Source organism: Gopherus flavomarginatus, chromosome 16 (assembly GCF_025201925.1).
Source record: "Gopherus flavomarginatus isolate rGopFla2 chromosome 16, rGopFla2.mat.asm, whole genome shotgun sequence".
Taxonomy (NCBI): domain Eukaryota; kingdom Metazoa; phylum Chordata; order Testudines; family Testudinidae; genus Gopherus; species Gopherus flavomarginatus.
Window position 1 is genome coordinate 1,273,777 of NC_066632.1, and position 272,425 is coordinate 1,546,201.

At 62.8% G+C, this 272,425-nt stretch overlaps 7 protein-coding genes and 2 long non-coding RNA genes across 28 annotated transcripts; 3 read left to right on the forward strand and 6 right to left on the reverse strand.

Annotated features, from left to right (window-relative positions):
* Window positions 1–370: 370 nt before the first annotated feature.
* TYK2 (tyrosine kinase 2) lies at window positions 371–27,238 on the reverse strand. 3 transcript variants are annotated; one of them, XM_050924811.1, is made up of 24 exons: window positions 27,140–27,238; window positions 22,879–23,073; window positions 20,871–20,994; window positions 17,041–17,185; window positions 16,160–16,323; window positions 15,263–15,647; window positions 14,218–14,412; window positions 13,446–13,603; window positions 13,245–13,365; window positions 11,430–11,607; window positions 10,942–11,048; window positions 10,523–10,699; window positions 10,054–10,141; window positions 9,615–9,742; window positions 8,839–8,974; window positions 7,459–7,610; window positions 6,894–7,044; window positions 6,381–6,478; window positions 5,627–5,819; window positions 4,951–5,069; window positions 4,459–4,631; window positions 3,661–3,778; window positions 3,437–3,547; window positions 371–2,641 (listed from the first exon to the last, which is right to left on the reverse strand). In XM_050924811.1, exons 2-24 carry the CDS (start codon window positions 23,060–23,062, stop codon window positions 2,507–2,509), a joined length of 3,540 nt encoding a protein of 1,179 aa, XP_050780768.1. In that variant the 5' UTR covers window positions 23,063–23,073; window positions 27,140–27,238; the 3' UTR covers window positions 371–2,506. The 3 variants fall into 3 exon arrangements, with proteins under 3 accessions (XP_050780768.1, XP_050780769.1, XP_050780767.1); XM_050924812.1 differs by lacking the exon at window positions 27,140–27,238 and having other exon boundaries at window positions 15,398–15,647; window positions 22,879–25,553; XM_050924810.1 differs by lacking the exon at window positions 27,140–27,238 and having other exon boundaries at window positions 22,879–25,553.
* A 20,044-nt stretch (window positions 27,239–47,282) lies between these two features.
* CDC37 (cell division cycle 37, HSP90 cochaperone) lies at window positions 47,283–57,799 on the reverse strand. Of its 2 annotated transcripts, XM_050924833.1 has the most exons (9): window positions 57,624–57,722; window positions 53,686–53,849; window positions 52,929–53,210; window positions 52,673–52,778; window positions 50,608–50,723; window positions 49,982–50,104; window positions 48,736–48,918; window positions 48,151–48,222; window positions 47,283–47,845 (listed from the first exon to the last, which is right to left on the reverse strand). In XM_050924833.1, the coding sequence occupies exons 3-9, from the start codon at window positions 53,193–53,195 to the stop codon at window positions 47,690–47,692; spliced, it is 1,023 nt and encodes a 340-aa protein (XP_050780790.1). In that variant the 5' UTR covers window positions 53,196–53,210; window positions 53,686–53,849; window positions 57,624–57,722; the 3' UTR covers window positions 47,283–47,689. The 2 variants fall into 2 exon arrangements, with proteins under 2 accessions (XP_050780790.1, XP_050780789.1); XM_050924832.1 differs by lacking the exon at window positions 53,686–53,849 and having other exon boundaries at window positions 57,624–57,799.
* Window positions 57,800–114,402: 56,603 nt separating this feature from the next.
* PDE4A (phosphodiesterase 4A) lies at window positions 114,403–240,968 on the forward strand. Of its 3 annotated transcripts, XM_050924819.1 has the most exons (15): window positions 114,403–114,680; window positions 197,195–197,380; window positions 198,797–198,833; window positions 199,414–199,487; window positions 201,219–201,268; window positions 201,662–201,774; window positions 224,166–224,259; window positions 228,182–228,360; window positions 229,013–229,111; window positions 229,467–229,631; window positions 231,782–231,881; window positions 233,487–233,641; window positions 236,788–236,910; window positions 239,116–239,298; window positions 239,889–240,968. In XM_050924819.1, exons 1-15 carry the CDS (start codon window positions 114,403–114,405, stop codon window positions 240,258–240,260), a joined length of 2,208 nt encoding a protein of 735 aa, XP_050780776.1. In that variant the 3' UTR covers window positions 240,261–240,968. The 3 variants fall into 3 exon arrangements, with proteins under 3 accessions (XP_050780776.1, XP_050780777.1, XP_050780775.1); XM_050924820.1 differs by lacking the exons at window positions 114,403–114,680; window positions 197,195–197,380; window positions 198,797–198,833; ... (1 more) ...; window positions 201,219–201,268; window positions 201,662–201,774 and adding an exon at window positions 214,334–214,445; XM_050924818.1 differs by lacking the exons at window positions 114,403–114,680; window positions 197,195–197,380; window positions 198,797–198,833; ... (1 more) ...; window positions 201,219–201,268; window positions 201,662–201,774 and adding an exon at window positions 222,809–223,173.
* On the reverse strand, window positions 201,949–204,424 carry LOC127035218 (uncharacterized PE-PGRS family protein PE_PGRS20-like). 5 transcript variants are annotated; one of them, XM_050924840.1, is made up of 7 exons: window positions 204,389–204,424; window positions 203,999–204,286; window positions 203,826–203,885; window positions 203,591–203,668; window positions 203,334–203,506; window positions 202,105–202,374; window positions 201,949–202,027 (listed from the first exon to the last, which is right to left on the reverse strand). In XM_050924840.1, the coding sequence occupies exons 1-7, from the start codon at window positions 204,416–204,418 to the stop codon at window positions 202,000–202,002; spliced, it is 927 nt and encodes a 308-aa protein (XP_050780797.1). In that variant the 5' UTR covers window positions 204,419–204,424; the 3' UTR covers window positions 201,949–201,999. The 5 variants fall into 5 exon arrangements, 1 of the variants encoding a protein (XP_050780797.1); XR_007769600.1 differs by lacking the exons at window positions 203,591–203,668; window positions 203,826–203,885; window positions 203,999–204,286; window positions 204,389–204,424 and adding an exon at window positions 202,885–203,002 and having other exon boundaries at window positions 202,105–202,467; window positions 203,154–203,505; XR_007769599.1 differs by lacking the exons at window positions 203,334–203,506; window positions 203,591–203,668; window positions 203,826–203,885; window positions 203,999–204,286; window positions 204,389–204,424 and having other exon boundaries at window positions 202,105–202,172; window positions 202,259–202,727.
* On the forward strand, window positions 214,463–216,590 carry LOC127035236 (uncharacterized). Of its 7 annotated transcripts, none has more exons than XR_007769619.1 (8): window positions 214,463–214,714; window positions 214,771–214,826; window positions 215,043–215,098; window positions 215,267–215,322; window positions 215,683–215,738; window positions 215,891–215,946; window positions 216,115–216,170; window positions 216,531–216,590. It is a non-coding gene; the product is annotated as an uncharacterized LOC127035236 (long non-coding RNA). The 7 variants fall into 7 exon arrangements; XR_007769618.1 differs by lacking the exon at window positions 214,771–214,826 and adding an exon at window positions 214,883–214,938; XR_007769623.1 differs by lacking the exons at window positions 214,771–214,826; window positions 216,115–216,170 and adding an exon at window positions 214,883–214,938.
* On the reverse strand, window positions 231,888–233,480 carry LOC127035234 (uncharacterized). 4 transcript variants are annotated; one of them, XR_007769614.1, is made up of 4 exons: window positions 233,151–233,480; window positions 232,950–233,017; window positions 232,548–232,615; window positions 231,888–232,429 (listed from the first exon to the last, which is right to left on the reverse strand). It is a non-coding gene; the product is annotated as an uncharacterized LOC127035234 (long non-coding RNA). The 4 variants fall into 4 exon arrangements; XR_007769616.1 differs by lacking the exon at window positions 232,950–233,017; XR_007769615.1 differs by lacking the exons at window positions 232,548–232,615; window positions 232,950–233,017 and adding an exon at window positions 232,616–232,683.
* A 3,450-nt stretch (window positions 240,969–244,418) lies between the features above and the next one.
* SPC24 (SPC24 component of NDC80 kinetochore complex) lies at window positions 244,419–249,307 on the forward strand. 2 transcript variants are annotated; one of them, XM_050925685.1, is made up of 6 exons: window positions 244,419–244,466; window positions 246,989–247,188; window positions 247,848–247,992; window positions 248,193–248,285; window positions 248,592–248,668; window positions 249,007–249,307. In XM_050925685.1, the coding sequence occupies exons 2-6, from the start codon at window positions 247,023–247,025 to the stop codon at window positions 249,111–249,113; spliced, it is 588 nt and encodes a 195-aa protein (XP_050781642.1). In that variant the 5' UTR covers window positions 244,419–244,466; window positions 246,989–247,022; the 3' UTR covers window positions 249,114–249,307. The 2 variants fall into 2 exon arrangements, with proteins under 2 accessions (XP_050781642.1, XP_050781643.1); XM_050925686.1 differs by lacking the exon at window positions 244,419–244,466 and adding an exon at window positions 245,268–245,464.
* On the reverse strand, window positions 249,213–258,803 carry KEAP1 (kelch like ECH associated protein 1). Its single transcript, XM_050925684.1, has 6 exons — window positions 258,702–258,803; window positions 254,889–255,535; window positions 251,506–252,191; window positions 250,522–250,727; window positions 250,051–250,227; window positions 249,213–249,910 (listed from the first exon to the last, which is right to left on the reverse strand). Exons 2-6 carry the CDS (start codon window positions 255,429–255,431, stop codon window positions 249,744–249,746), a joined length of 1,779 nt encoding a protein of 592 aa, XP_050781641.1. The 5' UTR covers window positions 255,432–255,535; window positions 258,702–258,803; the 3' UTR covers window positions 249,213–249,743.
* Window positions 258,804–265,425: 6,622 nt separating this feature from the next.
* Window positions 265,426–266,749, reverse strand: S1PR5 (sphingosine-1-phosphate receptor 5). The gene has a single exon (XM_050924637.1). The coding sequence runs from the start codon at window positions 266,680–266,682 to the stop codon at window positions 265,519–265,521; it is 1,164 nt and encodes a 387-aa protein (XP_050780594.1). The 5' UTR covers window positions 266,683–266,749; the 3' UTR covers window positions 265,426–265,518.
* Between the last annotated feature and the right edge of the window lie 5,676 nt (window positions 266,750–272,425).

The window sequence follows — 272,425 nt, forward strand, 5'->3', positions numbered from 1 at the left end:
GGAGCAGCTCTACGTATGGCCATGCACCCTTGGAGCGGTGGGTGTCCCTTCCCAGCTGCAGCCCAGCTGGCAGGGCAAGAAGTGGGAGCAGCTCTGGCTACTCCAATGCCAGAGTCCTTCCTGGACTGCGAACACCTCAGGGTCAGCAGGATTGGTGCTTGAGTGACTTTATTTCCATTGGTGCGGGCAACATATTGACTTTGGCTCCTTGACCTTACTGAAATCAGTTAGGCTCTGGGGCTGGGCACCAGTTTGGCTCTGGGGCTGGGCACCAGGCAATAGCACCTGCTCTCTAGCCTGGGGCTACAAGAGATTGAGGGCTAGAGGACTCCAAGAATCACATTTGAAAGAACAAACAACTGAGACACCCAACTGCTAACGTTTCATTAGTAATAAAGTGCCACAAAAGTTCACTTGCTCAAAGCCGGTGATCATTCCTGGTGGGAAGAGAGAACCAGACCCCAAATGTTCTGCAGAGTCAGATGGGCTGGGTACAGCCCACACCCATTTCCTTCGCAAAAAACATTCCAGGCATTTAGCTGAGACAGTGAGCAACTAACACTAAAGGCTACAAGCATGCTGGCTGAGTGGATGTTGGCAGCGCACGGATCTAAGGCCTTGTTCATTCAGGGCCTGAGCCGTCCCTCCACCGGGTTTTGTAACATAATCAACGGTGGCAATGCAGCCGTCTCTGCAGCGCATGGAGAATGAATCTGAGACCTCAGGACGAGCACACGCGCGACCGCAGCAGTCCCTGTTGCCAAGGAAGAGGGCATTCAACTGGATGTTGTTGGCCCTGCTTCTCTAGACGTGGCCCCACAACCAGGGCTAAGGGCTAACTGGCTTTTTCAGGACTAGTCTGGCAAATGCTGGCATTAGGTGGCCAGAAGACAGGGTGGGGCTGTGATTTGGTGAGCAGATAAAGGTAGTTCTTCTCTTGTGATCCGGATTTGGTTTAAGGCCAGCAGGCTCCAGACCCCTCCCCCAACCACATGATCTAATTCACAGTGCTTGGCTGTGGGAGAGGAGACACGAGAAAAACCTTTGGCTGGCACGTGGACGGTGGCAGCTGAGGGAACAGCCTCGGTATGTCCCCTTGGAGCGGACAGCCATGGGGGGCACAGGACGACGTGCCTCACCAAGGCGTTCGAGAGATATGGACGGACAGGCTGGGGCAGCTGCTGCCTGTTCAGGGAGGTTTCCCATAAATGGGGCCAGTAGCCAACACATGCTCCCTCTGGGCCCCAAACAGCCCTTCCAGTGGGGCACAGGAGCTCCCCTTGTTGCTCCCTGGGCAGCAGCCAAGGCTGCAGGAGTGCATCGAAGGGCTGCCCCAGAGCAAAGAAAAGGCCTCTGACTGCAGGGCCAGCAGAGGCCCTGGTCAGCCACTGGGGAGCAAGCAGGGTCCACGCTGGAGAAAGCCAGGCCCAGCAGGCAATACGGAGAGGGCAGCCCCCTCAGTCAGCCTGCACCTGCCCCCAGCCCTCAGGGGCCTTTTGAGGGGGAACATCTCTCTGCTCAAGGAGCGATGGGAGCAGAGGGGGGCATAGGCAGCTGCACAGGGGTTACAGAGGAAGCCAGCCGCTGTCCCGGGGGTAGAGCACCTCTGCTGGTGCTTGGGAGTTGGCAGCAGAAGCAGGCACTGTGGTGCTTTATGGTACAAACCAGGCAAGATCCCAAGAAGCTGGAGGATGGGCCAGAGCTTCCCCAGCTCAAAGACCAAAGCATCAGTGAAGAACAGGTAGGGGACATGCCCAAGACAGGCCCGTTCCCCCAGCTGCAAAAGCACCACAGAGCAGGGCAGGCTGGGAGCCCCTGTCCAGCTGGAGGAGGAAGCAGGCACAGGCCCAGTGTATCCTTTTTAATAATGCTTCGAGCCCTCACTTGGCAGCTGCCTTACCCATGCACCCCCTGCTTCCCCTTGCCCCAGATGCAGTGTTACAGGGCTAAATTCAGGCCTATACCCACAGAAGTACCCACCCCTCAAGCTCCAGCCTTTGCCCCACAGCCCCCCGCAAAGGTGTTAGGAGTTCCTGACAGCAGCCTGGGATGCAGCATATTAGGCTCCAAGGAGGCTTTTTCACATGTCCACCCCCTTCAACACGCACAGCGCTCTGGCTGCACAGCGCGGACACAAGCCAAGAGGTTTGATGAGATGTGCCTGGTTGTTAGACAGCCCCACAGCTTCCTCTGGCTGCATTGCCTAGAGGGAAATCACTTTCCGGGATTAAAATCCCCCTGACTGGAGAGCCTACGAATCCAGGCCAAAGCAGAAGTGGCAACAGATGCTTCGCCAGCCCTCTCTCCTTACACGGAGGGCTCCCTGGACTCCAAGGCACACGGTGGAAAAGTGGATCGAGTAGGATGGTTCCGTGCAGCAGCAGCACTGAGGCAGCAAGTGGTGAAGTCCCAACCCTCCCCAGCACTTCAAAGTGGCCTCTCCACCAGAGGGTTTCCAGCTGAAGGCAACCGTGGTCCTTCCCCGAGCAAGTTCCCAAGATCCCACTCAACACACACTGAAGACCGAGGGGGCCTGAGCCTTGTATTTCTCGTGGAAGTTCTTCAGGATGGGGACGAGGTTCTTAAACGCTGGGCGGAAGGAAGCTTCGGATTCCCAGCAGTTTTTCATTAAGCAGTAGATCTGAGGAAGGAAAGAACAGCTGAAAGGCAGGCCGAGCAGAAATCAAACCCACCACTCAAAGTAGCCACCCCCAACCTGAGCTGGAAGGCAGCTGGGAACAGCCCTCTGGCTGACATGTACCCTCCCCTGCTCCGAAGCCTATCAAAACCAACCCAAAGTAACAAAAGCCACCACTGCTCCCTTATTCCGCTAGCTGAGGGTTCTCTCTGCCTACGGCCATGGGTGTTGGAGGATACAGCCTCTGCTCAGGGCAGGGCAGCTGGCTGGAGAGACTTCAAGGTTGCCCAGTCCAGTGGAATCCCAGGGAGAGCACTCACTGACTTCAGCAGTGGCCGGATTTCACCCTGCAATCTTTTAGCAGCAAGGCCAACCTACTGCTTCCATTCCTAATCAGAGTGAAGGCAATTAATCTTTAGCCAGGCCCTCTGGAGGCAAAGCCCTCATTGGAAGGCAGAGAGACTGCCTCGCTATGTCAGTCCACAACCTGCGTATTTCTGCTCTTCGAGGGCCTGCCCGAGCCCAGCACTTATACAGCTGTGGTGCTATCCCTGGTGTCGTGGAGTCAATTCTGCTTCCCTGTGTCGCCCTGCCGCATCACTGGATTCTTCACTTCCTGTCCTAGGCTGCTGAGCAGCGGGAAGCAGCCATCACATCCCACAGGAGTGATGGCTATACTCCAGGGGTGGAAGAAGTGATCCCTGTATAGTCTGTGGAGCACTTGGGGTCCCACTGGGACGGAATGGGCTGTAGCACTGCGTGAAGTTATTAACAGGCACCACTCAGCGACAGCCTCACCTCACAAGGACAGTCCTTCGGGCTCGGGAGCCTCTTCCCCCTGTCCAGCAGCTCGATCAGCCTCAGCACTGTCATCTGACCCTGAGTCGCACCAATCATCTCGATGAATTTCTAAGAGGGAGGGAGACCAAAGCTGGTTAGTGGAGGAAGGTCCTGCTTGTTACTTGTTCAGCAAACTCGAACCCCAGGAGCAGGAAAGCCCCCGTCAGTCCCTCTCCACTCACCACGGGGGGGCTCTGGCTGGAGTCACAGTGTGTCAGGAGCTCGTAGAGAGTGACACCGAAGGACCAGACGTCGGAGGCGTAATAGAACTTGCACTCCTTCAGGCACTCCATAGCGTACCTGCAGGGCGGGGCAGGGGAGACGGGCACCATCAAGCTATAGTTGCAACCACAGGGCATCAGCACAAGGGACCCACAGCCAAAGCATAGCCAGAATCCCTCCTAAAACGGCACTTGAGCTCTGAGGGGCTCACAACAGAGATTCTGTGCCATGGCCCTGCACAGCATCCCGGAGAGTCCCAAGCCAGACCCTGCACGGACGGCAGGATCCCATTCCTCAGGGCCTCCCAGCCACATCTCTGGCACAGCAGAGAACGTACAGAAGGAAGCCGTCACATTCAGACGCAGTCTCTGGGCAGACTTGCTCTGGCAGTTGCCGAGGGAGGAGGTGGCACAAATGCTGGTTACCCAGTCATCCTCCCCACCGTGGCTGCACTGCAGACTGACCCTCAATGCACACAGCCTCCAGGTGTAACTGAATTTGCTCTTCCATCACAGCTCGCACGTGGCCCAAGGCCACTCACCTGTGTGGCTCACAAAGACTACAGGTCCCAGCATGCAATGGGACCTGTATTTTAATCAGGCCAACCCTCTCTATTAACAAGAGGAGGCTGGCTAGTCAGCTTCGCACAATGCAGATTCACCAGGGCACTGGGATAGCTAGCAAGCTACCGGCGTTGCCCTCAGCGGGAAAACATGGGGACCCCTGGGAGGGCTCTCTTGGGACCTCACAACGCTTACCAGAAGACAGGGCTGTCTCCGTCCTCGCAGACGCGGTAATATTCGTGCCCTTCGGGGATGGCTTTGGCCAGTCCGAAATCACCGATCTTCACCACATTCTCGTTCTCCAGCAGCACGTTCCTAGCAGCCAGGTCCCTGTGGATGTAGTGCAGGGAGTGCAGGTAAGCCATGCCCTGTGGAAAAACACCGGATTATCCTCATTCTGCAGCCAGGAACATGAAGCATCCAGAGACAGGGACTGGCCCAAGGTCACATGAAGAGTCTGACAGAACTGGGGATAGGACCCAGGACTCCCAGTGCCCAGATTCCCCCCTGGTCTAGCCACTAGACCCCACTCCTTCCCCTGGACATTGCACACTACACAATCATGTTTCCCCAGCCCCCTACCCCAGCTCTGGAGTAGCACAGACACACTGTGTAGCCCCTTCTCCCCCAGGCAGTGACAGCATCAGCACAGGCCCCCCACACGCTGCCTGGATTGGGCCCTGTTACCTCACAGATTTGCTGGGCAAAGAGGAGGATGTGGGCCAGGCTGACGTTGTGCTTGGGCAGGTAATCCCGCAGGCTGCCCAGGGGCACGTACTCCATGATGAGCTGCACAATCTTCTCCCCTGGAAGAGGAGCCGGATGTAAGTGATGCGCTCACCGGGACAGGCTACGGTGGGCAGCGGAGCAGAGAGACGCAGCCAAGGGGAACGCAGCCACAGCCTGAATCTCCATCACGGTCCTACCAGAGGCTAAGCCCCCTCCTGCGATACTGCAGCTTTGCGCCTTATGTCCCACGGTCCTGGAGAACAACCCCTGGGCAGCTGGCCAGCCTTTGCAGGGAGTGCCTAGGGCTCCCTTCTGCCAGCTGACTGAGAGGTGCAACCATTCTGCCCTGGACTGGGGATTTGCAATCAAGGCTTAACCCCTCCGGCACCAAGCAGCAGCCTTGGGGGGGCATGCATAGTTAATCCCACCTTGGGGGAAGCAGGGGAGCCCCACAGCACGCTCAGCCTACGGGGGCGGTGGGGGTGTCCATAGAGCACGTGCCTTGGGCTGTTAGCACACTAACCGGCTTGGGAGGGAGCTGCGTACAACGCAGGACACATGGGACTAAGGGAGACAACGCTCTGCTGCGATCCTCCCCCAGGAGCCCCGCTCCCCAGCGGTGGCTGGGCTGTACCTTGCTCGCTGCAGCAGCCCTTGTACTTGACAATGTTCTCGTGGTACAGCGTCTTGAGGATCTCGATCTCCCTCTTCCAGCTGGTGAGGAGCTGCTGGCTGCAGCCAGACTTCAGTGACTTCACGGCCACCATCTCCCCGGTGCCGTCGTTGGTGGGGTCATAGCAGTACAGGCTCACTTTGCCGAAGTGACCCTGGGAGACAGAAACGGGGCTTTGAGATCCCACCACAGAGCAGGGCTCCAGTTGTCTGATGTGGGGAGAGGCCCCTGTGGGACGCACTAGCTGGGGGAAAAAAGCTTCTCAGACAAAGGTCTCCAGTGGAAACATCCTCTGCCAGCCTGGGATCCGGCCCGAGCTCAAAGCCGGTTAGTGGCAGGTCGGGGGCAGTGCCCAAAGAGCGCTGGAAATGAACAGTAACAGCCAGGGAATCCCAGCTTCCCAGGGACAGGGCAGCACAGGCCGACCCAGGCTGGAGCAGACGAGAGGCTCATCTACCTAAGTGCACACTCTCCAGCAGTGGTGCAAGAAACCTCACAGTCAGCAGTCGTGCCCTCACCTGCCTGCAGCGAAGCGTCCTCCTAATGCAGGGCCTCAGCCAGCAGCTTTGCTCACCTACCCGGACAGAGTCTATCCCTGCTAAAGGGACGGGGCTGTCCGGGCTCTCGGGAAACGCAGCCACTTCTGCTGCCCTCTGGCGGTGCACTGACATGGTGCCACTGAACCGGGGCGGGGGTTGCTATGGATGCAACTTACCTCCCCCAGTTCTCGGATCTTCTTCAGGTAGCGTTTCTGAAAGACCGTGGGGTCCGACACGGGAAACTCGGGGCTCACGGAAGTGACATCGACGAGGTCTGGAACGCAAGGAGAAGAGCCACGTGGCTGACAGGACTGGCACGAGCCATGCGCCAGTGCAACACTTCGCTCAGTGATGGCCAGCCGAGGAGCAGCAAAGGGAGCTCCGTAGTGGCCAGAAGGATGTGGGGCGCCAGGTGCAAGGCATGGGCCAAGCCTAGGGTAACCACACATTCCTGGTTGGGCTCCAGGGGTGGCAGGTTTGTTTTGTCTCGGTCATCCCTTCTCCTGAGTGCCAGGAGGGAGAGTCGCGTATCGATGCAGGCCAGATGCCAGCAGAGATGGGGGCCCCTCACCCTCCCTGCCTGGCCTGACACAGAGCGGAGGAGCTGCCCAGGAGTCAGGAAGTCTCCCTTAGTCTGTTTCCAGCCCCTGTGTGTGCTCTGCCACCTGGCGGGGGGCTGGAGGGCTTACTGTGCGGCTGCAGCTGGGTGAGGTCCCGCAGGATGGTTCGGAAAGAGGGCCGCTCGCTGGGGGCGTAGGTCAGGCACTGGCTGATCAGGGCGGCCAGCTCCTTGCAGGACGGCTCGGGCAGGCGGTGCTTCTTCTCATAGAAGCGCTCTTTCTGCAGGGAAAGGAGGGTCCCACTGAGCAAGCCACACCCCAGCTGCGGCGAGCCATTCAGAGCCACACAGCCCCCACTCCTGCTGTCTCTCAAGAAACTCAGCACTCTCCCCTGCCTCATGACTGTTTCCTCTGCAGCCCCCTGCCACCCAGAGCAGCTCTGGCCTGCCACAGAACGGAGCAGCCTCTTCCCAGTGGGGTTTAGAGCCCCCGAGATTCACCCCACTCAGCACATCCCATTCCCTCTGCCATGCCGGCCTCGGAAGAGATGCTAGAGTCTGAGGGAAAAACAGTGTATCCAGCCGCTACATCTCTCATTCTCACTAGCCAGAGGGCAGCTCACGGGCACAGCTGAGGTTATGGGACAGGCGCGTACCAGGCTGGGGGGGTACAGGCACCCGGGTGCAGGCGTTACCTCAGAGGGGGTGCGCTCTTTCAGCGGGACGTCCGCATCAAAGCAGATCTCCAGCAGGGTGGTGCCAAAGCTCCATTTGTCGGCTGCGGTGCTGAGGCTGCCGACATCCTGGACGCACTCCGGGGCGATCCAGGGGATCCGGTCCACTCGCTCTTGGGGAAGAGGAAACAGGAGTTCAGGGCTGCTGCAGAGACACTGCCTGAGCAACCGCACACACCACTAAGAACTCGGGTTTGGAGAAAGCCCCCTGTAGCAGGATCTCAGGAATGGGGCAGACGCCGAAGGAGTCGGGCCCGGTCACGGTGACCCAGCTCGGCTCTGCAAGGGCAACCCACCCCTGCTGTGTGCTGACATCAGGAGTCACACATGCAGCTCTGGCAGGAAGAGCTCCAGAGTCCCTAGCCCTGCTTGGGAGGCAGGAGGGGCCGGGCTCCCAGCTAGGAGAGGACAAAGCAAACTGACCAAATGGGAGTCTCATGAGCAGGGCCTGGTGACCAGAGTCACCAGGGGCGCATAACCCACACCACTCGGTGCTCTGATCCGGTCACATCTCTCAAAGGAGAGCTGGGCTGCAGGCAGCACACCGGGGCTCAGCAGAGGGCAGGCTCCCTCGGAGGCAGTGCTACAGGAAATGGAATGGGTGGCTCAGTAGCAGGCGCTCTCCCCTGAGAGTCATTGCTGACCCCAGTGTGGATAGGGGGCCTGTGCTGCAGGGAGTGAGGTTCGGCCCTTGGAATGGGCCCAGATCTCAGGACTCCACATGGTGCTCAGGGGATGGTGGAGATGCAAAATTCTGGTCACAGTCAATCCCAGAGCTCTTTTGGCCCCCGAGTCCTGGCCAAACTCTAGTATGGATGACCACATGCTGCATCCAATTCTCCCGACTGTTTCTACCAAAAACTATCCCTCCACTTCCTGTCCTCAGTTGGTGTGTCACGTTGCTGTGCACTGTTCCAACAGCTCTGACAGCAGACCCCAGAGGTGGCTGCACATCCAGGGTGGCTGCAGTGACTCCTTGAGTTGTTTGGCAAGTGCTCGAGGACCTGCTGGGCGGGAAGGCGCTGGAGAAAGGCCTTGCCTTTCGTTTGCTTACGAGATCCTTGCTGGAGCAGACAACTCACAGGGCTCCGCTCAGGGTCAGACAGGAGCATGAGCCAAGCCTGGCTGATGCGCCGAATGAAACCTGGGATGACTGCGCTCAGCCCAGCTGATGCATAATTCACAGGAATCCCTGCTGCAGAGCCTGGTGACAGCACTCTGGGATTTCCCCTCCCGCATGGGAGCTGCAGGGAGCACAGTCCAGCCCCGCTCAGCTGCAGCCACCGACAAGCCGGGCATCTGGAGGGAGAGCACTGAGAACTAGGCGGGAGGAGAAAGTACCTTCTCGGGAGAGCACCGTGAAGCTGACCCCAGGGTCGCTGAGCTTCACGAAAGGCAACAACCCATTCTCCAACCCCTTCCTGGCCAGCAGGATGTTCTTGGCACACACGTTGCCATGCACCAGGTTTTTGTCCTCCTGTAAAAAAATGAAGTGAGAGGTGAGGAGCTTCGTCCCTTTAAGATACTCCCAGTGCTCTGCAGGGTCTGAAGACCAGGCTGGAATGATGGTTCGTTCCGTGGGCAGAAGCAGGACACTAGACTCCTGGGCCTGTCAGAGCTCAACATGCAGGCACTCACTTCCTGCCTCTTTCCCACTCCCCGGAACAGATGTGGGGGGAGAACAGGAGCAGGAGGCCCAACTGGCTTTTGTGCAGCTCTGCACAGGGCTATGTGCTGCCACCCGCAGCCTTTCCAAGCAGTTGCTGGCAATGGTCCTAGCAAGGAAGGGAGAAGGCAGCATTCCACTCCCAGCTCTCCCAGGCCCCCACCAGGCCTAGCTCTGACCAGGGAGCGCGATTCACGTTACCAGAGACAGTCACGTGATTTCAGACCTAGTGGTGCACCTTGGCGAGAGGCCGGGGTTCAAATCCCAGCACTGCCAGCATCCTGCTGGGCGACCTTGGATGAATCGCTCCTCGTCTCCGTGCTCCCCGGGGGCTGGAGCAGAGAGGAGCAGGGACAAAAGGTGTCTGAACAAGCCCATGGCTCTCCAGAGCAGCCTCAAACGAACACCCCGCCGCCCAGGACACATCCCAGTTCCAAACACAGCTTCTCACCAAGTAGCTCAGGGCGCTGGCGAGCTGCTTCGCAACCGTGATCTTCCAGCCGACGGTCACCCGGCCTTTCTCCTTCCGCAGCAAAACATCCAGGGGGCCGTGCTCGATGTACTCCTCCACCATGATATCTGAGAGGGCAGAAGAGGCCAGTCCTTGCAAGCCTGGCTCTTTGGCACTGGAGGGCAAGGCAGGGTTGCAGGCTGGGGCCCAGCTGAGGACACTCAGGACAGACATGCTGGCAAGTTGCAGTCTGATCAGCTGTTGCTGAGATGAAACCCCTTGCACAGGCAGGATGGGGAAGAAGACTCCTGCCCTCTCAGAGGGTCCCTGAGCCCCTCTGCGGGGTCAAAGGGCCAGACAGGCTGTTAGGGAGGGACGGAGGGAGGCAGCTGCAGCTGCCATCCAGGGGAGGGCCACGCACTGGGGCGCGGTTACTCACTCTCGGAGCCTCGCACGCAGACGCCATGCACGAAGGCCAGGTGGATGTGCGAGACCTGGCTCATGAGGCTGGCCGTCTCAAAGAACGCCTGCAGAGAGAAGCGGAGAAGTCACTGGAGCATGATCCCCGGGACAGCCAGCCACCTCGGACTAGCTAACCGAAGCAGCCAAACGGGCTGGGGGTGGGGCCATTTCACCACTCCTCCCCCAGGCTCCTATCCGGGTCCAGGGCCATCTCCCCACATTCAGAGTCACCCTTCCTCCTGGGCTCCGAAGTACCCCCTCCTCGTCCTACAGTCCCCTGGGCTACGGCACCATCAGGAGGCTCCCAGGCAGGGTCCCGGTCTCAGTCCGTGTGGCGTCCCGAGCATGGAGCCCGTTCACACCACAGAGCTCCAACCCCGAGTCGCCAGCAGGCTGGGCCCAGCACTCCCTCCCGCCCACCCACACAGCCCCAGGGCTCGGCTCACCAGGGCGATGTCCCTGTGGCTGGGGTCCAGCACCTTGAGTACCACATGCATCTCCCGACTGTTGTTGTTCTGCTCGGTGGAGAAGTACTCGGCCTCGTCATCCCCGCCAGCAGCCCCGCAAACATGCAGCACACCCTCGTAGATGTTGGTGCGGGTGCCCTGGCCGAGGTGAGCTCTCTGCAGGGGAGACAGTAGCAAGGGGTTACTCGGCACCGCAGGGAGAACCCTGCTTGCCCTCCACCATGGCCAGAGGGAGACCGTCCCTGGGCTGAAGGTGCTGAGCCCCCATTCCTGATGGGGTCGCTGAGCCAGGCCCAGCACCTGCTCCCCAGTTCCCTCCACTGCATCAGCTTTCCTTGCGCATCGATTCTTCTCTAGGACACCGACCCGTCCCCCGGAGCCTCATCAGGGAGGCTGACCTGGGTGATCTCATTTTTCCGGATCTGGTGGAAGCTGAGCTGGGTCAGGTTCAGGATCTGCCTGGTGCTGTCCTTCACCCTCCGAGTGATGATCAGGTCTGAAATCTCTGTGGGGAGAGGCCCATAGGAAGAGGAGGTCAGAGACCCCACCAGCCTTGAAACAAACCTTGGTGGGGAGGAGGGATAGCTCAGTGGTTTGAGCATTGGCCTGCTAAACCCAGGGTGGGGAGTTCAATCCTTGAGGGGGCCATTTAGGGGACCAAGGCAAAAATCTGTCTGGGGACTGGTCCTGCTTTGAGCAGGGGGTTGGACAGGATGACCTCCTGAGGTCCCTTCCAGCTCTCACATTCTATGATTCTATGAAACCGTTTAGGAGACTGCTCTGGCTCTCTGCATGTGGGAGTTCCGGGCTGGGGCAGAGCCCCGGCTGCTGCCAGAGGCTCCTGGGGAGAATCTCACTCCCCAAACCAGTGGGGGGGGGTTCATACCTCCCGGCTTCGGCGGGCAGCACCTCCTCACCGCGAAGCTCTCATCCCCCGACTTGAGTGTGCAGCCTTTGAGAACGTCCATCAGCTCCCGTACGGTGGAGAACTCCCGCTCCCAGCCCTCCAGCACAAAGGAGATGCCTCTCTTCTGGATCCGGAACTGCTTGTACTTGGGGGTGGCCTGCGTCCCAGGGAGAGAGGGGAAAGAGATGCCGCTGTGACAGGATAACCCAAAGCCCATGGCTCCCAGAACCCCCGCTCAGCGTGCACATGCCCCATTGACAGTCTCACGCCTGAGCATGCAGACTCTGCCGTCACTCACCCATGCCACTAAAAACCATCAGTGGGTGGCAGGGGCCTGCAGCTTCTCGCTGGTTCAGAGCGCCGTGCTACAGGCAGGGTCTGGGGTCAAGCCCTGCGCTTGGCTAACCAGCGTCTCACCACCACTGGCTGCCTAGATTTCATCACAATCCCCCCAGCTCATCTCTCCAAGCAGTCAGCCCGGCAGCACCTCTTCCATCCGAGCTCTGGCCAAGGGGACTACAGCAGGATTCCAGGCAGCACTGCCATTTCAGACAGTGGGCAGGCAAGGTCTCTGCCTCTTGATTAAGCCTGTCTGCTGCCACTGCCCTACGCCAGCCCAAGACAGAGAAGGAAGTTATTGCTCAGCTCCGGCATTTCCTGCAGTAACTAGGTCGCCTCAGGAGAAAGCACTCACTCTCACCGCAAGTGAGACACCAGGGCAGCCCATACCTTCCCGGCCGGTTACACAGCATGCCCAGATGCTGTACCAGCTGCAGCTTTCCTCACAAGGCTCCTCCTGGCACCTGCTGCCCCCAGGTTCCCTATCTGCTGGCATTGTGGCCTGCATTCCCCAGGGTGATTGTGTGGAGGGTTGTGCCAGGGACCCGCCATGCAAGGCGTGGAGGCGCCAGGGAAAGGGAGTGTTTCTACGGAGAGGCATGTGCCAGTGGCAGGGCACAGACCCAAGCGGCCCTGTGTTCATGGCAGCTGCGTGCTGAGACATGCATGTACTTGAGTGAGATTAGAATTAATGAGACTTTCAGACAAGATGCGCTGCTCTGCCTGGGCAGCCGGGCAAAAGGAGCTGGATTCCAATGCGGTCCTGGGAAAATCCCCTGGCTCACCCCAGTCTCTTTCCTTTAAGTCTCCCTTTGCCCCACTCTTGTGTTCTGTGTCTGTTAGTTGCCACTTTCGACCCCAGAGATGGCTGCACATATATGTCTGGAGCTGCCCGGATCAGACCCAGGTTGGCCCAACCCCTCCGAACATGGGGAGAGCAGTAAAAGGCAGTCAGAGCAGCTCCAAGCGTTGGTGTGCCACGCAGCAGAGCCTGCATTTGGTGCTGGGTCCATATACTCCACCCAGCTGGCTCCCAGCCCAGGCACCGTTCAGGACAAGTGGCTCTCATGAGCAGAAAACCAGCTCTGTGACATGCAGCTGGCAGAGCGTCCCAGGAACAAGGCCAAGCTACTCTGGGTGGGAGACGGAGCTTTCTCCAGGGCTTGGCCGGGACTGGGGAACAAACTTCTCCAGGGAACCAAGGACCATCCCAAGTGCCACACCTCTGCTCTAACCTGCCTCCTCCCACCCCAGCAAACCCTACCAGAACAAGACACTCCACCGCTCACGCAGTCCTCCCTCTGCAGAGGCTGAGAGAGCAAACCACTGCTGCTGACAGGAGCTCCGAGCAGAGTGTAAGAACGTACAGCCAGCGCAGCAGCTGTCACGCACACGGGGCCTTCGCTCATTCGATTCCATCTCGGACGCACGTTGCTCACCCCACGCCTGCCTCACCTGCCCTCTGTCCCTCTTCATCACCGACAGGATCAGCCTGTTGAAGTCGAGGATGCTCCAGCGGATGACGTACAGCCCATCCTGCTCCTCCCGCTTCAGCTTGGCGAAGACAAACTCCTCCCTGGAGGTGGGAAAGGTGTCAGACGGGCCCAGGCCGCACCGAGGCCCCAGGTCTCCCACTCGGCAGCAGGCACCACTTACTGCATTGGCCCATGGATGCCGTTCAGGACACTCATCACCAGCCGTGGCGGGGCTACCTCGTGGCACAGGTAGTGGCTGGAGTCAGCCGTGAGCCTGAAGTAGCCATCCACCAGCGACACCAGGGACAGGGCCATTTCGTAGGATGGGAGAACCAGCTCCTGGGGGGGAAAAAGAGCCATGGGGTGTCATCACTGGCTGGCCAAGAGGCTGCCTAGGCCTCGCCCTCCCCCCTGCTTCACTGTCCCAGCTCCGGTTTCTGAGCCAGCCAGTGGTGCAAGGATCAACCCCTGAGCGCTCACCACATGGGTTGGAACTCCCAGCAGCAGGCACGGCACTAACAGCAACACCTGTGGAATCCTGATGCACTATGGGAAAGCCCCAAGATTCTGGTAGTGACCCCGCTCCCTCTGCACACAACCCACAGCTCCCTTAGATCCCCTCCCCGGCACCCCCCCATCCCAGAGATGGCTGGAGCCAGGAGCTGTTCCTTAGTCTGCCCTCTAATGCCAACCCCCTCCCATCTCCAGTGGGCTTACCCTGAGAGCTGTGGCTCCAAAGCACTGGACAGACATTCAGTGATTAAAGCCTAACACCTCCCAGTTACCAGGTGACAGACATACGCAGGATTGACTTGGCCAAGCCCACACCACAGCTGGAGCTGGGAACAAAACCCAGGCTTTTCCTGCTCTAACCACTAGCCCCCACTCCCCTCCCACAGCCGGAGGAAGGCAGTTCCCACTCCAGAGCCCCGTCATGCAGGGAGAGCCCTCACCAGGCACTTGTTGTCTTGGCGGTTGATGCTGACTTTGCAGTCCTCGAGGGCAATGTGCGTGATCTCCTGGAAGTCACAGAAGCGCACCCACTTGGCCTCGCTCCTCTCCACTGGCTGACACGGCCCTTTGAGGTCCAGCTCTTTGGCTCTGGTCTTTCTCCCAAAATAGCCCCGGTGGGGGAGGCTTTCTGCACTCTGCAGAAGTAAAACAAAGTGGGGTCACAGCTCCAGTTTTCCAGGGGGCTGGGCAGCATCCACAGACTAGGTGAAGCGGTGGCCAGGTCTGGCCTGCATTCTCCCATGGCACTAGGCTCCACACGTCCGCTCCTGCCAGCTAGCATCTAGCCCTCTGCTCCACCACATGGGCCTTCCGCCCCACATCAGTTCTGACTCGGCCTTAGCAGGCACCATCCCTGGAGGTTCTGGCCACTGCACACCCTGGGAAGAGGCAGCATTTTCAGCTGCGGCAGCAGCAACACGGCTCGTGCCAGCACCGAGGCAAGCCCGAGCGAGCACACCACTTGCCAGGGCTAGAAACGCGCTTTGCTGAGCAAGTCCCTGGGGTTAGCAGCGCTTGTGTGGCACGGAACACGGCAAGCCCCGGACGCTGGAGCCATGCCGCACTCATTCACTGGGCCCTCAAGGCCAGGCTAGTCTTGTGCCTTCAGAGACAGGTGTTTCCCCATTAACGACCACTGCCTGGCTCTTTCCTAGCTTTTTTCAGCAGCAGCTCTCACAGGAGATCAGTACCATCACCGAAATTCCCTACCCCAGCCTGGGCCGAACACTAGCCATTACCCTCATTTTACTGATGGGGAAACTGAGGCACTGAGCAGGGCCATGACTCACCCAGCAGGCCAGCAGCAGAACCCAGGTCTCCTGAGCCCAAGCCCTAGCCTCTATCCACTAGGCCGCAGTGCCTGGGGGTGGGGGGGTAGCGGGGGTCAGTCAGCCCTAGCTAGAACAGGACCAGCACTGCCACTTGCTACTCCCAAGGAAGAGGAGCCAGTGGCCCCCCATGGCAGGGGAGCCGAGTACAACCTACCTCAACAGGGACAGTCCGCCACTGAATCCCGTCCGTGCCGGTGACCAGGACTTCATGGGTGGTGGGCCTGTCCCTGGGAGACGACACCCAGCCGTCCTCCAGCTGTGCGTGCCCTCCGTTCACATAGAGCAGCACCTTCTCGCCCTCGGAGGCCGTCTCCAGGGAAAGGACCGGGAAGAGCTCACTCCCGAAGCGGGGGGCCAGGTTCTCCAAGGTGGCCAGGTACTTGTACATGATGTCCTGCTCCGTCAGCTTCCCAGCACTGACCGTGTGCCGCTGGAAGCGCTGCACGAACTTCCTGAAGACGTTCCTCATGCGGAACTTGGTCAGGTAGCTGTTCTGCTGGATCTGCCTGCAGAAGGAGCGCGGGATGCAGCCCTTGAAGCTGCAAGAGACACAGGGGAAGTCAGCAGGCCTGCTCACCGGGGGCGCGTCGCACAGGAGGGAGAGCGAATGGCAAAGCAGAGCATGGAGACACAGGGGAAGTCAGCAGGCCTGCTCACCGGGAGGGGCGTCGCACAGGAGGGAGAGCGAATGGCAAAGCAGAGCATGCAGTCACACAACACTGTTCCACCACGAACCCTAGTGCCCGGTGCAGCGTGACGTGTCTTAGGCCCTACTGCCCCCTTGGGTGGCAGGGTGCCCGCTGGAGGAAAAGCGGCGCAATGTGAACGCGGGCTCTCCTGGGGCCAATTCAGTTCCAACACCTGCCGCCAGGCGACTCCTATGATGGGTTCCAGAAACCACCTCCATGAAAGCCATAGTATTTTCAGCGCTGTGTGGGGCAAGCTCCGCCCCAGAAGAGGCCGCCATTCAGCAGCCACACACTAGCTGAACTGCAGTGCCTGGGATGGAGGTGGACAGCACAACGCTGATGCCCATCCACCCTGCAATCACCTGTTTTTTTTGGCCACTTCTTCGAGAGAGACGCCTCGTTTGAGAGCCATGTGAGAGAGGTGAAGGACAGCCATGCCTAAGCTCTCATTCTTAAATCGGTGGATCTCCTGCTCGCTCTGAAGGTCTTTCAGAGACACAACATCATTAATGAACTCGTATTTCCCCTGCAAAGGGAACCAGAAAAACAATGTTCTCCAAAGAGAAAAGGGGACTCAAACCATCCACTCAAATTTAGCTGTCTTCCTTCTCAGCCTCATGAAGAGCCCTTCTCAGCTCCTACGGTCCGGAGCAGATTTGGAATATCTTTAAATCAAATGAGGCAAAATCTTAAAGATTTTCTTCTGTGTTGGAAGAGCTGCAGACCCCCCTGCTTTAGGGCAGGTGCCCTGACCTTGAGCTATCAGGGCTCAGGAGGAAATTTCCTCGGGGCAGGATATTCCACACCTTCCTCTGAGGCAGCTGGTGCTGCCCCATCCAAGGTGGGATACCAGGCTAGAGGGACGTGGGCCCCTGCTCTGATCCGGTTTGGCCATTTCTACATTGTTTAAACCTTTCCCCAGCCCACAGCCTGGAGGCAAGGTGGCTTCCTGCCACTGAATCAGGAAAGCAATGCACAGCCAGCTCGAGTGAGGGGGAAGCTAAGAAAACATTGTGCCCACGCACTTGGGAATCAATGACCGAGTCTCCACTGAGGCAAGTGTCAGATCCCTGCCTGTTTTACACAGGTTTTCATCCTGCACTCAGCACACTCCTAGCCGAATATCAGAGGTATTCCAGCGGGAAGTGCTGGTGAAGGCAGCACTCATCCCTAGGAAGCCATGGGTCTGTATGTAACCCTTTGGGACGCCAGCCCTTCCCAGTCACGGCACCGGGGCCCCCACCTGCTCAAAGAGATACTCGAAGGACGACTTGTCCAGAAGCGCACCGCCCTGCAGCTTGTCCTCGAGGGCATCGCTCTGCCGAGGAACGTTGCGGTAAACGGCCGGCTCTTTGTCGCTCATCGCATGCCAGTTGCGGAAGTAGTACCTGTGGAGGAGACACACAGACAAACCTGTGGGAGGCAGGAAGGGCCACAGCACCACTGAGCCCGGTGGTTCAGCAGCTGCCAGACCCTGGCTACAAAATCCTCCCCCTTCTGCTTCTGAGTCAGTCCCCTCCAAACTGCCCCAAGCAGCAGGCAGGCGTCACAGGAAAGGGAGCCTGGTCTCCATAGCAGCAGCATAGAAAGCCACAGTTGCAGGGCTCAGCTCTGATGGCCACGCAGCCAGCTTTTCACTAGTGCATGTCCAAGTGCTTTACAAGGGAGGCCAGTATCATTAGTGCTATTTACAGCAGGAGAAACTGAGGCACGGAGACATGGAGTGACTTGCCCAAGGTTATCCAGCAGGTCAGCGGCAGAGCTGGGAATAGAACCTAGGTCTCCTGGGTCCTAGTCCAGTGCCTTCTCCACTAGAGCACATCACCACCCCTCTGGGACTGGCAATACAGCCAAGCAGACCTACACCCTGCTAGAGTTAAGGGCCGGCTTCTCAGCTGGTACAAACCAGCATGCAGTAGTTTCAGAGATTTGTATCAGCAAGGACCCGACCCTGCCAGCCTCCCCACTGCTGCAGGACCCTCCAGGTGCAGCTTGGCATAGCCTAGCCTGGCAAGTGCTTCCTGTTCAATACTGAGGTCTCCACCCCTCGTGCTGGCATCCCAGAGCTGCTGCTTGGGGCGCTGGATGCTGCAGGCCACTCCGTACAGATGAACGAGCGCTGGAGCTTGGCCAGAGAAACGCCTGCGCATGTTCCAGCGGGGAAGGGCATGAGCCAGCACTCCCCCATGGTGCAGGCGGTTTAAATCTGGCAGACAGCGTCCATGCCAATGCAGCGAGCTGGGGACCAAAAGCCCCTATTACAGCAGAGCTGCAGCAGGATGAGTCTCCCAGGACATTTTCCCCAATTCCGCCAGCTGGGCCTCGCCGCGCAGGAGGAATTTAGACTTCAAGGCCCTTTCGGCAGACACAAGACAGACCTGGGCTACAAGCGAGGGGGTCAGTGCTGCACTGGCCATGGGGACCAAGACCTCGCCCAGGCCACTGAACAGGAACGGCTCTCAGCACATCACAGACCTGCACCCCCTTTGCCAAACACCCCTGATTCAGGGAACCTCCCACACAGATCTCCAGCTTGTGGCTTCCAGGCTGTTGGAGAGGCTGGAGGTTTCCAGGGGCTGGGTATTATGGGCAGGGAAATGCGCCAGACTATACACCTCTCAGGTGCAGCTGGCTTCTTCCAAAGGAATGTACTTCACTTGCCTGGCACTCCCTTGCCTGAGAACACCCTCTCCTCTCAGTGCCCAGCTCCATATTCACCAAACTCAAATTGCTCTCGGGGCACAGGGAGGAGACGGGATTAAAAAACCTGCAGTTTACAAAGGCTCATGGGATCAGAGGTCTCAGCCAGAGCAGACACGCCTCTCAGAGCTAAGGACTCCTGTGTTCTAGACCCAGTTCTGCCACTGACTCAGTCACCTTGGCGCAGGTTATGCTGCTTCTCTCGGCCTCAGTTTCCCTGCCCATAAAGTGGTCAGAACATGGCTCTCCATCGAGCACTTCAAAACAAGAGCGCTTCACCAGAGTAAGCCTGCGCCAGCAGGCAGCCACGACAGCACCAGAGCTGCTGAGGACAGGAGTCACTTGCGTGCAGCACAAGTTGTCTCCGAGCCCGTCAAGCAGAAATCAAGGCAGGGATGCCCAACCAACAGGACTGTCCAGCAGCAAGACTTGCATGGAAACCAAGGCTCCTGAGCCGTTCAACAGCAACAGAATCAAACCGCTACCAATGCGGCAAGCTACTGTCACAGGCCCCAAGCCTGCCATTCGCCTCTCCGGACATAGGTATGGGTAGGATCGGCGCTCCGCGGAGCACAGAGTGCACCGTCTAACATGGAGTGTCCAGCATCTCACACAGCAAAGCTCTGATCCAAGCTGGGCGTGCTCCGGCGTGGGTGGCTTAGCCACCCGTCCTGGCTGAGGACAGAGGAGCGACAGAGCTGCACCTAGCTGTGCCTTGGAGGGGTGGGGAACAGAGTGCTGCTGCTGGGATATCACAGCATGCAACATGAGCATTTGTAATCTAGGGGCTGGATCCGGCCATTGAACCAGGCTGTCCATTATCAATGTGACTGATGCTCTGTCCAACCCAGGGGCTCAGCTGCCAGAGACCTATGCGGTATCTGCAATCAGACTGCATGCGTCCTTTGGGCAGGGCCACCCAGAGGATTCAGGGGGCCTGGGACAAAGTGGGGGAGCTGTGGCACTTGTACTCACCAGGAGGCGGTCCAGATCTTCGGCGGAATTTCGGCAGCGGGGGGCCCTTCAGTCGCTCTGCATTTTCGGCAGCATTGAAGGGCCCCCCCGCCGCCAAAATGCCGCCAAAGACGCGGAGCGACTGAAGGGCCCACCGCCAGGCCAGCGCTCACAGGGCCCTTGTGGGGCCTGGGGCAAATTGCCACACTTCCCCCCACTCCGGGCAACCTTGGTACAGAGATTGTGGCCTATAGCGATGCTGTTTAGAGCAGCACAAAGACTACATATCCCAGCATGCTTTGCCCCATCTTGAGCTAAGCAGCTAAGCATGCTGGGATATGTTGTCTGCACTGCAGATGAGGCTGGCAACAGGCTGTTTTTTAGGAGCCCAGGATCCACACTTCAGTACCATGGCTCCCATACAGACCCTTTGGCCACTGCTGGTTTGCAGGCCATCAGCGCAGTGCTAGACGGATGGCCTTTAACTAGTCAGCGCTGTCCTCAGCCCCTGCATGCCTGACAGGGACGTACGAGACGCCTCCAAGCAAACACTCCACTCTCTCATTAGAAGCACAATGGTGCTAAGGAGGAAAGTTGCCAGAGAAGAGGTTCACAGGGCCTAAAAAACCCAGACCAAACAGTCTTGTAATCCCTGTTCACTTTTGCCTTTATTTTGACTCAGATGCTATAAAACTGAGCACGAAAGCCGCGCCGTGAAAGCACTGGTGACTGCGTTCTAGGAGGATACGCTGCCTCATGCAGCATGATTCCTGTGGTATGTAAGAGCCTCACAGGGAGGATATCAATAAGCAGAACTGCCTAACGGCTGTAAAAAAACCACACACTCCTCTTTTTGTACCTGGAGACCTAGACCAACACGATTCCCTAAATCACAGGGAGAATGAGTTTGGGGGGTCTCAGCCTATTTCCCTTTGGACCTTTGTCCACGTCACTAGTGCTATGCAATGACATGACTGGTAGATTCGGCTCAGGAGAAGCCCAGGTCTGGCACAGCAGAAGCAGAGCTGACTGGGGAAGCACGGACTGGAACAGCACAGGATGCAGGTTGGGATGGAGATCTCCACTGCAGGGGCACACCGCCCAGCTCTCAGCCGCAGTCGGCCCAAGGGAGACCCAGAAAGACATGCACAGTTTCTCTCTCTTACCCAGAGATGCTGCCCGGTCCCTCTTTGACCTGATGCCAACCTTTATCCATGCTTCTTAATTGCTTCTGTTGCCTCCCTTCCCAGGTAACCAAAGGACCAAGGGATGCTTGTCCCCAACACGAGCGTTCCTATTCAAATGCCTGGCATGTTACCCCTTGGCAGCTGGCTAAGGGGCCCCTCGCCTCCCAACTGCAGCTAGCAAAAGCAGAGAGCATGAGAGGAGCCACCCGTGACCCCAGGGAGCAGTTCTCACCTCATGCCGAAGAGCAGATTCAGGTTGGTGTCTTTGCTGATTTCAAACACATGATTGGGAGGGAGCCAGACTCTGGCCTGCACATCACAGAGTGCGAAGAGGCTGTAGCAGAGCGGCGTGATCCCTGCAGGAGACAAGAGAATTCCTGTGCCATGGCAGGGATGCACTTCTCCTCTGCCCCTGCTTTAAACAGCACGGTTTTATAGCGGCGTCTCTCATTGTCTTGTCCTGGAAGCTCCTCCTCGTTACAGGGTTTTACCAGTAACACACTCCTTCACTGAGTGCCAACAGCAGGAATAGCGCCTGATGCTCCGAGACCCACGATCTAGGCCCAAGTCCCACAATGCAAGAATGGAATTAGCCTTTTCTGAGCCACATGACGGCTCCTAATTTAAAAGTACTTGTTAAAACTAGCCTGCTTTTAACAAGAATCCTCATCGCTAGCTTTTAAATAGCACTTTGGCCGCAGATCTCTAAGGGCTTTACAAAGCAGGTCAGTATCATCAACTGTTTTGCAGATGGGGAAACTGAGGCACAGGCCGGGACAGAGACTTGCCCAAGGTCACCCAGCAGCAGGTCAGTGGTGGTCTCGAGTCCCAGTCCAGTGCTCTCTGCACTAGGCCATACTGCCTCCTCCAGAGACATCGCCACACCCCAGGCTGGTTGCTCATAGGCAGCCAGTTGGCCTGACAAGCCTCTCAGCAGCATGACTGGTTTTGCGGAGTTGGGTTTTTTTTGTTTTTTTTTTAAAACTGCACCAAGCAGAAACCACCACGATGGGAAACATTATCCCAGCCTGGTTTGTCAGCTGGCCTCATACAGGAGGAAGGGAGGTTTGCAGCAAACCCGGGGTTAAAAGGCACATCAACCACTCCCTCCTTCTCCCAGCATGACAAGGAAATACCCCTGCACAGACCCTAAGAGTAGCCCTGGCGGCTCGGCTCTAAGGGGACCTAAGAACCAGGCTCCGGTGGCTCACCAAGGAAAGTCCCTGGAAAGTGGCAGAATGTTTATCACGTGAAAATGCCAACGAGTCAGAGGCCACATCACCACAGTTGAGCTAGTCATGCTCGATAACTCAGCCTTCCAGTAAAGGCCCAAGAGGGAGATTCACCCCTTCACCTAGGAATGCCAGACACACACAGGAGGCTACAGCCAGTGATCCTGATTAGCAAGAGCTACAGCTCTAACGGACACAGAGCTTCTAAGGGGGATGTGAACTCTCAACAATACGTAGCAAGGGGGACTCGGTGGTGTCGGGACAAGCAGGGATTAGAGCCTTTTGCCTCTGGTCAGGGACTGGCTGGTTCAGAGGGGGAGCTGGTCACGGAGGGAGTAACAGCCCTTTCGGCTCTACGGCACCAGAGCACAGCTGGTATCGTCCAGCCGACGGGATTCATAATCCCCAGTGGGCAGAGCCACATCATCACAGACAGCACTGGCCAGTGAGAGCTCAGGGTTACGCAGAGAACAAGGCTCCTTGCAAGTGCCGTGGGCACATGCAGAGGGTGCCAGTGCCAGGCTGGCAGCGCGGCTGCCTTCATAGACAGGGCCGAGGGTGGCCTGCAGAGTAGCTGCACACTAGCAACCCGGGGTCACACGAGTTCACGGTTCTTGGTATCTCAGGAGGACACATGCCCCAACAGCCCCTTGACGCTAAAGGGAAGAACAGGCTTTGGATCATACCCCATAGGGCAGTAACGGACAGGGTAGGCAGGAAGAAACAGTTACAATGACACTGGTGCTCTCGTAACACCTGCACTGCTCACTGGCCCAGCAGGCTGCCAGCATCATAGGGAAGCAGAGGGAACCTTCATCTTTGAGTCTGAAGCGAGGGATCAGCCCCCACCCCAATGCAGCGCTGGACGGTGACCCTCCCTGGCAGATCCAGCAGCGTTAAGCACAAGTGACTGCTCAGAGCCCTGTCTTTGGGGCAGACTCATGGAGGCTTGTCTGGAGTGGCAGTAGCCCAGGGACACTCCAGGCCCCTCAGGCAGCCAGCACTCACCGATTTTCTGGGCAATGTCGATGCAGATCTCCTCTGCGCTCAGCACCCCCTGCGTGTAGGTCTGGCACCGCTCCTCCTCCTCGCCGCTCCAGTGCAGGTACACCTTCAGGCCGCCACCTGCCGAGAAGCAGCAGCCCTCCATGTCTGAGTCACTGTGCTTCCCCGCACACTGGCACAGAGACATCTCGCCGGGGCCTGAAAGGAGAGAGGCAAGCATTTGTAAGGAAAGGGTGGGGCGATCTCCGGTAGGACTCAGGACAGCGCTGCAGGGGTCTCGGGGCCTGACGGCCGCGAAGAAACATCGCTGGTCTGGCTCACTGGCGAGATGTGGCTGTGGGTGCTTGTGTCCCAGGGACCAGCCAGCTGGACGAAGCCTGCCATGGCTGCATTCAGTAGGGGAGGGGTCGTAGGAGAGCCCCAGGAAGGCAAGTCCAGCAGGGAGAAGGAAGAGGAACTAGCTGGCCAGAAAGGAGCGAAGCATCACCACACCGCAAATGCCCAACATTTGCCTCTGAGCGATGGGGTCCCTGCAGCATGCCCCCCAGGCGGAGGAACACCAACCTCCCAAAGCCCAGTCACCCTCCCATGAGCCTTGGAACAACAGGGACACTCTGGCCCTCACTCCACCAACCCATTACTCTGCAATAGCCGGGCTCGCCGCACCCCACCCAAACAACTGGGGGAAGCCAGGGGTCAGCGCCCAGAGCCCTGAAAGCAAAGATGTCCTCCCCCGCCCCCCACTCTCTGGCGGGGCTCTCTCTCATGGGCCAGGCTCCACCGCTCTGCTCACACAAGAAGGGATCCATCAGCCTGGCAGGTGGGCTCCCCCCAAGGCACTCTGCCCAGCAGAACATACCACGTGACCCAGCATAAGATGCAGACCAAAGACACTTCTCTACTGAGCCAGGAGAGGGAAGGACTTATCCAAGGGGGTGCAGCAAGTCAGTGACAGAAATGGGAACAGAACCCAGGAGTCCGGGCTCCCAGCCCCCCATTCTAACCCACCAGATCCTACTCCCCTCCCCGAGTTGGGGAGAACCCAGGAGTCCCGGCTCCCTTCTCTCCTGTTCTTATCCCAAGACAACACTCTAGTTTAAGCCAGGGCCCAGTTCTGCTCTCAGTCCCACGGATGCTTCCCCTGGAGAAGACAGTGGAGCTGTGCCTTTGTAGCAGGGCAAGCCTTGGCCTCTATACCCAGCCAACCATGCCACCAGGGGCCTTTTGCTGACTAAAGACAGATCTTAGCACACAGCTACTGGCTTCCTCTGCCAGCTCTAAACACATCGTTGAGCAGGGAACTCCCACATAGGGTGGGAATCATCCTGCCATTCCACGGTATGAACTCCCCACCAGAGCCTGCGAACCGGGCAGGAGAAGACAGAGGAGGTCCTGCCTACTATGCAGCCGATAAGCAGCCTGAAGAGCTGCGGAGATAAAAAACTGCTCCCCAGAGACCTAAAGGCTCAGCAATGGACCACACAGGCGCCCCCACTGCAACAGCTGCAAGATTGATGGGGCTCGTCTCCAGAGTGACTCAGGAGGGGGAGAAAGGCGAACCTCTTGGGTGTGTAGTTTTGCATCTCCGGCAGGCAACACCCCAGTGAGTATTAAGCATGTGCGACCACAGAACAGGCTGTAAGCACAGGGCTCATTTTGACATCAGGCATGCCTGGGGAGCTCAGAAATATGGGCTAGTCAGTGACAATAGAGACTGCTCGTGAGGTGCCACCATGGAGCCACAATTGGGCCTGTATGTGCAGGCACATCCCCTGTGCTGGAGATGGGAGCAAACATCCACCCCACCCTCCATTCCAAGCAGATTAAGCCCCTCTGGAAGGCCAAACAATCCCCGCACCAGTACCCAGGATAAAGTCTGGCCGATCCTTTTCTGTTTGGGGGAGGAGGCAGGTATCAGCAAAGCAGCTTAAGAAAATACAGTTGTTTAGGTTTTAAAGCAAATGCTCTGTCTCTCTCTGCTCCCTGTGAGCTCTCTGTGCGATTCAGGGCCTTGCCGCAGGAGCGAGATGGTGGGGGGTGTTGTGCTTGAGTGTGTAGGCTTATCTCGAGCCATCACTCACCCATGGGGCAGCTCATCAGATACGCCCCCCCCATGGCACCGCAGCTACTGCGTGGCTGATTACACTACTGCCAGGTTACATTCCTCCTCCTGACTCAGCAAAGGAACAGAGCAGAGCGTGGGCTGTCCGGGCTTGATTTACTCGTGCTGGGGGAGGGGAAAGGGGAGAAGAGAGAGTAAAACATTACTGAGAAGCAGTTTGCTAGGGATTCCTCATCTGTACCCGGCCCCAGACGGGGGACCTAGCGGAGGAAAGACGAGTTCCGTGCTGCTGCTCAGAGGACAAAGCGTCTCAAACCTAAGTGCATAACAGGATCCCTCAGACACATCCTCACGCTAAACTGAGCAGTTCCCCACCCCTGCTAGTGACCAGAATGGAATCCAAAACAAACAGCTGTTCCTCCTCTCAGAAAGCCTTGCTTCCTCAGTTCTGTAAACCAGGCACCGTGGAGATTTGCTTCCCACATGTTCCCTTTGCCCTGCACTCAGTTTGCAGGAGGGCTCAGTGCCTCTAAATCGAGACAGCTGTGGGCACCCAGCACCAGCACCCCATACTCCCCTTGAAGCCAGCCGGCCACGTGCACTGCACCTCTGGAAAACCAGACCCTTTATCAACCTGCAGGCAGGCTACCCGTTCCGCTGGCAGCGGCTGAGATGGTGGTCTTCAGCAGTCCATTATTCTGGGGAAGAGCTTGGAAAGTTTCTCCAGCTTTCAAGTTGCAATGTCAACAGTTTGACAAAGCAAAACACAGGAAAAACTCTGACAATTATAGGAGCCTGGGGCTTGTTTCGTATTCATTACGTTCCATAACATTACAGAGGCACGGGACCTGGGGAACCCCAAACTGCCCTGCAAAGTTGCATGTTCTTGATTTAAGGACGCTGGGGGTGCCCCAGAGTTGGGACCATGCTGCCCTTCCTATATTGCTAAATAGAAGCATGGAGGGGTCTCAGACTGGAAGCAACTGATAGCCACTGTGCTAAATGTTTTCCTTTGGCTTCCCCCATTTTCACCTGTGGCCTCTCCCCTGACCCGTGTAACAGGGACAGCTCTGAAATGTTTGCTGTTCCTGGAGAGCAGGAATCTTGTTGATTCAGGCCTCTCGACCTTAGGACAAGAGAACAAAGCTGGCAGGACATCACGAAGCACACATCCTCAACCTCTGCAGTTCATTTTCACCCACATGAAGGCCTGGGAATCTCAGTCACCAGAGAAAGTCCCTGAACTGCTGTACAGCCCACTTTGCATTGGTAGAGTCACCGCTGCTCGCAAGAGGGATACAGCTGCAAATCATGGCTTTCGGCAGCTTTGCCAATCTATGCTAGAAATCTGCAGTGGTAAATCTACACCAATGGCTGCAACTGGGCACACCTCCAGTGCAAACAAATCCTAAGCAGCCATGAACTCATGGCTCAGAAGGGAAGAACTGGACACAAACTGAAGAGCAGACCACCAGAGCCGAAGGGGAGGCACTTCCCTTCTTCATGGTAGCACCCCTTCAGGGACCTAGACCAGGGGTAGGCAACCTATGGCACAGGTGCCGAAGGCGGCACGCGAGCTGATTTTCAGTGGCACTCACACTGCCTGGGTCCTAGCTACCAGTCCAGGGGGTCTGTATTTTAATTTAATTTTAAATGAAGCTTCTTAAAAATTTTTAAAACCTTTGTTACTTTACATACAACAATAGTTTAGTTATATATTATAGACGTATAGAAAGAGACCTTGTACAAACGTTAAAATGTATGACTGGCACGCGAAACCTTAAATCAGAGTGAATAAATTAAGACTCGGCACAGCACTTCTGAAAGGTTGCTGACCCCTGGTCTACACATACAAATTGCACTGGCTTAAACTGTTTTTTAAACCAATTTAGTTAAGCCAGTGCCTACCAGTGTGGACATTCTTATTTTGGTTTAAGAGTGGCTCATCTAGGCTTGAGTTGAAGTGATTCCTAACCGACTTAAGCAAAACCAAAATGAGCCCAGCTCAAACCAACAGAACAGGGCCCGTACAGCCTTTTGCACCAATTGACTCAATCAGGTAAAACCAGTATAAGTCGAACACACACAGCTGGGGGGGGGGGGGAGGGCTGTGCATCAGGCCTTCACCCTGACTTCGACCTAACCACCCCAAGAGACTCACCTGTGCAGCACCACCCTGCCAAGAGAGGGCCAAATCCTCACCTGCTGTAATGAACACAGCCGCTCCGCTGTCCTAGACCCGCCGACACCCGCCGAGGTTCAGCCACCAGCATTTACAAGTCAATCATATTAATACACTGGGAACCTACACCGAATAACCACGATCTCATCTCTCTACAAGCAACTCCCCTTCAGCCCTTCCTGGTGTTGGTAACGAGCCCGTGGTGGGAAGTTGAAGCTAGACAGAGTTAGACTAGAAACAACGAACAAAGTTTTAACCACAGAGGTCATTAGCCACGGGAACAACTTACCAAGGCCTGGGATGGGTTCTCCACCATGGGCAATTTTAAAATCAAGAGTGGATTTTTGCTCTAGTTCAAACGAGGAATGAATCTGGGGAAGTGCCCCGGCCCGTGCTCTGCAGGAGGTCAGACCAGAGAGCGGGAATGGGTCCTCCCAGGCTTTGAACCAACGAATCTGGTCTATTTCGCTCTCGCCTGTCAAGGCGGCTCAATAGACTCTCACCCCAGAAGGGGCCATTGGGAGCAGCTAGTCTGACCTGAGTCTACCCTGGAGACGATCGGCTCCCTGTGGCAAGGGCCCACTACGAGGCCTAGAGGTTCAGCATTCTGTGCTCTCCCTTGCCTTGGAAATTAGAGCAGCCCCCCAAAGGTTAAGCCCTCAAGGGCTCAGGGCAGGGGACTGTTTGAAACTGCTGCTCATGGGTGCTGCTCAGGAAAGAAGAATAAAAACTGATCCAAGATGAGCCAAGTGCTCCCAAGAACTTCACCCGGGAAAAGTTAAAGGGAAGACGCACACCAGCCAGGATACCAAGAGCATCCAGCACCTCCGGGAAGGGAGCAGCGGGGGCCCGCGGTCAGACAGAGCAGCGCCGCTCAGAGAAGTCCAGGGGAAAGGGGGTGGCGCCCTGGCCCCTGGGGAGGGCAGCTGCTTCGCATTCAACAAGCAAGTCAGCAGCAGGAGGTTCCCATTTCCTGTGCCCCTCCCCACTAGCACAGGAGGGGAGCCAGCTTCTTCCCACAACTGACACCCTGGGGCCCCCACAACACCCCATTTCTGCTGCAACCAGCCTGACTCCTTCTCATGCCAGACACCCCTTCTCCCAGCCTCTGCCCCACAGCCTCCTGACCCCTCCCATCCCAGCCTCGCCAGGGCCAGACTTGATGGAGGAAAGAGCTAGACGAGTTCACATCCCCCACGCTTTCCAGCAGCAGAGCCGCCTACACCAGCTCCCCCCCAGCCCTGACACCCCCATCCACCTCCTGCCCCCCCAGCCTGTACCCCTCCCTCCGCTTCCTCCAGATCAGCCTTCCTCTGTGACCCTGACCCAGCATCCTCCGCCACTCCCCACCATCCCACGTCCTGCCCCAGAGCCGGCCATCCCCATCTACAGACAGCCCCCCTCCTGCCCCCCCATCCCTTCCCTACACACCCCCTCTTCCCAGGGTCATACCCCTCCTGCCTCCCCCACTTCCCACCATCCCACGTCCTGCCCCAGAGCCAGCCATCCCCATCTACACACAGCCCCCCTCCTGCCCCCCCACATCCCTTCCCTACACACCCCCTCATCCCAGGGCCGGACCCCTCCTGCCTCCCCCACTTCCCACCATCCCACGTCCTGCCCCAGAGCCAGCCATCCCCATCTACAGACAGCCCCCCTCCTGCCCCAGCATCCCTTCCCTACAGACACCCCCTCTTCCCAGGGCCGGACCCCTCCTGCCTCCCCCACTCCCCACCATCCCACGTCCTGCCCCAGAGCTGGCCATCCTCATCTACAGACAGCCCCCCTCCTGCCCCCCCACATCCCTTCCCTACACACCCCCTCATCCCAGGGCCGGACCCCTCCTGCCTCCCCCACTCCCCACGTCCTGCCCCAGAGCCAGCCATCCCCATCTACAGACAGCCCCCTCCTGCCCCCCCATCCCTTCCCTACAGACACCCCCTCATCCCAGGGCCAGACCCCCTCCTGCCTCCCCCACTTCCCACCATCCCACGTCCTGCCCCAGAGCCAGCCATCCCCATCTACAGACAGCCCCCTCCTTCCCCCCCATCCCTTCCCTACACACCCCCTCTTCCCAGGGCCAGCCCCCTCCTGCCTCCCCCACTTCCCACCATCCCACGTCCTGCCCCAGAGCCTGCCATCCCCATCTACAGACAGCCCCCTCCTGCCCCCCCATCCCTTCACTACAGACACCCCCTCATCCCAGGGCCAGCCCTCTCCTGCCCCCCCCACTTCCCACCATCCCACGTCCTGCCCCAGCGCCGGCCATCCCCATCTACAGACAGCCCCCTCCTGCCCCCCCATCCCTTCCCTAGACACCCCCTCTTCCCAGGGCCAGCCCCCTCCTGCCTCCCCCACTTCCCACCATCCCACGTCCTGCCCCAGAGCCAGCCATCCCCATCTACAGACAGCCCCCTCCTGCCCCCCCATCCCTTCCCTACACACCCCCTCTTCCCAGGGCCAGCCCCCTCCTGCCCCCCCCTTCCCACCATCCCACGTCCTGCCCCAGCGCCTGCCATCCCCATCTACAGACAGCCCCCCTCCTGCCCCCCCATCCCTTCACTACAGACACCCCCTCATCCCAGGGCCAGCCCCGTCCTGCCCCCCCCACTTCCCACCATCCCACGTCCTGCCCCAGAGCCAGCCAACCCCATCTACAGACAGCCCCCCTCCTGTCCCCCCACATCCCTTCCCTACAGACACCCCCTCTTCCCAGGGCCAGCCCCCTCCTGCCCCCCCCCACTCCCCACCATCCCACGTCCTGCCCCAGAGCCGGCCATCCTCATCTACAGACAGCCCCCCTCCTGCCCCCCCACATCCCTTCCCTAGACACCCCCTGTTCCCAGGGCCAGACCCCCTCCTGTCCCCCCACTCCCCACCATCCCACGTCCTGCCCCACAGCCGGCCATCCCCATCTACAGACAGCCCCCTCCTGCCCCCCCATCCCTTCCCTACACACCCCCTCTTCCCAGGGCCAGCCCCCTCCTGCCTCCCCCACTCCCCACCATCCCACGTCCTGCCCCAGTGCCTGCCATCCCCATCTACAGACAGCCCCCCTCCTGCCCCCCCCCCATCCCTTCCCTAGACACCCCCTCATCCCAGGGCCAGACCCCCTCCTGCCCCCCCAGCCTGTACCCCTCCCTCCGCTTCCTCCAGATCAGCCTTCCTCTGTGACCCTGACCCAGCATCCTCCCCCACTCCCCACCATCCCACGTCCTGCCCCAGAGCCAGCCATCCCCATCTACAGACAGCCCCCTCCTGCCCCCCCATCCCTTCACTACAGACACCCACTCATCCCAGGGCCAGCCCCGTCCTGCCCCCCCCACTTCCCACCATCCCACGTCCTGCCCCAGAGCCAGCCAACCCCATCTACAGACAGCCCCCCTCCTGCCCCCCCATCCCTTCCCTACAGACACCCCCTCATCCCAGGGCCAGCCCCCTCCTGCCCCCCCCCCACTCCCCACCATCCCACGTCCTGCCCCAGAGCCGGCCATCCTCATCTACAGACAGCCCCCCTCCTGCCCCCCCACATCCCTTCCCTAGACACCCCCTGTTCCCAGGGCCAGACCCCCTCCTGTCCCCCCACCATCCCACGTCCTGCCCCAGAGCCAGCCATCCCCATCTACAGACAGCCCCCTCCTGCCCCCCCATCCCTTCCCTACACACCCCCTCTTCCCAGGGCCAGCCCCCTCCTGCCTCCCCCACTTCCCACCATCCCACGTCCTGCCCCAGCGCCTGCCATCCCCATCTACAGACAGCCCCCCTCCTGCCCCCCCATCCCTTCCCTACAGACACCCCCTCATCCCAGGGCCAGCCCCGTCCTGCGCCCCCCACTTCCCACCATCCCACGTCCTGCCCCAGAGCCAGCCAACCCCATCTACAGACAGCCCCCCTCCTGCCCCCCCATCCCTTCCCTAGACACCCCCTCTTCCCAGGGCCAGCCCCCTCCTGCCTCCCCCACTCCCCACCATCCCACGTCCTGCCCCAGAGCCAGCCAACCCCATCTACAGACAGCCCCCTCCTGCCCCCCCATCCCTTCCCTACAGACACCCCCTCTTCCCAGGGCCAGCCCCCTCCTGCCTCCCCCACTCCCCACCATCCCACGTCCTGCCCCAGAGCCAGCCATCCCCATCTACAGACAGCCCCCTCCTGCCCCCCCATCCCTTCCCTACACACCCCCTCTTCCCAGGGCCAGCCCCCTCCTGCCTCCCCCACTTCCCACCATCCCATGTCCTGCCCCAGCGCCGGCCATCCCCATCTACAGACAGCCCCCTCCTGCCCCCCCACATCCCTTCCCGACACCCCCTGTTCCCAGGGCCAGACCCCCTCCTGTCCCCCCACTCCCCACCATCCCACGTCCTGCCCCAGAGCCGGCCATCCCCATCTACAGACAGCCCCCTCCTGCCCCCCCATCCCTTCCCTACACACCCCCTCTTCCCAGGGCCAGCCCCCTCCTGCCTCCCCCACTCCCCACCATCCCACGTCCTGCCCCAGTGCCTGCCATCCCCATCTACAGACAGCCCCCCTCCTGCCCCCCCCACATCCCTTCCCTAGACACCCCCTCATCCCAGGGCCAGACCCCCTCCTGCCCCCCCAGCCTGTACCCCTCCCTCCGCTTCCTCCAGATCAGCCTTCCTCTGTGACCCTGACCCAGCATCCTCCCCCACTCCCCACCATCCCACGTCCTGCCCCAGAGCCAGCCATCCCCATCTACAGACAGCCCCCTCCTGCCCCCCCATCCCTTCACTACAGACACCCACTCATCCCAGGGCCAGCCCCGTCCTGCCCCCCCCACTTCCCACCATGCCACGTCCTGCCCCAGAGCCAGCCAACCCCATCTACAGACAGCCCCCCTCCTGCCCCCCCATCCCTTCCCTACAGACACCCCCTCATCCCAGGGCCAGCCCCCTCCTGCCCCCCCCCCCACTCCCCACCATCCCACGTCCTGCCCCAGAGCCGGCCATCCTCATCTACAGACAGCCCCCCTCCTGCCCCCCCACATCCCTTCCCTAGACACCCCCTGTTCCCAGGGCCAGACCCCCTCCTGTCCCCCCACCATCCCACGTCCTGCCCCAGAGCCGGCCATCCCCATCTACAGACAGCCCCCTCCTGCCCCCCCATCCCTTCCCTAGACACCCCCTCTTCCCAGGGCCAGCCCCCTCCTGCCTCCCCCACTCCCCACCATCCCACGTCCTGCCCCAGTGCCTGCCATCCCCATCTACAGACAGCCCCCCTCCTGCCCCCCCCACATCCCTTCCCTAGACACCCCCTCATCCCAGGGCCAGACCCCCTCCTGCCCCCCCAGCCTGTACCCCTCCCTCCGCTTCCTCCAGATCAGCCTTCCTCTGTGACCCTGACCCAGCATCCTCCCCCACTCCCCACCATCCCACGTCCTGCCCCAGAGCCAGCCATCCCCATCTACAGACAGCCCCCTCCTGCCCCCCATCCTTTCCCTACACACCCCCTCTTCCCAGGGCCAGCCCCCTCCTGCCCCCCCCACTCCCCACCATCCCACGTCCTGCCCCAGAGCCAGCCATCCCCATCTACAGACAGCCCCCTCCTGCCCCCCCATCCCTTCCCTACACACCCCCTCTTCCCAGGGCCAGCCCCCTCCTGCCTCCCCCACTTCCCACCATCCCACGTCCTGCCCCAGCGCCTGCCATCCCCATCTACAGACAGCCCCCCTCCTGCCCCCCCATCCCTTCCCTACAGACACCCCCTCATCCCAGGGCCAGCCCCGTCCTGCGCCCCCCACTTCCCACCATCCCACGTCCTGCCCCAGAGCCAGCCAACCCCATCTACAGACAGCCCCCCTCCTGCCCCCCCATCCCTTCCCTAGACACCCCCTCTTCCCAGGGCCAGCCCCCTCCTGCCTCCCCCACTCCCCACCATCCCACGTCCTGCCCCAGAGCCAGCCAACCCCATCTACAGACAGCCCCCTCCTGCCCCCCCATCCCTTCCCTACAGACACCCCCTCTTCCCAGGGCCAGCCCCCTCCTGCCTCCCCCACTCCCCACCATCCCACGTCCTGCCCCAGAGCCAGCCATCCCCATCTACAGACAGCCCCCTCCTGCCCCCCCATCCCTTCCCTACACACCCCCTCTTCCCAGGGCCAGCCCCCTCCTGCCTCCCCCACTTCCCACCATCCCATGTCCTGCCCCAGCGCCGGCCATCCCCATCTACAGACAGCCCCCTCCTGCCCCCCCATCCCTTCCCTACAGACACCCCCTCATCCCAGGGCCAGACCCCCTCCTGCCTCCCCCACTCCCCACCATCCCACGTCCTGCCCCAGAGCCAGCCATCCCCATCTACAGACAGCCCCCTCCTGCCCCCCCATCCCTTCCCTACAGACACCCCCTCATCCCAGGGCCAGCCCCCTCCTGCCCCCCCCACTCCCCACCATCCCACGTCCTGCCCCAGAGCCTGCCATCCCCATCTACAGACAGCCCCCTCCTGCCCCCCCATCCCTTCCCTACAGACACCCCCTCATCCCAGGGCCAGCCCCCTCCTGCCCCCCCCACTCCCCACCATCCCACGTCCTGCCCCAGAGCCTGCCATCCCCATCTACAGACAGCCCCCCTCCTGCCCCCCCACATCCCTTCCCTAGACACCCCCTCTTCCCAGGGCCAGACCCCCTCCTGCCTCCCCCACTCCCCACCATCCCACGTCCTGCCCCAGAGCCGGCCATCCCCATCTACAGACAGCCCCCTCCTGCCCCCCCATCCCTTCCCTAGACACCCCCTCTTCCCAGGGCCAGACCCCCTCCTGCCTCCCCCACTCCCCACCATCCCACGTCCTGCCCCAGAGCCGGCCATCCCCATCTACAGACAGCCCCCCTCCTGCCCCCCCATCCCTTCCCTACAGACACCCCCTCATCCCAGGGCCAGCCCCCTCCTGCCTCCCCCACTTCCCACCATCCCACGTCCTGCCCCAGCGCCGGCCATCCCCATCTACAGACAGCCCCCTCCTGCCCCCCCATCCCTTCCCTACACACCCCCTCATCCCAGGGTCATACCCCTCCTGCCCCCCCCACTTCCCACCATCCCACGTCCTGCCCCAGAGCCGGCCATCCCCATCTACAGACAGCCCCCCTCCTGCCCCCCCACATCCCTTCCCTACAGACACCCCCTCATCCCAGGGTCATACCCCTCCTGCCCCCCCCACTTCCCACCATCCCACGTCCTGCCCCAGAGCCAGCCATCCCCATCTACAGACAGCCCCCCTCCTGCCCCCCCATCCCTTCCCTACAGACACCCCCTCATCCCAGGGCCAGCCCCCTCCTGCCCCCCCCACTTCCCACCATCCCACGTCCTGCCCCAGAGCCAGCCATCCCCATCTACAGACAGCCCCCCTCCTGCCCCCCCATCCCTTCCCTACACACCCCCTCATCCCAGGGCCAGCCCCCTCCTGCCTCCCCCACTTCCCACCATCCCACGTCCTGCCCCAGAGCCAGCCATCCCCATCTACAGACAGCCCCCCTCCTGCCCCCCCACATCCCTTCCCTACAGACACCCCCTCATCCCAGGGCCGGACCCCTCCTGCCTCCCCCACTCCCCACCATCCCACGTCCTGCCCCAGCGCCGGCCATCCCCATCTACAGACAGCCCCCTCCTGCCCCCCCATCCCTTCCCTACACACCCCCTCATCCCAGGGCCGGACCCCTCCTGCCTCCCCCCACTCCCCACCATCCCACGTCCTGCCCCAGCGCCTGCCATCCCCATCTACAGACAGCCCCCTCCTGCCCCCCCATCCCTTCCCTACAGACACCCCCTCATCCCAGGGCCAGCCCCCCTCCTGCCCCCCCCACTTCCCACCATCCCACGTCCTGCCCCAGAGCCAGCCATCCCCATCTACAGACAGCCCCCTCCTGCCCCCCCATCCCTTCCCTACAGACACCCCCTCATCCCAGGGCCAGCCCCCTCCTGCCCCCCCCACTCCCCACCATCCCACGTCCTGCCCCAGAGCCGGCCATCCCCATCTACAGACAGCCCCCCTCCTGCCCCCCCATCCCTTCCCTACAGACACCCCCTCATCCCAGGGCCAGCCCCCTCCTGCCTCCCCCACTTCCCACCATCCCACGTCCTGCCCCAGCGCCGGCCATCCCCATCTACAGACAGCCCCCTCCTGCCCCCCCATCCCTTCCCTACACACCCCCTCATCCCAGGGTCATACCCCTCCTGCCCCCCCCACTTCCCACCATCCCACGTCCTGCCCCAGCGCCTGCCATCCCCATCTACAGACAGCCCCCTCCTGCCCCCCCATCCCTTCCCTACAGACACCCCCTCATCCCAGGGCCAGCCCCCCTCCTGCCCCCCCCCACTTCCCACCATCCCACGTCCTGCCCCAGAGCCAGCCATCCCCATCTACAGACAGCCCCCTCCTGCCCCCCCATCCCTTCCCTACACACCCCCTCATCCCAGGGCCGGACCCCTCCTGCCTCCCCCCACTCCCCACCATCCCACGTCCTGCCCCAGCGCCTGCCATCCCCATCTACAGACAGCCCCCTCCTGCCCCCCCATCCCTTCCCTACAGACACCCCCTCATCCCAGGGCCAGCCCCCCTCCTGCCCCCCCCACTTCCCACCATCCCACGTCCTGCCCCAGAGCCAGCCATCCCCATCTACAGACAGCCCCCTCCTGCCCCCCCATCCCTTCCCTACAGACACCCCCTCATCCCAGGGCCAGCCCCCTCCTGCCCCCCCCACTCCCCACCATCCCACGTCCTGCCCCAGAGCCGGCCATCCCCATCTACAGACAGCCCCCCTCCTGCCCCCCCATCCCTTCCCTACAGACACCCCCTCATCCCAGGGCCAGCCCCCTCCTGCCTCCCCCACTTCCCACCATCCCACGTCCTGCCCCAGCGCCGGCCATCCCCATCTACAGACAGCCCCCTCCTGCCCCCCCCTCCCTTCCCTACACACCCCCTCATCCCAGGGTCATACCCCTCCTGCCCCCCCCACTTCCCACCATCCCACGTCCTGCCCCAGCGCCTGCCATCCCCATCTACAGACAGCCCCCTCCTGCCCCCCCATCCCTTCCCTACAGACACCCCCTCATCCCAGGGCCAGCCCCCCTCCTGCCCCCCCCACTTCCCACCATCCCACGTCCTGCCCCAGAGCCAGCCATCCCCATCTACAGACAGCCCCCTCCTGCCCCCCCCATCCCTTCCCTACAGACACCCCCTCATCCCAGGGCCAGCCCCCTCCTGCCCCCCCCACTCCCCACCATCCCACGTCCTGCCCCAGAGCCGGCCATCCCCATCTACAGACAGTCCCCCTCCTGCCCCCCCATCCCTTCCCTACAGACACCCCCTCATCCCAGGGCCAGCCCCCTCCTGCCTCCCCCACTTCCCACCATCCCACGTCCTGCCCCAGCGCCGGCCATCCCCATCTACAGACAGCCCCCTCCTGCCCCCCCATCCCTTCCCTACACACCCCCTCATCCCAGGGTCATACCCCTCCTGCCCCCCCCACTTCCCACCATCCCACGTCCTGCCCCAGAGCCGGCCATCCCCATCTACAGACAGCCCCCCTCCTGCCCCAGCATCCCTTCCCTACAGACACCCCGTCATCCCAGGGCCAGACCCCTCCTGCCCCCCCCACTCCCCACCATCCCACGTCCTGCCCCAGCGCCAGCCATCCCCATCTACAGACAGCCCCCCTCCTGCCCCCCCACATCCCTTCCCTACAGACACCCCCTCATCCCAGGGCCAGACCCCTCCTGCCCCCCCCCCCACTCCCCACCATCCCACGTCCTGCCCCAGAGCCGGCCATCCCCATCTACAGACAGCCCCCCTCCTGCCCCAGCATCCCTTCCCTACACACCCCCTCATCCCAGGGCCAGCCCCCTCCTGCCCCCCCCCCCACTCCCCACCATCCCACGTCCTGCCCCAGAGCCTGCCATCCCCATCTACAGACAGCCCCCTCCTGCCCCCCCATCCCTTCCCTACAGACACCCCCTCATCCCAGGGCCAGCCCCCTCCTGCCTCCCCCACTCCCCACCATCCCACGTCCTGCCCCAGAGCCTGCCATCCCCATCTACAGACAGCCCCCCTCCTGCCCCAGCATCCCTTCCCTACAGACACCCCCTCATCCCAGGGCCAGACCCCTCCTGCCCCCCCCACTCCCCACCATCCCACGTCCTGCCCCAGCGCCAGCCATCCCCATCTACACACAGCCCCCCTCCTGCCCCCCCACACCCCCTTCCCTACAGACACCCCCTCATCCCAGGGCCGGACCCCTCCTGCCTCCCCCACTCCCCACCATCCCACGTCCTGCCCCAGAGCCTGCCATCCCCATCTACAGACAGCCCCCTCCTGCCCCCCCATCCCTTCCCTACACACCCCCTCTTCCCAGGGCCAGCCCCCTCCTGCCTCCCCCACTTCCCACCATCCCACGTCCTGCCCCAGAGCCGGCCATCCCCATCTACAGACAGCCCCCTCCTGCCCCCCCACACCCCCTTCCCTACAGACACCCCCTCATCCCAGGGTCATACCCCTCCTGCCTCCCCCACTTCCCACCATCCCACGTCCTGCCCCAGAGCCAGCCAACCCCATCTACAGACAGCCCCCTCCTGCCCCAGCATCCCTTCCCTACACACCCCCTCATCCCAGGGCCAGCCCCCTCCTGCCCCCCCCCCCCACTCCCCACCATCCCACGTCCTGCCCCAGAGCCTGCCATCCCCATCTACAGACAGCCCCCTCCTGCCCCCCCATCCCTTCCCTACAGACACCCCCTCATCCCAGGGCCAGCCCCCTCCTGCCTCCCCCACTCCCCACCATCCCACGTCCTGCCCCAGAGCCTGCCATCCCCATCTACAGACAGCCCCCCTCCTGCCCCAGCATCCCTTCCCTACAGACACCCCCTCATCCCAGGGCCAGACCCCTCCTGCCCCCCCCACTCCCCACCATCCCACGTCCTGCCCCAGCGCCAGCCATCCCCATCTACAGACAGCCCCCCTCCTGCCCCCCCACACCCCCTTCCCTACAGACACCCCCTCATCCCAGGGCCGGACCCCTCCTGCCTCCCCCACTCCCCACCATCCCACGTCCTGCCCCAGAGCCAGCCATCCCCATCTACACACAGCCCCCCTCCTGCCCCCCCATCCCTTCCCTACACACCCCCTCATCCCAGGGCCAGCCCCCTCCTGTCCCCCCCGTCAGTCACTCCGCCCCTCCCCCACCTACTCCTCTGCGGGGTCCCGTCCCGCTCCCGTCCCAGCCGCCGCCGCTCCAGCTCCCTCGGCTCCGCCGTGAGGCCGCCTCCCATTGGCCCCATGAGACGCCCGCTCCCATTGGCCGTTCTCACGTCCTGCCCGCCCATTGGCGGCGCGCGCCCCAGCCGCCAGGCCTGGATGGGGGGAGGGGACGGGCCCGCCCCGCCCACAGAGGGGAGAGCCGATGCTCATTGGCTGCCTAGCCGGCCCCGCCCTGTTCCCAGCTGCGTGGAGGGGCCCAGCTGGAGGAGCTGCCCCCGCCCGCAGCGGGATTGGAGCCGGGCCAGGCCGAGCCGAGCCGAGCCGAGCCGGGCCAAGGGGGGTTGGGCCCGCAGCACCCGCTTGGTCTGGTTCTGCTCTGCCCCCCCTCGGCTCCTCTAGGGCGTTAGGCCGGGCTGGGGCTCCTCTCTGGGGCGCTTCCACCTTGCACCCCGCAGCCCGCCTGGGGCTCCCCTCTGGGGCGCTTCCGCCTTGCACCCCGCAGCCCGCCCGGGGCTCCCCTCTGGGGCGCTTCCGCCTTGTACCCCGCACCCCGCCTGGGGCTCCCCCCTGGAGCGCTTCCGCCTTGCGCCCCGCAGCCCGCCCGGGGCTCCCCCCTGGGGCGCTTCCGCCTTGTACCCCGCACCCCGCCTGGGGCTCCCCCCTGGGGCGCTTCCACCTTGGACCCCGCACCCTGCCTGGGGCTCCCCTCTGGGCCGCTTCCACCTTGCACCCCGCAGCCCGCCTGGGGCTCTCCTAGGGCTGTTCCGCCTTGCACCCCGCACCCTGCCTGGAGCTCCCCCCTGGGGCGCTTCCACCTTGCACCCCACAGCCCGCCTGGGGCTCTCCCCTGGGGCGCTTCCGCCTTGCACCCCGCAGCCCGCCCGGGGCTCCCCTCTGGGGCGCTTCCACCTTGCACCCCGCACCCCGCCTGGGGCTCCTCTCGGGGCGCTTCCGCCTTGTACCCCGCACCCCGCCTGGGGCTCCCCCCTGGAGCGCTTCCGCCTTGCGCCCCGCAGCCCGCCCGGGGCTCCCCCCTGGGGCGCTTCCGCCTTGTACCCCGCACCCCGCCTGGGGCTCCCCCCTGGGAGCTTCCACCTTGCACCCCGCACCCTGCCTGGGGCTCCCCTCTGGGGCGCTTCCACCTTGCACCCCGCACCCTGCCTGGGGCTCCCCTCTGGGCCGCTTCCACCTTGCACCCCACAGCCCGCCTGGGGCTCTCCCCTGGGGCGCTTCCGCCTTGTACCCCGCACCCCGCCTGGGGCTCCCCCCTGGGGCGCTTCCGCCTTGCACCCCGCAGCCCGCCTGGGGCTCCCCTGTGGGGCGCTTCCACCTTGCACCCCGCAGCCCGCCTGGGGCGCTTCCGCCTTGCACCCCGCACGGGGCTCCCCTCTGGGGCACTTCCACCTTGCACCCCGCAGCCCGCCTGGGGCTCCCCTGGGGCGCTTCCACCTTGCACCCCGCAGCCTGCCTGGGGCTCCCCTAGGGCTGTTCCGCCTTGTACCCCGCACCCTGCCTGGGGCTCCTCCCTGGGGCGCTTCCGCCTTGCACCCCACAGCCCGCCTGGGGCTCCCCTAGGGCACTAGGCCGGGCTGGGGCTCCCCCCGGGGCGCTTCCGCCTTGCACCCCGCAGCCCGTCTGGCTCCCCCCTAGGGCTCTTCCACCTTGCACCCCGCAGCCCGCCTGGAGCTCCCCCCAGGGCTCTTCCACCTTGCACCCCACAGTCCGCCTGGGGCTCCCCTAGAGCGCTAGTCCGGGCTGGGGCTCCCCCCTGGGGCACTTCCACCTTGTACCCCGCTGCCCGCCTGGGGCTCCCCTAGGGCACTTCCGCCTTGCACCCCGCAGCCCGCTTGGGGCTCCCCTAGGGCGCTAGGCTGGGCTAGGGCTCCCCCCTGGGGCTCTTCCGCCTTGCACCCCGCAGCCCGCCTGGGGCTCCCCTAGGGCGCTTCTGCCTTGCACCCCGCAGCCCACCTGGGGTGCTAGGCCGGGCCGAGGCTCCTCCCAGGGCACTTCTGCCTTGCAGCGCACAGCCCGCCCGGGGTGCTAGACCAGGCCAGGTCTACCCTAGGGCACTAGGTGAGGTGGCAGTTTAATGCTGCAGCCTGTATGAATTTCAATATCTGATTAGGCGCTTGCAGTATAAATGCCTAAGAGCTTCAGATAAAACTGATACAAGATGAATTATGTAAAATCGCCCCTGAAAGGCTCTCAAAGCACTTTACAAACATTAATCTTCAGCATACCCACCTGCAGGGGGCAGTCTAGCGCTCCCATTTTACAGATTGGAAAACTGAGGCACAGAGAAATTAGATAATACAAGAAGGCCTTGTGGCACCTTAGAGATTAACCAATGTATTTGGGCATAAGCTTTTGTGGGCTAAAACCCACTCCATCAGATGCATGCAGTGAAAAATACAGTAAGCAGAATATATATTATAGCACAGGGGTAGGCAACCTGCAGCACACAAGCTGATTTTCAGTAGCACTCACACTACCCAGGTCCTGGTTACCAATCCAAGGGGCTCTGCATTTTAATTTAATTTTAAATTAAGTGTCTTAAACATTTAAAAAACCTTATTTACTTTACATACAATAATAATTTAGTGATATGTTATAGACTTATAGAAAGAGAGCTTCTAAAACATTAAAATGTATTACTGGCATGCAAAACCTTAAATCAGAGTGAATAAATGAAGACTCGACACACCGTGGCTGGAAGGTTGCCAACCTTTGACTATAGCTCATGAAAAGATGGGAGTTACCTTACCAAGAGGGGGGGTCAGTGCTAATGAGCCAATTCAATTAAGGTGGAAGTGGGCTATTCTCAATAGTTGACAAGAAGGGGTGAATACCGAGGGAAAATTACTTTTGTAGTGCTAATGAGGCCAATGCAATCAAGGTGGCCCATTTCAAACAGTTGACAAGAAGGTGTGAGTATCAGCAGAGGAGAAATTACTTTTTGTAGTGACTCATCCACTCCCCATCTTTATTAAGGCCTAATTTGATGGTGTCCAGTTTGCAGATTAATTCCAGTTCTGCAGTTCCTTGTTTCTCTGAGAAATCAGGAGTTTATTCCCAGCCTGCCTCAGCCCGTTGCCATATTGACAATAGAGACTATAGCAGTGTAAATGATCACTTGATCCTACAAACAGAACTACAGAAGCGACAAAGAGTCCTTTGTCACCTTATAGACTAACAGAAGTATTGGAGCATGAGCTTTCATGGGTGAATCTCCACTTCGTCAGACGCATGAACTAGAGAAGACACTTTGTTCTGACTTAGTGAGTCAGTGCAACCAGCAAGCAGCTGTAACGGTGCAGCTACTATTTCTAGGGTCAGGGTTTCAAGCACTGTAGATCGGTGGGAGCGCTTATAGTGAATCACTGGGAAAAGAAATGTTGGGTAACCTAAAACGGCAGATGGTTCTAGTGAGCCCTGCTCTTAGCCTACAGGTAGAGGAGTGGAGATTCTACAGCAGCCAGAGAGAGGGTCATGTATTGGATTATAGCTCCATCATTAAGATGTGGATTTTATTCATTTGCCCACAACAAAGCTCTGCTTGGATGTGAATCAGTTATTATACTGCAGCATCACAACAGAAGGAAAGTTCAGTCCAAGCAAAAGAAGTGTAAATTTCATAGCACTCAGAACTCCAACAAGCTTCAGATGAAGGAAATCATTTATTAGCCACTACTCATTCCTCAGAGCTTGGCTGTCAGCAGCTCCACCTGCAGCTGGCCTGTCCGACAGCAACTGCTCCTGGTTCATTAGAAAGGCCAGTGCACTTCTCAGCAGAGGCAGGATGGTAGAACTACCTGTATTGCAGTTTGGCTCAGACAGCAATGTTCTTCCTTTTCTCGCTTGCTCCACGGTGCAGCAATTGAATACAGGCTTATTAAGCACTGAAGGGATGTATAATTTAACAACCAAAGTAACTCAGACTTAGACCCCACCAACCCCCGTGCCCATCCTGGCCAGAGGGACAGTTCACTGACAGGCTGGAACAATCAGCAAATAAATTCCTTTGGGCTTTCTTCCACACCACTCCTCCTGTGCAGGACGGGCGCTCTAGAAACAACCCCAACGTAGGGCATTGGCCTCCCTCACAATCCTCCTAAGAGTTGGCTTTTGGCTGTAGGCATGAGGACAAAAAAAATCAATCAATCTTGGGCTGGTATGTTGAGGGCACTGCCTGTCATACTGACCAGCAAAGACTATGTTTCCTTGTACACCCCTCTCTATCCTCACCTGACGGCTCGTCTTATGCTGACAGTGTCCGCTTTTGGGGGAGAGGGCTCCCCCTTGGGGTCTGTGTTTGTACAGGAGGGTCCTGCTCCCTGGAGGGGGAGGGCTTCTAGATACTGCAGTAATAGAAATAAGGAACAAAGAGCTAGGCAGGTATATTGTAAAGGCTGAAGTCGAGTGATCAGGTTTATACATTCATTCATGCTCTTAAAATCCAAGTTTCCCATACAAAAGACAGGGGCTAGAGTCGTGCCAAAGGCTGGATTAGAGAAGCAGACGTGTAGCTACACACTAGCGCTAGCAAGTGACAGAATGGCCTTGGGCTCTGAAATAGCCTCTGGGAGTTATCACATTCTTCGCCCATCTCCCAGAGACCAACTTCTCTTGCGTTTGGAATTGGGCCACAAATCATTCCAAACAGTGCAAAGGACTTTCATAGCCACCCCACCTCCACCCACCCTGCTGGCAAGCAGCTGCCTTCACTTTCACATCTCGAAAGAGGCCCAAGGAATGGAGGCCATTGCTGTAGGAGAGGTTATAAAAACATGAAGAATATAAGGAAGGGAAAAGCTGAAAGGGGAGGCGCTTGTGAGGAGAGGGAAGCAGTGGTGAAAACTGAAGAGTAGCATCTGAAGCTCCTCATAACTCTCCGCACCTGGCTAGGAGCTGACTAGATAATAATGGAGCCTGCTGTAGAGAATCATCGTCTCACAACATGGAGATGACACAGAACAAAGGTCTCAGGCCCGGCTCCCATCAAACCCTTATGGAAAAAAAATCACAAGAGGCCTTGAAGAGTAGGCAGCTGTTGTAGAGGGGGAAACTAACAGGGCTGCCCAGAGGATTCAGGGAGCCTGGGCTCCCGCCGCCGAATTGCTGCCAAAGACCCCGCACTTCAGTGGCAGGTGCCAGGGTGGAAGGACCCCCCACCGCCAAATTACTGCCGAAGACCCAGAGTGGAAGATGCTCTGGGGGCCTGGGCTCTGCGCGAGTTTTTCGGGGCCCCCAGGTCCACCAGAGACCACAGCCCCAGCTGAGAGCTGCCCGGGACAGCTGCCCTCTGCTGGGATAATGCAAACAACAATGCACAGAAAAAGGAGCAGGAGAGCAGAGGACACAGTCTCAGTCGAGTGGGCCAGCTGTAGAACCAGGTTCCAGGGGGATTAGATGAATCTAGAATCTGCCCCTCCTGCTAGGAAACACAGCAAAACTTTCCTCTTCATTATGATCAAGCTTTTCTGGCATCACCAGACAGATGTTCACATCCTCCTCCTCCGCTCCCACTCCCATCCAAAACAGCCTACTCCATGAAGAGCTTCCTAAACACTCACAGCCAGACTCTGGACTTGCCTATTGTGACTCTACATTTCATCAAAGACACTCAGAGACAAAGGTGACGGACACCCTAATAACGAACAGCACCCAGCACAGTGCTACATGCCTGAATGCCGCAGACACTCCAGCCACACCCCTCCCTGCCCAGGCAGAGGCTGCGCCTTCTATGCCACCCGCCAGTCACTTGCTTTACAACCCTCTTTGGTGGCTAGCGATTCAGTCCAATTCCTAACAGAGAGCGTCTCTCTGGTGCCAGTCGGCGGATGCTGCTGCCCAGCTTTTACCTGTACTGGGCACAAGCAGAACTGGCAACCTAGGCACTTTGCACCGGAACTCAATTTGTTTCAGAGACAGGCAGTTTCATTGCCACATGCCTCGAGGCTGGGCTAGCCCCTGGGGGGCCTAAGCAGCCCTTACCCCTCACCCACCCCCTCCAAATTCTCATTGTATTATTTCCACAAACCACCCCCCGCCAAAACCACCACCTACTAAACACATGGTAAAAAGCCCAAACGAAATAGGGTGAATGGTATTTCGGGGGCCCCAAGCAATTGCTTAGTCTGTGTCTGTCTAGTGCCACCAGTGCACAGACCTGTCAATGCCCTTTCGGACCTGGCAGACACGAAGCAAGTGCTTGTTCTGCGTCACACTGGCTGGGCCATTGTTCTGCTCACTCTCCCCTGCTGGATCCTCCAGCCTGAACCCCCCAGGAGTGATGGGTGAAGGCGGATTTGGATTGTGGCCCCCAGACCTCGTTGGCCTCACTCTTCATGCCAAGGCTCATGCTATCGCCAAGCAAACCCCTCTGGCTCCAAGAAGGGCCTGAGAACTTTTAAAAGCGGGTTTCAGGCCTTTGGGCACAGATCTTGCCAGCTGGCTTGTGAGGTGTTGATTTGTAGCATGGTAACCAGTCACAGTTTCCATGGGGCCTTCAGGCCAGGAAGTTAAGGCAGAGGAGAGAACATTTTCTCTCTATTTTACAGATGGGGAAATGGAAGCACGGATAAGGGAATGGACTTGTCCAGGGATCTGTCCCCACATTTATCGCTGGTAACTACCTACCACACACACGCCAGGCAACATCACTTAACAAGCTGGTCGCTCATCCAGCATTTTGCTCAGAAATGTCTACTTGTGTGCACCCAAATCCTTGATACATATATTTCCCCCTCAAGCTTCCTGCCTGACCCACACTGCACTAGCTCTGCGTACACAACAGCTCCTGTATTTCATAGTACATGGAGTCCCAGCCGAGGCTAGGGAGTTGGATAAATGCCTTTATTCAGTCAGTCGAGGGGTCTCCCTTCCTGGTGGCTTCTGAAAATGCAGGAAATGAAGCTAAAGACCCAGGTCTCCATCTCACCTGCAGCGTGATCCTTGGTTGTTAGCCTACCAGCAGCTCTCCAGCCAGGACACAGGGAGGGCCACTTGTGGGCGTATGCTGATTTTAGATTCTCTACCACCCTGCCAGTCCGTTGTTCAAAGCGTCCAGTGCGACTGTCACGGAGTTACCGGTGATGCTCTGGAACTGCTCCCCACCAAGCCAGGCAGGACTTTGGGGAGCCTCCTCTCCCTTGAAGCAGACTTGTTCAGGGCAAGAAGCTCTCACGGCTTCACCTCCTGGGTCTCTCCTTGGAGCATTCAGCATCCTCTGCCCCTCCGTGCGCTTCCCACAGCGAGCCTGGCCCAGCGGGGTCCTGCGGAAGCCACAGAGTCCTGCACCCACACTTTGCAGTCAGACGTGACTCTCAGCCAGCCAGTAAAACAGAGGTTTATTTGATGACAGGAACAGGGTTTAGAACAGAGTTTGTAGATTCAGCGAACCGGACCCCTCGGCCGGGTCCATTCTGGGGGATGGTGAGCCAGATCCCCACATCTGCCCTCACTCCTCATCCCCAGCTAGCTCCAGACCCACAACCCCCCTCCAGCCCCTCCTCTCTGCTCAGTTCCTTTCCTGGGCCAGGAGGTCACCTGATCCCTTTGTCTCCAACACCTTCAGCTGGCACCTTTGCAGAGGAGGGGCCCAGGCCATCAGTTGCTAGGAGACAGAGTGTCAGGCATTTAGGTGCACTGGCCCTGTCCTCTGCAGCAATCAGACACCCTTATCCCACCACCTAGATATTAAGAACTGCATAGAAGACACTGAGGCACCAACACAGTATTCAGAGAAAACATTAAGAACATTCCCACTTCGTCACAGCGACCATGTTCTGAACGTGGCCCAACATCTGGCTGGCAGCCACGTGGGAAGGACGCTCCAGTGCAGACAGCTGCACCACCTCCTCTCTCCCATTCGTGCAGACGAGATTGTGCCTCACCCCTTCACTAGGTGTTTTGGTCTCACTCCCCTTGATGCTGGCTGCAGGGGGGACAGACAGCTTCCAAGAGGTCTTTGCTGTGGCAGAGCCTCTCTGTGCTTGGAGCCCCGTCAACACGCAGAATCAGCAGAGCCTGGGCCTAATGCCCAAGCCCTTCCCACCCACTGAAAAGGTCTGGCCCAAGGCCAAGGAATCACATAAGGAAGTTTTGGTGTGGAGTCAGCACAGCATGATCCCGGACCAGAGTCACCCTGGCACCCCTAAGCCCATGGATACTCTGCAGCCGGCTCCCTGCTTTGCCACACCCAGGCACGGGATTTACCTCTTAAAATGCAGGTGTGGTTTGCCTTGTGCCAATCTGCCCTGGCACTTCCGAGGGCTGCTCTCCCTTTGAATGCGGCAAGGCAGGCCGGTTACCCGCAGCCCTGCTGAGCACAGGGGCACTGAGCCACCTGCAGAAGAAACAGAGCTAGACACTGGAGAAGTTCACAACAGCACCAGAAATAACAGAGCCACTGGGCACAGCATGGCCAAGCCAGCCAAGCTCTGCTCTCCTGGCTACCCAGCAGTGCGTCCCCATCAATGCAGGGTGTAGGTCCGCTGTCCCCCTGCCACTGGGCCCAGGCTCCATGCCCTGTGCATTCCCCCGTCCTACTGGGGGAACGGTCACCCTTAGCAAGGGACACTGCTAGATGGGCAGGCTGCTGGTAAGGAAAGCAAGAGACTGCCAGTCAGCAGAGCTGGGCCTATGCCTCAGGCACATTCACAGCACAGCCCACTCCTCCGGGCCCCAGAGCACACACCAGCAGATGGCCGAGGCAGCACAAGAGCTAACCCACGGTGCAGGGGGGCGCTGGTGTGTTTGCCTGCAGGCCCTGCCAGGTGCCATGGCAAGCCATGCAGTTTGTTTTGGCCACCAAGGGCTCTGCAGACTAGGGAAGGCCAGTGCACTCAGGCTGGCCTGCAACGTAACTCCCAGCACCAGGGACAACTGTGCAGGTCAACTTCTCTCTTTGCAGAAGCCACAACAGCACGGCAGCTCACCCAACTGCCCCAGCAAGTCCGCTCCACGGTCAGCTACTTCAATCTCTTTATTCAGGTAACAGCCTTACTGGGCACCAACAGAAGAGATACAACAGCACATTTGTAACTAGTACGTTGCCCGGCATCACCAGAGTGAGACCTAGAACGTAAACTGTCATATGTCAAGTCCTTTGAGCTCCCGTCTCACTGGGGTAACCGATCGGACTTCCCCTCTGCTAACACCAGGGCTTCCGGCTGCTCCCCAAGGGCAGCCCAGGGCTTGGGGATGGATACAAAGAGCCAGCAAGCAGCTCACACATTCACAAAGTGTCTACGTGTGTAAAGCATGTGTCATCCTGAGGGATAATTGGGTGAGAGAGGAAGGCGAGAGGGGGTAGGATGATGGCAGTGGGGGGAGGTGAGGGGACAGTCTGCTTTACGCATTTCCAGCAGTAGTTCATGGGTTTCCTTTCTCCTCCTCGCTGCTCTCCTTCTTGACCTCCTCATAGACAGCCTCTGCCTCCTCGCCTCCCTTCTCCGCTCCCTCCGCCGTCTTGGCATTCGGCACCCAAAGCCCAGAATCGATGCAGCGCTGCATGTGGTACTTCGCTTCCTGGAACACAGACAGCGCATGGGGGCTAAAGGATGTTAGCACAGCACTTGCCCATGGGTCTCTGCTTCCTCCCAGAGCTCCCCAACTCACCTCCATCCCCACTGCAGCCTTCAGCCAAGGGCTCATTGCCACTTGGTTGGCTCGAGATCAGTGACTTGGGAAGAAGCCAGTAACTACACAGGAAGATGTGTTAATGTGACTGGGAACGGACCCCAATTCACAGCAACAGAAAGCTGACTGCTTTCTTCCTGTGCCTCTAGGCCCTCACCTAGGCCCCGTGTCCTCCCCACCCAAGGGATACTCACAGCAGGCTCCATTTTGCTGATTGCATCCTGCAGCATCTGAACGTCTTTTGAATCGAAACACTTTTGCAGTTCCTGGGGAAGAAGAGGGCAGCCTGATGAGCGGGTCTGGGACAGGGCCCCTTCCACGGCCCCATGCAAGAGATATTGCCTAGGAGCTCACACCTCGTGCTCCCGCTCAGCTAGGAGCCAAGGCCTAGGAAGGCAGTGGAAGCAGTCCACAGTGACCCCCCTTGCCTCGGGGCATGGAGAGGAATGCCGCCTTGCCCATTTCCCTTGGAGAGTGGTGGCCAGGGCACTAGCCTGGGTCTTGGAAGATCTGGGTTCATTTCCCTGCTCTATCAGACTTGGGCAAGTCTGAGTCTCCCTGTGCCTCAGTGCCCCACCTGTAAAATGGGAATAGGGCTTTCTGACCTGGGGGGTGCGGGGAATAAACCCATCAAAGCACCTGAGCTGCTCAGAGAATGGGGCCAGATAAGTGCTCTAGACAGGCTAGGGAGTGGGAAGGAGAAGCCAGAATGCGAGATCGACAGCAGCTGCTCTTGCTCAGAGCGCAAGGCACCTGCTGCTCAGTGTCAGGCTACTCACAGCCGGGAGGGATTCATACACCTCCACAGGATCCAGCCCGCCTGGGCCCAGCCGTTTCTGCCGCTCCTCCTCTTCATACTCTTTCATGGCTTTCTCGAGGCGCACCTTGGCACGGCCTCTCACTCGCTCCTTGAAGGCCTCCAGCTCATCGGTGAACCCCTCCATGTACTGCTGATCGGCCGTCTGCAACGGGCAGGGAGAAGCAGGGAAGCAAAGTTGAGACGCCAGAATGTTAACGAAGAAGGAGCCGAGATGGCACAAGATCCAGCCAGGCACATGAGACACGGCTGAACGTAGATTACGGACCCCTTTGCTGAGGCCAGAGTGTGCCAGTGTAACTACGCCTCCATTCAGGCAGGATAATTGCAGGGCTGGGAGGAGCCCAGTGCTTCCGTCATTAAAAGCCACCTGCTGTAGGACAACGGAAGGCTCAGAGGCACGTGTGACAGACTGACATTCTCTCCTCCTGCAGTGTCCCCACAACCCCCTGCTGTGGGGCCGAGCACAGCGCCACAAATACACAGGCAGGCGATGGTGCACAAGCACAAGCAGCAGGTGCCACGAAAAAGTCCAGCTAGTAGGAGGGATAAAACTGACAGTCCAATATGTTCTCTGCGCTCGGGGTCCCCCTGGGCACAGAGCTCCCAAGAGGCAGTTCTCCAGGTGTCTTTCAGCTGCCCAGCGACAAAGGAGAAGGTTCTGCAGCTTTAGCTATTAGCCACAGTGATGACCCCAGCCACAACACCCACTACTGGGCACGGGATGCTGGGCAAGAGTCAGACTGTATTTAAACCCCACTCCTGAGTGGGCCTTGGGCCCCCTCTCCAGCGCGGGCAGACTGAGAACGAAGACGGAGGTACTACGTGGCATCGGAATTGCCAGACTGGCTCAGACCTAAGGTCCACCTAGCCCAGTCGCTTGCCTCGGACAGTGGCCAGAATCAGATGCTGCAGAGGACAGTGTGAAAAACCGCACAAGATGCAGACGCTGGGTAATTTGCCTCAGGAAGGTCCCTTCCTAACTTGTAACAGAGGTTGTCACACCCTGAGGCAGGTTTGTAGAATTTGGGATATTCCAGGAATTCACATGTCCGTTCCCCCTTGGAATCTTGCTAGGTTCCTGACCAAGCCAACACTCCATGGCAGTGAGTTCCACACTGTCCACCACAGTCGTCCTGACTGCAGGCCACCTGTGAGAGGAGGAAATGGGGAGAAAACGGCACAGCTGAAGGGGACTTGGAACTCACCTTGATTTTGGTGAAGAACTGTCTGAAACAAGCTCTGGGGTCCACCTTCAGGCTCTTGGCCAGCTCTAGGATGAACTGCATCACGATGGTCTGGTGGGCGACCTGCTCCATCAGGGCGTGTTTCTAGGAGGCGGAAGAGAAAGGCGCCTGTGGCTCTAAGGGCTGTGCTGTGTGGTGCCCAGCCAGCAGAGGGCGTGCTCACATTCCAATAGACCCCGAGACACCAGCCGCTGCAGCCTTGCCCAAGTGGACAGAGGACACTGGCTGGCCAAGAGCCATGACAAGCGAGTCCATTGCAGTCTGAGCTCTTGGCCCATTCCCTTCCAGACTCAGCTGACAGGATCTCTCAAGTGTCAGCACCATCTTTAAGTGAACGGAGGAAGCCGTCTCTGAAACAGACACTAGCTCCCAGGAGGGCAGCTGGCCACATGCCACTCCAGTACAAGCTTTCCAGGCCTGGTTCCCCCAGCACGTGTCCATGAGGGAAGGGACGCCAATGGGAAAGAGCTTGGCCCACCGCAAACGTGAATGAGCCAAAACTCAGCAGTGCACACGGGATTGACCCCTCGCTACTATCAGCATTTCAAGCTGCAGTCACAGCTCCTTGTGAAACACAGCAGCCTCACCTCTTCCACTTCCAGATCAATGCACCAGATGACCAGGTAATTGGCGGTCTCTTCACACACCAGATGCGGGTTATCAGAGAGATACTTCTGGCTGTCGTCCCAGCGCCGCAGCATTCCTTCAAAGCAGGAGCGCCACAGTTAGCAGCAGACAGTCACCTTGCCACATGGTCAGAGAGAAGAGCCCACCCATCAAGCTGTTCTCACAGTTTCAAGCAGAGCCTGGACAGGGCTAAAGAGGATCAGTGATACTTTAGGAGGAAGGATTATGCCTGCTGGAGGGGAAAGATGGTGGTGTGGTCAGGGCACTCGCCTGTGACTGGGAGACCCAGGTTCAATTCCCTCTTCTGCTCCAGATGTGTGACCCTGGCCAAGTCACTTAGACTTAGGTATTTAGATAAACACCCCACAGGACTGGGCCTTTGTGCCTCAGCTCCCTATCTGTGCAGCTGCCTCAGGAGAGGCTCTATTGGTATCTGAGCACCTCACCATCTCCAAGGTCAATGAGCCACCTAAGTACCTAGGACAGATCAAACACGGGACAGAGTTTTGGATTAACTTCTTCCCCTGGCTGCATTTCACAGCAAGAGCCCTAATGACAGCCGGGCGCACTCTCTTTGGATGGGGTGGGTGGGAGGGGAATGAGTAACTGGGACAGGAACATTGTAGGAATTTAACCGAAGAACACCCAGCTGAAATTTACCAAGCACATTTATTAGAGGCCTATGACTTTGGTATCCAAGCAGCAGGATTATGAAGGCAGAATCCAGTACAGGACCCGATGATGTGGCAAGACAGAGCTAACCTGCTGTCTCACCTGACCAAGAGGATCTCATAAGAAAAGACAGGTCTGTGGGAAGGCACTAGATTGGGACTCAGTAAATCTGGGGTCATTTCTTGGCCCTGCCAGACTCTCCACGTGACCCTGGCTAAGTCACTTCATCCCTTTGTACCGGAGATCCACATCTGTAAAATACGGGTAACACTTCCCTACCGCACAGGACTGTGGGGTGGACAGATGTGCTAGCACCTGAGCTGCTCCTGAGTTCTGGTGAAGGGCACCTGAAAAGCTCCAGTTCAGGACTATGAAGGTAGTGAAGAGTTAGGAGGAGGCAGAGAAGGTCCAGCAAAGCTGGGGGTGGGACTCAAGGGAAGAGCCGTTCAGGAGAGGGCCTACATGCTACAGCTGGATGTTGGTTCATACAGTCCTGCAGTAGGGCTTTTTAAGTGAAGTTAAGAATAAAGGCAATCCCCAGGAGTGAGCTGTGTTAGGAAACCACTGGCTTATTGGTGCCTTTTACACATGGATCTGAAAGGTGTTCCACAGGCAGGGACCCCCAGCTGAGAACACTCCGCTGCCCCACACTGAGCACGGGGCTCTCCAGCTGCATGTTCTTTCCTTTCTAAGTCTACAGCATGGGAGAAGACAGGTATTGCGGACATGACCCAGATAGCAAGGAATCCAACTACACCTCTACCCCACTATAACATGACCCGATATAGCACAGGTTCCCATATAGCGCAGTAACCCCAGGGCTCCGGCAGCAGGGTTCGGCCGGCAATTAAAAGGGTCTGGGCTCCCCACAGCGGCCAGGGCCCGGGGCTCTTTAAATCACCACTGGAGCCTTGCCACTGCTGCCCTAGAGCTGCGGCAGCAGGGCTCAGACAGTGATTTAAAGGGCCTGGGCTCCCTGCAGCGGCCAGGGCTGGGGCTCTTTAAATCACCGCTGGAGCCCTGCCGCTGCTACTGCAGGGCAGCAGCAGTGGGGCTCCCACGGCGCTTTAAAGGGCTCGGAGCTCTGGCCGCTGTGGGGAGCCCGAGGCCCTTTAAATCACTGTCAGAGCCCTGCCGCCGCTATCCCCGGGGTGCTGGCAGCAGGGCTCAGCCCACGATTTAAAGGGCCCAGCGCTCCCCACAGCCGGAGCCCCGGGCTCTTTAAATCACCGCTGGAGCCCTGCTGCTGCTACCCCGATATAACGGGGTTTCACCTATAACGCGGAAGAGACTTCTGAAGCTTTCATCTCCTAGACTGCCCGGGAGCCCGGTGCTTGCAGCCAGCTAACTCACCAAAGTGTTTGATCTGCTTCTTGTACTTCTCCACAAACGACTTGTGTTTCTTCTCTTTTTGTTCCTCTGACTCGTCCTCCTCTTCAGGTTTGACGTTGAAAACGCTCTGCAGAGAGAGAGGAGGCCGGTTCATAGCGCTGCTGCGTGGCCAGCTGTGGTTCCAGCACGACAGCTCAGACGCCACGTTTGCAAGGCAGCTTTTTCAGCCAGAAATCCCCCCTGCTCCTTCCCCTCACCAGGCACCATTCAGACTAACCTTGCTGAAGCCGTCTTTGCTCAGGGTGTCCACGTTCCAGGGCATGTTCTTCTCCTTCTTCCTCAGCTCCTCGATCTTCTTTTCCCAGCTCTTCTCTTCTTTTCTCAGCTGCTGCGCTTCGACCTGAAGTCTCTGCAGCTCCCCTTTCCCACTCTCCGCGTCTGCCACCTCAAACTCCTTCATTTTCTTCTGGCACTCGGCTAGTTTCCGTTTGCATTCCCTGCACCCTTTATCCAGCTCTTCTTTCTCCTTCTGGAACTGCTCCATCCTCTCCACTCGGGCCTGCAGAGATCAATTTACAGCTTTTTTAAAGCACTCTTCATCACTTGCTCTTGGAATAGAAGAGCCAACTGATCCCCTGGCAAAGAGGAGAGTACAGACAGTCTGAGTAACACTGGGAACCCCTCTCCTCACCTCATGTCCCACACCCAAGACATGATCGTTGGGCTGACCGGATCAAACAGAACAGTAACTGACATGCTGAGCTGCGTGGGTCACACCAACAGGACAGTAGCTTCCATGCCAGAGAAGGGTTAGCCTACATGCTTCCCAACTCATCCATTTTGTGCTTAATCCCAGTATCACCGAGTGTGTGGCTAGTTTCTTGCCTCTGTAGAGAGCTGAACTCTCAACCTCTCACTCATTGCAACTAGCCGGTAGGAGCCTTATGGTTTAATCAGACTTTTTAGCTGTCTCTCTTCTATGCTGCACTGACATTCACACAGTCACCCTGTGCTGCTAAATGAGAGCTCCATACCACCTAGTAGTTAGAGTTTCCCGAGGGCTTGGCACATCTGCAGAGACTCCAGTTATGCTTGGCAGAGCACGCGATGCAGGAAATCAGTGTTAACCCAGGAGCCGCAGCAGTGACTCCGTAGGAGAATGAACATTCCTCTCCTCTGCAGTATCCATTTGTATTAGCTGAAAATTAAGAGGTGGAAGAGTCCTACTGATCCCCACGTCATCCACCCTCGCAGGGCAGGGCAGGGCAGGGCAGGGCTGGGCTGGGCTGTTCACTACTGTACAAGATTTAGGGCTTTGCCTAATCTAGGTGCAACTGCCTCAAGCAATGGAGTTTCTACCACTTCCCTTAGGCTCACAGGGTTGGAGATTCCCTTGATCTTCAACTCAGATTTGCCCCCTGTTCTGTTTCAATCTGTTTCCCCTAGCTATAGGCATCCTAATGCTGCCTTCCTTCCAGAGACCCAACAGTCAACTACTGAACACCTTTGTTGCGTTTCAGTCGGGGTTTCCTTTACAGGCCAATGTTTTCAAGAGGGTTCTAAGATCCTTAGGATTTTGTTTGCTGTTGATTGGACACAGCTCTTGTTGTGGCTGTTGGGAGAACAATTTCTTCCTCCTCTGAGCCTGGAAAACAAAAGCTGAATTCCCATTTTCTTCTCCACATGGAGCAGAGACCCTGCCTTCCTTCCTGTGCATAACATGCTAGTCTGGAGGGAGAACATCCTAGCTGAGACAGTTACTCACACTGCACATGCGCTCTCAAAGTAGTGATGCACAACACTCAGGGAAGGAGGGTTTTAACAAGATCAAGGTTTATTTCTCCATTGTCTCCCAGTACTTAGTATTTATGTAGTGCTCTAGATTACCAAAACACTCCTCAATTAGCCACCAAAACTTCAGCTCCCCAAGTCACAGCTCCCTCTAACAGGTATTATCCACATTTTATAGATAAGAAAACTGAGGCAGAGGAGTGAAAGGAGTTGCTCAGCACGAGTGATTTGCAGAATCATTATTGGACCTAAGCATCGCATTCCCTACTCAGATCCCTGGAATTCGCAAGGGAAGAACAAAAGGCAAAGTGCACTGCCTACATTCTAGGTCCTTTGAGAGACCGATCTATCTTCATATTTATACACATATGCAGCAGAGGTGAAAAGCCCCTATCTTATCCAGAATAAAACTGTATTTTCCCCAGTGTTTGCCACTCAAACAAGATCAGAATTCCCTGAGCCAACAGAGTGGGTTCCCAGCCCCAATAAATGGTGACAGACAAGGTGACACATAAGAAACTAAGCCTCTGCATTCACACACTACATCCAGAGCTCATTTATTCCCCAAAGAAGGCAGGTAAGGCTGACTCAATGTCTCATCTGTTAAACTGGAACCAGTTACAAATACATGAGGACTAAGCAGAGAGTCTTACCACACCTGCCTGTCTGAGGCTTTAGTCTGCTGGCTGGTGTCCACTACAGCTCCTAAAGCACCTGCAAAGTCCAGAGTGACTGTGGTGGAGAAAGTTACTGGGAGACTGAGGAATGGATTTCTGCCCAGACAGCTTCCTGCGGTTTCACAAGAGAGCACATGGAGACAGTAAGCCCCAGAGTTTCCTCTTGGACTCACAGTCAGGACCCCTGAATTCTAGTCCAGACACAACTACTGCCTTCCTGCACCATCGCAGGCGACTCCCTTCCCTGCTCTGTGCCTCAGTTTCTCTTTCGGTACTAAGGGAATATACATCAGCCCTTCACTGGAGAATCACAGAGACCTCTTGATTAAAAAAAAAAAATAATAATAATCACAGAAATATCAGGCTGGAAGGGGTCTTAACAGGTCACTAAGCCCAGCCCCTGTGCTGAGACAAGACCAAGTAAACCTAAACCATCCCTGACAGGTGTTTGTCCATCTGTTCTTAAAACCCTCCAATGACGAGGAATCCACAGACTCCCTTGGGAAGCTTATTCCAGAGTTTAACTACGATAAGAAGTAGAAAATTTTTCCTAATATTTAAACTAAGACTCCCTGGCTGCAGATTAAGTCCATTACTTCTTGGCCTACTTTTAGTGGGTGTGGAGAACATTTAATCACCATCCTCTTTATAACAGCCCTTAACAGATTTGAAGACTATTAGCAGATTCCCCCCCACCCCCAAGTCTTCTTTTCTCAAGACTAAACATGCGCAGGGTTTGTAATCTTTCCTCCCCTGGACCCTCTCCAACTTATTTACATCATTCCGAAAGTACTCCAGCTGAGACCCCACCAATGCCGAGTAGAGAAGGATAATTCCCTGCCATGTCTTACATACGACACGCCTGTTAATACACCCCAGACTGATATTAGCCCTTTCGGCAACTGCATCACATTGTTGGTTTGTATTCAATTTATGATCCACTATAATGCCCGATCCTTTTTCTGCTACCACTACTTAGCCAGTTATTCTCTATTTTGTAATTGTTCATTACTCGGCACTTGTCTTTATTTAATTTCATCTTGTTGATTACAAATCAATTCTCTAAAGTGTGGAGGTTGTTTTGAATTCTAATTCTATCATCCAAGGTGCTTGCAACTCCTCTCTGCTTGATGTCCTACGTAAATTTTATAAGCACACACTACACTCCCTTATTCAAGTAATTTATGAAATTATTGAATAATATTAGATTCAGGACCCCTGTGGGACACCCATCCACCACACCCAGATGACAGCAAACCATTAACAACTACTCTGAGTGCTGTTTCCAGCCAGCTGTGTACCACCTTATGGTAATTTCATCTAGAACACATTTCCCTAGTTTACATCTGACTGTGTCAAAAGCCTTACTAAAAGTCTTCCATATCACATTGACTGCTTCCCCCTATCGACTAAGCCAGTAACTCCATCAAAAAAGGAAATGAGGATGGTTTGGCAGGATTTGCTCTTGACAGAGCCATGCTGGCTATTCCTTCTAACCCTGGTATCCTCCAGATGTTTATACACTGATTGTGTAATCATTTGTTCCAGTATTTTGCCAGATGTTAAAGTCACCATATCAAAGTACCCCATATGTACTCATTATTACTATGCAGGATGCCTGGTTAAGGAGAAGACAAGCCCCGGAGCACCTGAGGAGACGGGTTTCCAGGAGAATCTCTCCTGGGAAGAGAAGAATCTCTCCTTAAAGAACTCCCTCATTTTTTTGTAGGAGTCTCTCCTCAGGGAAGATCTACCTTGAAGCTGGGGAATTCCCTCTGTCTGGGGAGCTGACAGGAGGCAGACATCACTAAGGGTGGGGCTGATTTGGCTGAAATTGGGTGTGTCCCAGAGGTCTCAGGAGTCCCACCAACTGGAGGCAGAGCCTCGCTGGGGTTGGAGTCAATCCAGGGGACACTGAGAAGGGGCTAGGGAGAGGGGGGACGTTAGTCTCTGCAATGGGCTGAGCCCTGTGCGGGGGGAGGGATCCTGGCTGAGGGGGGCAAGTCCTTGGGGCCAAGTCCCGACAAGCGCAGGGTCCCCAAGGTGAGGACCCCGGGTGGGGCGCACAGTGTTCCTGGGGCGGGCGGGGGATACTTGGCGCCGGGCCCCAAGGCACAGGGGCTAAACCCCACCCAGGCCTGGTCTCTGCACGGTCAGGCCATCGCTGGAGCCTGGGGCGGTCTCGGGGCAGCGGGGGGCGGCAAGTAAGAGACCTCCTGGGCCCCGAGCCCGGGTCTCCACGGGAACGGGGACCCCTCGGGGCCGGGTCTCCACGGGGACGGGGACCCCTCGGGGCCGGGGGGGGCGGGTCTCCACGGGGCCGGCGACCCCTCGGGGCCGGGTCTCCACGGGGACGGGGACCCCTCGGGGCGGGTCTCCACGGGGACGGGGACCCCTCGGGGCGGGTCTCCACGGGGCAGGGGACCCCTCGGGGCCGGGGGGGGGGGGGGTCTCCACGGGAACGGGACCCCTCGGGGCCGGTCCCCACGGGGCGGGGCCCGCACCTGGTGGCGCCACCGGAACAGACTGGCCGTGTCGATGTTGGGGTGAGTCTCGTCCTCATCGTCGGACACCTCGATGTGGTCCCAGACGCTGTAATCCACCATGGCGCCGCCGGCCGCGCGGCCAGGCCCTTCTGGAACCCTCCAGCAGCCGCCGCGGCGCCTCCGCACACCCGCTTCCGCCCTCGCCCTGACTCACTTCCGGTGTCCGACGGAGGTGGGGAAGGGCTTCGCTCCCGCAACTGCGCGTGCGCGGGCCATGCCCAGGCGCGCCAACTCCCGAGCACCGGTCGATACGCATGCGCAGCAGAGGGGGGCGACTGCCGCAGATTCTACTGCGCGTGCGTACGAGGACCGGCAGCGGCACGGCACGGGAGAGCGAGTTCTGATCCCTCGGCGGCTCAGTGCGCATGCGTTTCCTCCCGCCCTTCCGCGCCCAAAATGGCGTAGGCCTTAAAGGGCAACACACAGCAAATGTACCAGAGGGGTGCTAGGCACACGGGGGGAGGGGCAGCCTCCCAAAGACAGACAGAGGGGGGGAGGGGCCTGGTCCCCGTGCCCCCTTCACAGGCGGCACCCAATACTGGGGGTGTGGTGGTAGCCCCCGGGCACCCCATGAGAGGGGGGCGCCCCCCACACGGCCCTGCCCCCCACACGGCCCTGCCCCGGCACCGGGCCCTGCCCCCCACACGGCCCTGCCCCGGCACCGGGCCCTGCCCCAACACACAACCCTGCCCCGCCACACGGCCCTGCCCCCCACACGGCCCTGCCCCGCCACACGGCCCTGCCCCGACACCCGGCCCTGCCCCGACACCGGGCCCTGCCCCGCCACACGGCCCTGCCCCGACACCGGGCCCTGCCCCGACACACGACCCTGCCCCGACACCGGGCCCTGCCCCGACACACGACCCTGCCCCGACACCGGGCCCTGCCCCGGCACACGGCCCTGCCCCGACGGGTCTACACCCGCTCAGCAAAGCCATGCGGCCGCGGGGAACCGCAGCATTCCAAACGCAGGCGTTTTAAACAAAGCCTAGTTCGGGGGGTTGTTTTATCTGCACTTTGGGTTTCTGTGCCCCGGAGGGGTCGTGTTTTCAAGCTCTTCTCCACACCCGCGAGCTAGAACGTCACCTTCGATTACAGTCTCCTGAGATTCTCCTCTATTCTGACGACACCAGGATGGAGCTTTGAAGAAAATCCCAAATATCATGAGACCCTCGAGAAAATCCTGAGAATTGGCAATACGATTCTCTCACCCCGCCTGAGGACAGCAAGGCTGTGAATTTCACTCCCCCGTGGACAGCACCTGCGTTTGTCCTGAAGCTCCTCCAGAACTGCTGGCTTTGCACTTTTCTGACCCAGGGTGTCTTTGAACCAAGTTTCCCTTTGAGGCTTAACCTGTCACATGGGGCTAAGTGGTGTAGGTAGGCAAAGCCTTGTTGTTTTAATGGAGGATATACCCGCTTTTGTCAGCTGAGGATCTGGCCATCGGCATAGAAGTTGGCAGCTGTGCCCGATCCCAACAGGATACAAGACTTGTCAGCCCCCTTAGGAGCTGGAGCCAGATTTGGAATGGACTCCCACCAGGAGCAGGAGCAGACCATTCTACTACCCTACAGCAGGGGTTCTCAATCTTTTTCTTTCTGAGCCCACTTGTGCCCCAACAACTGTTTTTCTGCCTATAAAAGCCAGGGCCAGCGTTAGGGGGTAGCAAGCAGGGCAGTTGCCCAGGGCTGCACGCCACAGGGGCCCTGCAAAGCTGTGTTGCTCAGGCTTCTGCTTCCGCCATGGGTGGCAGGGCTCAGCGCCCCAGGCTTCAGCTCCATGCGGTCGGGCTTTGGCTTTCTGTCCTCAGCCCTAGCAAGTCTAGTGCTGGCCCTGCTTGGCAGACAGACTCCTTGACACCTGCATGGCCCCCCAAGAGGTCCCGGACCCCTGACTGAGAACCACTGCCCTACAGCGTGTTGCAATGTGAAGAGAACTGCACTTAACCCTGCAGCCACTGGGGCTCTCCCTGCCATAGAAATATGGGTGCAAATATTCTGCGAATGGCCATCAGGTCCCTTCCTAACCCTAGGAGGCAGGGTTCAGACATAGCCACAGGGTATTCCTCAGTGTCCCTGGCACTCTGCAGTCTCCAGAGCTGGGCTGCTGAGAAGGGTGAGAATTGACTCCTTTACTCTCAAGAGGCAGAGGATGCTTCCCAGTTCGCACCCCTGCAATCACGTAAGTAAGGTGACCAGATAGCAAGTGTGAAAAATCGGGATGGGGTGGGGGATAATAGGAGCCTATATTTAAAAAAAAAAAAAAGCCCCAAATAGCAGGACTGTCCCTGTAAAATTGGGACATCTGGTCACCTTGCCCATAAGAGACATTTCTTTGGAAAGCACCGAGGAAAAGCTGTGTCTGACCTTGAGCGGCATTGCGCCAGGTAGCAGCCTCCCTCCAAGTCAGGGATGGACAGCAGTGACAAATGGACATGGGGGACCAAACCCCAAATACAGTGTGAACCCCTCTCCTGGTGGGTATATCCCACCTCTGACAGTGACCTTAGGGAGCTGACTTTTCATTGGCAGCCCTTTGTGCAGCTTGTCATGTCACTGACATCACGGAAGTGAAGAGAGAGCTCCCCAGCTCTGCAGTGAGGGCTCAGTTCCCAGTCTCCCTTACGTGTCATGTGGTTATTTCCACCCGGGCCAGTTGCTACCCAGTGAGAATGGTGCAGGATTTGTATACCCACTTTGCACAAGTGCGAATGACCGCACAAGGTACAGGGAAATGGAGACCCTGGCGTGCTGCCTCGGGCACTTGGCAGCATGTCCTGACTGCTGATCCTGGAATAGAATCAGAGGAGAATATTTTCCTCCTGAGCATCTGGGATCCTAACATTGCTGTCCTTGTGCAGGCAAAAATAGCTCTCATTTTCAGTGCAGGCTGTAGCCCCAGAATCTCAGCCTCGAGCTGCTTGTCTCCTTTCCTTATCCACTCTCTTAACACCCCTGGTAACAACAGTGCCAATCAAGCACAGCATTGAATGCAGACAGCCTTGACTAAGCGACTTCCTGAAGAGCTGTCAGCCATGGAGCTGTCACAACCTCATCAGCTCTGCATGGAAGGAGCCACTGCTTGATATTCTAGCCTTACGCTGGGTGTCGAGACTGTGCTCCGTGCTTGACACGGAGATGGCTTCCTGTGCCAAGAATCTGCCTCCCGGGTGTCAGCACTTGTTGCAGGGATTGTGGCTGGGCTCAGCTGGTCTAGCTGCAGTTAGGCAGGAGGGTGTATGAGGATGGAGTTTACTGGTGCTTTGGGGGTTTGAGAGTATGGGAAGTCCAACAGGACAGATGAGAAATCCTCTGGCCCCCAAACTGTGTGGCCAATAAACAGATGCTATGTATGCTGTTCCAGAGGTGGCTGCTCTGAAGTGGAAAGTAAAATGATCCTTGTGTGGCCTAACGGACAGCGTGCTAGACTGGACCAGAATAGCCTCAGCTTCTAGTCCTGGCTCTGGTAATGGCCTGCTAGGTAAGCTTGGACAAGTCACTTCGTCCCTCTGTGCCTCAGTTTCCCCATCAGTAAAAGGGGATAATGCCAGTGACCTGCTTGGTAGTGCACTTTGGGAGCTATGTAAGAGCGAGGTATTATTGTTACAACCCCCTCCTCTCCCCTCCCGGCGGGGTAACTAATGCTTTGATTGTCTCTGCAGGAAGCTGCTAGAAAAGCTCAGGGTGGTGTTCTCTTCCTGACTTTGCTTTGTTTAGGGTTTTTACTTGACCCTTAAATCACTTACACCCTCTGCTTTAAAATCCCAACCCTGACCCCGTGATGACACCTCTCTCCTTTCCCATCAAGGGCTGATCCCAGAGAGCCTCTTCTCCACTCTTCCAGTTCGTCTCATTGCCCTGGAATGGTGCCGTCGCCCTCCCACACAATGATTATGCATGTTACATTAGACGCAGGTGAGTCGCCCCTTTGCGCTCAGTGGGCGTGATTCTGAGGTACTCTCCACCTGGGGCAGGCATGGAGGGAGTGGGGAAGATGGCTTTAAGCATCCCTGTGTGCTCCTTGTATTCCTGGGCCTCCCCAGCCCCAGTGTAAGTTGGAGTAGCCAAAGGGCTGCTCTAGCACTCTGCCTCCCAGCAGCCAGTGGAAACTGAGATGAGCCATAGTGCAGTACACTCGGCCTGTACCTCTGATCTGCCCTGACCCTGGGAGCAGGGAGGGTGCACTTGCAGGGCCTCTGTCCTAGCTGGGGAGGCCCCTGCATGGGGGAGGATACTCAAGGGGGTGCATTTCCCCTCACTTTAAGGCTCCTTTATGCAGCCGAAGTGGCCTGAAGGAGCCAGAGTATACGTGAGGGTTGACACACAGCAGCAATCTCCTCTGTCCCAAGTCAAACACATGGGCAAGTCTTTGCAGATTGGCGCCCAGATGTGTGACCTCATCATTGTCTCCATGGAGAGAAGGTGTGATGTCATACATACAGGCCTGTGCCCCCATTTCCCGCAGCAAAAGAACGAGTCTTGCCTCTAAATTGACAGCTGCCAATCTTTAAAACAACCACTGCCATTGGTTCCTGGGCACAATCTCTCACCTGGCTTCAATTCTTTCCCTCTTGCAGGGAGCAATGTGACCAGAAAGAAGGTGGCTCAGAGGAGACCAGACCACAGCTCTGGGATTCAAAAACAAACGTAAACTTCATCTTGCAGCTGAGACACCTTTAGAAACTGTCTCCGGGAGGAGAGGGGGGAATTTTTGTGCTCTGGTTATCTGCAAATAGTCTGTAATTTCTGAGGAGACGAGACACATGCACGCCAGGGCTGAGGAGGTGAGTAATCCCCACCACGACAGAGATGACAAGGAGCTTTCACAACTCTATTCTAGGTAGAAATTATCAGGCTAAACACTGGAGATCAGGAGTTTGAACAAACAGCTACGCTCTGGGAGATGGCAGCTTAGGGTCTGAGCCTGGGTTAGCTCTTTAGCAAGCTTTCTAGAACCCTGCCCGCCCTTGCATGGGGCTAATTATTGCTAGGATTAGAGGCTGTGTGACCTAGAGGGTGGAGCACTGAGACTTGGGAGACCTGGGTTCTATTCCTGGCTCTGACACTTACTGTTAGTAGCATTATGATAGAATCAGGCTCCATTGCGCTAGGCACTGTACAGACACAGAACAAAAAGACAATCCCCGCCCCAGAGAGTTTCCCGTCTAAGTATAAGACAAGAGACGACAGATGGGTACATAGGGGGCAATGCAATGAGGGAATATTGGCCAGCATTACGGGGAGTGGTCTCTGCCGACCCTTGCCAGGTTGGTTTGTTGCTGGATGACCTCAGAGCAAATCACCTTCCTTGCCTGTGCCTCAGTTTCCCAAGCTGTAAAAGGGGCTAATGATATTTCTCCCTTAAGATCCACAGCCGAAAAGTGCCAGGTGTTAAGGTGGTTTAGTTAAACTGCTGGAAGCCTTTGTGTGGGCCCCCTTTTTCTTGTGGTTTAAGGCCTCGGGAAAGTTCACCAGTTTAATTTCAACTGGATTTAGCTAAACTGCTGCACATGGGCTGCGAGGTCGCTCTTATCTCAGCGTAAGAGTGGCTTAGTTTAGTTGAGCTTCAGTCCCCAGTTAACTCCAGCTAAACCGCAAAGAGCTACTTGTAAACTGGATTAAGAGCGTCTACTTGGCTGTTTCCCACCAGTTGAAGTGAACTGGCTCAGTTCTGGATGTAGACAAGTGCCACTGCAAAACAAACTCCTCCTGCACTGCTCTCCTTTGTGACACGTGTCTGTACCACTACTCAGATGGCAGGTGGGTGGGTGTCAGGCAGAGTCCAGGGCTCTGAGGCTGAGTTGTGCCCTGCATCATGTGCTGGCATTTACACCAGAGCAGGCTGCACCTGTTCTGATCTGGAAGTGCTTCCCTCCATGCTGCCCTGGTGTAAGCGCAGGCCACAGGTGTATCTGCAGGGGTCAGAACCAATAGGTCGTGATGCAGAAACTCGGTGCTCAGAGGACACTGCGCTATCACAAAGCCTGCTGCCCCACACTTAGGGGGGCGAGTCCATACTGAGCTGGGGAGGGCAAGGCTGGCTTTACAACCCCTTTACTCTAGTCAGGGCTTCTCAAGGTTTTGTACAGGTGACCCCTTCACATAGCCAGCCTCTGAGTGCGACCCCTCCACCTTATAAATTAAAAACACCGTTTAGTATATTTCACACCATTATAAATGCTGGAGGCAAAGCAGGGTTTGGGGTGGAGGCTGACAGCTTGCAACCCCCATGTAATAACCTTGCAAGCCCCTGAGGGGTCCTGACCCCCAGTTTGGGAACCCTTGTGCTAGATTCTGGGCTGCTGGGGGGCAAAAACAGCTCCTGGCATAAGACAGAGCAAACGGGTGCCCATCAGTGCCACAGAGCAGAATCCACAAAGCACCAAGTAGGCCTGCCCCCGCTCTGCCCCATGCTGTGCTTGGGTGGTGGGATTCTCCCCAGTCCATTGGCCCGAGTTTACAGCCCAGTGGCCCCTGCACACCCCCAGAGCAGGGAGCAGATTCCATTTCACTGTTAACGAGAGATCTGAGAAGTTGGGCTATTTTGCATCTGCCCCCGCCGGCCCCCCCCCGGCTCCGTTAGTGCTATTCTCAGTCTCTGAAAACCTTTGCTGAGCGATGCATCTGTCACAGGGCACCTACCTTCCCAGTGACCCGCCCTGGCTCTCCTGTCACCTTGCTGTGTGCAGAGTGCTGCGTGCATAGCAGCTCCACACGTTCTCCTTGACAGTTCACCTAAGCGTCTGTAAATGTCAGCTGGGCGAGCGAGACGTGCCCAGCCCACGGACAGGAACAGCAAGCAGGAAAGGCAGCGTTTCGAGCCACGCAAAGATCGGCAGCTTACAGCCTTTACACAAGCGGAGCATGTCTCGGCCTTGGCCTTGCGGGGAATAAGGAGGGGGCTGGGGCGCAGGCTATGCTGCAGGGTGCTGAGGAGCTGGGTCTCCCGTGGAATCCTGTCAGCGTGCAGCTGAGGCTTATAAGGAAGGGGAAGTAGCACAGTGCCCTGGGTGGGCTGCAGTGGAGGCAGCAGGACTGGTGGGCAGGGAACTGGACCAGGAGGCAGAAGCTGGTTTTAATTCTTCCTCTGTCACTGCCTGGCTGGCTGAGCTGGGCCATGTTCCTCCAGCTCTCGGGGCATCTGATTAGCCTGGAAGTGTAACTCAGAGCTCTGGGTGCCACAGGTCTCTGACAGCCTCCAGCTAGGGAGTCTGACTGTTGAGCACAAGCTCCAGAGACCTGTGGAGGTCTCTGGTCCAGTCCCAGCGCTCACCTAGACAGTGTCTGTCATAAAAGTGCTTTAGGGTAACGCTGTCTCTTGCTTTGTCTGTGCAGCACCCGGCACAGTGGGGGAGCTAGTCTTGGTAGGGGTCTGTGCGGCGGGGACCTGGTAGGGGTCTGTGTGGGGCCCGGCACAGCGGGGGAGCAAGTCTTGGTAGGGGTCTGTGCAGCGGGGACCCGGCACAGTGGGGGAACCAGTCTTGGTAGGGGTCTGTGCAGCAGGGACCCGGTGGGGGTCTGTGTGGGGCCTGGCACAGCGGGGGAGCCAGTCTTGGTAGGAGTCTGTGCAGCGGGGACCCGGCACAGCGGGGGAGCCAGTCTTGGTAGGAGTCTGTGTGGGGGGACCCAGTAGGGGTCTGTGCAGCGGGGACCCGGCACAGTGGGGGAGCCAGTCTTGGTAGGGGTCTGTGCAGGGCCCGGCACAGTGGGGGAGCCAGTCTTGGTGGGGGTCTGTGCGGGGCCCGGCACAGCGGGGGAGCCAGTCTTGGTAGGAGTCTGTGCAGTGGGGACCCGGCACAGCGGGGGAGCCAGTCTTGGTAGGGGTCTGTGCAGCACCCAGCACAGTGGGGGAACCGGTCCTGGTATGGGTCTGTGCTGCGGGGACCTGGTAGGGGTCTTGGTCAGGGTCTGTCCAGTGCCCAGCCCAAGGTGGGTCTCAGCTGGGGGTCGTGCAGTCCTGGGCACAGTGGGGGCACTGTTCTAGGTTGGGGTCTGTGCAGCACCCAGCGCAGCGAGGGGCCCGTAGGGGTCTGCAGTGCCAGGCACAGTGGGGCTCTAGCGGTTACTGTAGCCCCTGTACTATTAAGCGTCCGTTGTCTCTGTAAAGCGTTCGCGTGACAGCTGGCATGAAGAGGGGCCAGAGACGTGCTCCCTTTCCCCAAGGCCTCCAGAATGCTGCGGAGTAACAGCTTCATTGCACTGTTGGTTCAGGTTAAGCCTTGAGCTGTTTGTCAGGACTCTCTCCCCGTAAAACCAGACTGGATTGTCTTTTCTCCTGATCAGCTGCATGCTCCCCTCTGGGTCAGGGCCTGGCACAAACTGCCCTGGCTGCAGCTGTGTAGGACAGTAGCACCTGTGCGGGTGGGTCTGGGGCACAGAGAGACAAAGGGACTTGCCCAGAGTCACTCAGGGGAGTTACTGGCAGAGCCAGAAATTGAACCCAGCTCTCCTGGGTCCCAAGCCAGCCCCCAGATCATCAGCCCAGTCTTCCTAGTGCCGTGGAGTCCTTCAAGCCCTGCAGTGAGCTGGGGCTGGTGGTGGGGCTGGCCTCTGGCTTGGCCACCAAAGCCACAGCCCCTAGCTCAGCCACTTACCCCGGCTCTGAGGGCGTGAACACCACAAGCATTTTCATCTCCTTGGACTCATTTGCGGCTTCCTTGGCTGCGCAGCGACTCCTGCGCTGCTTTGCCTTCCCTCCCTCCCTCCCTGCTGATGACCTTGCTCCTCCCCAGGCTGAAGCTAGCTGCGTTCTGCCCATGGGGCTTGGAATTGGTTCTGCTCCAAGGGGGAGACAGAGAGTGGCAGAGCATCGTGCGAGTGAGGAGACCCCAAACGCACCGCGCCCTCCCCAGGCCCCATGAGCCCCCCGCCTGGGGCTGAGGAGTGCCATTTGGGGAATGCCCTCTGGCTGAGCCTGGAGCTGCATTAAGAGCAGAGTCCTGCAGGGAAACACAAGGTACCATCAGCCTCCAGTAACCAAGGCCAAGAGCTCTCTCTCTTATTTGCATTAGGGTAGCAGCTGTGAGGAAGGACAGCCCAGTGGTTAGGCACATGGGAGATCTGGGGTCATGTCCCTGCTCTGCCACAGCCTCCCTGTGCGATGTTCAGCAGGTTACTGCAGCTCCGTGCCTGTTTCCCCTTGCTGTACACTGGGCATACTGGACCTGCCTGGCCTCCCGGAGGGGTTGGAAGGCTAAACGTACTAAGGCTGTGATGTGCTTAGATTCAAGGCAGTACCTAAGAGAGAGGCCCCAGCTGAGGGCACGGCCCCACTGCGCAGTGCAGGGATAGTCTCTGCTACAACAATCTGAACACACATCACTAGGGTTGTGAGCCTCATTTGACAGCTGGAGAATGGCGGCACGGAGTGGTAAGCCCCAGCTTTGGAAAGGTATTTAACTCCCACAGGCACAAAGTGACTGCCCCATGCTCGCACCAGGAGCTAGCGGCAGAGGTCGGCCGCGTCCCAAGGCAACATCACGATGCATCTGGTGCAGTGCCCAGTGCACCTAGCGCCCGGGGCAGCAGCTGGATTTCAGGGACGTTCCTGGCTGGTGGAAGGTCTCGGGCCGGCCCTGCGCACCTGGCTGGCCATTGCTTTGGGGGGAGGGGGAGGGTGCCAGGCAAGAGTGACTCTTGTGCTCCAGGGGGATCTCAGAGGACGTCAGCCCCAGACAAAGTGGGCGCAGGGCAGTGCCAGTCTTTGTGGGATGAGAGGGAAGCACCGAAGGACTCTCCAGTTACTCACCCTCCCGTGGCCCACCTGCAGAGCCCATGCTAGGCACAGGCGACCAAGCAACTGCTTGGGGCTCTGAGCAGCTCAAGGGGCCCGTTTGCTCTTTATTATACAAGCCTGCCTGTTTTAGTGTGTGTGGGGGGAATATTCCTGCAGGGAGACCCCAGTGGGCTCGCCCGGCTCTGCCAAATTGGCATTACCCTGTGTCCTCCCCAGCGCCAGAGCTGGGCCTGGTAGGACTCTGCGTACTCCCTTTCCTTGCTCGCTAATTCATTCCCCAGCTGCAGAGTCTGGCTGACCAATGGCTGCGGGGGGGGGGGGGGGGGGGCGCTGCTAGGGGGAATTCTGTCTGTGGCTGCTAGTCACTGGGAGTCCCGCGCTGTCACGGCTCCCAGCAGCAGCCAGCTGAGCCCCTCCTGTGAAGGACCTGGGGATGAGCCTCGGAGCAGGGACAGCTGGGCTGTGCAGATAGAGGCCCCCCCCCATGCCACCCCTGCCAGCATGTCCCTGTGAGCAGGTTTGGCCTGTGGGCGGGACCTACAGGCCTCCGCTGTCCTAGCTCGCCCCCCCAGAAGGGAGGCAGAAGGTGAGCTGGGCTCCTGAGGACCGGGGCTTTCAGGGCCCTGGATTCAAGCCCTGGATGTGCCGCAGGCTCCCCCGTATGCTGTTGTCCTCTGGGGGTGGGGGGCAGAGGGCTGGTGCTGCCAAGGAGCTGGGCACCTGCTAGGGTGAGGTCCCTGCTGCCAGTTACAGAGCTGTCCCATCGACCCAATGGGCATGAATCAGGAGTGACTTCAGGTGTGAGCAGAGGAGAATCAGGCTCCTAATTCCCTCCTCCATCCAGCCCCTGGTGAATCCTCCCAGCAGCATTTCCACTTCAGGCTCTGTCTGTCTGCTTCACCATTTGTAATGGGGATGGGGGACGGCAGCCGCAGCATCCTGCCCCCTGAGCTGAAAGGCAAAGCCAATGGCTGTTGCTCTGAGCTTGGCTGGAGCTGGGAGGACATATGCCAGGACCCCTTCAGCCCTTAAAAAGGGGCCAAAAACGGCCCTCGCTCACCTGGGGCCTCTTGGCTAGCAAGGAGATGCAGTAAGGGCCCTGCTTCCAGCCCCCAGTGCAGGGATGGATATGGGGCATTCCTGAAATACACTGCTTTGCTGGGGGTGGGGGTGGGGAAGAGCATAGGAAGCAGAGTAAGAGTTAGAGCAGCCCTGGGGCTGCTCTAACTGCCTCACAGGGGCACCACTGGTAGGGGGAGAGGGATACTGCTACTGAGGCAGAATTATCCACCAAGCAGTGAGTCTGAGCTGGAGGCTGGAATAGCAGGTGAATTGCAGAAACTTCCTTCCCTCTGGGATCTGCTAGGAAAATCCCAGAGACAACTCACCACTGCCCCCAGCACTGGCTTTGCAGGGCAGGCGGAAACCACTCTCTCCCCTTGGCCAATTTGCATAATCTAATTGCCATGTGCCTCATTAAGCCTCACACTGCAATAAATTCTGTGCTGTGAAGCCAGGGATTCCAGTTCCTGAGCTAAAAGGGTAAGTACAGAGGCCGCCCGAAGCCTGCACTGCCCCTGCCTGTGTGAGAGGAGCCGTGTTCGGGGTAGGCGCCAGATAACGCAGCCCGCTGACATTCTGCAGTTTGAAACCTTTGAAAATGGCTTGTTTTCCCCAAAACCATCAATTTTCATTTGTAACTTTTTCCATTTTTGATGAGAGCGCTGCCCACACCTGAACTACTTCTGTTTTGAGAAAGGAAGAAAAGATGGTTGGTTTGTTTTTCTTTTTCTAGTTATTACACCCTGGCTGCCTGTTTCAGCAGGAAATCGGGGTGTGGGAGGAGGTGAAAAACCAACAGGAAAAAATAATTTTAAATTTTGTAAACTGAAAATGATCCAGATTTTCTGGGCTATTTTTCTTTGGAAAAAAAATCAGGAACTTTTGAGTTTGGGGTGAAAAATGCTTTCAGAACTTTTAAGAAAAATCTGTGACCCTTTTTCGAGTGGCAGTGGTAGTCAAGTGTCACTACCCCTCTCTTTCTGCATTTGCTGGCCCTTTCCCATTTTCTGTGGGGAAACTTACTCCTGGGTCATAACTATTCATTATTTAGGAACAGAAGAGCTGCCATAATGGGTCAGCCCAAAGGTCCATCTAGCCTGGTATCTTGTCTGCGACCATGGTCAGTACCAGAGCTTCAACGGGAATGTACAGAACAGCCCATCTTCTTGGTTTCTGTGAGTCAGAGGTTAAGTATGATGGGATTACATCCCTCACTAGCTTGGCTGATAGCCACTGATGGACCTTCCCCCCAGGAACTTACCTAGGTCTTTTTTTAACGCCATTATACTTTTGGCATTTACAACATCCCACAGCAATGAGATCCACAGGTTAACTGTGCATTGTGTGAAAAAGTATTTCCTCTAGTTTGTATTGAACCTGTGGCTTATTGAAGGGGGTGGCCCCCTGGATTTTGTATTATGGGAAAGGATAAATAAGACTTCACTTTCTCCACACCATTCATGATTTTGTAGACCTCTATCACGGGGGTTCTCAACCTTTTTCTTTCTGAGGGCCCCCACAACATGCTATAAAAAAAATCCACAGCCCACCTGTGCCACAACAACATTTTCTGCATATAAAAGCCAGGACTGGCATTAGGGGGTAGCAAGCAGGGCAATTGTCCTGGGACCCCTAGGAACCTAAGCTGCTCAGACTTCAACTTCAGCTTTGGGTGGTGGGGCTCAGGGCCCCAGACTTCAGCCCCATGCGGTGGGACTTCAGCTTTCTGCCATGGGCCCCAGTGAGTCTGCCAGCCCTCCTTGGGGACCCCCTGAAACCCGCTCGTGGCCCCCAGGGGGCCTTGGACCCCTGGTTGAGAACCACTGCTCTAGCACATCCCCCCTTAATCTTTATTTGTACTAGGGCAGCAGGGTTGTTATTGGAGCAGGTGTTTTCCACACAGCAAGAGACAGAAGGTCTTACCGCTGGACTAGACAAAGCAGGGGAAGGGTTATAGTTCTCGGTTTTCAGATGGGGAAACTGAGGCAGGAAGCGACTAAGTGTTTTAGAGGAATTGTTTTGTTCTGGGAGATTGGACTAACGGGCTTTAGTCCAAGGGGACACTGGACATCTAATATCCCCTTCCTTTGGGGAAGACGGAAGATCCCCCCCCTCATTTTCTCATTGAGGTAGCAGCTGTCACCGTGGCTTACCCATGTGTCTGACCTGTCTGCCTGGGTGAGGCTAGCTAAGGCAGGGAGGTCCTGTGGCAGAGGGGCCATGGGGGTCCCATGTAGAGGGGCTGGCCTGGCTGGGGGGGGTCGCTTGGCGAAGGGGCTGGTCTGGCCGAGGGGGTCACTTGGTGGAGGGGCCAGCCTTGGCGTGGGGGGGATCCCTTGGCAGAGGGGCTTGCTGGCCTGGCCAGGGGGTTCTCATGGCAGAGGGGCCAGCATGACGTGGGGGTCCCTTGGTGGAGGGGTCGGCCTGGCCGGGGGGTCCCTTAGCAGAGGGGGTCCCTTGGTGGAGGGACCGGTCTGGCACTGGGGGGTTCCCTTGGCGGTGGGGCTGGTCTGGCTGGGGGGGCACCTTGGTAGAGGGGCTGGCCTGGCACGGGGGAGTCCCTTGGTGGTGGGGGGGTCCTGTGGCAGAGGGGCCAGCCTGGCACGGCGGGGTCCCTTGGCGGAGGGGGTCCCTTAGCAGAAGGGCCGGCCTCACACGGGGGGTTCCCTTGGCAGAGGGGCCCCCGTGGCGGAGGGGCCGGCCTGGCACGGGGGGTCCCTTGGCGGTGGGGGTCCCTTAGCAGAAGGGCCGACCTCACACAGGGGGGTTCCCTTGGCAGAGGGGCAGCCGGGGCGGAGGGGCTGGCCTGGCATGGGGGGTCCCTTGGCGGAGGGGGTCCCTTAGCGGAAGGGCCGGCCTCACATGGGGGGGTTCCCTTGGCAGAGGGGCCCCCGTGGCGGAGGGGCTGGCCTGGCATGGGGGGTCCCTTGGCAGAGGGGCTCCTGTGGCGGAGGGGCCAACCTGGCATAGGGGAGTCCCTTGGCGGAGGGGGTCCCTTAGCAGAAGGGCCGGCCTCACATGGGGGGGTTCCCTTGGCAGAAGGGCCGGCCTGGCATGGGGGGTCCCTTGGCAGAGGGGCTCCTGTGGCGGAGGGGCCAACCTGGCATAGGGGAGTCCCTTGGCGGAGGGGGTCCCTTAGCAGAAGGGCCGGCCTCACATGGGCGGGTTCCCTTGGCAGAAGGGCCGGCCTGGCATGGGGGGTCCCTTGGCAGAGGGGCTCCTGTGGCGGAGGGGCCGGCCTGGCACGGCAGGGTCCCTTGGCGGCGGGGGTCCCTTAGCGGAAGGGCCGGCCTCACATGGGGGGTTCCCTTGGCAGAGGGGCCCCCGTGGCGGAGGGGCTGGCCTGGCATGGGGGGGTCCCTTGGCTGAAGGGGTCTCTTGGCGGCAGGGCTGGCCTGGCACAGGGGGTGGGTCGCTTGGGGGAGGGGCCGGCCTGGCCGGGGGGCACCTTGGCAGAGGAGCTGGCCTAGCATGGGGGGGTCCCCGGTGCAGGGTCTTGCCTGGCCGAGGGGGGGTCCCTTGGCGGAGGGGGTCCTGTGGCGGAGGGGCCGGCCTGGCCGGGGGGGTCCGTGGCGGAGGGGCCGGCCTGGCCGGGGGGTTCGTGGCGGAGGGGCCGGCCTGGCCGGGGGGGTCCGTGGCGGAGCTCGCCCTTGCTGCGCCCTGCTGGGGGGCCGAGCCCCCGGGAACCCCGGCGCCGCGCCCGGCCGCTTGCTCGCTCCGGGGCCGCTCCCCGCCGCCTGGAGAGGGGGAGCAGCCGCCCGCGCTCGCTGCGCTCCCCCTGCGCCGGAATCTGCGCGCCCGTCTCCATCCCTGCGCCGCGCGGGGGGGGGGGAGCGGCCCCAGCCCCCGCCACTCCGGCCGGCGGCCAGCTGCCCGCTCCGCTCCCGTCGCCAGCTCGGCCCCCGGCCGCGAACAAAGGGCGAGCGGCCGGGGGCGCAGCACGGACCGACCTGCCGGCCGTGGGGACGCGCCGCCGGGGAGCCGCTTCAGCGAGGTAAGCGCCGCGGGCCCCTGCTCCCCTGGCAGCCTCCGGCCCGGAGGAGCTCTGCGCCCCGGGATCCGCCCGCCGGCTGCGGCAGCGTCCTGGGGCGCCGCCTTTGGCTCCCCCCCGGGCCGGGGCGGGCCACAAGGTCTGGGGGCGCTGCCGGGAGGGAGGGGAGCGGGGCGAGGCGGGTCCCGGAGGGGAGGTGCGGGCAGCGCTCGGCCGGCGGGACCGCAGCCTACTGGAGCGTGTGTGAGAGTCAGCTGGGTGTGTGTGTGTGTGTGTAATGCACAGGGACAGTCAGGTGTGTGTGTGTGAAATTCGTAGGGACAGTCAGCTGTGTGTGTGTGTGTGTGTGTGTGTGTGTGTGTGTGTGTGTGTGTGTGTGAAATTCACAGGGACAGTCAGGTGTGTGTGTGTGTGTGTGTGTGTAATCCATGGGGACAGTCTGTGTGAGTGTGAGAGAGATCCATAGGGACAGTCAGCTCCGTGTGTGTGTGTGTATAATCCATGGGGACAGTCAGCTGCTACGTGTGTGTGAAATTCATGGGGACAGTCGTGTATGTGTGTGTGTGTGTGTGTGTGTGTGAGAGAGAGAGAGAGAGAAATCCATAGGGACAGTCAGCTGGTGGGTGGGTGTTAGGCTGCAAACCATGGGCACAGTTAGCTAGAGAGGTTGCAATGCACAGGCACAGTCTTTTGCCCTATGCACTGATGCTTTTCTGAGCACAAGGGCTCTGCACCGGTTGCTCTGTTTAGTATCTGCAGCATGGCCCTTTGCCTCTCTCTCCACCCGCCCCGGGCTTTAAGGCTGGGTGTGCCCATCACACACCTCTCCCTCGGTTGTGTTCACCGTGGCTGTGGTCCCACTCCATTTCTCGGTGGGGGAAGGGGGGAGCCATATCCCTGTGTGTGCTGGGAGTTGTGGTTGTTTATTTTTCCTTTGGATTCACGGTGGATTCCACCCTCTCCATAAGCTGCCACAGAGCTGGGCTGGCTGGATTGATGAACTCCAATCACCCCATGGCTGTCAATGCTCATTCCAGTCTCAGGCCTTCCCCCTAGATCTGGGGCCTGCGCTGCTCCCCACCTGCCCAGCAGCCACGGTGGCATTGATGCTGTGCTGGAAAAGCCCCTATTTTTCCTCCTCCGGCAGCTTGGTGGAGTCTCCCCTGCAAGGCAGGGCATCCTGCCTCCCAGTGTGCAAGCATAGCAAACGTGCACCACATCGCCAGGCCAAAGCAAAAAAGGGACCAGGAGATTAAGGAGGAGCAGAAGCTCTGGTCTCATTTACACTGGTGCAAATCCAGAGAAATTATACTGAAGGATCCAGATAGACACCAGCATTACTGAGACCAGAATCTGGTCCCCCTGGTGGTTTCAGCTGATGGGTTAGGAATTCCTCAGGCTAGCACAAAGTGAAGCCTCTCCGTTCAGTGCAAATTAAATTCCTCGCAGCATGAAGGGGTGAATAACTTGAGTTGCCCAGTGATCTTTGGGAGCTAGGGGTCAAGTTCCCAGCATGCAACTTTCTCCATCTCATAATGCCGCCTATAAACCATAATTTTTGTGCCTTTTATTAAAAATCCCACAAACCTGTGTGGGACATTTCTGACTCACCACCTCTGACAGAAGCATGGAGCTCACAGAGCTCTATGCTGTTCTTATGAACATTGCAAATACAGGATGCACAATTCTCCAGTATTTGTAGCCCTGCAGGGAATACCAGGGGACATGACTATTTCTTTGAGGACAGTTTGCTGATGGACATAGCAAAAAAAAACAATTCAAAGGTGCTGGTGGCATTCACAAAGCAGCTGCAAGTGGTGGAGTCCCACTTCTGAGCCCTAGCAAGGAGCACGGGCTGGTGGGGTCGCGTTGTGGTGCAAGGAGGACGAGCAGCAGTACAGAACTTTTGGATGTGAAAGGCCACATTCCTGGAGCGGGGTGCCAAGCTTGCTCCAGGCCTCCAGTGCAGGGACACCGGAATAAGAGCTGCACTGGCAGCGGAGAAGCGAGTGGTGACTGCGCTGTGAAAGCTTGCAATGCCGGATGGTTCCCGGTCAGTGGGAAATCATTCTGGAGCGGGAAAATCCTCTGTTGTCATGCAAGAGTGTGGGGCCATTTATCATCTCCTGCTCTGCAGGACCATGACTCTCGGCAATGTGCAGGACAGAGTGGATGGATTTGCAGCAACAGGGTTTCTGAACTGCGGTAGGGCAGTCGATGGCCCACATATCCCTATTTTGGCATCTGCATACGGACAGGGCCACTTTCCTGTGGTTATGCGAGTGTTGATGGATCACCGGGCATGCTTCCCCAGTGTCTGTGTGGGCTGGTCAGGGCATGTACAGGACGCTCACATCTTTAAGAACACAGGACTGTTCAGAGAGCTGCAAGCGGAGACCTACTTTCTCAGCCGGTATATTACCACTGAAATGCCAATAATGGTCCTGGGGGCCCCATCCTCCCCCTTGCTCCCCCGGCTCATGAAGCCTTACACTGGCCCCCTCAACAGCACCAAGGAATGATCCAACTTCCGGCTCAGCAGGGCAGAATGACAGCTGACTGTGCTTTCGCTAGCCTGAAGGGACGCTGGCAGTGTTTACTCACTGGATTGGATCTCAGTGAGAAATATACCCCCACGATTACAGCTGCCTGGTGTGTCCTGCAAAGTGTCTGTGAGGCAAAGGGGGAAATGCTGGCACCAGGGAGGAGGTGGAGCAGCTGTCAGCTGAGTTTGAACAGCCAGATCGAAGGGGTGGTACGAGAGCCCAGCGGGAAGCTGTGCTATAGAGGGAGCCTTGGAAAGAGAAGGTTCACTGTCAGCCACATCTGCGTTCTGAGCCGGACTCTTGTCTGGACCCGGAACGCGGGGAGCTGCTAAGAATTGTGCCGTGCTGGCTGCATGTTTGTAGAGGTGGCTTAGTGTTTTCCTGAAGCCATGGATTCTGTGGTGCTTGCCATACATTTACAAGCCCTGTTTGCTTTGATTACGGCTCTGCATTCTACAATATTTGTTGTGAACTAAGACGGACAATTTGATTCTCCAAAAATAGAACTTGATTGAGCGGGGGAAAAAACAGTGCAGAAAATCAATGGACACAAAACCACCCAGGCAATGCTTATATACATTCTAACATAAATTAATGTCATGAAACTTTAAAATAAGAAAGGGAGTAAACGTTTACATCCATTCGAGTGCACAGATGTCGTCCGTTGTGGCTACACGTACACTGACCTGTGAGAACCATGGCTGGTATATGTGAGGCTATAGCTTTCCTTGCTGGTCCCCAGGGTGGAGTGGTGGGGGTAGGGATATGGCCTGTGATAGAATCATAGAACTGGAAGGGACCTCCAGAGGTCATCCAGTCCCGTGCACTCATGGCAGGGCTAATGCCATGTGAAATGGTGCCAGGTGTAGGGAGCAGTGATCACGGAGTTCTTCTAGGAGTGCAAAGGACGGGGAGTCAGAGTTTTGGACCTGTAGGTCAACCAGGCTCTGCAGCATTTGAGTTTGCTGCTTGAGAAGACCCAGTATGTCCTGGTCCATCTCCCTCTCCTTGTCTTGCTGGCAGTCCTGGGCGTTTCTTCTATCCACTCGCCTTCTCCAGGCTGCTGGTTGTATTGGCTTTCCGGGCCCTTTGTTCACGGTCCAAGGCAGCATGGGCTCGCAGGATCTCGCTGAGCATGTTCTCCCTCGTCCTCTTCTTTCTCCTGCTCATCGGGGTCAGGTGTTCCGTGAGCACGGAGGGGGCCCCCCTCAAGGCCGCAATGGCAAAAGCTGCTGGTAAAAACGGATCAATGTGCCGTTGGATTGACAGTCACAACAGAAAGGGAACAAGAAGTTTCAAAACTCCCTCCCCTTAGTCCCATAAACACTTTTAATAAGACGCTTTTCTTGACCCAGCTCCGCTCGCCAGCAGTAGCCACGTGAGTCTGGCCTGCAGGGGTCAAGGGGTGGGGAGGATTTTCTGTGGGTGACGCTATTATGTTTCCCTATCTCTGGCACTGAATATTGGCACTGCTGACAACAGCGCTGGTGGGTTTAGCTGACTTCTCACTTCTGAGGCTGACAAAGGCACAGAAGGCTCAGATGCTGCTGGTGTCCCGGAGCGGCCAAGGCCTGCCTGCCTGCCGCTAGCCTGGTTGCTGCAATGGGGCTAGCGAGAATCGTCCCAGAGTGGTGTGAGGAAGTGTCCTACTGCAGAGGAAGCAATAAAGCAGTCGAACCTGGAAACCGCTGGGTTGCAGAGTATCTCCCTGAAAGTGCCCTAGATCTCTCAGGAAGTGAAAGGGGACCTCCCTAAGCACCTAAACAAAGTGCTCCGAGTGGCCACCTCGCCCAGCCCTCCAGGGCAATGAAAAGCAGGTGACAACTGTTGTACCTCTACCTCTTCTCCTAGGAGTCAACCACTGACAAGTTTGTCTTGTTAAGGAGGAGCTGGGCCATGTTTATTGGCCATAATTCCGAGGAAAAATGCATGGACACCCTTATCAAGGTCCCTTCTCCGACCCTGGGCTCACATGCTCTCACCTGGCGGTACTGGCCAGACTGGTGGAGTCTAAAACAAGTCCTGAGGGCTCACGACATGGCTGGACCCCGCCATCGCCTCTTGCCAGGCCCCCTCCTTTTCTTCCTCCTCGCTGTTCACGACAGGATCTCTGTCTCGGGCCCTTGGAGGGGCCCAGGGTGCTCTGCGGGGCGCTGGCGAGGGCTCCACCACCAGGTCTGGCAAGCGGCAGGTCCACGAGGCTGCCCCAGATCAATCGTGCCCTCCCTGGCCTAAGTTCCTTCACCTTCACGCAGCATAGCTGCTGCTCACTGTCCTGCCCCTCTGCCCACGTCCCCCAGATAGTCTGCTTGTAGGTGCCAACGTTTCTACAGCGGGCCCATAACTGGGCTTCTCCAACCTCTGCTCCCCACAGGCCCAGGGGTCCAACACGTCCTGTCTGCTCCCGCCAGGAGTGTGTCTACTGCTTGGAGCCGGTGTGGGCAGCTGCACGCAGCGAGGGAGAGCTGCCAGGTGTGCTCACCAAGGTGGGTCACCAGGAAAAGCCATTTCAAAAACACACACGTGGCTTGCAAGGGTGTAGGGAGGTCCTTCCAGTTTTGACTCTGACCCCTGGGCAGAGGAGTTTAAAACTGAGCAGGGCAGACGCTGTGGCAGGGAATGGGGCATTGTGGGACAGCTGCTGGGGGACTCTCAGGGTTGACACAGGTCATGCTGTGTCTACACTTGCACTGCGTCAACCACAGTAGGTCAGCCCTGGCTCCACACCTTTCAGGGAGGCAGTTTTCCTGTGTCACTTGTGCTGACTGGAGCTAATAGGTGACGCATGTCGATGTACAGCAACCTAATGTTGCAGCGTAGATCAGACCTTAGCTGCACCTCTGGTCCGATCCAGCGTGGCTGTTCCTGGGTTCATACCATTACAAATGCACCTCTTGTTTCCCGTCCAAATTTGTCTCGCTTCAGCGTCCGGCCACTGGGTCTCATTCTGCCTCTCATCTACCGGATGGAAGAGCTCTCTGTTATCGGAAATCTCCCCCTGCTTCCCAGTGGGTACTTACAGACCTTCATCCCGTCCCCAGTCCTCCTTTCTCTTGGTGCTAATGAGCTGGTGCTTCGTAGGGCCCTGCCAGCAAGGCGGGTTTTCCAGTGTCCGTGTTTATAGATTGCTGGAGCGGGCAGATCTAGAGTCTCCCCCCATTGGACGCACGCTTGGAACAGTTCAGTTGCTTTAGTGCAATTGGTTCTGTGCCCATGAGGGTTAAATTCGCCCCATAGGGCCTAGACACCCCTTAAGTCTCGCTTCATTCCTTTAGGCAAGACACCTGGGTCTTGTGTGGCTTCCTCTGCAGCAGGCTGAATTTCGGAGCCCGTCTCTGCAGCGGGGCAGGAGTGCATTTCCTAGCACCCGTCTCCCCCTGGCTGGGCTGTGCAGAGAGAGCAGCCAAGCCCCCCAGCCACGCTCAGGAGGAGCCCGTCTTTCGATCCCACTGGCACCCACGCAGGAGCAATCAGGCCACGTTTCCTGTTGGCACGTGGGGCACTGGAGCCAAGAAAATCCCCCCTCCCCGTCCCGAAACAGCATTCCTACAGCCAGCCAGCTCTGCGCAAACAGCCCGAAGGAGAAGCTGCAACAGTCTTTATATGGCAATTATTATTCCCCCACCCCACCCCTGTGTTCGCACTAAGGCGGGATAAGCCAGTGCTATGGAAGATGGTCAGACGTGTTTCCCTAATAATGCCAGCCATGCCTAGCTAGCGCCAGCGCCCAGGAGAGCGTGTCGATTCCTTTCCAGCTCAGCCATCTACAGCATAGACACCCTCTAGTCCATCAGGGCAGGACTCCCTCCCCCCCGCCCCCCAATCTGCTCCCTCCTCCGCAGCGTTGGGTAGGAATTCTTAATGTTGGAGACAGGGAAAGTAGACGAGGACAGATTGAAACTGTTGAGCTTTGATTATTCTGTATCCCCCTATTGTCTCTCCTCTCTGTTTTAGGGTTTGTCTACACAGGGACACTCAGGCAAATTAATCCAAATGAATTTTTAAAGTGAATTAGTTGGACTGCGTTGAACCCCTGCATGAACGCTCTCATTGAGAATTAAAGTGGTCTGATTTTGATTTAGCATAATTCACTTTGGAAGCTAAAGCAAATTAAGGCCACGTTAATTCTGAATGAGCATGTCCATGCAGAGATTTAACGTGGTTTAACTAATCCACTGTAAATTCACATTTATTCAGATTCATTTTCCTGAGTATCTCTATCTTAGTACTTAGCTGGCTCCTGTCACCGTAGGATCTGAGTACTGCTCTGACACACTGAACCTCGCAGTGCCCCTGGGAGGCCAGGCACTGCTATTACCCCCATTGTAGAGATGAGGAAACTGAGGCACAGATCCTCTAAAGTGCTTAGGCTCCTCACTTCCGTTGGAGCCTAAATACCTTTGAGGGCCTGGGCCAGAGAGCATAAGGGGGCATCTGCACTGTAATTCCCAGCTTGAGGCCATGCAGTCACGTGCGGTCTGATCCAGCCAGCACGCTAACAGCAGCAGGGTAGCTGCAGGAGGAGCCACCTGCCCGGATTGTCTCCCATGGGATCATGCTCCTCCTGCTGCAGCTCCACTCCCTACTGGCAGCGTGTAGGCTGGGTCAGAGCTAGCACAGCTCTGGCTCCTTGAGCTGGCAAGGACGGGGACGTAGCCAAGGGTGCAGAGGGATGCCGAGGCAGTGCCGGGAATTGAAATCACGTTGCCCCCATCCCAGCTGGCACCTGAGCCACCAGCCTGCCCTTCTCTGCAATAGCTGGGGGGGAGGTCAACTCCTGTCATTGCACCAGCTGCGGATCTGGCCTCGTGGTAGGAAATGGGGAGCTCCCGTGTCTGCCCGCAGCTCCAGTCCCATCCCAGTTCGACACTCCTCCGGTGCTCGTGTTCTGGGGGCCAGCGTGAACGCAGGGCCGTCTCGGGGCTCGTGAGGGGAGTGCTGGCCCCTGACGTGCGATTTGAGATCCCCGTAGGCCTCAGCGGGCCAGTCCCAGCGTATGGCCTGGCCGGAGAGAAGGAATCACTCATTGGTGTTGGCTGCTCCGTTACCTCCTGGGGTGGGGGCAGGGATGGACCCATGCGCTGGGAGGTGGAGATGAGTTGGGATGGATCCATGTTGCAGGATCGGGGCTGGGCAGGGAGTGGACCCGTGCTGCAAGAGTGGGGGATGGGTGGGGATGGTCCTGTGTTGGTGTGGGGGAGGGGCAGGGGTTGTGGGGGGCAGCAGGGTGGACCCATGTTTGGGGAGGGGAGGGGTAGGTGGACTCTTGGCCACCCTGCTCTGGGCGTCTCAGCTGCCCCTGTGCAATCCTGGCATTTAGGACTGGCAGCAAGGGGCCAGCTGATCTTGTTGCTGGTCAATGAGACCCTGCCTGGGGCTGGTGGGGGCCGTGCCCACGCCGGTGAGAGAAATGGCCATGTCTCCTGCAGAGGAGGGGGCCCTGCACTCTGGGTCTCAGAGGCCCTGAGGTCTGTCCCTCCCCCCAGCCTGGCGCCCTGCCGTGGATGTGACATCTGCCCTTCCTGGGGCAGCGTAAATATTTAGGCGTCAGCGGATTTATGGGGAGATGGCTGGGGGCGGGTAGAGTCAGAGCGAGCGGAGGTGGAGGTGGACCCGCTAGCAAGCCTCCCTGAGTGCAGCCGGCCCAGGTCAGGAGCGATGGGGGCTGATCCCATCCGACAGTCCTGCGGGGGCCCCCAGGCGCAGTGAATTCAAAGGGTCTCCACCCGCTTCCCATCGAGTGGGGGGTGACATCTTCCAAACTCAGCGTGGCATGAATGGGTCCCGGGCAGGGAAACAGCAGAGACTCCCAGGAGCAAGGGGCCACACTCAGAGGGGTGGGGATTGGGACACGGGGTCTTCCCCCCCAGGGGGCCTGGCTCCGATCTGACGCAAGGGCAGGGCAGGGAATGGGGCACTGGCTTGGATCCAGCAGGGGGCTGTGGCCCTGGGGGGTGCAAGTGGTGCAGTTATGTAGGGGAATAGCCTGCTGAGGAGGCAGATGAAGGCTGCTAGCTGCCCTCACTCGGATGGGCTGTTTGGCCTGGCACGGCCATGCTCCGAGGATGCTTTCTGCCCTCCAGGGTCTGCAGAGTGCCGCTGGGCTACCCACTGGAGGTGTGTATAACAGTGTTCTAGTGCTGGCAGTGTGTGTATGTGTGTGCGTGCGTGTGTGTGTGTGCGCGCGCGCGCGCACATTCCTGAGCCACTGCAGGGTAACAACCTTCTGTTGCTGCCAGCTGAGATACTCCTTAGTGCCAAGGGTCTGTGCCTGGGCCAGCGGCTTCTGCATTCAGACCCTGGCTGGGCCCCCCGAGCGCTCTTTGCGAACTCAGACCATCCTTTGAACGATGGACCTGTCCCACTGAGCAGCGTCACCACAGTGCTTCCGCTGCTGTTCCCCCCCAACCCCCCGTGTATGCAATGGAGCTAAACAATTATTCAGGAAATAACTCCCCAGTCTGCTGCTTCATGCAGGGGATTGATTCTGCGAAGGCTCCTTGGCCCGCTCCTCCTCGGCTCGGCGCTGACTCTGGGCCCTGGGCCAGGGGCTGTTTTTGTAGCTCTATAATGCGAGCTGAGAGCGGTGGTGTTGAAATAAGGGAGAGCAGGAGTTCCGTGCCGCCCGCTTCCCTGAGGACATTGCCGCTCTGGGATCCTGCCTACCCCTGCACCCCCATGGCACCACAGAACGGCCCCTGGGTGGGAAGAATCTTCTCTGTGTGTCTTGTAGCCAGCAGAGAGCAAGGGGTGCCAGAATGGGCTGGTGGGTGGGACTCAGGACTCCTGGGTTCTATTCCTGGCTCTGTTGCTCACCTGCTGCATGACCTAGGCCAGTCCCTTCCTCTGTTTCTCGTCCCATCCCTGATCTCTCTGGACTCTTTGGGGCCGGGCAGGGTCTCTGCAGCGCTCAGGACTCTGATCTACAGCCGCTAGGTGCTACTGTAATGGTCCCGGGATTCCCGGGGCCAGGGGAGAGGGAGGAATCCCAGCGTGGGGTTGGTCTGACGGAGGCCAAATCTGCCAATTGTCTGGACACTTTGCTGGGGTTGGGGCCAGCCTGAGCCCATCCTCCTTTGGACTCCTCGCTCTCTGGTTGACAGCAGCCTAGCCTGCCCCAGAGCCCCCTTTACCCCGCCCCCTCACCCCACCCCGCCCTTCTCTCTCCAGCACGTCCATCTCTGGGGGAGTCCCTGGCCCGGGCTGGCGAGCTGCAGGACTCTCCAAAGTCTGTCTGATGCGGTTCCCCCCTTGGCTCAGCACGGGGTCCACACGGCTCCCTACTGGGCTTGCCCTGTTAGCCCCAGACCCACAGGTCCCTTTGCAGGCCTGTCCCGGGCTGCTGGGGGTTAGAAACAAGCGCACGAGCTGCAGGAGGGGGCGGCCTTGCCAAAGCTCTCCCAGCGTCCATCCTGCATCGCTCCCTGGGCCCTGCCCTGCCATTCCCAGGAGAACACCCCTGCCCTGGTGCCCCTTGTTTCTGGGGGGTGGTGGTGATGGAGTAGGGGCTGTCTGCAGGGGGGATGGGAGAGCAGGGGAGGACTTTAGGGGATGGACAATACCTGAGCCTGTAACCTGAGCTAGGCAAGGGAGGTGGGAGGTCAACACCTTTGCCCAGGAAGCTGGACAAAGGAAGGGGCCGGCTGGAGGTGGTTAGTTTCAGTTTCGGTTTTGGGCTGGGTGAGGGGAATTCAGGGGATCCCAAGCTGGGATCCAAGCACCCTGAACCCCCAGAAGTACTCGACTGAGGGGTCCTGGTTGTGCCTCCAAACTGTGCTGTAACCTGTGTTCCTGTTGTCCAATAAACCTTCTGTTTTACTAGCTGGCTGAGCGTCACTGGGGGTCCCAGAAAGAGGGGTTCAGGGCTGGACTCCCCCACACTCTGTGACGGGGGGAGGGCAAGTGGGATTCCCCTGCCTGCACAGGTCCGTGAGCTGCCAGCTGAGGGTGGGTCTCTGTTGCAAAGGCTCCTGGGGCTCCAGGGTAGGGTTTGGGGGACCTCCGGCTTGCAGCAGAGTTGCACCCATCTTGGAAGGGCAGCTCAGAGGCTGCTGACTGGCCTCACCTGCTGCTGCTTTCGCCTGCTTTCCCCTGGCTGGAGGGCTATTGAGAGACAGATGCTTCCTGGCAGCGGTGTCCCCCAGGCAGGTGAGAACCGTAAAGAATGAACAAGTGCCAGGTGGGACCTGCTTGGCACAGTCGCTGCTGAGACTGACATCTCACCCATGCACGGATCCTTCCCTTGCCTTCCTCCACCCCCAGAACCAGCTGATCCTCAACTGGGGCTGAGACAAGAATTCCCCACAGTCCCATCTTGGCCCTTCTTGGGAGCCACGTGGTGTTCTTAATTATTTATATTATGGTAGAGTTGCACAGAGCACGTCTGAGATCAGGGCCCTGTTGCGCTGGGCGCTGCCCAGACCCCAACCGAGATCAGGCCCCATTTCGCTGGGCGCTGCCCAGACCCCGACCAAGATCAGGGCCCAGTCGCGCTGGGCGCTGCCCAGACCCTGACCAAGACCAGGGCCCCGTCGCACCAGGCGCTGCAAATGTGTGTGCACGGTGCAGACAATTCCTGTTGTGCATGTGTGCGGGGCTGTGCAGGCGTTCACATGTACGGTGGGTCCACGTTACACAGCATCCGTCCTGCCGGCCCTTCCCCTGGGTCCTCTGTGGCAGGGTTGGGGTGAACTAAGTGAACCTGCCGCCCCATTTCGCACAAGGGTGTTTCTGGGATGAATTGTACCGCCCGGCCTATCTTGAGCTGGGTCGTTAGCTCATGAAATCGCTCACTGGCGGAGGCTGCACCCGGGCATGGGGAGTGGAGAGAGACGTTGAGGGTTTGGTCTGAGTTGGGCATGCACCAGAGGGCAGCTGGGCTGGTCCTGTGACATGCACAAGCCCTGCCTGTACTGGGTCTGGCCCCATTCCCCTCATCACTGGGGGCTGGGACTGTGAACCAGGACTCCTGGGTTCTGTTCCCAGCTCTGGGAGGGGAATGGGGTCTAGTGGAGGGTGGGTGAGGCCGGGGATTTGGAGGGGATGGGGCAGGATCCTGTCCTAAGGGACTTGTCTGCAGGGGGCCCCTGTTGCTGGGGAATGGGAGGGGAGCGGGGGAGCAGCCAGGATCTAACGCCCCCACCCCCGTCACTGTCTTTCAGGTTCCAGGCAGCCAGGAGAGAGCAGCGTTTAACCCCGGCCCTTGCCCTGTGTCCTGGGGCCGCGTGGCTGAGAGCAGAAGGGACATGAAGAAGAGCCGGAGTGTCCTGGCTGTGACGGCGGACGAGGTGAGAGCGGCACCAGGGGGTGTCCCCTCCATCCTCGGCGTCCCTCTTGGGGTGCGGCCTGGCAGGGAGCTGCCCCCTACAATGGGGGGTGAGACCCCATGAGCTAGTAGCATCACCCAATGGGTGAGCAGGTGGCAAGAGGCACTGACCAGGCCCTGGATTGGAGCCAGCGCCCCTTAGAGGGGAAAGGCCCCATCCCAGCCAGCCAGTCCCCTTGACAGGCACGTGGACAACACCCACCAGGGCCAGGGCCAGGGCTGGGTGCCTGGGGGGAGCTGCAGGCTCCAAGGGGGCCCAGGCTGGAGTGAGAGGACGTAGTTAAGGCCCTAGGCTGGTGGGCAGGATTTTCTGTGCCACCCCCGCTGAGCGGGTCTCCCAGCATCCCGGAGCAGCGAGGGCTCCCAGGCACGAGGCAATGCTGAAACCAGCTGGGCCTGGGCTCTCTTATCCCTCCCTGAGGCAGCCCTGGGGTCCCTGAGCTGGGTCCCCCTGTGCACAGGTCTCTCTCCTGGACACCCCTACGCTGAAGGGGAGCGCTTTAGTTGTTGGTGTTCAGCTGTGAGCTTTCACTGCTGCCAGGAAGTAGGCACGGTCTTGCACAAGCACTGGGAAGGATGTGTGGCTTTGCCTGAGAACCAGGAAGTGGGCACAGCCTTGCACTAGCACCAGGAATCAGGCACAGCCTTGCACTAGCACCGGGAAGTGTGTGTGGCTTTGCCTGAGCACCAAGAACCGTGCACAGCCTTGCACAAGCACTGGGAAGCATGTGTGGCCTTGCCTGAGAACCAGGAAGCAGTCATGGCCTTGCACTAGCACCAGGAAGTGTGCATGGCTTTGCCTGAGTACCAGGAAGCGTGCACGACCGTGCACTAACACCGGGAAGCATGCTTGGCCCTGCACAGCCTTGCACATTGGCACACATGTGTGGATTGGCAGGTTCCCTTTGCAGCTACTGGCCTTGGAGAGGGTGGAGGGAGGGCACGCGCAGGGAAAGGTGGTGCGGGGCCGCCCTCTGCTGCCCCGAGAGCAGAAGAACACCAGTAGCTGGGCAGACGAGTGTGCAGCTGTTACCCCTGTCAGTACAGGCTCTTGGGGATCCCTGGCAGCGTGGGGATATCTGCAGCGGGGGGCGGGAGGGGGCTGATGAAGAATTCGGGAGGGTAGCTGGCTGCACTCGGGGTGCATTGGGATGCGTAGCTGGCTGTGTTCAGGCTGCATTGGGGTGCATAGCTGGCTGCATTCGGGGTGCATTGGGGTGCATAGCTAGCTGCATTTGGGGTGCATAAGTGTCTATTGAGGTGCATTGGGGCACATAGCTGGCTGCACTCAAGGTGCACTGGGGTGTATAGCTGGCTGTGTTTGGGGTGCATTGGGGTGCGTAGCTGGCTGTGTTCGGGGTGCATTGGGGCACGTAGCTGGCTGTATTTGGGGTGCATTGGGGTGTGTAGCTGGCTGCACTCGGGGTGCATTGGGGTGCATAGCTGGCTGTGTTCGGGGTGCATTGGGGCACGTAGCTGGCTGTATTCGGGGTGCATTGGGGTGCATAGCTGGCTGTGTTCTGGGTGCGTTGGGGCACGTAGCTGGCTGTATTCGGGGTGCATACCTGTTTGTATTTGGGGTGTGCTGAGGATGATCACACAGTCACCTCCCGCGTCTCACATCCGGCATGCCTGTTACTGCGCCCTGACTGCTACTAGCCCCTTGGCAACGGCAGCACACTGGGGGCTCACATAGTGCTGGTCTGCATAGAGGTGACAACCTACTACTGCTACCAGTTCCTCCTTTCACTCAGATGGCAGGGGCCTGTGCAGTACTAGCCAGGGGGCCTTACAGGCAGCAGCCTCCTTGAGTGCACGGCCCAGATTTATCGCCAGAGCACTGCCCAATGGCCCCTGCCTGCCAATTGCCCTGCTCCCTGCTTCCTGGCTCCCCAGGCCCTGCATCGTCACAAGGCCCCCCCACCCCCCATTGCCCTGCCCCCCTCAGTTGGTCTGTGTGGTGGCTGCAGCGTGTTCGCCTCTCAGGCTCAGGCGCTGTCTCTGGTCGATGCCCCAGCAGGCGGGCGGGCGGCCTGACACCGTGGGTGCTGAGCGCGGTCTCACACCGTGGCCGGGTGCTACGCCTCAGGTTAATCCCAGCTGGCTCTGATAGCGGGGCTCGCATTCCCCCTGTGTCCCGGCTGTTCTTGCCAAGCATCTCACAGGGGGCCGGCGTGCTGGCATTATCCAAGTGCTGGCACACCCAGTGCCGGGCAGGGGGTTAATGAGGGGTAAACAGCCCCCTTATACTCACACCAGTTATGTTAGTTTATTAAGAAAATGCCCCTAGGGAACCTGGGCTGGTTCCAGGCAAATGGACAGACATGGTGGGCTTGGGGTTCTATGCCCCCAGTCAGCCACCTCCGCACACCTGCGCGAGGCAGAGGCCAGAGGGGGAGATTCCAGCACACAGGCGCCTAAGGTGTCTGCGCCCAAGGCCTGGAGCTTCCCACTGCTCTGGGGGGGTCTCTACACAGAGCAGGAGCTGCCTTTAGGATGATCTGTGAGGCAGAGACGTGGGCAGCTCCCGGCACAACGAAGTTCGTGGTCTGCACAGCGTCCGGCATAAGAGAGCCCTGATCTCGGCTCAGGTCTGGGCAGCACCCGGCATGATGGGGCCCTGATCTTGGTTGTGATCTGGGCAGTGCCTGGCACAATGGGGTCCTGTTCTCGGTTGGGGTCTGGGCAGCGCCCGGCACGACGGGACCCTGATCTTGGCCGGGGTCTGGGCAGCACCTGGCACAACGAGGCCTTGATCTCGGCGGGGGTCTGGACAATGCCTGGCATGATGGGGCCTTGATCTCAGTTGGGGTCTGGGCAGCACCCGGCACGACGGGGCCCTGATCTCGGCTGGAGTGTCAAAGAGCTATTGTAATAGTAGCTATGATAAGAGACAGGTTTTGGCTCTGTTCCCTCCCACTTCTGTGGGAACTGGGGAGCCCTTCCTTTGCCTGTGGGATTCCCCAGTTTCTGTCCTTGGAGTGTTTGTGTTGCTCTGGCTGCAGATTTGGGCCATTTGGGCCTGTCACGGAGCTCAGACGGTTTGGGGCCTTGGGATCTGGTGAAATCATCAGTGTCCCGGCTGGGATCTCCTGGGAGGTGGGGCACAGAGCCCCGCCCCCTGCCTGAGCTGCTGGGGAATCCCTGCTTGCAGTGGAAGGACTAGGACACACAGCTGTTCCCTGCTGCAGAGATGGGGGCAGCTGGGGAAACCCGAGAGATGTGATTCCCTTTCTGCCCACTAGAGGGCAGCGCTGCCCGTCCATGCCCGCCCAGTTGAATGAGTTATTTCCACTAATTCCCTCCCCCGGGTCTCTCCGCGTTTAATTACATTTTCTAATTAAAAAACCGAGTTCAGATAGGGCTGGAGGGGGAGCTCGGTGCTGAGTGTTCCAAGGGTGGAGTGATGATAACCAGCATCAGTGCTTCAGCAGAGGGGTCCTACCCAGCCTGGGTTCCCCTGTGAGGGCCAGGAGGGGAACCCAGGAGTCCTGGCTCCCAGCCCCTCCCCAACCCACCAGCCCCCATTCCCCTCCCAGAGCCAGGGTAGAACCCAGGAGTCCTGGCTCCCAGCCTCTCCCCAACCCACTAGTCCCCACTCCCCTCCCAGAGCCAGGGTAGAACCCAGGAGTCCTGGCTCCCAGCCCCTCCCCAACCCACTAGTCCCCACTCCCCTCCCAGAGCCAGGGTAGAACCCAGGAGTCCTGGCTCCCAGCCCCTCCCCAACCCACCAGCCCCCATTCCCCTCCCAGAGCCAGGGTAGAACCCAGGAGTCCTGGCTCCCAGCCCCTCCCCAACCCACTAGTCCCCACTCCCCTCCCAGAGCCAGGGTAGAACCCAGGAGTCCTGGCTCCCAGCCCTCCCTGCTCTAACCCAGCAGCCCCTCTCCCCTCCCTGAGCCAGGGTAGAACCCAGGAGTCCTGGCTCCTAGTCCCCCTCTAACCCACTAGACCCCTCTGCTCCCCAGAGCCAGGAGGGGAACCCAGGAGTCCTGGCTCCCAGCCCCCCTCTAACCCACTAGACCTCTCTGCTCCCCAGAGCCAGGATAGAACCCAGGAGTCCTGGCTCCCGGCCCCCCTCTAACCCACTAGAGCCCTCTGCCCCCCAGAGCCAGGATAGAACCCAGGAGTCCTGGCTCCCAGCCCTCCCTGCTCTAACCCAGCAGCCCCCCTCCCCTGCCCTCCCTGAGCCAGAGTAGAACCCAGGAGTCCTGGCTCCTAGTCCCCCTCTAACCCACTAGACCCCTCTGCTCCCCAGAGCCAGGATAGAACCCAGGAGTCCTGGCTCCCAGCCCCCCTCTAACCCACTAGACCTCTCTGCTCCCCAGAGCCAGGAGGGGAACCCAGGAGTCCTGGCTCCCGGCCCCCCTCTAACCCACTAGAGCCCTCTGCCCCCCAGAGCCAGGATAGAACCCAGGAGTCCTGGCTCCCGGCCCCTCTCTAACCCACTAGAACCCTCTGCTCTCCAGAGCCAGGATAGAACCCAGGAGTCCTGGCTTCCAGCCCCCCCCAGCTCTATCCTACTAGACCCCCACTTTCCTCCCAAAGCTGGGATAGAACCCAGGAATCCTGACTCCCCAGCATGGGTGGCAAGTTTGTAGAAATTTTGGTGGTGCTCAGAACTCGCCCCCCAACTCTGCCCCCACCAGCCTAAGGCTCTGGGCAGGGTTTCAGGGGGAGGTATGGGGTGCAGGTCCTGGGCTGGGGATTAGGGTGCAGGAGGGGTGCAGGCTTTGGGATGGAGTTTGAGAGCAGGCTCTGGGCTGGGGGTGGGTGTAGGAACGGGTAGGTGGTGCATGCTCTCGGAGGGAGTGCACGCTCTGGAAAGGAGTTTGGGGATAGGGAGTGCAGGGGTGAGAGCTGTGGGGCTGAGGATGAGGGATTCATGATGCAAGAGGGGGCTCAGGGCTAGGGCAGAGGGTTGGGGTGTGGGGTGAGGGCTGTGGGGCTGAGGAGGGGTTCATGCTGCGGGGGGGGCTCAGGGCTGGGGCAGAGGATTAGGGTGCGGGGGGATGAGGGATTCATGCTGCGGGAGGCTCAGGGCTGGGGGCAGAGGATCAGGGTGCGGGGGGATGAGGGTTGGGGCTGGGGGATGAGGGGTTCATGATGCAGGAGGGGGCTCAGCGCTGGGGCAGAGGATCAGGGTGCAGGGGGATGAGGGTTGGGGCTGAGGATCAGGGTGCGGGGGGATGAGGGCTCTGGCTAGGGCTGGGGGATGAGGGGTTCATGCTGCGGGGGGCTCAGGGCTGGGGCAGAGGATCAGGGTGCGGGGGGATGAGGGCTCTGGCTAGGGCTGGGGGATGAGGGGTTCATGCTGCGGGGGGCTCAGGGCTGGGGCAGAGGATCAGGGTGCGGGGGGATGAGGGCTCTGGCTAGGGCTGGGGGATGAGGGGTTCATGATGCAGGAGAGGGCTCAGGGCTGGGGCAGAGGACCAGGGTGCGGGGGGATGAGGGCTCTGGCTGGGGCTGGGGGGTTTGGGGTGTTGGGGAGGCTCAGGGCAAGGGCAGAAACACGGGGTAAGGGCAGCCTGCCTTGCCATATGCGGTTGGCAGGCACTAGGACCGTGGGGCAGCAGACAGCTGTTCTGCCTGGAGCCCAAGCAGGTAGGGGAGAGACCCACGAAGCGGCGGGGGTGGGGCGGGTGCCAGGCGGGGGCTGGGACCTGCTCCAGGCAGGGACGTGGGGGGCAAGTGGCAGGCGGGGGCTGGGACCTGCTCCAGGCAGGGATGCGGTGGGGGGGCAGGTGGCAGGCGGGGGCTGGGACCTGCTCCAGGCAGGGACGTGGCGGGGGGTGGGAGTGGCAGGCGGGGGCTGGGACCTGCTCCAGGCAGGGACGTGGCGGGGGGTGGGAGTGGCAGGCGGGGGCTGGGACCTGCTCCAGGCAGGGACGGCGGGGGGGGGCGGGTGGCAGGCGGGGGCTGGGACCTGCTCCAGGCAGGGACGCAGCGGGGGGTGGGGGTGGCAGGCGGGGGCTGGGACTTGCTCCAGGCAGGGACGCGGGGGGGGGGGGCAGGTGGCAGGCGGGGGCTGGGACTTGCTCCAGTCAGGGACGCGGTGGGGGGGGCAGGTGGCAGGCGGGGGCTGGGACCTGCTCCAGGCAGGGACGCGGGGGGGGCAGGTGGCAGGCGGGGGCTGGGACTTGCTCCAGGCAGGGACGCGGTGGGGGGGGGGCAGGTGGCAGGCGGGGGCTGGGACCTGCTCCAGGCAGGGACGCGGGGGGGGCAGGTGGCAGGCGGGGGCTGGGACCTGCTCCAGGCAGGGACACGGCGGGGCGGGGGTGAGGAGACCCGCGGGGTCAGGGCCCAATCCAGGCAGGGGCGGGGGAGCTACCCAGCTCCACATATTGCTGGAGCAGGGCACCCGGCCCTGACTATTCCTGGAGCCCAGGCACCACAAACACATATAACCCGCCGCCTATGCCCCCCAGGTCCTTCAGCCACTGGACCCTGCGCCCCTCCCTGAACTGGGCCTTGAAGAGGGCGGTGCTGGTGCCCCCACATCTGGGGCAGCTCCGAAGGACCCCCAGTCACCTTGCTCCGTGCTGGCTCTGCCCCCTTCCCCACCTCTGCCCCGGCCTGGGCTCCCAGCTGCTGTCCCTGCCTTGTCTGCTGTGGGGCTGAGGGGCAGCCGGCTCCCGGCTGGAGAGGGAGGAATCAGCCTGTTTGGGAGCCTGCGGCGATGGCCCCCTTGCTGTGTGCGAGGCAGGGGAAGGACCCGGTGTGTCCTGGCAGCGTCTCCCACCCTCTGGCCAGCCCTGCTCAGCAGACAGGTCCCCACGCGGTGTCCCACGAGGCCGTTCTGCCCTGGCCCAGCCTGTCTGTTTGCTGGGGGCGGGGGGCAACAAGGGCTGGGCCCCCAGGCCTGGGACTTACCCTTCCTGCCCTGCGCTTCCCCGCTCTGGCAGGGCGCTGATAGACCCCTCCCTCCCGGTCTGGGGATGGCTCAGTGGGGGCCTCGTGGGGCAGCAGCCGCCCAAAGGTTTGTGGGAATGTAAGGGGCGCTCTGAGCCAGCACTGCCCCTGTGTGACGCCAGGGGGCGCCGCCCCACACGGAGCAGGGTGGGGGCGCTGCCCCCATGTGACTCCAGGGGGCGCTGCCCCGCAGGGAGTGGAGTGGGGGCGCTGCCTCCGTGTGACCCCAGGGGGCACCGAAGGGAGCGGGGTGGGGGTGCTGCCCCCACGTGACTCCAGGGGGCACCGCAGGCAGTGGAGTGGGGGCGCTGCCCCCATGTGACTCCGGGGGCGCTGCCCCACAGGGAGTGGAGTGGGGGCGCTGCCCCTGTGTGACTCCAGGGGGCGCCGCAGGGAGTGGAGTGGGGGCGCTGCCCCCATGTGACTCCGGGGGCACTGCCCCGCAGGGAGTGGAGTCGGGGCGCTGCCCCCATGTGACTCCAGGGGGCGCCGCAGGGAGTGGAGTGGGGGCGCTGCCCCCATGTGACTCCGGGGGCGCTGCCCCGCAGGGAGTGGAGTGGGGGCGCTGCCCCCATGTGACTCCAGGGGGCGTCGCAGGGAGCAGAGTGGGGGCACTGCCCCCGTGCGCCTCCAGGGGGCACTGTGCTGCAGGGAGCAGGGTGGGGGTGCTGCCTCCATGTGACTCCAGGGGGCGCCGCCCCGCAGGGAGTGGGGTGGGGGCGCTGCCCCCATGTGACTCCAGGGGGCGCCGCAGGGAGTGGAGTCGGGGCGCTGCCCCCATGTGACTCCAGGGGGCGCCGCAGGGAGTGGAATGGGGGCGCTGCCCCCGTGTGACTCCAGGGGTGCTGTGCTGCAGGGAGTGGGGTGGGGCGCTGTGTCCGTGTGACGCCTGGGGGCACGGCACGGCACGGAGCAGGGTGGGGGCCCCGCCCCCATGTGACTCCAGGGGGCACCGCAGGCAGTGGAGTGGGGGCGCTGCCCCCATGTGACTCCAGGAGGCGCTGCCCCGCAGGGAGTGGAGTGGGGGCGCTGCCCCTGTGTGACTCCAGGGGGCGTCGCAGGGAGCAGAGTGGGGGCACTGCCCCCGTGCGCCTCCAGGGGGCACTGTGCTGCAGGGAGCAGGGTGGGGGTGCTGCCTCCATGTGACTCCAGGGGGCGCCGCCCCGCAGGGAGCGGGGTGGGGGCGCTGCCTCTGTGTGACTCCAGGGGGCGCCGCAGGGAGTGGAGTGGGGGCGCTGCCCCCATGTGACTCCAGGGGTGCTGTGCTGCAGGGAGCGGGGTGGGGCGCTGTGTCCGTGTGACGCCTGGGGGCACGGCAGGGAGCGGGCTGGGGGCTCTGCCCCCATGTGACTCCCGGGGTGCTGTGCTGCAGGGAGCGGGTTGGGGGCGCTGCCCCCCTGTGACTCCAGAGGTGCTGTGCTGCAGGGAGCGGGGTGGGGCGCTGTGTCCGTGTGACGCCTGGGGGCACGGCAGGGAGTGGGCTGGGGGCTCTGCCCCCATGTGACTCCCGGGGTGCTGTGCTGCAGGGAGTGGGCTGGGGGCACTGCCCCCATGTGACTCCAGAGGTGCTGTGCTGCAGGGAGCGGGGTGGGGCGCTGCATCCGTGTGACGCCTGGGGGCACGGCAGGGAGTGGGCTGGGGGCTCTGCCCCCATGTGACTCCCGGGGTGCTGTGCTGCAGGGAGCGGGTTGGGGGCGCTGCCCCCCTTTGACTCCAGAGGTGCTGTGCTGCAGGGAGCGGGGTGGAGCGCTGCATCCGTGTGACGCCTGGGGGCACGGCAGGGAGTGGGCTGGGGGCTCTGCCCCCATGTGACTCCCGGGGTGCTGTGCTGCAGGGAGCGGGTTGGGGGCGCTGCCCCCCTGTGACTCCAGAGGTGCTGTGCTGCAGGGAGTGGGGTGGGGCGCTGCGTCCGTGTGACGCCTGGGGGCACGGCAGGGAGCGGGGTGAGGGCGCTGCCCCCGCGTGACTCCAGGGGGTGCCGCAGGGAGCAGGGTGGGGGCGCTGACCCCATGTGACAGGCCCCATGTCCCATTCCCTGCCCCCCTAAGCCAGCCAGTCCCCGCCCTGGGGCCGAGTGGGAGCCGGCGCCCCCTAGAGGGGACAAGCCCCTGCCCCATTTCCCACCCTCCGAGCCAGCCAGTCCCTGCCCTGGGACCAGTGGGAGCCGGTGCCCCCTGGAGGTGAAAGGCCCCGCACCCCATTCACCACCCCTGAGCCCTCCGGTTCGCCTATCGGCACTGGCTCCAAGGCCCAGGTTGCTCAGCACAGAGGCCGTGTCCCGAGCGCGGCCGGTCCATCCAGCTGTGTGAGCAGCCGCAGCTGAGAACCGGATTCCATCCTTCGCTCCCCGCCGCAGTCGAGAGGGACAGGGGGCTGATTAGTGCAGCCTGACGATGCTGAGCATAAGCATCCGCTCAGCCACCCCCCATCCGCCTCTGAGATGGGCTGGTAAACAACAGCACAAAGGCAGCGGGCAGGGGTCTGTCCCCTCTGGGGGCGGCAGCTGCCATCCGGCCCCAGGGCAGGGCCTGGCTGTCTCCAGGGGGCAGGGAATGGGGCACAGGGCCTGTCCCCTCTGGGGGCACCAGCTGCCATCCGGCCCCAGGGCAGGGCCTGGCTGTCTCCAGGGGGCAGGGAATGGGGCGCGGGGCCTGTCCCCTCTGGGGGCACCAGCTGCCATCCAGCCCCAGGGCAGGGCCTGGCTGTCTCCAGGGAGCAGGGAATGGGGCACAGGGCCTGTCCCCTCTGGGAGCGCCAGCTGCCATCCGGCCCCAGGGCAGGGCCTGGCTGTCTCCAGGGGGCAGGGAATGGGGTGCGGGGCCTGTCCCCTCTGGGGGCGCCAGCTGCCATCCGGCCCCAGGGCAGGGCCTGGCTGTCTCCAGGGGGCAGGGAATGGGGTGCGGGGCCTGTCCCCTCTGGGGGCGCCAGATGCCATCCGGCCCCAGGGCAGGGTCTGGCTGTCTCCAGGGGGCAGGGAATGGCATGTGGGGCCTGTCCCTCTGGGGGCACCAGCTCTAATCTGGTCCCAGGGCAGGGCCTGGCTGGTTCAGGGGGGTGGGGAATGGGACATGGGGGGGGAGGCTGTCACCTCTGGGGGGCGTTGGCTGTGATCCAGCCCCAGGGCAGGGCCTGGCTGTCTCCAGGGGGCAGGGAATGGGGCACAGGGCCCATCCCCTCTAGGAGATGGAGGATGAGGAAAGGTTGTGGGTCACCCCCCCCAAGTCCTTGGCCTGACGCTCGCTCTCTGCTCTCATTGGCAGAAGCCCAAGGACCTGCTGGACCCCGGGCTCTGCAGCCGCTCCTACACCGCTGGCAGCATGCTGGGCGCGGACCTGCGGCGTGGCCGGCGCCGCCTCTCCTCCAGTCTGCAGGTGCCACCATGGAGACCCCTGGACCGGGCACGATCGCCAGAGCCCGACAGCGTCCAGAGGCCGACCACCCTGCCCCTGTGCATCCCGCCCCGCATCGCCATCACCCACGCCGAGCTGGACAGGTAGGGCATGGGGGATCACGGTGTGTGTGCACAAATACACGGGGGGAGGGGCTGGTTATCCTGCCCTGAGTGTGCAAACACCCAGAGGGCTGGTTATCGTGCCTTGAGCATACAAACACTTGGGGGGAGGGCGGGTTATCATGCCTTGAGTGTGCAAACAGCCAGGGGAAGGGCTGGTTGTGCTCTGAGTGTGCAAACACCCAGGGGGCTGGTTATCATGCCTTGAGCATGCAAACGCCCGAGGGAAGGGCTGGTTATCATGACTCAAGTGTGCAAACACCCGGGAGAAGGGCTGGTTATCGTGCCTTGAGTGTGCAAGCACCCGGGGAAGGGCTGGTTATCATGCCGCGTGTGTGCAAACACCCGGGGGAAGGGCTGGTTATCGTGCCTTGAGTGTGCAAACACCCAAAGGAAGGGCTGGTTATCATGCCTTGAGCGTGCAAACACCCGGCGGAAGGACTCGTTATCATGCCTAGAGCGTGCAAACACCCGGGGGAAGGGCTGATTGTGCTCTCAGTGTGCAAACACCCAGGGGAAGGGCTGGTCAGGCCAGCGCCCCCTGCAGTCGGGTCTCAGCAGTGCTTGTGGCCTGCCAAGGGTGGGCCCTGCAGATCAGCCTCCTCTGGCTAAGGGGCTGGCGCTGGGGTGCGGGGGCAGCATGGTAGGAGGAGAGGGGGCACAGGGGAGGGTCTCTCAGGGTCTCTCTGATCCAGGGCGAGTGGTGATTTAATCTAGCTCTCAGCCCAGCTGCACTAAGTGGTTTATTTGGCTCAAATAGAGATTTATTGGACACGGTGGAAATCTCCCTAAAACCATCATCTTCTTCCTGCCCCCCCTCCCCGTCCTGCCCATGGGGGATCCCAGCCCATAATCCTTCTGCTGCCGTTCAACGCCCTGTGGCGGGGTCAGGGCTGGGAGACAGTTACACCTGCAGGGCCATGCAGGCTCCAAGGCAACTCCCTCAGCGGAGTGGGCACCACGACCCGTCGCCTGCAGAGACCAGCAGGGGCCTGGCTCCTTCTCTCCTTCCCTGGGGCTGGGCTAACCCACCACCCCTGCCAGATCCGCTCCCTCCCTTGTGCGGGGCAAGGAAGGACGGCAGTGGAGGCTGTAGTTGCTGCTTCCTGGCAGGCGCGGGCAGGAGGAGCTGTGCCAAAGCGTGTTTATTTGTCGCGGGGTTTGGGGGGAGTCCTAGGAAGCCCGATTAGCTTTGGGCCCCCCATGGGGATTTGTCTGAACCGTGGGCGGCGGCGGCTGAACGTTGAACCTCCCACTCGTCAGCTGGGAATCAATCGTCTTTTGACACTGGAAAAGTCCTTGTTCCTTCAAGGTTCCCTGTTTGTTCCAGTCATTTCACCTCCCCTGGGGCCCGAGCCCACGCCCAAACGACGTTCCCACGCCCGCGGAGGATGATACGCGCTGGGGGAGCTGCGGTTCACGCTGGTTACCTCTGGGCTTTTGTCATGAGCGCAGACAAGCCAGTTGCATCCCCTGCCTGTTCCTCTCGGAGCCTGGGGCCCCTGGCCAGGGCTGAAGCACTGATTGTGCCACAGAAGACTACAAAACGAGAAAATCCTGGTCGAAGTCCCTTTGTCACAGGCTGCTCAAATGTGGGAAGGTGGGCGCTGGAGGGAGGAGACAGGGGGATGATGCCAAAGGCAGGAGCTTTCTGATTATCCACGAAGAAGGGAGTTTGGGTCTAGTTCGTGGGAGGTGATGCCAGAGTTTGGAACTAGAGTCGTGTGATGAACTAGGAATGTTCTTAATGTTTTCTCTGAATACGGTGTTGGTGCCTCAGTGTCCCCATGGCAGTTCTTAAGTATCTGGCAGAGCAAAGGGCCAGTGCACCTAAATGCCTGACACTCTGTCTCCTAGCAACTGATGGCCTGGGCCCCCCCTCTGCAAAGGTGCCAGCTGAAGGTGTTGGAGACAAAGAGGTCAGGTGACCTCCTGGCCCTGGAAAGGGGCAGAGCAGAGAGGAGGGGCTGGAGGGGGTTGTTAGTCAGGAGCTGGCTGGGGACAAGGAGTGAAGTGCAGACATGGGGGTCTGGCTCACTGCCCCCCAGAATGGACCCAGCCGAGGGGTCTGGTTCTCTGTACCTACAAGCTCTGTTTTAAACCCTGTTCCTGTCATCCAATAAACCTCTGTGTTACTGGCTGGCTGAGAGTCACATCTGACTGCAAAGTGGGGGTGCAGGTCCCTGTGGGTTCCCCAGGACCCCACTGAGGTGGGCTCGCTGTGGGAAGTGCACGGAGGGGCAGAGGATGCTGAATGCTCCAAGGAGAGACCCAGGAGGTGAAGCCATGTGAGCTTCTTGCCCTGAACAAGTCTGCTCCGAGGGAGAGGAGGCTCCCCAAAGTCCTGACTGGCTTGGTGGGGAACAGTTCCAGAGCATCGCCCGGGGACTCCGTGACAGGTTGCTTGGATGGTTGAGGCCCCAGCTCTGCCCCTGGCTGCTGGCGTGATCCTGGGCAGTGTTTCCCTGGGGCTCAGCCCTGTTCAGCAGAAGTGAAATCTTGGTTTGAAATAACGTTTGGGTTCACCATTTTTCCCCCTGTTTGTTAAAAATGAATCACAAACATTTCACAGGGTCCAAACAGAAACAGTGTTTAGTTCAACCCGAAACAATTGTCTTCAACTCTTCGCTTCACTGAAAATTTTGAAAAATGTCCTTTTCAGTTCGACCTGCAACGAGAATTTAAAAAAAGCATTTGGAATCGCTAGTGAACCACAACATCGGTTCTTCAGTGGCTCTAATGAGGGGCGGCGTTCCAAGCTTTTCTCTGCAGCCAAAAGGGCCAGAAACTGACTTCGCTTTTTTCAGTGCAAACTGCGAGTCTTCCTCATTCACATGACTCCAGGAGCTGGGGCTTTAAGCAAAGCCCCCAGGGTCTCGCGCTCCCAAGAGCTGCCAGTGCGGATGTGACTGACTGGCCTCGGGGCTAGCTAGACCTTGGAGGTGTGTGTCTGTTTGCTAGAGGGGCAGCTGCCAACCTGGGAGGGAGGTGATTACTGGAGCTGCACCACCGTTGGTTGTCAGCGTTAACTCTCAGGCTAATTAAGCCAAGTTAACATTATGCTAAGCATGAGCGCAGTAATTGGACCCAAGGTGCTGCTCAGGAATTATAGGCAAGAGCTCAGCAGCGAAATGTCGCCAGAAGAAGCCATTAGAGCAGCTGTTCCTCAGCGCTGGGAGGTCTGCGTGACAGGCTGTTTTCTGTGGCTGGCGTGTCGCCCCAGTCCCGCCCCAGGACGCAGCCCGTGGAAGGCTGGGCCTGGGGCTGAGGTGGTGGGTGTGTAACCCCAGCCCCGCCCTGGGACGCAGCCCGTGGAAGGCTGGGCCTGGGGCTGAGGTGGTGGGTGTGTAACCCCAGCCCCGCCCCGGGACGCAGCCCGTGGAAGGCTGGGCCTGGGGCTGAGGTGGTGGATGTGTAACCCCAGCCTCTCCCTGGGACGCAGCCCGTGGAAGGCTGGGCCTGGGGCTGAGGTGGTGGGTGTGTAACCCCAGCCCCGCCCTGGGACGCAGCCCGTGGAAGGCTGGGCCTGGGGCTGAGGTGGTGGGTGTGTAACCCCAGCCCCGCCCCGGGACGCAGCCCGTGGAAGGCTGGGCCTGGGGCTGAGGTGGTGGATGTGTAACCCCAGCCTCTCCCTGGGACGCAGCCCATGGAAGGCTGGGCCTGGGGCTGAGGTGGCCGATGTGTAACCCCAGCCCCTCCCTGGGACGCAGCCCATGGAAGGCTGGGCCTGGGGCTGAGGTGGTGGGTGTGTAACCCCAGCCCCTCCCTGGGACGCAGCCCGTGGAAGGCTGGGCCTGGGGCTGAGGTGGCCGACGTGTAACCCCAGCCCCTCCCTGGGATGCAGCCCGTGGAAGGCTGGGCCTGGGGCTGAGGTGGTGGGTGTGTAACCCCATCCCCGGCCCGGGACGCAGCCCGTGGAAGGCTGGGCCTGGGGCTGAGGTGGCCGATGTGTAACCCCAGCCCCTCCCTGGGATGCAGCCCATGGAAGGCTGGGCCTGGGGCTGAGGTGGTGGGTGTGTAACCCCATCCCCGGCCCGGGACGCAGCCCGTGGAAGGCTGGGCCTGGGGCTGAGGTGGTGGGTGTGTAACCCCATCCCCGGCCCGGGACGCAGCCCGTGGAAGGCTGGGCCTGGGGCTGAGGTGGTGGGTGTGTAACCCCAGCCCCACCCTGGGACGCAGCCCATGGAAGGCTGGGCCTGGGGCTGAGGTGGTGGGTGTGTAACCCCAGCCCCGCCCTGGGACGCAGCCCGTGGAAGGCTGGGCCTGGGGCTGAGGTGGTGGGTGTGTAACCCCATCCCCGGCCCGGGACGCAGCCCGTGGAAGGCTGGGCCTGGGGCTGAGGTGGCCGATGTGTAACCCCAGCCCCTCCCTGGGATGCAGCCCATGGAAGGCTGGGCCTGGGGCTGAGGTGGTGGGTGTGTAACCCCATCCCCGGCCCGGGACGCAGCCCGTGGAAGGCTGGGCCTGGGGCTGAGGTGGTGGGTGTGTAACCCCATCCCCGGCCCGGGACGCAGCCCGTGGAAGGCTGGGCCTGGGGCTGAGGTGGTGGGTGTGTAACCCCAGCCCCACCCTGGGACGCAGCCCATGGAAGGCTGGGCCTGGGGCTGAGGTGGTGGGTGTGTAACCCCAGCCCCGCCCTGGGACGCAGCCCGTGGAAGGCTGGGCCTGGGGCTGAGGTGGTGGGTGTGTAACCCCATCCCCGGCCCGGGACGCAGCCCATGGAAGGCTGGGCCTGGGGCTGAGGTGGCAGACGTGTAACCCCAGCCCCTCCCTGGGACGCAGCCCATGGAAGGCTGGGCCTGGGGCTGAGGTGGTGGGTGTGTAACCCCAGCCCCTCCCTGGGACGCAGCCCGTGGAAGGCTGGGCCTGGGGCTGAGGTGGCCGAGGTGTAACCCCAGCCCCACCCTGGGATGCAGCCAGGTGGGAGAGCTGGGATCAAGGCCTGGCTCCATGACTAGCTCAGTGGCCGCCGGGCGGCGCTGTGCTGCAGTTCCCCGCCTGGGAGCTGGGAATTCGAGCTCAGCCTCACTGGGGGTGCCCTGGTGCTTAGGGGCTGGCCATGTGGGCAGGACCCCTGGGTTCCATTCCCTGCTGTGTGACCTAAGGCACCTCCCTGCCTCACTCGCTGCCTCAGTTTCCCCTCCCACCCTGTGTTTGTCGCCTGAAAGCTTTCCAGGGCCGGGGTTGGCCCTAGCTCTGTGCAGTGCCTGGCCAGTCAGTGTGGTCTAACGCCTGGTGCTGCCCTGGGGACAGGCAGTGTGAGTCCGAGCCAGACTCAAGCAGGGCAGTTTCCGTCTTCCCTTGCAATAGACTCTGCTAAGCGCCTGGACGGCGATAAATGGGCATCTCTCACAGGATCCCGGGGGGACCTTCTTGGAGTGCGAGCCTCATGTTCGTGGGTATTAATCACTCCCCACAGCCAGCCGTCGATCTTCCCTGCCGCGCCGGGGCCGGGGCAGGGGCCAGGACTGCCTGGGAAGCTGAGGGGCACTATCACACTCTGCTGAAGTGTGTCTATGTCCTACATCCTGGCTGCTGCCATGGGAAGTGAAGGCTGGGAAAATCCTGCTTGGCACAGGCGGGGGGCAGAGCTAGGCAAGCAAGGGATAGCGTGATCTAGTGGGCCAGGGACTAGACAGGGGCCCAGGCAAGCTGGGTTCTGTTCCTGGCTCTGTCACTGACCTGCTTGGAGACCTGAATCAGCCACTTCCCTGCTCTGTGCCTTGGTTTCTCCTCACACCCTTTGTCCTATCCATTTAAACTGAGCTGGGCAGGGCAGGGTAAATGTGTGTATCTGTGCCAGGATTGCTAGGATCTGCCATAGCCCTAAGAACTGTCTGGTTAGGACCCGGTCTCTCGGAGGCAGGGCCTGTATCTCACTGTGTCTGGGAGCGCCCAGCACAACAGGGCCTCGCCCCCTGGCTAGCGCCTCTAGGTGCCACCGTAATAACAGGGCTAGGGAACAAACGGAATCGTTAAAGCCTGGTTAAAGCCCAGCGGTTGTGCCTCTGAAGGGCTCTGTGGTTTTTTCCTGGTTCGGTGTCTCCTGGCTGGATGCGATTGGGGTTGAATTTCACATGATTTTCAGTGCATGGTTCCCCTCACCCCTGCTGCACTGTTTCCCCTCAAGAGGGGAGAGTGTTGGCTCCTGTGGGGCCTGAGTTGGTGACCTCACACTGAGAGAGTTTCACACGGCGTGGCAGGGGGTGCATGTGTGGGGGGTGCTCATGCCTCTCAGCTACACAGCTCCTGAGCCTGGACATAGAGCCTCTGTCCCCGTGTAACCTCGAAGTCTCTGCAGTCCCCCAGGAACGCAGCCTGCTGTGCAAAGCCCAAAGCTTTCCCTTTCTCCTTGGCGCCCCCAGGGAGCAGCTGGCTGGAAAATCCCCTGGCTTGGTGGAAAGGGGGGATTCCTGCCTTGCCCAGTTGCCAGGGCTCACAGAGGTTGGTGGGTGAGGGAAGCAGCTTTCGATTGCTCTGCGGATTGGCCCCCCCGGGTAGTGAAGTGACTGGAGCAGACGCGTGAGCAGCGGGGCTGCAAGAGGATGCAGTGACCTTTCCGTGTCCGCCCAGGGCAAGGGAAGCTAGGGGAGTGTGGGGGAGCTGCCTCCATCTGCCTCGTGCTGCCAAAGGAAGCCGGGGCGGGGGGTGGTGGGAGAGCCGCCTCCATGTGTCTTGTGCTGCCAGGCTGCGTCACCCAGGCCAGGAGAAAGGGCTCCCTGGGGCAGTGGAACTAGCTGGGGCAGCTGGGTGGGGCTGGATGCAGGACTGGTGCTCTGGGTTCAAACCCTGGCTCTGCCGGTCACTGCCTGGGGTGAATCCCTGCCTATTTCTCTCCTTCCCTCTGTGCCTGTAACGCAGGGCTCTCAATGCTGCCGGCGTCTGTCATGGAGTGTGGGGAGTCCAGCCCTGCACCCCTCTTCCTGGGACCCACAGTGACTCTTAGCCAGCCAGTAAAACAGAAGGTTTATTGGACAACAGGAACACAGGTTACAGCAGAGCTTGCAGGCACAGTCAGGACCCCTCCACCGAGTCCTTCTGGGCTTTCAGGGTGCTTGGATCCTAGCTAGGATACCCTGAATTCCGCCGCCCCAAACTCAAACTGCTCCCCTCCAGCCACTCCCTTCTTTTGTCCCCTTCCCAGGCAAAGGTGTTGACCTTTCCCCTCCCTTACCTAGCTCAGGTTACAGGCCCTGGCATCACCTATCCCCTAAAGTCCTCCCCTGCTCTCCCACTCCCCACACAGACAGTCCCTACTGCATCACATCTCTCCCCCCTTCGAGACTGAACTGAGCAGGGTCACTCTGCCCAGTGACCTGGGGAAGTTCAGGGCCCCCTCTCCGGGACAACGCATCCGCTGTCAGGTTGGCACTTCCCTTCACATGGACCACGTCCATGTCATAGTCCTGCAGGAGCAGGCTCCACCTCAGGAGCTTGGCGTTGGCTCCTTTCATCTGGTGCAGCCAGGTCAGGGGAGAGTGGTCGGTGTACACGGTGAAGTGTCGCCCAAAGAGATATGGCTCTAGCTTCTTAAGGGCCCACACCATGGCCAGGCATTCCTTCTCGATGGCCGCGTAGCTTTGTTCCCGGGGTAGCAGCTTCTTACTCAGGTACACGATGGGGTGTCTCTCCCCCTTTTCATCCTCCTGCATTAACACTGCCCCCAGTCCCGTGTCTGAGGCATCGGTGAACACCATAAAGGGTTTGTCAAAATCTGGGTTTGCCAGAACTAGGCCGCTAACCAGAGCCTCCTTCAGCGCCCAGAAAGCCTCCTAGCACTGCTCAGTCCAGATCACCTTGTCTGGCTTCCCCTTCTTGCACAGCTCAGTGATGGGGGCGGCTATGGCACTAAAGTGGGGCACAAACCTTCGATAGTACCCCGCCATCCCAATAAAGGCCTGGACCTGCTTTTTGGTTTGGGGAGCAGGCCAGTCTCTGATCACCTCCACCTTGGCTGGTTCCGGCTTCAGGCAGCCACTCCCCACCTGATGGCCCAGGTAAGATACTTCAGCCATCCCCACCTTGCACTTCTCAGCCTTTACTGTTAACCCAGCCTTTCGGAGTCGGTCCAGGACTTGTTTAACCTGGTACATGTGGTCCTCCCAGGTCTGGCTGAAGACGCAGATGTCGTCAATATACGCCACGGCAAAACTCCCCATCCCCCTCAGTAGCTGATCCACCAGGCGCTGGAAGGTGGCCGGTGCTCCCCAGAGGCCGAAGGGCAGAGTCAGAAACTCGTAGAGCTCCAGAGGGGTGGTAAAGGCAGATTTCAGCCTGGCATCTGCGTCCAGCGGCACTTGCCAGTAGCCTTTGGTAAGATCCATAGTGGTGAGGTACCGAGCACCTCCCAGCTTGTCTAGGAGCTCGTCAGGCCTGGGCATAGGGTCGGCATCAGATACGGTGGTGGCATTGAGCTTTCGATAGTCCACACAGAACCGGATTGACCCATCCTTCTTGGGGACTAGCACCACTGGCGAGGCCCAAGGGCTGGAAGATGGCTGGATCACCCCCAAAGCCAGCATGTCCCTGACCTCTCTTTCAAGATCCTGGGCAGTTTTACCAGTGACCCGAAAAGGGGAGCATCTTATAGGGGGATGTGACCCGGTCTCCACCCGGTGGACAGTCAAATTAGTGCGTCCAGGCTGGTTGGAAAACAGCTGTCGGTATAGATGCAGCACCCCCCTGATCTCAGCGTGCTGGCCCGGGGTCAGTTGATCAGAGAGGGGAATCGCCTCCAGGGGGGAACCAGCTTTTGTCCCAGGGAATAGATCCACTAAGGGGTCATCTCCCTGCCCCTCCCAATGTCCACACACGGCCAACACCACATTCCCCCTGTCATAGTATGGTTTCATCATGTTCACATGGTACACCCGACGGTGATGTGCCCGGTTTGACAGCTCCACCGCATAGTTTACCTCATTCAGTTGCTTGATAACCTTGAAAGGCCCTTCCCAGGCGGCCTGGAGTTTGTTTCTCCTCACGGGGATGAGAACCATCACCTGATCCCCGGTGGCGAAGGCACGGGCCCGGGCCGTGCAGTCATACCAGACCTTCTGCCTCCTCTGGGCTCGGGCCAGATTCTCCCTGGCCAGGCCCATGAGCTCGGCCAGTCTTTCCCGGAAGGTCAGGACATACTCCACCACTGACTCTCCCTCGGGAGCGGCCTTCCCCTCCCATTCGTCCCTCATCAGGTCTAGGGGCCCCCTTACCCGCCTTCCATACAACAGTTCGAAAGGTGAAAACCCGGTAGATTCCTGGGGTACCTCCCTGTACGCAAACAGCAGGTGAGTAAGTACTTGTCCCAATCCTGCGGGTGCTGGTTCATAAATGTTTTTAGCATCCTCTTCAGCGTCCCGTTGAACCTTTCTACCAGCCCGTTGGACTGGGGGTGATACGCTGAGGCCCAGTGGTGCTGGACCCCACATTTCTGCCATAAGGACCGGAGCAGGGCCGACATGAAGTTGGACCCCTGATCCGTTAAGACCTCCTTGGGGAACCCCACCCGGCTGAAAATTGTCAGCAGCGCATCTGCCACTGTGTCTGCTTCGATAGAGGACAAGGCCACCACCTCGGGGTAGCGAGTGGCAAAATCCACCACCACCAGGATGTATTTCTTCCCTGACCGGGTCGTCTTGCTGAGGGGTCCCACTATGTCCATGGCCACCTTCTGGAAAGGTTCTTCTATGATGGGTAAAGGCCTCAAAGCCGCTTTCCCCTTGTCCCGGGCCTTCCCCACCCTCTGGCAGGGGTCACAGGATTGACAGTACTGTCGGACATGGGTAAAGACCCCAGGCCAGTAAAAGTTCTGTAGCAGCCTCTGCCTGGTGCGCCGGATTCCCTGGTGCCCTGCGAGAGGGATGTCATGGGCCAGGTACAGCAGCTTGTGACGAAACTTCTGGGGGACCACCAGCTGCCTCCTGATCCCCCATGACTCTACTTCCCCTGAGGGAGCCCATTCTCGGTACAGGAACTCCTTCTCCCACAGGAACCTCTCCTTGCAACCTCTCCTCATGGTCTGTACCGCACTAAGGTCAGCCCGGTCCCTGGGCTTCCGCAAGGAGGGATCTTTCTGCAACTCGGCCTGGAACTCAGCAGCGGGGACAGGGATGGGGACCGGCTCTCTCTTGCTGGCTGGGTCTGAGGCCACAGCCTCTCTGAACCGTGCCCCTGGGCGTTCCCTGCTCCCTGGGTTAGGGTCTTGCACCTCGGGTCGAGTACCTTCCCCGTTGTCGGGATGCAGTGCCCTTTGCCGACTCTGACTACGAGTCACGACCAGGGCACTCTGGGTGTTACTAGGCCAGTCCTCGAGGTCCCCTCCTGTTAACACGTCAGTGGGCAAATATCGGTGTACCCCCACATCCTTGGGGCCCTCCTTGGCCCCCCATTTCAGGTGTACCCTTGCCACGGGCACCTTGAATGGGGTCCCGCCCACGCCCATCAGGGTCAGGTAGGTGTCGGGCACCATCCGATCTGAGGCCACCACCTCGGGCCGGGCCAGCGTCACCTCTGCGCCCGTGTCCCAGTACCCAGTGACCTTCCTCCCATCCACTTCCAGGGAAACAATGCACTCTTTCCGGAGGGGCAGCCCCGCGCCCACCCGGTAAACCAAAAACCCGGAGCCTGGCGCATCCACAGGTGGTACGTTGGCAGCCCCCCTTTCCTGGGAATGTAGCCCCTCCTCCGATTGGGTTTTTACCCAGTCCACCCTCTGCGGGTTGGGTCTGCTTGGTCTGTCCCTGAGCTTGGGGCACTGGGCCTGTATGTGGCCTCGTTGGCCACAGCGATAGCAGCCCATGTCTCATGGGTCCCCTTGAGTGGGTCGGAGGGACCTGATGCTGGATGTTCCCCTTTTGGAGGGGTTCTCCATAGGCCCCCTTTGGGAGGTCCCATGATGACTCTCTCTCTGCGTTGAGGCAGGCCTGCTCCTTCGAGACTCCTCCCTGCCATCCCCTGCCCGACTGTCCACAAATTGGTCGGCCAGCTGGTCTGCATGCTGCGGGTTCTCCGGCTTCTGGTCCATCAACCACAGCCTCAGGTCGGACGGGCACTGCTCGTACAGGTGCTCCAGTATGAATGGTCAAGCAGGTCCTCTTTAGTTTGGGCCCCAGCTGTCCACTTGCGGGCATACCCCTGCGCCCGGTTGACCAGTTGTATGTATGTGACCTCACGGGTTTTATGCTGGCTCGGTAACTTTTTCTGGTACATCTCAGGAGTCAGCCCAAACTCGCGGAGCAGGGCCTGTTTGAACAGTTCGTAGTCCCCTGCCTCCGCCCCTTTCAGTCGGCTGTACACCTCCACGGCTGTGGAGTCCAGTAAGGGGGTGAGAACTGCGATCCTGTCTGCAGGGTCAACCCTGTGCAGCTCGCAGGCATTCTCAAAGGCCGTCAGGAAGGTATCTATGTCCTCCCCCTCCTTACGCCGGGGCAGCAAGTGCTTATCAAAGCTCTTTGTAGGCTTGGGTCCCCCCTCACTCACCGCAGCCGGGGCCCCACTGCTCCTCAGCTGGGCCAGGTCCAGCTCATGTTTACGCTGGTTCTCCTTCTCCTCCCGCTCATGTTTACGCTGGTTCTCCTCATGTTTACGCTGTTTCGCCTTCTCCTCCAGCTCTTGCCTCTTTAACTCGAGCTCCTCCCGTCTCAGCTCCCTTTCATATTCCAGCCGCGTCTGCTCCATGGATGCCGAGCGTCGCCGGGAGGATCTCCTGCTGGGGGGTGAGCTTCGCCAGGAGGATCCCCTGCTGGCCGGGGGTGTCACGGTCCCCTCGGTATTCACTGGGCTCCTCCTCGCCCTTCCCCTAGGCTTAGGAAGGGGGGGTCTCGGGAAGCCCTCGTCCGCCGGCTGACCACTCCCAGCGGGGACAGACCCTGGTGCCTGTGCTGCATCTGCCCGGCTGCTTCCCTCAGAGACAGGGCTCCGTTCATTCATGCGGTCTCCCTGCTCCAGCTGGGCAATCAGCTGGTCCTTGCTGAGCCTCCCCGGGCGCAGCCCTCTCTGCTTGCACAGCTCCAGCAGGTCGCATTTGCGCCGCTTGGCATACATCTTCCTGCTGGCCACTCACAGGCCGGGGTGCTCGCCGCTCCCCACGGTTTCCAGGGGAACCCCTAGTGCACCAGCCCTTCTTGAGGTCACCACCTCTCTGCCAGGGTCGAGCTGCAGACTCCTCCGCCCCTGGGACCGCTCGCTGCAATCCCCCGGGGGACCCTGTTACTGCAAAGTCCTTCTCACTGGGCACACACTCCCAGGGGTTAACCACCCCTTCGTTTTACTGCTCCCCAGTCACTTACTGCAGGAAGCGCCGTCCACGGGGTGCAGTAGATCCCACCTCTGACACCAGTTGTCATGGAGTGTGGGGGAGTCTGGCCCTGCACCCCTCTTCCTGGGACCCACAGTGACTCTCAGCCAGCCAGTAAAACACAAGGTTTATTGGACAACAGGAACACAGGTTACAGCCGAGCTTGCAGGCACGATCAGGACCCCTCCACTGAGTCCTTCTGGGCTTTCAGGGTGCTTGGATCCTAGCTAGGATACCCTGAATTCCACCCACCTAGCCCCAAGCCCCAACTCAAACTGCTTCCCTCCTGCCACTCCCTTCCTTTGTCCCCTTCCCGGGGAAAGGTGTTGACCTTTCCCCTCCCTTACCTAGCTCAGGTTACAGGCCCTGGCATCGTCCATCCCCTAAAGTCCTCCCCTGCTCTCCCGCTCCCCACACAGACAGTCCCTACTGCATCACAGCGTCTCTGAGCCCTCAGGGCAGGGCTCGCTCTCGCAGGTGCTGCTGGACATTAGCTGTGGCTCTGCGAGGCCAGTACTGCCCCTCACCCCAGTGGCCGCAGTTCTGCCCTGAGCCATTCCGGGAGGGCTTGGCGAGCCACCGGAGAAAGGAGTCACAGAGGTGGCCGCCTCTGGCGTCACTTTCATTCCACGGCTTGTTGTGTTATTACCTGTCCTTGCCTTTTATTCCCCAGCCGGCCGTGTGGGCCGAGGGCCTGGCCCGGGGCACTGGGCGCCACTCAGCCCCGGAGCAGGACGGGCAAGCCCCGATCCCGTCCTACTGAACCACACCAGTGAACGAAGCCACTACCAAACTGGCTCGGGCGGGGAGACACGTCTCACCCCCTCTCCCTTCACAGCCCCACTGCAGCATAGAGCAAAGCATGTGCTTGGGGCTTCGCAGGGCCCGGCTCAAATCACTCTCCAGGGCCGGAGGGTGGTCGCGTCGTGCAGGGTTTCTTTGCAGCCGTGAGGGATCTGACAGGAGAGCTCAGGCTCTGAACTTAGCTTTGCAGCCTGGGGGGGTCGGGAGCCAGACCCCATGGCTGCAAAATTCATGTGGCCATGGCTGCCTCTGCGGCTTATTGCCGAGCTCTTTCCTTGGTATTTCCTTTGTCCATTTATCCTAATAACTTCAAGGAGCTCCCACGTTGCCCGACCTCTCGTGCCCTGTCTGGGTACAGCCAGCGCCCACTAGCTATGGGAGATGCGTGGCCATTTCCTGAGGGCTAGGAATTACCCATCAGGGCTGGGCCCTGCACCGTGCAGTGCCTCCTTGCTGCCCGCGGGGCGTCGGGCTGGATCAGAGCACCCAAACAGTGGGGCTGGTGCCACACGCATTGCGCCCCTGCTCATTTCGCTCAGCAAGTCCAGTGGAGTTTAATTAGCGAGGAGAACACTTTGGAACGGGCCTAGCGGGATGTTCCTTAGTGGATTTTGTACAAATGACTGAGGTCCTGGGAAGCAGGCAGCTTTCAGCCAGGCTGTGCTGGTCCGTCTCTGCTGTGCGCGGGGGCCTTTGCTGTGCGCAGGTTAGAAAGCCTGGACAGTAGCCATGTTCCAGACGGCAGTGGTGAGGCAATGTAGGGTGCAGAGCTCTGCTGGGGGAGCTTGTGCAAATCTCTGCCCTGCAGGCACCTCGCTTCCCCTCTGGAGAGTGATCTAGAGCTGGGAAGCGGGTGCAGCTGGAGAGGATGTGAGATCGGTCCCGTCACTAGCAGCTGAGGAGGCGTTTAGATCTGAGACAGTGACAGAAACCTGGCGCATGAGGACCCAGCAGCCAGGGCTGGCTGGGAAACAAGAACTCCATTTGGCAAAAGGTTCCAAAGATTAACAGCTGGGGGAAGGAATGCAAGCCAAAGCAGTGAAAGGTCGGGTTAAAGAATATTCACGTGTGTTGAAGTCGGCAGGAGCTGAGGAAATTCATCTGAGGCACCTAAGGAACTGGCTGAAGGAATCTTGGAACCATTAGCAATGATCTTTGAGACTCCTGGGGGAAGGGAGAAGGGCAAACAGAGCCCCTAGCACAGAGGACCCAGGCACGACAGACCACTCTGACGCCGGGAGCTGGACAGATACTGGACCAAGTGATGGAACAATCCGCCTGCCAGCACCTGGAGGCTGGCGGGGTTAGGAGGAATAGCCAGCACGGCTTTCCCAAGGACAGACCTGCCAAACCGCCCTCATTTCGTCCATCAACGCGGCTCCTGGCCTGGTGGATGGATGTGATCGATCTTGGTTTTCGTCAGGCTTTCGACGCAATCCCACGTGATGTTCTCAGGAGCAAACTAGGGAAAGTTGGTCTAGATGAAATGACTGTAAGGAGGGGACGCAGCCGGCTGGAAGGGAACTCCCAGCCTCGTTCTCGCTGTCGAGCAGGGAGGGGTGTCTACTGGGGTCCTGCAGGGGTCACTCCTGGGGCCGGGACTGTTCAGTATGGTCATTAACGTGGGTAACGGAGTGGAGAGTGGGCTTATAAACTGTGCAGATGACACCCGGGTGGGAGGGGCTGGGAGCACTTGGGAGGCAGGTTTAGGATTCAAAATGACTGTTGCAAGTTAGAGAGTTGGTCTGAAATTCAATAAAGACCAGTGCAAAGTGCTGCACTGGGGAAGGAAAAGTCAAAAGGACAACCACCGAGTGGGGACAACCCAGCTGAAAAGGATCCAGGAGTCACAGTGGGTCACAAGTTGAGCCAGAAAGAGGAGTATCATTCTGGGGCCAGGTGTAGCGACAGGCGTGGGGGGTGTAAGACACGAGAGGTCGTTTCTCTGCCATGCGCAGCACCGGGAAGGCCTCAGTCCAGTTCTGGGCAGCGCACTTGAGGAAAGATGGGCACAAACTGGCGAGTCCAGAGGAGAGTAGCCAGAATGATTAAAGATTCAGGAAACCTGAGCTCCGAGGAACCGCTAGGAAACCTGGGCATGTTTAGTCCGGAGAAAAGACTGAAGGGGGACCTGGTAAGTCTTCAAATATGTTAAGGGCTGGCACAGAGAGGACAGTGACAGTTGTTCTCTGTGTTCCCTGGAGGTAGGAGAAGCCGCAATGGGCTTAATCTGCAGTCGGGGAGAAGTAGGTGAGATTAGGAAAAACTTCCCAACTCTCAGGCAGTGCAGCTCTGGAGCAGGCTCCCCAGGAGGCTGTGGCATCCCCAGCATTGGAGGGTTGCGACTGGGCACAGGATACGGGCAGCTGGGTGGAAGCTGATGGCTTGCGGCACACAAGAGTCAACTAGTGTCTTTCCTGGGCCTATCTGGCCCTCGGGGCTGTAAACCTGGGTCACAGGTGTTTCCTAGTGTGTGTGACTTGTTCCCAGCGTGGCAGAGACGTCCCGAGCGACGATGCCATGCTAGAGTGGGGGAGGGAGCGGGTTTCAGCAGCTCCATCAGAGCGTCTGGGTCGGCTGCTGCGCTGATTACCCAGCAGCGAGCCCCTTGGGGCTGAAAGGATGGGGGGCTGCTTTTTAGCAGACGCGGGCAAGTCTCGTGCCCCATGGCACTGCACTAGCCGTGCTGCTGCTCTGGCGAAGGCTGGGTGCTGACCAGCCTCACCAGCAATGCTAACCCAGCTCTGAGCAGGGACCTGCCCCCAGGTGTATTTCATACGGTGTCGGGGGCCTGGGCTTTGCCATGACACGAGCCTGTCGCTTCCTCCTAAATCCATTCCCAAGCAGGTTCCAGTCTCGGAGTGTGGGGGGGTCAGGGCCCTGCACCCCTCTTCCTGGGATTCACCGTGACTCTCAACCCACCAGTAACACAGAAGGTTTATTGGACAATAGGGATGCAGTCTACAGCGGAGCTTGTAGGTACAACCAGGACCCCACAGTCAAGTCCTTCTGGGGGGCAGGGAGCTTAGACCGCAGCTTGGGGTTCCCTGCCTTGCACCCCCCAGCCCAGGACTGAAAACAAAACCTCCTCCGGCAGCTCTCTCCCCCCTCCCCCTGCTCCTCCTCCCCTTTGCTCAGTCTCCAGGGCAGAAGGTGTCACTTCTCCCAACCCCTCTCCCGGCTCAGGGAGCTTCCTTCAAGGGAAGTCCCCCATCCCCATGTAACCCCCCTGTGACATTCCCAGGTCAGATCCACCCGGCTCCCTGCTCCGTCACAGTTCCACGGTGGGGCCCTCGGGCACAGATGATGCGTGCAGAGGAAAGAGGATTTAGGTGTCTCAGCTCAGGGGAAAGCGTTTGTGCTAATGAGATGCTGGCCGGGCGGGCTTGGGGCACTGGGGGGCTCAGAGGGTTCCTTGTTTTCCCCCTGTCAGGGCTGCTCAGCGAGGCTGGTGCAGCCGGGGGTCCTGCCGGGCAGGCGGAAGAAGGGAAGGTGGGAGACCTCTGGAGATGGGGGAGCGGAGTAGATATCTTGTTATTAATGAGATGACAATAGCACCTAGGGGCCCTCGGGAGTTCAGGGCCCCACCTTCTGCCTAGGTTGGCCACTCACGATTGCTACCTCTCCCGCTCAGCGGGACCTTGCCCAGGGGGTGTGTGTGTGTGCACCCCCCGCCCCTGCATGCGTGACCTTGCATGGGGGGTGCGAGGTCACCGGTGGGGGCACAGTGGCCCCCCTTCGTTGTGGCGTCTCCCGTCTGATGCTGAACAAACCTCAGTACCGGACGGGGGGTGCACATTAGAAAAGCAGGATGGTCCAGGTTAAAGCCGGGTGAATGCAGGGGGGATGGAACAATGTGTACAGTGGGGGGCTGAGAGCCATTGAACTGAACCCTAAACCCTGGATGTGATGGAAACCCCTTCCAGCCAGGGGGTGCGGCACCCCCTTGTTCCAGCACCTAGGGATGAATGGCCCCATCGGGCCAGGTGCTGCCCAGACCCCAGCCGAGATCAGGGCCCCATCGGGCTGGGCGCTCCCCAGACCCTGACCCAGATCAGGGCCCCATCGGGCCAGGTGCTGCCCAGACCCCGGCCGAGATCAGGGCCCCATCGGGCTGGGCGCTCCCCAGACCCCGGCCGAGATCAGGGCCCCATCGGGCTGGGCGCTGCCCAGACCCCGGCCGAGATCAGGGCCAATTATGCCGGGCACTGCCCAGACACTGACCAAGATTATGGCCCCTTGGGTGAGTGAGTGGGCCAGCCAGGTGCTGTACTGACGTGACAGCCAGCAGAATTGGCCAACGCACTGGGGGTGTTGAACTTGTCAAGTGCCAGAGCTAAAAGTGTGAGTCACAACAGCAGGAGCTAAGGAGCCAAGCTCCCTAGCTGGGGCTAGCACAGACTCCCCCCAAGAGGGATGTGTCACACACACACTCTTCCACTGCCCAGATAATCATCTCCATTTTGCACCTGGGAGACTGAGGCACAGCGCTTGCAGGGCTGGATTCAGTGACGCTGAGCAGGGCTTGGATGACTCACCCAGGCAGCTTCCAAGCCCCATGGTTGGGAGAAGGAGCAGAGGCCCAGAGCGGGGAGAGAGTAAGCCAGGACTAGAAGCCAGGTGCCCTCATGCAGTGCCCTGCCCCCTGGGACGCATGGCCTGGCGTATGTGTCCTGCCCCGGGCCAGGCAGCCTGTGGGAGCGCCACAGCCCTGCGGTCCTCCCTCCCTAGCAGGTGATTTCTGACTCGGCCTCTGGGGAGTCGGGTTTACAGAGCCCAGCGGGCCCTGGACCCACCCCATGCCAGCTGCCCCAGGAGCACCAGAGCCGTTGGCTGCAGTGAATCACCAGCCCAGCCTGGCCAGAGCCTTCCCCCCGGCTAAGGCACTGCTGCCCCGGTGCGTCACCCTGCCCTCCACTCCCCAGCAGCCTGTTTGGGCTTCTCACAGGTGCCTGCTCCTCCTGGTCCCCCCTCAGCTCGGAGCAGGAGGCCAGGTCGGTCCAGGGCTGGCAGGGCCCCATGCCAGCGGGCGGGTGTAACCTGCCCAAAGCCCCATCAGCTCCAGCGGCCCCTCCAGCGCAGAGCCGCGGGGCCTTTGCAAGGCGGCAGCTCCAGGCTGATGCGCGCAGGGTCCGCACAAGGGTGCAGGCTGCTGCGCACCGCGCAAGCCGGGAGGGGCATGTCGCCCCCTCGTGGCGGCGGCGGGCAGGACGCGCCTGCTTTGCTCCCGGGAAGGGGCCCCGGACTGTGGTAGGGGCGGGGCTGGAGATTGTGTGTTTGGGGGGTTGAGCAGGGTGAGCCCGTCGTCTGGAGGGGGGAGATATGCGGAGTGTTAGCGGGGCTCTGTGCACGGCGGGGGTGGGGGGAGGAGATAGAGGGCTCTGTGCGGGGGGAGGAAATGGGGCGGGGGCCGGGCTCTGCGCGGGGGTGGGGGCTCTGGGCAGGCAGTGGAGGTAGGGGGGCCCTGCGCAGGGCGGGGCTGGGGGACTGGGCTCTGGGCGGAAGGTGGAGATGAGGGGGCCCTGCGCGGGGCAGGGATGGGGGTCCGGGCTGTGCGCCGGGGGTGGAGATGGGGGGACCCTGCGAGGGGCGGAGATGGGTGGGGGCCGGGCTCTGCGCGAGGGGTGGAGATAGGGGACTGGGTTCTGGGCGGGGGCTGGAGATGGGGGGCCCTGCGCGGGGCGGGGGGTGGAGATGGGGGGCCGGGCTCTGCGCGAGGGGTGGAGATAGGGGACTGGGTTCTGGGCGGGGGGTGGAGATGGGGGGGTTCTGCGCGGGGCGGGGGGTGGAGATGGGGGGCCGGGCTCTGCGCGAGGGGTGGAGATAGGGGACTGGGTTCTGGGCGGGGGGTGGAGATGGGGGGGTTCTGTGCGGGGCGGGGGCCGGGCTCTTGCGTGGGGATGGGGGGGGCTATGCGCGGGGGCTGGAGATGGGGGGCCCTGCGCGGGGCGGGGGGTGGAGATGGGGGGCCGGGCTGTGCGCGCAAGGTGGGGCAGGCGGCAGAGCCGTGAGGCGGCGGCTGCGGGAAGCCGGGGTCCGCGCTCGGGGCTGCCCCAGCCCGTCTCTCCCGGAGCGCAGCGGCCGCGGGCAGGGACGGGGCAGAGGCACCGGCCATGCGGAGCCCGGCGCGGGGCAGAGCCGTCCCGGGGGGGTGCTCCCGGCCCCCCGCGCCTCACTGCGCCGCCCCGTGACATGCGGCGGCGGCGAGACCCGGCTCAGAGCAGCCGCCGCCCCCAGGCAGAGCCACCCGGCGGCCGCCCGCCCAGCAGCGCCCCGCGCCGGTCCCGCTGCCCGCGGAGCGGAGCCGCCTCGGCGGCGCGGACCCGTCGCTCTCCCCGCCGCCGGCCAGCGGGGCTCCCCTGCCCGCCGCCCGCCATGGAGAGGGCGCCTGGAGCCGGCGAGCTGGGGGCTCGGGGCCGAGCTCGCCTCTGACCCGGCTCGGGGGCAGCTAGTGCCTCGCTTCGGCTCCCGCTTGTCACCGGGCTGCGCCGCGCCCCCAAAGCCCGGCCCGGGCCCCGGGCTCCAGCCTCCCTCCGGAGCCGCCCGCTCCGCGCACCGCGATGGAGCCGCCGCCTTGCTCCAGGAAGAGCCTGTCGCTGTCCCTGCCCGTGCCCCGGGAGGGCCAGGCCACCCTCAAGCCCCCCCAGCACCTGTGGAGGCAGCCCCGGACCCCCATCAAGATCAAACACCGGGGCTACTCGGATACGGAGCGGCCCCCGGCCCGGCACATCGAGCGGGCTGACGCCGTGGACACCAGCGACCGGCCGGGGCTGAAGAAATCCCGCATGTCCTGGCCCTCCTCCTTCCACGGGACCCCCAGCCACGGCACGAGCAAGCGGTAGGTGCCGGGGCGCAGGGGCAGGGAGCGGAGCGCTGGAGCAGTGGGGGGGGGGCAGCCCCGGAGTGAGACCCGGGATTGCTGTGAAAATATGAGACCCCCCCCCATCCCGTGTAAGTGTCCAGCCGGGCCTTGGCCCAGTGATCTGTGTGAAAGTCGGCCGGGGGGGGCATTGGCTGGCTTAGCCATTAGCCCCCACTTCCAGGCTGTCCCTCTCCTCCGAGCGCAGCTCTGGGTGTATGTCCTGGGACAACCAGTGACCGAGGGGGGCGCCGAGCCCCCCCCCCCCCCACAGTCTGTCTTTGGCAGAGCCACTTTGGTGCTAACTAACCCCGAGCCTGAAGGGAAGGTGGCTCTGAGACTTGCCAAATGGTCCCTGGGGCTGGGGCTGGGAAAGATCCAGCTGCTTTGTCAGCTTCAGGATGGGCAGAACACGGGGTGAAATGATCCAGGGTCTGGTCCTGATCTCGGCTTCCCAAGGAGTAAACCCACAGGAGCCAGGCCTCACTCACTGGATTTACACCCCTGCCAGGCAGGCGGGGGCCAGAGGGCCGGGGCGCCCAGCCAGCCCAACTCCTCTGGCCAGTCCTGGGATCCTGGGGAGGAAACAGCCCGGATTGGCAGCCGTGCCGAAGCGTGAGTGCCTGGGCACATGGCTACGGAGTCACTGGGTACACACGCATGTGTGTGAGCGCGTCCGCCCCATTGTGAAACCAACGTCGTGGGCAGTGCTTGAAGGAGTCTGAAAAAAGTGTGTCTGGGGAGGAGGGTCTCGTAATCTGGGAGCTGCAACTTGGGTCTGTCAGTGCTTGGAGCTGCAGCTTAGCTCAAAGCCAAACCAAACCATGAGGTGTTGCTGGGCCTGTGACCCACTGCGTGGCCTCTCACCCGCCCCGCCCTGTAGGTCTGTGTTCCTGGGGGCGGTTTGGCTCCACAGCTGATCCTGGGGGCTCAAATGGGCACTTGTGGCTGGTTGGTTTTGCCCTTTCTTCTCCCTGTTGGAAGAAAGAGAAACTCGGTGCGGCTCCCCAAGGAAGCGCTGCTGGGCTCCCCATCCCGGCCGCGAGATGCTGGGTTGTAAGGGGCCGGGAGGGGCAGAGGTGGCAGCTGAGCCCTGCCCCGCGAGAGGCGATAAGCCGTTGGTGGATCTGTCCGATTGCACCAGAGCTCTCCGTGGCCGTTGTCATCGGGCTGTTGCTGGCACCTGGGCTTTCTGGCTCCTTGTCCCGTTTGTAGTGTGACTCTGCTGGGTTGGGGAGACTTCTTGGCCTGGCCTTGCTGCAGCTGAAGTAAAGGTGCGAAGCGCTGGCATGGCGCGGCTGATGTGGGTTAAGAGCAGCTGTTTTCAGTCAGTGTCAGTGGCTTGGCCGGGGGGTTAAGCTAACCCAAAATAAGCTGCTGTTACATCGGCGCTCTGCGCAGGAGATCGTGGCCATGTAACTGAACCCATTTGAAAGCTGGTTTCAATTCGGCCTGGTGCAGCTGTCCTGTGTGCGGGGGCCCGGGGCTGCATCTGTGTGGCACAGCCAGGGAGCCAGGGGCAGGGTGGGCAGTGCCTGGTGTGTGCTGGAGAACCACCTGATGTGGCATTTTACCCGGAAAGGCCCCGTACCTCGTCCCCCCTGAGCCAGCCAGTCTCCCTGCTCGGGGGCCAGAGAGGAGCCGTCCCCCTCTGAAAGGGAAGGGGCTTGTGTCTCAGTCCCCACACCCCTCCAAGCCACATGGCCCCCCACCCCAGCCTTGGGGTCAGATCGGAGCTGCTCCCCACACAGGAAAGGCCCCGTATCCATTCCCCACCCCTGAGCTAGCAGCTCCCCTTTCCTAGGACTGGGTAGGAGCTGCTCCCCCTCTGAAGGGGGAAGGGGCTTGTGTCCCAGTCCCACACCCCTAGAGCCAGCCAGTCCACCCGCTCGAGGGCAGGATCAGAACCAGTGGGTCAGATCTTGTGCCTTCTAGGGGGAAAAGGCCCCAGCCCCGACCCAGCCTGTCCTACAGATTTGCAAGTCTTTGAGGGACTTACACTCTCTGATATGGAAGCATCTTTGAGCTGTGGGCTGGCCAGGGGCTTCTGGCTCTGACTTCACTGGATGTGCAAAGTCTGCTGTGCTTGCTGTAGGAGGCTGATTTTGATTTCCCAGGAAGTCTCTTAGTCCTTTGCTGCGTCTGTCTCCTCGTTTCTCACAGCAGCGGGTGGTGTTTAAAAAAGAATCCTCCAGCCCTGAGCTGGCTCATCTGCGAAATGTACTACCCGGGGACAGTCGTTATCTGTGGGAGAATGCTGGGGGCATTTAAAATGTGCTGATTCCTCAGACCAAATGGAAATTAAAAGGCCTCTAAGTTTCTTTTCAAGTCCTCCCTTTGAATGAAAGTTTCCCCAGCATTGAAGCCGCACATCAAAGCGGCGTCGAAATAGGACGTGGGTACTGGAACGTTCCCTCCGAGGTCCATTATTAGCGCTGGCCCTGTGATTAGTTCCTTGCTGAACGGCTGCCTCAGCAGCTCTAGTTCTGGGGGGCTGGGTTAGGCTGCTTGTTCTTTCCCCCCGTGCATGAAGCTCAAAGGCCTGCCTGCCTCGTGCGTGGAAGGCCAGACTGGATGATCCTGTGATGCCTTCTGGCCTTAAAACCCAGGGAATGGAACTGGGCTCAGATCTGCGCTCTGCTGCGGGTGGGGCCTGGGGCAAATCGCATCCCTTCTTGGGGATGCACACTGGGCGGGAGGGTGCTTTCCCGAGCTCGGGCGTTCTGCGGGATGGGTGGTGTAGTGGCTAGAGGCGCTGTACGAGGACCCAGGAGACCCGGGTGCTAGTCCTGGTCGTGCCCTTCTTTGTGATGTTAGACAGGTCTTTTCCCCTTGCAGTCCTCGTGCAGTTGGCTTTTAGGGCAAGGCCCGTGTCTCGGCATGCGATGGCACAGGGCCCGGATCTCGGCTGGGAGCTGCAGTAATACACCTCAGTAATAAGACCAGATGGTAGGTGCCTTCGAAAGGGCTTCTCGACGGGGATCGCTGGACAAACCAGGTGGGCTGGGTTAGCCCCAGAGGCATTCCCCCCTCTTGCCCGTGAATCCCTCAGGCACCGGCAAGGAAGTTTCCGAGCCGTGTCGCAGCTTATTCAGCCAGTCTGTGGATGGAGGTGATGGGTGGATTTAAATGTGCCGAGGCTAATGTGAGGATTGCATCAGTGGGCCCCCGCTCGGCACTGTGGGAGGGGATGTCTATCCAAGGGCCACAGGGCAGGGGATATATTCCCAAGATCTGCGGCTGGGGGGGAGTGAAACAACTGTTAGATCCTGACCCGAGGCCTGAATGTTCAGTAGCTGGCTTTGGTGGGAGCTGGCAAAGGCGTTTCTAATCCAACCTAATCCGCTACCTCTCTGGGAGCAGGCGCTGCGTCTGGGTGATTGACTGTCCCCACCTCCCCAGCAGGAGCTCGGCACCTCCTTCACTGGTGCTAAGTGGCCATGAAGCCTGGCAGGGATTAATAGGTGCTGGAAGCCAGGTATTGGCTCTGACTGTCTCCTTGGAGCCTCAGTAAGGAGAGCGTCCCTGGGAGCAGGATGAGCTGGGCCGTGTCTCCTAGCAGCCTGGCTATTCCTGTTACTGTGTGTTATGGTGGCACCAGCTGATCTCAGAGCCTGCGCTCAGCCCCAGGACCCCTGGGTTCCATGCTCTGCCCTGCTGGCTGTGCTCTGGCCCCCTTCCAACCCTGCCCAGCCCAATGCCTGAACCTCCTGGAGAAGGCTGGACCGCCACCAAGCCAGCCTGGCTGCTGTTGTTTTAAATCTAGTGCTCCGATGCTGAGACGGGAGGGGGAATCTCTGAAGGCACTGAATCAGGGCCTCTGAGCCTCCCCAGCCCACGATCCCGTTGGCCAGCACAAAGGTCGGCAGCTATTGGGGGCAGAGCCTTTCTCTCCATTCTGTATCTGTACAACACCTTGCACAAGGGGGTCCTGGCCAGGACGTGGCCCCCAGGTGCGCTGGCTCCTCACCCCGCTGAGGGGATGGCCACAGCCACGGCCGAGGGTGGAGCTGGGACTGACTCCCTCGGAGCAGGTCCGCCAGCCAGGCAGGAGTGCAGCTTCCTCACCCATCTGCTCCCTCTCTGGGCTCTCCAGTGTTCGCTTCGAGCCCAGCCCAGACTCTGTGGTGGTTCTGTGCCCAGCCGGGAACGGAAGGATTGGACTGATGGCTTGAAGCCAACGTGCTGGTTAGTTAGCAGTGGGAACAAAGCACCTGGAGAAACGGGATTTTCAAACCAGCAGCCTCTCTGCACCAATTACCTAAGGCTCCCCATCCCCTGAGGGCAGCCTGGGCTGGCCTAGTTTCTTCAGACACCCCAGCGGGTCCTGGAGGTCAGGCGGGTTCCCCCAAACATCTCCCCCCCCTTGTTACACCTACCCCAGTTCTTTGCTCTGCCAGTTCCCAGGCCTCTTCCCACTCTGCCCCTGTCAGGTAACAGCCTCGGAGCCTGATCTCCAGCTGTTCCTCTTCCTTCCTGCTGGTTTTCCTGACAGCCCCGTTAAACGGAACCAATACAGACGCAGAGTAAATATCCCGATCACCTGGCCAACACGCAGCGTTCATCAGCTGCACATCCATCACAGCTCCTGTCCTGACTTCCGTTCCCAGGCTCTTATCTGTATTCACCTCTGGTTCTCCAGTGTCTTCACCCCCAGGATAATGCTTTATGGATCATTCATTAATGAGGGAGTTCTTCTTATCCCCCTCTGGTTTCATGGCCATGAGAACAGATGCAGAGAGGGGAAGGGACTTGCCCCAGTGTCCCACAGTTAGTGGAAGAATCAGGAAGAGGACACGGGAGCCCTGACTACAAGACCTCCTTCATTCTAACCCACCAGATCCTGCTCCCCTCCCTGAGCTGGGGAGAGAACCCAGGAGTCCTGGCTCCCAGCCCCCTTGTTCTAACCTATTAGATTCACTCTCCCAATGTCTCTTCATTACGCACTAACATTGACTCTCCAGACCTGCTGCCTCTTTGCGATTCACTGTGCTGATTCCGGTTCTGTACGAGCTGGTGCCTGGATCTGTATGACCCCCTGCAGCCAGAGAACAATTGCTCTGGACCCACCCGGAACCTGCCGGCTTCCCCGCGCAATCGGGGGTCCAGCCAGAGGGGTTTGCGCGTGCAGGGAGCTGCCCAGCCTGGGGAAGCGTCGCCGTCCAGCACGGAGGTTTGGCTGTTCGAGCCATTGGCAGCCGCTTGTAGCAGGTGAATGCCACCACCTCAGCGTGGGCTCCAGAGACCTTCCCCTCCCGAGTCTTGGTCAGTTGCACTTAACAACATGGGGGCTTGAGCGGGAGCAAACGATTTCTGCGTTCTCCCCCCCGCCCCGTCCAGTTGTGATCTGCATCCCGGCTCTGTAATTGTAACAAGCACTGGCCCCTGGTTTGCCATGCCGCCTTCTGAGTGACAGTCTGGTAGCCTGCAGAGCGCCCCGGCCATCCGCCCCGTCCGACAGTGCTGGGTGCCCTCAACCCAGCACCTGTGTGCTCGGAGAGGTGCTGACAGCAGGAGGCCTGCTACCTCCCGGAGCACGAATGGCTCCTGCTTCATTTGCTGTTGCGCTGGGTTTGCTGGTTCCCTCTTTCATTAGCTGCACAGTCAGACTGAGAATTGGTAGAGAGACGGCGCATGGAGACTTTTGTTGGTCTCCGCATAGAAGAGCTGTTACTTTGAGCGGGCCAGGGCAGGGAGTTCCTGGGTTCTGTGTCCAGCTCTTGAAAGGGAGCGGGGTCTAGTGGCTAGAGCAGGAGGGTGAGGCTGGGAGTCAGGACTCCTGGGTTCTGTCCTAGGAGGAGTTTTCTGGCCTGTGTTCTGCCAGGAGGTTCCAGTAGAGTAGATGGTCACAGTGGCCCTGCCTGACCTTCACACCTGATCAAGGGCCGGGGCTGGCTGTGAACCCACCAGGTAACAGTTTCCAAACTGCTAAGAAGAAACTTCCTTTCCCCTGATGCACCATGGACCGGTGGAACTCCCTGCCACCAGACATGAGTAGGGCTGAGGGCATAGCAGGCTGCTGAAAAGATCAGATATTTCGTATGGGCAGCAGGACAAGGATTTGGGAGTGGTCCCCGGGGGGCCGGTTACCCCAGTGCTGCCTCTGGCCCGTCTTGCACCTGTCTCTGCAGCCGCTGTGTCTGGTCGTGCTGCCTAGAGCCTGGCAGTTCCTGTGTTTGCTTTCGCCTGCTCTGATTCTGTTTCTATCCTTTCGGTTCCTGCAAACGGGTGCGTGGCCTGTCCCTGATTATACTCTCGTTCTGCTGCTGTTCCCTTGCCCCAGTGAGAACGCTCCTGCTCCGTGGTGGTGACAAAGCACTTCTCATCTCCAGAGCGCTCTGCGGTGACCTGCCCATCAGTCTTCACTCGCTTCTGGGCCAATCCCGCTTCCTGCTCAGACAGTCCGCGTTTCCTCGACGGAAACCAGGGCCGTGCGTCTTCTCCACCCCGGCCTGCATGCTGCCGCCTGCCCCAGCGCTCACCCTGATCTGGCAGCTTTGTGCGTGAGCGGCAGCGTATTGGGCATTGTGAAACTAGGCAATTGGCACCAGCTTCACTGGACGGATTTAACCAGCGCGTTTGGGGGTTCACCCTCACTCAGATCAGCTTAGCTTGTGTCGTGGGCATGGGTCTCCACTCTCCATCTGGCGCCTGCAGTCCTTAAACCTGGGACGTGAGTTCCCAGAGCTTCTGGCTGCATGTGAGCGGGGGGCTAGTGGGTAGGACAGGTCTGGGGCTCGCACTAGCGCCAAATACTCCTCTCTATTCGCAACTCCCTGGTTCAACCCACCACGAGAATTAAACCAATCTCACTGAACTGATTTAACTCAAACTTGTGTGTGGAGACAAGGTCTTAGTTCCTTTCATGCCAGCTGGGAGCAGGTTTAAGCTAAACCAGAAACGAACAGCGCTGGAGCCAAAATCAGCATCTCTGGGGGAGTCACACTAGCCTATGGGCTTGTCTACACAGGGGCACTCAGGAGAATTAATCCAGATTAATTTTCAAAGTGGATTAGTTAAACCATATGAAACCCCTGTACAGTTGCTCTTGTTCAGCATGAAAGTGGCCTTAATTCAGAGTATTTTAATCCACATCCAAAGTGAAGCGGCACCGAGGCCTCGTCCCAGTCTCTCTGCACTGGTCTGGATTTTAAGGTCCTTTCGCGGTGGCTTTGCCAGGGGCCTGCTGATGCTCTTCCCATCCAGCCACGCATGGCGCTGCCCAGCACAGCTGCCTGCTCCCTGATGTCCCACTGGGGCTGCTGAGCGGGAGCCTCTGATGGATTCATGTGGCTGGGATTCGCCCTGCTGGTGCAGAACTGGCATAAGGGCCCTGGATGGCGGGGGCAGATCTGGAGCGTGGCTGCGGTGCCCTGCGCTGGGGCTATTCCCTGCTCCCAGGGGCATGGCTGGAGCCAGGCGCCCGCTGGCCGGTCCCTGCATAGAGCAGTCCAGAGGCTGGGCTGGTTGGGGGACCGAGGAGGGGCCCAGAACAGCTTCCATCTGCCCTCGCTCCCGGGAAACTGCAGCTCAGGCCCACAGAGCCGGATCCTGGAGGGACTCGGTTTGACATTAGCGTGCTCCTAGACCCCAGCGCTGGCAGCCAGAGGCAGGAGACAATGATTCTGACTCACTCCTTCTCTTGCCTGTTTACCGAGCCTCACTTTCGGCAGTCGGCTCCCCGCTCCCTCCCCCCAGCCAGCCAGGCCTGGCCTCCTTGCGCTCTTCCGGCAGCAGTGAGTGAGTGAGACGTGTCTCCGGACTCTCGCTGGGCAGCGCAGATCCCCACGCGCTCGCCACCTCTGCTCGGGAGCAGGATGGGAAGAGCCCGAGAGCTGGGTCCGGTGTGGACATGGCTCCTGCTCGCCGTTGGCGTGATGCCGAGTTCGAGACCCTGTCTCATGTCAGCCACTCCTCTCCCACCGGCGTGCCTGCCGCCTTCAGATTTCGCTGAGATCTTCCCCTGCTCGGCGCCCACTTCCCTTGGCCCCAGGACGCTGCCTGGCAGGTCCCTGGCCCGGGGTGGGAGCCGAGAGAGCAGGCGGGAAGCAGATCAACGGGACCCTGAGCCTTGCTTGGGCCAGCAGCCATGATGGCCTAGTTGGCATATGATGGTCGCGCCCAGCAGCAGACCAGGGCTGGGAGCTGTACAACGCCAGCCATTTGTGTCTGGGAAGCTCTTCCCTGGCTGTCACCACCGCAGCTAACTGCAGAGTGGTTTCTGTGATGTAAGACGGTAATTTCATTTCAGATCCATCAGTCGCTGTCTAATTACAGGTAAAGCTGCAGCCCTCCTACATATAGGCTGCACCCAGGCTTTGTGGAGGTCCAAAACTGCCTCTAATTTGACCCGAGGCATTTCAGAGCCTCGATCCCTGGTGGGAACCCAGCTACTTTCCCCAGCCCCACCCGTTCGTTATTGCAGATGTACATGCAGAGTCATTTCATCTTGGGTTTCCAGCAGCATAACGAGCGGCAGAGCTCTCATGCCAGGATACACAGGGGGCCTGGCTTCTAGGTAATAAGGAAATTAACATTTGGTCCAGGGTGTCTTTCTCCTGGGGCAATGAGCCGTGAACGCGCGCCGGTCGCTCGTCAGGAAGACAAGTCCGCTTTGTTTTAATTGTTCATTATCTCTGCATGTGGGAGCTGGACGAACAGGCTTCAGGCGCAGCTGGAGGCCAGGGGGGAGCAGCGAGATCAGGACGATTTACCTTAGAAAGGAGACAAGTCAGGAAGCGTGGCCAAGCGGATAGAGTGCTGTGCTGGGGAGCAGGAGACCTGGGCTCCAGTCCCAGCCCTGCCACTGACCCACTGGGCAACCTTGGGCAAGTCCCTTGCCCACTTTGAGCTTGTTTCCCCTCCCCTCTTTGGGGCAGGGGCCATGTCTGTGCAGCACACGGCGCAGTGGTGCTTGGCTTTGGCAGACAGGAGCACAAAAGCCAATCGAGAGCTTCCATTCACCCTGCCTCATGCTACGAGAACAAGGGGACACATCATGGAAGGAAATGTAAATCTGAGCCAAGGAAATGCCTCTTCCCCGTGCAAGCTGCCCATTAGCCTGTGGGACTCATTGCCACAAGATATCAGTGTGGAGCTGCCAGGCTCCCAGAACAGGCTGGACGTTTACATGGCTAATGAGAATCACTCAGAATTAGGGACTTTATCAAAAACCTGCCCAGAGCTTTGGAAGGTCTGTAAATGCCCAGCTGCAGGGCGTGACCCCCAACCAGGAAAGGTGGGGCCGGGAAGGAGCGTTCCCCGGGGGCAGATTTCCCATTGGCTGCCTCCTGCCAGGTATCTTCACCTTGCCCCAGAAGGTCTGGGGTACGGGGCTCCTCTGCCCAGCGTTTGCAGGTGCTGCTGAGGTTTAGCTCAAGGGCTGGGCTCGTTGCTGATGACGCTGATTGGTGGAGTGGTATATAACGATGGTGCCAGAGCTGTCTGGATCGCTGGGAAGCTGGACCTGGCCTCTCAAACACAGTGTGTTTGCAGACAGCCAGTGCAGAGTTCTGCCTTCCCTGCAGAATGGGAAACTGCATCCTGGAAAGCAGTGACCTTGAGAAGGATCTAGGGGTCATAATGGACAAGCATCTTAGCATCAGGTCCCAGTGCCGCACTGTGGCAAAAGGGCTAATTATAGACTCGTAGGACTGGAAGGGACCTCGAGAGGCACCTAGTCCAGCCCCCTGCACTCCTGGCAGGACTCCGGATTATCCAGACCATCCCTGACAGGGGTTTGTCCAACCTGCTCTTAAAAAGTCTCCAGTGACGGAGACTCCACAAGCTCCCTGGGCAGTTTAGTCCAGTGCTGAACCACCCTGACAGGTAGGAAGTTTTTCCTAATGTCCAACCTAAACTGCCCTTGCTGCAATTTCAGCCCATTGCTGCTTGTCCTGTCCTCAGAGGTTGCAGAGAACAATTTACCTCCCTCCTTCCTGAAGCCACCTAGTGCGAACCTTGGACATACGGGCAGGGCAGTAGGTGGGGGGAAGTGACTGGAGTGCTGTGTACGCTGTCGGTGAGGCCAGCACTGGACATTGCAGCCAGTTCTGGGGTCCTCATTTTAACAAGGATGTTGAACAATAGTCAAGGCTGCAGACGAGCACCGCAGAAACGAGCTGAGAGCTGGAGGAACCCCCTGGTAGTGAGAGTTGCAGAGAGCTCGAGTGGTTTAGCTAGACGGATCGGTGAGGGCGGCATGGGAGGCTCCCTACCCCTGCCGAGCGAGGGCAGACCGAACGGCAGGGGCTGGAAACTCAAACCAGACAAATTCCAATGGAAAACTGATGGACCATTGGGACCAGCTCCCAGCGAGGGTGGATGCACCATCCAGGGATGTGGTCAGACCCCGTCTGGAGCATGGCTGGAAGATGCTGTGATTGGGGTCAGGGCAGGGGTACTGGGCAGGAATTCCACGTCCTGTGCTATAAAGGGGGTCAGATCACATGATCTAATGGTCCCTTCTGGCCTTAAACTCCGTGACTCTCTGTAAGTCCCTGAGCGAGGCTGTGAGTAGCTACGCCGAGATCAGGGCCCCATCGCGCTGGGCCCTGCCCAGACCCTGACCGAGATCAGGGCCCCGTCGCGCCAGGCGCTGCCCAGACCCTGACCGAGATCAGGGCCCTGTTGTGTCGGGCGCTGCCCAGACCCTAATCGAGACCAGAGCCCTGTTGTGCCAGGCGCTGCCTAGACCCCAACTGAGACCAGGGCCCTGTTGTGTTAGGCGCTGCCCAGATCCCAACTGAGACCAGGGCCCTGTTGTGTTGGGCGCTGCCTAGACCCTGACCGAGATCAGGGCCCTGTTGTGTCGGGGGCTGCCCAAACCCTAACTGAGACCAGAGCCCTGTTGTGTTAGGCGCTGCCTAGACCCCAGCTGAGACCAGGGCCCTGTTGTGTTAGGCGCTGCCCAGATCCCAACTGAGACCAGGGCCCTGTTGTGTTGGGCGCTGCATAGACCCTGACCGAGATCAGGGCCCTGTTGTGTCAGGCGCTGCGCAAACCCCAACTGAGGTCGGGCCCTGTCATGCCGGGCGCTGCCCAGACCCTGACTGAGACCAGGGTCCTGTTGTGTCGGGCGCTGCCCAGACCCCGACCAAGACCAGGGTCCTGTTGTGTCGGGCGCTGCGCAGACCGTAGCCGAGATCGGGCCCCGTTGTGCCAGGTGCTGCCCAGACTCAGTCCTTGCCCCCGAGGGCTCGCAGGCAGCGCAGCCAGAGGCTGGGAGAACAGCCGGGTGGTCCAGGCAGGTGCCTTCGATTGCCTTGGCAGTGGCGCTGAAGGTTGCGTGTGAAGGGCTTTGCAGCACAGAGGCAGGAACCGACGGGCACTGACAGCGATGCCTGGGCTCCTGGGAGGACGTTCCCAGAGCTCGCGGCCCTGTTTAAATGTCGGGGCATGGCTCAAAGGAGATGGTAGAAACGTTGGCGTTTGATGTGGCAGGGGCTTCTCGGAAGAGTCGAGGGCTAACGGTGGCGCCTGGACAGGATGACTGGCTGGGGTGTGACTTTGTGACCTCTGCTCCGCCACGCGCTCTCTGTGGCCATGGCCAAGTCACTCGGCTCTGGGACCGTCGCCATGCCCTGCCCCTGGCGGCTGGGAGGTGGTGCCCAGAGAGCGCGGTAATAGGGAAATAGCAGAGACAGCGAGGTCATGTTCCAGCTTGGGTAGTTCCCCAGCAGCGTCAGTGCCGTCGGAGGCTCTTCGCTCCCTGTGCTGACTGTGTTGCTGTGCCCTGCTGATGGGTCCTGCCCCAGAGGCAGCTGCGTTTTGGAGGTGCAAGAAGTGACTGCCTACCTCCCAAGACAGATACTGTTTGTAAAGAGATTGGAGGGGCTGGGATGGAAAGTGCAATTCTTTCTGGAATTTCATATTTATGTCCTTTGCTTGGGCCTAGAGGAACCTGGGGGCTGCCTGTACACAAATGAGCTGATGGGATCCTGGGCACAAGTGCTGTGTGCACGCAGGTAAATCTGCACCAGCATTGCCTCTGTCTGTTAGCAGTGATGTGCTGCAGAGCGGGTGAGTCATCGAGCCCATGTTAGCAAGGAGAATACGCACTGGGCGGGGGGGTCTGGTTAAATGAAGGTTTGCGTTGACTGAAATAACATCTCTGAGAGAGAGCCCACCAGGAAACCGTTCCACTGGGCCTTAAATTGTAACTTTCCAATGAACTGACTGGATATTTTGGACTCCTGGGTCCTATCTCAGCTCGGGGAGGTCTAGTGGTTAGAGTAGGGGGCATTGGGGCTGGAGAGCCAGGACTCCTGGGTTCTCTCCCCAGCTCGGGGAGGGCAGTGGGGTCTAGTGGCTAGAGATGTAGCGTGTGAGCTCTGGAGGCTGGAAGGCTGTTGCGAAGGTTAGAGATAAGAAGCTCTGTGGTGCTGGCATCCGCTCCATCCCTCTGTCTCTGACGTCTTAATTGCCCCAGGGCTGCATCTCTGGCTGACCTGCCAGGAACCCCCTTCTTCTGGGGCCTCTCACTCCTGAGCAAAGGCCTGACCACACATGATGCTCCAAACGGTCCTGAGCTCGTCTTCCCAAGGCGTTTGCTCTTGGCTGGGAAGACGAAGGCTGGAGGCGTTAATTCAGCCTGTAATTTCATCCCCCCTTGTGGGAGCGCTGCGTCTCTCCCAGCAGCTCGAGCCATATTAAACCTGATTACTCGCTAATTGAGGGGTCTGATGAAAGGAGCATGTTAAGAATCCCAGGGATTACTCTCTGCCCAGCGCAGAACACGGCTTCCAGTCGCAACCTTTCTTTGAACGGGATGGGGAGGGAGATAAACACGAGGTTTGTGCTTTCTGCAGATTAATGGGGTCCTCTGCTTTAAAGTGCACTGCCTTGTTAGTGAGCTTGTGGGGCAGAAAGACATAGATTTCCCGTCTTCCAGATATTCCCTGGTTGTGTTTGTTAGCCTGGCTGCTCATTATTGGGAACTTTAATTAGTGCTTTTAGTTGTAGGGATCGGAGCAGTTAATACTGCTTTCCAGCCTTTGCTGTTATGCCCATTTTGTCGATGGGGAAACTGAGGCACAGGGGGATGTGACTTGTCCAAGTGGGTAGGTGGCAGAGCTGGAAAAGAACCCAGGAGCCCTGACTCCTCTTTCGCCTGTTCTGTGCCCCCAGCTTACGCTGTGCTGGGCATTGAGTCTGGGGGCAGAGTGCGTCTAATGAGCCCCCAGTTTGCTCCCCACAGCACTGCTCTGGGGCTGCATCTCTGGCTGAACTGACAGGCACCCACTTCAATGGAGAAGCCGACATTTCTGTGACTCTGTGGTGTGCAGTCGTCCCCCTACGCCAACGCTGAAACGAAATCTTCCAAGCGAGGAGACGTGTGGTGCAGGGAGGGGGACGGGGCTCAGTAGGGGTGTATTCCCTCACTGTCAGTGCTGCCCAGACCCCATCCCAGAGCAGGTCCCCGTCGGGCCCCGGAGAACTCGTAGTCTGAATAGATGGGGGGAGAGAGGTGCAGAGCAGGGAAGGGACTTGCCCAAGGTCAGCCAGCAGAGCAGTGGCAGAACCAGAAATAGACCCCAGGTGTCCTGAGCCCCCCAGTGCAGGTGCTGAGGTTTTCCGAGCTCCTTGGCATCCGGAGGCAGGATTTTATCTAATGTTCAAATTCTTCTTTGCCACCCTGTGAAGTGCCAGTGTCCCCATGTGCCATCCCGAGCCCTCCAGCGTGGCCAAAGGGCTGTGGAGAGACGCTCAGTCCCAGGCATCCTGCTGAGCGGGCAGAGGGAGCCTTCGCAAGCCTGCAGGTCTCTACTCAGGGGCTGTAGAACAAAATCCTGACCTAGAGACCTCCGAGCCCGTGGAGGCAGGGCCAGGGCTCCCAGGCACTGGGCAGGACTGTCGCGTTCACCCTGTCATGGAGTTTGGAGTGTGCCTTCCTTTGCTGCTGCTTGGCCATGGGCTGCTGGGAGGAAAGCAGAGGAACAGCAAAGGTATACGGGGGGGGTCTAGTGGTTAGAGCAGGGGGCTGGGAGCCAGGACGCCTGGGTTGTGGCCCGGCTCTGGGAGGGGAGGAGAGTCTGAGGGTAGAGGAGAGGGGTGAGAGGCAAGATCTCTTACTTCTAGTCCCAGCTCTGGGAGGGGAGTGTGGGTTAGTGGTTAGAGCAGGGGCCGGGGAGTCAGGGCTGTTGTCCTGGCTCTGCGTATGACCCTGGGCAGGACACATCAGATCTGTCTCGTCAGGGAGCAGGAGATGTGCTGTCCGGCTCGGTCTGACCGAACTGGTGTGTAGCTATCGCTGTGGAGGGAGCAACTGCCCAGGGGAAGAGGCCTTCTGAAACCCACGGTGCGTATTGGGGTGAGTCACCTCTCCCATGGCACCCCAGCGCCGTTGCTAATTCCGGTGCGGTGGCGTGGTCCGCACGGGCATGGGCACGTCTAGCCACGCTGGAGACGACATGCTCTTGCTGTGCCCCTTACTCCTGCTGGGGGGAAGGTTAATGAATGATCCCCTGGCAGTGACCCGGCACTTTGCAGCCTCAAAGCGCTGTGCAAGCAGTGAGCAATTAGTGACTGTTTGCTAAGTGCCCTGCGACTGTAGCTGGTATGGGGAATCGGGCTAACACCCCCCTCACACCTGGGCTGGGCAGCTTCATGAGTGAAGATTTGCAAAGCGCCTGGCTGCTGGAAAGTGCCGCGGCCACGGCGTGCGACATCTCGGGCTGAAGCAGGCTCCTTGTCCTGGCCCAGCTTGCGGTGCGAATAGCAGCACTGGTGCATTTCAGAGCATCGTTCCCATCTTCGTCTGCAGCACCGGTCAGTGCAATAACATCTCTCTGGCCCTTTCCGGTCACCTGGCTTTGGGATCGAAGCTCCGATGGCACCGTTCTGGGCACCTCAGGGTGGTCTCACAGCTTGTGTGACACGGGGCAGACCAGATGAGCACAGTGGGCCCTCCTGGCCTTAGAATCTAGGACACTGTGGTGCAGGCCTAAGAGACCTGCCCAGTAACTCGCACCGAGCCCATAGCTTGTGGCTGAGCTGGATTAGATCTGGGAGGAGCCAGCCAGCCTCGACCCAGCAGCTCCAAGTGATGGAGAGTCCTTTGTCCCTCCTGATTTCTGGTACGGTACTTGTACTCTTAGCGGAGAGACCCCAGCCCAGACCAGGGCCCCGTCGGGCCGGGCACTTCCCAGACCCTGTCCGAGACTGGGGCCCCATCGGGCCGGGCGCTCCCCAGACCCTATCTGAGACCGGGGCCCCGTCGGGCCGGGCGCTCCCCAGACCCTGTCTGAGACCGGGGCCCCGTCGGGCCGGGCGCTCCCCAGACCCTGTCCGAGACTGGGGCCCTGTCGGGCCGGGCGCTCCCCAGACCCTGTCCGAGACTGGGGCCCTGTCGGGCCGGGCGCTCCCCAGACCCCGGCCGAGACTGGGGCCCCGTCAGGCCAGGCGCTCCCCAGACCCTGTCCGAGACTGGGGCCCTATCGGGCCGGGCGCTCCCCAGACCTCGGCCGAGACTGGGGCCCCATCAGGCCAGGCACTCCCCAGACCCTGTCTGAGACTGGGGCCCCGTCGGGCTGGGTGCTCCCCAGACCCTGTACGAGACTGGGGCCCCGTCGGGCCAGGCACTCCCCAGACCCTGTTCGAGAGCAGGGCCCCGTTGCTGTTGTGCTGGGCGCTGCCCAGACCCTAGCCGAGACCAGGGCCCCATCGGCCCGGGCGCTCCCTAGACCCTGTCCGAGACTGGGGCCCCGTTGGGCCAGGCGCTCCCCAGACCCTGGCCGAGGGTCCCCAGGGCCCCGTTGCCGTTGTGCTGGGCGCTACCCAGACCTTGGCCGAGACCAGGGCCCCATCAGGCTGGGCGCTGCCCAGACACAGAGTGAGAGACAGTCTCTGCGCTGAAGAGCTCGTAGTCTGAATAACAAGATAGATCAAGAGTTGGGTGGAAAGGAAGGATTATTATCCCCATTTTAAAGATGGGAAAACTGAGGCACAGAGCGACGGGGCAGAATTTGAAGGGTTCGGCGGCTTCTGTTGAGATGAGGCTGAATCCCTCCCCTCCCCTGCACCAAAAACTCTGAAGTCTCAGCCTGAAGCAGAAGGGATGGCTGGAGATGGAAGCCCTGATGGCCCAGAACTCCTGGGTCAGAGAGGTGCAATGGGTCCTGCCCCTGTGAAATCCAGATGGGGCGTTGTCTGACAGCTGTGATCGGGCCCAGCCTAGGGACCGCTGGGGGATGCTTTCTGGCCTGTGCGCCGCAGGAGATCTGGACTCTGGCTTTGTCCTGAGGGTTGTGATGGGCCCAGGCCGGGCACCCACACCAGAGGCTGAACGTGGCTGTTAGGCAGGTGGAGGTAACGGGCTGTGTTTGGCATCAGCCCTGGGGCTGGATTCAGTCGCAGAACCGGGGCCTGGCTGTGAACGAGGGTCTGGCTCGTTACGTCACCAGGTTCTGGGGTCGGCGTGCACTGCTGGGGTCTGCAGCCCGCCCGGGGCGAGGGAGGGGAGTTGTTGCGATTGGTTCAATGGGGCAGAAGCGTGGGGCGGTGCTGCTGTTGGTTAAGTGCAGGGTGACTGGCAAAGGCTGGGGTCTGTTGTTGGGAAGAGGTGCCAGGCTAATTTATTTGCAGTGTAATGATGCGTGTGCTCCAGGAGAAGTTCTACTGGAAAACCCTGCTCTCCTTGGTAGTGTGAGGGGAAAGAATTTTCCTGCTTTGTCTTTCTGAAAAAGTGTCATATCCCCCCCCACACACACAATCGCCTGCTCGATTTATTGGGCTTCTCTTCAGATGGCCCTACTGATAATGAAAACGAGCTCGTTTGCACTAATGAAGTCGTGCCGCGAGGAATGCAGCTGGGAGGAGCTGGCATTGGATCGAAGACGCTGGCCCAGCCCGCTCTCTCCTGGGCTTGGCGGTTCTGCCTCACAAAAAGGCTGGAGCGTCGTCCTGCCGTCCCTTTGGGTGCAAAGGCTTGTGGGGTGTGGCGGGGGGTCGGGCCAGTACAGAGCCAGTCCCAGGGCTCACTGCATGGGGCATGTCCTATGGAAGCCTCCCGCCAGCCGGCCTGCACCTGCAGCAGCCTCGGGCAGGAGCCAGGCAGCGCTGATTGCAGCGGAGGGACATGCTGTTTATTAAACTCCACAGCTGAGAGGCGACCACGTGAATCCAAGGGCACCCCAATGATTAGATCATTTCATACCCTCCGCCCTGCGGGCCTGGCTCAGGCTGACAGCTGGGTTTGGGGCTGAGACCCAGAACTTCCATTCCCAGCTCTGTGACCCCCCCCGCACTGAGACTGGGGTCCCTGTGGGCTGGGAGCTGCTCAGTCGCAGAGGCCGTCCCTCTGCCGATCTACCCAGACAGCAGAAGGATTATCTGCCTTTTAGGAACGGGGAACTGAACCGTGGAGAGAAGCAGGGACTTGCCCAGGGTCACACGGGAGGTTCTGGGGGGGAGCCAGGGATTAAACTCAGATCCCCTAGGTCCCAGTCCCTGGCCTTACCTGGCCCCCAACCCCTTTATCTCCCCTGTTTGTTACAGCAGCACCTCGGGACCCAGTTGAAGCCAGGGCCCCACTGTGCTGGAATGAGACGGCCCCCTCCTGGGCCATTTGGGACTCCCGTCCTGCAGCTGGCGGGAAGGGACACGAGTGAGCGACCTCCATGCGAAGGAGACGCCGGCCCAGCCCCCGTTCCTTGCCCCTAGGTGCGAATGTAAAGAAATCACCTGCACTGGCACAAAAGGCATTAGACTCACTAGGTTTCCTGAGAGCTCGTTTGCTGCTTTGGCAGCAGTTTGCAGCTGCTAATAAGTTCGGCTGGTGCCTTTTCCGTGCGCTGGCAGCCGCGGGCCAGGAACGCCGCCTGCTTGCGGTCCTGTCACATCCTCCTCGCAGGTGCCAGGGGCTGAGGGAGGCTCCCCTCCGCCTTGGGCAGGGGCGTCGTTCGGTTGGGAGCGATGCTGAAAGGGCGCTGTGGAAAGCAAGACCGGTGCTGCAGTGGCTGAGCTGGGAGCTTGGGAATGCGCTGGGGGTGGGGGCTACGGGACTAGGCCACACCAAACCCTAATGCAGCAGGGCAGAAACCTGGATTTTGCCGAGGTCACACCGGGAGTCAGTGGCAGGGCCAGGAATGAACCCAGGAGTCCTGGCTCCCAGCCCTGGCTCTAACCACTAGCCCCTACTCCCCTCCCGGAGCTGGGGAGAGAACCCAGGAGTCCTGGCTCCCAGCCCCTGCTTTAACCACTCGACCCCACTTCCCTCCCAGGGCCGAGGAAGCCTTCATGTATGCCGGTTCCTGTTCTCTGGAGCTGACCTACTCTGATGGTCTGACCCCGTGCTCAGCTGGGGTTCTGCCAACTCCGTAACTGTGTCTTGGGAATGTTTTCTGTAATGTATGGAGCCTCCTTCGCCCTCCCCCCACCCATCCTGATGCGCAGTTGAGCGCAGCCCAGTCAGACTGCCACGGCTCGAGTGCTTGATGGAGATGCCGAGATAAAAAGCCCCTTCACATTTATCACATTTTGCCTTAATCTTTCCCCAGCCCTGATGAGTCACCTGCGTCCATTAAAAGTGAGTCACATTTGTCTTAAGCTCCGGGATAATATTCAGTTTACTAGACAGTCCCATGCCAGCAGGCGTAACGCACACTAGCTGCCTGCCAGAAATAGCAGCCGAGGAGGAAGGCGAGCAGTGATATTTTCCCCCTCACCCCCACAATTCCCTGCTGCGCGGTAATGGTGCCGGATGCTCCCCTGGGCGGTGGGAGTCTTGCAACATTCCTGAAATGTAGCTGCAGTGGAAATGGGTTGTTGGGGGGGGGGGCACCTGCAGAGTGAAATTAGTGTGTTCGTCACAGGCCCTTTGAAACCTGTCCCAGCCCCATGCCTCAGTTTCCCCAACCTGTAATATGGGGTGATGACGCTGACCTGCTTTGCAGAGGGCTCTTTGAGACCTGCTGCTGAGATGTTCCGGATGGGCACTAGGTGTTGCAATGACGTTTTAGACTCTAGGGCAAGCAAGTGATTCTGGCTAACAGCCCCCCAGTTCGAACCCTGGGAGACTGGGCTCGCCTTGGGGAAGGGTTAGATTTGTCAGTTGATGGTGGCACTACTGTTTAGCCTTTCTAATGCAGGAGCACCTCGAGGCCCCAGCCCTGGTGCGCCAGGCACTGTACAGACACATAGCAAGGGCCCCTCATCCAAAGATGGCGTGAGACTTGAGAGACAGGCACTAGGTAGCAGAGAGAATTGTATTCCGGAAAGCCGAGTCTGTTCCATGCGCTAGCTATGTTGTCCAGTGCGGGGGACACCAGACTGAGGTGTTCTAGACCCATCTCTGCCACTGACCTTGGGCAAGTTGTCTGTCTCGTTGCCTCAGTTTCCCCTCCTGCCTATTTCAGTCTTCTGAAGGCAGAGCTGTTGTGTGTGGATGGGACTCATGTTAACTCTGCAGCGCAGCCTGAGCGCCCCCCTTCAGCAGGAGAGGAGAGGAGAAGGAGGGAGTGAGACTGTGGAAAACCTGCAGCTTCCTGGCTGGAGGAGAAATGCCCTGGTTTCATGGCTCTCTTGGGGAGCTGCCCTGGCAAGAGGAAATTAGAATGAAGCTGCAGAAGGAAGAGAGAGAGAAGAGAGAGAGGCTGTTTCTCTCCCCAGATGCTTCATCCAAACCCTCAGCTCCTGATTTCCCAAACAGCATTTGCCCAATCTCGTTAATTTCAGTTAATTGGCAATTAGTTGACTTGAGTCAGAGCACCACCGAAAATGGAGCTTGTAGATGCAGTGTGTGTGGGGCTCTGCAGATAAGAGCCAGCATGGGCTAGTGGGTGGGGGGCTGGACACAGGCTCAGGGGGCCTGGGTTACATTCCAAGCTCGGCCATTGAGCTGCTCAGTGCCTCAGTTTCCCCTCCCACTTCTCATCCCATTAGGCCGTGAGCCCTTTGGGGCAGGGTTTGCCTGTCGCTCTGCACCTGTGCAGGGCTTGGCCCAAGGGGGGTTGGGCTTGGTTTCCCCCACAGCAATGCCTGGAGGAATCCATTGAGTGTGGAGGGGCGTAGCTTGCGAGAGGAGCATGGTGGATGGTTCTTGAGGAGCAGGGAAGCAGCAGCTTGGGTCCTGTAGCAAGGAGTAATTAGCCTGAACTCAGGGCCTGTTAATTAGATTAATTGACTAACATTTGACTTGACTGACCTCCTGAGTCACTGATGCTCTGAGCAGGGAGCAGACGCTTCTAGCTGGTGCCTTTCACTGCCAGTCCAAATCCCTGGGCGTTCTGCTCAGAGCGGGGAGCCCTAGCAATCCTGGTGACTTGCTGCAGGCCAGACTGGAGGGAGGGGTAATTCCCAGAGGCTGAATGGCACCCCCAGCCTTGCAAACATGACAGCGCAGCTCCTGCCGTCCTGGGATCTGATCTCTGCTGGTGCCCTAGACTGGAGCGGGGGCCTCGGCTGGAGCAGGCAGGGGCTCTGGGCCGGGGGAGCTAATTTCATAATGAGGAGAAAAACCTCCCACTTTTCCTACTTGGCATCTTTAGTGAGGCATGGCTGAATCTGATGTGAATCCAGAGCCATTGAACCAAACCGCAAACCCTTGTTGTGATGGAAACCCCTTCCAGCCAGGGGGTGTGGCACCCCTGCACCCCTATTTCCAGCACATGTGCAAGAGCCAAGATTTTGCAGGGAAGCCTGCAGAGCTGCAGCTGGCCAGCCTGTGCCCAGCGCGCGGAGCCTCGCGCCTGCTTGGTATCCCCAGGACAGGAGAGATTCTAGACTGGGGGGAGTCACAGGTTCTAATCTCAGACGGCAGCCGGGACTCCTGGATTCTCTCCCCAGCTCTGGGAGGGGAGTGGAACCTAGTGGTTAGAGCAGGGGGCTGGGAGCCAGGACTCCTGAGTTCTCTACCCAGCTCTGGGAGGGGAGTGGTTAGGGCAGGGGGCTGGGAGCCAGGACTCCTGGGCTCTCTCCCCAGTACTGGGAGGGGAGTGGGGTCTAGTGGTTAGAGTGGGGGGTTGGTTCTATTCCCCACTTCTGTGCGTGCTATGTCTGCTCTCGGTGGCATTCCCATCTCGTGGTGAGCTCGACCACGCCCCCACCCTCTCTGGGGTCCAGACAGAACTGCCAGGTCAGGCTGGGATCAGAGCAGCTAAACTGCAGCCCCTTTGTGCCTTTTAGGCTTAAGGGCGGGCTGCACCAATGCACCTGGAGAGCCAGGGGCACCTAGCCCCCGGACTGGCTGCAGCTGGGGGGGCGGGAAGGAGCAGCCATGCTAGGCCAGCCCTCAGTGCCAGGCGTTGCATGGGCCCTCCGCCAAGATCAGGGCCCCCTTGTGCCAGACACTGTGCAGACCCCCAGTCGCCCTGTCACCAACCTGTCTGCCCTGGCCCTGCATGGTGAGGTGGGTATCCTGGCTCCCAGCCCCCCACTCTAACCATTAGACCCCACTCCCCTTCCAGAGAACACAGGAGTCCTGGCTCCTGGCCCCTCACTCTAACCACTCACCCCCACTCCCCTCCCAGAGCTGGGGAGAGAACCCAGGAGTCCTGGTTCCCAGCCCCCCACTCTAACCACTCACCCCCACTCTCTGCAAAATCTTGGCTCTTGCACAGGTGCTGGGGGTGGGGGGTGCCGCACCCCCTGGCTGGAAGCAGTTTCCATCACATCCAGGGTTTGGGGGTTGGTTCAGTGGCTCTCAGCCCCCCCACTGTACCCATTGTTCCAGCACCACTGGGCTCTTGCATTAATTTTTCAGTTTGTGGCTTATTGTTCCTTCAGTGATTTGAATTAAAGTTACCAGAAGTTTAACCAGAGGCGCTGTTCTGTTCCCCCTCCTGCTGCTGGGAGATAATTAACAGCCGCTCGCTGGTTAGGCACTTCGTGATGGATGAATGGCGTAACTGCCCAAGAGGCTGCAAAGCAGCCTGGGAATTCCCCTCTCCTCCCCGTGCCCAGCCAAGCCACAGCACATGGCCAGCAGCATGTAGCCTCCCCCGCGTGTCTGTATGGCCCTCAGAGGGGCCCTGCTGGAGGAGCGTGTGGAGGAGGCAGGAAGGGGAGAGAGCCCCGGGAGTGGGGCCCTCCCTACCTCTGAGTGCTCACCAAACGACTAGACAAAGAGAGGGAGGGGAAACTGAGCCCCAGAGAGGAAAAGGGACATGTCCAAGGTCAGCCAGGAGGGCAGAGGTGTGCTGAGTCCCTGCGACGAACTGGGAATGTGCTGAGTGGGGAGCGTGGGCCTGGGAAGGTTGCAGGGGATTGTGCCGGGACGGGCTGCATTGGGGAAGGGAGGAGATCTGAGCACGGAACATGAGAACCAGGAGGGGGTTGGGGCAGGTGACACCTCTGCCCGGGACACTGGACAAAGGCTGGGGGATGGGCCGGGGGAGGGAGGCTGGGTGAGAGGCTGGAGGGGGTTTCAGTTTGGAGCTAGCTGGGAAATGGAGGGGAGCCCAGATGGGCTCTGGCCTCCCAGTGGGCTCTGCCCCCCCCCCAAGGGACCTAACTGAGGGGTCCTGTTGTCTGTACCTGCAAGACTCCTGACCTGTGTTCCTGTCGGCTAATAAACCTGCTGTGTTACTGGCTGGCTGAGAGTCCCGGTGATTCGCAGGAAGCCGGGGTGACCGTGCAGGGCCCTGACTCCCCCACACTCCGTGACAGTCCCATTGCCCAGGGGGGCCACCCTGCCCCTGCTTTCCTTGGGGCATGGCATCTGGGCCGTTACTAGCGAGGGGGGTGCCAGGGGCTGCCATGGGGGGAGTCAGCTCAGAGCTCAGCCACGCTGCCAGAGCAATGGGAACGCGGGATAGAGAAAAGGGACCTTTGGCCCCGGAGCAGCAGCTTCTGCCCCCGCGCAGGCTAAGCCGGTTTTCTCACCCCGCTGGATGTTGCAGATTCCACCCTTGAGACCTGGGCCAGTCCCCTCGGTTGGAGGCTGCCGAGTGTCCGTGTTGCTTGCAGCGTAGGCGGGGGCAGGAGAACGGCCAAGCCTGGGCCCCAGGTTGGGTTTTATGCCCTCAGTCCATGTGCTTGGGGAGCACAAGTCCAGGCTCGCCTGGGGGGCGTTGCTGAGTCCTCAGGCCAGGTAGAGCAATGGCCCTGCTGTGGTCTCAGGCGAGTCATCGCATTGTAGTTCCCTTGCTGGACAATGGCTGGTGATGGTTCGACACCCGCCCGGCGCTGGTTACTTTCCTCCCTTTCTCCTCTGGGGAGCTAATCTCTGGCTGGTTCCCCAACTCACAGCAGGTGTGTGACGAAGTGGGACTGGTTTTAATGTTCCCTCTGAATGCTGGGGGGGCCTCAGCTCTGGTCGACCCTCTGTCTCCTGGCACCTAATGTCCAGGCCCTGCCCCCTGCCAGGGGATGCTAAAGGTGTGGGAGACAGAGAGATCAGGCGACCTCCTGGCCTGGGAAAGAGACACAGCCAGAGAGGAGGGGCTGGAGGGGGTTGGGCAGTTTTGGAAGCTGGCTGGGAAATGGAGGGGAGCCCCGACGGGGCTCAGGTCTCCCAGTGGGGCTGTGGCCTCCCTGGGGCCCCAGATGGACCTAACTAAAGGGGGTCCTGTTATCTGTACTGGCAAGACCTGTTTTGGACTGTGTTCCTGTCATCTAAATAAACCTCTGTTTTACCGGCTGGCTGAGAGTCACATCTGACGGCAAAGGGGGGGTGCAGGACCCTGTGGCCCCCCCAGGACCCCACCTGGGCGAACTCGCTGGGGGAAGCGCACGGAGGGGCAGAGGATGCTGAATGCTCCAAGGGGAGACCCAGGAGGTGAAGCCATGAGAGCTTCTTGCCCTGAACAAGTCTGCTCCAAGGGAGAGGAGGCTCCCCAATGTCCTACCTGGCTTTGTGGGGAGCAGTTCCAGAGCATCGCCCGGGGACTCCATAACAAGGTGTTAGTGACAACCACACACCACAATCTCATCACTTCATATGCATGAATGATACTCATCTATGGAGAGGGAAATGACTTTCCCCTGATACCTCTCAAGGGCTGCTGTACGCGTGAATCACCATCATATACAAGTGAGGAATATGGGGGTTCCTGGCTGCTCCCCAAGGCATAGAACGTCACACCAATCATCGTGAGTTTCTTTCTTTTCCCCGCTCACTTTGTTCTTGAAAACCGCGGGTCTGGCTTATGCTCAGCCTCCTTTCCCATAGAAACTAGCCACCGGAAAACAAGCAACCCCCCCAGGGCGGGGGCTCCTGACTCAGGGTTTGGTTTACACTGGGAAATTCATTCTGCCTGATGATTCCACTCCCCATCTCATTCCAGTCTATCCGTGCTGGGGACAGGCTTAGTTCAGGGCCTGGGCTGTGGGTCACAATGATTGTTCCACCCGGCACAGAATGAGCAGCTTGGACAAAATGTGCCTCTTTCCCCAGCTTCTGGTTCGGGCTGTTCTTGTCTGTTTCTGGGCCGGGGGTGCAGAGAGCCGAATCCTCTGCCTGTCTGTGCTGTGGTTCTGCTGCTCTGCGCTGGGTCAGAGCAATGGGCCATCCAGCCCCGGGTCCTGTCCCTGACTGTGCCCCGGAGGGAGTGAACAGTCGAGTGAGCTCCTTTCCCCGGTGCCTCTCTGAAAGCCGCAGACGGAAGCGCCTGCGAGGGAGGACGCGGCTCGTGTTACCCGGCTTCCATGCGGATTTTGAAGTGGCTCCGGAGGTACCTTAGCAGCCGCTAAAAGAAGAATTGTCAGAGGAATCAAAGCTGCCTCACTGCAGTGGTGCACGGCGGCGTGACACATGGCACTGAGCGGAGGGGGGAGGCCGGCAGCTAAGTAGCATCAGAAAGTTATTTCAAAGCAGCCTCTTCTGCAGCCCTTATCTCTGTCCGTGGGTGCCCGGACCCCAGCCACCGCGGCCCCATTCTCATAGAAAATGCTAAGCCATGTGCAGCGATTTCCGAGCCGTCTCAGCTGGAGTGGCTCAGTTAATGGGCTCCATTTGCATATTTCCTCCTCGTCTGATAACGCCCACCCTGGCGCTTTATAAACCTCCCCACGCCCGGCGCGCCTGCCAGCGAAAGGAATTGGACACGGTGCAGCCAGGCGTGCCAGCTCCCCTCCTCTGCCTCTGGCCCTGCACAGAGCCTTCGCCAGATTGGCAGCTCTGGAGAGCTGAGGGGCAGCGTTTGCCAAACCTGCTAACCTCAAGTTAAGCACCAAGGCTCCTTTTTTCAAAGCAGCCTCTGGGATTTAGGGCCATGGAGCCCATTGCATTCCAGTGGGAATTGGGCACCTGGCTCCATTAGATCCTTTGCAAATTCCAGCTTCAAATATAATCAGCTTGATTTGGGCCCCACACCCACAAACGTAGTGGGAGATGGGGAGGACTGTAGCCCCACTGAGGCGGGGGCAGGCCCATGGCCACTCTGGAGTCAATAGGAGTTTTGCCATTGACTTCACTGGGGGCAGAGTTGCACCCAGTCAGAGGAGGTGGGGCACTCAGCAGGTTTGCGAGTCAGGTCGGTTTTATGTGGTGTTTAGCTGTGGATTTAGGACTCCCTGGGCTGGCAGACGTTGACCTGAAAGATTCACTTTGTTCCCATATATGGGGACTGGCAGAACCATCTCCAGACAGCCTGCCCCTTCTCCCTGCCACTGTGCCCCACGTCTGACCCAATAGACACAATCACTGGAGGGATTTATTCTTCTGTGCATTAGAATAGCACCAGAGGCTCCAACTGAGATCGGGGCCCCGTTGCGCCAGGCGCCGCCCAGACCCCAGCCAAGATCAGGGCCCCGTTGCGCCAGGCGCCGCCCAGACCCCAGCCAAGATCAGGCCCCCCCATTGTGCTGTCTGGACACAGAGTGAGAGGCAGCCCCTGCCCAGTGGTGACACTGTGGAAAGACTGGAGGCTCTTCAATACTGAGGCTTGTGCATCAGTTCCCACGTGAGAGGCCCGGGGTAAGAAGCCAGGGCAGCCCCTGCTGCTGTCTGCGTGCCCAGGAAATGAGCGGCTGCACCTGGGTCCTTTGTCATCTCCCTTGGCCTGGGATACACACTTGAGCAGCTTTGAAATGTTCACGACCAAAGTCCTGCTGGGCTGTGATTTATTTTCCTCCAGGTGCCTCCCAGCCAGTGGCTTCTTTCCAGACCCAGCCTGGTTGGCAGCTGCGGACTCCTGGGTTTCTCTCTCCCTGACGTGCTCTGACATTTTGGCACAGGCTTGCGATGGGCCCATGCAGGGGTTGTTAGCGGAGGGCAGCGCAGCGGGTGGGGAGGGAGCTGCGTTGCTGAAAGCCAAGACAGCGTGCCCAGCACCTCCCAGAGCTCCTCGGGAATGAAGCTTCTGTCCGTCGACCTGATCTAGGCAGAAGACAGGAAAGATTCTCGTTGCTTTGTGCATTGTGGTAGCACCCACAGACCCCAGCTGAGATCTGGGTCCCCACTGCGCTAGGCACTGCGCAGACCCCAGCCAAGATCAGGGCCCCGTCAGGCCGGGTGCTGCCCAGACCCCAACTGACTTGGCTGCTCCAGAACATCCCTCCTCTGATGGTCAGAAATCTTTGTCTCATTTGAAGCCTTGACGTGTTGATGGCCAGACTGTAACTGGTAGTTCTTGCGCAACCCTGGCTCTCAGCTTAAATAACCACCTCCCCGTCCGTCCATCCCCCTGTTGTACTTAAAGTGCTGCACAGGATCTCTTCAGGGGGAATGAGGCAAAACGCCACATTTATTAGTAATACAGGTATCAATTAACACTGTGTCATATGCATATGATGTGTATATACATTACACATACACACTCTATCTTGTTGTTAGCAGTTAGTTGTTCCCCCTAACTGCACTGGCCAGGTGAGTTAGATGCGGGAGGGGTGGAGCTGGGCTTCTGCTGATCCGGATCGATGCTCCATGTTGACAAGACGAGACCCAGGGGCCTCTGCAAGACACCTCACCTTTATAGCAGCTTCCCTCTCATGCAAATCTACGCCAGCTTCAAAATCTGTGTCTGTTGGGCCTTTGTGCTGCTTCCTTCTGAGTGTTGTCCCAGTGCTGCAGAGCGTATTCCCGAGGGAAGGTGCTGGCTTCTAACCCTCGATGCTGTCAGTGTGTCTGCTAGTCTTTAACGAGCCCACTTGAGAGGTTTTACTGTCCTTGGGGCTGGCTCCCAGCCCCTCTCCAAGGCTGGAGGTGCTGCCTTCCACACCTTCCTCATTCAGCCTCGATCATTCCACAGGGCAATTGATTACAGGAGTTGGGGGGGAGGAGATCTTGTTCTACTCCGAGCAAAAAGACATTTTTCTTTCTTTTATTCTGTCCTTAGGGGCTATAACATTGTACTAGGGGCAACGCAACGTTTCTACGTGAGGCTTTGATACAAAGTCTCATGAACACAGAGGTCACCCATGGACAGACCCACTACAAGGTTATATGAAGAGGCACAGTGTAAAGTCATACGAAAATGATCAGAGATTTATCTGCTCCCCCCGCGGGTCTCCCTCTGATGGGTCACTTGCTGGTTTGAACTAGAGGAAGTGGTGGACTCTCTGTAACTTGATCTATTTAGATCACGACTGGAGGACATCAGTGACTTGGCCAGCTGCTGGCAGGGGTGGACGAGATTCTGTAGCCTGCACCATGCAGGAGATTAGCCCAGGTGATGGAGGGTCCGTTCTGGCCATAAAGACTATGAGATTAGGGGTGCTGCGCAGACCCGAACTGAGATCACCGTCCCCTGGGGCACTGCACAGACGTGCGGACAGTGAGTCCCTGCCCTGAAGTGCCTGCAGTCTAGATGGATCAAGGAAGGGTTCTTTATCTCCATGTTACAGGTGGGAAACTGAGGCCCAGAGAGATCAAGGCAGGAGCCTCTGCTGGCTTTCAGTGAGATTTCTGCTCCCCAGTGCCTGTCGCTTCTGTAAATGGCCCTTGAGCTCCGGGATCCACTCACACGGCTGCAGCAGCTCAAGGGACAGCATGATGACCCAGGGCACGTTGTGCAGGGCTGCTGGCGGCAGTTCAGATCTGCCGTTTAACGGGCAAGCTGAGCTGGTTTGCGGGTGAGCTGCAGCCGTTCAGCAGCAGCATCTAAACAGCTGCAACTTCCGCATGGAGAACGGGCCTGAGGGACTTGCCCAAGTCACACAGGAAGTCGGTGGCAGATCTGAGAGCTCCAGGTGGGAGCCTTTGCCATGAGGCCATCTGTCCTGAGTGACCTTTCAGACCCGCCGTGTTAACTGCACTCTTGGAAACCAATTGTCCCCCCGCCCCAACCTGTACTGGGCTGGGGACTGGAGAAACCACTCCTGCTCCCTTTGGTTCTGTTACTCAAATGCCCTGTGGCTTTTGGAGTGGCTCCTGTCTCCACGATGAAGGGAATCGGGGGGATGAGGATATTACTTCTTTGCCTCATGGAGGCACCCGGGAGCCCTCATCCTGGACCAGGCCCTGCTGTGCAAGGCTCTGTACAAACCCAAGCCCCTTCCATGTCATTGTTGCCCCAGTTTTAGAAGTGTCAGTTCCCCAGATCCGATTCCAGGCCCTCCGGCTGCCGGTTGGCCCCATCTGCTGGGAACGAGACGTGTTTGCACAAAGAGCAGCGGCTGGGAGGCGAGGAAACAGGATTTGCTGAAGCAAAGGCTGCTGCGTCCCTGGAGACAGATCAACTCCTAGAGGAACAGGACAAGCAAGTGGAGCTAGGATGGATCACCAGGCTGGTTCCCTGCCCATGGTGCTGGGGAGGGAGCCTCAAGAAATTCACCCGTTTACATGAAGTGTTTAAAGGGGGCAGGTGGCTTTTATTTCAAGGGGCTGTTCCCTGTCCCGGGAAGGCACACGACCCCTAGCGCAGCGACTGCTGAAGCCTCTCTGAGCTTGGTCGACACAGGATTCTTACCCCATTGTGCAGCCTGGGACCTGAGGTACAAGAGCCTGTGTGACATGGCTAGGGGCTCTCAGGGAGGCAGGGACCCAGGTGTCCTGAGGTCCCAGCTAGCACCTGAATGAATGCACCCCCTCACCCCCCAACCTGGCACTGCTGTGCCAGCAACGCCAGAGCCAACACAGCTCTGCTGAGAGACGAGGGGATGGAGTTACTCTGCCGCCCGAATGAAAAACTCCGTGTGGCAGCATCGGCTGCGTCTACAGTAGAGAGCCCCGCTGGTGTAGCCGGGCCAGCGAAATGGCAGAAGCATAGACCAGGCCTAAAGCAGGTGAGCGTCCGCACAGGGCTCTAGAGAGGTGTAGGTTAAACGGCTGCGTCTGAGAGCCCCAGCTCCTTTGCAGAGCCCTCCAGGGAGAACGGGGCAGATCGGATCGGACCTTCCCGATGATGATTTGGTGTTAAAAACGCAACACAAACATCGCCAGCCAAGGAACCCTCCTTCTGGGGGGAAGGAGGGGAATCCCCTGCTTTAAATTGGCACGTAAAAGATCCCCACCTGCCTGTGTTTCCGGGTCCCAGTGCCAGGTGACCTTTCCTAGGGCTGACTGGAAGAGGAAGTGATTGTGAGCAGCTGGCTTCGCACAGACGCCGGGATGCATCTGTAGTTCCCTGCTCAGCGCGTGGGCTCTGCACAGGAACCAGCTGCTTTCTCTGCTCGCCGTTTAGGACCAGATGGGGCTGCTCCCCCGCAGCCCTGCACCTTGCACCAGTGCAGAGGGAGTGCAGGCTTTGCATTGGTGACAGGAGCCAGATTTGTGCTAATGAACCCTACTTCCCCTCCCATCCTGCTCCCTGCACGCAGAACTAGTTACCAGAGCATGAGCTTCCTCATTTGCCTTTTGCCTCAGGGCACAAACCAACCCAGCTAATGCGGGTCAGGAGGGAACTGTCCCATGGGACAGGCTAGCACATCCCTGCCTCTTGCAGGGACAGGATGCTGGGCTAGATGGGCCCGCTGGACTGATCCTGGCTGGTGATTCCGCTGCACCTCATGCTGTCATTTCCACCAGTGCAAAAGAGTGAAAGTGAACTGCTACTTCGCACTGGTGTTAATAGCTGTGCAAGGCCATGGAGATTCCAGCCCACTGGGTTTCCCCTGGGTCTCTGGATCCTTTACCACAAGTGTGTTAGGAACATCCACTTGCCAACATTTCTTCCTGACCCCCATTACTTAGAGGTCGCTCAGCACCTGAAGCATGAAGGTTTGTATCAGCGGATCTCGGTTCTTTTCTCTTCCCCTCCTTTGTACCTTCTGCAGTGACGGTGGGGCCTTCTGGCGACGCCGGGGGAGTGGAAAGTCTCCGGTGCCACTTCTTGGAGGGAAAAAGTTTCCAAGAGTCACGGGTGCCGAAGTGAAGGTAGGGCTCTTTGCTGGAGACCCTCCCTAGGCCGCTCAGTCTGCTGCACGGCTCCCCATCCCAACGGGCATTTCCCAAGAGCGCCCGTGGGGTGACTGGCGGTTCCCTTCTGTGCAGCATCCTACAGAGGGGTTGGGCTGACGGGCTGCGAGAGGGATTGCCAGCGTACGAGGTGTCTGAGGAAGGGTATTATATCGGGGGGGGGCGGTTTTCTGCAAAGCAGCCGTTTGCTCAAGATGTGTGGTTTCTGTAGGGTGGTGGTGTGGCTCGTGAGCACCTCAGCTAAGCCGAGGATAAGAATGGCTGGCGCGACCCGACCCCTGTCTCTGGGTGCTCAGAGGAGGGCAGGTGTGGGGTAATCTGCTCCCCAGGCAGGGCTCAGTCTGAGCCTTAATAATTAGAGATGGAAGCCCTGGCGCCCTGCCAGAAACAGGAACTACTGGCGCTCCGGAGACTCTTGCCATCCGTGGAGATGCTCGGCTCCTCTTTGGCTGTGGTGGCATCATGTGGCGGTGAGTTCCGCAGGAGGCAATGGCAGGAGTGAAAAAGGATCCCAGGATTATACAGGATTTGTGATGTCACCATAGGGAGTGCTGAGATCAGGGCCCCCTCGTGCCAGGCACTGCACAGAGCCAGCCAGGGTCAGCATCCCGCTGTGCTGGGTGTGCCGCAGACTCAGCTGCCGTCAGGGAATATCGGGGGTGGGGCAGGGGATGGGCAGTGGGTGGGGAGGGAGGGGGGAGCTGGGGATGAGCAGTGGGGGAGGGGGGAGCTGGGGAGTGGGCAATGGGGTGGGGAGAGCTGGGGGACAGGCGCAGAGAGGGGAGGGAAGGGGTAGCTGGGGGATGGCAGTGGGGACGGAGGGGGGAGCTGGCGGGTGGGCAGTGGAGTGGGGGACGGGGAGGGGGGAGCTGGGGGACGAGTGCGGAGAGGAGAGGGAAGGTGTAGTTGGGAGATGGCAGTGGGGAGGAAGGGAGGAGCTGGTGGGTGGGCAGTGGGGTGGGGGGAGCTGGGGAATGGGCAGTGGGGAGGGAGGGGGGAGCTGGCGGGTGGGCAGTGGGGTGGGGTGAGCTGGGGGACAGGCGCAGAGAGGGGAGGGAAGGGGGAGCTGGGGGATGGCAGTGGGGACGGAGGGGGGAGCTGGTGGGTGGGCGGTGGGGTGGGGGATGGTGGAGGGGAGGGAGGGGGAGCTGGTGGGTGGGCAGTGGGGTGGGAGAAGGGCAGTGGGGAGGGAGGGAGGGGGGTGAAGGGGGAGCTGAGGGACAGGCAGTGGGGAGGGGGAGCTGTGGGGACAGGCAGTGGAGTGGGGAACGGGTGGTGGGGAGCTGGGGGATGGCAATGGGGTGGGGGATGGGCAGTGGGGAGGGAGGGAGAGGGGAGCTGGGGCAGGGGCAGTGGGGAGGGAGGGAGGGGGAGCTGGTGGGTGGGCAGTGGGGTGGGGGGTGGGCGGTGGGGAGGGAGGGAGGGAGGAGCTGGGGGACGGGCAGTGGGGTGGGGGCGGGCGGTGAGGAGGGAGGGAGAGGGGAGCTGGGGCAGGGGCAGTGGGGTGGGGGCGGGCGGTGGGGAGGGAGGGAGGGGGAGCTGGGGGACGGGCAGTGGGGTGGGGGCTGGCGGTGAGGAGGGAGGGAGGGAGGGGGAGCTGGGGGACGGGCAGTGGGGTGGGGGCGGGCGGTGAGGAGGGAGGGAGAGGGGAGCTGGGGCAGGGGCAGTGGGGTGGGGCGGGCGGTGGGGAGAGAGGGAGGGGGGAGCTGGGGGACGGGCAGTGGGGTGGGGGGTGGGCGGTGGGGAGGGAGGGAGGGGGAGCTGGGGCAGGGGCAGTGGGGTGGGGGCGGGCGGTGGGGAGAGAGGGAGGGGGGAGCTGGGGCAGGGGCAGTGGGGTGGGGGCGGGCGGTGGGGAGGGAGGGAGGGGGAGCTGGCGAGTGGGCAGTGGGGTGGCGGGCGGGCGGTGGGGAGGGAGGGAGGGGGAGCTGGGGCACGGGCAGTGTGGTGAGGTGTGTGGGGCAGGATGCCCGGGTGATGTGTGTGCGAATTCGGTGCCTGCCTGGGGCACCGTGTGTTGGGTACGTGGTGCCGGCTGGCAGCTCGTCAGGGCAGATGGTGGAAGGAGTTTGGAACCGGTGATTACGAGGCAGTTGGAACCGCGGCGAAGCGGGAGCAGAATGGGTGATGCGCCAGCCCGGGCCCTGTGTGGGTCTCTGCGCACGGCAGCCAGGGCGCTGCGTGCAGGGTGCTGGGCACTGGGTGTAGGGGGCAGGATGCTGGGCATTGGGGCAGGGCGCTGGAGGGTGTCACGGAGTGTGGGGGAGTCCGGCCCTGCACCCCTCTTCCTGGGACCCACAGTGACTCTTAGCCAGCCAGTAAAACAGAAGGTTTATTGGACAACAGGAACACAGGTTACAGCAGAGCTTGCAGGCACAGTCAGGACCCCTCCACCGAGTCCTTCTGGGCTTTCAGGGTGCTTGGATCCTAGCTAGGATACCCTGAATTCCGCCCACACAGCCTCAAGCCCAAACTCAAACTGCTTCCCTCCTGCCACTCCCTTCCTTTGTCCCCTTCCCGGGCAAAGGTGTTGACCTTTCCCCTCCCTTACCTAGCTCAGGTTACAGGCCCTGGCATCGTCCATCCCCTAAAGTCCTCCCCTGCTCTCCCGCTCCCCACACAGACAGTCCCTACTGCATCACATCTCTCCCCCCTTCGAGACTGAACTGAGCGGGGTCACTCTGCCCAGTGACCTGGGGAAGTTCAGGGTCCCCTTTCCGGGACAACGCATCCGCTGTCAGGTTGGCACTTCCCTTCACATGGACCACGTCCATGTCATAGTCCTGCAGGAGCAGGCTCCACCTCAGGAGCTTGGCATTGGCTCCTTTCATCTGGTGCAGCCAGGTCAGGGGAGAGTGGTCGGTGTACACGGTGAAGTGTCGCCCAAAGAGATATGGCTCTAGCTTCTTAAGGGCCCACACCATGGCCAGGCATTCCTTCTCGATGGCCGCGTAGCTTTGTTCCCGGGGTAGCAGCTTCTTACTCAGGTACACGATGGGGTGTCTCTCCCCCTTTTCATCCTCCTGCATTAACACCGCCCCCAGTCCCGTGTCTGAGGCATCGGTGAACACCATAAAGGGTTTGTCAAAATCTGGGTTTGCCAGAACTGGGTCGCTAACCAGAGCCTCCTTCAGCGCCCGGAAAGCCTCCTGGCACTGCTCAGTCCAGATCACCTTGTCTGGCTTCCCCTTTTTGCACAGTTCAGTGATGGGGCCGGCTATGGCACTGAAGTGGGGCACAAACCTTCGATAGTACCCTGCCATCCCAATAAAGGCCTGGACCTGCTTTTTGGTTTGGGGAGCAGGCCAGTCTCTGATCACCTCCACCTTGGCTGGTTCCGGCTTCAGGCAGCCGCTCCCCACCCGATGGCCCAGGTAAGATACTTCAGCCATCCCCACCTTGCACTTCTCAGCCTTTACTGTTAACCCAGCCTTTCGGAGTCGGTCCAGGACTTGTTTAACCTGGGACACGTGGTCCTCCCAGGTCTGGCTGAAGACGCAGATGTCGTCAATATACGCCACGGCAAAACTCTCCATCCCCCTCAGTAGCTGATCCACCAGGCGCTGGAAGGTGGCCGGCGCTCCCTTGAGGCCGAAGGGCAGGGTCAAAAACTCATAGAGCCCCAGAGGGGTGATAAAGGCCGATTTCAGCCTGGCATCTGCGTCCAGCGGCACTTGCCAGTAACCTTTGGTAAGATCCATAGTGGTGAGGTACCGAGCACCTCCCAGCTTGTCTAGGAGCTCGTCAGGCCTGGGCATAGGGTAGGCATCAGATACGGTGATGGCATTGAGCTTTCGATAGTCCACACAGAACCGGATTGACCCATCCTTCTTGGGAACCAGCACTACTGGCGAGGCCCAAGGGCTGGAAGACGGCTGGATCACCCCCAAAGCCAGCATGTCCCTGACCTCTCTTTCAAGATCCTGGGCAGTTTTACCAGTGACCCGAAAAGGGGAGCATCTTATAGGGGGATGTGACCCGGTCTCCACCCGGTGGACAGTCAAATTAGTGCGTCCAGGCTGGTTGGAAAACAGCTGTCGGTATAGATGCAGCACCTCTCTGATCTCAGCATGCTGGCCCGGGGTCAGCTGATCAGAGAGGGGAATCGCCTCCAGGGGGGAACCAGCTTTTGTCCCAGGGAATAGATCTACTAAGGGGTCATCTCCCTGCCCCTCCCAATGTCCACACACGGCCAACACCACATTCCCCCTGTCATAGTATGGTTTCATCATGTTCACATGGTACACCCGACGGTGATGTGCCCGGTTTGACAGCTCCACCACATAGTTTACGTCATTCAGTTGCTTGATAACCTTGAAGGGGCCTTCCCAGGCGGCCTGGAGTTTGTTTCTCCTCACGGGGATGAGGACCATCACCTGATCTCCGGTAGCGAAGGCACGGGCCCGTGCCGTGCGGTCATACCAGACCTTCTGCCTCCTCTGGGCTCGGGCCAGATTCTCCCTGGCCAGGCCCATGAGCTCGGCCAGTCTTTCCCGAAAGGTCAGGACATACTCCACCACTGACTCTCCCTCGGGAGAGGCCTTCCCCTCCCATTCGTCCCTCATCAGGTCTAGGGGCCCCCTTACCCTCCTTCCATACAACAGTTCGAAAGGTGAAAACCCGGTAGATTCCTGGGGCACCTCCCTGTACGCGAACAGCAGGTGAGGTAAGTACTTGTCCCAGTCCTGCGGGTGCTGGTTCATAAATGTTTTTAGCATCATCTTCAGCGTCCCGTTGAACCTTTCTACCAGCCCGTTGGACTGGGGGTGATATGCTGAGGCCCAGTTGTGCTGGACCCCACATTTCTGCCATAAGGACCGGAGCAGGGCCGACATGAAGTTGGACCCCTGGTCCGTTAAGACCTCCTTGGGGAACCCCACCCGGCTGAAAATTGTCAGCAGCGCATCTGCCACTGTGTCGGCTTCGATAGAGGACAAGGCCACCGCCTCGGGGTAGCGAGTGGCAAAATCCACCACCACCAGGATGTATTTCTTCCCTGACCGGGTCATCTTGCTGAGGGGTCCCACTATGTCCATGGCCACCTTCTGGAAAGGTTCTTCTATGATGGGTAAAGGCCTCAAAGCCGCTTTCCCCTTGTCCCGGGCCTTCCCCACCCTCTGGCAGGGGTCACAGGATTGGCAGTACTGTCGGACATGGGTAAAGACCCCAGGCCAGTAAAAGTTCTGTAGCAGCCTCTGCCTGGTGCGTCGGATTCCTTGGTGCCCTGCGAGAGGGATGTCATGGGCCAGGTACAGCAGCTTGTGACGAAACTTCTGGGGAACCACCAGCTGCCTCCTGATCCCCCATGACTCTACTTCCCCTGAGGGAGCCCATTCTCGGTACAGGAACCCCTTCTCCCACAGGAACCTCTCCTTGCAACCTCTCCTCATGGTCTGTACCGCACTAAGGTCAGCCCGGTCCCGGTGCTTCCGCAAGGAGGGATCTTTCTGCAACTCGGCCTGGAACTCAGCAGCTGGGACAGGGATGGGGACCGGCTCTCTCCTGCTGGCTGGGTCTGAGGCCGCAGCCTCTCTGCACTGTGCCCCTGGGCGTTCCCCGCTCCCTGGGTTAGGGTCCTGCACCTCGGGTCGAGTACCTTCCCCGTTGTCAGGGTGCAGTGCCCTTTGCCGACTCTGACTACGAGTCACGACCAGGGCACTCTGGGTGTTACTAGGCCAGTCCTCGAGGTCCCCTCCCATTAACACGTCAGTGGGCAAATATCGGTGTACCCCCACATCCTTGGGGCCCTGCTTGGCCCCCCACTTCAGGTGTACCCTTGCCACAGGCACCTTGAATGGGGTCCCGCCCACGCCCATCAGGGTCAGGTAGGTGTCGGGCACCATCCGATCTGAGGCCACCACCTCGGGCCGGGCCAGCGTCACCTCTGCGCCCGTGTCCCAGTACCCAGTGACCTTCCTCCCATCTACCTCCAGGGGAACAATGCACTCCTTCCGGAGGGGCAGCCCCGCGCCCACCCGGTAAACCACAAACCCGGAGCCTGGCGCATCCACAGGTGGTACGTTGCCAGCCCCCCTTTCCTGGGAACGTAGCCCCTCCTCCGATTGGGTTTTTACCCAGTCCACCCTCTGCGGGTTGGGTCTGCTTGGTCTGTCCCTGAGCTTGGGGCACTGGGCCCGTATGTGACCTCGTTGGCCACAGCGATAGCAGCCCATGTCTCGTGGGTCCCCTTGAGTGAGTCGGAGGGACCTGCCGCTGGATGTTCCCCTTTTGAGGGGGTTCTCCATAGGACCCCGCTGGGAGGTCCCATGATGACTCTCTCTCTGCGTTGAGGCAGGCTTGCTCCTTCGAGACTCCTCCCTGCCATCCCCTGCCCGACTGTCCACAAATTGGTCGGCCAGCTGGCCTGCGTGCTGTGGGTTCTCCGGCTTCTGGTCCATCAACCACAGCCTCAAGTCGGACGGGCACTGCTCGTACAGGTGCTCCAGTATGAATAGGTCAAGCAGGTCCTCTTTAGTTTGGGCCCCAGCTGTCCACTTGCGGGCATACCCCTGCGCCCGGTTGACCAGTTGTAGGTATGTGACCTCACGGGTTTTACGCTGGCTCCGGAACTTTTTCCGGTACATCTCAGGAGTCAGCCCAAACTCGCGGAGCAGGGCCTGTTTGAACAGTTCGTAGTCCCCTGCCTCCGCCCCTTTCAGTCGGCTGTACACCTCCACGGCTGTGGAGTCCAGTAAGGGGGTGAGAACTGCGATCCTGTCTGCAGGGTCAACCCTGTGCAGCTCGCAGGCATTCTCAAAGGCCGTCAGGAAGGTATCTATGTCCTCCCCCTCCTTACGCCGGGGCAGCAAGTGCTTATCAAAGCTCTTTGTAGGCTTGGGTCCCCCCTCACTCACCGCAGCCGGGGCCCCACTGCTCGTCAGCTGGGCCAGGTCCAGCTCATGTTTACGCTGTTTCTCCTTCTCCTCCCGCTCATGTTTACGCTGTTTCTCCTTCTCCTCCCGCTCATGTTCACGCTGTTTCGCCTTCTCCTCCAGCTTTTGCCTCTTTAACTCGAGCTTCTCCCTTTCATATTCCAGCCGCGTCCGCTCCACGGATGCCGAGCGTTGCCGGGAGGATCCCCTGCTGGCCGGGGGTGTCACGGTGCCCTCGGTATACACTGGGCTCCTCCCCGCCCTTCCCCTAGGCCTAGGAAGGGGGGGTCTCGGGAAGCCCTCGTCCGCCGCCTGACCACTCCCAGCGGGGACAGACACTGGTGCCTGCGCTGCATCTGCCCGGCTGCTTCCCTCAGAGACAGGGCTCCGTTCATTCATGCGGTCTCCCTGCTCCAGCTGGGCAATCAGCTGGTCCTTGCTGAGCCTCCCTGGGTGCAGCCCCCTCTGCTTACACAGTTCCACCAGGTCACACTTGCGCCGCTTGGCATACATCTTCCTGCTGGGCACTCACAGGCAGGGGTGTTCGCCGCTCCCCACGGTTTCCAGGGGGACCCCTAGTGCACCAGCCCTTCTTGAGGTCACCACCTCTCTGCCAGGGTCGAGCTGCAGACTCCTCCGCCCCTGGGACCGCTCGCTGCAATCCCCCGGGGGACCCTGTTACTGCAAAGTCCTTCTCACTGGGCACACACTCCCAGGGGTTAACCACCCCTTCGTTTTACTGCTCCCCAGTCACTTACTGCAGGAAGCGCCGTCCACGGGGTGCAGTATCTCCCGCCGCTGCCACCAGTTGTCATGGAGTGTGGGGGAGTCCGGCCCTGCACCCCTCTTCCTGGGACCCACAGTGACTCTCAGCCAGCCAGTAAAACAGAAGGTTTATTGGACAACAGGAACACAGGTTACAGCAGAGCTTGCAGGCACAGTCAGGACCCCTCCACCGAGTCCTTCTGGGCTTTCAGGGTGCTTGGATCCTAGCTAGGATACCCTGAATTCCGCCCATCCAGCCCCAAGCCCAAACTCAAACTGCTTCCCTCCTGCCACTCCCTTCCTTTGTCCCCTTCCCGAGCAAAGGTGTTGACCTTTCCCCTCCCTTACCTAGCTCAGGTTACAGGCCCTGGCATCGTCCATCCCCTAAAGTCCTCCCCTGCTCTCCCGCTCCCCACACAGACAGTCCCTACTGCATCACAGAGGGGTGCTGGGGTGGCGCTGGGTGCAGGGTATTAAGCGCAGGATGCTGGGTGTAGGGGGCAGGGCGCTGGGTGCAGAGCGCTGGGGGCAGGGTTCTGGGCGCAGGGCGCTGGGGGGGCGCTGGGCGCAGGATACTGGGTGGGGGCTGCCGTGTTTTGTTAGGAGCTTAGTCATTTTTGTTCTCAATCTGCTGCTTTCGAGGGCTCAGGATAAATAGATGCGAAAGTCAAACAAACAAACAGGGAGGCCGCCTGGCGCGCCGCTGGTTCCCGCCGGAGACCCGGCTCTGGAGCTCAAGGCCCCATTTCACACGGGGAATCGGAGGCACTCAAGGGAGGAGGTTGTTGCCTGAGGTCAGTGGTGGAACTGGGGAGAGACCCAGGTGTCCGGGCTCCCAGCCCCTCCCTGCACTGACCACTGGACCCAGGGCGGCTTGAGGTATTTTGCTGGCCCAAGCACGGCAGGCAGGCTGCCTTCGGCGGCGCCTGCGGGAGGTCCCCGGTTCCGCGGATTCGGCGGCGCCTGCGGGAGGTCCCCGGTCCCGCGGATTCGGCGGCGCCTGCGGGAGGTCCCCGATCCCGCGGATTCGGCGGCGCCTGCGGGAGGTCCCCGGTCCCGCGGATTCAGCGGCGCCTGCGGGAGGTCCCCGGTCCCGCGGATTCGGCGGCGCCTGCGGGAGGTGCCCGGTCCCGCGGATTCGGCGGCGCCTGCGGGAGGTCCCCGGTCCCGCGGATTCGGCGGCAGCCTGCGGGAGGTGCCCGGTCCCGCGGATTCGGCGGCGCCCGCGGGAGGTCCCCGGTCCCGCGGATTCGGCGGCAGCCTGCGGGAGGTCCCCGGTCCCGCGGATTCGGCGGCAGCCTGCGGGAGGTGCCCGGTCCCGCGGATTCGGCGGCAGCCTGCGGGAGGTTCCCGGTCCCGCGGATTCGGCGGTGCCTGCGGGAGGTGCCCGGTCCCGCGGATTCGGCGGCAGCCCGCGGGAGGTCCCCGGTCCCGCGGATTCGGCAGCGCCTGCGGGAGGTCCCCGGTCCCGCGGATTCGGCGGCAGCCTGTGGGAGGTCCCGGAAGCCGTGGGACCAGCAGACCCTCCACAGGCAAGCCACCGAAGGCAACCTGCCTGCCACCCTCGCGGCGCCGGCAGAGCACCCCCTGTGGCTTGCCGCCCCAGACGCGCTTGGCATGCTGGTGCCTGGAGCCACCCCTGACTGGACCCCACTCCCCTCCCAGAGCCAGGGAGGGAACCCAGTTGCCTCCCATTAACTGTAGTCCCTTTTCTCCAACCAAGGGCAAACTCAGGTTTCTGGCCACGCTGCGGCTGGCTGAGGGGCCCGGGGTGTGTGTGTGGGGCAGCATGGCAGGGTGGGGGGGGGGGCGCTGGCAGACTCAGGCCCTGGCAAGGGAATTGTTCTGGGCAGCAGCTGTGACCTGAACGGAGCTTCCAGCCCTGAGTGGCAGGTGCCAGGCCGATGTGTTGGCAGGTGGCTCCCGACACTGGCTGGCAGACCAGGTTGCCGTCCTGGCCTCCCAGGGCGTCTCTGCAGGCCTCAGCGTGGGGTGTGGGACGTGGCTGGGAAGCCTTGGGGGCCAGGCGGAGCCTGGGGGAGCCGCCGGCTGCAGATCAGTCCAAGCCGTGGAGTCGGGGGCTAAACATGGTCTAGTTCAAAATCCAGCTTCTACCCCCAGCCCTTGCCACTGAGCAGCGCCAGGGCCGGCTTCACCAGGCTCCATCTGCCTCATGGCTCGGGCTTTGGAGCCTGGCCAGGGGCATGTCTGGGCTTCCCAGCCAGTGCGGCAAGAGCTTCATGTGTCTGATCCAGAGGGGCCGGGATTCCGCCCTCTGAGAGCCCCACAGTGAAACACCCCAGGGGTCCCCATCTGGGGCCTCCACCCCAACCCCTCCCTCCGAGAGCCCCACTGTGAAACGCCCCAGGGGTCCCCATTTGGGACTGGGATTCCTCCCTCCGACAGCCCCGCTGTGAAACGCCCCAGGGGTCCCCATCTGGGACTGGGATTCCTCCCTCCGACAGCCCCGCTGTGAAACGCCCCAGGGGTCCCCATCTGGGACTGGGATTCCTCCCTCCTAGAGCCCCGCTGTGAAACGCCCCAGGGGTCCCCATCTGGGACTGCTATTCCTCCCTCCAAGAGCCCCGCTGTGAAACGCCCCAGGGGTCCCCATCCGGGACTGGGATTCCTCCCTCCGAGAGCCCCACAGTGAAACGTCCCAGGGGTCCCCATCCGGGGCCTCCACCCCAACCCCTCCCTCCAAGAGCCCCGCTGTGAAATGCCCCAGGGGTCCCCATCTGGGACTGCTATTCCTCCCTCCAAGAGCCCCGCTGTGAAATGCCCCAGGGGTCCCCATCCGGGACTGGGATTCCTCCCTCCGAGAGCCCCACAGTGAAACATCCCAGGGGTCCCCATCTGGGGCCTCCACCCCTACCTCTCCGAGAGCCCTGCTGTGAAACGCCCCAGGGGTCCCCATCTGGGGCTGGGATTCCTCGCTCCGAGAGTCCTGCTGTGAAACACCCCAGGGGTCCCCATCTGGGGCCTCCACCCCTACCTCTCCGAGAGCCCCGCTGTGAAACGCCCCAGGGGTCCCCATCCGGGGCTGGGATTCCTCGCTCCGAGAGTCCTGCTGTGAAACACCCCAGGGGTCCACCCCTACCTCTCCGAGAGCCCCGCTGTGAAACGTCCCAGGAGTCCCCATCTGGGGCCTCCACCCCTACTCCTCCCTCCGAGAGCCCCACAGTGAAACGTCCCAGGGGTCCCCATCCGGCGTTGGGATTCCTCGCTCCGAGAGTCCCGCTGTGAAACACCCCAGGGGTCCACCCCTACCTCTCCTAGAGCCCCGCTGTGAAACGCCCCAGGGGGCCCCATCCGGGGCCGGGATTCCTCCCTCCGAGAGCCCCACAGTGAAACGCCCCAGGGGTCCCCATCTGGAGCCGGGATTCCTCCCTCCGAGAGCCCCACAGTGAAAGGCCCCAGGGTCCTCATCCTGCCTGTGTCAGAAACCCCTTCACTCTGGTGCTCGGTGCCCACAGGGTGCTGGCTTATCCTGGCTCATCAGAGCAGTGCTGCCACCACCGCTGGCGGGAGCCCGGGCATGGCACCAGCAAACGCCGAAGCGAGGAATCACGTGGGCACAAATGCACCCAGGGCTGCTTGGACCTTGGCAAAGGCTTGAGGAGGAGAGGATCGGTGATCCACAGGAGAGCTGGGTCTGGTTCCCAGCTCTGCCCTGGACTCCCGGGGTGACCTTGGGCACCTCACTGCACCACTCCGGGCCTAAGTATCCCCATCTACCTTGGGGCGAATGGTCTGTTTAGACCGTGAGCTCATTGGGGCAGGGACTGTCTCGCTCTTTGCCTGGGCAGTGCCCAGCCCAATGGGGACCCTGATCTGCAGGGCATAGGGGTCTGAGGGTAGGAGAGAGCCAACGGGCCCCAACCCAGACAGGAGCCCCATTGTGCCAGGTGCTGCACAGACGCGGTAACAGTCTAAATGAACAAAGGGCAGGAGGGAAACTGAGGCACAGAGAAGTGCTGGAACTAGCCAGTTCTCCTGCCTCCTTGCCTGCTGCATTCCCTTCCTCCCCTCGCAGAGTCCAGCTGAGGCTTCCTTTGTCTCCGCATTTCTCCCGGAGAACAAACGCCTCCTGCTCGTCTGTAGAAACAGGCAGCGCTCTGCAAAGCACTGCTAGGCTCCCCTGCCCGGTTCAGGAGACAGGGCCGGTGTGGAAGGCACCATGCGGGCTGCAGCGTGGCTCTCTCTAGTACAGACATTTCAAAGTAGACAGTATTTGTATGTTGGTTAGAGCAGGACTCCTGGGTTCTATCCCCAGCTCTGGGAGGGAAGTGGGGTCCAGTGGGTTAGGGCAGGGCAGGGCGGGGGCTGGACGTCAGGACTCCTGGGTTCTATCTCCAGCTCTGGGAGGGACGTGAGTCCAGGGGATTGGGGCCAGGCGAGGCAGGGCAGGTTGGTAGGGGGGCTGGATGCCAGGACTCCTGGGTTCTATCCCCAGCTCTGGGAGGGAAGTGGGGTCCAGTGGGTTAGGGCAGGGCAGGGCGGGGGCTGGACGTCAGGACTCCTGGGTTCTATCTCCAGCTCTGGGAGGGACGTGAGTCCAGGGGATTGGGGCCAGGCGAGGCAGGGCAGGTTGGTAGGGGGGCTGGATGCCAGGACTCCTGGGTTCTATCCCCAGCTCTGGGAGAGAAGTGGAGTCCAGTGGGTTGGGTTGGGTTGGGTTGGGTTAGGGCAGGGTGGGGGCTGGACACCCGGACTTCTGGGTTCTATCCCCAGCTCTGGGAGGGAAGTGGAGTCCAGTGGGCTGGGTTAGGGCAGGGCTGGGGCTGGACACCAGGACTCCTGGGTTCTGTCCCCAGCTCTGGGAGGGAAGTGGGGTCCAGTGGGGCAGGGCAGGTTGGGCCGTGGTGGGAGCTGGACACCAGAACTCCTGGGTTCTGTTCCTGGCTCTGTCACTATGCTGCTGGAGAACCTTGGGCTCAGTCCTTCTCCCTGCACCTCTTTTCTCTCCCGCTGCTCCTTTGTCTGTCTAGTCTGTGCACTCGGGGGCAGGGACTTGCTTCCCCTCTGTCTGTGCAGCACCTGGCACACTGAGGTCCCCACCTTGGCTGGAGTCGCTATGGGCTACCGTAGTGACCTTAATACCCAGAGGTGAAGACGCGCTGGGTTTCCCTGAGACTGTCTGTGCGGGGGTTGGGGGGTGCTTTGCGCCCGTGCTCCTGCGTGGGCAAGGCCAGGCAGTGCCATGCTGGGTTGACATGCCACGGCTCCGAGCCTTGGCTGGGCAAGAAGGCAGAGGTTGGGCCTTGGGGATTCAGATGCAGATTTAAAGCCCTCAAAACACGTTGGGTGCTGGGATTTCACTGCCGCTCCGTGCAGTGCAGGGGCGGGGGGGATATTTATGTGTCTGTGCTGCTGCGCCCCAGAATCCAGAGAAGTGGTTCCTGCTCCCCGTCCGTTATTAAGGGAGCCAGCGGGCGGGCGTGACTGATGGCTTTAATCGCGCCAGCCGCTCGCTCGCTCAGACAGCAGATGTGCCTTCGCTCATGTCCACAGCGGGAGGGCACACGACTCCTGCCAGCAGCTGCGGCGTCGCCCTGGACTGTGGCATGACTGGGGGGCTGGGTAACGCTGAGCGCTTCATTATCTGCAAAGCCCCCCTGCGCTCTAACCACTAGTCCCTCCTCTTGTCCCCAGAGATGGGACTAGAACCAGGAGCCCTGATGGCTCTGCCCCAGGCCCCGGCCCCCTTTCTCTCCCAGAGCTGTAGTGTAGACAAGGCCACGCGGGTGCCTTTAACGCACGATAACCCAGCCAAGTGTAGACAGGTTCCACCCCTCCAAGGCGCACCTAGGCCTGTGGAAGAGAAGGGAGGAACAGGAAGTGGAGGCAGCCAGATGGGTGAGGGACTCGCCCGAGATCACCCGGCAGGAATAGAACCTGGAGTCCAGACTCCCAGCCCAGCACGTGTAAATGGTCCCTCTCAGCACGGCGTTGCCTGGCACCCGAGGGTGTAAATGGTGGTGCTGAGACCAGAGCCCTGAGCCCACTGCGTGGCTGTGGGTAGCTGCCCTTCCTGAGCCTCTGGCTGGATCCGGCCAGGCTGGTGGCGGGTTTCTCTGGTGCCGAGCGCGGAAGGGGCTGCTGCTTCGAAGGCAGGGAACAAAAACCTTCCCAAGACGTCTTGCTTCTAAATTTAAAGGCTGGTGAGTCATTCTCTGGCTTCCTCTGAGGCAGCCAGGGCCCCCCTGGCCCGGCCCCTCCTCCCAGGCTGCTAGTGCAAGACTGCTGCAGTAATACGGTACCCCACTGGGCCAGGTGCTGTATGCGGTTTATTAGCTGTATTACGGTAGTGCCCAAGTGCCCCACCATGGGCGCTGCACAGACAGAGCAGAGAGGTGGCCCTGCCCCAAAGAGCCCTGGCATCGCGGTCTGAGAGGTTCCCCTGCCTGCTAGACAGACCGTTTCACATTCCCCAGGAGACCCCCCCCGAAGGACCCTCCTCAGCTGCTGCAGCACTTGCGTCATGGCTCTGCACCCAGCGTGCAGCACAGGGGACGTGCACCCTGGCTCTTCTCTGCCTCCCGGGGGAGTGGAACGCGAGTTAGAGCAGCCCCAAGGCTGCTCTGACTCCAAGGGCCTGCCTAGAACCCAGGCAGTCGCAGGGATGGTGGAAGAGAGGGTCAGCGCTTTCCCCAGGGAGCATGGGGCTGTGTGGGGGCTGGCTTTGCTCAGCCATTTTTTCTTGCAGCCGGGCGCATCCTCCTGCGTATTGAATGCCGCTGGCCAGGCGCAGCAGAGCTGCGGACGAGGGCTGGGCCGGGGATGTGAGTGCTGCGGGAGCAGATGGGAGAAGCACGTGGCCTTTGCTCCATGCTGGCTGCCTCCCTCCATGCTCGTTCAGGCATGGCGGATGAGCTCAGCCCCCCGTCCGGCTCCGTCCACGCAGGAATCGCGGTGCGTGGCGCTGTCTCAGGCAGGCGCACTGCACACCTCGCTAGCTGTTCCAAACCCAGGAGTCCTGCCCGCCAGCCCCTGCTCTGGTCCCTCGACTCCCCTCCTATAGAACCCAGGAGTCCTGCCTCCCACCCCCCTGCTCTGGACCCTCGACTCCCCTCCCCAGTCCTGATTCTCAGCCTCCCCCCCTGCTCTAGGTCAGAGCCCAGCTGGGAAGAGAACCCAGGAGTTCGGGCTCCCAGGCCCATACTGGAACCACGACAGCCCAGTGTTTTGCTGCTGAAGCTTCTGAGTCTGCAGTGAAACTGCAGCTGCACCCAAAGCGAGGGCCGGGTTTCATAGCTGCACTCCTGGGGTAGGGGCCTGCTTTCCCCCCACCCGCCGAGCCTCGGCTTCCAGAGCAGCATCCCCCAGCCTAGATCACGGAGCCACTCAGCTTCTCTGCCTGCCCTCACCTTGCCCCGGGCTCAGGCTCGGGAGGAGCAGGCCCAGCGGGCGCATCTGCCACCTTCTCAAGCAGATGGAAACTCACCAAATCCGGCCCCAGCTCCTGCCCCGGGGGCTCGCCCTCTCCGGAGCCGTGGGAAGGATTCTGGCCCCATTCCGAGCAGGGGACGTGGCAGTACAGAGATGCAAGGACTTGCCGAGGGTCCCATGGAGGAGCCAGGAGCCGAGCTGGGATTTGGATCCAGATCTCCCTGTCCCTGCGTTTGCCGTTCTCTCTGGCAGCCTGAGGCCGCCCCCAGCGCTGGCGCTGTGCAGAGTAGCCCCTGGACGCCTGGGACTACGGGGCAGAGTGATTGTAGTGCATGTAAATAGCCCACTTTGGCGGCGTGTGAGCAGCTGCTGCCTTTCCCTCCGGGAGCCGGGTCTGTGCTTGGCCAGTTCACACACCGCGGGGATCTGGGATCAGGGCCGGACGCCACGGCTCTGTCTGTCCCCGTCAGCGGCAAAGCAGCATGGGAATGAGCAATGCAGCCAGCCTAGAGTATTCGCTGCCCAGTGCAGGGCAGTTCCTGCAGCGTAGGGACCAGGGCTGGGGTCTGAATGGGGGTCAGGGCCTTTCCCATATTGCTGAGGGGGGTGGGGGAAAGGGTCAATCCCAACATGCTATAAAAACTCCACAGCCCAGCTGTGCCATAGCACCTGCTTTTCCACAGATCCAGTCGATTAAAAGCCAGGGCCGGCGTTAGGGGGCAGCAAGCAGGGCAGGGGCCACAGGGCACACGCTGCTCGGGCCTCAGCTTCAGCCTTGCATGGTGAGGCTCAGGTTTCAACGGGGCCCAGATCTCGGCCGGGGTCTGGGCTGTGCCCGGCCCGACAAGGCCCTGATCTCAGTCGGGGTCTGGGCAGCACCCGGCCCAACAGGGCCCTGATCTCAGTCAGGGTCTGGGCAGCGCCTGCCGTGACAGGGCCCTGATCTCAGTCGGGGTCTGGGCAGCACCTGGTGTGACAGGGCCTTGATCTCGGCCGGGGTCTGGGCTGTGCCCTGCCCGACAAGGCCCTGATCTCGGCTGGGGTCTGGGCAGCACCCGGCCCAACAGGGCCCTAATCTCAGTCGGGGTCTGGGCAGCACCTGCCGTGACAGGGCCCTGATCTCAGTCGGGGTCTGGGAAGCACCTGGCGTGACAGGGCCTTGATCTCGGCCGAGGTCTGGGCAGTGCCTGGCCCAATGGCGCCCGGATCTTGGTCAGGATCTGGGCAGCGCCCAGCGCGACGGGTCCCAAATCTCGGCTGGGGTCTGGGCTGTGCCCTGCCCGACGGGGCCCTGATCTCGGCCAGGGTCTGGGCAGCACCCAGCACAATGGGGCCCTAATCTCGGCTGGGGTCTGGGCAGCACCCAGCACAATGGGGCCCTGATTTTGGTCAGGGTCTGGGCAGCGCCCAGCACATTGGATTGGCACTTGTAGGCTCTATTAACCATCATAGGACCCGGCGCACCCTCTGCCAACAAGCTGTCCCTTGTGCGGGGGGGTGGGGGAGTTTCTCATTCTCCCAGGCGGTGCTGGAAGTCAGAGAGCTGCTCCTGCCCCTTCCCTTGCCCAGAAGGGGGAGGTGTGGGGGTGCTGCTTAGATTCTGGATTTCCGAGGCCTGCAGCTCCCCTTACTCAGGCCGGGCGTGGGGGCTCTCACACCGAAGGGGTGCCAGGATTTGTGCTGGCCCTTCTGCACAGGGCTGAATTGCACCCTGCAGAGGTCTGCTTGTTTATTAGGAGTATTATGGTAGCACTGAGAACAGAGCCCCATTGTGGCAGGTGCGGCTGTGATGAACTAGGAATGTTCTTAATGTTTCCCCTGAATACTGTCTTGGTGCCTCAGTGTCCCCATGGCAGTTCTTAAGTATCTGGCAGAGCAAAGGGCCAGTGCCCCTAAATGCCTGACACTCTGTCTCCTAGCAACTGATGGCCTGGGCCCCCCCTCTGCAAAGGTGCCAGCTGAAGGTGTTGGAGACAAAGGGATCAGGTGACCTCCTGGCCCGGGAAAGGGGCTGAGCAGAGCGGAGGGGCTGGAGGGAGTTGTCAGTCTGGAGCTGGCTGGGGACAAGGAGTGAAGTGCAGACGTGGGGGTCTGGCTCACTGCCCCCCAGAATGGACCCGGCCGAGGGGTCCGGTTCTCTGTACCTACAAGCTCTGTGTTAGACCCTGTTCCTGTCATCTAATAAACCTCTGTGTTACTGGCTGGCTGAGAGTCACGTCTGACTGCAAAGTGGGGGTGCAGGACCCTGTGGCCCCCCCAGGACCCCGCTGGGCCAGGCTCACTGTGGGAAGTGCACGGAGGGGCAGAGGATGCTGAATGCTCCAAGGAGAGACCCAGGAGGTGAAGCCGTGTGAGCTTCTTGCCCTGAACAAGTCTGCTCCAAGGGAGAGGAGGCTCCCCAAAGTCCTGCCTGGCTTGGTGGGGAGCAGTTCCAGAGCATCGCCCAGGGACTCCGTGACAGCGGCACAGACCCCAGCCAGGATCAGGGTCCCCAGTGTGCCGGCTCCTGGTGGTGGCTGTGATGGCCGCTGGAGTTCAGGATTTGGTCATCCTTGCCCACACCAGCCTGGGGTCCGCCTGGCCCTGTCGGTAGTGCCTGAGAAGGGCTCGGGCTCAGGGTAATGGACCCCGTGGACACGGGCCAAGTTCCCCAGTGGTGGTGACAGTGGATGAGCCACGACTGGCAGGGCCGGCTCTGGCTTTTTTGCTGCCTCAAGCAAGAAAACACCTGTGGGCCGGCCGGAGCAGCAAAGCGGAGAGGACAAACAAACCTGCAGGCCGGCAGGAGCAGCAAAGGGGCTATGGAGGGCAGCAGAAAGTTTGATCTTTGTAGCAGGCACCCTGCCTGCAGGAGTCGTGCTGCTGTAGGCTGCCTGGGATCGCCCTGGCTGGGAAACTGTGGCAGGTGCCTTTGCTGCGGCTCCCTGGCTGAGCCCATCCCCTGGCTTTTGACATTGCTTGTCTGTCCTGGGCTCCTGGTTCCAGTGGCGCAGGAACCTCACTGGGCCTGGATTTCAAATCGTGAAATCGGCCACCTCCTCCCCAGGAATCGCTCCGTAGTGAAATCTCACCGGGTGTCCTGCAGCGCAGACGCATCTGCAACCACACCATGGACTGGTCGTCCCTCAGCTCAGGCGTTTCCCAGCTTCTCGCAAGCTGGGCAGCCTCCCACGGCGCAGAGCCCTGCGTCGGTCCCAGGAACCTGCTGAAGCCGTGAGATGCACGTTGCACAACCAGGAGACCACCTGGAGCCTGTATGAAACGCTGTGTCACGCCACGCTGGGACCGCTGGCTTCAGACAATCGCACGAAAAGCCTCAGCTTTCTGAAGGGGCCTTTGATACATTAGCACAAAGGCAGGAGCACGCAAGCAGGGGCTGTCTGAGAGCATCAGGCATTTCCCGGAGCCCAGGAGATGGAGCGCCCTGGCGCATGAAGCAGGGCACAACCTGCAGGACAGCAATGTGTGTCTTGCCGACAGAGCTGCCCGCACCTGGCTGGCAGCCACAGCCTTCTGACATGCCCAGTGGGAGACCAGACAGCTATCCTGCTTATCCACGGAGCAGGCCCTGGCAGCTGAACCACACTCCTGCTGATGCCTGGCCAGAGCCACGGGGCCTGGCAAACCGCATGGCTGCTGGGCCAGGGCGAAGGCTGAGCCGGTGTCGCTCGAGGAAGTAGGAAGGGCCACCCAAAAGTTTCTGAGTGGACGTGTCCCACCTGAGCTGCTTAAAGGTGCTTGGAAGCTGGGAGCATTGGGCTGCAGCAGCTGTTCTGGAGAGCGTGGGCACAGGACAAACCCCCTGAGACTGGATATAGCAAAGGGTCTGGTGCTGAATGTGCGTGGCCTACGGCTCGCAGGCTGTGTTGTCCAGTGGGTAGCGCACCAGGAGACTTGGGTTCTACTCCCAGCTCTGCCTGTGACCTTGGGCAAGTCCCTTCCCTCTCTCTCTGCCTCAGTTTCCCCTGTCTGCACAGATTTCGAGCTCCTTGGGGCTGGGACTGTGTCATGCTGTGTTTGTGCAGTGCTTAGCAGAGTTAGGTCTCCGTGGAGCTCTCTTGGTTCTACTGTAATTAATAACAATTAGCTGTTCTGTAAAGCTGGCTCTAACAAGATGGTATTTTGCAAAGCCAGGCAGAGAGGTCCCTGGGGGTCAGGAAGGCTTTAGCGCTGCTGTTATTTAGAGACTGTTTTTTTCGGGGATGATGTTTTAAAGGCAAACCCCTTAACAGCACCTGGGCCCCCTGGGCTCTACTCGCCCATCCTGGCATGAGCTGAGCTTGTAACAGGCCATAAATTCAACCTGCCATTGGAGGATGCTGCGATAAAGCATTTTGCTAATTGGCAGTTTCCAGGGAGGGACAATTTCCAGCGATGTGCACGGCTGGGCCCCGTCACCGGAGCCAGGGATGCCACTGATTGCTCCTCCTGGCACCTGGCCTGGCGCTGGGTTTGGCAGATGGTGTATTGCAGAACGGCCTGCATGTGGTGGGTCTGGGTCTGCATGGAGCTGATGGTGGCCAAGCCCATGGCCAGATCAGGGTGACCCTGGCTAGCTCCTTGCGGGGCTTTGTCTTCTTTCAGGCTGGGTACAAACACCCTCCTTTGCAAGATGGACACAGCCCAGGTGTTGGGGCAGTGATCACAGGGCTGCCGGCGGCAGGCTCAGTCCAGGTGGAGCTAATGGTGAGGGGAGGGCACAGAACAGCTGCCCTGCACCGTCTCGCCAGAGGCCCTTGGGTTCCCCACCCATGCAGGCGTCGATGGGAGAGGCCCCCAGAGCCTGGCGGGAGCCTCAGTTTATTCCCCACCTCCTGCCCTTCAGGCACTGCTGGGCTGTGAGTTTTGCTTCGTGTATCAGCTCCATTCCTGGCTGTGCCTTCTCCTCTTCCCTGGGCCAGCAGGGCCCCCGCATCCCCTAGGGATTGGCAGACACTGGGGCAGAGGCTGGGACTGCTAGGGGGTTCAGCTCCTGGGCTGGGGCACAGGGTCTCAGCAACGTGGGTCAAACCCCAGCGGCTGGGCCAGTGCTCTGGACATGCTCCTAGGGGCTTGTTTGCATCACCTGGGGGGAGCTGGAGCCCAGGGGCACCCGGCTGGCTGCTGTGAGGACAGCACGTCCTGGGGCTGGTTTCTCTTTCCCCTTGAATCACCTTCACGCTCAGTTTAGCTCTTGAATCGACATGATTAGTATTACATGGAATAGCGTAACACATCCAGATCCCGACTGAGATCAGGGCCCTGTTGGGCCGGGCGCCGCCCAGACCTTGACTGAGATCAGGTCGCCGTCGCGCCGGATGCCACCCAGACCCCAACTGAGATCAGGGCCCCATTGCACTGGGCGCCGCCCAGACCCCGACCCAGATCAGGACCCTGTTGCACTGGGCACCGTCCAGACCCCAACCGAGATCAGGGCCTTGTCGCGCTGCCCAGATCCTGACTGATCTCAGCTGGAATCTGGGCAGCGCCCAGTGTGATGGGGCCGTGATCTTGGTCTGGGTCTGGGTAGTACCCGGCGCGATGGGGCCCTGATCACGGCTGGGGTCTGGGCAGTGCCTGGCACGAGGGGGCCTTGATCTTGGTCTGGGGTCTGGGCAGTGCCTGGCCCGAGGGGGCCCTGATCTCGGTCTGGGTCTAGGTAGTACCCGGCGTGAGGGGGCCCTGATCACAGCTGCGGGGGTAGTACCTGGCATGACGGGGCCATGATCTCGGTCTGGGTCTGGGTAGTACCCGGTGCGAGGGGGCCCTGATCTCGGTCTGGGTCTGAGTAGTATCCGGCGCAAGGGGGCCCTGATCTCGGTCTGGGTCTAGGTAGTACCCGGCGTGAGGGGGCCCTGATCACAGCTGGGGTCTGGGCAGTGCCTGGCACGAGGGGCCCTGATCTCAGTCTGGGTCTGGGTAGTACCCGGCGCGACGGGGCCCTGATCTCTGTCTGGGTCTGGGTAGTACCCGGCGCGACGGGGCCCTGATCTCTGTCTGGGTCTGGGTAGTACGCAGCGCGACGGGGTCCTGATCTCGGCTGGGGTCTGGGTAGTACCCGGCGCGACGAGGTCCTGATCTCAGCTGAGGTCCATGCAGCATCCTGCGCGATGGGCAAAGGGTCGGTGGGTCCCACCCCATCCCTGCCCTGCCACCTCGGGGGCGTAGGCACCTCGAGCTCATGCCAAGAAAGGGGCAGCCCCACACGCCAGGCGGCAGGCAGGGCAGTGAGCAGCGTAACTGGGATTTCAGGGGCTCCTGAGCACAGGGGCCCAGGGCAGCTGGCCTGGGAAGGACAAATCAGCTTGGTTTCAAGCCTCATTAGAAAGGCCGCCCGGGCGGCTGGATTGAGATGAACAGCACCTGCTGCTGAGCCGCCGCAGCCGTGGGGCTGGCAGGGGAAAGCTCCGTGCCAGGCACTGACCAGCCCTGCCCCCATGTTCCTCGGCAAGCCAGACCCAGTCCCGTGCCAAAGGGATGTGCCAGCGGCAGTCAGTGTGGGCTGTCTGGCTCTGCGCACCCCTCCAGGTTTGGGGTGCAGGACCAGACAACCCCCCCTTCCCCGTTCGGGTGAAAGCTGGCCTGCAGCCCGCAGCAGCATGAACGTGTGTGTTTCCCAAGCAAGCCAAGAGGCTGGACAAGGGGCAATGAGCTGGAAGCGGGGTCTAGTGACTTAGAGAGGGGAGGGGCTAAGGGTCAGGACTCCTGGGTTCTCTCCCTGGCTCTGGGGAGGAGTACTTGCTAGTGGGAACAGGAACAGGAGTCAGACCTCATGGGTTCTCTTCCCAGCCCTGACCTTGGGTGAATCACTTAACCTTTTCCTGTGCCTCAGTTTCCCCATGTCAAGTGGAGTTGCCGCTGTCTCTGGGCCCTTGGGGGGTGCTGTGAACTCCTGGCATGGGCAGGACGAGGGTTACAAACAGTGGAGGTAGCTCCAGCCCAGCTCTCTGAGCCGTGGTACCGGCTCCTGACTCACCCCCCAAACAGGCTGGATAAGGGGGAACAAAGGCAGCACCTGTTCCCCTTGAGCAGCTGGAATGACAGTAATTAGAGCCTAGTGCATTAATTGCCAAGTACGGCACAGTGCAGCCTTGCCAATGAAATTGGCCCTGGCTCGGCTGCGTGCCCCAGAACTGCTTCCCCTCCCGGCGAGGAGAGAACAGCGCGTTCCCTCATATGGACCGGGCCCTCGGTACCGCTGCCAGCCTGCCACGAGGCTGCTGCGGGGAATGGGCAGGGGACTGGCGGCCGAGCTGATTGCAGGCAGCCGGGATCCGAGGTGAAAGCCAAGCCCTGCGTCGGGTGGCAGACTCCTGGGCATCAGGCCCACGCGGTGCTGCTCAGGAATTCTGCCTGGGGCTGCCTCATGTCGTGCCCCTTTGGCTGCTCATTGGTGAAGGCTGGCAACTCCACCACAGCCCGGTTCAGGACCCTCCCATCTGTCTTCAGCTTGCAGCCCTTGGGCTGTGTGCGCCCTGTTGCTCCAGGGCTGGGGTCGGATCCTGGGCATTCTTTGACCCCGTTCAATGGACCATCAGGAGCTCAGCTCCCAGGGGCTGGCCTGGAGCGGTGCATGCTGTCACAGGGCCCAGAGCTCGGTAGCAGACCAGGCACCAAGAATATGGGGCAGAGTCCCCGGCAGAACGCGGGTGCCTCTTTCCCAGCTGCTCCCGGCTGGTCTTTACATCAGCTCCGCAGCTCCCGGAGCTCCTAGAGTGCACTGCCACTCCCAGGCCTGTGTTTTCACTAGCAGCACGTGCTGTCACACGCTGTCAGCACGCACGAACCCTCGTGCAAAACTGATCTCTAGCTCCTCCCGGCTTAACTTACACCGCTGGACCATTGCTTCTTCCCAGCCCTCGGAGCCCCCCAGCAACTCAGAGAGACGGAGGTAACGAGCCAGCGCAGATTAGTCACCAATGATGGGAGTAAGGCACGGGCAGCGAGGCCATTGATTTTCTGTGTTCCTAGAATCCCCTTCCCTGATGGATGAGATACCGGGCGCTTGCTGCAGTGCTTACGGCAGGGCCTCTCCCCCAGCTCCTGAGCTGCCTAAGAGCCTCCGCTGGGGCCTGGCGCTAGGAATGATCCGGCGCTTCGCTCCCGCCGTTTGCGCTGGTCGCCCCTGGCTAATGACTGAAGCTGGGCCCGGCACAGTACAGAGATGAGAGACGCCCGCAGTGCGGTTCCTAGGAGGTCGGGCAGATGGGCCCCGGGGACCCCCTCGTCTGACCGGCCCTGGCAGAGCTCCCAGCCTGGATTTAAAGACTGGCTAGTGCTGGAGAATCCTGCCCCCTTTGTGAGCTGTCCTAGTGGTTAGTCACCTGCTCCCAGCCTGCGTTTGGCTCCGTGCTCCAGCCCTTGGCTCCCGTAAGACCTTTCCCTGCTTGACAGAAGAGCCAGTCCCACGTCTTAGAGCCACAAAGGGGCTTAATGCCTGAATCCCAGTGCTAGGCCCCACTGCGACCCACCGCATCTGACCGCACCCAGGGGTTTGCAATAACAGCTCCTGTTGCACCTGGGCACGTGCACGGAGACTCCTGCAGGGTGCTGGCTGCCCAGCCCCCTGCCAGCGGGGCAGATGGGTGCAGGGGCGGGGGGGTGTCTCACATGGGGACACCCAGGGTGGGGACAGGGCTGCTTAACCTCTAGCCCAGTGGTTGGGGTGCTCCCCAGGATGGGGGAGACCCCAGTTCAGTTCCCCCATCTGCCTAATGGGTCCTGACTCCCAGCCCCACTCACTCTAACTCACTGGTCCCCAGCAGCACAGCTGGGCTCTCTAGCCACGGGAGTAATGCACGTAACCAACCCCCCCCCATGGCTAGTGGCTGGCTTGTGCTCTCTGGGTCCTGTCCCTCCGCCTGGTGCCAGGCAGGGCAGGGCAGGGCAGGGGGGCAGGAACAGGTGCCCGCCCCCAGCAGCTGTCCGACCATCAGCGCAGTACCAGGGGGTGGCCAGCAGGTGGCAGCAATGGCTCAGTGAAACACTGGTGGGTATTTTCCCGTCTGTGGATTTTGGTGCCGGGACCGGAATGTGGGGGGACCCCCAGTCCCCCCGTCCCCAGGGCTGGTACGGCAGCAGGGCCAGCGTCGCCCAGACAGCACCCACAGTGTCGTTTGGGCGGGCAACTCGGAGGCAAATAACTCGGACATCGGAACCATTTTATCCAGGAGAGTTACCTCAAAAAAGAGATGATCTTGGGACACCCTGAGCGGGTGTCTTTGCTCCCATCCAGAGACAGAACCCAGGAGTCTGGCCCCAAGTCCCCCTGCTCTAACCACCAGACCCCACTCTCCTCCCAGAGATGGGGTGTCACAAAGTCCCCAGGCCTTGCTCTGGAACTGCTCCCCACCAAGCCAGGCAGGACTTTGGGGAGCCTCCTCTCCCTCGGAGCAGATGGGCTCCAGGGCAAGAAGCTCACACGGCTTCACCTCCTGGGTCTCTCCTTGGAGCATTCAGCATCCTCTGCCCCTCCGTGCGCTTCCCACAGCGAGCCCGCCCCAGCAGGGTCCTGGGGGGGCCACAGGGTCCTGCACCCCCACTTTGCAGTCAGACGTGACTCTCAGCCAGCCAGTAACACAGAGGTTTATTTGATGACAGGAACAGGGTCTAAAACAGAGGTTGTAGGTACAGAGAACCGGACCCCTCGGCTGGGTCCATTCTGGGGGGCAGTGAGCCAGACCCCCACGTCTGCACTTCACTCCTCGTCCCCAGCCAGCTCCTGACTAACAACCCCTCCCAGCCCCTCCTCTCTGCTCAGCCCCTTTCCCGGGCCAGGAGGTCACCTGATCCCTTTGTCTCCAACACCTTCAGCTGGCACCTTTGCAGAGGGGGGGCCCAGGCCATCAGTTGCTAGGAGACAGAGTGTCAGGCATTTAGGTGCACTGGCCCTTTGCTCTGCCAGATACTTAAGAACTGCCATGGGGACACTGAGGCACCAACACAGTATTCAGAGAAAATATTAAGAACATTCCCACTTCATCACACAGGCCCCTGTGTGTTTCCTCCAGGCCGAGGGCCCCTCGCCCCATGGCCATGTTGCAGGTCCTGGCCTCACCACTGCCCTTTTCCCACACTCCTGCCCCGGAAGCTGCAGTCCAGCTCCTGGTGTGAGCTTGCTGACACCGCCGGCTTTCTCATAGAAACAGGCTGTGATGTCATGGGGGGAAGGGGAGCTGGGGCAGAAGAGCCACTTGTCCCAGTGGGAATCCCCCCATCCTGGGCATGAAGAGAGTCCGGTACGTTGAGAGCCCATGGGAGAAACCCCCCCACACCCACAGCCCTCTGCGCGAAGAGCTCACCCTCTAAACACTGGGAGGTGGGACTATTATGTGTATTATGATAGCACCTCCCCAGCTGGGAGAAGGGGGCTGGCAGAGGGATGCAGAGAATGGGGACAGTGGAGGGGTGCAGAGAAGGGGGCCAATGGAGGGATGCAGAGAAGGGGGCCGGCAGAGGGGTGCAGAGAAGCGGGCCGGCGGAGGGGTGCAGAGAAGGGGGCCGGCAGAGGGGTGCAGAGAAGGGGGCCAGTGGAGGGGTGCAGAGAAGGGAGACGCGGTCAAAGCAGCGGGCTGGGCGAATGGCCTTGCAGCTGCGTTCGGCAGGGAGCTGAGTGGGGCAGGACTGCGTCTGGCCAGGCCACGGCGAAGGCTGCTGCTGATCAGAGCCTGGGCCAGAGTTCTACCTTCTCTGCCGGAAGTTGGGAGCGGACGCCAGGCTGGATGGCTCGAGAACTGCCCTGGTCTGTCCATTCCTGTCAGGCAGGAGCCTGGGCTAGAGGGACTGTTGCTCTGCGCCGGGGGACGCCCGTGTGGAGGGTGGGAAAAGCCGGATCGGCAGCGGTCACCAGACAGGATGAGTAAGAGCTGGCGCCTGGCTGGGGTCCCAGGGGGGGCAGTTGAAGGTGGCACCCAGGTGACAGGCAGGTGCTGGCCTGTCCTGGTGCCTGAGCAAGGGCAGAGCAGGGTCTTGGGAGAGGACGAGGAGCTGGGACGCCGGAGGGAGGGGCTGGTGCCAGCCGGGAAGGAACTGACCGCAGAAGTTAGCCGTGTTTGAGTTGGCAGGGCCTGAGGAAAGTCGCAGGGCACGTAAGGAACCGGCTGAAGTCGTCTCGGAGCCCTTAGCCCTGATCTGGGAGACTCCCGGGGACGGGAGAAGGGCAAACAGAGCCCCTAGCACAGGCCCCGGGCACAATAGAGCAGTCGGCCTGACGCCGGGAGCTGCACAGATACTGGACCAAGTGAGCAATCAGCCTGCCAGCACCTGGAGGCTGGCGGGGTTAGGAGGAATAGCCAGCACGGCTTTCCCAAGGACAGACCTGCCAAACCGCCCTCATTTCCTCCATCGATGCGGCTCCTGGCCTGGTGGGAGGGACGGGGGGACGCTGATAGATCTCCCTTTTCCTGGCGTCCCTTGCGCAAAGTAGGGGAATGGGGCTGGATGCAGTGACTGTGCAGGGGGTGACAACTGGCTGAGCGAGCGAGCGCCCAGCGTAGTTCTCAGTGGGACACTGTCTGGGGGGGCGTTTCCAGGGGGATCTCACAAGGGTCAGCACTGGGACCAGTAGTGACGTGGGTAACGGAGTGGAGAGTGGGCTTATAAACTGTGCAGGTGACAGCCGGGCGCGAGGGGCTGGGAGCACTTGGGAGGCAGGATTAGGATTCAAAACGACCGGGACAAACTGGAGAGCTGGTCTGAGATCAACAAGCTGAAATTCAGCAAAGACCAGTGCAAAGTCCTGCTCTTGGGAAGGGTGTGATGTTACTGACAAGAGCTGGGAGCCTATAGAGCATTGCTGCAAACAAGGTCCTAGAGCTGCACCAAATCTTGTACCAAGGAGGCGCGCGCGCGTGTGTGTGTGGTGTGTGTGTGTGTGTGTGCGCACGTGCTTTGAATCTAAGTAGCCTCAGTGAAGCGTTTGGTCGGCGTCTTGAGAAGGGGCTTGGGACGGAGCAGGGAGTTTGACCTGGGAACGTCACAGGGGGGTTACATGGGGATGGGGGACTTCCCTTGAAGGAAGCTCCCTGAGCCGGGAGGGGGGTTGGGAGAAGTGACACCTTCTGCCCTGGAGACTGAGCAAAGGGGAGGAGGAGCAGGGGGAGGGGGAAGAGAGCCGCTGGAGGAGGTTTTGTTTTCAGTCTTGGGCTGGGGGGTGCAACGCAGGGAACCCCAGGCTGGGGTCTAAGCTCCCTGCCCCCCAGAAGGACTTGACTGTGGGGTCCTGGTTGTACCTACGCGCTCTGCTTGGGACTGTGTCCTGTCATCTAATAAACCTTCTGTGTTACTGGCTGGCTGGGAGTCCCGGGGAATCACAGGAAGAGAGGTGCAGGGCCCTGACTCCCCCCACTCCGTGACAGGGCTATTTTCAGAAAGTGCCTGGTCAAGAAACACTTAACGGACAATGAACTTCAGGAGACGCCAACCCACCTCTGAGCTGTCCTGGGAACCTTCAAACTAACATGGAAACAGTGGCCTGCAAACTGACTCATGCAGGGACATGAGACCTGCCCATGTGACTCCAGACACCATCTTGCTGCTGTGATTTTCCACAGGAGAACCAAGGGGTTTCCACTCACAAGCGAAAGACTATCAAATGGCCTGGAAACGCCTCCATTTTCTCTTCAGTCCTGCTTCTTACCTCTGGAGGGACCTTGCTACAAGCTGAATCTCTGACCAAAGGACTGAATGACCCATCCCAGTGGGGGATGTTCCAGAGACTTGATTTGAATCTGCCGTTTACTCCATCACTGCTACAAGCCTGAACCCAGAACTCTGCCATTATGGGATGTCACTGATTCCATTTAACCAGTTCTAGCTCTCAGCTGCATTTCTTTCCTTTATGAATAAACCTGTAGATTTTAGATCCCAAGGGATTGGCACCAGCGTGATTTGTGGGTAAGATCTGACTTGTATGTTGACCTGGGTCTGGGGCTTGGCCCTTTGAGATTGGAAGAACCTTTTTCCTTTTACTGGAGTGTTGGTTTTCATAACTATTTATCCCCAGGACGAGTGGCACTGGTGGGGATACTGGGAAACTCGAGTGTCTGGGGGAATTGCTTGTGTGACTTGTGGTTTGCCAGGGGGGTGACATCGAAGTCCTCTCTGTCTGGCTGGTTTGGTGCCTTAGAGGTGGAGAACCCCCAGCCTGAGGCTGTGACTGCCCGGCTCTGAGCAATTCGTCCTGAATTGACGCTCACCGTTGGGTTCCACCAAAGGCAGCATCCTTATATTCACATGATGCCATTGTTTCCATGTTAGTTTTAACGTTCCCAGGAAAGCTCAGAGGTGGGTCGGCGTCTCCCAAAGTCCATTGTCTGTTACGTTTCTTGACTGGGCACTTCCTGAGAACAGCCCTTTCTCGAGAAGCCGACCAGACGCTTCACTGAGGCTACTTAGAATCAAAGCATATTGAGATCCAAGTACAGAGCCAATATTCCTAACTTCAACTGCGCACACAGAGAGAGAGAGAGCAAGAGAGAGAGAGAGAGAGCGCGTACGCATCATCGTAACCAGCAAATCATCACCTCCCCATAGACACCTCATGGGGCTTCTTTGGTACAAGGTTTGGTGCAGCTATAGGACCTTGGTTGCAACAATGCTCCATAGGGTCCCAGTTCTCGTTAACAACGTCACAAAGGGAAAATCAAATGCACAAGTGCCGAGTGGGGACGAGCAGGCTGGGTGGTGGCCGTGCTGCAAAGGGCCAGAGGGTCACCAGGGGTCACAAGCTGAATGTGAGCCCCCAGTGTACTGCCGTTGCCAAGGGGCTAGTAGCGGTCCGGGCGCAGTAACAGGCACGCCGGATGTGAGACGCGGGAGGTGACTGTCCCGCTCGGGGAGGCCCCAGCAGGAGCCCGGTGTCCAGTTCTGGGCGCTGCACTTCAGGCAGGCTGGGGACACGCTGGAGAGAGCCCAGAGGAGAGCGGCCGGACCGAGCGAAGGTTCAGCCAACCTGCGCTGCGAGGAACCTTACAAACCCGGGGCCTGTTTGCTCCGGAGAGAAGCCTGAGGGGCCCTGAGAACCGGCCTCTCACGTGCAGGGCTGGGGGTGGGTTGTTCTCCATGGCCACTAGGGCAGGACAAGGAGCCAGGGGCCCTAGCCTCAGTGTGAGGGTTCATCAGCAATCAGGGGAACAGTCTAACTCGCAGGGTGGTGACGCTCTGCAATAGGCTCCCAGGGTGGCTGGGAAATCCCCGTCACAGAGGCTTTAAGGGCAGATGGACAAACCCCTGCCAGGGCTGTGCTGGGTTTGCTTGGCCTGGCTCAGCGCGGGGCCTGGACTAGGCAACCCCTTGGTCCCGCTGAGACCCACATGTTCATGACTGTGGGTGTCACGGAGTCCCTGGGCGATGCTCTGGAACTGCTTCCCACAAAGCCAGGCAGGACTTTGGGGAGCTTCCTCTCCCTTGGAGCAGACTGTCTGCAGGGCAAGAAGCTCCCACGGCTTCACCTCCTGGGTCTCTCCTTGGAGCATTCAGCATCCTCTGCCCCTCCGTGCACTTCCCACAGTGAGCCTGCCCCAGCAGGGTCCTGGGGGAGCCACAGGGTCCTGCACCCCCACTTTGCAGTCAGTCGTGACTCTCAGCCAGCCAGTAACACAGAGGTTTATTCGATGGCAGGAACAGGGTCTAACACAGAGCTTGTAGGTACAGAGAACCGGACCCCTCAGCCGGGTCCATTCTGGGGGGCAGTGAGCCAGACCCCCCACGTCTGCACTTCACGCCTTGTCCCCAGCCAGCTCCAGACTAACAACCCCCTCCAGCCCCTCCTCTGCTCAGCTCCTTTCCTGGGCCAGGAGGTCACCTGACCTCTTTGTTCTCCCCCACCTTTAGCATCCCCTTGCAGGGGAAGGGCCTGGGTCATTAGCTGCCAGGCGACAGAGGGTCGGCCAGGAGCTGAGGCCCCCCCCACAGTATTCAGAGGAAACATTAAGAACAGTCCCACTGCGTCACAGTGGGGCGTCAGCATCAGGAGCAACTCCAGGCACCAGCGCTCCAAGCATGTGCCTGGGGCGGCAAGCCGCGGGGGGCGCTCTGCCAGTCGCCGCTAGGGCGGCAGGCAAGGTGCCTTCGGCAGCTTGCCTGCGGAGGGTCCGCCGAAGCCGCGGGACCAGCGGATCCTCCATGATTGGGGTGGCAAAATGTCTAGAGCTGCTCCTGGTCAGCATAGAGCTGGGCTTTGAACGGGGTTGCAGGTGCGCTCGCCCGGAGACCTGGGGCAGAGGGAAAAGAGCAGGGGATGGAGGCCCCAGGATGCTGGAGGGCTGAGCAGGACCCTCCAAAGGACTTGCTGCCCAAGCAAGGAGCGTTTCCAGAGGAGCATGGCTGGCGGGGCGGGGCGGTGGGGGGGGGGGGCGCAGGCTGGCTCTGAGCTGTAGCTAGAAGCCGTCAGCAGAGATGGGCAGAGCGATGTCTGTGGCTTGCATGGGGCTGGGCTGGCGCTGGGGAGGGGCTGGGCTGGCATTGGGGAGGGGCTAGGCTGGTGCTGGGGAGGGGCTGGGCTGGCACTGGGGAGGGGCTAGGCTGGCATGGGGAGGGGCTGGGCTGGCACTGGGGGGATGGGGAGGGGCTAGCCTGGCACCAGGGACGGGCTGGTGCTGGGGAGGGGCTGGGCTGGCATGCGGGAGGGGCTGGGCTCGCACTGGGGGGGGTGGGGAGGGGCTAGGCTGGCACCGGGGAAGGGCTGGTGCTGGGAGGGGCTGGGCTGGCACTGGGGAAGGGCTGGCACTGGGGAAGGGCTGGGCTGGCACTGGGGGGATGGGGAGGGGCTAGGCTGGCACTGGGGAGGGGCTGGGCTGGCATGAGGGGTCTGGGGAGGGGCTAGGCTGGCACCGGGGAGGGGCTGGTGCTGGGGAGGGGCTGGGCTGGCATGGGGAGGGGCTGGGTTCGCACTGGGGGGGGTCTGGGGAGGGGCTAGGCTGGCACCAGGGAGGGGCTGGTGCTGGGGAGGGGCTGGGCTGGCATGGGGGAGGGGCTGGGCTGGCACTGGGGGGGTCTGGGGAGGGGCTAGGCTGGCACCGGGGAGGGGCTGATGCTGGGGAGGGGCTGGGCTCACACTGGGGGGGGTCTGGGGAGGGGCTAGGCTGGCACCGGGGTGCTGGGGAGGGGCTGGGCTGGCATGGGGGAGGGGCTGGGCTGGTACTGGGGGGGCTGGGGAGGGGCTAGGCTGGCACTGGGGGAGAGGCTGGTGCTGGGGAGGAGCCGAGCTGGCAGTGCCCGTGACCAGCCCATGCAGTGGGTACGAGGCCCAAGGGAGGTGGGATGGGGCAGGAGGGGGGTGGGGCCGAGGGGACCGAGACTGGACAGGTCTGTCCTCCGGGAGAACAAGGGCTGGGGTCCCAGGGGAAGTGGAGAGCAGACATTGCACTGAGCACGGCATGGACACAGCCTCCTCATCCAACAGACAAGGGGTGCGAGGGGAAACTGAGGCACTAAGTGGGACAGGGACTTGGCCTAGGTTATCCTCCGGAGCTGGGGCTAGAAGGCAGGTACCCCCCCCCCGTCAGCAGGGGCCGGGGCTTCTGCCCCAAAGCAGGTTGGGCTCTAACCAAGGGGAGGGCTCTTACCCCACCCCTGGGGAAACTGAGGCACGGAACTGCCCAGGGCTCTCCCTAGGGCGCAGAGCGAATCCTTCGCCGAGCTGGGAACTGAAGCTGGATTCCCTCGGCTCCTGGCCCTGCCCCTTACCCACAATCCCAGCCCGGGTGCCTGCCCCTGAGTGGCTGTGGCTGTCGGTGCTGGGAGGGCCGGAGGGGAAGTCTCTCCCGCCGCTGAGGGTCCGGGAGGGCTCGGCTCAGCAGGGCTGAGCTTTCCTGTTCCTGCTGCGCTCGGAGCGGAAGGAGGGTAAAGCCGCGGGCTCGGCAGGGCTGGAGGAACCTGCCCTCCCGGCTGGCTGGCTGGGAAGGGCGACTGACGGGGGGGGCCTTTCGGGGGCACCTCACATCCCCAGATCGGGGGGCACCCACTGCCCCGAGCCCTCCCCCGCAAGACACTTCCAGAGGCCAGGACCAGCTGAGTTGCTAGAAACTTTGGCAGCCATTTGCTTCCCAGAGCAGCAGCTGCCCCGGGCCAGCGTGGCACCAGGAGGGCACTGCCAGGGGCTGGCTGAGCCGCGGGACACGCCAGAGGGGCCGCAGGGCAGCGGGCTGACAGCTGGACCGTGTCCCTGCCCCGAGCGCACCAGCAGGCACCTGGCGAAGGCACCGTGCCCTGGTGTCACCCAGGTGTCTCTGACCTGCCAGCGTCTCTGCCAGAACCACTCGGGCACGACTGCCCTCCTCTGCCCAGCGAGACCCGGAGCTCGGCGGATCCACCCCGGGGGCACCACTGCCATGGCGCAGGAGAGGAAGCGGAGAAGCTTGCCCCGCATCCCCGAGCTGGAGCTGCTGAGCAGGCAGGACGATGAGACGTTTCTGCCCAGCTCCCCCAGTGCCCCCCAGTGCCAGCCCAAGTCGGGCTCGGCCTTCAGGCTCCCCCACTCCCCCGTCTTCTTCCCCAGCAACTCACCCACCTTCCTGACGAGGCTGCGGGTGAACAGGAGCATTCAGGAGCATCACCGCAAGTTGAAGGGCTGGTAAGGAGCGGGCACCCGGCTGTGAACCCTCCCCCTGCCAGCCTGGTGGTCAGGGCCCCAGCACAGCCTCCTGCTGTCCCGGCTTCACACCCCACACACAGCTGCACTGCCAGTGTGCCCCTAGGCCCGGGAGAGCAGAGCGGGGTAGCCTGGGCACTGGCAGGGAGAGCCCCCAGCACAACGCCCAGGGCTGGGTCTCCAGCGCCCTACTGGTGCAGCTGGACTGGCTGCACCGCAGCCCCCACCCCGCTGTAGGGCATGGATCTCACCCAGAGTGGGGCGTGGTTCCCGCTGCAGCATCCCCCCATGGTCCAGTGGTTAGGCTGTGGGGGGGGTGGCGGGGCAGGGGGCCAGGACTCCTGGGTTCTGGCCCTGGCCAGGAAGCGCTGTGTGATGGCATCAGCCGAAGGCCCCTGTGATGTCTGGCAGAGTCAGCGCAGCACCCCTGGATGGTCTGTGGGGCAGCTAGGATGGGGTTTAGGGGTTTGTCATCCTGTCAGCTGCTCCCAGCGCTTTGCTAACTTCCATGAAGCCTCTATGCCAGTGGGGCGGGGCATCATCCCCCACTCCCAGATTGTGGGGAAACCGAGGCACTCGTTCCAGGTCACACAGTAAGTGATAGAGCCTGGACCCCAGGAATCCTGACTCCTGGTCCCCCCACTCTAACCCCTACACCCCACTTCTATTGCCAGTTCCAGGAGTCCTCGTTCCCAGGCATCTACCCACTGGACATCACTCCCCTCCCAGAGCTGGGGACAGAACCCAGGAGTCCCAGCTCCCAGCTCCTGGCTATAACCCAGTAGACCCACTCCCCTACCGGAGCTGGGGAAAGAACCCAGGAGTCCTGGCGTGCATCCTCCATACCCCCAGCTCTAAGCACTAGTGTCCATTCATCTCCCACTGAGACACTGCCTTGGTGTGGGCAGCGCTGAGCCCTGCCCCGTGGCTCTGGCTGTAGACAGGCCCTGCTCCATGCAGAAGGACATCCGGCCTGGGACGTCTCACTCTGCTCCGCTGCTCGTGCCCCTTTGCCTGCCCCCTCATGGCACAGTCAGTTCCCGTCACTCAGTGGCTGGGAAATCGCCAGCACCTGAAGTTTGGGGAGCTGGTGGAAGGCCCGGCTGGAAGCCACATGAAAGGGCTTTGGGGGCAGAGCCTGGCAGAGGAACAGCCTGGGGAGACAGTGTGGTCTGGTGAGAACCTGGAGACGTGCACTCTGCCCCCTCCTTTGCCATACCCTGCTGGACAGCGCTGTTCTGCGCCTCAGTTTCCCCTCCTGCCCTGGGACAGCGAGCTCCCAGGGGTAGGGGCTGTCTCGCTGTGCAGCCTGTGGCATTGCTCTCAGTTGGCACTGCCCTCGGTGGTGTCCCTGCAGTGCCGGTCTGGATCTCTCACGGTTCCACCGGCTCTAGGGCTGACCCGCGGCTCAGATGCTCCAGATGTGCAGCTGCTGTGGCCAGTCTGGGCGGGGGGAGGGGGAGCAGAGGAGGAAAACACGACTCGGGGTCCCTTGGGGGGGGTCTCGTGCCGTAAAAGGGCTGCTGGAGAGAGCGCAACGTGTGAACGGGGTGACTGCGCTGTGGAAGGCCTGGCCCCCTTCCATCGAGGCAGGGCCCTGTGCTGGGCCTGGGACAACTGGCCCAGAGAAGTTGGGATTCTGGCTGCAGCCCCCGGCCCGGGGAGCACAGAGACAGCAGGGCAGCGGGAGCAGGGTAGGCCAGGGCTGTGACTCGGACTCCAGGGTTCTGTCCCTGCCCTGCAGGTCCCCTCCCTGCTGCGCCTCACTTTCCCCTCCCTCCTTATTTAGATGGTGAGCTTTTTGGAGCAGGGGCTGCCCCTGGGTCTGTGCAGTGCCCGGCGGGAGGGGGGCCCTGGTCTCAGGGGCGGGGTCTGTGCAGCTCCCGGCGTGAGGGGGTCCTGGTCTCAGGGGTGGGCGGGGATCCCGGCCCATTGGTCTGGCCCAGGGTGGGCGGGGATCCGGGCCTCCAGCTCTGGCCCGGGGCGGGTGGGGATCCAGGCCCATTGGTCTGGCCCGGGGCGGGTGGGGATCCAGGCTCCCAGCTCTGGCCCGGGGCGGGTGGGGATCCAGGCCCCCAGCTCTGGCCCGGGGTGGGTGGGGATCCAGGCCCATTGGTCTGGCCTGGGGCGGGTGTGGATCCAGGCTCCCAGCTCTGGCCGGGGGCGGGTGGGGATCCAGGCCCCCAGCTCTGGCCCGGGGCGGGTGGGGATCCAGGCCCATTGGTCTGGCCCGGGGCGGGTGGGGATCCAGGCCCATTGGTCTGGCCCGGGGCGGGTGGGGATCCAGGCTCCCAGCTCTGGCCCGGGGCGGGTGGGGATCCAGGCTCCCAGCTCTGGCCCGGGGCGGGTGGGGATCCAGGCTCCCAGCTCTGGCCCGGGGCGGGTGGAGATCCAGGCCCATTGGTCTGGCCCGGGGCGGGTGGAGATCCAGGCCCCCAGCTCTGGCCCGGGGCGGGTGGAGATCCAGGCCCCCAGCTCTGGCCCGGGGCGGGTGGGGATCCAGGCTCCCAGCTCTGGCCCGGGGCGGGTGGGGATCCAGGCCCATTGGTCTGGCCCGGGGCGGGTGGGGATCCAGGCCCATTGGTCTGGCCCGAGGCGGGTGGAGATCCAGGCCCATTGGTCTGGCCCGGGGCGGGTGGGGATCCAGGTCCCCAGCTCTGGCCCGGGGCGGGTGGGGATCCAGGTCCCCAGCTCTGGCCCGGGGCGGGTGGGGATCCAGGCCCATTGGTCTGGCCCGGGGCGGGTGGGGATCCAGGCTCCCAGCTCTGGCCCGGGGCGGGTGGGGATCCAGGCCCATTGGTCTGGCCCGGGGCGGGTGGGGATCCAGGCCCATTGGTCTGGCCCGGGGCGGGTGGGGATCCAGGCCCCCAGCTCTGGCCCGGGGCGGGTGGGGATCCAGGCCCCCAGCTCTGGCCCGGGGCGGGTGGGGATCCAGGCTCCCAGCTCTGGCCCGGGGTGGGTGGGGATCCAGGCTCCCAGCTCTGGCCCGGGGCGGGTGGAGATCCAGGCCCCCAGCTCTGGCCCGGGGTGGGTGGGGATCCAGGCTCCCAGCTCTGGCCCGGGGCGGGTGGAGATCCAGGCCCCCAGCTCTGGCCCGGGGCGGGTGGGGATCCAGGCCCATTGGTCTGGCCCGAGGCGGGTGGAGATCCAGGCCCATTGGTCTGGCCCGAGGCGGGTGGGGATCCAGGCCCATTGGTCTGGCCCGGGGCGGGTGGGGATCCAGGTCCCCAGCTCTGGCCCGGGGCGGGTGGGGATCCAGGTCCCCAGCTCTGGCCCGGGGGCGGGTGGGGATCCAGGCCCCCAGCTCTGGCCCGGGGCGGGTGTGGATCCAGGCTCCCAGCTGTGGCCCGGGGCGGGTGGGGATCCAGGCTCCCAGCTCTGGCCCGGGGCGGGTGGGGATCCAGGCCCATTGGTCTGGCCCGGGGCGGGTGGGGATCCAGGCCCCCAGCTCTGGCCCGGTCCCAGCTCCTTGCGTCCCTGTGGGATCAGTCCCGGCTGTGTCTGCATCTGGCCCCTCGTGCGCCCGCCCGCAGGGCCGGGCAGGGGAACTGACAGTGGCGTGACAGCTCCAGAGAGCGGCTCCTGCGTCCTGCTGCTGGGAAGCCAGTGCTGCTGCCAGCTCCTCACGGGAGGCTGGTGGGGCCCAATCCTGCCAGGCTCTCGTGGGGCTGCCTGTGCGCCCCCCCCTTCCCCCTGGATCTGTGGTTTGAGGCTCCTGCGCTGAGTCACCGACTGTGGGTTTCTCAGTTTCGGCCCCGGCTGGGTTCCCTTGCTCGGCTCCCCTGCTGCAGAGGGCGGGGGACTGGGCTTGGCACTGCTCCTGCTGCCCCCTTGCCCTGGCGGCTGCCCATCCCCCCACCTGGGCGCTGCTTTGGGTCCCGGCTGCCGCAGCCCCCCCCTCCTGGGAACACCATGTCCCCGGCCACTGGCTTACCACCCGCAGGGGATGGCACAGGAAACTGAGCACAGGCTGACGGGGGCTGATAAGAAGCAGGGGGAAGCTGGGAGGGCCGGGTAGCCCTGCAGGGGGCGCTCTGCAGCCCGGTTGCACCGCAGAGCCGGGGGCAGAAGAAGCCACGTTGCCCCCAGGCCCTGGGGCTGGGTGTCCAGGGGGCCCAGAAAGCGTTAGAAGCAGACCCGCCTCACCCCACAGCTGGAAATTCCTGCAGTCTCAGGGCTGCTGGGGGGTCTGAGCCACTGGTGCTCTCTGGGGGGTGCTGGGCAGGGCCTGTTGGGGCGCACGGGGGGAGGGGGAGGCAAGGCCTGGGTTTTGGAATCATCTTCAACAGCAAATGGTGTTTCCCCAAATGGCAAAATCACTGGGGGGTTCCAGCCTCCCCCCTCCTCTGTCCTGGCTGCTAGGAAACCGAGGGGCAGGGGGGTGAAAACCAGCATTCTCCCCCGCCCTTTTAGTGTTTGTTTTTGGAAATCCAAAACATTTTCAAAGGGAATTGGGGAAATTCAGGTTGTTTCTCCCCGGCTTTCCCGAGCTCCCCCCAACTAACAACGCCAACTCCCCATTTGCATTGTCCAAGCGGGGGGGGGGGGGGTATCGTCCCATGGGCACAGCTTACATCGCATTGCTGGAGCAGGGAGGTTGGCCTCTCAGTTAACCCAGCTTGAGACCCGTCACTGGCCCCGGGCCGGAAACCCGAATCATGACCGGATTTGTCTCGGTTTTATAGGTGGGACAGGGTGTGGGGGGGGGCATTGACAGGCCTGAGCACAGGCCCTGGGCTGCTCAGCCAGGCTGTTCTCGCTGTCAGTGGGGCAAGGGGGAGAGTCGTGTGGGGGCCAAGGCGCACAACTTACTGCGGCTGGCAGCTGCCTTCCGCTTGGCAGTAACCCTCTTATTGCGGAGACAGTCTGAGCCTGCGGTTGTGGGGCAGCTCCCCTGGTTGGGGGGCAAGAGAAAGAGGTTTGCAGGGTGGGGTGGTCCAGCCCCCGTTCTCTGCACCACACAGACAGGGACGTGGGCTGGGGTGATAGCAGCAGGCAGGCGTAGGATCTCGTGGTTAGAGCAGGAGGGGCTGGGAGCCAGGACTCCTGGGTTCTGTCCCCAGCTCTGGGAGGGAGAAGCTGGGGGCCGTTCCGGGCTGGATGTCCAGAGCCTGACCCCCGCGTAACCCGCAGCTCCCATTTGGCCATGTAGAGATTAGTGAATCTGCTGCAGCCTGAGCGAAGGGCCAGAGGCCGCAGGCTCCTGCCTGCGGACAGGAGGCCCGGGGTCCGTGGGTGTCCCCTTCCCTGGCCCAAACACACTGCAGCGCTGAGCTGGCCCACAAGGGGGCAGTGTGATCCTGCACCCCTGGATTCTCTGCAGGGGCTCTCGGAGCAGCCCCCCCACCCCCCACCCCGCAGTCTGGTCTGGGGTCAATAAGGGGGAGCTGTTTTGACTGCAGGCGACCGGCCATCTCTGTATCCAAGGAACCACCAGCCTCGCATCCCACCCCCTGCATCATTCGGGCCCTTAGTGTCCGAGCTGGGAAAGAACCCAGGAGTCCTGGCTCCTGCTCTAACCACTAGACCCCACCCCCTAGTCGGTCCCAATGCTTCAGAGGTGTGGAAGGACCTGCCTCGCCCACCTTCGGGCCTGGGGGAGGGACCCCTGCCAGGTGGGAGGCTGGGGCCTTGTGGCCTGTAACTGACCAGGTGCTCGCCTCTGTCTCTGCCAGGTAAGGACAGACTCTTCCCCAGGCTGAGGCGAAGAGCCCTGGGGCTGTTTCTGTCTGAGTCCTTGGCACCAGGCTGACGAAGCGGTGGGGGCCAGTCGGGGGGCTGCTGATCTCTGCCCAGCGGCTGCACCCAGGTGTTGCCCAAGCTTGGCCTAGCAGCCTGCTAGATCTCCCAGGTAACTTGGGGCCGGACGCCCAAGGGCGCAGTCAGGGCTGGGTGCTTCCCAACGCACCCGCCCCCCCAAAGCTCTCAGCTCCCACAGGCCCCTGCAGGGCAGAGTGTTTTCTGTTGCTCCGTCCCTAAGCTCCGCCTGGCCCCTCTGAAGGGGGTTGGAGGTGCGATCCAGGTGCAGCGCGAATGCTGGGGGAGACGTAACCTGCCCCCCTCTGTTCCCTCTGCTGCCAGCCCTCTGTATCAAGGGGGGTAGCTGGGTTAGTCTGTATCCACAAAAACAGCGAGGAGTCCGGTGGCACCTTAAAGACAAACCGACTGATTTGGGCAGCAGCTTTCGTGTGTAAAACCCCCCTTCTGCTGCTGCAGGGAGTGAGAATTCCAGGTACGGGCGTAAATGCACTGGCAGGTGAAGAGAAGGGAGTTACCGGCAGGTGGATCCAGCACTGACAGGGCCAGTTCAGTCAGGGTGGATGTGGGCCACCCCCAGTAGCTGGTGAGCAGGTGTCAATACCAAGGGAGGGAAACTTGTGTCGTGACCCATCCACTCCCCGTCTTTATTAAGGCCTAATCTGATGGTGTCCAGTTTGCAAATTAATTCCAGTTCTGCAGTTTTTTTGCTGCAGGATGGCTACTGTTACGTCTGTTATTGAGTGTCCAGGGAGACTGAAGTGTCTCCTCCTGGCTTCTGCATGTTACCGTTCCTGATGTCCCACTTGTGTCCATTTATCCTTTTGCGTAGAGACTGTCCGGTTTGGCCAATGCACATGGCAGAGGGGCATTGCTGGCACATATCACATTGGTAGATGTGCAGGGGAACGAGCCCGACGTGTGGCTGGTGTGGTTAGGTGCTATGAGGTGGACAGAGTTGGCACCGGGGTTTGTTGCAGGGTTTGGTTCCTGGGTTAGTGTTTCTGTGGTGTGGTGTGTAGTTGCTGGTCAGTATTTGCTCCAGGTTGTGGGGTGTCTGTAAGCGAGGACTGGCCTGTCTCCCAAGGTCTGTGAGAGTGGGGGACCGTTTTCCAGGATGGGTTGGAGATGGTTGATAGAGGTTTTAGCTGGGGGCTGTACGTGATGGCCAGTGGTGGCCTGTTCTTTTCCTCGCTGGGCCTGTCCTGGGTACCCGTCTCGCTCGGTCAGTGGTGGGAACTGTACTTCAAGAATGCTTGCTGGAGACCCTGTGGGGGTTTGTCTCTGTCTGAGGGCTCGGAGCAAACCTGGTGTATTTTAGGGCTTGGCTGCGGACAATGGGGCGCGTGCAGGGCCCTGGATGGAAGCAGGAGGCATGCAGGGGAGCGTAGCAGTCTGTCGGTTCCCAGTGTAGGGGGTGTTTATGGGACCGGCAGTGTTTGCACTGCAGTGTCTTTTACCCAGGAAAGCTTGTGCCCAACTCTCTGGGTGAGCTTCAGGGGGTGGGGTGGATGCATATAATCCCTCTCCGCCCCCCCCCACCCCCCAGCTCCAGTGGTTGATGGTTTTGGAGGCAGGTCAGGGCCCTGGCACTGAGCATGGGGTGTAATAAATCCCTGCAGAGGGTGTGTGTGTGTGTGGGGGGGGGGGTTCTGCTGTGCCCCGGATCCATCCCACCACACTCATCATCCCAGGCAGTGACTGACAGTCCTGACCCCCTCCCGCCCCCCGCCCCAGGGGGTTCTCACCTCGGGGGTGTTCTCTGGGTGGGGCTTGTTTGAGAGCTTTCTGTAATAATTTAGTGATGTGTGTGTGTGTACGGAGGGGTGTGTGTGTAGCTGTGTGCATGTGTGAAGGGGAGCTCTGTGTGTGTGTGTAGCTGTGTGCATGTGTGAAGGGGAGCTGTGTGTGTAGCTGTGTAGGGGGAGCTGTGTGTGTGTAGCTGTGTGCGTGTGTGAAGAGGAGCTGTGTGTGTGTAGCTGTGTATGTGTGTAGAGGGAGCTGTGCATGTAGCTGTGTGCGTGTTTGAAGGGGAGCTCTGTGTGCGTGTGTAGCTGTGTGCGTGTGTAGCTCTGTGCATGTGTGAAGGGGAGCTGTGTGTGTGTAGCTGTGCGTGTGTGAAGAGGAGCTGTGTGTGTGTGTGTGTGTAGGGGTAGCTGTGTGTGTGTAGCTGTGTATGTGTGTAGAGGGAGCTGTGTGTGTAGCTGTGTGCACGTGTGAAGGGGAGCTGTGCATGTGTAGGGGGAGCTCTGTGTGTGTGTGTGTACTCCTGGGTCCTCTCCTGGCATGGGAGGGGAGTGGGGTCTAGGGGTTTGGGGGGGTGGGGCTGGGTGCCAGGACTCCTGGGTTCTCTCCCCATCTGTGGGAGGGGAGTGGGGACTGGTGGGTGAGAGCAGAGGAGGCTGGGAGCCAGGACTCCTGGGTTCTCTCACAGCTCTGGGAGGGGAGTGGGGGTCTAGGGGTGAGAGGGAGCAGGGCTGGGAGCCTGGACTCCTGGGTTCTCTCCCCATCTGTGGGAGGAGAGTGGGGGCTGGTGGGTGAGAGCAGAGGAGACTGGGAGCCCGGACTCCTGGGCTCTGTCCCGACTATGGGACAGGAGTGAGGTCTAGGGGTTAGAGCATGGGTGGGGCTGGGTGCCAGGACTCCTGGGTTCTCTCCCAGCTCTGGGAGGGGAGTGGGGGCTGGTAGGTGAGAGCAGAGGGGGCTGGGAGCCCGGACTCCTGGGCTCTGTCCCCAGCTCTGGAAGATGGGTGGGGCTGGGTGCCAGGAAACCTGGGTTCCCCCTGGAGCCAGGCCAGGCACCCACAGCACCTCCCAGGGGCCAGTGACACTGGTCCCCCCCCAGCTGTCGGGATCTGTCATCACGGTCTGTAAACAGGGAGGCGGGACTGGCACGGTCCCATCCTGGAACTGGGGCAGCTGGTAAGAGCCGGAGGCGATGGATGGGATCTGGAGCCGGCAGGGCTGGGACCCAAAGGGGGCAGTGGGGACCCCATGGGGTGGCTGGGCTCTCCCCACACATGGGCCTGCCCCCTGCTTCCTCGCACGCAGAATTCCTGCCCTTTTAAAACAGAGCTTAGCTGAAAATAAAGGCTCGGCATGGGAGAGACCCTACAATAACAACCCCTCCCATCCACTGCCCCCCACAACCCTACAATAACAACCCCTCCCATCCACTGTCCCCTCACAACCTGCCACTGCCCCCCACAATAACAAACCTTCCCATCCACTGCCCCCCACAACCTGCCACTGCCCCCACAACCCTACAAAACAACCCCTCCCATCCACTGCCCCCCCACAACCCTACAATAACAACCCCTCCCATCCACTGCCCCCCACAACCCTACAGTAACTACCCCTCCCATCCACTGCCCCCACAACCCTACAATAACAAACCCTCCCATCCACTGCCCCCCCACAACCTGCCACTGCCCCCCACAACCCTACAGTAACAACCCCTCCCATCCACTGCCCCCCACAACCTGCCACTGCCCCCACAACCCTACAATAACAACCCCTCCCATCCACTGCCCCCCACAACCCTACAATAACAACCCCTCCCATCCACTGCCCCCTGCCCCCTCTGCAACCTGCCACTGCCCCCGAACCCTACAGCAACAAACCCTCCCGTCCACTGCCCCCACTCCGCAACCCTACAATAACAAACCCACACCCGACACACAGCATTTCACTCTTGTAGGGGAATGGGGGCTGGTGGTGAGAGTGGGGTGCGGGATGGGAGCCCGGACACCTAGGTTTCACTTCTGACTCACACTGTGTCCCTGGCACACGTCTCTTCCCTGCTTCGTCTGTGTGAAAGGAGGAGACTGGCCTGGGTGTGTGCACACGCGTGTGCGACGCGAGATGTCTGTGAAGCACTTTGGCACAAGCGGGGGCTGCGCGTGCGAGCGCTTGTGAACTCGGAGTGTTTGGCTTGTAGCCCCCCGAGTGTCCCCCAAAGCGCAGCCCCGGGTGCCAGGCCGGGCGGGGGCCGAGTCCTTGGGGAGCCCAGCCCCACGCCCCGGCTCCCGGCCCCGAACTCCTCCCCCGGGCTTTGCAGCCAACCGCGGCCCCTCCCCGGCCAGCCGGGCGCCCGGGGCCGGGCCGAGCCCAGCGTGGGGACCGGGCTGCGGGGCTGCCCCGCCCGGAGCCGCCGGCCCCCCATGTCCGCCCGGGGTCCCCCTCGCGCTGTCCCGGACTCCTGGGTCCCCCGGGCCATGCAGTTCTCCTTCAGCGAGGCGGACGTGGGGCGGCACCGGCTGGGCAAGTCCGTGAGGTCGGTGAGCTGCGGGGGAAGCACGTGTACTGGGGGGCCGGGGGGCAGTTGTGTGTGTGCTTAAGGTGAGTGTGTCAGTGGGGGCGTGCTGGTGTGAGTGTGTTTGTGCACGTGCACTCAGGGTGAGACTGTCCCCACGTGTCCACTCATGGTGAGTGTGTTTGTGAGCCCATCAGGGAGTGTGCGTGTGTACTCTCGAGTGAGTGTGTGTGTGTGTGTACACTTTTGGGGGGGCGAGTGTGTGCGTGAAGTTTTGGGGCATGTGTGTGTGCACTCTCAGGGGTGAGTGTGTGCGCGTGCACTCGGGAGTGTGTGTGTGTGTGTGTGCTCACTTTCGGTGGTGAGTGTGTGCACTTTCAGGGAGGGAGTGTGCGTGTGTCTGCACTCATGGGGAGTGTGCATGTGCAGTCGTGTGTGAGTGTGTGTGCGTGTGTGTGCACTCTGGGGGGCGAGTGTGTGCGTGTGCTCACTTTCGGTGGTGAGCGTGTGTGTGCACTTTCTGGGGGGTGAGTGTGCGTGTGTGTGCACTCTGGGGGACGAGTGTGCGTGCGCACCGATGCCCCAGGCAGGTGTGTTTAGGGCAGTGCTGCCCAGTTTGATACGGTGACCCTGTCCTGCCCCTGGCTGCGGGAGGCCCTGTTAACCCTGACTTTGGGGTGGGGGGACAGAGGGGGCTCTGGCTGCGCCGGCTTGGGGTGCTCCCCGCAGGAGCCCTGAGTGGCCAGAGCTGCTTGGGTCCCTCCCCTGCTGAGGCCGCTCAGTGACCTGAGTTTGCTGGGTCTCAGCTGCAAGTTAACAAGCCTCTGATTGGCAGCTGAGGCACCCAAGCCCCTGGGCGGCATTGGGGGTGGATTTTGCGTGCTGAGCCCCTGGTGCTGACTCTAGGCTGGGTGGCTCTGCGGTGCCCAGTGCAGGGGGTGGGGAACAGGGGCCTGAGGGGCTAGATCCTCGGGCAGGGCCCTGCAGTTGTGGCCCTTGGCTTGTCCCCTCCCCGGATCGGGAGCCAGGAGCTGTATTTACACCTGGCCTGGCGGCTCCGCCCCCTCGAGTTCCTCCAACGCCTGGGTTACCCCTGGTGCTGCGCCGGCGCTGGGCGCCAGGTCCCAGCGACCCCCGGGGGACAGAGCAGCGGGGACGGGTGGCTTCGGGGTACTCAGGGCTGGCGTTTCCTTCGTTGCCGGCTCCCCATTGCACCCTGGTGACTGAGCCTGGGCAGGATGCCCTGGAGTGGCCGGTGGGAGCCCCCCTTTGCAGGCCTGAAGCGGGGGCTGATGGGACAGAGCCTAGGTTGGCATGGAGAGCAGGGGTGCGTTTCACAGGATGCTTCACCTAAAGCAGGGCTGTAGGGTTAGCGGCCTGGGGTGGGGGTGGGGGGGCAGGGGCGGGGCTGGGCGCTGGGACGCCTGCTGCTGATCTTGGACAAATCACGCCGCTGCTCTGTGCCTCAGTTTCCCACCTCTCTGTTTAGATGGGACAGGAGCTGTCTCTCACTCCATGTCTGGGCAGCGCCCAGTGCAACGGGGCCCTGATCTCAGTTGGGGTCTGGGCAGCGCCCGGCACGACGGGGCCCTGATCCCGGTTGTGCCTTGGGGGGTCTGGTGCCCCATTCAGCGGGTGTCTCTCTGTAGCTTTGCGCCAGATCCCCTCTGACCGGACCTGGTCTCCCCTGCCCGGATGCCGAGGTTCTCACGGACTCTGCCTGGGCTGTTGCTGCAGGAGTCTCCCTCATAGCCCTGCCTGGCCAGAGCCAGGCCTGGACCTGTCCCCTGAGGCCTCAGGGAGAGGGGTCAGTGGCAGGGCCGCAGGGAGGGAGGGAGGAGCAGAGTCGCTGAGCCAAAGCCTTGTTTGTTCTGCAGCCTCCACCCAAAGCCCTTTGCAAATACCCACGTGTTCAGCTTCACAGCCCAGCTTGTGCAGGAGCCAAGCTTGAGCAATGGGTGGGGAAACTGAGGCACAGGGAGGGGAAGGGCTTTGGTCAAGGTCGCAGACAGTCACTGGAGGAGAATAGGAGCCAGGCACCCTGACCACCAGTCCCCTTGCTCTCACCCCTAGACCCCCCTCCCCTCCAAGAGCTGGGGTTAAAACCCGGGAGTCCTGGCTCCCAGCCCCTGGCTATAACCACCAGACCCCACTCCCCACTCAGAGCCGGGGAGAGAACCCAGGAGTCCTGGCTCTGAGTCTAAAAGGGAGAGGGGAGTAAAGGAAGTTTTAAAAAAAAGTAAACCAAACATTGTAATACCAGGATAACTCCACCTGCTCATTGTCTAGTCCCAGCCCTTTCTTCCTTCATTGTGTGTTGCATGCAGTGCAGTGTGTATGTGCACGTTTTCAGTGCAAGGTGCATGCAGTGCAGTGTGCACGCCGTGTGAGCAGTGCAGTGTTGCCCAGTGCCATGTGCATGCAGTGCAGTGTGTGTGCATGCAGTGCAGCGTGTACATATGCATGTTCAGTGTAAGGTGCATACAGTGTTGTGTGCGCGCCGTGTGAGCAATGCAGTGCGTGCCTAATGCCATGTGCATGCAGTGCAGTGTGTGTGCATGCAGTGCACCACCAGCCCCCACTTCCCTCCCAGAGCCGGGAGAGAACCCAGGAGTCCTGGCGCCCAGCCCCCTGCTCTGACCACCAGCCCCCACTCCGCTCCCAGAGGCACCCGTGGGTCTGTTCCCAAGACCAGCGCTTTGCTTCTTCCCTGCGTCCTGTTGCTTCAGCTCCCAGCTGTGTTTTGCAGCCCTCTCAGCCCCCCGGCTCACGTCTGGTCCCCACACCGGGCCCTGAGCTGGGAGGCTGTGCTGGGCGAGCAAGGGGGTGTCGCTGGTGCCTTGTGCGTCGGCTGCCCCTCAGCCCCCGTCCCCTGTGGGCGAGTGGGGTCTGCACATCCATGGCTCCCTCCTGTCCTGTCATCCCTGGGATCGGGGTGGGGGAGAAGGGATGCCCCCCCCTTTTTGTTTCCTCTGCCTGTCAGGAGCTCCCAGCCGCCCGCCCTCCCCCCAGACAGCTGCGGCTGGCCCCAGGCACTGACCTGGCATAAACTCCAGCAGAAGAGCCCCTCCCCCCTGCCAAAAAACCCAACCCCACCCAGCCCTAATTGCAAACAGCTGGAGCCACCAGACCCCTCCCTTCCAATCCTGTGGGGGGGGGACTGGCTGTGGCATGTCCCTCCCCCGTTCTTCCCAGCCAGCCCACCCTTGGAGCCATGTCAGCCAGTGCCTCCCATACCACCCCCACCCCCCCTGCTATCTACCCCCCCCAGTCAGCAAGGGATGTAGCCATTTTACAGATGGGGAAACTGAGGCATGGAGGAGGGCAGGGACTTTCCCAGGGGCACCCAGCAGGGAGGCGGCAGAGCATGTCTCCTGAGCCCCAGCCCTGTGCTCTGTCCACTAGTCCACGTGGCTCTCCTCTCTCGGGCTAGCCCAGGGGTGCAGTGTGGCTGGAAACCCAGTAACGCCCTTGTCCCAAGGCTCCTCCCTGCCTCTCGGGCTGATAACGCCCTGCGTCACCCCAGGGCTCCCTAATCTTATCTTATCACTTCCTGGCACCCCCTCGCTCGCCTCCCCAGGCTGACGTCAGTGCTGTGACCTGCCCACCCCGCCTTGCCGCACAGGGTATGCGCTCGTGTGAGCAATTCAGAGTGTGCCCATTGCCCTGTGTGTGCAGTGCAGTGTGTGTGCATGCAGTGCAGCGTGTACATGTGCATGTTCAGTGCAAGCTGCATGCAGTGCAGTGTGCATGCCGTGTGAGCAATGCAGTGTGTGCCCAATGCCATGTGCATGCAGTGCAGTGTGTGTGCATGCAGTGCAGTGTGTATGTGCACGTTTTCAGTGCAAGGTGCATGCAGTGCAGTGTGCACGCCGTGTGAGCAGTGCAGTGTTGCCCAGTGCCATGTGCATGCAGTGCAGTGTGTGTGCATGCAGTGCAGCGTGTACATATGCATGTTCAGTGTAAGGTGCATACAGTGTTGTGTGCGCGCCGTGTGAGCAATGCAGTGCGTGCCTAATGCCATGTGCATGCAGTGCAGTGTGTGTGCATGCAGTGCAGTGTTTGTGCGTGCAGTGAGGTGTGTATGTGCACATTTTCAGTTCAAGGTGCATGCATTGCAGTGTGCACGCCATGTGAGCAATGCAGTGTGTGCCCAGTGCTTTGTGCATGCAGTGCAGCGTGTATGTGTGCGTGTTCAGTGCTTGGTGCATGCAGTACAGTGTGTGTGCCACTGAGGTGTGTGCGTGTTTGTGTGTAGCACAGCAATGACCCTCCCAGCACCTCAGTTCCCCTCCCCAGGGGGGCTCCCAGTCGGAGTCTCCTCCCCTACTGGGTGTCCTTCAGAGCCAGGGCTCCTGGGCTCTTTGCTCCAGCAGGGGAGGAGGGTGTAGTGGTTGGAGCTGGGAGGGTGGAGCTGGAAGCCAGGACTCCTGGGTTCTCTCCCCAACTCTGCCACTCTCCTACTGTGTGACCCTGATCAAGTCTCTTCTTCTCCCTGTGCCTTTCCCGGGGTGTCCTGTCCCCATGCTCTGGGATCGTTTGCTGCGGGGGTGTCCCAAAGCCTCTGGTGTCGAACCCTGTGAAAGGTGCTTTGCTCCAGCTGGTGCCGGCCCCCAGCCAGGCCCCGCTCGGCTGTGCTGCACCGGGGGGCTCGGCTGGTCTGAGCCGGGCAGGGGCTGGGGGGATTCCCCAGAGAGGCCCCAGCCCCCTGCCTTTGCTGAGGGGAGGCTCTGAGCTCCCATTGCTGCGACAGGCTCGGGCCCCTGGCTGACCCCTGAGCCCCGGGGCGGGGGCCCGCCCTGCCAGCACCTGCCTGCTGGGAGCTGGGCACGCAGAGGATGCCAGATGGCAGCTCAGTTGCTGATGGGGCAGGTCGGGTGTATCCGGAGCTGCCTCCCCACTGGCAGGGCTGGCTTAGGACTGGCCTCAGGCCCACCTGGCCTGGGGAGCTGCTGGGGACCCCCCTTGGGGCAGTGCAGGTGGGATCCCAGTGCACGGGGTGGGGTGGGGTGACCCCCCCATCCCTTGTGGGAGGCTCATAGAGTTGGGGAGGGGACTAGGTGGCTGCTGCTAACGATGCTTAGAGTGTGGGTTAATAAGGGGGGGGGCAGTGTCACAGCTGGAAAGGCCGGGGCGGGGGATCTCTGAGCTGGGACAGGCACGTGCAAGCCCCTGTGCAGCCGGATGGGGAGGGAGGAGGCTGAGGCAGGTCAAGTGTGTTTGTGGGGGGCAATCCTGTGTGTGCGTCGGCCTCTCCCCCACGCCCCTAGCAGAGCCGGCAAGGAAGACTGCATGGGGCTTACTCTGTGTGTGCGCAGTTGGTGTGCACAGGTGTGTGGGTGTGCACCGGTGCTGGGGAGTGTGCGCTGTGCACAGGTGTGGGGGGGTATGGACAGGGGTGTGCACAGGGGGCACAGATATGTGAAGTGCATGCATGTGTGCACAGGTGTGTGGGTGTGCAGTGTGTGCAGGTGTGCATGGGTGTGTGGTGTGCACAGGTGTATGGGTGTACATGAATGTGTGTGGGAGTGTGCGCCCAGGTTGGTGTGGGTGTGGACAGATGTGGATGTGAAGTGTGTGCAGGTGTGCATGGGTGTGCACACATATGGGGGTGTGTGCATGTGCACGGGTGTGTGCACCTGTGCTCAGGTGTGTGTGGGGTTGCGTGTGGCTATGCGCACATACAGGTATGTGTGTACGTGTGCACAAGTGTGTGCAGCTGTGCACGGGGGGGTGTGCAGCTGTGCACACCTGCAGGGGTGCCAGTGGGACCAGCAGCAGTGGTTGGCACTGAGCTCTCAGTCGCTCTGACCCGGCCCCGTTACGCCAGGTGCTGCACAGCCACTGGCTGGGCTCCGTCCCTGCTCCGCCGCACTTGGGGGTGTCTGCGCTGCTCATTCTCTGCCCCCTTGAGACCCCCGCCCACTGGCCTGGCAGCCAGCTGGGCTCGCTGCTGCTTGTGGGGGGAGGGGAGGCTACAGAGGGACCTGCCCCCCCGCTTCCCAGCACGGCCGGTGCGGGGGGTGTCTGAGCACAAAGCTCCTCCCCCCGTGTTTGTAAATAGCATTGCCAGGGTGCTGCTAGGTGAAAGTGTCGCCCCCCCCCCGTCAGCACCATGATGGACACGCCCCACCTCCGCTGGTGCCCCTCACTCCCGACCCACAGCCCCTGCCAGCCCAGCCTCGCCCTCCCCACCCGTTCTGCCGATGCCCCTCACTCTCGACCCGCAGCCCCCCGCTAGCCCAGGCCTGCCCCCCCAGCTCCGCCGGTGCCCCTCACTCCTGACCCACAGCCCCCCGCTAGCCCAGCCCTGCCCCCCTAGCTCTGCCGGTGCTCCTCACTCCCGACCCGCAGCCCCCCGCTAGCCCAGCCTTGCCCTCCCCACCCATTCTGCCCATGCCCCTCACTCTTGACCCACAGCCCCCCGCTAGCCCAGGCCTGCCCCTCCCAGCTCCGCCGGTGCCCCTCACTCCCAACCCGCAGCCCCCTGCTAGCGCAGGCCTGCCCCACCAGCTCCGCTGGTGCCTCTCACTCCCGACCCGCAGCCCTTGCTAGCCCAGCCCCGCCCCGTCCCCCTGCTCTGCCGGTGCCCCTCACTCCCGACCTGCAGTCCCTGCCAGCCCAGCCTCGCTCCGCGGGGTTCGGGGTGAGCCCTCTGCTCAGGGAGCACTAGACACTGGGTGCTGCACAGACCTGAGTCTCCGCAGGGCCAGAGGGGTTTCCCTAGGTCACCCAGCAGGTCAGAGCTGGGGAGAGAACCCAGGTGTCCTGACCCCCAGGCTCGTGCTCGGGCCGCTCCTTGCGGGGGGAGGAGCCTAGCCGGAAATCCCCGGGCCAGGCCCCTGCCCGACAGGTTCAGCAACCCTGTGGTGATGAGGGCTGGGCCCTGAGCCCCTTGGGAGGGTGGGGGAGTCTCTCCCAGGGTGCAAACGTGTCTCTGGGGCTCAGAGCAGCCCTCCCTGGAGCCCCCCCTGCCCCAGCTCCTTGCCTGGCTGGGCTCAGCGGGCAGCTCCCTCCCACCCCTCTGGGCCCCCACTCCTGCTGCTCCGGCTACTTCCTCCAATCCCTGCACTGCCAAACTCCCCAAGCCCGATGGGTGCCAGAGACGCAAGGGGGGAGCCCTTCGATGAGAGCAGCCAGCCCCTCCCCTCACGGTCCCTATGGGAGACAGCAGGGCTGCAGCTGGGGGGGCCTGACCTGAGATCCAAATCGGATGGGGACAAGTGAAGTGTGCAAGGTCACATGGGTGTGCATGGGAATGAATGTGCAAGGGTTGTGTCTGTGCGTGCACCACTGCCTTCTGCTGAACACAGTGTGTCACGGCCGCTCATGTTCCCTGTGCAGATTCCTCTGGGGAGCTGGAAAACGGCCCCATGAGGGTGATTTACTAGTGAGCAGGTCAGGCTGGGCTAGCGGGGGCTGCAGGTCGGGAGTGAGGGGCACCAGGAGGGCTGGGCTAGTGGGGGCTGCAGGTCGGGAGTGAGGGGCACCAGGAGGGCTGGGCTAGTGGGGGCTGCATGGCAGGGCGGGAGTGAGGAACAGGGCATGAGGGGGCAGGGCTCGGGGAGCTTGGGTGGTGGGAGACATGCTGGGTGGGGCAGGAGGGAAGCGTCACTGGAGGAGAAGGACATGGGGAGGTGGGATGGGGAGGGGAGTGGGGTGTGGTGGGGGAGGGGAGCGGGGTGTGACAGGGAAGGGCTGGGAGGACCTGAGCGTGGTGGGGGAGGGGAGGGGGGCATGGTGGGGGAGGGGAGCTGGGTGTGACAGGGAGGAAGCTGGGCGTGGTGGGGGAGGGGCAGGGGGAACTGGGCGTGGAGGGGAGGGGTTGGGGACCTGGGCGTGGTGGGGGAGAGGAGCTGGGTGTGACAGGGAGGGAGCTGGACGTGGTGGGGGAGGGGTGGGGGAACTGGGTGTGGTGGACGGGAGCTGGGCGTGGTGGGGGAGGGTGCTGGATGTGGTGGGGGAGAGGAGCTGGATGTGACGGGGAGGAGCTGGACGTGGTGGGGGAGGGGCAGGGGAGCTGGGCATGGTGGGGGAGGAGCTGAGCATGGTGGGGAGGGGAGGGGAGGAGGACCTGGGCGTGGTGGGGGAGGGGAGCTGGGTGTGGTGGGGGAGAGGAGCTGGATGTGACGGGGAGGAGCTGGACGTGATGGGGGAGGGGCAGGGGAATTGGGCGTGGTGGGGGACCTGGGCGTGGTGGGAGAGGGGCGGGGGAACTGGGCGTGGAGGGGAGGGGCGGGGAACAGGGCGTGGTGGGGGAGGGATCTGGGCTTGGTGGGGAGGGGAGGGGGAGGGGCAGGGGACCTGGGCGTGGTGGGGAGGGGAGGGGTGGGGGAACTGGATGTGGTGTGGGAGGAGCCAGGCGTGGTGGGGGAGGGGACCTGGGTGTGGTGGGGAGGGGAGCTGGGAGTGCCGGGGAAGGGCTGGGGTGGGGGGGGGAAGCTGGGTCGGCAGCTGCCTTCCTGCTGGGAGAACTGAAAGCGAAAGGCGCCGGGTGGGAGGGGAGGAAGCCCAGAGGCCGGTTCTTCCGGGGGAGCCCCCAGCCTGGCCTGGCCTGGCCTGGCACTTAGGGCCTGGGGTTCTCCCCCCCCCCCCCGCCGCCGCCGGCGGCACTTTTCCTCCCGGGGGGGCAGGAAGCCGGTGCTGCTCGGCAGGAGCAGGGCCCCCGGGCGGTGAGTTGGCCCCCGGCTGGGGGAGCCACCGGGCCCAGGCCTCTCCCCCCACAGCCTTTCCCAACCCGATTGCAGCAACTTCCGCCCTGCGCGGGCCCCATGCGGCGCGGGGGGTGGGCGGCCCGGCTCCCGCAGGGCTCTGGGGTGGGCAGCTGTGAGCCCCGAGGGCCCCGTGCCCCTGGCGAGCTGTGACCCTGTGGGGCAGCCCCCAGGCTGGCCATGCCGCTCTGAGCATGGCCCTGCCCTGCAGCTCTCTGCACCCCCGCAGGTGAGTGGGCTGAGTCGGGCCCCAGGGGCCCCGGGGCAGGATCTGCTGGTGGGAAGAGACCCCACCTGGACCCCCCAGATTGGCTGGGAGGCAGGAAGGGACCTGACCTGGGCAGCCATGAAACAGGCCTGAGGAAAGGAAACCTGCCTTACCGCACACTGACAGAACCGGGGGCTGGGCCGGCAGGGGCTGCGGGTCGGGAGTGAGGGGCACCGGCACAGTGGGGTGCAGGGCTGGGCCAGGAGGGGCTGCGGGTCAGGAGTGAGGGGCACCGGCAGAGCTCGGGTGGGGAGTAGGGCTGGGCTAGCAGGGGCTGCGGGTCGGGAGTGAGGGGCACCGGCACAGTGGGGGGCAGGGCTGGGCCAGCAGGGGCTGCGGGTCAGGAGTGAGGGGCACCGGCAGAGCTGCGGGGGGGAGTAGGGCTGGGCCAGCAGGAGCTGCGGGTCGGGAGTGAGGGGCACCGGCAGAGCTCGGGTGGGGAGTAGGGCTGGGCTAGCAGGGGCTGCGGGTCGGGAGTGAGGGGCACCGGCACAGTGGGGGGCAGGGCTGGGCCAGCAGGGGCTGCGGGTCGGGAGTGAGGGGCACCGGCACAGTGTGGGGCAGGGCTGGGACAGCAGGGGCCGTGGGAACCAGAGGGAACCCAGTGTGTCTTTAGCTGGGGGGGGGGCAGGCCTGGGACCCCCCTGCTTACCTGGCTTCTGTCTCCTGCAGCTTCGAGGTGGAGAATGGCCCCTCCCCAGCCAGGAGCCCCCTGGACCCCCAGGCCAGCCCCGGCCTCGTCCTGCACCCCAGTTTCCCAGCCGGGCAGCGGCGCGAGTCCTTCCTGTACCGCTCGGACAGCGACTACGACCTGTCGCCCAAAACCATGTCCCGCAACTCCTCCGTCGCCAGCGAGTCGTGAGTGCCCTGACCCCCTGAGCCCTGCCCCACGGAGCCCCCCTCAGAGCCCTGTCCCCCCGTACCCCTCTGGAGCCCTGCCCCCCTGAGCCCTGTGTCCCCCCAGAGCCCTGCCCCATTTCCCCTCTGTCCCCCCTGGAGCCCTGCCCCCCCAAATCCTCCCCCCGAGCCCTGCTAGCCCCAAATCCCCTGCAGCCCTGTGCCCCCTGGAGCCCTGTCCCCCCTGGAGCCCCTCCGGAGCCCTGCTCCCCCGAACCCTCCCCAGAGCCCTGCCCCCCTGGAGCCCTGTGTCCCCCCAGAGCCCTGCTCCCCCGAACCCTCCCCAGAGCCCTGCCCCCCCGGAGCCCTGTGTCCCCGCAGAGCCCTGCCCCATTTCCCCTCTGTCCCCCCCAGAGGCCCCCCGGAGCCCTGCCCCCCCAAACCCTCCCTGGAGCCCTGCCCCATTTCCCCCTGCTGCCCCGATCATTCCTCTGCCCCCCAAGCACACCCCCAGGGCCTTATGCCCAGACTCTGCCTCTCCCCCTCCCTTACAACTCTGCCCCCCCTCAGTCTGTGAATGAGGCAACAGCCCTTGTGCAATGCCCAGCATAGCCACACGGTGCCCAGTGCAGCACGGAGCCCCCCTGGCACAGAGCCCCCCTGGCACCAAGCTCCCTGGCGCAGCCCCCCTGGCACAGAGCCCTCCAGGCACTGAGCTCCCTGGCGAAGCCCCCCTGGCACGGAGAACCCCCCCCCGGCACCAAGCTCCCTGGCACAGCTCCCCCGACACAGAACCCCCCCAGCAGAGAGCTCCCTGGTGCAGCCCCCCCCACGCATAGCCCCCTCGGCACAGAGCCCCCCTGGCACCGAGCTCCCTGGTGCAGCCCCCCACAGCACATAGCCCCCTTGGCACAGAGCCCCCCTGGCACAGAGCCCCCCTGGCGCAGCCCCCTCGGCACAGAGCCCCCCTGGCACAGAGCTCCCTGGCGCAGCCCCCTCAGCACAGAGCCCCCCTGGCACAGAGCTCCCTGGCACAGCCCCCTCGGCACAGAGCCCCCCTGGCACAGAGCTCCCTGGTGCAGCCCCCCCCCCAGCACATAGCCCCCTCGGCACAGAGCCTCCCTGGCACAGCCCCCTCGGCACAGAGCCCCCCTGGCACAGAGCTCCCTGGTGCAGCCCCCCCCCCAGCACATAGCCCCCTCGGCACAGAGCCTCCCTGGCACAGAGCTCCCTGGTGCAGCCCCCTCGGCACAGAGCCCCCCTGGCACAGAGCTCCCTGGCGCAGCCCCCTCGGCACAGAGCCCCCCTGGCACAGAGCTCCCTGGCGCAGACCTGGCGCAGCGCTCTCCCCCCAGCACAGCCCCCCCTCCCCGGAGCTAGCCCCAGGACGTGAGAGGGGGCCCGTCGCTCACCCTGTCTGGTTTCTCTGCCCTGCAGGCACACGGAGGACCTGATCGTGACACCCTTCGCCCAGGTGGGTGCCAGCCCCTGCATGAGGGGGGGCTGTTAGTTGTGGGCTCAGGGGATCTGCCCGCACCCCCCTCACCAGGGATTGCCTGTCTTGGGCCCGGTCCTGTGTCATCTTCCCCCTCGCCCCCACCCCACAGCCTGTTCCTGGCTCCAGCCCCCCCCCCCCCCCGCGACCTTCACCAAGGGGTCACCAGTCCAGGGGCGATCAGACTGACCGGCCCCCACCCCCAGAGCCCGGGGGGGTCACGGGGGCAGCCCTCTGGTGCTGAGCCCAGTCGGAGACACGCCGCTACCCCCCAGCTGCCCTGGGGAAGCCCAGCCCCAGGGCGGTCGCTCCTCACTGCCGCTGGTTGGGTGGCACGTGGCCCCCAACGGCACTGCCGGCCCTGGGGGTGCGGCCGAGCTGGGTCCCAGCTGGAGGGGAGCTGGGCCAGCCCCATAGCCTGGGCTGGGCGGGCGGGAACAGCCCAACTTCTGGTGCAGGCTCCAGCCCAGAAAGGCCCCAGGGTTGCGGGTCCCATGGCAGGGAGGGGTCGTCCCCCCCCAGCCTCCTAGCTCCAGCCCTGACCCTCGTCTCCCTGCAGGTGCTGGCCAGTCTGCGCAGCGTGAGGAACAACTTCTCCATCCTGGCCAACGTCCCGACCCCAACGTCCAACAAGTGAGTGACCCCCAGGGCGCCAGCCCCCCTTCTCTGCCCCCTGGGACCCCGCCCCCCTTCTCTGCCCCCCGGGGCGCCAGCCCCCCTTCTTTGCCCCCCTGCCTCTGCCCCCCTTCTCTGCCCCCTGGGACCCTGCCCCCCTTCTCTGCCCCCTGGGGCACTAGCCCCCCTTCTTTGCCCCACGCCTCAGCCCCCCTTCTCTGCCCCCTGGGACTGCAACCCCCTTCTCTGCCCCCTGGGGCACCAGCCCCCCCTTCTTTGCCCCACGCCTCAGCCCCCCTTCTCTACCCCCTGGGACCCCAACCCCCTTCTCTGCCCCCCAGGGTGCCGGCCTCTCTTCTCTGCCCCCTGGGGGTGTCAGCCCCTTTTCTCTGCCCCCTGGGACCCCAACCCCCTTCTTTGCCCCCCGGGGCGCCAGCCCCCCTTCTCTGCCCCCCGGGGCGCCAGCCCCCCTTCTCTGCCCCCCGGGGGTGTCAGCCCCCTTTCTCTGTCCCCTGGGATCCCAACCCCCTTCTCTGCCCCCTGGCGGCGCCAGGCCCCCTTCTCTGCCCCCCAGGGCGCCAGCCCCCCTTCTCCCCGGGGGTGTCAACCCCTCTTCTCTGCCCTGTGGGACCCCAACCCCCTTCTCTGCCCCCTGGGGGTGCCAGGTCCCCTTCTCTGCCCTCTGGGACCCCAACCCCCCTTCTTTGCCCCCTGAGGTGCCAGCCCCCTTCTCTGCTGCCTGCCCCCTTGTCCACATGTTTGTTGACCCCTTCAAAGAACTCTAATAGATTAATAAGACACGATTTCCCATGCTGACTATTGCTCAACAGTTTATGTTTTTCTCTGTGTCTGACAATTTTATTCTTAACTATTGTTTCGGCTAATTTGCCCGGTACTGACGTTAGACTTACCGGTCTGTAATTGCCGGGATCACCTCTAGAGCCCTTTTTAAATATTGGCGTTACATTAGCTAACTTCCAGTCATTGGGCACCGAAGCCAATTTAAAGGACAGGTTACAAACCCTAGTTAATAGTTCCGCAACTGCACATTTGAGTTCTTTCAGCACTCTTGGGTGAATGCCATCTGGTCCCGGTGACTTGTTAATGTTGAGTTTATCGATTAATTCCAAAACCTCCTCTAGTGACACTTCCATCTGTGACAGTTCCTCAGATTTGTCACCTACAAAAGCCGGCTCAGGTTTGGGAATCTCCCTATCATCCTCAACCGTGAAGACTGAAGCAAAGAATCCATTTAGTTTCTCCATGGTGACTTTATCGTCTTCAAGTGCTCCTTGAAGCCCCACTGGTTGTTTAGCTTCCTGCTTCTGATGTACTAAAAACACATTTTGTTATCACGTTTGGAGTTCTTGGCTAGCCGCTCTTCAACCTCCAGAGCCCTCCCTCTGTTGCCTGTAGCCCAGCCCAGCCCCCCCAGTGTGGCCCCCCCCACATACACACCTGGTAAATCACCTTCCTTTTGAGGGACTAGTCCCAGCCCCCCAGTCTGCTCCCCAACCTTGCTGCAGGGATCCCACCCGGGGCCCCATGAGCCCCGCTGAGCGTCCTCAAGTGGCCTGATTCGCAGCCAGGGAGAAAGGGGGCAGGAGGGAGGCGCCTCCCTGGGCAGTGTGGGGCTGGCAAAGGCCCTGCACCTGCCTGCTCCCGGCCCCACCCTACCTGTGCTGTTCCTGCCCCCCAGGGCCTGTGGAGGGCGGGTGGCTGAACCTCTGTCTGTTCTTGCCCCCCCAGGAGGTCCCCTGTGGGCAGCCAGCCGACCTTCTGCAAGGCGATGCTGTCAGGTAAGTGTCGCCCTGCGCTGGGGGAGGAGCCGGGAATGGGGGCCCCCCACCCCTGCCTGGGGGCCCTCGGCACCACGTCTCTGGGATCTGGTGGCTCACCCCCACTCTAGGAGGTTGGGGGTGGGGGGGACTGGTTACAGGGGGGAACTGAGGCAGAGAGGGCTGGCTCTACCACGGTTGATGAGGAGTTAGCATCAGAGCTGGGATAGAACCCAGGAGTCCTGGCTCCCACTCCTCCACCTCCCCGCTCCAACCACTACACCCCACTCCCAGCCCCCTGCCGCATGCAGGTGGGCGCTGCTGGCCTCAGCTAGGGGGCAGCTCCCCCAGGCCCCTCTGACCCCATGGGCCCCTAACCTGGTCGGTGCTCACAGCAGCAGTTCTGTTCCCCAGAGGAGACCTACCAGCAGCTGGCCAAGGAGACCCTGGAGGAGCTGGACTGGTGCCTGGACCAGCTGGAGACAATCCAGACCTACCGCTCGGTCAGCGAGATGGCGTCAAACAAGGTAGGACTGCCCCCCAGCGCCAGGCCGGGCGCCCCAGAGTGGGGGCGGGCGCTGGGCCCGGTGTCTGTCCCTTCCTGTGTCCTGCCCCCTCCGTCCATCCCCATGGAAACCTGTCTCCCTGTCCGTCCATCACCCCGTCTGCCTGTCCGTTCATCCCTCCATTCACCTCTCCGTCTGCCTGTCCGTCCATCCCCACAGAAACCCGTCTGCCTGTCTGTCCCTCCATCACCCCCGTCTGCCTGTCCCTCCATCCCTCCATTCACCCCTCTGTCTGCCTGTCCGTCCATCCCTCCATTCACTGCTCCGTCTGCCTGTCCCTCTATCCGCCACCTCCCTCTGCCCTGTCCGTCCATCCACCACCCCAGTCTGCCTGTCCGTTCATCCCGATGGAAACCCTTCTGCCTGTCCATCCATCCGTCACCCCTGTCTGCCTGTCCGTCCATCCACCACCCCAGTCTGCCTGTCTGTTCATCCCGATGGAAACCCTTCTGCCTGTCCATCCATCCGTCACCCCCGTCTGCCTGTCCGTCCATCCACCACCCCAGTCTGCCTGTCTGTTCATCCCGATGGAAACCCTTCTGCCTGTCCATCCATCCGTCACTCCCGTCTGCCTGTCCGTCCATCCACCACCCCAGTCTGCCTGTCCGTTCATCCCGATGGAAACCCTTCTGCCTGTCCATCCATCCGTCACCCCTGTCTGCCTGTCCGTCCATCCACCACCCCAGTCTGCCTGTCCGTTCATCCCAGTGGAAACCCTTCTGCCTGTCCATCCATCCGTCACCCCTGTCTGCCTGTCCGTCCATCCACCACCCCAGTCTGCCTGTCCGTTCATCCCGATGGAAACCCTTCTGCCTGTCCATCCATCCGTCACCCCCGTCTGCCTGTCCGTCCATCCACCACCCCAGGCTGCCTGTCCGTTCATCCCAGTGGAAACCCTTCTGCCTGTCCGTCCATCCATCACCCCAGTTTGCCTGTCCGTCCACTCACCACCCCAGTCTGCCTGTCCATTCATCCCCACGGAAACCCGTCTGCTCGTCCATCGATCATTCCCATCTGCCTGTCCATCCATCCACCATCCCAGTTTGCCTGTCCGTTCATCCCGATGGAAACCCGTCTGCCTGTCCGTCCATCCATCATCCCCATCTGCCTGTCCATTCATCCACCACCTCTCTCTGCCTGTCCATCGCTCCATCCACCACCCCCGTCTGCCTATCCCTCCATCCACCACCTCCCTCAGCCTGTCCGTTCATCCTCATGGAAACCCGTCTGCCTGTCCATCCATCCACCACCCCAGTCTGCCTGTCCATTCATCCCCACAGAAACCCATCTGCCCGTCCGTCCATCCATCACCTCCATCTGCCTGTCCATCCATCCACCACCTCTCTCTGCCTGTCCATCGCTCCATCCATCACCCCCGTCTGCCTATCCGTCCATCCCCATGGAAACCCGTTTGCCTGTCTGTCCATCCACCACCCCCGGCTGCCTGTCTGTCCATCCATCACCCCCATCTACCTGTCCGTCCATCCACCCCACCCCCGTCTGCCTGTCTGTCCATCCACCCCACCCCTGTCTGCCTGTCCGTCCATCCATCACCCCCATCTGCCTGTCCATCTGTCCATCCTCTGTCATCCCCGCACAAACCCGTCTGCCTGTCCATCCATCCCTCCATCCACCACCCCCGTCTGCCTGTCCGTCCATCCACCACCCCCGTCTGCCTGTCCGTCCGTCCATCCTCTGTCATCCCCACACAAACCCGTCTGCCTGTCCATCCATCCACCCCCCCCATCTGCCTGTCCATCCTCCGTCATACCCGCACAAACCCGTCTGCCTGTCCATCCATCCCTCCATCCACCACCCCCGTCTGCCTGTCCGTCCATCCACCACCCCCGTCTGCCTGTCCATCCGTCCATCCTCTGTCATCCCCACACAAACCCGTCTGCCTGTCCATCCATCCACCCCCCCCATCTGCCTGTCCATCCTCCGTCATACCCGCACAAACCCGTCTGCCTGTCCGTCCATCCCTCCATCCATCCTCACAGAAACCCTCCTGCCTGTCCGTCCATCCACCACCTCTCTCTGCCTGTCCATCCCTCCACCCCATCCCCATCTGCCTGTCCGTCCATCCCTCCATCCACCACCACCCACACCTGCCTGTCCATCCATCCACCACCCCCATCTGCCTGTCTGTCTATCCCTCCATCCATCTCCACAGAAACCCCTCTGCCTGTCCGTCCATCCACCACCCCCGTCTGCCTGTCCGTCCATCCACCACCTCTCTCGCCCTGTCCATCCCTCCACCCCACTCTTGTCTGCCCGTCCATCCTCCGTCATCCCTGCACAAATCCATCTGCCTGTCCGTCCATCCATCTACGCCTCTGTCTGCCTGTCCGTCCGTCCCTCCATCCACCCCTCCATCTGCCTGTCCATCAATCCATCCACCCACTACCCCCTTCTGCTCTGTCCGTCCATCTACCCTTTCGTCTGCCTGTCCGTCAATCCCTCCATCCACCACCTTCATCGCCTGTCCATCCATTCCTCCATCCATCACCCCCATCTGCCTGTCCATCCCTCCATCCACCACCCTCATCTACCTGTCCATCCATCCATCCACCACCCCCGTCTGCCTGTCCATCCATCCCTCCATCCACCACCCTTGTCTGCCTGTATGTCCGTCCATCCATCCATCCACCCCTCCGTCTGCCTGTCCATCCATCCCTCCATCCATCCCCCCTGTCTGCCTGTCCATCCATCCCTCCATCCATCACCCCCATCTACCTGTCCATCCATCCATCCACCCCCCCGTCTGCCTGTCCGTCCGTCCGTCCATCCATCCACCCCTCCGTCTGCCTATCCATCCGTCCTTCCATCCATCCACCCCTCCATCTGCCTGTCTGTCCATCCGTCCACCCCTCCGTCTGCCTGTCCATCCATCCCTCCATCCACCATCCTTGTCTGCCTGTCTGTCCGTCCATCCATCTACCCCTCCATCTGCCTGTCCGTCCCTTCCTCCGATTTTATCCATCCGTCCAATCTCTTGCATCCCCACCCATCCAAGTCTTTCCCCATATGAATTCCCACCCCCCCCGCCTGCCCATCCCCTGTTTCTAAGACACCCTTCACTGTGGCTACCTGGCTAGGAACCAGCATCGCGTGTGTGGTGCTTTTATGGGTTGGCTCTGGGTTCCCACAAGGTCGTATGCAAATGAGGAGGGATGGGTGGGACCTGTGCCTGGCCGGATCCCAGGGGGTGGGCTGGTCATGTGGCCACCAGCCCCGTTCTGGGGAGCAGTGGGACTCCCTGCTGCAGGACTGTGCCCAGTGACTCAGGAGAGTCTGTGTGAGGTTGTGCGGTCACAGCATTGGTGCTGGGGTCCAGGGGCCGGAGCTCCCATGCCCAGCCTGGGCCAGGTGCCTTCTGGGTAGATTTTGCTTTGGCAGTGAGAGCTGGTTGAGTGGTGGGATACCCATCGAGACGCAGCAACAGACTGAGCTGCTGTGGCAGGAAGTGGGAGACTGCACCCAGCTCTGGGGGAACTGGGGGTGATGTCAGGGGCTGAGCGAGCTGGGTGAGTGCCTGAAATGGAGATGGTGTCTGGATGGGCGTGTGCCCAGTTGTGCATCCTCACAGCCTGGTATGCCAAGGCACAAGTGTGGTGTGTCCAGGGTTGAGTGTGCGTGGCTCTGTCTCTGGGTCTGTGCATGTGGCCCTGGGTCTGAACGAGCGCGTGTGGGTTCATGGCCCTGTCTCCAGGCCATTGTGCAGCCCCGGGCCTGGGCAGGTGTGGGCAGGGGCACGGCCCCGTGGCTGGGCGGGTGTGGGCAGGGGCATGGCCCTGTGTCTGGGTGGGCGTGGGTGGGTGGGCAGCACCGTGTCTGAGCAGGCGAGTGGCCCCATGACTGGGCAGGCAGGCAGGGATGCGGCCCCGTGTCTGGGCGGGTGGACGGCCCCATGGCTGGGCAGGTGGGCAGGGGCATGGCCCTGGGGCTGGGCAGGTGTGGGCAGGGGCACGGCCCCCGGGGCTGGGCGGGCTTGGATGAGTGGGTGGGCAGCCCCGTGGCTGGGCAGGCGGGTGGCCCCATGGCTGGCAAGGCGGGCAGGGGTGCGGCCCCATGTTTGGGTGGGCATGTGGCCCTGTGTCTGAGCGGGCGTGGGTGGGTGGGCGGCCCCATGTCTGGGCACATGGGCCGGCAGGCGGCCCCGTGTCTGGGCAGGTGGGCGGCCCTGTGTCTGAGCAGGAGTGGGCGGGTGGCCCCATGTCTGGGCACGCAAGCAGGGGTGTGGCCCCATGTCTGGGCAGGGGTGCGGCCCAGTGTCTGTGTGGGCACGGGCGGGCAGGCGGCCTCATGTCTAGGCAGGGGTGTGGCCCCTGTCACGGAGTGTGAGGGAGTCCGGCCCTGCACCCCTCTTCCTGGGACCCACAGTGACTCTTAGCCAGCCAGTAAAACAGAAGGTTTATTGGACAACAGGAACACAGGTTACAGCCGAGCTTGCAGGCACAGTCAGGACCCCTCCACCGAGTCCTTCTGGGCTTTCAGGGTGCTTGGATCCTAGCTAGGATACCCTGAATTCCGCCCACACAGCCCCAAGCCCAAACTCAAACTGCTTCCCTCCTGCCACTCCCTTCCTTTGTCCCCTTCCCGGGCAAAGGTGTTTGACCTTTCCCCTCCCTTACCTAGCTCAGGTTACAGGCCCTGGCATTGTCCATCTCCTAAAGTCCCCCCCTGCTCTCCCACTCCCCACACAGACAGTCCCTACTGCATCACAGCCCCGTGGCTGGGCAGGCGGGTGGCCCCATGGCTGGGCAGGCAGGCGGGCAGCCCCGTGGCTTGGAAGGCGGGCAAGGATGCGGCCCCGTGTCCGGGCAGGCAGGTGGCCCTGTTGCTGGGCAGGCAGGCAGGGGTTCGGCCCCGTGGCCGGGCAGGCAGGCAGGGGTGCGGCCCCGTGGCTGGGCGGGCGGGCGGGCAGGCAGGTGGCCCCGTGGCCGGGCAGGCAGGCAGGGGTGCGGCCCCATGGCTGGGCAGGCAGGCGGCCCCGTGGCTGGGAGGCGGGCGGCCCCGTGGCTGGGCAGGCGGGCAGGGGTGCGACCTCGTGGCTGGGCAGGTGGGAACGGGTGCGGTCCCGTGTCCGGGCAGGCAGGCGGCCCCACGGCTGGGCAGGCGAGCAGCGGTGCGGCCCCATGGCTGGGCAGGCAGGTGGCCCCGTGGCCGGGCAGGGAGGTGGCCACGTGGCTGGGCAAGCAGGAAGGGGTGCGACCCCTTGGCCGGGCAGGCAGATGTCCCTGCTACTAGGCAGGCGGGCAGGGGTGCAGCCCCGTGGCCAGGCAGACAGGTGGCCACACGGCTGGGCAGGCGGGCAGGGGTGCGGCCCCGTGGCCGGGCAGGCAGGTGGCCCCACGGCCGGGCAGGCGGGCGGGAGTGCAGCCCCGTGGCTGGGCAAGCACGTATCCCCGTGACTAGGCAGGCAGGCAGGCAGGGGTGCGGCCCCATGGCTGGGCAAGCAGGCAGGGGTGCGGCCCCGTGGCTGGGCAGGCAGGTGGCCCCGCGGCTGGGCAGGCAGGCGGGCAGGTGTGTGGCCCCGTGGCTGGGCAGGTGGGTGGCCCTGCGGCTGGGCAGGCAGGCAGGCAGGGATGCGGCCTCGTGGCTGGGCAGGCAGGTGGCCCCGCGGCTGGGCAGGCAGGGGTGCGGCCCCGTGGCCGGGCAGGCAGGCGAGCACGGGTGCGGCCCCGTGGCCGGGCAGGCAGGTGGCCCCGTGGCCGGGCAGGCAGGCCCGTGGGTGGGCAGGCAGGCAGGCAGGGGTGCGGCCCCGTGGCCGGACAGGCAGGCGGGCAGGGGTGTGGCCCCATGGCCGGGCAGGCAGGTGGCCCCGTGGGTGGGCAGGCAGGGGTGCGGCCCCGTGGCCGGACAGGCAGGCGGGCAGGGGTGTGGCCCCATGGCCGGGCAGGCAGGTGGCCCCATGGCTGGGCAGGCAGGTGGCCCCATGGCTGGGCAGGCAGGCCCGTGGGTGGGCAGGCAGGCAGGCAGGGGTGCGGCCCCGTGGCCGGACAGGCAGGCAGGCAGGTGGCCCCGCGGCTGGGCAGGCAGGCAGGCAGGGATGCGGCCTCGTGGCTGGGCAGGCAGGTGGCCCCGCGGCTGGGCAGGCAGGCAGGCAGGGGTGCGGCCCTGTGGCCGGGCAGGCAGGCGAGCACGGGTGCGGCCCCGTGGCCGGGCAGGCAGGTGGTCCCATGGCTGGGCAGGCAGGTGTCCCTGCGGCTAGGCAGGGGTGCGGCCCCGTGGCTGGGCAGGCAGGCAGGGGTGCGGCCCCGTGGCCGGGCAGTCAGGCAGGAGTGCGGCCCCGTGGCCGGGCAGTCAGGCGGGCCCGTGGGTGGACAGGCAGGCGGGCAGGGGTGCGGCCCCGTGGCTGGGCAGGAAGGCAGGAGTGCGGCCCCGCGGCTGGGCAGGCAGGCGAGCAGGGGTGCGGCCCCATGGCCGGGCAGGCAGGCGGCCCCGTGGCCGGACAGGGGTGCGGCCCCGTGGCCGGACAGGCAGGCGGGCAGGGATGTGGTCCCATGGCCGGGCAGGCAGGTGGCCCCGTGGCTGGGCAGGCAGGCCCGTGGGTGGGCAGGCAGGCAGGCAGGCAGGGGTGCGGCCCCGTGGCCGGACAGGCAGGCGGGCAGGGCTGGGGCCCCGTGGCCGGACAGGCAGGTGGGCAGGGGTGTGGCCCCGTGGCCGGGCAGGCAGGTGGCCCCGTGGCTGGACAGGAGTGCGGCCCCGTGGCCGGACAGGCAGGCGGCAGGGGTGCGGCCCCATGGCCGGGCAGGCAGGCGTCCCCGTGGCCGGACAGGCAGGCGGGCAGGGGTGCGGCCCCATGGCCGGACAGGCAGGCGGGCAGGGGTGTGGCCCCATGGCCGGGCAGGCAGGTGGCCCCGTGGCCGGGCAGGCAGGCCCGTGGGTGGGCAGGCAGGCGGGCAGGGGTGTGGCCCCATGGCCGGGCAGGCAGGTGGCCCCGTGGCTGGGCAGGCAGGCCCGTGGGTGGGCAGGCAGGCAGGCAGGGGTGCGGCCCCGTGGCTGGACAGGCAGGCGGGCAGGGCTGGGGCCCCGTGGCCGGACAGGCAGGCGGGCAGGGGTGCGGCCCCGTGGCTGGACAGGCAGGCGGGCAGGGGTGTGGCCCCATGGCCGGGCAGGCAGGTGGCCCCGTGGCCGGACAGGCAGGCGGGCAGGGGTGTGGCCCCATGGCCGGGCAGGCAGGTGGCCCCATGGCCGGGCAGGCAGGTGGCCCCGTGGCCGGGCAGGCAGGCCCGTGGGTGGGCAGGCAGGCAGGCAGGGGTGCGGCCCCGTGGCCGGACAGGCAGGCGGGCAGGGGTGTGGCCCCATGGCCGGGCAGGCAGGTGGCCCCGTGGGTGGGCAGGCAGGGGTGCGGCCCCGTGGCCGGACAGGCAGGCGGGCAGGGGTGTGGCCCCATGGCCGGGCAGGCAGGTGGCCCCATGGCTGGGCAGGCAGGTGGCCCCATGGCTGGGCAGGCAGGCCCGTGGGTGGGCAGGCAGGCAGGCAGGGGTGCGGCCCCGTGGCCGGACAGGCAGGCAGGCAGGTGGCCCCGCGGCTGGGCAGGCAGGCAGGCAGGGATGCGGCCTCGTGGCTGGGCAGGCAGGTGGCCCCGCGGCTGGGCAGGCAGGCAGGCAGGGGTGCGGCCCTGTGGCCGGGCAGGCAGGCGAGCACGGGTGCGGCCCCGTGGCCGGGCAGGCAGGTGGTCCCATGGCTGGGCAGGCAGGTGTCCCTGCGGCTAGGCAGGGGTGCGGCCCCGTGGCTGGGCAGGCAGGCAGGGGTGCGGCCCCGTGGCCGGGCAGTCAGGCAGGAGTGCGGCCCCGTGGCCGGGCAGTCAGGCGGGCCCGTGGGTGGACAGGCAGGCGGGCAGGGGTGCGGCCCCGTGGCTGGGCAGGAAGGCAGGAGTGCGGCCCCGCGGCTGGGCAGGCAGGCGAGCAGGGGTGCGGCCCCATGGCCGGGCAGGCAGGCGGCCCCGTGGCCGGACAGGGGTGCGGCCCCGTGGCCGGACAGGCAGGCGGGCAGGGATGTGGTCCCATGGCCGGGCAGGCAGGTGGCCCCGTGGCTGGGCAGGCAGGCCCGTGGGTGGGCAGGCAGGCAGGCAGGGGTGCGGCCCCGTGGCCGGACAGGCAGGCGGGCAGGGCTGGGGCCCCGTGGCCGGACAGGCAGGTGGGCAGGGGTGTGGCCCCGTGGCCGGGCAGGCAGGCGGCAGGGGTGCGGCCCCATGGCCGGGCAGGCAGGCGTCCCCGTGGCCGGGCAGGCAGGTGGCCCCGTGGCTGGGCAGGCAGGCCCGTGGCTGGGCAGGCAGGCAGGCAGGGGTGCGGCCCCATGGCCGGACAGGCAGGTGGCCCCGTGGCCGGGCAGGCAGGCCCGTGGGTGGGCAGGCAGGCAGGCAGGGGTGCGGCCCCGTGGCCGGACAGGCAGGCGGGCAGGGGTGTGGCCCCATGGCCGGGCAGGCAGGTGGCCCCGTGGCCGGGCAGGCAGGCCTGTGGCTGGGCAGGCAGGCAGGCAGGGGTGCGGCCCCATGGCCGGGCAGGCAGGTGGCCCCGTGGCCGGGCAGGCAGGCCCGTGGGTGGGCAGGCAGGCAGGCAGGGGTGCGGCCCCGTGGCTGGACAGGCAGGCGGGCAGGGGTGTGGCCCCGTGGCCGGGCAGGCAGGTGGCCCCGTGGCCGGGCAGGCAGGCCCGTGGGTGGGCAGGCAGGCAGGCAGGGGTGCGGCCCCGTGGCCGGACAGGCAGGCGGGCAGGGGTGTGGCCCCATGGCCGGGCAGGCAGGTGGCCCCGTGGCTGGGCAGGCAGGTGGCCCCGTGGCTGGGCAGGCAGGTGGCCCCGTGGCTGGGCAGGCAGGCAGGCAGGGGTGCGGCCCCGTGGCCGGGCAGGCAGGTGGCCCCGTGGCTGGGCAGGCAGGCCCGTGGGTGGGCAGGCAGGCTGGCAGGGCTGGGGCCCCGTGGCCGGACAGGCAGGCGGGCAGGGGTGTGGCCCCGTGGCCGGGCAGGCAGGCGGGCAGGGGTGTGGCCCCATGGCCGGGCAGGCAGGTGGCCCCGTGGCTGGGCAGGCAGGCAGGCAGGGGTGCGGCCCCGTGGCCGGGCAGGCAGGCAGGGGTGTGGCCCCATGGCCGGGCAGGCAGGTGGCCCCGTGGCCGGGCAGGCAGGCCCGTGGGTGGGCAGGCAGGCGGGCAGGGGTGTGGCCCCATGGCCGGGCAGGCAGGTGGCCCCGTGGCCGGACAGGCAGGCGGGCAGGGGTGTGGCCCCGTGGCCGGGCAGGCAGGCGGGCAGGGGTGTGGCCCCGTGGCCGGGCAGGCAGGCGGGCAGGGATGTGGCCCCGTGGCCGGGCAGGCAGGCGGGCGAGCCCGTTGCAATGACCCAGGTGTGCTGTCTCTGCCTCCGGCTGCTCCCCTCCGATCTCACCTCGGGGATCCTCCCACTGTGCCCCCCGGGGGCGGCGTTGGCATGGAAACGGGGAGGATCTGAGATGCGGGAGGGTCCGTGTGGAGGGGGGGGTTATCTGGGTGGCTTGGTTCTGGGTGCTGCGAGAAAGGGGGCTGGACCCAGCTGGGGGGCTGGCAATGGGGAGGGGTAAACAGGAAAGGGGGAGGGGCTGTTTACTTGACACATTTCTGCCCATGTCGTCAGGACACCTGGGTTCCATTCCCGTCTCGGGCCCTACTGCCCAGGCCTGTCCTCTAGCCACTGGACCCCACTTCCCCCCGAACTGGGGATAGAACCCAGGAGTCCTGGCTCCCCCCCAACTCCCCAACTGTCACGGAGTGTGGGGGAGTCCGGCCCTGCACCCCTCTTCCTGGGACCCCCAGTGACTCTCAGCCAGCCAGGAAAACAGAAGGTTTATTGGACAACAGGAACACAGGTTACAGCAGAGCTTGCAGGCACAGTCAGGACCCCTCAGTCGAGTCCTTCTGGGGGTTCAGGGCGCTTGGATCCCAGCTTGGGATCCCCTGAATTCCCACCACCCAGCCCAAAACCGAAACTGAAACTGACCTAACTCCCCTGCAGCTGGCCCCTTCCTTTGTCCAGCTTCCCGGGCCAAGGTGCTGACCCCCCACCACCTGGCTCAGGTTACAGGCCTAGGTCCTGTCCCTCCCCTAAAGTCACCCCCTGCTCTCCCTCCCCCACCCAGACAGGCCCTGCTCCACCACAGCGACCCCACTAGACCCTCCTCTTGGAGGGGGAGAAACATGGTCCAGAACCAGGACTCCTGGGTTCGACTTTGGCTCTGGAAGGGGAGTCAGGTTGGAGCCGTGGGGCCAGGAGCTCTGGGTTAGCTCCCCCCTCCCCCAATCTCCTGGGCCCCAGCTCCCAGCAGCAGGGTCTCTGCCCCCCCCCGCAGCGTCTCCCCTCCCCCCCGGGCCCCTAGCTCTGAGCAGCAGGGTCCCTCCCCAGCCCCGCAGCGTCTCCCCTCCCCCCCGGGGCCCCAGCTCCGAGCAGCAGGGTCCCCCCCCAGCCCCACAGCGTCTCCCCTCCCCCCCGGGGCCCCAGCTCCGAGCAGCAGGGTCCCCCCCCAGCCCCACAGCGTCTCCCCTCCCCCCTGGGGCCCCAGCTCTGAGCAGCAAGGTCCCTGCCCCCCCGCAGCGTCTCCCCTCCCCCCTGGGGCCCCAGCTCTGAGCAGCAAGGTCCCTGCCCCCCCACAGCGTCTCCCCTCCCCCCTGGGGCCCCAGCTCTGAGCAGCAGGGTCCCTGCCCCCCCCCCCCCGCAGTGTCTCCCCTCCCCCCCGGGACTCCTAGCTCCGAGCAGCAGGGTCCCCCCCCAGCCCCGCAGCGTCTCTCCTCCCCCCCGGGGCCCCAGCTCCGAGCAGCAGGGTCCCCCCCCAGCCCCACAGCGTCTCCCCTCCCCCCTGGGGCCCCAGCTCCGAGCAGCAGGGTCCCTGCCCCCCCCGCAGCATCTCCCCTCCCCCCTGGGGCCCCAGCTCCGAGCAGCAGGGTCCCTGCCCCCCCCGCAGTGTCTCCCCTCCCCCCCGGGACCCCTAGCTCCGAGCAGCAGGGTCCCCCCCCCAGCCCCGCAGCGTCTCCCCTCCCCCCCGGGGCCCCAGCTCCGAGCAGCAGGCCCCCCCCAGCCCCACAGTGTCTTCCCTCTCCCCCAGGGTCCCAGCTCCAAGCAGCAGGGTCCCTGCCCCCCCCCGCAGCATCTCCCCTCCCCCCTGGGGCCCCAGCTCCGAGCAGCAGGGTCCCCCCCCCAGCCCCGCAGCGTCTCCCCTCCCCCCCCGGGGCCCCAGCTCCGAGCAGCAGGCCCCCCCCCCAGCCCCGCAGCATCTCCCCTCCCCCCTGGGGCCCCAGCTCCGAGCAGCAAGGTCCCTGCCCCCCCGCAGCGTCTCCCCTCCCCCCCCAGGGTCCCAGCTCCAAGCAGCAGGGTCCCTGCCCCCCCCCGCAGCATCTCCCCTCCCCCCTGGGGCCCCAGCTCCGAGCAGCAGGGTCCCTGCCCCCCCCGCCGCATCTCCCCTCCCCCCGGGGGCCCCAGCTCTGAGCAGCAGTGTCCCTGCCCCCCCCCGCAGTGTCTCCCCTCCCCTCCAGGGCCCCAGCTCTGAGCAGCAGGGCCCCCCCCAGCCCCACAGTGTCTCCCCCCCCGAGGCCCCAGCTCCAAGCAGCAGGGTCCCTGCCGCCCCCCGCAGCGTCTCCCGTCCCCCCCGGGACGCTAGCTCAGAGCAGCAGGGTCCCCCCCCCCAGCCCTGCAGCGTCTGCCCTCCCCCACGGGGCCCTAGCTCCGAGCAGCAGGGTCCCCCCCCAGCCCCACAGCGTCTCCCCTCCCCCCCCGGGGCCCCAGCTCCGAGCAGCAGGGTCCCTGCCCCCCCCCGCAGCATCTCCCCTCCCCCCCCGGGGCCCCAGCTCCGAGCAGCAGGGTCCCCCCCCAACCCCCCAGTGTCTCCCCTCCCCCCCCGGGGCCCCAGCTCCGAGCAGCAGGGTCCCCCCCCAGCCCTGCAGCGTCTGCCCTCCCCCCCGGGACCCCTAGCTCCGAGCAGCAGGGTCTCTTCCCCCCCCCAGCCCCGCAGCTTCTCCCCTCCCCCCTGGGGCCCCAGCTCCGAGCAGCAGGGTCCCCCCCCAACCCCCCAGTGTCTCCCCTCCCCCCTGGGGCCCCAGCTCCGAGCAGCAGGCCCCCCCCCCAGCCCCGCAGTGACAGGCGGGCGCCAGGCAACGCTGCGGCTGTGGCTGCGGGAGGAGGCGCCGTCGCCCCGGGAGACGGGGGGGCGGAGGGAGGGACGTGCCCGGGTACCCGGGAGGGGCGGCGCTGGGGCCTGCTGCCGGGGGGGGAGGGGGGAGGCTCCGGCTCCTCCCCCGGCTCGGGCTGGCGGGCGGGGGGGCGCGGGGAGCCGGGCGGCGGTGCACTGTGGGTAGCTCTGCTGCTCTGCAGTACGGGCAGCGCTGGCTGGCAGCCCCTTGCCTCGGCCCGCTGCTCCCCGGCTGGGTGCCCCCCGTGCCCGCCCCGGGCGGGGGGCCGCGGCCATGTGAGGGGCAGCCCGGGGGCGCTCTCCCCCTCTCGCCATGCCAGGGGCAGAGAGGGCCCCGGGGCATTAACCCCCCCGCCGGCAGGAGAGACGGGCGGGTGGGTGCCCTGAGCCGGGGAGCCGCCCGCCGGGCAGCTCGGAAGATGCCCTTGGTGGATTTCTTCTGTGAGACGTGCGCGAAGCCATGGCTGGTCGGCTGGTGGGACCAGGTAACGACAGGGCTGGGGCGCCCCCGCTCTGCCCCTCTGCCACGCTCGGGCACCAGGTAACGACAGGGCTGGGGCGCCCCGGCTCTGCCCCTCTGCCACGCCGGCCCCCGGGAGGCTGGGGCACCAGGTAACGACAGGGCTGGGGCGCCCCGGCTCTGCCCCTCTGCCACGCCGGCCCCCGGGAGGCTGGGGCACCAGGTAACGACAGGGCTGGGGCGCCCCGGCTCTGCCCCTCTGCCACGCCGGCCCCCGGGAGGCTGGGGGACCAGGTAACGACAGGGCTGGGCCGCCCCCGCTCTGCCCCTCTGCCACGCTGGGGGACCAGGTAACGACAGGGCTGGGGCGCCCCGGCTCTGCCCCTCTGCCACGCTGGGGGACCAGGTAACGACAGGGCTGGGGCGCCCCCGCTCTGCCCCTCTGCCATGCTGGGGGACCAGGTAACGACAGGGCTGGGGCGCCCCGGCTCTGCCCCTCTGCCACGCTGGGGGACCAGGTAACGACAGGGCTGGGGCGCCCCGGCTCTGCCCCTCTGCCACGCTGGGGGACGAGGTAACGACAGGGCTGGGGCGCCCCGGCTCTGCCACGCTGGGGCACCAGGTAACGACAGGGCTGGGGCGCCCCCGCTCTGCCCCTCTGCCACGCTGGGGGACCAGGTAACGACAGGGCTGGGGCACCCCGGCTCTGCCCCTCTGCCACGCTGGGGGACCAGGTAACGACAGGGCTGGGGCGCCCCGGCTCTGCCCCTCTGCCACGCTGGGGGACCAGGTAACGACAGGGCTGGGGCGCTCCGGCTCTGCCCCTCTGCCACGCTGGGGGACCAGGTAACGACAGGGCTGGGGCGCCCCCGCTCTGCCCCTCTGCCACGCTGGGGGACCAGGTAACGACAGGGCTGGGGCGCCCCGGCTCTGCCCCTCTGCCACGCTGGGGCACCAGGTAACGACAGGGCTGGGGCGCCCCGGCTCTGCCACACTGGGGGACCAGGTAACGACAGGGCTGGGGCGCCCCAGCTCTGCCACGCTGGGGGACCAGGTAACGACAGGGCTGGGGCGCCCCGGCTCTGCCCCTCTGCCACGCTGGGGCACCAGGTAACGACAGGGCTGGGGCGCCCCAGCTCTGCCACACTGGGGGACCAGGTAACGACAGGGCTGGGGCGCTCCGGCTCTGCCCCTCTGCCACGCTGGGGGACCAGGTAACGGCAGGGCTGGGGCGCCCCGGCTCTGCCACGCTGGGGGACCAGGTAACGACAGGGCTGGGGCGCCCCCGCTCTGCCCCTCTGCCACGCTGGGGGACCAGGTAACGACAGGGCTGGGGCGCCCCGGCTCTGCCCCTCTGCCACGCTGGGGCACCAGGTAACGACAGGGCTGGGGCGCCCCGGCTCTGCCACACTGGGGGACCAGGTAACGACAGGGCTGGGGCGCCCCGGCTCTGCCACGCTGGGGCACCAGGTAACGACAGGGCTGGGGCGCCCCCGCTCTGCCCCTCTGCCACGCTGGGGGACCAGGTAACGACAGGGCTGGGGCACCCCGGCTCTGCCCCTCTGCCACGCTGGGGGACCAGGTAATGACAGGGCTGGGGCGCCCCGGCTCTGCCCCTCTGCCACGCTGGGGGACCAGGTAACGACAGGGCTGGGGCGCTCCGGCTCTGCCCCTCTGCCACGCTGGGGGACCAGGTAACGACAGGGCTGGGGCGCCCCCGCTCTGCCCCTCTGCCACGCTGGGGGACCAGGTAACGACAGGGCTGGGGCGCCCCGGCTCTGCCCCTCTGCCACGCTGGGGCACCAGGTAACGACAGGGCTGGGGCGCCCCGGCTCTGCCACACTGGGGGACCAGGTAACGACAGGGCTGGGGCGCCCCAGCTCTGCCACGCTGGGGGACCAGGTAACGACAGGGCTGGGGCGCCCCGGCTCTGCCCCTCTGCCACGCTGGGGCACCAGGTAACGACAGGGCTGGGGCGCCCCAGCTCTGCCACACTGGGGGACCAGGTAACGACAGGGCTGGGGCGCTCCGGCTCTGCCCCTCTGCCACGCTGGGGGACCAGGTAACGGCAGGGCTGGGGCGCCCCGGCTCTGCCACGCTGGGGGACCAGGTAACGACAGGGCTGGGGCGCCCCCGCTCTGCCCCTCTGCCACGCTGGGGGACCAGGTAACGACAGGGCTGGGGCGCCCCGGCTCTGCCCCTCTGCCACGCTGGGGCACCAGGTAACGACAGGGCTGGGGCGCCCCGGCTCTGCCACACTGGGGGACCAGGTAACGACAGGGCTGGGGCGCCCCGGCTCTGCCACGCTGGGGGACCAGGTAACGACAGGGCTGGGGCGCCCCGGCTCTGCCCCTCTGCCACGCTGGGGCACCAGGTAACGACAGGTCTGGGGCGCCCCGGCTCTGCCACACTGGGGGACCAGGTAACGACAGGGCTGGGGCGCCCCGGCTCTGCCACGCTGGGGGACCAGGTAACGACAGGGCTGGGGCGCCCCGGCTCTGCCCCTCTGCCACGCTGGGGGACCAGGTAACGACAGGGCTGGGGCGCCCCGGCTGTGCCCCTCTGCCACGCTGGGGCACCAGGTAACGACAGGGCTGGGGCGCCCCGGCTCTGCCACGCTGGGGGACCAGGTAACGACAGGGCTGGGGCGCCCCGGCTCTGCCCCTCTGCCACGCTGGGGGACCAGGTAACGACAGGGCTGGGGCGCCCCGGCTCTGCCCCTCTGCCACGCTGGGGCACCAGGTAACGACAGGGCTGGGGCGCCCCGGCTCTGCCCCTCTGCCACGCTGGGGCACCAGGTAACGACAGGGCTGGGGCGCCCCGGCTCTGCCCCTCTGCCACGCTGGGGCACCAGGTAACGACAGGGCTGGGGCGCCCCGGCTCTGCCCCTCTGCCACGCTGGGGGACCAGGTAACGACAGGGCTGGGGCGCCCCAGCTCTGCCCCTCTGCCACGCTCGGGCACCAGGTAACGACAGGGCTGGGGCGCTCCGGCTCTGCCCCTCTGCCACGCTGGGGCACCAGGTAACGACAGGGCTGGGGCGCCCCGGCTCTGCCCCTCTGCCACGCTGGGGGACCAGGTAACGACAGGGCTGGGGCGCCCCGGCTCTGCCCCTCTGCCACGCTGGGGGACCAGGTAACGACAGGGCTGGGGCGCCCCGGCTCTGCCCCTCTGCCACGCTGGGGCACCAGGTAACGACAGGGCTGGGGCGCCCCAGCTCTGCCCCTCTGCCACGCTCGGGCACCAGGTAACGACAGGGCTGGGGCGCTCCGGCTCTGCCCCTCTGCCACGCTGGGGCACCAGGTAACGACAGGGCTGGGGCGCCCCGGCTCTGCCCCTCTGCCACGCTGGGGGACCAGGTAACGACAGGGCTGGGGTGCCCCGGCTCTGCCACTCTGCCACGCTGGGGCACGAGGTAACGACAGGGCTGGGGCGCTCCGGCTCTGCCCCTCTGCCACGCCGGCCCCCGGGAGGCTGGGGGACCAGGTAACGACAGGGCTGGGGTGCCCCGGCTCTGCCCCTTTGCCATGCTGACCCTGGGAGGCTGGGGGACCAGATAACGGGACAGGGCTGGGATGCCCCGGCTCTGCCCCTCTGCTGGGACACCCCGGCTCTGCCCCTCTGCCACGCCGGCCCCCGGGAGGCTGGGGGACAGGGCCCGCAGCTCCCCTGGCCTGGCATGGAGGGGGGCCCGGTTCGGGGGAGCGGATGTGCCGCTCCAGTGGCTGCAGTTGGGGGGGGCTGGGTATGGCCGTGGGGGCCCGGGGTGCCTGTGATGGGGGGGGAGGGGGTGATTTTGCCCTTCTGCCTTAATGACAATGTCACACTGGTGCAGCCGCTGCTCCGCACACGAGTGCCCCACGGCCAGCACCACTGCCTCCCGGGCCTGGTGCCCCCTGCACCGTGAGAGAGAGAGCCCCCCCGTGTCCTGAGAACCCCCTGTGTATGTATGTGTGTGAGAGACCGAGAACACCCCCCCGTGCGCGTGTGTGTGTGAGAGAGAGAGACAGAGAGCCCCCCCATGTCCTGAACGCCTCCCTGTGCGTGTGTGTGTGTGAGAGAGAGACAGAGAACCCCCCAATGTCCTGAACACCCTCGTTTGTGTGTGTGTGTGTGTGTGACAGAGAACCCCCCCATGTCCTGAACACCCCCCGTGTGTGTGTGTGTGTGAGAGAGAGAGAGACAGAGAACCCCCCCAATGTCCTGAACACCCTCGTGTGTGTGTGTGTGACAGAGAACCCCCCCATGTCCTGAACACCCCCCGTGTGTGTGTGTGTGTGTGTGTGTGTGTGTGTGTGTGTGAGAGAGAGAGAGAGAAACACCCTGTGTGTGTCCTGAGCACCCCTCACGGAGTGTGTGGTTGTATCTGGGTGTTGGGGCAAGTGTTGTGCAGGTGTCCGGAGGGGAGTTGTGGTGGTTAGGGGGTGTTGGGGCGAGTGTTGTGCAGGTGTCCGGAGGGGGGTTGTGTTGGTTAGGAGTTGTTGGGGTGAGTGTTGTGCAGGTGTCCAGAAGGGAGTTGTGGTGGTTAGGGGGTGTTGGGGCGAGTGTTGTGCAGGTGTCCTGAGGGGGGTTGTGTTGGTTAGGAGTTGTTGGGGTGAGTGTTGTGCAGGTGTCCAGAGGGAGGTTGTGATGGTTACAGGGTTTTGTGGAGCTGTGTGATGCTCTAGCCTACCCCATCCTCTTGCACTGAGCCCACCTGGCCCCTTCAGGCACCAGCTGGGGGGGTCAGTTCCTGTAGCACCCCCCCACCCCCGCAGCCATCAACACAGGGTTCAGACCCCTGCCCACAGCCCCTGCCCCCCTCGGGCACCTGAGGCCGGTGCTGTGGCCGTGTTCGGGGCAGGGGATTGAACACACAGCTTGGGGTCTGGGGTATCACCCTGCGCCCAGGGACCCTGCCAGTCCCCTGCCCCCTATCCACTAGGCTTGGTCCTTCCTGATTGCAGCTGCGGGGCACAGCCCGCCACTTGCCCTGCGCCTCCACGGCTGCTCACCGTGCGTCCCCCACCCTCCGGGCTGGGAGCCAGGGAGGGGTTCTTCCCTGGGGGTCCTCCTCCCCGCTGTGGGGCTGGGGTGGGCATTCCCATCTGAGCCCCCTCCGTCCTCCTCTCCCAGCTGTGGGGACGCAGCCCCGTCCCCCAGCCCCAGTCCCCCAAGGACAGCAACTGCTGTGTCCGAGCCCCTTGGGTGGTTGCTCCTCCCAGGCCATTGTCCCCCAACTGTGCTCCTGCACCCCTCCCCCTGCCGGAAGGGGGGGAGCACTGCTTTCTGGTGTCAATTTTGACCTAATTTGCTGCGTGCGGCTCATGCCCGACTTCGGGCACATTGGATGAAGATCTCTGTGCCTGCCTCGGCCTGCGCTGGCCGGGAGGCTAAAGTCGGGCCCTCTGCCACGGCCACACGCTCCAGGGCAGCAGTGGGGCCCAGCTGGGGCCCAGCGGGAGAGGGAGGCCGGTGTGCTGAGACCCGACAAACTCGTCTCACGTGTGGGTTGCTGAATAGGGGGCGGCATTGGAGCCGGTGTCCCCAGCTGCTTAACACCCCCCTCATCCTGTCTCCCTCTGCACCCAATCACCTAGCGCTCTTGGGGGGAGCCCAGGGCTAGGATAGCAGGGGGCTGCAGGTCGGGAGTGAGGGGCACCGGGCGGGGAGAGGAGCCCAGCGCTGGGCTGGCAGAGGCTGCAGGTCGGGAGTGAGGGGCACCGGGCGGGGAGGGGAGCCCAGGGCTGGACTCGTGGGGGCTGCGGGTTGGGAGTGAGGGGCACCGGGCTGGGAGGGGAAGCCAGGGCTGGACTCGTGGGGGCTGCGGGTCAGGAGTGAGGGGCACCGGGGGGATGAGGGGAACCCAGGGCTGGACTCGTGGGGGCTGCGGATCGGGAGCGAGGGGCACCGGGTGGGGAGGGGAGCCCAGGGCTGGACTGGGGGCTGCGGATCGGGAGTGAGGGGCACCGGGCAGGGAGGGGAGCCCAGCGCTGGGCTGGCAGGGGCTGCAGGTCAGAAGTGAGGGGCACCGGGCTGGGAGGGGAGCCCAGCACTGGGCTGGCAGAGGCTGCGGGTCAGAAGTGAGGGGCACCGGGCTGGGAGGGGAGCCCAGGGCTGGACTCGTGGGGGCTGCGGGTTGGGAGTGAGGGGCACCGGGCTGGGAGGGGAAGCCAGGGCTGGACTCGTGGGGGCTGCGGGTCAGGAGTGAGGGGCACCGGGGGGATGAGGGGAACCCAGGGCTGGACTCGTGGGGGCTGCGGGTCAGGAGTGAGGGGCACCAGGCGGGAGGGGAGCCCAGGGCTGGACTCGTGGGGGCTGCGGGTTGGGAGTGAGGGGCACCGGGCTGGGAGGGGAAGCCAGGGCTGGACTCGTGGGGGCTGCGGGTCAGGAGTGAGGGGCACCGGGGGGATGAGGGGAACCCAGGGCTGGACTCGTGGGGGCTGCGGGTCAGGAGTGAGGGGCACCAGGCGGGAGGGGAGCCCAGGGCTGGACTCATGGGGGCTGCGGGTTGGGAGTGAGGGGCACCGGGCTGGGAGGGGAGCCCAGGGCTGGACTCGTGGGGGCTGCGGATCGGGAGTGAGGGGCACCGGGTGGGGAGGGGAGCCCAGGGCTGGACTCGTGGGGGCTGCGGATCGGGAGCGAGGGGCACCGGGTGGGGAGGGGAGCCCAGGGCTGGACTGGGGGCTGCGGATCAGGAGTGAGGGGCACCGGGCGGGGAGGGGAGCCCAGGGCTGGACTCGTGGGGGCTGCGGATCGGGAGTGAGGGGCACCGGGTGGGGAGGGGAGCCCAGGGCTGGACTCGTGGGGGCTGCGGATCGGGAGTGAGGGGCACCGGGTGGGGAGGGGAGCCCAGGGCTGGACTGGGGGCTGCGGATCGGGAGTGAGGGGCACCGGGCGGGGAGGGGAGCCCAGGGGTGGACTCGTGGGGGCTGTGGGTTGGGAGTGAGGGGCACTGGGCGGGGAGGGGAGTCCAGGGGTGGACTCGTGGGGGCTGTGGGTTGGGAGTGAGGGGCACTGGGCGGGGAGGGGAGCCCAGGGCTGGACTCGTGGGGGCTGCGGGTCGGGAGTGAGGGGCACCGACGGGGAGGGGAGCCCAGGGCTGGGCTGGTGGGGGCTGCGGGTCGGGAGTGAGGAGCACCGGGGTGGCAGCAGGTGAGGGGTACGTGAGGCTGGGATGGAAGGGGTTAACGCCCCCCCTTTGGGAGACCCAGAGTCTGTGCACAGGCTGCTGATGGGGCAGTTGCTAAGGAGACTCCTGTCGCTATGGAGATTGGGCTGCGGTGCCCTGATTGGCTGGGGGGCTCGCCTGTCCCACTGTCCTGCTTTTGTTTCTGTGTGACGTGAAGGATGGGGGGGCGATGGGGGAGGGGAGCTGGGTCTGAGCGAGGGAGAGGGGAGTTTGGGGGTGTCCCCAAGCTGGGAGTGGCCTTTGGGACCCCACTTCGGGGAGGCACAACTGAGGGAGACCCCCTGTGCCCGCAGGCTGGGGGGTATGGAGCCCGCTGCCCCCCGCTCAGCCTGTGGTCTGGGCTCAGAGCAGTGGGGCTGGGAGCCAGGACTCCTGGGTTCCCTCTGCTGTTGTGCCCCCCCCCCCCCGGCCGCGCTGTGTGAGGGGCGGGGGTCCTGCCATTGCTGGCCGCCCTGTGGGGCGTGCAGGCAATGCAGTGACCCCTCCCACATAGGCAGTACTGAGGGAGAGCTGCCCCCCCGTTCCCATTCTGGGGCTGGCTGCTGCACCCCCCCGACCCCTCCTGCCACTGGGGTCTGGGACGGGCCCTGCAGATCACCTCCCCCCCAGTCCAGGCCCTGGCCCAGCTGGGCTCACAGCCAGAGGCAGAGCCCCCTGCCCCCCATCGCCCGGCCTGGGGGAGCAGAATGGGGACTCGAGGAGGGCGGGGACAGGGAGAGCCAGGGAGAACACCCCCCACCCCCCACAAAAGCAGAGGCCTCTGGCTGTGAGTGCAGCCGGCTCCGGGATGAGTCACCAGCCACAGGCCAGCTCCAGGCAGGAGCAGCATCCAGAGCTGCTGAAGGACAAAGGGGACTTTAAAGTGGGGGCAGGGGAGCCCCTAGTCCCCAACCCCCCCTTTGATTTTGAGCCTGTTTAACACCAGCATCAGCCCCTCAGGATTCCTGGGTTCTCTCCCCAGCTCTGGCTCTGGGAGGGGAGTGGGGTCTAGTGGTTGGGGGGGGCGGGGCTGGGAGCCGGACTCCTGGGTTCTCTCCCGGATCTGGGAAGGGAGTGGTGGCTGGTGGGTTAGAGCAGGGGGGCTGGGAGCCCGGACTCCTGGGTTCTCTCTCAGGCTCGGGGAGGGGAGTAGGGGCATGTGGTTATAGTGGCCCAAGGCGGGGGCAGGGGGACTGGCCAGGACTCCTGGGTTCTCTCCAGGTCTCCTGTTGATCTCCGGGGATTCCCTGGAGGGAGGGGTACATCGCTGTTTCCCTGTTGGCCAGTTCCAGCTGTGGGGCTCCTGTCCTGAGCCGCAGCCTCTCCGGGGAGGGCTCTGTGCCAGGAGCGTGACCCACCCTCCCCTGGACTCACTTTGCCAGGAAAGCCTGAGCCAGCGGCTGCTTCCCAGTCCCCCGAGCAGCCGGCTCCGGGCTGCGCTGCCTGGGAATGCCGGGCCGAGTCTCCTGGGTCGGGGGGTCTGGAGAGGCTGGGCTGGAATCCCCAGCCCCCGGCAGTGGCCTGCGGGCTCGGGCATAGGGCCGGAGGAGGGAGCACCAGAGCTGGCCACCATGCCAGGCCTTAAACACCTTCTGGCTGTCCAGGTAAGACCTGCCTCTCTAGAGGGGGTCTTGGCCTGGGAGGGGATCAGCGGCGGGGTGAATTAATACCTAGAGCAGAGTCCAGCTGGTCCGGGTTACGGACATCAGCAGGACTGGGGGAGCCCAGGTCTCGGCTAGCAGGGGCTGTGGGTTGGGAGTGAGGGGCACCGGCAGAGCTGGGGGGAGGGGAGGAGCCCAGGTCTCGGCTGGCAGGGGCTGCGGGTCGGGAGTGAGGGGCACCGGCAGAGCTGGGGGGGGGCAGGGCTGGGCTAGGAGTGGCTGCGAGTCGGGAGTGAGGGGCACCGGAAGTGCTGGTCTGACACTTCCCCTCACTCCCTGTGCCCCAAATTCAAACCTAGATCAAAAAATCCCTTGAGTTTATTCGGACGAGAGTTCTCGGGGGGGTGGGGGGAGCGCTAGGAGGTGGGGGCAGGGCGGGCTCCAGCCTCTCCCCCATGCTGGGGAGTTGGGCAGATGCTGGTGTGGAGTAGCCAGGAGTAAGGGGGGGTCAGGGCCTCAGGGCCCCAATCGCGGGGTGGCCCTTCCCCTTAGCCCTGCAGCTCCATGCGAGTGTCTGTGCTGGTGGCTGGAGCTCGCTGGCGAGACCCTTGCACTGTGCATCACGCCTCCTTGCACAACAGTAGCTCACATGCATAGTGAGCAGGTGTGCAAATGCAGGCACTGGGCTCCCACGCAGGATGTGTGTGCAACAGGCCAGTGTACAGGCACAGCAAGGCGTCCCCGTGCACACATGGACAGTGACTTTCACGCTCGCTTGTGTGGGGAAGCGTGCACACCTGTGAGTCTTGCCCGTGCAGCAAAGCGGGTGTGGAAAAGCGTGCACACCAGCTTGCCCCCTTGCTTGCACAGTGGAGCATGCACACGTGTGTGAGAGGAAGTGTGCAGCTCAGCTTGGCCGGTGATGTGCACACCCGTGTACACTCGCTCCCTGCAGCCCCGCTGAGCCCCTTTCTCCTTCTCCTTCTCCTTGGCAGTTCAAGAGAATGCTGACCCGTGAGCTCACCCACCTGTCTGAGATGAGCCGCTCTGGAAACCAGGTCTCCGAGTACATTTCCAGCACGTTCCTCGGTGAGCGCCGAGCCCGAGGGGTCCCTGCGGGGGCCTGGCTCTGAGCCTTGGGCACAGTGGGGAGAGGTGCCCCAGAGATGGGGCTTCCTGCCCAAGTGGGCCCCAGGGGGCCCAGTGGTTACTGGGAGCCAGGACTCCTGGGTTCTCCCCAGCTCTGGGAGGGGAGTGGGGGCTGGTGGGTTACAGCAGGGGGGGCTGGGAGCCAGGACTCCTGGGTTCTATCCCAGCCCTGGGAGGGGAGTGGGGGCCTGGTGAGTTAGAGCCGGGGGGGCTGGGAGCCAGGACTTCTGGGTTCTATCCCAGCCCTGGGAGGGGAGTGGGGGCTGGTGGGTTAGAGCAAGGGGGGGCTGGGAGCCAGGACTCGTGGGTTCTCCCCAGCTCTGGGAGGGGAGTGGGGGCTGGTGGGTTAGAGCAGGGGGGGCTGGGAGCCAGGACTCCTGGGTTCTCCCCAGCTCTGGGAGGGGAGTGGGGGCTGGTGGGTTAGAGCCAGGGGGGCTGGGAGCCAGGACTCTTGGGTTCTATCCCAGCCCTGGGAGGGGAGTGGGGGCTGGTGGGTTAGAGCAAGGGGGGGCTGGGAGCCAGGACTCCTGGGTTCTCCCCAGCTCTGGGAGGGGAGTGGGGGCTGGTAGGTTAGAGCAGAGGGGGCTGGGAGCCAGGACTCCTGGGTTCTCCCCAGCTCTGGGAGGGGAGTGGGGGCTGGTGGTCAGAGCAGGGGGGGCTGGGTCAGGACTCCTGGGTTCTCTCCCTGGCTCTGGCCCTGCTCCCTGTGTAACTCCGGGTGAGTCACTTCCCGGGGTTGGAGATGCTGTGCAGACACTAGTGCCACACCCGGCGTGTCGGTGCCACCCAGGCCCGTGTGGCCCCCCCCAGCCCCGCCTCACAACATGCTCACCCCGCGCCAGGAAGGCCATTCTCTGGCTGCGTCCGGAGCAGCTTCCCGCGGAGGCAGACGAGTCCCCAGAGCCCCATTGACGTCAAAGGACACACTCTTCCGGCCTACAGTAAATGTTGTTGCAAGGGCCCGTCAATGGGACGTCTGTGCCGGAGCTGGCCTCCCCCCCGCTGCCCCGGGCACCGCTGCAGGCCTGGGCTGTTAACCCTGCCCGGACCAGGCCGGCTCAGGGGGGCAGCTCCGGTCGGGGCACCAGGCCTGCAGCAGCCCAGGGGAAGGGGCTCACGCCTGGGGGCTGAGGGGCTGTTTAGGAATGGGGGGGGTCAGTGACACGGCTCGGGGGAGTTAAGTGAGACAAGAAAGGAAAGCAGCTTGTGTTATGTCCCAGAGCAAGCACAAGGCTGGAATCTAGGACTCCTGGGTTCTTTCCTGGCTCTGGGAGGGGAGGAGAGAGGGTCCCAGTGGTTAGAGCAGGTGGGCGTGTGGGGGAGCCAGGGCTCCTGGGTTCTCTCCCTGGCTCTGGGAGGGGAGCAGGGCCGAGTGGTGAGAGTGGTGGGGGAGCCAGGGCTCCTGGGTTCTCTCCCTGAGGGGAGCGGGGCCTAAGGGTGAGAACAGGGGGGCTGTGACAGCGCTGCCCGGGGGAGCCAGCTGAGGTCACTCAATCCGGGTGAGCTGCAAACAGTCTGGGGCAGACAAACCCCAAACGCTGGTGGGGGTTATTCCAGTCCTTAGATTTACTAACCAGCCCAAACAGCTTCTCTACCATCTCCCTGGTTACTCCGAAACCAAACCCCGCAGCTCCCTTCCAGTGCCCAGCCCCAGGCCTCCAGCCAGACACACACGCAGATACGATGAGGGTTACTGAAAATCTTCTCTCATCATATAAAGAAAAGGTTCTTCCAACCCCAAAGGATCAGCCACACACCCAGGTCCAGTTATAACTTAGATCTGACCCAAACACACGCTACAGCCAGTTCTTATTAACTCAGCTAAAACGTATTAGAAAAGAGAAGGGAGAGAGCTGGTTAAAAGATCGATGTACAGACAGACGGGAATTCAGTTCTTGAGGTTCAGACACAGCAGAGAGGAGCTTTTAGCGGCCAAAAGTCCTTTAGGATTAGTCCAGAGGTTCTAGTCCCATGTCCGTGTTCGGGGGGCTCCAGTCAGTGACTGGGGATCTTAATCCTTGTGGCTTAAGGTTTCCCCCTCTTGGAACCCAGAGCAGCTCGGAGATGGAGCAGGATCGTGGCCCAGGGTTTTTATACATTTCCAGCAGCCTTTGGACCTGAGAAAACAATCGGCTTCACTCTCCTTCTCCCAACCAGCCTGGCAATTAGCCCAGGGGAATTTACCCATTAAAGGGTTCAGATGCAGGTTACCCCACCCTGCAGAGAGACACAGAGACAGTAACACTGTTTCCCTCAAGTGTCTTCACAAATGTTAATGTTCTTGTTTGATCTTTGAATTAAAGCTCTAGCGATAGCCAAGACCTGTTTGCTGCCACCCCAAGCCCTGAGCAAACAGCTCCCCTTGGGATCTCTGACAATTGGGCTGCATTTCCCAGCTCTGGTCATTACAGATCTTCCTGACCAGTCCCTAAGCTTCACCCCTGGGTCAGGTCAGGCTGGGAGCTGATGAACTCTTTCTGGCCCTGTCACCTTTCAATGAGATTTTATATTATACCCGCGGCAGGCAACCGACGGCACGCGAGCGGATTGTCAGCGGCGCTCACACTGCTGGGTTCTGGCCACTGCTCCGGCTGGGCTCTGCATTTTAATTTAATTTTAAATGAAGGTTCTTAAACATTTTAAAAACCTTCTTTACTTTACATGCAACAATAGCCTAGTTCTATATTATAGACTTCTAGAAAGAGACCTTCTAAAAACGTTCAAATGCATGATTGGCACGCGAAACCTTAAATCAGAGTGGCTAAACGAAGACTCAGCACAGCACTTCTGAAAGGTTGCTGACCCCTGTATTATACTCATAACGTCACAAGGGCATGGGGGAGCCAGGACTCCTGGGTTCTCTCCCCAGCTCTGGGAGGGGAGCGGGCCCAGTTGCTGAGGGGGGGAGGATCCAGGAGTTCTGGGTTCTCTCCTTGGCTCTGGGAGGGGAGCGGGGCCTAGTGGTGAGAGCGAGGGGCCCGTGGGGGAGCCAGGACTCCTGGGTTCCCTCCCCGGCTCTGGGAGGGGAGCAGGGGCCCGTGGGGAAGCCAGGACGTCAGGCTTCCCTCCTCGGCTCTGGGAGGGGAGCGGGCCCAATTGCTGGGGGGTGGGGGAGATCTAGGACTCCTGGGTTCCCTCCCCAGCTCTGGGAGGGGAGCAGGCCCAGCTGCTGTGGGGGGGCCAGGGGTGGACTCGGGGGGCTGAGATGTGGGAGCTCCGTACAGCTCCTGCCCAGAGCAGCTGTGGGGCACTGTTGCCACATGCATCATATGGAGTCCTGTGGTTGGATTGGCTGGGTGCCCCCCTCCCCCCACTGCCTGAGTCTCCTCCAGGAGCTCGTGTCTTGGGGGGGCCCCCCACCCCCTACGCTGCCATGATGCCTCGTTCTACCCTCATCTCTGCTGGTGCTTGGGGGGGGTTGCACCCTCGTTCCCTGAGCCCCCTGCTTCCTGCTCCCCGGGCCATCTCCAGGGAAGGAGTGCCCCCCTCCCCGCACCCTGCACTGCCGCCGGGGGGGGGCAGCTGTCTCCCTGCTGGGCCCAGCCCAAGCGGGGGCTCTGAGTCCGGCCCCCAGGGGGACAGGCTGGACCCCAGAACCTGCCGCAGGGGGCTCCCTCCTGATGTCAGCAGCGTTGGCACCAGCCTCCCCGGGACAGGACTGTGGGGGAAGGGGACGCACCCCAAGGGCAGTTGGGGGAGGGGTGGTTTGCACATGCCCCCTCCACACACACACACACATGCACCTTGGCCCAGTCTCTGGCGCACACACAGTCACACTCAGATCCGTGCACTCACACTGACTGCTGCACGTGCAGCCTCTTGCACGCCCCTCCCCCGCTGACCAACCGCTCCCCCCCCCCAGACAAGCAGAATGAGGTGGAGATCCCGCCCCCCACGCACAAGGAGCGGGAGAAGAAGAAGAAGCAGCAGCCCATGTGCCAGATCAGCGGCGTGAAGAAACTCGTGCCCAGCTCAAGCCTCACCAACTCCAGCATCCCCCGCTTCGGGGTCAAAACCGACCAGGAGGAGCTGCTCAGCCAGGTGGGGGAGGGGCTGGGGTGCCGAGGGGCTGCGGGTCACGAGTGAGGGGCACCGGCAGAGCTGGAGGGCAGCAGGGCTGGGCTGGCAGGGGCTGCGGGTCGGGAGTGAGGGGCACTGCCAGAGCTGAGGGGCAGCAGGGCTGGGCTGGCAGGGGCTGCAGGTCGGGAGTGAGGGGCACCGGCAGAGCTGAGGGGCAGCAGGGCTGGGCTGGCAGGGGCTGCAGGTCGGGAGTGAGGGGCACCGGCAGAGCTGGGGGGAGCCCAGGGGTGGGGTTGCAGGGGCTGCAGGTCAGGAGTGAGGAGCATCGGCAGAGGTGGGGGGGTGGGCAAGGCCAGGCTGGCAGGGGCTGCGGGTCGGGAGTGAGAGGCACCGGCAGAGCTGGGGGGGGCAGGGCAGGGGCAGCAGGTCAAGAGTGAGGGGCAGCGGCGGAGCTGGGGGGGCAGGGCAGGGGCAGCAGGTCGAGAGTGAGGGGCAGCGGCAGAGCTGGGGGGGCGGTGCAGGGGCAGCAGGTCGAGAGTGAGGGGCAGCGGCAGAGCTGTGGGGCAGCAGGGCTGGGCTAGCAGGGGGCTGTGGGTCGGGAGTGAGGGGCACCAGCAGAGCTGTGGGGGGGGCGTGTCCCCCCCATTCTCACCACCCCCGTTCTGCCTTCCAGGAGCTGGAGAATCTCAACAAGTGGGGCCTGAACATTTTCCATGTCTCCGAATATTCCAACAGCCGCTCGCTCAGCTGCATCATGTACACAATATTCCAGGTAGGGCCCCGCACCTGGCGTGGTGGGTGGGGCCTGCCCAGTGGGGGGGCAGCGCCCACCCCTCTGTGCAGCACACGGAATCACACCTGGTGCCCACCTGGCCAGGGATCCTCAGCGCTGGCTGGGAGCCAGGACTCCTGGGTTCTGTTCCTGGCTCTGGGAGAGGAGTACGGTCTAGTGGTTAGAGCGGGGGGGGTATCAGGAGTCCGTTCCCAGCTCTATGGGACAAGGGCGATTGCCCTGGGGAATTAGCCAGCCCTCAGCGGGGCCTGGAGCTGGGGTGGGGGTGCCCAGGGCTCCGCCCACAGGAGGGTCTGGCGCTGGCCCCTCTGGCGTGACTCTTGCCCCCCTGCAGGAGAGAGACCTGCTGAAAACCTTCAAGATCCCGGTGGAGACGCTGCTGACGTACGTGCTGACCCTGGAGGAGCATTACCACGCCGACGTGGCGTACCACAACTGCCTGCATGCCGCCGACGTGGTGCAGTCCACGCACGTCCTGCTGGCCACGCCCGCCCTGGATGTGAGTGGGGGGCCGGGGGCTGAGCAGGTCGGGCACAGAACGGCTGCTGGGGGGGGGCGGAGGCCGAGCGGATTGGGCACAGAACGGGTGTTGTGGGGGCCGGGGGCTGAGCGGGTCAGGCACAGAACGCCCGCTGGGGGGCGGGAGCAGGGGCCGAGTGGGTCAGGCACAGAACGGCCGCTGGGGGGGGCGGAGGCCGAGCGGATTGGGCACAGAACGGGTGTTGTGGGGGCCGGGGGCTGAGTGGGTCAGGCACAGAACGGCTGCTGGGGGGGGCGGGGGCCGAGTGGGTCAGGCACAGAACGGCAGCTGGGGGGGGCGGAGGCCGAGCGGGTTGGGCATAGAACGGATGTTGTGGGGGCCGGGGGCTGAGCGGGTTGGGCACAGAACGCCCGCTGGGGGGGGAGCGGGGGCCGAGCGGGTCAGGCACAGAACGGCCGCTGGGGGGGGGAGCGGGGGCCGAGCGGGTCAGGGACACGCCCGCTGGGGGGGTGAGCGGGGTCCGAGCAGGTCAGGCACAGAACGCCGCTGGGGGTGGGGGCTGCCGCTGTGGGGGGCCGAGTGGGTCAGGGACTTGCCCACCGGGGGTGGGGGCTGCCGCTGTGGGGGGCCGAGCGGGTCAGGGACATGCCCGCTGGGGGTGGGGGCTGCCGCTGGGGGGGGAGCGGGGGCCGAGCAGGTCAGGCACAGAACGCCGCTGGGGGTGGGGGCTGCCGCTGTGGGGGGCCGAGTGGGTCAGGGACATGCACGCCGGGGGTGGGGGCTGGCGCTGGGGGGGGGAGCGGGGGCCGAGCGGGTCAGGGACACGCCCGCTGGGGGGGGGGAGCGGGGGCCGAGCGGGTCAGGCACAGAACGCTGCTGGGGGATTGGGGTCTGCCGCTGTGGGGGGCCGAGTGGGTCAGGGACACGCCCGCCGGGGGTGGGGGCTGGCGCTGTGGGGGGCCGAGCGGGTCAGGGACATGCCCGCTGGGGGTGGGGGCTGCCGCTGGGGGGGGCCGAGTGGGTCAGGGACATGCACGCCGGGGGTGGGGGCTGGCGCTGGGGGGGGAGCGGGGGCCGAGCGGGTCAGGGACACGCCCGCTGGGGGGGCAGCGGGGGCCGAGCGGGTCAGGCACAGAACGCTGCTGGGGGATTGGGGTCTGCCGCTGTGGGGGGCCGAGTGGGTCAGGGACACGCCCGCTGGGGGTGGGGGCTGCCGCTGTGGGGGGCCGAGTGGGTCAGGGACACGCCCGCCGGGGGTGGGGGCTGGCGCTGGGGGGGGCCGAGTGGGTCAGGGACACGCCCGCCGGGGGTGGGGGCTGGCGCTGGGGGGGTGAGCGGGGTCCGAGCGGGTAGGGCACAGAACACCGCTGGGGGTGGGGGCTGCCGCTGTGGGGGGCCGAGTGGGTCAGGGACATGCACGCCGGGGGTGGGGGCTGGTGCTGGGGGGGGAGCGGGGGCCGAGCGGGTCAGGGACACGCCCGCTGGGGGGGGAGCGGGGGCCGAGCGGGTCAGGCACAGAACGCTGCTGGGGGATTGGGGTCTGCCGCTGTGGGGGGCCGAGTGGGTCAGGGACACGCCCGCCGGGGGTGGGGGCTGCCGCTGGGGGGGGCCGAGTGGGTCAGGGACACGCCCGCCGGGGGTGGGGGCTGGCGCTGGGGCTCTCTCAGCCAATCGGCCTCATGCCAGCGGGCGGCCGCGTGGGAGGCCCTGGGGGGCCGGCTCTCGATCCCCGTAATGGCAAGCGGGTAACGCAGGGCGACCGGGACACGACAGAAGCAGCTGGCAGGGGGACGGGAAGGAATTGGGGGGGGCTGGAAAGCTGCCGATCCGTCTGTCCATCCACCCCCCAGGCGTCTGTCCCTCTGCCCGCCCTGGGTCCGTCTGCCTTCGCTGCCTCCTTGGCAGCAGCTGGCATCGGGCCCACTCCAAGGCAGGATACCAGGGTGATGGGTCCCGGGTCTAACCCCCCCAAGGCAATTCCCCGCACAGAGAGCCAGGCGGAGCGACTCCCAGCTGTGCTGACGGCGTGGCTGGGCGCGGGCCTGAGGAACCGAGCCCAGGGGGGCAGCCCGGACGCCTGGGTTCCTCGCGCTGCGACGTGCCTAGGCGTGGGGCAGAGCCAGCCCCTGCCGGGCCCGGCCTCAGCCCCCTGCGTGTGCCCTTGGCAGGCTGTGTTCACCGACCTGGAGATCCTGGCCGCTCTGTTTGCAGCCGCCATCCATGACGTGGATCACCCGGGCGTCTCCAACCAGTTCCTGATCAACACCAGTGAGTGACCCCCGATCCCGCGCGTGGGGGCAAGGTCCTGGGGGTCCCGGCGCCTCCCAGCGACCCGCAGCAGCCGTGGGGGGGATCCGCGTGTGTTTCCTAATCCCTCCAGCTCCGGCGCACACGCCCTGCACCGGAGGACACACGCCAGCCCTCCTGTGCAGACCCCTGTGCACCAGGACAGGGACACACACCTCAGCACACTCGTGTGCACTCCTGCGCACACCCCCGTGCACTGGGACACGGACATGCACCTCAGCACACTCGTGTGCACTCCTGTCCACACCCCTGTGCACTGGGACAAACACGCCAGACCTCCTGTGCACACTCCTGTGCACCGGGACACAAACACACACCTCAGCACAGACGCGTGCACTCCTGTGAACACTCCCGTGCACCGAGACACACACACTAGCTCTCCTGCGCACCAGGAAACAGATACACACCTCAGCACACATACGTGCACTCCTGCACACACCCCTGTGCACCGGGACACACACACCAGCCTGGTTGTGCACACCCATGTGCACTGGGAAACAGACACACACCTCAGGACACACACACCAGCTCTCCTGTGCACTGGGATATGGACACATACCTCAGCACACACACGTGCACCAGGACACACACACCAGCTCTCCTGCGCACTCGGATATGGACACATACCTCAGCACACACACGTGCACCAGGACACACACACCAGCTCTCCTGCGCACCGGGATATGGACACATACCTCAGCACACACACGTGCACCAGGACACACACACCAGCTCTCCTGCGCACTCGGATATGGACACATACCTCAGCACACACACGTGCACCAGGACACACACACCAGCTCTCCTGCGCACCGGGATATGGACACATACTCAGCACACACGTGCATTGGGACACGCACAGCAGCTCTCCTGCGCACTGGGATATGGACACATACCTCAGCACACACACGTGCACCAGGACACACACACCAGCTCTCCTGCGCACCGGGATATGGACACATACTCAGCACACACGTGCATTGGGACACGCACAGCAGCTCTCCTGCGCACTGGGATATGGACACATACCTCAGCACACACACGTGCACCAGGACACACACACCAGCTCTCCTGCGCACTGGGATATGGACACATACCTCAGCACACACACGTGCACCGGGACACACACACCAGCTCTCCTGCGCACCGGGATATGGACACATACTCAGCACACACGTGCACCGGGACACGCACAGCAGCTCTCCTGCGCACTGGGATATGGACACACACCTCAGCACACACACGTGCACCGGGACATGCACAGCAGCTCTCCTGCGCACCGGGATATGGACACACACCTCAGCACACACACGTGCACCGGGACACGCACAGCAGCTCTCCTGCGCACCGGGATATGGACACACACCTCAGCACACACACGTGCACTCCTGTGCACAGCCCCGTGCAGCCGGCTGTGTCAGCGATGGGCCCTGCCCGTGCACGCAGCTCCCCGCCACGCACCGATCCCCCCCCCCGGGAGCCCGTACCACGGAGCAGGGGGGTAGGAGCCCCTCGGGGTGGCTGAGGCCTGGTCCCTGGTGCCCCCTGACCCCCCTCGCCCTGCAGACTCGGAGCTGGCCCTGATGTACAATGACGAATCGGTCCTGGAGAACCACCACCTGGCCGTGGGCTTCAAGCTGCTGCAGGAGGAGAATTGCGACATCTTCCAGAGCCTCGGCAAGCGCCAGCGCCAGACTCTGCGCAAGATGGTTATCGACATGGTGAGCCGGGCTGGGCCAGCCCCTGCTCTCCCCCCCACCCCCCGCAGGAAGTCAGGCAGTGTCCCTGGCCGGCCCCCGGGGGTCCAATACCCGCACCTGGCGGTGGGAGCAGAGCCTGGGGGGGCGGCGGGGGGCTGTGCCCTTTTCCCAGCCCTGCTGGCAATCAGGACTCCTGGGCTGTGGGCCAGGCTGGGGGACTGGAGCAAGGGGGGCTGTGCTAGGACTCCTGGGTTCTGGGCGGGGGGGAGGGGGGCTGTGCTGGGACTCCTGGGTTCTGGGCGGGGGGGAGGGGGCCTGTGCTGGGACTCCTGGTTTCTGGGAAGGGGGGAGGGGGGCTGTGCTGGGACTCCTGGGTTCTGGGCGGGGGGGAGGGGGGCTGTGCTGGGACTCCTGGTTTCTGGGAAGGGGGGAGGGGGGCTGTGCTGGGACTCCTGGGTTCTGGGCGGGGGGGGAGGGGGGCTGTGCTGGGACTCCTGGGTTCTGGGCGGAGGGGAGGGGGGCTGTGCTGGGACTCCTGGGTTCTGGGCGGGGGGGGAGGGGGGCTGTGCTGGGACTCCTGGGTTCTGGGCGGGGGGGAGGGGGCCTGTGCTGGGACTCCTGGGTTCTGGGCGGGGGGGAGGGGGCCTGTGCTGGGACTCCTGGGTTCTGGGCGGGGGGGAGAGGGGCTGTGCTGGGACTCCTGGTTTCTGGGAAGGGGGGAGGGGGGCTGTGCTGGGACTCCTGGGTTCTGGGCGGGGGGGAGGGGGGCTGTGCTGGGACTCCTGGGTTCTGGGAAGGGGGGAGGGGGGCTGTGCTGGGACTCCTGGGTTCTGGGCGGGGGGGAGGGGCGCTGTGCTAGGACTCCTGGGTTCTGGGCTGGGGGGGAGGGGGGCTGTGCTGGGACTCCTGGGTTCTGAGCAGGAGGGAGGGGCGCTGTGCTAGGACTCCTGGGTTCTGGACTTGGGGGGGAGGGGCGCTGTGCTGGGACTCCTGGGTTCTGGGCGGGGGGGGAGGGGCGCTGTGCTAGGACTCCTGGGTTCTGGGCTGTGGGGGAGGGGGGCTGTGCTGGGACTCCTGGGTTCTGGACTTGGGGGGCAGGGGCGCTGTGCTAGGACTCCTGGGTTCTGGGCGGGGGGGAGGAGGGCTGTGCTGGAACTCCTGGGTTCTGGACTTGGGGGGCAGGGGCGCTGTGCTAGGACTCCTGGGTTCTGGGCAGGGGGGAGGGGCGCTGTGCTAGGACTCCTGGGTTCTGGGCCGGGGGGAGGGGCGCTGTGCTAGGACTCCTGGGTTCTGGGCGGTGGGGAGGGGCGCTGTGCTAGGACTCCTGGGTTCTGGGCTGTGGGGGAGGGGCGCTGTGCTAGGACTCCTGGGTTCTGGGCGGGGGGGAGGGGCGCTGTGCTAGGACTCCTGGGTTCTGGGCGGTGGGGAGGGGCGCTGTGCTAGGACTCCTGGGTTCTGGGCTGTGGGGGAGGGGCGCTGTGCTAGGACTCCTGGGTTCTGGGCGGGGGGGAGGGGCGCTGTGCTAGGACTCCTGGGTTCTGGGCCGGGGGGAGGGGCGCTGTGCTAGGACTCCTGGGTTCTGGGCGGTGGGGAGGGGCGCTGTGCTAGGACTCCTGGGTTCTGGGCTGTGGGGGAGAGGCGCTGTGCTAGGACTCCTGGGTTCTGGGCGGGGGGGAGGGGCGCTGTGCTAGGACTCCTGGTTTCTGGACTGGGGGGGGAGGGGCGCTGTGCTAGGACTCCTGGGTTCTGGGCTGTGGGGGAGGGGGGCTGTGCTGGGACTCCTGGGTTCTGAGCAGGAGGGAGGGGCGCTGTGCTAGGACTCCTGGGTTCTGGGCTGTGGGGGAGGGGGGCTGTGCTGGGACTCCTGGGTTCTGGGCTGTGGGGGAGGGGGGCTGTGCTGGGACTCCTGGGTTCTGAGCAGGAGGGAGGGGCGCTGTGCTAGGACTCCTGGGTTCTGGGCTGTGGGGGAGGGGGGCTGTGCTGGGACTCCTGGGTTCTGGGCCGGGGGGAGGGGCGCTGTGCTAGGACTCCTGGGTTCTGGGCGGGGGGGGAGGGGCGCTGTGCTAGGACTCCTGGGTTCTGGGCTGTGGGGGAGGGGCGCTGTGCTAGGACTCCTGGGTTCTGGGCGGGGGGGAGGGGCGCTGTGCTAGGACTCCTGGGTTCTGGGCGGTGGGGAGGGGCGCTGTGCTAGGACTCCTGGGTTCTGGGCTGTGGGGGAGGGGCGCTGTGCTAGGACTCCTGGGTTCTGGGCGGGGGGGAGGGGCGCTGTGCTAGGACTCCTGGGTTCTGGGCCGGGGGGAGGGGCGCTGTGCTAGGACTCCTGGGTTCTGGGCGGTGGGGAGGGGCGCTGTGCTAGGACTCCTGGGTTCTGGGCTGTGGGGGAGAGGCGCTGTGCTAGGACTCCTGGGTTCTGGGCGGGGGGGAGGGGCGCTGTGCTAGGACTCCTGGTTTCTGGACTGGGGGGGGAGGGGCGCTGTGCTAGGACTCCTGGGTTCTGGGCTGTGGGGGAGGGGGGCTGTGCTGGGACTCCTGGGTTCTGAGCAGGAGGGAGGGGCGCTGTGCTAGGACTCCTGGGTTCTGGGCTGTGGGGGAGGGGGGCTGTGCTGGGACTCCTGGGTTCTGGGCTGTGGGGGAGGGGGGCTGTGCTGGGACTCCTGGGTCCTGGGCGGTGGGGAGGGGCGCTGTGCTAGGACTCCTGGTTTCTGGACTGGGGGGGAGGGGCGCTGTGCTAGGACTCCTGGGTTCTGGACTTGGGGGGGAGGGGCGCTGTGCTGGGACTCCTGGGTTCTGAGCAGGAGGGAGGGACGCTGTGCTAGGACTCCTGGGTTCTGGGCTGTGGGGGAGGGGGGCTGTGCTGGGACTCCTGGGTTCTGGGCGGGGGGGAGGGGCGCTGTGCTAGGACTCCTGGGTTCTGAGCGGGGGGGAGGGGCGCTGTGCTAGGACTCCTGGGTCCTGGGCGGTGGGGAGGGGCGCTGTGCTAGGACTCCTGGTTTCTGGACTGAGGGGGGAGGGGCGCTGTGCTAGGACTCCTGGGTTCTGGACTTGGGGGGGAGGGGCGCTGTGCTGGGACTCCTGGGTTCTGGGCTGTGGGGGAGGGGGGCTGTGCTAGGACTCCTGGGTTCTGGGCGGCTCCTCCCCTCCCTCCCGTGACTGTCTGTCCCCCCCAGGTCCTGGCCACCGACATGTCCAAACACATGAGCCTCTTGGCCGACCTCAAGACCATGGTGGAGACCAAGAAAGTGACGAGCTCTGGGGTGCTGCTGCTCGACAACTACACGGACCGGATCCAGGTGGGTGGGGGCTGGGGAGGGCCCCCAGTGCATGGGTCACTAGGGGGGAGAGAGAATGACGCCCCCCCACATCAGCCAGGCAAATGGGCCGTCCATCCTGACCCATATGGGGGCCGGCTGGGCTCGCTGCACCAGGGGTGGGGGATTCCCCCGGGGGGGGCAGGGTGTGGGAGGGCTGGCCGGGAGCGAGGGGTTCCCGGGGGGCGCAGGGCGGGGGAGGGCCGGCTGGGGCAGCGGGTTCCCTGGGGGGGCAGGGGGGGCAGGGTGAGCAGGGGCTGCTGGGGCAGGGGTTGCCCGGGGGGGGCTGTCCAGGGCGGAGGTTCCCCTGGGGGGGCAGGGTGAGCAGGGGGCTGGCTGGGGCAGGGGTTGCCCGGGGGGGGCTGTCCAGGGCGGAGGTTCCCCTGGGGGGGCAGGGTGAGCAGGGGGCTGGCTGGGGCAGGGGTTGCCCAGGGGGGGGCTGTCCAGGGCGGGGGTTCCCATGGGGGGGCAGGGTGAGCAGGGGGCTGGCTGGGGCAGGGGTTGCCCGGGGGGGGCTGTCCAGGGCGGGGGTTCCCATGGGGGGGCAGGGTGAGCAGGGGGCTGGCTGGGGCAGGGGTTCCCTTGGGGGGGCAGGGTGAGCAGGGGGCTGGCTGGGGCAGGGGTTGCCCGGGGGGGGCTGTCCAGGGTGGGGGTTCCCCTGGGGGGGCTGGGTGAGCAGGGGGCTGGCTGGGGCAGGGGTTCCCCTGGGGGGGCAGGGTGAGCAGGGGGCTGGCTGGGGCAGGGGTTGCCCGGGGGGGGCTGTCCAGGCCGGGGGTTCCCATGAGGGGGCAGGGTGAGCAGGAGGCTGGCTGGGGCAGGGGTTGCCTGGGGGGGGGCTGTCCAGGGCGGGGGTTCCCCTGGGGGGGCAGGGGGCTGGCTGGGGCAGGGGTTGCCTGGGGGGGGGGGGCTGTCCAGGCCGGGGGTTCCCATGAGGGGGCAGGGTGAGCAGGGGGCTGGCTGGGGCAGGGGTTGCCCGGGGGGGGCTGTCCAGGGCGGAGGTTCCCCTGGGGGGGCAGGGTGAGCAGGGGGCTGGCTGGGGCAGGGGTTGCCCGGGGGGGGGCTGTCCAGGGCCGGGGTTCCCCTGGGGGAGCAGGGTGAGCAGGGGGCTGGCTGGGGCAGGGGTTGCCCGGGGGGGGGGGCTGTCCAGGGTGGGGGTTCCCTGGGGGGGCAGGGTGAGCAGGGGGCTGGCTGGGGCAGGGGTTGCCGGGGGGGGCTGTCCAGGGTGGGGGTTCCCTGGGGGGGCAGGGTGAGCAGGGGGCTGGCTGGGGCAGAGGTTGCCCGGGGGGGGCTGTCCAGGGTGGGGGTTCCCATGGGGGGGCAGGGTGAGCAGGGGGCTGGCTGGGGCAGGGGTTCCCCTGGGGGGGCAGGGTGAGCAGGGGGCTGGCTGGGGCAGGGGTTGCCCGGGGGGGCGGCTGTCCAGGGCGGAGGTTCCCCTGGGGGGGCAGGGTGAGCAGGGGGCTGTCCAGGGTGGGGGTTCCCCTGGGGGGGGCAGGGTGAGCAGGGGGCTGGCTGGGGCAGGGGTTGCCCGGGGCGGGGCTGTCCAGGGCGGGGGTTCCCGTGGGGGGGAAGGGTGAGCAGGGGGCTGGCTGGGGCAGGGGTTGCCCGGGGGGGGCTGTCCAGGGCGGAGGTTCCCCTGGGGGGGCAGGGTGAGCAGGGGGCTGGCTGGGGCAGGGGTTCCCCTGGGGGGGCAGGGTGAGCAGGGGGCTGGCTGGGGCAGGGGTTGCCCGGGGGGGGCTGTCCAGGGTGGGAGTTCCCTGGGGGGGCAGGGTGAGCAGGGGGCTGGCTGGGGCAGAGGTTGCCCGGGGGGGGCTGTCCAGGGTGGGGGTTCCCATGGGGGGGCAGGGTGAGCAGGGGGCTGGCTGGGGCAGGGGTTGCCCGGGGGGGGCAGGGTCAGCAGGGGGCTGGCTGGGGCAGGGGTTCCCCTGGGGGGGCAGGGTGAGCAGGGGGCTGGCTGGGGCAGGGGTTGCCCGGGGGGGGGGCTGTCCAGGGCGGGGGTTCCCATGGGGGGGCAGGGTGAGCAGGGGGCTGGCTGGGGCAGGGGTTCCCATGGGGCGGCAGGGTGAGCAGGGGGCTGGCTGGGGCAGGGGTTGCCCGGGGGGGGGGGGGCTGTCCAGGGCGGGGGTTCCCATGGGGGGGAAGGCCGGGGCGCTGGCCCACCCCCCTCAGCGTTCAGTCTCCCCCCTCCAGGTGCTGCGGAACATGGTTCACTGCGCCGACCTCAGCAACCCCACGAAGCCGCTGGGGCTGTATCGGCAGTGGACCGACCGCATCATGGAGGAGTTCTTCCGGCAGGGCGACAAGGAGCGGGAGCGGGGCATGGAGATCAGCCCCATGTGCGACAAGCACACGGCCTCCGTGGAGAAATCCCAGGTGGGGGGCCGAAAGCCGGGCACCCGCCCCCCCTGCGGGGGGCCCTGGCGCTGTCAGGAGGCGCCCGCTCGCCTCTGATCTGACCCGTTCCCACCCGCTCCAGCCAATGGCACAGGGTGGGGAGCTCCTAGTGCCCAGCCCCGGAACGCGCCTGGCCAGGTGTGTGGGGCCAGCACGGGAGGGAGATCCCAGGGGCACCAACACGCCCCCCAGGGCCCTCAGCTCATTCACTCGTATGCCATGATCTGTGTCCCTGCCAAAGCCCGGAGCTCCTGGTCCTCTGCCCTGCAATCCCTGCCCCCTTAGTAGCAGCATGGCGGTAGCACCTAGAGACTCCAACCTGGAACCCGTCCCACCAGGTGCTGCCCAGACCCCAGCCGAGACCAGGGCCCCATCGCGCCGGGTGCTGCCCAGACTCCGGCCCAAATCAGGGCCCCATCGCGCCGGGCACGGCCCAGACCCCAGCCGAGACCAGGGCCCCGTCGGGCCGGGAGCTGCTCAGACCCCAGCCGAGACCAGGGCCCCGTCACACCGGGCACTGCCCAGACCCCGGCTGCTCTGATTTTCACCTCCCTGGCTCTGCCTTTCAGGTGGGTTTCATCGACTACATCGTTCACCCGCTGTGGGAGACGTGGGCGGACCTGGTGCACCCTGACGCCCAGGAAATCCTGGACACCCTGGAGGACAACCGGGATTGGTACCACACCATGATCCCGCGGAGCCCCTCCCCGCCCCCGGACGAGCAGGACAAGGACGAGGAGGTCTGCCTGGAGAAGTTCCAGTTCGAACTGACGCTGGAGGAGGAGGGCGAGGAGTCGGATCAGTCGGACCCGGAGCGCTGCAGCCTGGGCCACGAGGAGAACAGCTTCTCCCCTGCGGAGGAGGAGCCACCCTGCCCGTCCCCAGAGGAGCAGGGCGGGCAGAACGGACTGGCACACGACACAGCCCCTGGGGCACCCTGACTCTGGGCTTCGGCTCAGCCGCCCAGCGGGAAACCAAACGAAAGCCACATGTGCACCCCCGCCATGGACTCTCTTTGGGGGGCACCAACACACAACTCCCGTTAATTTAATGTTGGGTTTAGTTGAGGGGATTTTTATTGTATTTTTTACAAAAAAAAAAAAAAAAAAAGGAAGAAAAAAAGAAAAACTTTGAAAAAAGCCAAACCACAACAAAGAGAACAAACACAGCAACTGTAGAGGGGTCAGCCTGGGCCCGGCCCCCCCAGCAGAGCTCCCAGCCCCCCGGACTCCTGCACCTCCCGCCTGCAGGTTTGCTGGTGTCACTGGTCCAGCCTGATTCTCTTTGGTTCGGAGCAGCCGGGGGCCGGGCACTTTTCGCTTCCCATTCGGGTTCCCCTCCCTGCGCCCTTCAGAGATCTATTTTTGTAAACAATCAGGACTGAACGCAGAGCAGAGCGGGATGGGAGCAAAGAGGGGAGCCGACTCTGTGCCCCCCAGCCCTGCGCACTGTCCTGGCTGGGACCCCTCAGCCGGCCTCCATCTGGCCTGGGGTCTTGGTGCCGGCACTGCTGGCTGCTCTGGGCCCCCCAACGGTGGTTCGGATTATTTTAATTTATTATTGTGGGGGGAGGGGATGGTTGTGGGCCCTGGGTTATTTTAATGCACCTGGTAATTTATTGTACATTAATTATTATTTTTGGAACATGGGGGGGGAGAGAAGTTGTTTTATTTTTCTGTAATCAGATTTTTTTCTCCCATTGCTTGGGGGTTCATTTCGTCCCCTTTCCCCTCCCCCATTGAGGCCATAGCTCCCCCTTTCCTGGGAGGATGAGACGGGGGTTAACTTTTGAAAAGGGGGATCTAAATGGCGAAACTCCAACCCCCACCCCCCTGAAGCAGCTGCTCTGCGAGCGACCAGCCAGCCAAGTCTTCCTCTCTCCATCCGTTTGCACAAAGCCGGCGCTCCAGCCTCATGGATTGATTGGATCAGGCAGCTGCTCCCCTGTCCCCCTCCCCCCCCCGAGCAGCTGGGAACCAGCTTCGCTTCGCTTCACTTTGCGATGACTAGCCAACCCCCCCCCGACTGACAGCAGACGGGCTGCGGGCACCGCCGCTGCAGGGGGGTGCCCAGGGGATAGTCGAAGCTGGATTCAGGGGGCCCTGGGCTCCGGACCGTCCACCTGGTGCCCTCTGCGGCATTAGGCCCCCGACCCCTGGCCAGCCTGGCACCACTGTGGGAGCCGGGCGTTCCAGGGGGCTGACCCTCGGGACTCTGGCCCTGCCGCTGGGGGCGTCCGTTTCATTGGCTCTGGGGCACTGAGGCCAGCCGGGAGCCAGAGCGCCCAGCTCCCAAGGGCTTTAACTGACCCGCTCGGGCTCCGGCCCTCTCCTGCGCTGGTGCCAGGAGCGGCCAGCCGGTAACGACCAAATGGCAGGGGCTGGGACCTGGCGGCTGTTCTACAGTGAGACGCCAGCCCTGCGGGGTTCCCGCTGCGGGGCCTCCGGCCCGGGGCAGATGAGGGGGTGGACTGAGCACCCCCCTCCCACCATGGCCTCGCAGACCCTGGCGGGCAGCGCTGCAGAGCAGCTCTCCGGGGTCCAGCAGGAGCCGGCTGGGCTCGTGCAGACGCAGGACGCCACCCCCCGGCAAAGGGGAGCTGGGCCTGCTGGCTGCTGCCTTCCCTGGGCCGGGGGGGAGCCAGGCTGGGCTGCTCGGTGTCCCCCCCCCCCCCGAATGCCCAGGACCCAGTGGGGGCAGGTGGAGCTGGGGCTTTAGAACCGTTTCCTCAGGGTCTCTTTGTGCTAAATGGGGGGGAGCAGCTCCCCCCCCCCCAGCTCCACTAGCCATGTTTGCACTGCCCGGTTCTGGCTGCAGGATGTGGGGCTCATTCGGGGGGGGGAGGCGGCTGATCTTGGGGGTTACATCCGGGGTGAAAGGTCAGGGTGATCGCCCCCACCCCCGCAGGAAACCAGAGTTTCTCCCCATTGCACTGGGAGGGGGCAGTTGTCTGGCAAATGAGTCCTTTGGTGGGGGTGAGAGGGCAGGGAGGTGGGATCAGGCTGGGGCTGGCGTGTGCCATTCTGCCCCCCCCCCCCGTGTGAAGCAATAATGAGGGAAGTTTCCCCCACCCCCAATGCTTCAGCTTTCGAACCAAAGCGCTTGGGTGCACCGTCCCCCAGGGCTCGTCCCCTGGGGCCAGCACCTCCGGGGTCCTGCGGCCGGTGCCTGGGGCGGGGAGGGGTGAGGAACGTGGGCAGGGCCCACCCGAGCGATGTGCCACTGGGCCTGGGACAGGCGCAAGCCGGGGGCCCGGTGGGGGCAGCGCTGCCATGTTTGAGCACTGTGCTGTAGCAACTGATTTCTATTTTCCGCCGCCCGGGGGGCGGGGGGGGGAGCCTGTAAAGTCTTTATTTTTGTACGCGGTTCGGTTCAGTGCGTTGGTCGGGTTGGTTTTGTTCTGTACATACTGTGAATAGTGGCTGTAAATGTCCCCCCCCCCCCCGCCTCAAACAAGGCAGCGTGGCTGGGGGGGGCTGAGCCCCCTCCCCAGGATCTGAGCCTCCCCCCCACCCCCCCCGGCATATGTATCTGGTGTAACAGCTCCTCCTCCGCCATGTCCTTGCCGCGTTTCTCTCCTGGCCTTTCCCAGTGTCAGCTGCGGAGCTCCAATAAAACCAGGAGGAAGGGACCCTGCCTCTGGCCTCTGGCTTCCAGGGGAGGGGGGGTACAGCCGGGCATGCCCCGGGTGTGTGCAGGGGGAGGGGGTGTGCCATGGGCAGCTCAGGGGGGTGGGCTCCAGGCCAGCCTGTGCATCCCTGGGGTGGGGGGGGCACCTTACAAGGACCCCAACCCTGCACCCGGCAGGCTCTGTGCAGCACCCGCTGTGCCACACCACCTGGCATGGGCTGGGGGGTTACAAAGCTGATGGCTGCTGGCAGCCCCATTCCTAGCGCCGGGGGCTCCGGGCTCAGGCGTGGGGCAGCTGTTGCCACTTAGGCAGTTCTGCGGGGGGGGGGGTCCTGCAGGCCTGTCCCCCCAGGTCTCTCTCGCTGCCTCGCAGTATCGCCAACCCCAACTGTTCAAAACTGTGCCAGGCAATTGGCTTCGAATCACGAGCGTCTGTAAAAGTGCCGGGGGGGGGGGGGGGGGATTTGCCGGTGCCCTGAGGTCAGAGCTGGACGAGCCCTACACTGGCCTGTTCCTAAAGCCCCAGCACCCGCTGGGCCCACGGCCCAGGAGCCGTGAGACTCGCTGGGACCTGGAGCTGGGGGGCTGCCCTACGACGGCCTGTTCTTAAAGCCCCAGGACCCACCGGGCCCACAGCCCAGGAGCCGTGAGACTCGCTGGAACCCAGAGCTGGGGGGCTGCCCTGCGACGGCCTGTTCCTCGAGCCCCAGCACCCGCCGGGCCCACGGCCCAGGAGCCGTGAGACTCGCTGGGACCCGGAGCTGGGGGGCTGCCCTGCGACGGCCTGTTCCTAAAGCCCCAGCACCCGCCGGGCCCACGGCCCAGGAGCCGTGAGACTCGCCGGAACCCGGAGCTGGGGGGCTGCCCTACGACGGCCTGTTCTTAAAGCCCCAGCACCCGCCGGGCCCACGGCCCAGGAGCCGTGAGACTCGCCGGGACCCGGACCTGCCCGTCGAGGGGCACCGGCCCGGCAGGGCCACACGCTGTCCAGGGCTGGGGGGGGGCTGCCCCCTGTGCCCACCCAGGCTGCTGGGGGGCGACGGCCCTTGGAGGGGCCCCAGGACTCTGCCCCAAGAGGCCCAGGCCCAGCCTGGGGGGGGGGGGCGGTTACAGCTCCCACTGTCCTCACCCCCCCCATGCGAGCCACGTGGTCCCTCGCAGGGCCTGGCCACGTGGCTCTCCCATAGGCCCCCCCCGCGCTGCGCCGTGTTCTCTGCCGCCACCTGGTGGCAGCTCGGGTAAAAACCGCTCACGCGGGCACAGCAGGAAGGAGCGCATGCGCAATGAGCAGGGACGGGGCTAATGCTCCCTCCCCTACTGCGCGTGCGTGAAATCGCCAATCCCCCTCCCTCCCCCCGGTCTTTTTTTTCAAAAGCGGCGCGAGCCGGGCGGGCGGGCTCCGATTGGGCGAGGCGGGGCGGGCGGCGGCCGCGCAGGCCAATGGCCAAGCGCCGGGGGCGGGGCGGAGCTGTCTAGGTCCCGCCTCCTCGCCAGAGCGACCGGGGGAGCGGCTGGAGGTGAGCGCGGGGCCCGGACTCTGGATCCCTCCCCCCCCCCCCCGCTGCCCCCCCCCGCCCTGACACCCCCCCCCGGCCCGACCCCCTCCCCGCTCCCTGCCCGACCCCCCCCGCGCGCCGAGCCCCGCCCACTGCCCCCTGGACCCCCCCCCGGTGCCCCCCCGCCTGACGCCCCCCCGGGTCCATCCTCGCTGCCAGGCTCCCCGGGGCTTGGCCCCCCCCCCCCCCCCGCAGACTCTGCGCTTCGGGCCGGGCTCCCCCGCCCGCCCCCCCAGGTTCGCGCTGCGGCTGGAGCCGGCCCGCTGCTCGCCCTGGGTCCGCGGTGGGGCTCGCCCAGCCGGAGTGAAGCGGGGTGCTCGGCGCTGGACGCGTGCTGCAGCCTAGCCGGGGTACCTGCCGTGCGCCTGGCTCGCCGGGGAGCGGCCCCACTGGCCCCGCTTCCCCGTGCGGGGCCGGGCTGCAGGTCCCCACAGCCCGGCGGGCGGGGCTGGCCGAGAGCTCAGCCCAAGCTGCTCTTTCTAGGTGACAAATCTCAGGAGCTGGCCCAGACTCAGGTGTCAGGAGAGGAGCTTTGGGAACAAACTGATAAATTCAGCAGTAATAAGTCACCAGGATCAGACGGTTTGACCCACGCGTCCTGCAGCAATTCACATATGAAACTGCAGAACTAACTGTGGTGTGTAACCTCTGGCTTAAAGCAGCCTCGGGCCCAGCGGCCTGGTGATGCTGATTTTAAAGGAGCCTGGCAACTCCAGGCCGGTTAGCTTCACTTCAGCCCCAGGCAAATGGAGTGACTGGTCAGACACACAGAGATGAGCCTGATTTGCGGCGGGAAGTCAGCAGGGCTCTTGGAAGGGGGAAGCATGCTGCCTCCCCGGCTGCTGGAATTCTCTGGGGAGCTCAACAAACACGCGGACAATGGTGATCCGGCGGATATAGCGTACCTGGACTTTCCGAAAGCCTTTGACAAGCTCCCTCAACAAAGGCTCTGAAGCAAAGTGAGCAGCCATGGGACAAGAGGGAAGGTTCCCTCCTAGATCAGTAACTGGTTAAAGAGAGGAAATAGAGCAGGAATAACTGGCTGGTTTTCAGAATGGAGAGCGGTAAATAGTGGTGTCCCCCAGGGGTCTGTACCGGGCCCAAGGCAGTTAAACATATTCAGAAATGATCTGGGAAAAGGGGTGAACAGTGAGGTGGCAAAATTTGCAGATGATACAAAACTACTCAAGATAGTTACGTCCCAGGCAGACTTTGAAGAGCTGCAAAGAGATCTCACAAAACTGGGTGACTGGGTAACACAATGGCCGATGAAATTCAGTGTTGGTAAGTGCAAAGTAACGCACAGTGGAAAGCGTAATCCCAACTATAGGTACAAAATGAAGGGGTCTAAATGAGCTGGTACTGCTCATCCGCTCAGTGTGCGGCAGCCGTCAGAAAGCGAACAGAATGTTAGGAACCGTTAGGAACGGGAGAGAGAAGAAGCAGAAAATATGTTGCCTCTATATAAATCCATGGGACGCCCACACCTTGAATACTGCGCGCAGACGTGGTCGCCCCATCCCAAAAGAGAGATGACAGAATTGGAAAAGATGCAGAGAAGAGCAGCAGAAATGATGAGGGGGCGGAACAGCTGCCATGTGAGGAGAGATTAGCCAGGCTGGGACTGTTCAGCTTGGACCAGAGCCGACTAAGGGGGGATCTGCGAGAGGGCTGTAAAATCACGTGGATTTTACAGGGAGAGTGAAGCAGGAAGTGCTGTTTACCCCTTCAAGAACTAGGGTCACCCAGTGAAACTAACAGGCAACAAACATAAGGAAGTTCCACTTCACCGACCACACAGTCGGCCTGTGGAACTCACTGCCAGGGGATGTTGTGAAGACCAAAAGTATAACGTGGTTCCAGACAGTGTTAGCTACATTCCTGGAGGCTGGATCCCTCAATGGCTGTTAGCCAGGCTGGCAGGGACACAGCTCCCTGCTCTGAGTATCCCTAAACTCTGCCTGCCAGAATCTGGGACTGGATGGCAAGGGGTGGCTCACTTGATAATCGCTGCTGAAGCAGCTGCCACTGGCTGCTGTCAGAGACAGGCTAGTGGGTTAGCTGGACCGTTAGCCTGACCCAGTCTGGCTGCTCTTAGGTGCTAACTTGCATTCACATGGCCGTAAAGCCGAGCCCTGGGAGACCACGGGGCAGCGAGCGGCTGTGGGCAGTTAACCGGGGAGTGACGCCCTCTCCACAGTGATTCATCATGGCCCTAGAGAGATCCTTGGTAGGGGGATGCTGCATCCCACCCTGGAGGCCTTTTCCACCTCTGCCATCTGTGGGGCCCTAACCGGAGCTGCCTCATGGGGGGGGAGGGGGGCGGGCGGGGGTCATGAAAAGGAGCCATTGAAATGAGTTGGGGGGGTGGCTCAGGCCTGATGGGGCCGGAGGGGACTGTGGGTAAAGGAACAGGGGGCGGGGGGGGGGCAGAATGGGACTGGAAGACGTACAGGGTCTCACACCCTGCTCTTTTACCGCAGTGCCGCTGAGTGTGGGGAGCGACCGCCCACAGCCATGATGAACGAACAAATGCAGGAGATGGAGGAGGTGAGCAAGGAGCTGCTGAAGCTGCTGGCAGCAGGTGGGGCCGGGAACTTGCTGAAGAGAAGCCTGGACAAACAGGAGAAGATGTTTGACAAGCTCCTGGATACGCAGCTGACAGCGGTGCAGCTGGTTAAAGGTAGGTGCTGCCCCTCTGGAGCCGTGTGGGGTGTGGCCCCACTGCAGTTAGCTCAGGCTCTTCCTCTGCCCCCCAGCCCTCTCCCCAGAGTGGGGGGTGCTGCCGAGCCAGGCGGCTCCCTGGAGTACGGTTCTAGCTTGGCTGAAACCCAGCCCGAGGCCTGCAGGCCTCGCTCGCTTGCTCCGTGCCCAGGGAACCAATCAGAGAGCGGCTCAGCTCCCCACAGCGCCAAGATCCATGCGATGGCCAATGGGGGGACCCAGCGCCAGGCTGGACCCGGTGACCCCCCCCCGCTGGGACGCGCCTCCCGCCGTGGGGACCCGGTGAACCCCCCCGCTGGGACGCGCCTCCCGCCGTGGGGACCCGGTGACCCCCCCCCTGCTGGGACGCGCCTCCCGCCGTGGGGACCCGGTGACCCCCCCCTGCTGGGACGCGCCTCCCGCCGTGGGGACCCGGTGACCCCCCCCTGCTGGGACGCGCCTCCCGCCGTGGGGACCCGGTGACCCCCCCTGCTGGGACGCGCCTCCCGCCGCGGGTGGAGGGAGCAGTGTGGCTTGGCTGGGGTCACTCGGCACACGTCGGGCCCCCTCCCCGCTGGTCCCGAGAAGGGCGCGTAGCGCCCCTAGCTCCCGTGCAAAGGCTGCCTCTCCCCCCTGCAGATCTCCTAGCCACGGAGGAGAAGGTGGCTCAGAAGGTCCTGGCGGGGGAAGAGGAGCTGCAGAGCAGCCTGCAGAAGGTGCAGGCGATGGAAGAGGAGCTGCGGAGAGCCAGGGAGGACGACACCAGCCTGAGGGCTGACAGCAGATATCCTTCCTGCCTGGAGCCCCGGCTCGCTCAGCTGCTGCCTGCGGCTAACTGCCCAGTGCTCTGCAGGCCCAGCGCGCCCCTGGGTGAACCCTGAGGCTCAGCCCCAGGCCCGTGCATCTCCCAGGGTGGGTGGGCCTAGCCGGGGGGGCAGGGAGGGGAACCAGTCAGAGCCACGCTTCCTTCACTGCCTGCCATACTGCCTTGCGGAGAGAGCTGGAGGAGCTGAGGGCCGAGCTCGGCCGCCTGCAGGACGACATGGAGGACGACGCTGGCGTGGTCCATTCTGCAACGTGAGTGCGGGGCAGGGAGGGACGTGCCAGCGCCCTGCCCGGCCGAGCCCGGGGCTCTGAGCCGTGCTGCCAGCCGTGGTTAAAGGGCTGGAATATCACACCCGGGCTCTGGGGCTAGGGTTTCGCAGGCAGGCACAGCGCAGCCAGCTGCTCTGGGGATCCCTTCAAGGGCCTGGCTCCCCCGCCAGGCTGCTAGAGGGGCTGAGGTGGGCCTGAGCCCCACCCAAACAGGATCCGGCCTGGGACCCAAGGGCCACGTGCTGGGCCGGGCCGGCAGGGCCAGGTGCTAACAGCTGCATCCCACAGGTACATGGCGCAGCTTTATTACAAGATCAGCCGGATCGACTGGGACTACGAGTGTGAGCACCCGCACATCAAAGGCAGTATCCTTTCGGAGGTGGGGGACACCCGCAGATCAAAGGCAGCATGTTTTGGGGGGGGGAAGAGGGGACACCCACAGATCAAAGGCAGTGTCCTTGGGGGGGGGGGAGAGAGACCTGCAGATCAAAGGCAGTATCCTTTGGGGGGGGAGGTTACACCCGCACATCAAAGGCAGTATCCTTTGGGGGGGCGGGAGAGGGGACACCCACAGATCAAAGGCAGTATCCTTTGGGAGGGGGGACGACACTCGCAGATCAAAGGCAGCATCCTTTCTGGGGGTGGGGGGAACACCCCCCTGGCTAGCAGCCGCATCTCAATTTCCTTACCCGCCTCCCCCCAGTCCATCACGGCCCAGCCATCGCTCAGCCCATCAGCCTGGACAGCAGCCAGCTCTCCCGGTGCTTCGTCAGCGACTACCTGTGGAGCCTGGTGGACACGGCCTGGTGACGCGGCCCCAAGCCAGCCCTGCCGACTGGCTGCGGGTGGGCGGGGAGTGAGGCCGGTTCGGGCCTCGACCGCGGGAGGGAGGACGGACGGACCCCGGGCTAATCACAAAGGGATTTTTTATTCATGTAACAATCAGCGTTTGAAATCATTAAAACCCATCACCCAGCTCGGGCTGGAGCGGGACTGGTAAGAGACACTCGGCTGGTCCGTAACTGCAGCTGCTGCCAACCCTGCTGGGGCTGCTCGTCCGTTTGCTCCCAGAGCCCTGGGGAGAACGTCCCCCCGTCCCCGGCACAGCTGCCCCGGCCAGGGGAGCCGAGCCGAGCCGCCCTGCCTGGCCCAGGAGGCAGAGACCCCGCAGCGCTCCCTGGCCACCTCGCACAGAGGCTCCTCCCGAACAGGGAGGGGGCTGGGAAGACCCCACGTTCCCATCTCTGAACTACAGGGCAGGTGGGGAGGGGGGTGCATTGCTGGGAGGGGGGCAGCACTTCCCTGTCCCCACCCCCCTTGGCACTTGGAAAAACGCTTCCCCCCTAGAGTGGGGGAGCAGCAGGGGGCTGCCCGGCCCGGCTGGTTAACACTGACCCCTGCGCTGGGGGGGTTGAGGAGCCGCCCCAGCCGGGCACAGCGCTAGCAGCAGTCGAGCTGCTGGTCCACCTGCTTGCGGCATGGCTCCATGGTGATGGCCACCCCGACCCCGCTGCGCCCGGACGTCATGCGTGTCACCTCCGTCCAGGTGTCGGTAGCAGGCTCGTAGCACTCCACGCTGTCCAGGAAGGTGTGCCCGTCGTAGCCACCTGCGGAAGGGAGAGGCTGTTGCCATCACTCAGTTCCCGCTACCCCATGCCAGCCAGGAGCAGCTGAACCTGGGTCCCCGAGCTGAGCTCTGCACCTGCCCCGCCAGGACGGGCGTAGGCCAGGGAGCCCCCCGACTCACCCAGCACGTAGATCTTGCCCTGGTGCACGGTGACGCCCAGCGCACTGCGCCGGTGCCCCATTGGGGCGACGAAGGCCCAGCTGTCTGTCTCCACGTCGTAGCGCTCCATGCTGTGGAGCTGGTCCGTGCCGTCGTAGCCCCCCATGGCGTAGATGCAGTTGTTGAGGGCACAGACGCCTGTGGGAACATGGAGCAGCAGGGTCAGCAAGGGGTGGGGGCAGCATGCACCAATCCCAGCCAACGTGGGGGGGCAGGGACCAACACCCCCCTCAATCTGCACAGGCAGCAGCAGCTGAATTAGGCCCAGCTCTGGCATCTGTTTAGGGTCCCTGAGACCCGTCCCCACCCCCTGCAGGGCTGCCAGGCCTAGGGCGAGCCGGTGCCCAGCTCCCCGAGCCGCCACAGCCTGCCTGGGGCAGGGGCAGCGCGCTCCCCACCCTGCCAGCAGAAAGCGCCTGGCCCCTCGCTTACCCGCTCCGCTCCGGATGGTCTGCATGGGGGCGATCATGCGCCACTCGTCCCGCTCCGGGTAGTAGCACTCGGCCGAGCTGAGCCGGCTGGTGCCGTCAAAGCCGCCCACGGCGTAGAGGAGGCGGTTCAGCACGGCCACCCCCACGCCGATCCTGCGTGTCAGCATGGGGGCCACTAGCTGCCACTCGTCCCGCTCCGGCTCATACCTGCAGGGCCAGAGGGCAACGTCGGGCACCAGGGGAGGCAACCAGCTGGAGGAGTGCGCGGGGAGCGGCACGGACCGGGGCCCCGGGCAAAGCTCCCTGCTCCCGAGCTGAGGGGACGGGGGAGGCAGCTGTGCCACTGCCCAGGGCAAGTCCCATCCCCTCTGGGTGCCTCCGGTCCTCGGCCAGCCTTTGGCTAGGCAGGGGCAGGGACTCTCACGAGGCACCAGCGCCATGGACACCTGGGTCCTGCCCCTGGTTCATGGGGCCCGGGACACCTGGGTCCCAATCTTGGGCTTTGTCACTGGCTTGGGAGGGTCCGGGACGCCTGGGTCCCCATCCTCAGCTCTGTCACTGGCTTTGGGCGGGGTGGGGGGGCCAGGATGCCTGGGCTCTGTCACTGACTTGTGGGGGGCCCGGGATGTCTAGGTCCCCATCCTGGCCTGTGTCACTGGCTTGGGGGGGCCCGGGAGGCCTAGGTCCCCATCCTGGGCTCTCATGCTTGGGGGTCCAGGATGCCTGGGTCCCCATCCTGGGCTCTATCACTGGCTTGTGGGGGGCCCGGGACACCTGGGTCCCCATCCAGGGCTCTGTCACTGGCTTGTGGGGGGGGCAAGACGCCTGGGTCCCCATCCTGGGCTCTCATGCTTGGGGGTCCAGGATGCCTGGGTCCCCATCCTGGGCTCTGTCACTGGCTTGGGGGGGGTGCCGGAACGCCTGGGTCCCCATCCTGGGCTCTGTCACTGGCTTGGGGGGCCCGATCACCCAGGGGCCACATCACCTCTCCACGCTGTTGTGGTGGATGCAGCCGTGCGAGCCACCCACGGCGTAGATCAGGCCGTCGATGACGCCCACGCCGATGCGGTTGCGAGGGACGCTCATGGGGGCGCAGGGCGACCACTGGTTGGTCATGGGGTTGTAGCAGTCGAGGGCATTGGAGTCCATGTTGCCGTCAGGCGAGTTGTTCCGCCCCCCGACGGCGTAGAGGAGCCCCCCGACCACGCAGCCGGCCAGCCCGCTGCGGGGCACCTGCAGGTCCGCCAGCCGGAGCCAGGAGCCGTCGCAGGGGTTGTAGGCTTCCAGGTAGCTGAGCGACTGGCGGAAGTACCCACCGGCCGTGTAGATGAGCTGGCCCACCTTGGGGGCACGCGTGGCCATGCCCTTGGTGGGCTTGTGCAGGGTGAGCTCCTGGAAGATCTGGGCCAGGTAGTCCTTGCAGCGGGCGTCCGCCTGCAGGAGCTCGCACTTCTGCAGCTGGGTCTGCAGGAAGTGGGGGGTGAGCGAGTGGCAGCGCACGGCCTGCAGCAGGGCCTGCACGTACAGCCGCCGGCTGGCGCAGTCGTACTGCACCCAGTTGATGCAGGCGTGGAAAACCTCGGACTCGCAGCGCACGTTCAGCTCGTCCCGGCTGATCAGCGTCACCAGCTGGCAGTGCGAGAGGTTGAAGAACTCCTCCTGCTTGACCACCTGGGGGGGAGAGGCCGTGACTGGGGGGCGCATGGGGACAGGCGGGGGGGGGGGAAGAATAACTGCTACTGCAGGCTGCAGCCACTAGAGGGTGCTGCCATCACAGGCATGGGAGCAGGGTCAAGGCAGAGCCCAGCGCAGGGGGTCCCTCCAGTAACAGGGGGGCGGGGGCTTTGCAGCCCCGTCTCTCCTGTGGGGGAACCCTTGATAAATCAGACACCACCACCACCATCCCAGTCCATTCCCCTCCCCCCAGCAATGTGCACATGGAGGCAGCTGGGGCAAAGGGCCCCAAGGCAGGATGGGGGGGTCTGCTCTGCCTCCACGTGGGCCCCTTGGGAGCGGTGCGGGCTGGGGCAGCACAGGGAGGGAGCCCCACCCAGGGTCTGTTTTCTGGGTTTTGCCCTACGCCTGCAGCTCTGCCTGGGTTCCTGCTGCCTGCCCCCAACTCAGCCCCACACCCACCCCCGCAGGCCCAGGCTTCACTGCAGCCCACCCCCTCAGCTAGGGGCCAGATCCTGACAGGGAAGGGACATTCCCCCCACCCTCTACCACTAAACCCAGCAGCTGGATTGTTCCCCCCGCACCGCAGCTGCAGCCTCGTTCACCCCACGGCCCAGCCCCCTTTCTCAGGCCTGAGGCCACAGCTAATGGGGCCTGTGACCAGTTCCCAGAGGTGCACCTGCCTACACCTGACCTGATCCCTGGAACTGGGATGTGCAAAGACCCGGGTGAGCCCTGCATGGATGTCACCCTCCTGCGGGGGTGGGGGTGCTGGGTCACTGCATGGGGGGATTTGTGGGACCTGGTTGGGTTGGAGACCTGGTGCCACACGCTGACCAGGGCTTGTGGCCCGGAAGCTGACGGAGCTGCACAGGGGAGGCCGGCAGGAGTTTGGAGACCATAGGTCTGGGGATGAAGAGCCCCCAAAGGCAGTGGCTGAACCTGGGGCCTGGCCCAGGGAGATTTGGATAAACCCAACATGGAGGGAGCAGCAGCACCCCTGCAAGGGAGCTCAAAGACCCACAGGGCAACAGAGTGCACGTGGGCAGGGGCGTGAGAACAGGGGTGTGTCCAGCACCGCAGGGCTGCCCAGCCCTCCCACAGACCCGCGGGACTGAGCATTCGGAGCAAGGCAACCACCGGGGCGCTGGCCAATGGGCTCCCAGCCCAGGCACCTCCTGCTGAACGCGCCTGGGCTCGATTCTTCTTCTGTTTGTCCTAGAATCTCCCCCCCTGCCGCCCCACTGGGGGTGGGCCAGTGGGGCGGCAGGGGGGGAGATTCTGGAACAAACAGAACCCTTGCAAACCCCGCTGGAAGCCGAAGGGCTGAGACTGGGGCAGGATTCGCACCTGAAGCTGTTTGCCCCACTTCCGGCTCCACTCGCTGGGCAGGCACCGGAGGGGGTTGGGGGGGTTCCCCACCATCTCAGCCCCATGGAGTCGCTCTCCCTGGCAGAGCCGAGGGCCAGGACAAGCCCTGCCAGGGAGCAAGAAGCTGAGACGGGAGGTGCCAGGCAAAATACAAATATCTCGGCGGGGGGGGGGCTCAGCAAGCAGCTACGTGCAGCAGGGCGGGATGAGGGGCAGCCCCCACCCAGCTCCGCGGGGAGATGAGTCAGGCCTGCTCAGGCGGAACCTCCCTGGAGCCGGGTGCTGGGACCAAGGCAGCCAGCAGGGGCCAAGCTGAGCCCGGGGGTGGCTGAGACCCAGGCAAGGCAGGGCAGGGGGACGGCCAGGCAGGTTTCCCCTGCCGGGGGCTGAGGGAAGTCCCAGAGAAGTGAGGCTGTCGCTGGTGAGCGAGGCCTGGTCAGGGAGTCAGGGGGCCTGGGCTGCAGCTGAGGGGGCTACACAAGGGGGGGGGAGGTTGGCAGGACCCCAGCCCAGTTTCAAACTCAAAGGCGTTGGGGTGGTGCAGGAGAACTCCCCGCGCACCCCTGCTGGGGCCATCTCCCAGCCCAGAGAGGACGTGACGCTGCTTGGAACCGGGCTAAGGACCCCTGTGGGGCCGGGCCGGGTGATGGGAAAGGAACTGAGACCCGGCTCCGTTCTGCCTCCAAGGGGAAGAGAGGCCAAGTGGGAATTCGCTGGTATTCTGATAGGCCGTGCAGGGACTAGGGCTTGGGACAGGGGTTACCGAGGGGTTTAATTGCTGCTCCACAGTGAATGCCTGGGCCCCTGTCAGGAGGCCGGGGTGAGGACAGGCCTGCGGAGGGGCTCAGCAGCTGTCACGGGGACTGACAGAGCCGGAGATCCACCCAGACGGACCCACAGCAGCTTGGCCGGGTGGAGCCCAGGCTCAGCCGCATGGCCCATGTTGGAGCCTTCGCTGCTTTACGCCAACCGGGGGCCGTTCCAGGGCCGGCGGCTAAGGAGCCTGTGTCTGCTTGGGGAACGCGGCTGGGGGTCACTGCCAGTCCTGGCTGAGCCACGCTGGTCCCTGCAGGGGCCAGGGCTGGATCCGGAGTCAGGCTCAGCCGGACCCACAGGGCAGAGCTCAGGGCAGGCAGCAGGAGGGCTGGAGCCCAGAGGCTCAGCCTCGGAGGTGGTGAGGCGCGTGGCCAGGCCTGCGGGAAGAGCAGGTCCCCTGGGGGCTCTGGCAGGCCGAGGGGCTCCTGCCAGGGGGGCTAGAAAGCCAGGGGTAGCACCAGGCCAGGGCTCTATGACGCACCCCATCCCACAGCCCCGGCCGCTCACCTCGCCGAAGTTCATGTAGATGTACTCGCGGGCCCGCTGGTGCAGCTCGGTGCAGCCGATCTGCTCGGCGAAGTTGGCGATGCCAATGGCGTTACTGGGGTCCAGCTGCTGCACCAGGAAGTCGCAGCAGGCCTTGACCACGCTGTCGATCTGGTACATGACGGCTCCGTTCATGACGTGCACCACGCACTTCTCGCCCACCGAGATGGAGGCCGTGTAGGCGAACTCGATGAGCCGCTCCATCACCTTGGGGTGGATGCCCTCGATGGGCACCACCTCCATGGCCTGCTCCCGCAGCCCCGTGGTGAACATGGCCTTGAAGACGGGGCTGGAGGAGGCCAGCACCACCTTGTGGGCCTGGAAGTCGGCCGGGGGGGCGTCCTGGTAGCGCACCCGCAGGGTGACGTCACACAGCTGCTGGTTCAGACGCAGCTGGTTCATGATGCCGAAGGCCTGCTTGGTGTGCTCCTCCAGGGTGTAGCTGAACGAGCGGTGCCCGTGGTGAGACGGCGTCACCTCCGCCTTGCACTCCGGTGCGTACATCACCGAGGCCGGCGGGGGCGCATCGCAGGGGACAACTGAGCTGGAGGGGGGGCTAGGCCAGCAGGAGCCTTAGTGAGCCCTGGGGCACCACAGCAATGCCACACCTGCACGGGGAGGGAGACACAGGCTTAGACGGGGCCCCCACCCCTCAGCCCAGGGGCCAGCCCGGCTCAGACCGAGGGGCTCTCTCCACACCGGGCAATCAGGAGCCTGACCCCCTGTACGGCCAGCCGCAGCCCCCAACGAGCCAGGCCAGAGGGGCCCCGAGGCTCCCCCTTGGGAGCTGCGTTGGTGGTGGTGGATCTGAGCATGAACGAAGAGGAATCACCGGTAACGAGGGTCCAGCTCAGCCGTGAGGCGAGGTCTGGGCCACGGGCACCTAGTGCAGCCGGGGACCCCAACAATTCAGCAGGGTCAGGAAAAAGGTCTGCAGGGCTGAAGCTCACCCCCAGCAGCCCCCTATGCAGCACTGGAGCCCAGCCCCCCCATACAACCCCCCTCCCCCAGCTCTGTGCAGCTGTCACTGACTGGAAGCGAACCCAGCTCATTCCCCACTAACCAGGCTATAAACACAGACTCTGGACCCCAGACCCAGCCCCTCCGATTGGCCCCCCCAGAAGGGGGGGTGTCACACTGACACAGTCACTGCCCAGAGGGGACCTGCCCCGAGCACTAACACAGGGGGTTGTTTGGGCTGGATCGGGGGTAGGGAGGCTGCAGCTAATACAGGTAACTTCAGACAGGCCCACCCCCCTACCCACACACGCCAGACCCCCCATTGCTTGGCTTAGACTCAGATCGGGTGGGCTGCACCTAGCACCGCGGGGCCTGAGACACAGATGGCGGGGACTGGGAGCTACCGTAATACACCTAATAACGTACAGCGCCTAGCACCGTGGGGGCCTGGGAGCTACCGTAACACACCTAATAACGTTCAGTGCCTAGCACTGTGGGGGCTGGGAGCTACCATAATACACCTAATAACATTCAGCACCTAGCGCCGTGGGGGCTGGGAGCTACCATAATACACCTAATAACATACAGCGCCCAGCGCCGTGGGGGCTGGGAGCTACCATAATACACCTAATAACATACAGCGCCCAGCGCCGTGGGGGCTGGGAGCTACCATAATACACCTAATAACATACAGCACCTAGCACTGTGGGGCCTTGTTCATGGCTTGGGGGGGGGCACCTGGGAGCTACCATAATACACCTAATAAATGATGTCCACCTCCAAACACGCTGAGCATCCCCCTCACTGACTCACAAGGATCATTTCTGCTCTCAAGGTCTCTGTCTGTCCCATCCCCCGGGCCCAGATCTGCCCAATGCTAATTGGCAGCCCGCTTGGATTCGGAGCCCAGGCCAGAGGGCAGAATTTCCCCATCCCAGCTAACCTCTGCCCTAGTCTGTGCATCATGGTAGCACCTGGAGACCTCGGCCCTGTTGTGCCAGGTGCTCCCCAGGCTGCGAGTGACAGTCCCTGCCCCAAAGAGTCACAGTCTTGACAGACACCAGGTGGGAGGGTAAACTGAGGCACAGAGAGGGGACATGACTTCCCAAGTTCATCCAGCAGGCCAATGGCAGCGCTGGGGATGGAACCCAGGTGTCCTGAGTCCCAGCCCAGTGTCCTAGCCACAGGTCATGCTGGGCACTGGGTGTCTGTTAGATTCTGCTTTGTGTGCGGCTCCCCAGGAGCAGAAAACCTGCATCAGAGCTCTGACAGGAACGTGGATCCCGTCCACCCCACTCAGCCTATGCTGTCCTGAGGGCCCAGCGTGGCTCACAAGCCAGGGGAGCATCCAGCATGGGTGCTGGCAGGGAGAGATCAGGCCTCTCATGCTTCAGCTCAAGAGAAACGTCCATTAGGTGTTAACAGCGTGGGGCCTATGACACAGCTGAGCCAATCTGATGCCATCCAGCAGGGGGCAGCAAGCAGTGCAGGTCCCTGTTCCTCACTCACACACTAATTAGCACAGTACCATAACCCCCATTATATAGATGGGGAAACCGAGGCACAGAGAGGGGCAGGAGTTTGCCCAAAGCCAGGAATAAAGGTCAGGAGTTCTGACTCCCAGCACCCCCTGCTCTAACCCACTAGGCCCCAGCCTCCTCCCTGGGCCAGGATTGGAACCCAGGAGTCATGAATCCCAGCCCCCAACCCACTAGGCCCTAGCTCTCCCAGGGCCACACCTGGAACCCAAGAGTCCTGAATCCCAGTCCCCTATCCTCTAACTCACTAGGCCCTAGCCCCCTGCCAGGGCCACGGTTGGAACCCAGGAGTCCTGGCTCCTGTCCCCGAAGCCCCCTACCTGCTCCCAGGACAACCCCCCCCAACAGCCTGGTGCATCACCCAGCCCGCACCCACCCAGGCCCAGGGAATTCGGGGGTGGGGGGAGGCAGCGTGTGGCAGGGGGAGCCCCAGCACCAAGACAACGTGTTGCAATTTCACTGATGCAGCCAGAAATGGAAAATATTAACCAGGCCGCGCCGCCCCCCCGCGTGGGCAGCCCCCCCGCCCAGGGAGCCGGGCATGGGAGTTGTAAACAAGGTCCCTGCACGGAGGGGGGCAGGGCTGAGCCACCGAATCGGTGACCCCCCCCCAGCTCCGCTCACACACGTAGGTATTTCGGGCACCTTCATCTAACGAATGTGGGGGGAGGGGGTTAACCCCAAATCCAGGAATAATCCCCCAGCAGCCAGACACCCACCCCCGGAACCCGAAGGCTCTTGGGGGGCCAGTGGAGCGGTAACGAGAAAGGCTGCAGGGGGGCATAGCCTGGGGGGTGGGGATCCCCCCAATCTAGGAACCTTCATTCGCCAGCCCCCCGTGAGAGCTACACATCCACCCCCCTCCCCCACACGGTCCAATACACCCCAACCCCCCCGCCAAACAGCTGGTTAAAGCTACCGAGACAAAGCGCCACCTGGGCCCAGACGGGGGGGGTTCGGCCGCGACCCCCCCCCCGCTTCTCCTTCCACCGCTCCCAGCTCAATGGACCCCCCCAAAATTCATCTCAGGCCCTCGCTCCCCCTCTCAGGATTTGGGGGTCTTACCCCCACACTTCACGGGGGGGTCCGTGGCATTTCCGGGAGGAGCCCAGGCTGGGGGGGCTGGGGATCCTAGTGCAGCCTGCGGGGGATTCCCCCCTCTCCAGACTGAGGGGGGGGCAGTTGATGCCCTGCCCCGGAGCCCGGCTGGGAGGATCCCCACGAGCGCGGGGGGGCGGGGAAGAAGGGGTCCCCTCTCGCCGGGGGGTCCACTGACCTAGCCATGGCCCCGGCCACTGCCCTCCTGGTCCGCCCGCTCGTCCCGGGCGGCCCCGGCTCGGCTCCTCCATGGCGCAGGCTGGGGCTGGGGGGGAAGGAGCGGCGCGGGGGGGGCGGGGGAGTCACCGTGACTAAGCAGAGCCTGGCCGCTGTCAGAATAAGAGTCCCCGGGTTCCCCGCCCCCCCGGCCGGATGGAACGCGGCGGCCGCGGCGTTCGGGTTCGAGGAAGCGGCGCATCCGCTGCGGGGCGGGCTGAGCGGGGAGCCCGGGGCCCGAGCCCGGGCGCAGGGAGCAGGCTGGAGGCCTTTCCGGCACGCCCCTCCCCCCTCCGTTTTGGGGGGCGGGCGGGTGTCGCTTGTGTCCCTGTGACTGGCCCCCCTCGCCGGCCGGGCCCACGCCCCACGCAGCTCCTGGGTGCGGGTGGCGCTGCCCTTCGCCCTCCCCGGGGAGATGCACCTGGAAGGGGACTTTGTACCCGGACAGAGAACGTGGCCCTGCAGCCAGGCGCTCCCAGGATCCCCTGCTCTGTCCCCCCCTCCGGCCCTTTCACTGGAGGGGCTCAAATTACCGGGGAATGGGGCAGGGGCCTGGCCCCTCTGGGGGGCACCAGCTCCCATCTAGCCCTAGGGCAGGGACTGGCTGGCTCCAGGGGTGGGGAATGGGGTAGGGGCTTGTCCCCTCTGGGGGGTGCTGGCTCCTATCCGGTCCCAGGGCAGGGACTGGCTGGCTCCAGGGGTGGGGAATGGGGCAGGGGCCTGTCCCCTCTGGGGGGTGCTGGCTCCTATCCGGCCCCAGGGCAGGGACTGGCTGGCTCTGGGGGTGGGGGATGGGGTAGGAGCCTGTCCCCTCCGGGGGGCACCAGCTCCCATCTAGCCCTAGGGCAGGGACTGGCTGGCTCTGGGGGTGGGGGATGGGGCAGGGGCCTGTCCCCTCTGGGGGGCGCTGGCTCCTATCCGGCCCCAGGGCAGGGACTGGCTGGCTCTGGGGGTGGGGGATGGGGCAGGGGCCTGTCCCCTCTGGGGGGCGCTGGCTCCCGTCACTGGCCTTACTCCTGTCTGGGGCCCACGTGAACTGAGTTTGCAGGGTCTCAGTCCAGCACAGAGGGCACCAGCTCACTGTGCTGAGAGCCTAATGGGCCATGGAGCCTGAGATCCCATGGGAGAGCGGTTCCTGAGGGCGGGGGGGGCTGATCTGGGAATGCCCCAGCGGGCAGTGGAGGGTCTGTTTTACAGCCCCCTCTCCTCAGTGCAGAGCGGGGGGATTTAATAGGCCTGTGGAATGGAGGCGGCCGGACTTTGTGGGACATGCCCTGCCCCGAACACTGGTGGTCATGTGATTCTGAAAGTTAAAGTGGGGGGAGTAAAGAGGGGGCACCCAGGATCCCCCCTCCCACCTTGGAGGGTTGAAAAGCCATTTGGGTCTCGAGCGAGTGCACGGGCCCGACTCATTCCCCTCTCTGTCTGCTGGGAGCCACCCACACTGCTGGGCCCCTTCTTCCAGCCTCTGGCCCCATCCTGTCCGGCAGGGTAACTCCCCAGTCACCCCGGAGAGCAGGGAGACGAACCCAGCCCCCTTCTTCCTGCTGGACTCGCCTGCCCCTCTTTGAAGAGAGGTCAGGGCCTCAGCTCAGGCCCTCGCTGCCAGAAACACTGACAGCTGCATCTCGGCACCAGGCGAGGGATCCCTGTATAAACAGTCTTCATGGTGCCCCTCAGAGGTGGCTGCATCTCTGCGGCAGCTGTGGTGCACACAGAGCTCTGGCGGCACAGCGCCCCCTCTGGGTGACGCAGGCACAGTGGCAGCCGGAGCCATGTCCAGCCACTTGTGGCTGAGACTGCCCGGGGTTGCTGGTGCCAGGTACTTCCCATGCTCCCTGCCCATATACCTGTGTGCCCCTGTGCCTGGTGCCCGGGTTTCAAGCCCTGCAAACCCTCCAATATCCTCGTACCGTGTTTGCGGATCACAGATTGGATCCAGATACAAATGTATCTGCGCAGGACTCTACCACTGCTCGGGTGACAGGCCCTGCCCTTGGCCGCATTTTCCCTGCCAAGCCTGGTGCCCCACATGTGGGGGGCAGCAAAGCAGGAGTCAGGACTGAGCCTTTGGGCATTTGGGACAGGTGGATTTTCACTCAAGAGGACATGATGCTTCGAGGTCACAGCACTGGGGAGAGAACCCAGCAGTCCTGGCTCCAACCCCCTCCCCTTGTTCTAACCTATTGGACCCCACTCCCCTCCCCAGCTCAGGAAGGGGAATGGGGTCTAGTGGTAAAAACAGGGGTGGGGAGAGGCCTGGGAGCCAGGACTCCTGGGTTCTCTCCCCAGATCTGGGAGGGGAGCGGGGTCTGGGGGGTTAGAGCAGGGGGGGCTGGGAGCCAGGACTCCTGGGTTCTCTCCCCAGCTCTGGGAGGGGAGCGGGGTCTGGGGGGTTAGAGCAGGGGGGGCTGGGAGCCAGGACTCCTGGGTTCTCTCCCCAGCTCTGGGAGGGGAGCGGGGTCTGGGGGGTCAGAGCAGGGAGGGCTGGGAGCCAGGACTCCTGGGTTCTCTCCCTGGCTCTGGGAGGGGAGTGGGGTCCAGTGGTTGGAACAGGGTAGGCGAGGCTGGACAGGGTCAGTGCCCTGTGATCCCACAGCGGGGAGCTGGGTGAGGATGTGGGAAGTGAAGGGTGAGGGGAGTCCCCAGGATTTACTCCCCAGGTGCCTGTGCTGGAAGTTAATGACCCGGGCTCCGGGGTTGGGGCAGGTTCAGAGCTGGGTGGGGGCAGGAGGCTGCAGGGGGCCGGCCGTTCCTGGCCCCGCCCATGGGGCGCTCACCCCCCACCTCGACCCTCCCAACCCCCCCATGTCATGTCAGCTTCTGCCCAGCCAGCCGGTCAATACAGGCACCAATGCGAGAGCGCCACCTGGCGTGAGGATCCTGCACTGCAGGGAGCATCCGCAGATGGGCTCAGCAGACTCCAGCAGCGGGGCCTAATGGGTAGAAAGGGAGCCAGGACGCCTGGGTTCTATCCCCGTTCTGTGAGGTGATGGAGGGTCTGGGAGCCAGGACTCCTGGGTTCTCTCCCTGGCTCTGGGAGGGGAGTGGGGGCTAGTGGTTAGAGAGGTGGGCTGGGAGCCAGGATGCCTGGGTTCTGTTAAACGTTCTCTCGCTGGGTGACTCAGAGGGCCTGGGACTTGGATTTCATACTTGCCCTTGAGGTGTCAGGTTCTGAGCGATGTGCTAGAAATCACCAGGGGCCTCAAAACCGCCCATGGGGTCCCTCCTTCCAGGTCACCCCACCTCAGCTATTCCCCAGGGACATCGAGGGCAGCAGCCCTCAGCCACCACTTGACCTGGCCACGGGCTGGGCCACTGCAGCCACTCCCCTCGGGCCTGAAGTCTCCTGATTAATGGTTCCAGCCGCTGCCTCCCTGCCAGCTCTCAGGAGCGACCCAGCTATTGGTGCCCGCTGTGGGTGCCTGCTGGTAACTCTACCAAGGCCAGGGTGTTGCACCCAGCGGGGGAGCCCGAAAGTGGGACTGGGAGCCCGAAGGACTCGCTGCCATAATAGTGGGAGCAGGAAATCTGTTCGTTGTTCCACGTGGGATGGGGTGGGCAAAAACCCCCCGACTGCAGGAAAACCCGAAGTCACTCGTCAGGTGGCGTAACAGAATTTCAACAACGTCCAGCAAACTGGTCTCCTCCTTCACTTTAGATGAGGCTGAATCCTGACCTTTATGCGCGGGATGGGGAGATTTGATGTCTGTGATGACAGGAGCTGGTTTAAGCACTGTCTAGCCAGGGGCCAAGTGGGGGCGTGGGGACCCTGATCTCCTTATCAGTGGCCTGGACTAGAGTTACCGGCTGAACGGGCAGATGCAAGGGGATCAATATTGATTATGGGGAAGAGCCCCACACACTGAACCCCCGTCCCACCCCCTTCTGAGACCCACACCCATCCCGCCACTGAAAAAGCGCCTCCTAGCGCTGCCCTGGGGCACGTCATAACACACAGCGAAGGGCAGAGGCCGCGATCCTTGGGGACAAAACCTCTGTCGGACCCGCCCTTCTCTGCATTTCATGCCCCCCCCACGCGGGGGCAGCTGGGAGGTGAGTGACCCCAACTCTGTCCCTGAATGACCGCAGGGTACAGGCCTTCGGGCCATTCCCCAGCTGGCCACAAGAGGGCGCTCCGATATAGCTCAGGGAGCCACTGGGGGACACTATCCATGGGCCAGAGAGATGGGGGGGGCGGAGTGAGTCCTGCCCCCCAGCTCCACTGCTGTCCCCCCTGGGCTCCCTCCACTCTGCCAGTGGCTCTCAGTCCAGACCTGCAGCCCCCTGCTATCCCAGTCCTCCCCCCCAGCTCAGCCAGTGCCCCTCCCCCCGACCCGCAGCCCCCTGCTATCCCAGTCCTCCCCCCAGCTCAGCCAGTGCCCCTCCCCCCGACCCGCAGCCCCCTGCTATCCCAGTCCTCCCCCCAGCTCAGCCAGTGCCCCTCCCCCCGACCCGCAGCCCCCTGCTATCCCAGTCCTCCCCCCAGCTCAGCCAGTGCCCCTCACCCCCAACCCACAGCTCCCTGCTATCCCAGGCCTCCCCCCCAGCTCAGCCAGTGCCCCTCCCCCCGACCCGCAGCCCCCTGCTATCCCAGTCCTCCCCCCCAGCTCAGCCAGTGCCCCTCCCCCCGACCCGCAGCCCCCTGCTATCCCAGTCCTCCCCCCAGCTCAGCCAGTGCCCCTCCCCCCGACCCGCAGCCCCCTGCTATCCCAGTCCTCCCCCCCAGCTCAGCCTGTGCCCCTCACCCCCAACCCACAGCCCCCTGCTATCCCAGTCCTCCCCCCAGCTCAGCCAGTGCCCCTCCCCCCGACCCGCAGCCCCCTGCTATCCCAGTCCTCCCCCCCAGCTCAGCCAGTGCCCCTCCCCCCGACCCGCAGCCCCCTGCTATCCCAGTCCTCCCCCCAGCTCAGCCAGTGCCCCTCCCCCCGACCCGCAGCCCCCTGCTATCCCAGTCCTCCCCCCCAGCTCAGCCTGTGCCCCTCACCCCCAACCCACAGCCCCCTGCTATCCCAGTCCTCCCCCCAGCTCAGCCAGTGCCCCTCACCCCCAACCCACAGCTCCCTGCTATCCCAGTCCTCCCCCCAGCTCAGCCAGTGCCCCTCACCCCCGACCCGCAGCCCCCTGCTATCCCAGTCCTCCCCCCCAGCTCAGCCAGTGCCCCTCCCCCCGACCCGCAGCCCCCTGCTATCCCAGTCCTCCCCCCAGCTCAGCCAGTGCCCCTCACCCCCGACCCGCAGCCCCCTGCTATCCCAGTCCTCCCCCCCAGCTCAGCCAGTGCCCCTCACCCCCGACCCGCAGCCCCCTGCTATCCCAGTCCTCCCCCCCAGCTCAGCCAGTGCCCCTCACCCCCGACCTGCAGCCCCCCCCTTTCTGCTGCCCAAGGAAGGTGTTGAGACCTGAGTCTGCCCTGGCCAAGGGGCAGCCGTGGGCAGCCGGGAACGGTCTGGGAGCCGGGCAGCACACGGGCGAGTCCCAGGCCACGGCCGTGTCAGGCTGAGCTGTGTCCCTGCCTTACCCCATTTTCCTGAGGAAACTGCACCATGTCCTGCCTCGCCTCCCTGCACCCCTGTGCCGACCATGCCAGGGTCACTACCTCGGCAATTCCACCCCCCCCCAGGCCAACTGCTCCCTGGGGTGGCCTGGTCTCTGTGCCCCGTTCAGGTGCAGCCCGCTGAGACCCAGTAAACTGAGCTCGCCCCCATGCTGGATACCTGGTGCCCCTCCCCCCACGCTGGGGTGCCCCTGAATCATCCCTTCTCCTGAACAACAGAAACCATGGCTGCCACCCAGGGACCTGGCACCGTGGCTCTGCCCACCCAAGAAGTGCCAGCAGAGAAAGGGGGAGGACAGGACAGGGAGTGCCAAGGAGGCCTTTTATTACAAACCTGTTTAAAAAACCAACAACACGGAGCCCCGAGAGGCCTTAATTTACCACGAGTGAGGGGAGTGCAGGGCCTGGCCAGAGAGCCCCCAGGCAGCGTGGGGGTGCGGATGGGGGGGGGTCTCCTGTACTGGGTCACCAGAGTGGGAAGTGGGGTGTGCTGAGCCTCTGGGAGGGGGCCAAGGGGTTGTAATCTGGGTTGTGCTGGCCATGGGAGGATCTGGGATCGGCTCTGCGCCGGGGGGGCCACATGGGCCGTAGGATCCGGGATCGGCTCTGAGCCACGTGGGGCGTGGGATCCGAGATTGACTCTGCACCAGGGGGCTGCGGGATTTGGGATCAGCTCTGAGCTGGGGGGCTGTGGCATACGGGATCGGCTCTGCGCCGGTGGGCTGCGGGATCCGCTCTGTGCCGGGTGGGCCGTGGGGGCTGCGTGGGGCGTGGGATCTGGGATCGGCTCTGTGCCAGGGGGGGCCATGTGGGGCGTGGGATCTGGGATCGGCTCTGTGCCGGGGGGGGCCATGTGGGGCATGGGATCTGGGCTCGGCTCTGTGCCGGGGGGGGCCATGTGGGGCGTGGGATCTGGGATCGGCTCTGTGCCGGGGGGTGCACTGGATCATTTGGTGGGGGGAATGGCTAAGGCAGCTTGTGTGAGCCGATTCGGGCCCACAGGTGTTAACGCGGTGGGCCATACAAATATGCTGCCCGGACCAGCAACAAGCTTCATACAGAGCAGGCCAGCAGGGGGCACCCCAGGGCACCCCAGGGCATCCCGGCAGGGGTCCCTCGCCTCCCAGGCAGCCAGGGCTCCAGCCATTCCAAGTCGCAGGGGCGCCTGTCCCGACTCTTCGCCCGGCCCGTGCTGCGCTCCTACCCCAGTGCTGGGGAGGGGGGCTCAGCACTCGGCACTGGGCACCGGCACCTTGATGGGGGTGGGCGTCCCGTTGCCCGTGGACAGGCTGGTATCGATCCCCTCGGGCCGGTGGGACGAGCGCTCTGACTTGCTGGTGCTGCACTCCAGGATGGGGATCCCGAAGCGCTGGGCCGGGCTGTCCTCGGCCGGCCCCACCAGCAGGCAGCACAGCAGTTTGAGGATGGCCCGGCGCAGGTCCTTGCTGGTCAGCGTGTAGATGATGGGGTTGAGCAGGGAGTTGATCATGGCCAAGCCCAGGAAGTAGTCGGCCTTGTAGAGCACGCGGCAGGCCTGGGCCTGCACCTCGCACCACACGTCCAGCAGCAGCAGCAGAAAGAGGGGCAGCCAGCAGGCCATAAAAGTCCCCACCACGATGGTGACCGTCTTGAGCAGGGCCATGTACTTCTGCGAGCGCTTCAGCATCCCTTTGCGCAGGGTGCCCAGCCGCGGGCTGCTCCCCTTGACCATGCGGAAGACGCGGGCGTAGAGCACCGTGATGGACACCAGGATGGCCAGGAAGACGGTGATGCAGAAGAGGATGTAGCTCTTGGAGAAGAGCGGCAGAACGGTGGAGCAGTTGTCCAGCCTGTCCAGGCAGTTCCAGCCCAGGATCGGCAGCAGCCCCAGCAGCACCGAAGCCGCCCAGGTGGCCCCCACCAGCAGGAACATACGGGCCTTCTTGTCGCCGTGGTGGGGCTTCCTGCGGCTCATGGTGATGTGCCGCTCGACGGCGATGGCCAGCAGGCTGAAGACGGAGGCGGCCAGCGTGATGAAGACGCCCGCCTCCCGGAGGAACCACAGCAGCGGGGTGAGCTGCAGGGTGGTGGCGCCCGACATGGCGATGTTGGCTGTGTAGGCCAGGCCAGCCAGCAGATCCGACAGGGTCAGGTTGCCCAGCAGGTAGAACATGGGCGAGTGGAACTTCTTGTTCCTCCAGATGGCCAGGAGCACCACCAGGTTCTCCAGCACGATGAGGGCACAGACAGCCAGGAAGGCCACCGCATCGGCCTTCAGGCCGCCCTTGTACTTGCCGCTGGCCTGCAGCTTCCCCGTGTAGTTGTAATGCAGGGAGATGAGCTCGTTGTTGTGATACTCCCGGTAGAGCCGGACCAGCCGGGCTGGGGACTCTGCCGTGATCAGCTCCATGCCGGTGGCCGCCGCGGGTGCTACATGGCGCGGCCCTGCCCGCTCCGGCTCGCCAGCAGCAGGGGCTCTCCTGGCTCTGGGCTGGGCCCTGCTTGCCACGGGGAGTGCTGCTGTGGCTCAGCGGCGGGGGGACGCTCGGGTGTGGGGCATCCCCAGCCCCCCAGGAGAGCCCTGTGAAGAGGGGAAGAGGGACATCAGGACCCTGGGGCCATGTACCGGCCTCTGGGTGCCCAGGGGGCTTCAATTGAAGGGGCAGGCTCCGCCAGGGCCATGGAGAATGCAGGGGGCTGGGGGGCAGAACTCCATTCAGGGGCTGGTATTGGGGGGCTCCCCGGGATCACCCCATGCTACCTCCCCCACACAGAGCTCCTGCTCTTGCCTCTCACCCCCCAACACCCTGCACCCCCCAGCCACTTCCCCCACCACACACGTCTGCACTTGGACATCACAGATCGCTGTGTATGCACCCCCCGAACCCCCCCAGCCTGTGAACCCGGCGGGATGCTCCCCCTCCATGCCCTCAGTCTTCAGGCAGCCAGAAGAGCCGCCAGTTCCCAGCTCTGCCCTGTGTCGCCCGCTTTCTGCAGTGCGTCTGGGGCTGCGCACGGTGCTGCGCTCTGGCCCTCACGCCCCAAGTATTCAAAGCACCAGGAATCCCAGCGCCGGCTCCCCGCTCCCCTGCTGGCACTGCCCACTCCTCGCTTGGCATCAGTGCCCTGCTGCTTTGCAGCAACTGGTGCCCCCTCAGGCTAGCAGGGTGTGGGCATCTCAATCTCCAGGGCATCGCGCTCTGATTGGCTGCCAGGCAGCTGGGAAGGGATCAGCTGATGCCCTGTGCAAAATGAGGGGCACTGGAGTCTGGGGGGACCTTTGCCTGGGGTGGGGGGCTGATCCAAAGCCCAGGAAGGTGACGGAAAGGCCCCCCCCTGCAGAGCAGCTGTGGGGCTGTGCCTCAGCTCCGGGCCAGGCGGTTAAATACCAGACACTCCCTTTGAATACCCAGCCCAGGGGCTGCTGGCAGGCGCTGGCTCCGCTGGGGCATGCCAGGCACTGCTGGAGACGTCACAGCCCTGCCCCCACCGGGGCCTAGCCCCATGGACCAAGCAGGCGAGGGGGCCGGGACGTGGGGAGCGGAGCCAGGCGGGTCTCCCAGGGCCTCTTGCAGCAAAGCTGGGCGCTGGGTCATGGCCCCCATGGCCTGTCCATCCCTCGGGCCATGGCAGAGCCTGGAACAGCCCCCCCCATTCCCTCCGCCCGCAGGGGGTGTCTGGACTGGGGCTTTTTCCCCCCCAACCCCTCAAGACTCAAATCTCCACAGCCCCTTTGTCACCTGCAGGGTTCAGCTAGTTTCAAATCCCCCCCACCCCCACCCCGTAGCACACACCCGCTGCAGGCTGGGCCAGGCCGGGAAACAAACTCTGGCAGAATAACAGCAGCTGGGGCTTGGGGGGGACAGCCGGGACCAAGGGGCGAGTCAGGCTGGGATCCTGTTCTGTATAGAATGGCCTGGAGGGATTCATGGTGTGGCTGCGAATTCTCCCAGGAGCCAGGGCCTGATGCAGAGACGGGGACAGGTCACTTGGGCTGGCAAGGACAAGGGATGCAGAGAACAGCTGCATTGGGAATAACACCTGCTCCCTCTCCCAGGTGCCCCATTTACCACCCCACCTCACCCCTGTCATGCTGCTAGGGCAGGGACTCTCTTACTGCGGGTTTGTGCAGCGCCCGACACAACGGGACCCCGATTTCGGCCAGGGTCTGGGCAGCGCCCGGCACGACGGGGCCCTGCTCTCGGCCGGGGTCTGGGCAGCGCCCGGCACGACGGGGCCCTGCTCTCGGCCGGGGTCTGGGCAGTGCCCAGTATAACGGGGCCCTGATCTCGGCCAGGGTCTGGGCAGTGCCCGGCACGACGGGGCCCTGCTCTCGGTCGGGGTCTGGGCAGTGCCCAGTATAACGGGGCCCTGATCTCGGCCGGGGTCTGGGCAGTGCCCAGTATAATGAGGCCCTGATCTCGGCCAGGGTCTGGGCAGTGCCCGGCACGATGGGGCCCTGCTCTTGGTCGGGTTCTGGGCGGCACGTGTCACAACGAGGGCCCTGATCTTGGTCAACATTTCCATCACGCAAACACTAACCGTCACTTGTCCTCCCCCAACTCCGGCATCTCCCCGGCGCACTCTGAAAATCCCCCTGTGGCGTCTCTCTGAACCCTAGGAACCAGGAGTCCTTGTGGCACCTTAGAGACTAACAAATTTACTTGGGCATAAGCTTCCATGGGCTAAAATCCACTTCATCGGCTCCCACTCTGAGCCCTGTAACGTATCATTCGTCCCCGGGTTCCCAGAGCAGCGGCACAAAGCCAGGGCGTTCGGCGGGAGCTGCACCCCAGGGCAGAATGGTGCCTCCTCAGGCTCCCTCTAAGCACTGGTCAATATGGGCATATGTGAGACCAGCGGGAGGGGCAGAGGGGGCTTCCCTCTCTTTGGCTCTAGGTAGCCCGACCTCGCTCCACAGACCCAGCACGGAGCTTGGGGGCTGGGTGTGACGCCCTGGGGGATGGAGGGGGGAGCCTGACCCGGCCCAGAACCCAGTGATGCCCTGTCTCCCCACCCCCAGAGCATGTGCCTAGGTCACCCTGGCACGTCGGGAGGGGCAATGCCCGAGGGCCAGTGTGGGGTGACTCCCTGTGACCTACCCCGATAGGGGGGTGCCGCGCTAGGATCGGGGCTGGCAGGGGAGGGTCGGATGGCTCAGCAGGTCTGTGCTCTGCCCCCAGCGAGGGGCAGGTGGCAGAGACCCAGGGCCCATCCCCTGCCACCCTCGAGAGCAGGGCCCCATGGACACCCCGAGGGGCCAGGCAGGAGGGAACAGAGCCCGAGCTGGGGGCCAGGGACCCGGGAGGGCCATGTCCCCCAGAGCATCGAAGGCAGCGAAGTGCGGCTGGGAGCATCTGCCCCTGGGGACCCCGGGGTCGTACCGTGATTCTGCCCCAGGGGCCGGAACCCCAACCCCGCGATGCATTAGGAGTCGGAGCCCCTGGTCCTGCGCTCCGAATGGGGGGGCCATGGACACCCCCCGATTGAATCCAGCTTTGAGCCCCGAGCCTTGTCCGCGCGGGGCAGGCGAATCCCCCAGCGCCGCGTTCCGCCCGCAAATTCCACGCGGGACAATCCCGGGTCCCCGCAGGTCCCGCTCCCCGCCCGGGGGCTCCCCTGGGCCAGCCCCGCGCTTACCGTCCGGCCGCGTCCCAGGCTGCAGCGAGTAACGTGCTGGGTCCCGGAGACCGGAGCCTGGCCCGGTGCCTGGTCACGTGGGAACCTCCCGTTTTCCCCCCCCCCCCCGCCGGCCCCGGCGTGGGGAGCGCAGCCTTCACGGGGGGCAAGTCTGGGCTGGAAAGGGCGAGGAGCTGAGACGGGGGCTGCAGGGCAGAGCCAGGACTAGAACCCAGGAGTCCTGGCTCCCAGCCCCCCCCCCCCCCCCGCTCTAACCCACCAGCCCCTACTCCCCTCAAAGCGCTGGGGAGAGAACCCAGGAGTCCTGGCTCCCAGCCCCCCCCGCTCTAACCCACCAGCCCCCACTCCCCTCAAAGCGCTGGGGAGAGAACCCAGGAGTCCTGGCTCCCAGCCCCCGCTGCTCTAACCCACCAGCCCCCCCCTCCCAGAGCCGGGAGAGAACCCAGGCACCCTGGCTCCCAGCCCCGCTCTCTGAATGTCAGAACCCTTCACTGTGGGAAGAGGGCTGAGCTGGGAACTGGTCCCTGGGGTGGGGCTGGGGGCAGGGCCCCCCAGTGCTAGGGGATCGTTTCGGGGCGGGGGAAACCTGGCTCGGGGCAGCAACATCAGCCTCCGGGGGCTTGGCCTAGCTCTGACCTCAGGGCAGCAAGGAAGAGGCTGCCCCCCGCCCCCCCGGACCTGCACTGGGGAGCAGCTGGGAGGCCTGACAGCCTGGCCCAGCTCCCAGCACGGACCCGCCACCCTCCGTATTCAGATGCTAATTCTGTCCCCGCGTGCCAGAGCCCCTGGCACCGCACCAGCTGCCCCCATCCTCAGCACCACCCAGCTGCAGGGGCCCGGCCGGGGGTGGTGGTGGGGGCCTGGCACAGCCTGGAGCTGGCTGCGGCGGGGGAGGGGTACTGCAGTGCCCCCGTCCAGGCCGCCCCATCCGCTACCCAGGGGCTACGCTGGGGACAGGGGCCACAGGGTGGTGAGAAGGGGAGGGAGGGGAGGGGATGGGACAGAGTCCCACGGCATCCTGCGGGGCGGGGGCCATGCAGCCTGGCTTGGTATTGGGGTGTCTGGGACCAGGGGGACGGGTGAGGGGTGATCAGTCAGTGAACGACAGGCAAAGCCCAAAGCCTGGGCTCCCATGGTGCCCCTCAACCCTGACCCACAGCCCCTGCTATCCCAGCCCAGGACTCCCCCCTCAACCCTGTCGGTGCCCCTCACTCCCAACCTGCAGCTCCCGCTAGCCCAGACCAGGGCCCCACCCAACCCCAACCTGCAGCCCCCTGCTATCCCAGCCCTGGGCTCCCTCCTCAGCTCTGCCAGTGCCCCTCACTCCTGACCTGCAGCCCCCCGCTAGCCCAGCCCAGGGTGCCCCCCGCAGCTCTGCTGGGGCCCCTCACTCCTGACACGCTAGCCCAGCCCAGGGCCCCCCCAACCCCAACCTGCAGCCCCCTGCAATCCCAGCCCTACCCCCCAGCTCTGCTGGTGCCACACACTCCCATCCCGCAGCCCCCCGCTAGCCCAGCCCAGGGCTCCCCCCCAGCTCTGCCAGTGCCCCACAACCCCAACCCACAGGCCCCTGCTATCCCAGCCCTGGGCTCCTCCCTAGCTCTGCTGGTGCCCCTAACTCCTGACCCATAGCCCCCCACTGGCCCAGCCCAGGGCTCCCCCCACAGCTCTGCCAGTGCCCCTCACTTCTGACACGCAGCCCCTGCTAGCCCAGCCCAGGCCCCCCCCAACCCCAACCCGCAGCCCTCTGCTAGCCTAGCCCAGGCCCCCAGCTCTGCTGGTGCCCCTCACTCCCGACCCGCAGCCCCCCGCTAGCCCAGCCCAGGGCTCCCCCTCCCCCAACAGCTCTGCCGATGCCCCTCAACCCCAACCCGCAGGCCCTGCTATCCCAGCCCAGGGCTCCTCTTTAGCTCTGCCAGTGCCCCTCACTCCTGACCCACAGCCCCCCCGCTATCCCAGCCCATGGCTCCCCCCCAGCTCTGCTGGTGCCCCTCAACCCCAACCTGCAGGCCCCTGCTATCCCAGCCCTGGGTTCCCCCTCCCCCAACAGCTCTGCTGATGCCCTCCAATCTCAGCCACGCTGTCCCAGTTTTTTCCATTTCCTTGCTATCGCGGGCCCCTAATACCCCTCCCCAGGAGCCAGCTGTCCAGATTCGGGTGGGGGAGGGAGTCCCAGCTCAAAGGCAGCTCAGGGGTCCGGGGTTTGGGGCGCTGCCAGCTACAGGGTTAGGGATGCTCCACTGGCTCTGTGTGCGTTTGGCTGGCACTGCCCGGCTGGGAGGAACAATACCCTGTTCGGGCAGGCGGAAGGGGCAGTGGCTGTGCCTAATGCAGACACAATAGGGATGGGTCCCATGGGGTGAATCCTCCAGGAGCACTGGAAGACAGCTTAGCTCCCTCTCCCCAGGGAAAGGAGGCTCAGGCCGCAGCCTGGGGTCAGAGGATTTCAATGCACCACTGGGATGGGGGGTCTCACCACTCCCTGGGCATGAAGGCACATGGGGGGAGTGATG

Bases quoted from the DNA above. Each gene is read 5' to 3' on its own strand.
- SPC24 (XM_050925685.1), top strand. From the start codon at position 247,023: ATGATGAACGAACAAATGCAGGAGATGGAGGAGGTGAGCAAGGAGCTG. The intron at 248,286-248,591 runs GTGAGTGCGGGG...TGCATCCCACAG, and splicing joins GGCGTGGTCCATTCTGCAAC to GTACATGGCGCAGCTTTATT. The intron at 248,669-249,006 runs GTATCCTTTCGG...GCCTCCCCCCAG, and splicing joins GCACCCGCACATCAAAGGCA to TCCATCACGGCCCAGCCATC.
- CDC37 (XM_050924832.1), bottom strand. From the start codon at position 57,725: ATGGTGGATTACAGCGTCTGGGACCACATCGAGGTGTCCGACGATGAG. The intron at 53,211-57,623 runs GTGCGGGCCCCG...TGATCTCTGCAG, and splicing joins TGTTCCGGTGGCGCCACCAG to GCCCGAGTGGAGAGGATGGA. The intron at 50,105-50,607 runs GTGAGGCTGCTG...TCCGCCTCCTAG, and splicing joins TTGATCTGGAAGTGGAAGAG to AAACACGCCCTGATGGAGCA.
- S1PR5 (XM_050924637.1), bottom strand. From the start codon at position 266,682: ATGGAGCTGATCACGGCAGAGTCCCCAGCCCGGCTGGTCCGGCTCTAC.
- LOC127035218 (XM_050924840.1), bottom strand. From the start codon at position 204,418: ATGGAGGGATGGATGGACAGGCAGACGGGG. The intron at 203,507-203,590 runs GTGCGGGTATGA...GGGATGACAGAG, and splicing joins ATGGACAGGCAGACGGGTTT to GATGGACGGACGGACAGGCA. The intron at 202,028-202,104 runs GTGGCGGATAGA...GGGTGAATGGAG, and splicing joins GACGGACAGGGCAGAGGGAG to GGATGGAGGGACAGGCAGAC.
- PDE4A (XM_050924819.1), top strand. From the start codon at position 114,403: ATGGAGCCGCCGCCTTGCTCCAGGAAGAGCCTGTCGCTGTCCCTGCCC. The intron at 201,269-201,661 runs GTAAGTGTCGCC...TCTGTTCCCCAG, and splicing joins CTGCAAGGCGATGCTGTCAG to AGGAGACCTACCAGCAGCTG. The intron at 231,882-233,486 runs GTGAGTGACCCC...CTCGCCCTGCAG, and splicing joins CCAGTTCCTGATCAACACCA to ACTCGGAGCTGGCCCTGATG.
- KEAP1 (XM_050925684.1), bottom strand. From the start codon at position 255,431: ATGTACGCACCGGAGTGCAAGGCGGAGGTGACGCCGTCTCACCACGGG. The intron at 250,728-251,505 runs GTGATGTGGCCC...CTGGCCCTGCAG, and splicing joins CACCACAACAGCGTGGAGAG to GTATGAGCCGGAGCGGGACG. The intron at 250,228-250,521 runs GTAAGCGAGGGG...ATGTTCCCACAG, and splicing joins GACCATCCGGAGCGGAGCGG to GCGTCTGTGCCCTCAACAAC.
- TYK2 (XM_050924810.1), bottom strand. From the start codon at position 23,095: ATGCTTGCCTCTCTCCTTTCAGGCCCCGGCGAGATGTCTCTGTGCCAG. The intron at 15,648-16,159 runs GTGATTGCAGGG...TGTCTCTTGCAG, and splicing joins GAAGTGGCCAAAAAAAACAG to CTTCAAGGGCTGCATCCCGC. The intron at 5,820-6,380 runs GTAAGTTGCATC...TCTGTCTCCCAG, and splicing joins AGATCCGAGAACTGGGGGAG to GGTCACTTCGGCAAAGTGAG.